Consider the following 216,905-nt stretch of genomic DNA (forward strand, 5'->3'; position numbering starts at 1 on the left):
GTTCTGTCGCCCAGGCTGGAGTGCAGTGGCGCAATCTCAGCTCACTGCAAGCTCCACCTCCTGGGTTCACGCCGTTCTCCTGCCTCAGCCTCCTGAGTAGCTGGGACTACAGGCGCCCGCCACCACGGCCGGCTAATTTTTTTTTGTATTTTTAGTAGAGGCGGGATTTCACCGTGTTAGCAAGGATGGTCTCGATCTCCTGACCTCGGCCTCCCAAAGAGCTGGGATTACAGGCTTGAGCCACCGCACCCGGTCCCTGTCTCTGTTTTTAAAAGTAAGATTTAAGTAAAAAAAGTGGGAGTGTGTGTGTGTGTGTGTGTGTAACAGGTCTCGCTTGGTCGCCCAGACTGGAGTGCAGTGACGCGATCTCGGGTCACTGCAGCCTCGGCCTCCTGAGCTCAAGTGATCCTAAATTTGGGACATTAATGCCTGCTGCAGAACATGTCGCCGAGGAATAAAGGAAGGTGCCCTGCATAACAGTACACATAGTAAGGACTCCGCAGTCGCTAGTTCCCCACGAGACCACGCGAAAGCAGGCGCGAAATAAACAATGGACTGGTAAATCCGGGAGGGACCTGAAGGCGACAGGGCATCCGGTGGGTGGGGCCGCGCGCGTCCTCGGCAGCGACCCTGAAATGCGCACGCGCAGACCACGGCCAGGCCTGCGCGTGCGCAGAAGGCCTGGCGGGCGCGCGGCACGACCTACGAAGTCGCTGAGGAGCAGGCGAGCCAGTCCGTAGAGCTGACTTCGTTCGAGGTTGGCGCCCGCCCTTTTCAGAGAGCACTTATTAGTGGGTATGCTGGCCGGGGCCACTTTTCTGAGGCCGAAGGACTCCTAGTCAGTGTGTGAAATACAGCCTGGCCGAGCCTGGAGCCGCCTGGGGCTGAGGTAACGGCACACGACAGCCCGGGGCCCTCGGGAAGTTGCCTTTGCGTTTCTGTGAGGGAAGTTTCCGGGCCGGGCCCCACCCTCTGCCGCCAAAGTGCAGTCCCCCCTGCCCCCTGAGGTCCCATTCTCAGCGCCAGGCTCCCGGGACACCCAGCAAGCTCGCCCAGGGTGCAGGCCGTGCCACTGCAGGGCTCCCACGGGGAGGCCGCGGGACTGGCGCGGGTTGCAGGCCGGGAGAGTGCGAGGGAGACCGGGGGGTTCCAGGCCCCTGCCCCTTCCCTCGGGCGAGTGACGGGCACAGAGTCCGGGATCCCTGTCATCCGCAGACTCCAGAGACTGCCCTTTCCCCACTCCACACCCAGCGCCACTTCCTCCTCCTCCTCCCCCCAACTCCCTCCCAACTCCTCCTCCTTCTTCCTCCTTCTTTCTTCTTTCCCCTTTCCCCACTCCACACCCAGCTCCTCTCCGTCCTCCTCCTTCTCCTCCTCCCCCCAACTCCCTCCCGCTTTCTTCTTCTCCTCCTTCTCCTTCTCCTCCTTCTCCTTCTCCTCCTCCTCCTCCTTCTTTCTTTCTTCTTCTTTCTTCTTTTTCTTCTTCTTCCTCCTCCTCCTTCTTCTTCCTTCCTCCTCCTCCTCCTTCTTCTTCCTTCTTCCTTCTTTTTTCTTTCCCCTTTCCCCACTCCACACCCAGCGCCACTCCCTCCTCCTCCTCCTCCTCCTCCCCCCAACTCCCTCCCAACTCCTCCTCCTCCTCCTTCTTCTTCCTTCTTCCTCCTTCTTTCTTCTTTTCTCTTTCCCCACTCCACACCCAGCGCCTCTCCCTCCTCCTCCTCCTTCTCCTCCTCCCCCCAACTCCCTCCCTCCTTCTCCTTCTTCTCTTCCTCCTCCTCCTCCTCCTCCTTCTTTCTTTCTTCTTTTCTTTCTTCTTTCTCTCTTTCTTCTATTTCTTCTTCCTTCTTCCTCCTCTTCCTTCTTCCTTCCTCCTCCTCCTCCTTCTTCTTCTTCCTTCTTCCTTCTTCTTCTTCTTCCTCCTTCTTTTTTATTTTTTTTTGAGACGGAGTCTCACTCTGTCGCCCAGGCTAGAGTTCAGTGGCATGATCTTGACTCACTGTAACCTCCGCCTCCCGGGTTCAAGTGATTCTCCTGCCTCAGCCTCCTGAGTAGCTGGGATTACAGGCATGCCTGGCTAATTTTTGTATTTTTGGTAGAGACGGAGTTTCACCGTGTTGGCCAGGCTGGTCTTGAACTCCTGACCTCAAGTGATCCACCCGCCTCTGCCTCCCAAAGTGCTGGGATTACAGGCGCCCACCACCACACCCAGCTAATTTTTGTGTTTTTAATAGAGACGGTTTCACCATGTTGGCCAGGCTGGTCTCGAACTTGTGACCTTGGTGATCCACCCACCTCGGCCTCCCAAGTGTTGGGATTACGGGCATAAGCCACTGTGCCCGGCCACACCCCACCTTCTTACTACACACTTTCCCCAGGAATGAAAGTGCTCCTCTGATCTATACTCACCCTCCAACCCCAGCCTAGCAGTTGCCATGAAAACAAGATTTTTTCCATTGAAACATTGCCTGTCACATCATGTCTTAATTTGAATGAGTTTCTGGCTTTCAAATGCCTGATTGCACCTTGCAAGTAAATATGAGTCACGGCACTGAGATCTTTGTGCTGCTCCCCAGAGCCTTGATTGAAACTTGGCATCTGGGCAAGTGGACAGAAAGATTCTAGCAGGTATACTTTGCTGAACATCCTTTTCTTTTTCTTTCTTTTCTTTTCTTCTTTCTTTTTTTAAGATAGAGTTGGCCAGAAATGGTGGCTCATGCCTGCAGTCCCAACACTTTGGGAGGCCAAGGCGGGTGGATCATGAGGGCAGGAGATTGAGACTATCCTGGCCAACATGGTGAAACCTCATCTCTACTAAAAATACAAAGATTAGCCGGGTATGGTGGTGGGCCCCTATAGTCCCAGCTACTCGGTAGGCTAAGGCAGGAGAATTGCTTGAACTGGGAGATGGAGGTTGCAGTGAGCCAAGATTGCACCATTGCACTCCAGCCTGGGCAACAGAGTGAGACTCCCATCTCAAAACAAAAAAAGAAAGTAAAAAAGACGGAGTCTTGCTCTTGTCGCCCAGGCTGGAGTGCAATGGCAAGATTTGGGTTCACTGCATCCTCTGCCTCCTGGGTTCAAGCGATTCTCCTGCCTCATCCTCCCAAGTAGCTGGGATTACAGGCGTCTGCCACCACACCTGGCTAATTTTTGTATTCTTAGTAGAGAGGGAGTTTCATCATGTTGGCCAAGCTGGTCTCAAACTCCTGACCTCAGGTGATCCACCCACTTTGGCCTCCCAAGTGCTGGGATTACAGGTGAGAGTCACTGCGCCCAGCCCATCCTTTCCTTTTTTGAACTCTAGTTCCTTCATGTGTGCATCTGCAGGTAGGAAGCCAGTTTCCAGCAGTCTATGTAGAATCTCTCTTTGGCTATCTCATTGGCATCTCAAACTTGAGCATGTCCAGATACAGATTCAACCTCTTGCCCTCAAAAATTTATTTTATAAGGCTTCTGTTTTCAGAAATGGTGCTTTTACCTCTTCAGTTAGTTGCTCAAGCAACCAGGAGTCATTGCTCTCTCTCCCCTTATAAAGTTACCAAGTCATTACTGAGGCAGGAGAATTGCTCAAACCCGGGAGGCGGAGGTTGCAGCCAAGATCGCACCACTACACTCCAGCCCGAGTAGCATCTTCCAAATCAGTCCACTTTTCCTCATCTTTACTTTTATCACTCTAGACCAGGCTACTATCAGCTTCTGCCTTGAGCTGTAGGAGGCTCCTAGCTGGTCTCCTTTCATCTGTTCTTGTTCCGGGTTGTTTCCCACATTGCAGCCAGGAGGGAAATTTTTTTTTTTTTTTTTTTTTTAAAGTCACAGCCATCTGGTCGTATCATTTTTTTATTATACCCTTCAGTGCCTTCTGATTGTTCTTACAATAGATTCCACAATCCGTAACCTGGCTTATAAGGAAGGCCCTCATCCCTTCTCTATAATTTCTCCCTAGATGATCTCATCATCTATTCCAGTAGTTTCACATACCATCTAAACACTGGTGACTCAAATGTATATTTCCGTCCTGATTTCTGTCCCTTACACATTAGGAGACTGCCTCCTCAGTATATCCACTTGGATGTCTCATAGGCCTCTTAGACTTAAAGCACAACTACTAATTTCCTCTGCTCCTTCCCACCCCAAATCTCTTTCCCTAGAATTATTCCCCATCTCAGTGGAATATGTACCGTTGTCTACCTAATTGCAAAGGCAAAAAACCTGAGAGCCATTCTTGATTCCCACATCTAGTCCATTAGTTAGTCTAAAATATATCTCACATCTAACTATTTACTAATTTCTAAAATCCCAAGTCCAAATCAGCAGCATCTTTCTCCTGGATGACTACAGAAGCTTCTTAACTGGTCTCCCTGCTTCTCATCCTGTCCCTTTACAGTTCATCTTCCTTTCAGTCACCAGATGTTTAGATATTTTGGACCAAGCCTGGTGGCTCATGCTTGTAATCCCAGCATTTAGGGAAGCTGAGGTGGGCAGATCACTTGAGCTCAGGAGTTTGAGACCAGCGTGGGCAACATAGTGAAACCCCATCTCTGCAAAAATTAGCTGGGTATGGTGGTGGGCACCTGCAGTTCCAGCTATTTGGGAGGCTGAGGTGGGAGGATTGCTTGAGCTTGGGTGGTTGAGGCTGCCCTGAGCTGTGATTGTGCCACTGTACTCCAGCCTGGGTGCCAGAGAGAAATCTCGTCTCTAAAATAAAATTAAAATAGATATTTAGATATTTATAAAGCATGTATCAAATCATTTATCTCCCCTTTATAAGATCCTTAACATAAAATCTGGACTTTTTGTGATGGCCTACAAGCTTTACATGATCTGGTCCCTGCCTAACACTCTGTCTTCATCTCCCTCCTCTCTCTCTTCATTTTCAATGTTCTAGCCACACTGACCTTTCTGTCCATTAAACTCATCACAGACATCTGCACTTGCTGGTTTTTCTGCTTGGAATGCTTTTCCCCATGATCATTGCTCCTTTCCATGAAGGCCTCTAGTCAGTTGTGATCTCTTCTGAAAGGCCATCATTGGCCATACTAGCTAAAGCAGCCTTCTAGTCATCCTAAATAAAACCAAGTATTATTTTCTTCATGCTACTTAGAGTACCTCAATTTATATTTATTTATCTATTTATATGTTGAATGTTGCTCTCCATACCTCCTGAAATGTAAGCCCTTAAAGACAAGGGATCATGTCTCTCTTGTTACTTACCGTATTAGTGTCCAGAACAGCGCCTGATGCACTGTAGGGTCTCAGATGTGTGCTGACGAACTCATATGTATAGTCTCACCTTGTAGCACTGTCTTTCTTGCCCACTGTGTTCGGGTTACTGTACTTCTCTCTTTTGAAAGTGCCATGCTTTTTCTCAACTGAGTACTCTTGTACCTGCTATTTCCTCTACCCACCCCTGACCCCCCATCCACTCTCCATTTGTGCCTCACTAGCTCATATTCTTCCTTTAGAACTTAGTCACTCACTTAGAGTAGGCTTCCCTAACATGTTACGGGGAAATCAGCACTTAGTTTCATTTTCTTTTTTCTTTTTCTTTTTTTGAGACAGAGTTTTGCTCTTGTTGCCCAGGCTGGGGTGCAATGGCATGATCTCAGCTCACTGCACCCTCTGCCTCCCGAGCTCAAGCGATTCTCCTGCCTCAGCCTCCGGAGTAGCTGGGATTACAGACACTACCACCACACCCAGTTAATTTTTGTATTCTAGTAGAGGTAGGCTTTCACCAGGTTGGCCAGGTTCATCTTGAACTCCTGACCTCAAGTGATCTACTCGACTCAGCCTCCCAAAGTGCTGAGACTACTACAGGTGTGAGCCACCATACCTGGCTTTTATTTTTATTTTTATTTTTTTTTAATAATAGAGACGAGGGCTCACTGTGTTGCCCAGGCTGGTCTCAAACTCCTGGGCTCAAGTAGTCCTCCTGCCTCAGCCTCTGAAAGGGGGATTACAGGCATGAGCCACCACACCTGGCCAAGCATATCTTTCTATAAACCAAGCAAGTACAATTCTTTTTTTTTTTTTTCCAAGACAGAGTCATTCTGTTGCTCATGCTGGAGTGCAGTGGTGTGATATCGGCTCACTACAAGCTCCATCTCCCAGGTTCAAGTGATTCTCCTGCCTCAGCCCCCTGAGTAGCTGGGATTACAGGCACCCGCCACCATGCCCAGCTAATTTTTATATTTTTAGTAGGAACTGGGTTTCACCATGTTGGTCAGGCTGGTCTCGAACTCCTGACCTCAAGTGTTCCGCCCACCTCAGCCTCCCAAAGTGCTGGGATTACAAGATGTGAGCCACAGCATGCCTGGTCACGAGTACAATTCTTATCTCCTCAGTATCTCACCAGAATTGGATTAAGGTTAGTAAAATTTGCCCTGTTTATATAAAAAGTCATTTTCTTTTTTCTTTTCTTTTTTTTTTTTTTTTGAGATGGAGTCTCACTCTGTGTCACCCAGGCTGGATTGCAGTGGCAGAATCTTAGCTCACTACAACCTCCGCCTCCTTGGTTCAAGCAATTCTCCTACCTCAGCCTCCCAAGTAGCTGGGACTACAGGCTCCCACCACAATGCCTGGCTAATTTTTGTATTTTTAGTAGAGACAGGGTTTCACCATGTTGGCCAGGCTGGTCTTGAACTCCTGATCTCAGGTAATCCTCCTGCCTTGGCCTCCCAAAGTGCTAAGATTACAGGGGTGAGCCACTGCGCCTGGCTGTATCAATTTTTAAAGTTGCTTTCTTTCTCTCCAGCTAAGAATATTCTCTCCACCATTTGCCCTCCTGAAACTACTGCTGCTGCTGCTTTTTTTTTTTTTTTTTTTGCTTTTTTCATTTTTAATCTTCTTCCTTACATGTACTGCTTCAGGGTAGCTCACCCAATGGTGTAACCAAAAAAATAAAATGTCCCTCATTGCCTGCAGTTGTACGTCCAGGTGCTTTTTGGATTCCTGGGGTTGGTAGGATTTTTAGAGTGCTGCAGTGAATTCAGCATGATGTGAATTCTAATGGACAGGTTGATCTTCATAGTAACAAGCCACAACTACTGGACAGGGTGGTGAGATAAGACACTATTGCATTTCCAGAATAAGGAGCACATCCTGGACCTATTGGCCAAAGGTAGTTTTTCATTAGCTTTTACTATGGTTAAGGTGAACGGGGAAGATGCATTTCTGTGCAAAGAGTAACTTAAGAGTAACTTAAACCGGGCGTGGTGGCTCATGCCTGCAATCCCAGCACTTTGGGAGGTCAAGGAGGGCGGATCAGGAAGTCCGGAGATCAAGACCATCCTGGCTAACACAGTGAAACCCTGTCTCTACTAAAAATACAAAGAAACAATTAGCCAGGCGTTGTGGTGGGCTCCTGCAGTCCCACCTACTTGGGAGGCTGAGGCAGCAGAATGGCGTGAACTCAGGAGGTGGAGCTTGCAGTGAGCCGAGATTGCGCCACTGCACTCCAGCCTGGGCAACAGAGGGAGACTCAGTCTCAAAAACAAAACAAAACAAAACAAAAAAGTAACTGAAGTGCAAAGAGTAGCAAAGAGAAACAAAGTTAAGAGGTTAATTTAGATTCCCTTCTAGTTGATTGAATTACCCACTGAGGCCTTTTGATTTCTCTTCAGAACAGCTTCCTAGTTCTCTGTTAGGTTTAGTTATTCCCCCTGCTCCCAAACAAAACGAAATTAAATCTGACACAGTTCTAAGAGCAAATCCATTCCTGTACAAATGGCATTTTAAAGGTTGCATCTTACCAGAAAGGGCAGGAAGAAACCTATGAGAAAACAGAATGATGTCAATAAACATGGAAGTATTCTGGGTAGTCTTATGTCATTAGTCTCTTCCTGTTCCATATTTTAACACTTACAAAAAAGACTTTAACACTTACAAAAAAGACAAAAAAGACTTTATCCAGTAACTTGTATACTAAGTACTAGAAAAAACTTAAGTACTAAGTACTAGAAAAAACAATTATACATGCATTATTTCACTAATCATCCTAATCACCTAATCACCATGCAAGGTGAGAAAACAGAATAGATAACAGAGCTTGATGACAAACAAATGTGGATGTAACCCTTTATGTCCAAAATTATAATTCTAAGAAACTTTAATAAAAAAGCTTACATTAGGCCAGGTGCAGTGGCTCACACCTGTAATGCCAGCACTTTGGGAGGCTGAAGTGGTTGGATCTCTTGAGCTCAGGAGTTCGAGACCAGCCTGGCAACAAAGCAAAACCCCATCTCTACAGAAAATAGAGATGCAATTTTCTACAGAAAATTGAGACGCCAAGGCATGAGAATTGCTTGAACCTCGGAGGCAGAGGTTACGGTGAGCTGACATACTGCAGCACTGCAGCACTGCAGCACTTCAGCACTTCAGCCTGGGTGACAGAGCGAGACTCTGTCTCAAAAAAAAAAAAAAAAAATTAAATTTTGCTTTGATGTCTTTGTATCCAGAATGAATTGCCTTTGTCACGTAGAGTGGTGAGCGTGACCAGGGTTACAGTTTGGTAAAATGACTGACTGACAGATATGTTGTAATGAAAAACGTGTGTATCAAAGAAGTCAACAATCTTGAGAGGCTAATCCTGGATTATGTGACTTTGTGAAATCATTTCCTTCTTTGGAGAAGTCACTTCCCTCATCCTCACCAAAATGGAAGGCATTTCCAGCTATAAGTGTTCATGAATCTCTAGTTGGACATACAGGCTGAATCTGTTTCAGCAAAGGTGGACAGACCTCTGAGACCAGCCAAGGACTTTTTTTTTTTTTTTTTTTTTTTTTGAGACGGAGTCTCACTCTGTCGCCCAGGCTGGAGTGCAGTGGTGCAATCTCGGCTCACTGCAAGCTCCGCCTCCTGGGTTCACGGCATTCTCCTGCCTCAGCCTCTCTAGTAGCTGGGACTACAGGTGCCCGCCACCACGCCTGGCTAATTTTTTGTATTTTTAGTAGAGACGGGGTTTCACCGTGTTAGCCAGGATAGTCTCAATCTCCTGACCTTGTGATCCACCCGCCTCGGCTTCCCAAAGTGCTGGGATTACAGGTGTGAGCCACTGTGCCTGGCCCAGCCAAGGACTTTTGAAAGTGGAAGGAGGCTGGGCGCAGTGGCTCACACTTGTAATCCCAGCACTTTGGAAGGATGAAGCAGGTAGATCAACTGAGGCCTGGAGTTCAAGACCAGCCTGGTCAAATCCTATCTCTACTAAAAAAAATACAAAACTTAGCCAGGTGTGGTGGCGCATGCCTGAAATCCCAGCTATGTGGGAGGCTGAGGCAGGAGAATCACTTGAACCTGAGAGGCAGAGGTTGCAGTGAGCTGAGATCATGCCACTGCACTCCAGCTTGGGCAATAGAGTGAGACTCTGTCTCAAAAAAAAAAAAAGTGGGCCGGGCGCGGTGGCTCAAGCCTGTAATCCCAGCACTTTGGGAGGCCGAGACCGGCGGATCACGAGGTCAGGAGATCGAGACCATCCTGGCTAACACGGTGAAACCCCGTCTCTACTAAAAAGTACAAAAAACTAGCCGGGCGAGGTGGCAGGCGCCTGTAGTCCCAGCTACTCGGGAGGCCGAGACAGGTGAATGGCGTGAACCCGGGAGGCGGAGCTTGCAGTGAGCTGAGATCCGGCCACTGCACTCCAGCCTGGGCAACAGAGCGAGACTCTGTCTCCAAAAAAAAAAAAAAAAAAAAAAGTGGAAGGAACAGCCTCATTTCTAAAACATGGGTGTTGGATTCATAGCATCAGTGAGATTTTCCTGTTATATTTTGTTACCCACACTCATTAACGGTCTTGAGATGGGGTCTTTCTCTGTTGCCCAGACTGGAATGCAGGGGCGCAATCTCAGCTCACCGCAGCCTCCACCTCCCCGGGTTCAAGCGATTCTCTTGCCTCAGTCTCCCGAGTAACTGGGATGACAGGCGCCCGCCACCATGCCCGGCTAATTTTTGTATTTTTAGTAGAGACGGGGTTTCACCATGTTGGCCAGCCTGGTCTGGAACTCCTGACCTCAGGTGATCTGCCCGCTGCGGCCTCCCAAAGTGCTGAGATTACAGGTGTGAATCACTGCTACCAGCCTAGTCAGTGTATTTTGAATAAATGCTATGGAAGCTCTTTTATTTCTCAACACTGTGAAAGACTTATCAACTGTCACCAGACATATTTAGTAGCGGAGTACTAAATCATCAGCTCCTTCTGCCTCAGTAGTCAATATTACTATCCTTATATAGCATTTGGCCCTGCCTCAGGTTCTATGCACTGACCCAGATGTTTATGTGAAGCAAATTACTAAAACCTTGAAAAATAATTTTCCTTCAAGCATTAGTCCCTATGTGTCATTTACATCTAATTCTTGGGTATTTTCAAGGAAAAGTTCTTGGTTGGAATTTGTCAGATTTTGCATTGAGATTAAAGCTAATCAGTTTTGCATGTATGTGCTCTCTGTCTGAAGAATTGATTTCCTGGAAAGTACTGCTCTCTTGAATTTACTTTTTTTTTTTTTTTTTTTTTTTTGAGATAGAGTCTCACTCTATCCCCCATGCTGGAGTGCAGTGGCACGATCTTGGCCCACTGCAACCTCCACAACCTGGGTTCAAGCGATTTTCATGCCTAGCCTCCCAAGTAGCTGGGATTACAGGTGTCCGCCACCACACTCGGCTAATTTTTATATTTTTAGTAGAGACGGGGTTTCGCCACATTGGCTGGACAGCTCTCAAACTCCTGACCTCAGGTGATCTGCCCACCTCAGCCTCCCAAAGTGCTGGGATTACAGGTGTGAGCCACCATGCCCGGCCTTGAATTTGCTTTTCTAGTGAAGCATTAGGGAGAAACTCTTCAAATCTATCATAATGGCTAACATTTATATAATACTCCGGAATTTACAAAGTAGCTACTTACAGCATTACCTCATTTAATCCCCACATTACAGGGGTCGTTGGAATCCCCATTTGTAGACATAGAAACTAGGAAATGAAGAAGTTAAGTGACTTGCTCAGGGACTAATGACTAATAGAGGCAGAAGCAGGACTCAAGCCTTAGTCCTCCAATTCCAAATCTTATGTCTTTTGCACTATCCCATACTGCCTGTAAGTTTTCTTCCTTTGTTTTAAAGCCATCATTTGTGGTCACCTAAAAATGTGAGGAGAGTCTGACCCTTCATATGCAAGATCTCATCAACTTAATAATAGTTACTGGGACATAGTATCACTATGGCCACAGTACTCAATGTTGGAAAATAACCCCATGAAGTATTTGAACCATTACTCCTATGTGGTTGTTTGGGATACACTGTCTAATCTTTATTTTCAAATGAGGTAATTAGTGTATGGTGTTTGTTTCTGAATCGGGCAGCCAGCAATTAACAGGAACAGGCCCTAGCTAGAAGAGGGCTGTTTTTTATTCTTTCAGACAGCCAGCTGTGGTACAGCACGTGAAATTTCCTCTTTGGACTGTCATTTCGAGCAAATGTCCTTTATTTCTTTTGCTCTGATGCCCCATCCCTCTGTTGGGGGTGGGGTGGGAGGCAAGTTATAGCATCCTAGTAGAATCCCCTGGCCAGATGGCAGTGGCTCATGCCTGTAATCCAGCACTTTGGCAGGCAGAGGCAGGAGGATCACTTGAGGCCAGGAATTCAAGACCAGCCTGGGCAACATAGTGAGACCCTGTCTCCAAAAATTTTAAAAATAAGCTGGGCATGGTGGTATGCATCTGTAGTCCTAGCTACTCAGGAGGCTGAGGTGGGAGGATCACTTGAGCCTAGGAGATTGACGCTACAGTGAACTATGAGTACACCACTGTACTCAAGCCTGGATGGCAGACCAAGACCCTGTCTCAAAAAAAAAAAAAAAAGAAAAGAAAAGAAAAAAAAAAGGTCCGGGCACAATGGCTCACACCTGTAATCCCAGCACTTTGGGAGGCCAAGGCGGGCAGATCACGAGGTCAGGAGATAGAGACCATCCTGGCTAACATGGTGAAACCCCGTCTCTGTTAAAAATACAAAAATTAGCCAGGCGTGGTGGCGGGCGCCTGTAGTCCCAGCTACTCTGGAGGCTGAGGCAGGAGAATGGCGTGAACCTGGGAGGTGGAGCTTGCAGAGATCGTGCTACTGCACTCCAGCCTGGGCGATGGAGCGAGACTCGTCTCAAAAAAAAAAAAAAAAAAAAAAAAAATCAGGCTCAGTGGCTCATGCCTATAATCCCAGCACTTTGAGAGGCTGAAGCAGGCGGATCACCTGAGGTCAGGAGTTTGAGACCAGCCTGGCCAACATGGTGAAGCCCCATCTGAGGCAGGAGGATCACTTGAACCTGGGAGACAGAGGTTGCAGTGAGCCGAGATCGTACCACTGCACTCCAGCCTGGGTGACAGAGTGAGACCCTGTCTCAAAAAAAATCAAAAACAAAAAGAGAATCCTCAGAAGAATTAAGAGTTAAATTTCTGTGGCAGTAATGTGAGTCTCACCAGGTGGGCTCACTGCCTACTGAGAAGAGTCATCTGGCACTAAAACATCAAAACTAGCCTGGGTTCCTGCCATGCCTTTGGCATGGGGCATCAATTTTTTTTCTCAGGATATGATCACTATTTCCCCTCTGGGGACTTTGCAGTTGGCACAACTATTTCTTTTCATTTTTGACTGCAATTCTAGTCTAAATAGTCTCATGGGCTCTGGCTCCAATCTCCTGTCATTCTAATCCCAAGCAGCCAAGATCAGACACTGGGGTATCTCTTTACTGGCAGCCCCAGACTTGAACTTCGGAAATTGTGGGAAATTCCATTCTTTGGGCACGTAGAACTTGTGACTCTACCATAGAAGAGTTTCTACCATAGAAGAGTTTTCCCTGCTGAGTAGAAATGGCATCAGAATAATATGGAGAAAAGCATAATGAAAATAGTCCTTTATGTGTATATGATATTTTACTACTTAAAAAGTGATTTTATGTTTATTATCTTGTTTTTTCCTCCTTATAACCCCAGGAAGCAGACTGGCAAAGTGGTTAAGAATATCAATTCTGGGCCAGGCGCGGTGGCTCAAGCCTGTAATCCCAGCACTTTGGGAGGCCGAGATGGGCGGATCACGAGGTCAGGAGATCGAGACCATCCTGGCTAACACGGTGAAACCCTGGCTCTACTAAAAAATACAAAAAACTAGCCAGGCGAGGTGGCGGGCACCGGTAGTCCCAGCTACTCAGGAGGCTGAGGCAGGAGAATGGGGTAAATCCGGGAGGCGGAGCTTGCAGTGAGCCAAGATCCGGTCACTGCACTCAAGCCTGGGCGACAGAGTGAGACTCCGTCTCAAAAAAAAAAAAAGAATATCAATTCTGGATCTGTATTGCCTTAGTTTAAATTCAAATTCCGGCCGGGCACGGTGGCTCACGCCTGTAATCCCAGCACTTTGGGAGGCCGAGGCGGGCGTTTCACGAGGTCAGGAGATCGAGACCATCCTGGCTAACACGGTGAAACCCCGTCTCTACTAAAAATACAAAAAATTAGCCGGTCGTGGTGGTGCACGCCTGTAGTCCCAGCTACTCGGGAGGCTGAGGCAGGAGAATGGCGTAAACCCGGGAGGCGGAGCTTGCAGTGAGCCGAGATCGCGCCACTGCACTCCAGGCTGGGCGACAAAGCGAGACTCCGTCTCAAAAAATAAATCAATAAATCAATAAATAAATTCAAATTCCAACATTCATATAGCTATGGGCAGTTTACTTCATCCCTCAGTGCCTCAATTTCCTCACCTATCAAATTTAGACTTATAGGCTTGTTGTGAGGATTGAGATTAAACTTAGAATAGGGCATGGCAAAAGTTGTTATTGAGAGTTGTTATTGTGTAACAAAGAAAACCAAGGCTTAGAGAAATTAGGGACATTGGAATGAGATTCAAACTCAAATTCTCCTTATTTTGGGCCTGTTCTGTTGACTCCATCTCAGCTGCCTCTGAAAGCAATACCATGTATATTTGTATACTTGTACTAATGAATATAACTAGTTTTGATCCTTAGGAACTCTGGATCTCCTCTAATTATTTATTTTTATTTTTCCCATCTCTTTCCTTTCCTTCACTTCCCACAGAGAGAATCTTAAGTGGACAGAGATTCTAGAACAGGAGAAATAAAACAATAAGTGCTAGGGGTATAGTAGGCACTCTTGGGACACAGGGAAGCCTCACAAGTAGGGGAGAGGAAGAGTAATTGATAGATCTAGAAAATAAGCTATTCCTTGGTGCCACTCAAAAACATTAGTGTACACCCTTATTTGCTACATTGGTTGTGGCAGGAAGTTGTAGTAATATCTTAATTTCATCTAAAATTGATAGCAAACATCCTCCTAATTGGCCTGTAATTGGTGTATCCTTTGGATTGTGTCATTATTTAACTTGAGCCCTCTGTGTATCCACTGAGATTCCAGTGAAAGTGGAGATGGGAGAGAAGAACAGATTCAAGAGATACTTGGGAGAAACATTTAATTCTAACAAAGACCCTGTGAGTCATCAGGGCAGATACTAGTATCATTAGTCTTCTTGAAGAGAAATGATTTACACAAGGCCATAAATGATCAAACTTGAATTCTGGGCTTTTAACTGCAAGCATAAAGATTATCCCAACACACTGTATTTTCCCCATGCAGGTAGGAGAATGCTCCAGGTGATGATCCTGGTTCATAGGCAATAGTGATGAGTGTTGGACGTTTTACTCATGAAGAGATGTTACAGATTGGGTGGGTTCCCTTTCCTGTAAATAAGGAATAATCATTAGCTTTTTAGTAATTCTCTAATATTTCTATTTTATTTAGGCTATCGTTTCGGAGCAATGAGTTTAAAACCCTTTACCTACCCATTTCCAGAGACGAGATTTCTTCATGCAGGACCCAATGTGTATAAATTCAAAATCAGATATGGGAACAGTATCAGGTAATTTCAAAGGTCGGAGGGTAGCCTATGTAAACACCAGTTAGTGCTCGTGCATTCCCACAGGTCTCCTTTTCTCTATCTTCATACGGTTCAGGAGACTAGGTCACCTCTTCTCTACCTTCACCCAGCTCAGGAGACTGGTAAAGTAGCATCTTGCAGGACTGTCTTTCCCAGTATATATATTATTCATATGAGTTTCTAAATTAGGGACAACCTTTTTTTTTTTTTTTTTTTTTTTTTTAAAGAGAAGCAGATCTCTATGTTGTCTAGGCTAGTCTCAAACCCCTGACCTCAAGCAATCCTCTCACCTCTGCCTCCCCAAGTGTTGGGATTATAGGTGTGAGCCACCACACCCAGCCTAGGACAACATATCTTTGAAGCAGTGTTTCTCAAAATTTTACATCTCAGGGCCGGGCATAGTGGCTCATGGCTATAATCCCAGCACTTTGGGAGGCTGAGGTGGATGTATCACTTGAGGTCAGGAGTTCAAGACCAGCCTGGCCAACATGGTGAAACACCGTCTCTACTAAAAATACAAAAATTAGCCAGGCATGGTGGTGGGAGGCTGAGGCAGGAGAATCGCTTGAACCTGGAAGACGGAGGTTGCAGTGAGCTGGGATTGTGCCACTCCACTCCAGCCTGGGCCACAGAGTGAGACTCTGTCTCAAAAAAAAATTTTTTTTTCCATCTCAGGACTCCCTTGCAATTTTTCTTTATTTGTTTTTTTTTTTTTTTTCCAAGACAGGGTTTCACATGTAGTCGTGTGATCACCGCAGCCTTGACCTGCTGGGCTTAAGGGTCAGCCTCCAGAGAAGCTAGGACTACAGGCATAGTGCCACCACATCAGGCTAATTTTAAAATACTTTTGGTAGAAATGAAGTCTCACTATGTTGCTCAGGCTGGTCTCAAACTCCTGGGCCCAAGGGATCCTCCCTCCTCAGCTTTCCAAAGTGTTGGGATTCCAGGCATGAGGCACCCACACCCAACCTGCACTCTTTAAAATTATTAAGGACCCCAAAGAGCTTTTGATTAATCTGTCAATATTTGTCATAAAAATTAAAGCAAAAATTTGGCCGGGCGCACTGGCTCAGGCCTGTAATCCCAGCACTTTAGGAGGCCGAGGCAGGTGAATCATGAGGTCAGGAGTTTGAGACCAGCCTGGCCAACATGGTGAAACCCTGTCTCTACTAAAAATACAAAAAATTAGCTGAGTGTAGTGGCAGGCGCCTATAATCCCAGCTAACCAGGAGGCTGAGGCAGGAAAATCGCTTGAACTTGGGAGATGGAGGTTGCAGTGAGCAGAGATGGGTGCACTGCACTCCAGCCCAAGCAACAGTGTGAAACCCTGTCTCAAAAAAAGAAAAAAAAAAAAAAAGCAAAAATTTAAAACAGTTTATTAATTTAAGAATAATATATGTAACAAATATGATATTATTAAAGTTATATTTAGTGAACCGGGCGGGCATGATGGGTCACGCCTGTAATATCAGCTACTCAGGAGGCTGAGGCACGAGAATCACTTGAAGCCGGGAGTTGGAGGTTGCAGTGAGCCGAGATCACGCCACTGCACTCCAGACTGCCCGACAGAGTTAACCTCCATCTCAAAAATAAATAAGTAAAATAAAATTATATTTTAAAATTGCGAAGATTGGCATTATTTATATTCCTGGGATTTACCCCAGGGGTACCAGGGTGGTTTCAGCATGTAAAAAACAATCAGGCTGGGAGCAGTAGCTCACACCTGTAATCCCAGCACTTTGGCAGGCCGAGGTGAATAGATGACTTGAGGTTAGGAGTTCAAGACCAGCCTGGCCAACATGGCAAAACCCCATCTATACTAAAATTACAAAAAAGTAGCTGGGTGTGGTGGCATGCACCTGTAGTCCCAGCTATTCAGGAGGCTGAGGCAGGAGAATCGCTTGAACCCGGGAGGCAGAGGTTGCAGTCAGCCGAGATCTTGCCACTGTACTGAATTTGATCAAACCCAGCACCTCACCCTTTCATGATAAAAACACTCAATTTAAAAACACACACACACACACACACATAGCTGGGTGCAGTGGCTCACACCTGTAATACCAGCACTTTGGGAGGCCAAATCAGACAGATCACCTGAAGTCAGGAGTTCAAGAGCAGCCTGGTCAGCATGGTAAAACCCTGTCTCTACTAAAAATACAAAAATTAGCTGAGCATAGTGGTGCACACCTGTAGTCCCAGCTACTCGGGAGGCTGACAGGAGAATCAGTTCAACCCGGGAGGCAGAGGCTGTAGTGAGCAGATCACACCACTGCACTCAAGCCTGTGCAACAGAGTGAGACTCTGTCTCAAAACAAAGCAAAACTATAAACTAGAAATAGAAGGGAACTTTTGGGTAGGTGCAGTGTCTCACTCTTGTAATCCCAGTACTTTGGGAGGCTCAAATGGGAGGATCGCTTCAGCATAGGAGTTTGAGATCATCCTAGGCAACAAAGTGAGACCCCATCGCTACAAAAAATAAAAGAAATTAGCTGGACATGGTGGTTTGCACCTGTGATCCCAGCTGCTTGGAAGGCTAAGGCAGGAGGATCCATTGGCCCAGGGAGTTGAGGCTGCAGTTAGCCATGACTGCGCCACTACCCCAGGCCTGACCTGGGATGATTTGTAACATGATGTTTCATTGGTGGTTTGGAACATTTTGGTTCACTGAATTATGCACATCCTCCAAATATTGATATATTTCATTATACAGTATCAAAAAATATTTGTTAGTATCACTATGATCTTAAACGTGTTGACGTATTTGGAAACTGTCAAACTCAAAATGGTGGACGGAAACTTTCCAAAATTTAAATTTTCACTTGAAAGCCCAAAATTTATTGTTGACAGCAAGTATTGTCAGTTCTTTTCCTTGAGTTGACATGCCTATTTTATTCATTTTTAAGAAAGTGTCTGTCAAACTTCCAAGTATGAATAACAACCATAGTTTGTCTGTTAGCTGATCATTCAAGTAAAATATTCCATGAAGAAAAGCAGACAGTTCAGTTTGCAGCTTAAACAGTCACACATGTAAGTTTCCCTAAAATAACCATCATATTTTGGTATGCAGCAGAAGCGCTTTATGCATACTTCGTGTTTTATCACATAACATTTAAAAAGATATGTAGTTAAAGATTGAGATTTTATAAAATGGTTGCTTTTTTTTTTCCTGCTTCCTCAAGGATATTCAGTGAAACTGGATTTTTTTTTTTTTTCCTGTGCAGCAGTAAAGATTACTTTGACTGATAGTATAGCCTAGTGCAACTGGCTAGATTTGTGCTAAGGCACTGGCAATTTTGCCCACCATTGCTTTTGCAATCATGGTTACAAATATTAACACAGTGAGAAAGGCAAATAACACCTTAGTATTATTATGAAAATAGTTTTACCCTTGAAGACCCATTGAAAGGGTCTTCAAGACCCTTAAGGGTCCCCAAAGCACACTTAAAGTACAAGTGCTCTAACAAATGATTAACTTTCACAGTGGGAATTTCAGGTCTTGGCAGGTCGAGAAATCATTCTGAACCAATGTTCAGACCGCACCACCTAGGTGATCACTTCTTCCCCATGAGCACTGGATCAGCACACACAGTTTGACTTATGCTTCTTTAGCACAGTGGAAGTGTCATTTTTGCCCTAGTAATGTCTAGTCTCTCCAGAGCTTTCCTTCATGTCTTACTTGTCTCTTGTCTGTTTACCTTCTAGAGGAGAAGAGATAGAAAATAAGGAAGTCATCATCCAGGAGCTGGAGGTAGGGAAAGAAGCATACGACTTCTGGAAAAGTTACTCTTTAAGCTAAGGATGCATCCACATTCAGGTTTTAATTATTTCGTACAAACTGAGTCACAACTTCCACTTGATAACTTGGCTTCTTCCTGCTACATCTCCTTTGCAAAGGAACTTTACTGTTTTTCCAGGGAAATTTAAAGCCTGTATTCTTTCTCAGTTTTCCTAGTTGAAGTGTCAGCACCTTTGAGGCTGAGAGCTTTTTGTTTTCACCAGAGTTTCCAGCCTTGGGCAGCTCTCTTTTGTGGCAGCTGGCATAGAGAAAGATTCCGGAGGACTGCCTCCTTCCAGGGCTCTGGGAAACCCACCATCCGAACCACTGCCTGGTACTTGACGTTCAGGAAACTCGACTGTAAATACACAGACAAGGCTGCTGTGTATTCATTTTAATTGGAAACATTTGCAATTGCCTTATTCCGACTTCATTTTCATTCCTTTCTACCCAGTTCCTCTAGCTTTAGGTTTTTCTACAGAAAGAAGAATGAGCAGGTGGTCAGCTTTATAAATTGGTGAAAGCAATGGACAAGGAGTTAGAGTTCTCGGATTTGGCCCTGGATTCCAGTTCTGGCATAGCCACCAATTAGCTATGTGACTGTTGGCAAATCATATATCAACTTGGATCTTAATTGCCTCATTTGGAAAATGAGAGGTTTAAACTAGCTTTTCCTCTTCTGACTTCACAATTCAGTGATTTGTGACTATTGTGATTTCTTAAGACATATGCCTCCACATTTCAAAGCAATTAAATACACTTAAACACAAAACTCTGTGAAACCAAAACTGAGTCATACCCTTAAGAAGGCACCTCTTTGGCTAAGTGTTAAAAGATACATTAGGATCTTGCAGGACCCTCAAGGACATCATTATGAATGAGTTATTTTAACATAGGACCAAGAAAATGTTCTACCTGGTTTTTGTTTTTGTTTGAAATGGAGTTTTGCTCTGTCACCAGGCTGGAGTGCAGTGGCGCGATTTCAGCTCACTGCAACCTCCACCTCCCGGGTTCCAGTGATTCTCCTGCCTCAGCCTCCCAAGTAGCTGGGACTACCAGCATGCACCACCACGCCCAGCTAATTTTTGTATTTTTAGTAGAGACGGGGTTTCACCATGTTGGCCAGGATGGTCTTGATCTCTTGACCTCATGATCCACCCACCTCAGTCTCCCAAAGTGTTGGGATTACAGGTGTGAGCCACTGTGCCCGGCTGTTCTACCTATTTTAATTATGGGCAGAGTAGGCTTTATTTCACTTTGTTTCAGTTAACCTGAGCAGTGAAAAGCTCATGGAAGCATAACAGAGAGGAGGGAATACAGACTTTAGAGCCAATCAAACCTGGATTTGAAGTGTCCATACTAGAATAGTGTCTAGCTTCTAATTATAATAGCTAATATTTATTGAGTAATTACTATGGGAAGTGTTCTGCCATTCATAATTTGACTTTGGGCAAATTACCTACCCTCTCTGAGTCTGTTTCCTTACCTGTCAAATGGGGTTAATAAAGAAGGCCTGTTTCAAGACTGAGGATTAGAAATAGATGTCTGCAATGCCTGCCACACAGTAGCTCAATAATTAGTAGCTTGAGAGCATTTACATTCACCATATGTCATATTTCCAAGATGCATTTGATATGCATATGCGTCTTTCTCTTATGCTCACTAGTTTGGGGTCAGATGTTATCATTCTGTTTTCGTCATTTAGAAAACACTTACTGAAGCCGGGCACTGTGGCTCACACCTTTAATCCCAGCACTTTGGGAGGCGAAGGCAGGTGGATCACCTGGAGTCCGGAGTTTAAGACCAGCCTGACCAACATGGCAAAACCCCATCTCTACTAAAAATATAAAAATTAGCTGGGTGTGGTGGCACATATCTGTAGTCCAAGCTACTCAGGAGACTGAGGCAGGAGAATTGCTTGAACCTGGGAGGCGGAGGTTGCAGTGAGCCAAGATCGCACCACTGCACTCCAGCCTGGACAACAGAGTGAGACTCCATCTCAAAAAAACCCTGGAAAACATTTACTGAGAAGCAGGATAGCCTATGGGTTAAGACTAGGAGCTCTGGAACCCTACTACCTTGGTTCAGATCTTGGCCCCGCTATTTCTAGTTATGTAATCTAGACTACATTTTTTCACTTCTCTTTGTCTGTTTCCTCGTCTATAAAATGGGAATAACAGAATTGCCTATCTCACAGGGGTTTTGTAAGAGTTAAATTAATTAATATGTATAAAAACACGGCCGGGCTTGGTGGCTCACGCCTGTCATCCCAGCGCTTTAGGAGGCCAAGGCAGGAGGATCACCTGAGGTTAGGAGTTTGTGACCAGCCTGGCCAACATAGTGAAACCCCATCTATACCAAAAATATAAAAGTTAGTCAGGTGTGGTGGCAGGTACCTGTAATCCCAGCTACTTGGGAGGCTGAGGCAGGAGAATCGCTTGAACCCGGAAGGCAGAGGTTGCAGTGAGCGGAGATCATGCCATTGCACTCCATACTCCAGTCTGGGCAGAAGAACAAAACTTCATCTCAAAAACAAACAAAAGGCTGGGCGTGGTCGCTCATGCCTGTAATCCTAGCACTTTGGGAGGCCAAAGTCGGCGGATTGCCTGAGCTCAGGTGTTTGACGCCAGCCTGGGCAACATGGCGAAACCCCATTTCTACTAAAAATACAAAAAAATAGCTGGGCGTGGTGGTGCGTGCCTATAATCCTAGCTACTTGGGAGGCTGAGGCACGAGCACTGCTTGAACTCAGGAGGTAGAGGTTGCAGTGAGCCAAGATTGTGCCACCGCACTCCAGCCTGGGTGACATAATGAGATTCTGTCTCAAAAAAACCAGAAAACAGAAACACTTCCCATAGTAATTACTCAATAAATATTAGCCAGTATAATTATAAGCTAGACACTGTGCTACTATGGAGAATACAAAGATAAACAAGACACAATTTCTTTTTTTTTTTTTTTTTTTGAGACAAGGTTTCACTCTGTTGCTAGTCTAGAGTGCCGTGATGCAATCATAGTTCACTGCAGCCTCGATCTCCCAGGTTCAGGTGATCCTCCCACCTCAGCCTCCCGAGTAGCTACAACTACTGGCGTGTGCCACCACACCCAACTCATTTTTGTATTTTTGGAGAGATGGAGTTTTGCCATGTTGCCTAGGCCAGTCTCGAACTCCTGGGCTCAAGCAATCCACCTGCCTTGGCCTCCCAGAGTGCTGGGATGACAGGCATGAGCCACTGTGCTGGCCACAGTTTCTATCTTCTTTGAACCCAAACATGAGAACACTGAAGCTTAGGGTGAAATGACAAGCCTGGGACTGAAATTGAGACTTTTTCCCCATAGAAATTTAGTAGTCTTTATGATGCCAAATTAATTAGTGTAGACTAATAAGCATTAGCTTAATTAGGGACTAATCGATTAAAATTTAAAGTGAGTGGAAAAAAAAGTTTGACTTAAACAAAAGCAAAATACTATATATCAGTAAATGCCAGTGTTGTTCATTCATTCAATGTACATTTAGTGAAGACTTGTTATGCGTTATTCACGATGGTAGACACCATAGAAGGGATACTAAGATAAATCAGGTGTATATTCTACTTCAAGTAGATCTCCCAGTAAGGAATATAAAACATTTGTATGTGGAATGTAGTAAAGACTCCAGGCTAACTACTGTTCAGTTTGATACTAACAGTTAATTACAACTTGGTAAATCAGGGAAAGCTTTCTGGGGGAGATGACTTTTGAACTATGCCTTAAAGGATAGTTGAATTTGGACAAGTGCTGATGGGTGGAAAGGGCATTTCAGGAAGAGAAATTCCCTTTCTATGCAAAAGTATAGAAACGGAGAAGTAGGATGGGTGCAGTGGCTCACGCCTGTAATCCCACCACTTTGGGAGACCAAGGAGGGCAGAGCATAGTGAGCTATGATTGCGTCACTACACTCTAGCCTAGGCGACAGAGTGAAACCTTGTCTCTAAAAAAAAAAAAAAGCCGGGCACGGTGGCTCAAGCCTGTAATCCCAGCACTTTGGGAGGCCGAGACGGGCGGATCACGAGGTCAGGAGATCGAGACCAGCCTGGCTAACACGGTGAAACCCCGTCTCTACCAAAAAAATACAAAAAACTAGCCGGGCGAGGTGGCGGGCACCTGTAGTCCCAGCTACTCGGGAGGCTGAGGCAGGAGAATGGCGTAGACCCGGGAGGCGGAGCTTGCAGTGAGCTGAGATCCGGCCACTGCACTCCAGCCTGGGCGACGGAGCGAGACTCCATCTCAAAAAAAAAAAAAAAAAAAAGAAAGAAAGAAAGAAAGAAACTCCTGAGCCCAGGAGTTCAAGACTATCCTGGGCAACATGGTGAAACCACATCTCTATAAAAAATAAAGAAATTAGACGGGTGTGGTGGTGCACGCCTTTAGTCCCAGCTACTGGGGAGGTTGAGGTGAGAGGATCACTTGAGCCCAGGAGGCAGAGATTGCAGTGAGCAGAGATCATGCAACTGCACTTCAGCCTGGGCCACAAAGCAAGGCTCTCTCAAAAAAAAAAAAAGAAAAAGAAAAAGAAATGGAGAGGCCGGGCGCGGTGGCTCAAGCCTGTAATCCCAGCACTTTGGGAGGCCAAGACGGGCGGATCATGAGGTCAGGAGATCAAGACCATCCTGGCTAACACGGTGAAACCCCGTCTCTACTAAAAAATACAAAAAAAATAGCCGGGCGAAGTGGCGGGCGCCTGTAGTCCCAGCTACACGGGAGGCTGAGGCAGGAGAATGGCGTGAACCCGGGAGGCGGAGCTTGCAGTGAGCCGAGATCCGGCCACTGCACTCCCGCCCGGGCGACAGAGCAAGACTCCATCTCAAAAAAAAAAAAAAAAAAAAGAAATGGAGAATCAGAACACATGTTAAAGGAACAGCAAATGGTTCAGTTTTGATAGTATATAGGGTATGTGATTAGCAGTGACAAATATAAACAAAGATTGGCTGAGACTCAACAATGTTAAAGTCATTTCAAATGTGTTTTTCAGGATTCTATCCGCGTGGTCTTGGGAAACTTGGACAATCTTCAGCCCTTTGCTACAGAACACTTCATTGTATTTCCCTGTATCCTTTTTTTTTTTTTGAGATGGAGTCTTGCTCTGTTGCCCAGGCTGGAGTGCAATGGTGTGATCTTGGCACACTGCAACCTCAGCCTCCCAGGTTCAAGCGATTCTCCTGCCTCAGCCTCTCCAGTAGCTGGGATTACAGGTACGTGCCATCACGCCTGGCTAATTATGGTATTTTTAGTAGAGGCAGTGTTTCATCATGTTGGCCAGACTGGTCTTGAACTCCTGACCTCAGGTGATCCGCCCGCCTCCGCCTCCCAAAGTGCTGGGATTACAGCTGTGAGCCACTGCGCCCAGCCTATCCTTTCTTTTCTGGCTGGAAATGAGCTACGGCCCACATTTTAGACTCAAATGAAAGTAGCAAAACCATAGGCAGTTTGGAGGGTAGGTCAGGGGAAGGAGAGAGAGTTTCTCCCTAAAATAGTACTTAGGAATCCATACTGGCATCTTTCCTTACTCCTTAGCACTATTTTCCAGATAAAAGCAAATGGGAGAGAGTTTCCCACCTGAAATTCAAACATGGGGAAATTATCTTGATCCCCTACCCATTTGTTTTTACTCTATACGTGGAGATGAAATGGTTCCATGAAAACCTGTCACCTGGTAAGTGGAATGATGTGAATGTGAATGGCAGAGAAGAAAATGGTTTAGCAGTGCCAGCTGGATATGGTGAAATGCGCTACCAGATTGGGCTCCAGCCTTACAGTACACAGGTCAGGATCATGTGCTCCAGGCCAGATTGACTAGTTCAAATACTGGTGGCCCTGCCACTTAACAGCTGTGTGAAGTTAGATAAATTAATTTCTCTGTGCCTCCCTTGTGAAATTGTGAAGTATAATATTACTACCTATATCATTGAGTTGTTAAAAGGATTAAATAAATAATAGTAGATGAAAAGTACAAAGCCTGACTTAATCACTGAATGAAAGATAAGTATTATATAAACCCTTCCATTAGAGTAAATTCCATGATTTTCACTTTAGAGCTGTCTTAAAGGTATCTCTCAATTTTATTTTTATTTAGACAGAGTCTCACTCTGTTACCTAGGCTGGAGTATAGTGGTGTGATCGTAGTTCACCGTAACCTCTAACTCCTGGGCTCAAGTGTTCCTCCTCCCTCAGCTTCCCAAGTAGCTAGGACTGTGGGTGTGTACGACCATCTCCGGCTAATTTTTTTTTTTTTTAGTAGAGACAGGGTTTCACTATATTGCACCATCAGGTCTCAAACTCCTGGGCTCAAGCAATCCTCCCACCTCGGCCTCCCAAAACACTGGAATTACAGGCATGAACCACTGTGCCTGGCCCAAATTTTTATTCTCTGAAGGCCATGGGTATTTTTGCTGATTGAGGGACAAGTAAACACCTACCCTTTTGATTTGAAAAGGGGTGCAGGCTGGGCACAGTGGCTCATGCCTGTAATCCCAGTACTTTGGGAGGCCAAGGCAGGAGGATCACTTGAGGCCAGGAATTCAAGACCAGCCTGACCAACATGGTGAAACCCCATCTCTGCTAGAAATAAAAAAGTTAGCCAGGCATGGTGGTGCGTGCCTGTAATCCCAGCTATTCAGGAAGCTGAAGCAAAAAAGAAAAAGCTGTCTCAAAAAAGAAAAAAGAAAAGAAAAGGGGTGCAAAGGACTTGCCTCAAAATATCTCCCCTTTTCATTTGTCACAGGTAGCTGAAGTTCTACTTTTTTCTTTTGTAGTAAGAATCGTCCCCTCCCTTTTCAAACCCCTTCTAGCTTATAGATTATATTCATTCTGAAACAAGGGAGGAAGAGAGTTTGAAGACACTATTTTTAGGGAAAATGGTACCAGGTAGAAGGGAGAAGGGCACATGAGGAGTCTTTGTCTAGGGTCAGTTCCAAGAAATAAATAGTAGCCAGAAATCCAGGTAAAACAGCATCATGGTTAGGCCTGGTGGCTCACTTTGGGAGGCCAAGGCAGGTGGATCACCTGAGGTCAGGAGTTTGAGACCAGCCTGGCCAACGTGGTGAAACCCTCCTCTCTACTAAAAATGCAAAAATTAGCCAGGTGTGGTGGCACATGCCTGTAGTCCCAGCTACTTGGGAGGCTGACAGAGAAGAATCGCTTGAACTCAAGAGGCGGAGGTTGCAGTGAGCCAAGATCACACCACTGCACTCCAGTCTGGGCAACTTAATCTCTAAAAAAAAAAAAAAGTATTATTTTATTATGACACTCAAATTTCCTATTGTAGGGAAACCAGTAAGTGACAGTCCTCTTGGGTTGGTAAGTTTGCCTTTTCTGTACAAAATGAAAATTGCCTTTATCACCTTCTTTTGTCCAAAAAGTCCTGCTCTTGCCTCTTCTTCTTACTTTGCCCCTCGGTTGCTGCCCAGATCCAATCAGAATTGTAAACATAAGACAGTATTTTCCCCCTTGGCTAGATTTCTGAGACCACGTCTCTAACAGAATGTCTATTCTTACTTGCAAAGCTGGTGTTAAAAGTTGCCTTTGGCAGTTAAAGGATGGGGAGTTTTCTTCACTGTGCCTTCATGAACTGTGAGCAACTCTGGAAAGGAGGAGTCACAGGCATCTGCTTCCTCTCTGAAGGTCCCAGCTGAGAAGAAAGCAGTAGGAGCTGTGATGAGGAAACGAAAACACATGGACGAGCCCAGCTCCCCCAGCAGGCCAGGGCTGGACAGGTCAGTGGTGTGGGGAGAGAGTCTCGCTCCTTCATCCTAATTAGGCTTTGCCAGCTATTACCATTGGTTGATCCTGTCCTTGGGCGAGTCACTTTCTTTTTCAGGACTTCATCAGTATCTGCCTATTCCAGTGGGTGGACTAAGGAAAGGGAGCAAGTTAATATTTACAATATAATTTGAACATAGTCCCTTTTTCAGCAAAGTACGATTTTTCTTCTCAAGATGAAGGCTGAGAAGAAATACAGCCCGATCTAAACAATTGAATTCAGCACATTCAATAATACTTACTATGGTAGTATCACCAGAAGGCAAAAGACTTATGAAGTCTCAAAATATTATACAAAAACATAGGGAAACTCTTGAAATAATAAGAACAAATAAAATATAATTCTATTTTACCCAGTGAGCAGTTAGCTTTTGGAACCTTAAGAGGCAGTCCAGACTAAAATGTAAATGTTTGCAAGAGGGTATATATCAATCATTGGGTGGGGTACTGTGATATTAGGGGGAATGTTGAGCCATCCCTAACATATTGTTACTGTGGAGGCTACTTATGTTCTTCTTTCAGTTCTCTATCAGCTACAAAATGAGTCAGTAAGACAATTCAGTCGTTCTTATTAGCACCCTAGAAAGCTAATAAGAATGCTGCTGGAATAATCCAAGGTGTGGTTTGTTTCGTAGCCCAAGATGCTTCCACCCTAGGCCCACAGAGAACAGCTACCCTTTTCCTGGGACACTGTGGATCCCTAGACATATAGGAGAAGTCAGGGAGACTAGGAAGCTGACCCCATGCTCTCCAGATGCACATGTAGATGAAGAGATAGGGAGCTCCTTTTCAAGCCAGGTGGAGTGTGAGGATACTTGGAGGTATGAAGCTTTGTTGTGTTCCATTCGACTGAATTTTCCATGTAAGTGAGGTCTCAGATCTTCCCTTTCTCTAGGTTTTGATGCACAATCAAGTATTTCAAAATCCGATACCTGCTGTCAGTCACATTTTCACTTTCTCAAACCCCAGATCCCTAAGTGTCTCAAACTGGGATTCTGCTGTGAAGTAAAGCAGCACCCAAAGAAAATTTGGCCACCCAATTTATTCTGCCGGCCAGGAGTGGTATAAAAATAGCCAACCTGCTGAAATATTCATTTGGGCCACATTTGCTTGAATGTAGTGATATTGCCTCTGCCAGTAACATTCCCTGCATATTTTCCCCCCACCTCAGGGCCAAGATAGGGACTTCCAGCCAAGGCTCCAGCAAAAAGAAGCCCCCTATGGAAACCAGGAGAGTAAGTACTGAAATGGAGGCTTAGAGGCTGTCAGCTATTCCTGTTCTGTTACAAGTCGGGATTCTGGTTACCAGCACATCTTGGTTTTTCGTGCAGATTGAATTGACTGAACTCATTCTTGGGTTTCACCATCTGCAGAATAACATTCAACTATTATGCCCTTGCCACAGCACATCCCAAAGTGGCTGCATAATACACGCATCGATTAATCTTTTTGTTAAAAAGTCCTCTCTTTGCCTGGTACGGTGGCTCATGCCTGTAATCCCAGCACTTTGGGAGGCTAAGGCGGGCGAATCACCTGAAGTCAGGAGTTTGAGACCAGGCTGGCCAACCTGGTGAGACCCAGTCTCTATTAAAAATACAAAATATTAGCCAAGTGTGGTGGTGAACGCCTGTAATCCCAGCTACTTGGGAGGCTGAGGCAGGAGAATCACTTGAACCCAGGAGGCGGAGGTTGCAGTGAGCCAAGGTCGTGCCACTTCACTCCAGCCTGGGCAACAGAGTGAGACTCCATCTCAAAAAAAAAAAAAAAAAAAAAAAAGGCCAGGCACGGTGGCTGATGCCTGTAATCCTAGCACTTTGGGAGGCCGAGGCCAGTGGATCACGAGGTCAGGAGATCGAGACCATCCTGGCTAACATGGTGAAACCCTGTCTCTACTAAAAAAAAATACAGAACATTAGCCAGGCGTGGTGGCAGGTGCCTGTAGTCCCAGTTGCCGGGGAGGCTGAGGCAGGAGAATGGCGTGAACCCGGGAGGCAGAGCTGGCAGTGAGCCGAGATTGCACCACTGCACTGTAGCCTGGGTGACAGAGAGAGACTTTGTCTCATAAAAAAAAAAAAAAAAAAAATCCTCTCTTTTCAGCTTAAAAAGCTACTTGTACTCTGCAGTTGAAATAAGAAAATATGTCTATATAGGATTGAGGTGGAATCCAGTATAGAATTTTCCCTTTAGGAAACTTTTCGCCTTCATCTACACTGGGGTCTGAGTCTAGGAACATCTAGTTTTAACAAATGAGCTAGGCATGTATCAGCACTGATAACTGGTAAGAGAAAACTTCTAGAGCAGTGAAGGGTTGGCCCCTGATGGAATTAGATTTCATTTATGGGGTATGTTTCCCATTTAGATATTCATATATCTGGTACCCCTCCTCCATTTTAGGACTTCTTTTCTATATATTCTCTAAAATAGTGACCTTTTTCTTTTCCTCCCCTCTTTAAATAGCTGTTAGCTGGTATCCATGCCTTAAAGATCCTTCCTTTTTTTCTCTATGTCTCCAAAGTTGCTCTGACCCTAAGTAACCAAACACAAACAACTCACTTTCTTCACCTTCCCAGGACCCATAACATGAGCAGTTATCGAGTAAACATTTACATATGCATTCATTCAACAAATTTTTTTTTTTCTTTTTTGAGACAGGGTCACACTCTGTTGCCCAGGCTGGAGTGCAGTGGTGCAATCTCGGCTCACTGCAACCTCTACCTCCCAGGCTCAAGCGATCCTCTCATTTCAGCCTCTGGAGTAGCTAGGACTACTGGCATGTGTCACCACACCTGACTAATTTTTGTATTTTTTGTAGAGATGGAGTTTTGCCATGTTGCCCAGGATGCATTCAACAAATTTTCTTTGAGTGTCTACTATGTGCCAAGTACCAGGGATACACCAGCAGTGTACAGCTAGGTAGACAATTACTGATAGATGTGCCATGTGCAGGTGTAGAAGGAAGCACAGGATACAAAGGGAGCATAAAGTGGCCAGGAGGGAAGGATTCCCAGAGTAGCTTGAAGTCCAGTGCTGAGAAATGTTACTGGAAAAGTCAGAATGGACTGGATCATGAAAAGCCTTGAGACTACCTTCAAGATCACAGGACTTCTCTAAAACATTTTTAAGTAGAAAAATTAAGTTATTTTCATTTCTAAGGGATTGTTCTGTCTCCTACTCACAAGGCATTGTGTTGGGTGCTGGGGCATACACAAACATATGTAAACCCTGATTTCTTTTTTCTAGGAGCTTGTAATTTAGTTGGGGAAGGAGTGTATCTTTGGGGATTTATACCTCTGCCTCTGTGTGCGAGGGCAGAGTCCAGGGCCCCAGTTGTGCTGTGGCCAGCTGGCCCACTGAGTGATTTTGGGCAGATGGTCAACCCCTTCTATGCCTCCCATCCTTTAGGATGGTAAGAAAAAGAAATGAGAAAGTACATGAGGAGTACTTGAAGCTCTGGAGAACAAAAACACTTTATACAACCAAGATAATTACTATTAAAGGAACATTTTCCTCGCTCTCTAACTTCGTATCTTCCTATTCTTAGTTTGACACATCATCTCCCTCAAGAACAGTACCCACAGCTTCTTACTCAACATAATTACCTTTTCAACCTGATTCTGGATTTAGAAAAAACTCTAGTAAAAGGAACATGTTTATTGATTTTGACTCAAGGCCCATCATGGACCCTGTTCCCAGGAAGATGATTTCTCCTAAATTAAAGTGATCACAGTGACTCTCAGTATAAGTCACTTGAGCTGGAAAAATTGAATTTGCTCCTATGGTCCATTGCTTAATATGTTCTGCCCCCTTTGCAGGGAGTTATGGTGTAGAATCACAGTCACTGTGCATGTGCGTGTCTGAACACATTGGGAGCCTGTGTGGGGAAAGCTTAGAAGAATACAACACGTACCTCTGTTTCATAAGAAGTGTTTAGGGAGAATGGGAAGGAAGAGCAGAACCCCCTTGCCTTTGTTACTTCAGGTCCCAGATCTAGAGATCCAGACTTTGGAAGGATGAAAAAATGGGAGGGAGCAGATGAATGACCCAGAAATGAAACAGACTAACTGCACGTCGCATTTTGTTGTTGTTGTTGTTTTCCTATATCTGCTTGAACTGCACTTCTAAACAGATCTGGCCCTGAACATGCAGAGGACAGTCTTGCATCAGGTTTTCAGAGTATTATGTTCTGATGGAGGTCCCAGATGATACCTTCAGTCTGAATTCCAGCTATAATGTTTTTCCTCCCTTATGACTTTTTCTTGAGAAGACATCTCTCAAGATTTTGGGAGATCACAAAAAGGCTACACTGTCTTATGAGGGGACTCTTCCCTGGTTCAGAGGTAGGCTGTACCTCTGTCCCAGGGCCTTTGCCCTCTTGTTCCTCCTACCACCCTTAATAGATGCTTTCATTAGGGCTACTGTATGCAGCAGGATTAAAGCCCCAAACCATAGTTTCATTAAATTTGTAAGAATCATTCCCCTCAAGCCAGAAACCAGAGCTTGGCCCTCTAAATTCCATCTCCACCGTCTATAGAAAAGGTAAGAATGGTCTCCTTCCTCCCCAGAGTTCCCTGTCGCTTTTATAGGAATATGACTTAGGTAGCTGCCCATGTGGTCTGGGATTTGAGCGGTTTGTGAAGAGGCTCAGTTCAGAGATAGCTGCCATTCTAACCCGAAGTTTCTTCTTAGGATGGGGGCTAGTCCTAGCTTTTCTAGAGACTTGCCATGCCTCTGCCTCCCAGAACCTACCTTTATAGTCTGCAGCCCCTTGCTCTAGAACTCTTAGCCATGGGAGCTAAGCTATGAGAACGCAAAGGCTTAAGAACGATACAATGGGCTTTGGGGGCTTGGGGGAAAGAGTGGAAAGGGGGTGAGGGATAAAAGACTATACGTTGGGTATAGTGTACACTACTTGGGTGATGGGTGCACCAAAATCTCAGAAATCATCACTAAAAAAAACTATTCATGTAACCAGACACCACCTGCTCCCCAAAAACCTATTGAAATAAAAAATAAATTTTAAAAAATGGGAAAAAAATTCACAGAACTGCACACCCAAAAGAAAGAAAAAAAGAACTCTTCACCAGCAAAACAGCTTGAGGAGCTCCATCATTGCTGGGTAAAGCCCCTAGGTTCAGACTGGATGAAGAGAGTAGTAGCCAGTGGCAGAGATTCCCAAAGAAAATATAATAACCATATTTCTGATTATCAGGGTATTTACTGGAAAATGTTGTGGGCCTGGAATCAGGTTGTAAAATGTCCTCTTCAGAGTACAAAGAAATTTATATAAAGGAACAGCACATGGAGAAATAATAAGATTGTATTATATTATGCTAGCTGCTAATGCCACAGTCATGTTTCTACCATGCCTGGCTCTAGCCATGCTGATCCTATTTATTCTTTAATGGCACTGTGCCCTCATACATCATGTCCCTGTCTGGAATGCCCTGCTGTGACTGACCATCCCCTCACCCCCGTTATGACAACATCCCACTCATCCATCCATCCATCCGTGAAGGCTCCATTCAAATATCACTTCCCCTGTGAAGCCTTCCTTGACTAACGTCACCTGCTCCATTAATGTCCTTTCAGCAACCACAGCACTCTATACGGATTCGTTGGTCTTATCACACTCTTTTTTTTTTTTTTCCCGAGACAGAGTCTTGCTTTGTCTCCCAGGCTGGAGTGCAATGGCGTGACCTTGGCTCACTCTGCCTCCTGGGTTCAAGTGATTCTCCTGCCTCAGCCTCCTGAGTAGCTGAGATTAAAGGTGCCCACCACCACGCCTGGCTGATTTTTTCTATTTTTAGTAGAGACAGGGTTTCACCATGTTGGCCAGGCTGGTCTCGAACTGCTGACCTCGGATGATCCATCCGTCTCGGCCTCCCAAATTGCTGCGATTACACAGGTATGAGTCACCATGCCCGGCCATCATACTGTCTTGACTTAGTTTATGTCCATTTGCTCCATAGAGTATACATTTCTCCAAGGTAAATTTGAGGTCCTCCTGATTTCTGAAACCTCATGTTACTGAGTAGGCACTCAGTAACTTGGGATGATAAGTTAAACCCACCTTGATTTATTCTTGGCTCTTAAATCTTACGGTTTTAGAGGGACAATAGTTAGGATGTTGAAATGAAAAAAGGAAAGTCCTGGCCGGGCGCGGTGGCTCACGCCTATAATTCCAGCACTTTGGGAGGCTGAGGTGGGCAAATCATGAGGTCAGGAGATCAAGACCATCCTGGCTAACATGGTGAAACCACGTCTCTACTAAAAATACAAAAAATTAGCCGGGCGTGGTGGCGGGCGCCTGTAGTCCCAGCTACTAGGGAGGCTGAGGCAGGAGAATGGCGTGAACCCAGGAGGCAGAGCTTGCAGTGAGCCGAGATGGCGCCACTGCACTGCAGCCTGGCAACAGAGCAAGATTCAGTCTCAAAAAGAAAAAGAAAAGGCCGGGCGCGGTGGCTCAAGCCTGTAATCCCAGCACTTTGGGAGGCCGAGACGGGCGGATCACGAGGTCAGGAGATCGAGACCATCCTGGCTAACACGGTGAAACCCCGTCTCTACTAAAAAATACAAAAAACTAGCTGGGCGAGGTGGCGGGCGCCTGTAGTCCCAGCTACTCGGGAGGCTGAGGCAGGAGAATGGCGTAAATCCGGGAGGCGGAGCTTGCAGTGAGCTGAGATCCGGCCACTGCACTCCAGCCTGGGCCACAGAGCAAGACTCCGCCTCAAAAAAAAAAGAAAAAGAAAAAGAAAAAAGGACAGTCCTATGGAAAGAAATGGAAAGAAATACAGAACCTATCTAGGCAGTCAGAAGCCAGGCCCTAGTGCTAATGTGAAATCAGTTCACCAGCAAATAGCATTCAGATTGCCATGCAGTGTAGGAGTAAAGTTTAAGACTTTTCTTGGTGTTCTTTTAAACAGAACAGGGAAAGAAAAACCCAACAAGGATTGCAGGAGACTCTGGCCTCTGATATCACTGGTGTCCAGAAACAAGGTAGGTCCTGGGAAATTTCCATTTATTCTGCTTTAATAATCACCCTTTCCCTTGTAGTTCTCTGATACATAGAGCAGCACAGAGCTGAGTCTGGGTGCCCTCAGTGGGTAATGTGCCTTGCTCCCGTGGAGGTGCTTGTTAACCAAACTCTGGTCTGGGGGCCTGTCCTAGAGTAATAGAAGCCCCCCAGCTCCCAGAAATAGTGAAGGGAGGCAGTGCATGCCCTTCCTCTGCTTCTGATAGTGAAGTTATGCTCTGACCATTTCAAAACATTTCCAAGTGAGGTGATAAACTTTATAGAAATGTTGAGAGGGATGTGTTTCCCTTTTCTGTACTGTTGGAGAATGATCTCTTCCCTTTGGGGCATTAGAGTTAATATTGGAGTTGCAAATGGATGCTTTGCAAGGGCTGGGAATGCATGTCAAGCTATTGCCCTCCCTACTTGCTGATCTTTTACCCAGCATGAGGATTCAATGTGGACTGCAGTTATCACAGAAACAGGGATGTAGGCAAGTGAGTCCTTCAACAACTTGTCATTTTATGTGAAGACATAGCAGCTGAGTGCATGGCTGGAACTTGAGCTGTGTAAATATCCCAGGAGCTTGACTGAAAATACTCTGAGGTCAGAATAGCATCTTACTGAGCTGAGATGAAATTGGGAAGGTCAGAACAAACAATTCACCTGGCTTTAAGGAACTCTTGGTGTGAGACTGCCTCTGGCTCATACTCGGTGTTTTGCCTTCTACTCACATGAAAACGGCCCATGGACAAACATCTTGCTCCTGCCTGATTGTTTTCCTTACAGATTCTGAGTGGGGGCACAGCCTGCCAGGGCCAGTTGTCCTACCCCTGCAGCACAACTCACCTCCACCTAAGGAGCGAGCAGCCAGCGGCTTCGTTGGGTTTCTAAGGTAAGACAGCTTCTATCTGGCCATGAGACTCGAGATCCAGCTCAGAGCAGCTCATTGAGTCTTTCAGGGAAAATAGAATAGAAAAGAAAGCAGATTACTCACAGAGGCTTCTCACTTATGTCTAAGATAGACAATGGAAATGAGATTGAGAACAAAAGCCCTAATTGTGCATTTAATAAAGACTGTGTTTTACTTATTTTTACACAACCCACCTCCACCCTGATGTGTCCAGGATAAAGCCAAGCTCCATAAACAGTAACTTGGGCCACGCGTGGTGGCTCATGCCTATAATCCCAGTACCTTGGGAGGCCAAGGTGGGCGGATCACTTGAGGTCGGGAGTTCAAGACCAGCCTGGCCAACATGGTGAAACCCCGTTTCTACTAAAAATACAAAATTAGGCAGGCATGGTGGCACGTGCCTGTAATCCCAGCTACTTGGGAGGGAGGCTGAGGCAGGAGAATTGCTTGAACCTGAGAGGTAGACGTTGCAGTGAGCCGAGATTAAAAAAAATAAAATAAGATAAAATTAGCCGGGTGAGATGGCACGTTCCTATAATCCCAGCTACTAGGGGGTGCTGAGGCAGGAGAGTTGCTTTAACCCGGGAGGTGGAGCTTGCAGTGAGCCGAGATCGTGCCACTGCACTCCAGCCTGGGTGACAGAGCGAGACTCCGTCTCAAAATAAACAAACAAAAACACTAATTTGAACAAAGTCTATTCTTAGTTTACTTGAGCCATTCAGATGATTTGGTTACAAAATATTTCCATTCTCCCCTCTGAATCTAGGTTGTGTTTGCAGAGGACAGTTAGCAAATGTCTCTCTCTCTCTCTCTGCCATCCCATTGCAATTCTTTTGTTTTATTCCCCCTCCTGAGTATAATCTAATTTGGGTACCTTTTCAAATGCTATTCCAGTCTTGAATTTCCATTCAATGGTTCCCCAGAGCAAAAATGCCCTAGCTAGTGAAGCACTAATGGGAAATGGGGAGAAGGGAAGGAGACCACATAGAGCCTCAGCCTACTCTGTTCTCATTCTTGCAGCTCTCTCTTCCCGTTTCGATATTTCTTCAGGAAGAGCAGCCACTCTTGAGCCTTCCAAATGCAGCGCTGGAAAGAGGATCATCTCTTGCAGTGACTCCTCCCGAATCATTCTTCCTCCAACTCTTTCCTTTTCTTATGACACTTCAGTCATGGAGAATGAGGTCCCCATGCTGAGTCCTCTGTGGTTTTATCCTGTCCTTTGCCCCTTTATATATATTTTTTTCCGATTTAAAACATTAAGAATGGAACTTTCTAAAATGTTCATGTCTGGAGGGCCCGTTTAGGCCTTTTGTCTTCAGCACTTAGGATCCTAATGATAATAAATTATTTATGAAGAGTTATTGATTGAATTTAGTGGAATAGAGTAAGAGAGAACAAATTCTTCCCTCAAGATAGAGAGAAAATGCATGAAACTTCCCTAGGTCTACCTGGTTACTGTTCACAGGATCACTTTGGATAGGTGACTCTGTGCCAGAGGTTAGGGAATGGGGTCTTTCAAGACTCACTGTCCTGAGCCCTGCTCACCCAAGAGACCTCTTCCCCAGTTCCAGTTTGGCCCCAAACGGTAGCCTCTCCATAGACAAAATGTTTCCCACCTCTCTATCCCTCTGTTTGACAGTAATGCAGATTCGTTTATCAGATTAACTGGAAGTCAATCCAGGTTGGCACCCCTGGAGAAAGCCTGGGCACCTGAGCTGCCTTCTACTGAAGGACTGATCTGTAACAGACACTTTAGCCTTGTGTGGCCGTGGAGAACCAAAATGATCTATGGAAATGTATGGAAACTCATTTTAGCTCACAACAAAGGAGTCACTTTTTACTTGTTAGAGATGTCCAATATTAGAATGGGCTACCTCATAAGGTAATGAGCCTTGTCACCCAAATGCTTTATACAGAAGTCATCATCTGTCACATGCCAGAGGGTGCCCCTCATGAGTGGGAGAGTAGGGGCTGAACTGCTGAGTTCCCGCTGCATCCTGTTGCTATGCTGCCTGCATCCTTGGCGGGGAGAAGAGAAGAGATGGACTGCTGCAGAGGACCTGGCAATCGAGGACCCAGGACTTGAGGGGATGGGGGCTGATGGGGAAACCGTAGGGTGTGGGAATTTAAGGATTAGTGACATTAGTAACATCAATTCCTCTCAAATTGTGTTTACAGCCTTTACTGGACTGTCCCAAGCATGGCCTGCTTTACAAAGCTGCTAAGAAGCACAGCTGAGTGCCCACCCTGACTCTGACTAGCTTACAGTGAAGCTTTGGGAAGTTGTTTTCCGCTGAGCTCTTATTTTCTCATCCAGAAAATGAGGGGGTAGGATTTGGTGAGTTATAAAGTGCCTTCTAGCTCTGGCAGTCTGTGACTGGCCCTGCTCTTTCTGAGCAGGTCAGTGAGGCAATGACCCCGAAGTGGGCTGCCCAGAATCACCACAGGCTTCCTTTGGCTCCCCACCCTGCCCCAACCCCTCTGGCCACTGCTGCCTAGGGGTCTTTCTCCAACTTGCCATATTCTTGCTCAAATGTAGTTTAGCACCATGGATGGACAGCAGATTTGAATTTGAAATCAGCCCTGACATTACCCAGCTGGGTGACTTTTAGTAACTTTCCTTCCTTGAGCCTTAGTTGCCTCATCTATAAAACCAGAGCTGGACAAATCGATCAGCTTTGCTGGGGTTGATGACTTGAGGCCCTTTCAGGAGTCAGGTCCCTGTTATTCCAGGGCTAGGGAAGCACTCCAGCTCAGAATGTCACTCTGTAGCACAGGATGAGAATCACCCACTGACACCGTGGCCATGCAGCTCTGAAACAGACGGCAGCCCAACCCCTGGCCCTGCCACCAAGCACATCTCAGGAGACCTCCACTGGTATAATTTCCCTTGGCCCTAAGAATCTCCTTCCCCAGTCCCTTTCCTCTGCGTTAGAAAAAGGCAAGCAGGGCTGAGTTTAGTGGTTTTAAAATTAGGGGTGTGGCCAGGCACAGTGTTTCATGCCTGTAATTCCAGCCCTTTGGGAGGCCTAGGCAGGCGCATCACTTGAGCTTAGCAGTTCAAGACCACCGTGGGCAACATGGTAAAATCCCATCTCTACAAAAAAATACAAAAGTTAGCTGGTCCTAGTGGTGCACTTGTGGTCTCAGCTACTCCGAAGGCTAAGGGGGAGGATGGCTTGAGCCTGGGAGGCTGGGAGGTGGAGGTTGCAGTGAGCCGAGATAACACCACCACACTCCAGCCTGGGTGACAGAGCCAGACCCTCTCAAAATAATAGTAATAAATAATAATAAAGTTAGGAGTGATCAGGCCCTGAACAGGGAAGTGTTCTGTCCAAGGTCACAGAGCAAAGAGAACCCAGGTGCCCACAACTCAGCCAAGAGTCTTGACCCCTCTGTCGTCAACTGCACACACGCTGCACATTCTACCAGCTCCTAGGCTTCTCTCCACATCTGACTTCTCCAGGCCTGGACTGTGGGTAGCTTTTTGGACGGAAAGAAGCAGAAAGCAGCAGGAGCTGCTCTCCGAGGACCACACCTCAAAGAGCAAGATCCCCAGGTGGGATCGCTCTGAGGCTTCAGGCAGGGGAGGCTGGCTTGAAAGCCGATCTCCAAGAGGGCGTGGCTCCAAAATGCTGGCAAATAAAGCCTGGAGAGCCAGCAACAGTCTGGAGACCAGCAGGAGGGACAGGAAAACTGCAAGCCGCTCTGTTCCTGGGCCTAGGAAGTGGTGAGCTCGCTGAGGCAGGAGGCGCTCTGGGGAGGGTCTGGGAATGTGGACAAGGGCCCTGCAGGCCAAGATGGGGCAGGTGGAGGGAGGAAGATGTTTGCGCTCCAGTTGGCGAAGGAAATTCCAGGGAAGGGAGAATCACTGCACAGAGGGCTGACACACAGGTCCTTTCCAGAGACAGCTGCTCACACTCACACCCATACACACACACAGAAAGGCAGATACAGGGAAAAGGCAGCACCACTCAGGCACACCACCTATCAGACCAGCCAGCCCTGGCTCACTCACCTGGAATGCAGTATTTAAAGAACTCACCATCCCACCTGCACACCCACATAGAGACATCTCCCCACTGTGTTTCAGATGCTCATGGCGTCCCCTCAAACCCTGGTTCTCTGTCTGCTGGTCCTGGCAGTCACTGAAGCCTGCGGCCAGGAGGCAGTCATCCCAGGCTGCCACTTGCACCGTGAGTACCTCTGGCAGCAGACAGCTAGGAGGAGTGGAGGTTCTGGGTGGGAGCAAAGAGCTGATAGAGTGGACAGTGGGGCAAGCAGCACCCTAGAGGGCCCCACACCGAGGCACAGGCAACAGGAGCTGGGGCGAGGCAAACCTTGGCAGAGGCACCGTCTACTGCTTGCCTGTCTCCCTCTAGCCTTCAATGTGACAGTGCGAAGTGACCGCCAAGGCACCTGCCAGGGCTCCCACATGGCACAGGCCTGTGTGGGTCACTGTGAGTCCAGCGCCTTCCCTTCTCGGTACTCTGTGCTGGTGGCCAGTGGCTACCGACACAACATCACCTCCGTCTCTCAGTGCTGCACCATCAGTGGCCTGAAGAAGGTGAGGAGGGCCCGAGCCCGATCGATGGACGTTGGGGTTGGGGGAAGACTCGGGAGATGGAGATATAAGACAGCCCTGAGAAAGGGGACTGCAGCACGGACTCCCCTCTCCTGCAGGTCAGAGTACAGCTGCAGTGTGTGGGGAGCCGGAGGGAGGAGCTCGAGATCTTCACTGCCCGGGCCTGCCAGTGTGACATGTGTCGCCTCTCTCGCTACTAGCCCATCCTCTCCCCTCCTTCCTCCCCTGGGTCACAGGACTTGACATTCTGGTGGGGGAAACCTGTGTTCGAGCTTCAAAAACTGGAAGGCGCTCCAACCCTGCTGGTTACTTGCTATGGAATTTTTTTAAATAAGGGAGGGTTGTTCCAGCTTTGACCCTTTGTAAGATTTCGTGACTGTCACCTGAGAAGAGGGGAGTTTCTGCTTTCTTCCCTGCCTTTGCCTGGCCCTTCTAAACCAATCTTTATCATTTTACTTCCCTCTTTGCCCTTACCCCTAAATAAAGCAAGCAATTCTTGAGTTTCTCTCTTTATTAAGTCTACCCACAGCCAGGGAAAGAGGGGTAGACCATGATTACTGTGACCCCCCCCTTACCCCAGGACACTGTGAATCTCTTCTTGCCTGTGCCCTCACCCTCCCCCTGCCCAATAAATAAAAAGGGGACAAGGAAGTACACAGCAAGGGAGGGGAGGAGTGTGCACCCAGGACAGTGTCTGTGTAGAGGGTGAGCTGGGCGAGAATAAATAAGACCATGGACCCCATGGTGGGGATGAGGAAGGACCTCACGCTGGCCGAGGCAGGGGCAGGCGAGGCGCTGAGTGCCCTTGCCCAAGGCCAGGAGCAGAGGGTGGGAGCCCGCCTGCAGCCCGGAGCCCAGCTTTGCGGGGCGGGGGAAGATCCCTGATGGCAGCTTCCTGGTCAAGCTTGCCCTTGTCAAGTCCTGCCGCGAGGGGCTGAGCATTCTGTTGCCAAGACCACCATTGCCTCTCCTCGTCTCCCCCCAGTGAAAGCTGGGCTGGGCAGGGAGTCCTCAGAAGCCACTCTGGCAAGGCCAGGGGTAGGTGTGTTTCTCTCTGGGCCCCTGGACAGGAGAAGGGATAGAGGGACTGACAGCTCTGGGTTTAGCTTGTCCCCTTCTGAGGTGCTGTCTAGCTCTGACCCCCACTGGTGGCCACCTGGGGTGTAAGCCGCTGGAGAGGGGCCTCCTTGGCCCCCTGGGTCCCCTGTAGCCGGCGTAGCCGCAGCTCCTCCAGACCTTGCCATAACTCCTGACGCTCCTGGGCCTTCTGCTGCTCCCTGGGGAGAGACAGTGAGGCAGCTCCCTTTCCTGGGGCCCCCCACAGTCCAGACTCCCTCACTACCACCCCAGCGGCAAAGGGAAGGCATGGAACCATTTTTGTTCTGTGACTCCATAAAAACCCTCTGCTGAGGGAAGAGAGCAGAAGAGAGACAGATCCCAGCCTGCAGTCACGGAGAAGACGATGAGTGGGGCTCTGAGTGGTTCTGGCTTCTGTAGGAAGCTACAGGGATTCAGAACAAGTCCGAGCTACTCGAAGAATGACGGGAGGACACAGGGGCAGACAGGCATAGGATGGCAGGAGCACGCAGAGTCTTGCACGTCTGATCAGATAGGGTTCGGGGTGGTCCTCAGGTTCCCTCCAGTCATGGGGGTCTGATTCCTCCCTGCTCTTCTCCCTTCCCCCACGCCCAGCCCCCAACACTCACTGCTGCTTTTCCAGCTTGTAGGAGGCCGTGAGCTCATCAAACAGCTTCCCATTCATCTCCATGAAGGTCTTGAGCACATTGTAGATCAGCGATACGATGGTTCTTGGCAGGGTCAAGGAGGGACGAGGAGATGAAACAGCTTTGGTTTGCCCACCTCTCCCTTTCCCTGCCCTTCACATGCAGCATTCCACCCTGAACACAAGCACTGCCCACTTCCCTGTCCTTTTCACCACCCCTGGGCCATCTTTCGACGCTTTCTCTGATACTCTCCAGCTAGGAGTAACCCTGGGGTCTGGACTGGCTGGCCCTGGTCCCAGTTTCTGTGAGTTAGGTCACGGCCTGGCACTCACTGGTTCCAGTGCTCCTTGGACACTTGGTAGAGGGTCCCAAACACAGCAGGCAGCACAGTGTGGCAGTTGTCCTCAATGAGGCTTAGGATATACTCATTGTTCCAGAAATACAGAGCCCGCTCTGCAACCTGGGGCAGACAAGATGGCAGAGTGAGTGACTGGCAGTGGCTTCTCTCTGTGTGCAAGGTCTGGTGTCCATCACTACCTCAATGCCCAGGCCCCCTGACCTTCACACACCCCACCTTCAAGGCTCATCTGAGCCCTGGAGGAAGCAACAGTGTTGAAGGGAAAAGAGCATTAGATATGGAATCCAATGCTGCGGGGGAATCCTAACCACTACAGACTCTACTACGCCACGTGACCTTGGGAGACGCATTTAACCTCCCAGCCTCAGTTTTCTCATCTGTAAAATGGGCTAATAATACCTATGTCCACAGGATGTTATAAGAATCCAATGAGATACTAGACTTTTAGGTGTTTAATGAACCGAAGGGCCAGAATCACTGTGAGGAAGACTTGACTTCCACTGGGTTATGACCCATAAGAACGAGAGGAAGTCTGCACGTGCCTGCAGCAGAACATGAGTTAGAGTTAGCTGGGATGACATGGGGAAGCCTGGCTGCATCCCAAAGCGAGTCTAATGAAATCTAAGGCCACTAGCAAAAGGGGAAAAGTGATAACAGTCCTCCATCCCATTCTGGAGCACACTTCAGTTTACCAAACATGTTTACACTCACAATCTCTTCCATCCTCATCCCCACCCTGTGAAGAGGTTGTTGGCCCATTTTACAGCTGCAGAAGCTTAATCAGAATCAGAGTGGCGCAGTGATTTGCTCAAGGCCCCTCAGCCAGTGGAAGGCAGGTCGGAGGCTTCACCCTAGGTCTCCTGACCCTAAGTCCGGCATCTCCCCATTACCAGACCCGGGATTGGAGGAGAAACTGAGGGCAAAGGGAGCTGTATTAGGTCAGCTACCCAACCTTTCCAGGCCAGCCCTGCTCCCGTCCCCGCCTGTCCTGCCTCATACCTGGAAATGGGGGCTGGAAACACAGCGAGCCACCTGCTTAAAAAGGGGCTCCTGGATCTTCACAAACTGGGAGGGCTCGATGACATCAAGAATCTCTTCCATCTCCCCCAGAAACATCACCTGGGTGGGGTGGGGAGGGGAGTAGGGACAGAGGGGCAGCAGCTCACATCTCCCCCTACACATACACACACCTGACTGCCTTCTAGAGGCCGAGCCCTCCCAGCCTCCCTCTGGTGGCATCAAAGCCCTTCTTCATACCTCCTTCTGGGTGCAGGTTTTTGGCCAGTATTTGAGCAGCCCCCGGATCACCTGTGGGAGGTAAGACAGAGAGGAGTCACGCCTGCGGAGACGAGAGGCTGCCTTAGCCCCCAGAGGTACTCACGTGCTCCGTCAGAGTGGCATCCTTCTCCAGGAACTGCACCACACAGTATGCCAGCTGCAAGGGGGCAGAGGTGGAGAGAAGGAAGATGGGTCAGGAAGGCATCAGGTGCCAAGACTTGCTGCCCAGGACAGAATGCCAGACACTGCTCCCCCACGGCCTGTTACTTTCTTATTCACCAAGCATTTATCACCTGTCTAGGATGTACCAGGCATCACACTCAGTGTGCTGGGAATACAACTATGATCTCACGGGGAGGGGGGACAGTCAACAAACTCATCTTTATAAATTTTGCAAAAGGTTCCATAATATGGCTAGTGTGGTGGCTCACGCCTGTAGCCCAAGCACTTTGGGAGGCTGAGGCGGCAGAATCACTTGAGCCCAGGAGTTTGAGACCAGCCTAGGTAACATAGCAAGACACTGTCTCTACAAAAAAAATTTTTTTTTAATTAGCCAGGCATGTGGCATACATCTGTGGTCCCAGCTACTCGGGAGGCTGAGGAGGGAGGACTGCTTGAGCCCAGGAGGTAGAGGCTTCAGTGAGCCATGTTCGTACCAATCCTCTCCAGCCTAGGCAACAGAGTAGGGTTTTGTCTCAAAAAAACAATTTGTGTATCAAAATCTCCCATAATAGATTTGTGTATCCAAATCTTTGGGAATATAGAGGGAGGAGAATTTCATTCTGCCAAGGGAGGATAGAGAAGAAAAGCCTGGCCTCACAGAGCTGATATCTGAGGTTAGCCTTAAAGCGCCAGTGGGAATTCTCTAAGGTAGATGGAACAGAATTATAAAAACAAAAATGGTGAGATAGGATCCCTGGAGGATCTGACCTCCAGGACCCACTGGCAACCCTGACTGTCTGGAGCCCCTGCTGCAGCGGGGCCAGGCCTGGGCCTTACCTGGGCGTGAAAGACAGACAGCGACTTGACAGAGTGCAGGGGGATCAGGACGCGAACTAGGAACTGCTTGTGCTCCGTCTTCAGGGGCAGCGCAAAGCCATTGATGATGCTGAGGAGGAGGCAGAAGAGAGGAAGAGGGCTCGGGTGACCTGGCCCCAGTCCCTCCTTCCAGAATCCGGAGCTCCAATTGAGGCCCAGGGAGAATCACCTTCCTAGGATCTCCAGCAGCTCAGCCACACCATTGAAGTGCTCGAACTCATAGATGAACCTGCAAGAGAAGAACGCAGGCGGGCTCAAAGCAAGCAGGGTAGGCCCAGTGCCCCCTTAGGCATCCTGCCTGCCCACCCTCACCCGCACAGCATGCTCATCCAACTCCCCCCAACCCAGAGGCCATGCTCCCTTCCCAACATCCCAAACCAGGCCCCATTGAGATCCCCGCCCCCCACACTGAAATGCCCTTCTCAGCCCAGCCACCTCTGCCACTGAGTCCCAAGCTCTTGCCAGTCAACCAAGAGAATGACAAACACTTGGCACATCTACTCTGTGCCACATAAGTCTCCAAATTATCCAGGGAGATGGGGGTTATGAAATCCATCACACGGATGAAGAAACCAAGACTCGGCGGTTAAATGAAACAACCCTCAGGGAATCTAATGGACTTCAAGGTACCGGAGGACAGGGATCATGGCTCACCCATTTTGTAGCTAAAAACAGTAACAACTAATGTTTCAGAGTCCCAGCCTCAGTCCAGTAGCTATGCTGAGTGCTTTGGAGGCAAGGCCCCATGTCATCTTGATGATGGTCCCTGAGTTAGTACAAGCAGCACCCCCATTTTTATCTTATCTTTGAGATGGAATCTCGCTCTGTCGCCCAGGTAGGAGTGCAGTGGCGCAATCTTGCCTTACTGCAACCTCCACCTCCCAGGCTCAAGTGATTCTCCTGCTTCAGCCTCCCGAGTAGCTAGTATTACAGGTGTTTACCACCACACTCAGCTAATTTTCGTATTTTTAGTAGAGACGGGGTTTCACCACAGTGGCCAGGCTGGTCTTGAACTCCTGATCTCAAGTGATCTGCCCACCTCTGACTCCCAAAGTGCTGAGATTACAGGCATGAGCCACTGCACCTTGCCAGCATTCCCATTTTAAAGACGAGCAAACTAGGAGAGAGCTTAAGTAATTTGCCCAAGTTCACCCAAATGTTGGAACCAAACTCAAATGTAGGCCATATTGCTTCAGAGCCATGGTCTCAACTATAAGGCCATGTGAGCCTTGATGCCCAGTGTGTGCTGGTGCTCAGTGCACGTTTGCAGAAAGAACCTCTCTCTGGGTCCTTATAGCCTGGCATGATAAGGGTCAAAAGATTTAGCTCCTAGGCCCCTGGACTGACCCAGTCCCTGCAAACCATTTCATCTCTCTTGGCTTCTACTTTCTCATCTGTAAAATGGAAATAAATACCTATTCTCTGCCGGCTTCACAGACTTTGTATAATCAGTATGTATTACGTTACTGAGAAACGGCTTGGAAAACAGAAGTTCCACAAGGGCCCCTGCAGCCCAGGAGCCTTTGCTTTTTGCTGTAGCAGTCTTCTTTTTTTCTTTTCTTTTCTTTTCTTTTTTTTTTTTTTTCCGAGACGCAGTCAGCCTCTGTCGCCCAGGCTGGAGTGCAGTGGCATGATCTCGGCTCACTGCAAACTCCACCTCCTGGGTTCAAGTAATTCTTGTCTCAGCCTCCTGAGTAGCTGGGATTACAGGTGCCTACCACCATGCCCGGCTAATGTTTGTATTTTTATTAGAGACAGGGTTTCACCATGTTGGCCAGGTTGGTCTCAAACTCCTCACCTTAGGTGATCCACCCACCTCGGCCTCCCAAAGCACTGGCATTACAGGCATGAGCCACCACACATGGCCTTTGCCTCAGTCTTCTAACAGCCCTCTTGCCCTCTCCAGGTCTCTGCTGGGCAGGCAGCAGCCACTCACCGGAGGAAGATGTGGTTGCACTGTTTGCGGATGTAGGCCCGGAGACCCAGGAACTTGCCGTAGACCCGGTGCAGAATGGTCTTGAGGTACTCACGCTCCCGGGGGTCCTCACTATCAAATAGCTCCAGGAGCTGTAGGAACCAGAGTCAGGGTCAGGGTCAGGGGAAAGGTCCACCCCAGGTTGCTTCCATCCTATCCCTGGCCCCTCAGAGAGCCTGCCCCTGCCTTGTGGTACCACCCAGCCTGGGCTCCCCACTTCACCATCAGGACAAACTTTTGATCCACATATCTCTTGGCCACGGAGGGCTGGAAGTCTGGGCTCTCCAAGAAACGCAGGAAAAACTCATATACCAGCTGGGGGAGGGGGACAGACAAAAAGGTGAGTTCAGTAACAGCCTCACCCACTCATTCCACCCTATGGCCCTCATCCAACTGTCTAGGGGTTAAAGAGGCCCTTTCCCCATGCCTTGGATCTCTTCCGAAACTTGGATCTCTGTCTTCCCCAACCCTTCAGACCTGCAGGTGTGGCCACGAAGGCTCAAGGTTGGGCTCATCCTCTTCAGGGTCAAATTCAGGGTTCTCACTGGGTGGCAGAGTCCGGAAGATATTCACTGAGATCTGAGTGGCAGAGGTGGGGTTCATTAAGGAAAAGCCCTTGAAGCCAGAAGCCAGGGAGTCCCTCATTCAAAATTCTTTCTTTCTTTCTTTCTTTCTTTTTCTTTCCCAAGACAGGGTCTCGCTCTGTTGCCCAAGCTGGAGCACAGTGGTGCAATCTCGACTCACTGCAACCTCAACCTCCCAGGCTCAAGCCATCCTCCCACCTCAGCCCTCTGAGTAGCTGGACTACAGTAGCACACCACCATGCTCCGCAAATTTTTAAATGTTTGTAGTGATGTAGTCTCACTGTCAGGCTGGCCTCGAACCCCTTGCCTCAAGTGATCCTCTCGCCTCAGCCCAAAGTGCTGGGATTACAGATGTGAGCTGCTGCTCCTGGCCCTCATTCAAAGTTCTAACAGGTTGATTTCAGCACCTGCCCCAGCAAGCAGTTCATTCCTTGGGCAATCATCACCTGAACGCCTAGTTCGTGCAAGACCTGGGCCAGGGGCTGGGAACCCAAGGGTGAGTGGGACACATCCCTGCCTTCTAGGCAGGTACAATCCAGTGGGGAGAACAAGGTTGGAAGCTGTGAGGTCTACGGGCAGGAAAAGAGAATTTCCAGCTTGGGCATTGAGAGCAGCTTCTCGGCAGAGGCAGCACCTGAGCCAGGCCACGGATGGTAAGGGGTGTGGGGTAGAGCACTCCAGGCCTCAGACAAGTATAAGCAAAGGTGTGAAGGTGGGGCAGGCCCAGAGGCATTCAATGGGTGTCGGGCAGCAGCGGGTCACGGGGAAGGAGGACGTGGACTAAGGCCAAGCCGACGAGTGCAGGGTTATTCTCCACGCAGGGGTCCTGTGGACAGGTCACGGGGCTCACGCACCCTCTTGGCCGACCCTCGGAGCCTGGGTGGCAGGTGCTTACCATGCGGATGATGTCTGGGTAGACGGGCTCGATGAGGACACCCCGGGTACTCCCCACACACTCCACCAGCTCGTTGAGGGCCGCCCGCTTCACCTCCTTCCCCTTGAGGTCAGCCACACAGTCCAAGAAGTCAAACATCACCCCACACTGGGCCAGCTTCCGGCTCAGCAGCTCATGCAGCTCAGAAGCTGGCACATCTGGGGAGGGAGGGCATCCTGAGCCTGAACCCCAGCTCCCCCCGCTGCCCCAGCTCTGGGTGGGACAGACCCTCCTAATCTCCAGGGCAGTCTCTGCTGCCCCCAGCCCCCATGCTCTTGTGCCATCTCCTGCTCCTTGCAGACAACTACTGTCCCTTCCTCCATTCCTGGGGGTTGAGGGTTGCTTTTCTTCCTCCTAATCCAGGCTCAGAAAGTACGGTGGCCCGATTTTTAAAACGAGATCACAAATCCTGGATGCAGAGGCTTTCCACAGGTGCCCCAAACAGCTGCTGCCTCCCTCTCAGCTGGCACCCTGTTCTAAGGGCCAGAAATGGGGAGGGGTTCAGGGCCAAGGATCTCTATGGTGTCCTCAGGCTTGGCCAGTCTGGCCCCTACGGCCCAGGGCTGGGGAAGGGAGCTACCTGGTGATCCCAGGGAACCCTGCCAAGAGCCTGCTCCAGGGATCCGGCAGCTGGCTGGGCTGATAGTGGCCCCTGGAACCCAGGCTATGGGCCCCACCCTTGGCCCTGGTCTGCCCCTAGGGTGGCGCCACCTTCGGATGTCCCACCTCCAAGGATGACAGGCCAGTCAGGCCATGCGTCAGCAGAGAGGGCTGGAGGGCTGGGGTCAGTTCTGATGGCGTAGAACCTAGCCTGGAGGGGTATCCAAACTCCCTCTCTTGGTAGTTGCCCGCTGCCTCCCACCCCACCCCACGGCCCTGCTGGTCCCCTCGGGGGCTCGATTCCCCTGGTGGCCAGCAGCCAGCTCACCTTTGAGCAGGGGCAGTGGCGTGAGCTCCTGCTGGTTGCTCTGATAGCGGAACTGAGAGGAGCTGTGGGAGCGCCGGGGCCGGGCTCTGCGGAGGGAACGGCGGGAGAAGCCGTCCACCTTGTCGGGTGGGGGCACAGGCGACAGCCCGGGGGAGGATGGGCTGGTGGGGGTGCTTGCAGGGGGCAGCTTCGTCTCCATGGCAGTCAGGCGGCAGGTCAAGCTTTCAGAGCCCCGGGGGTTCTTTCTGGGCCTGGGAGGTGCTGGGTGAGACTGGACAGACTAACTTGGTCCCATCCTGTCCGGTCGTGGGGGGGGGGGGCACAACCACAGTCCTGGGCCCCCCCCCAGGGCCTCCGGCAACTGCCCAGTCCTGGGGGGCAGGCAGGGTAGAAAGGAGGATGGCTCAGGCCTCAGATCCTTCCTAGGGGTCCTGAAGAGTCCAGTTAGGGTTCCCGCCCTGGCTCTTTTGAAAACGAAGTCAGGCAGAAAGGTCAGCAAGAAAGAGACAGAGAAAGCCCGTCAGTTCCTCAGGAGAGCCGGCAGGCTGTGTGGAGCGCCAGGTCTTTTCCCTCCTATCCTTGCCCAGACCCTAATAGGGGTGCAGCCCCCTCCCATCCTGGACATGTTTCTCCCTTCTCTCAGACAGAAAGGCTCCAAAACAACCCCTCCCAGAATAGGGCCTATCCCCCAAGCCAGCCCCGACTCAGAATGGAGCCCCGATCGTCATCCCTGCCCCTTTCAGAATGGAACGCATCGCTGCTCCACTAACCTCGGCCTCTTGGGACAACCCCAAGACTGGAGGTGCTGTCCCGATGCCACCCCGCTCCTAGAACCCGGCACCCTCCCCCACCTCAGCTTCTCCTTCCTGGCCCCCCAAACCTCATGGGGTGGGGGACACTCACTTCTCGGAAACCCAGACTTCGGTCGCCAACCCGCAGGGGCTGCCCGTGGGGAGGGCGACAGCCGTTCAAGGCCCCTTCGTAGCGGTTCCGCTCGGGGCGCTGGGGTTGGGCGGCGGCGCTCCTGGGTTCTCTCCCGGGCTCCGGGGGGGCTGGAGCATGCCCCCAACTCAGCCCCGGGCCGGGACCGGGCGCTCGGCGGGCTCTGCACCGGCCTTCGCAGCGCGCGGATCTCCGCTGAAGTCCTGGGACTCCGACCCAGCGCGGTGCAGCGCAGCGGGAGCCCCGGCTCGGCTCCGTGCGCACCGGCACCCGCCGCCCAGCTGCTCAGGATGACATCAAGTCACCTCCCCCCGCCCGGCCCGCACCTCCCCGCGGGCTGAAAGTGGGGGCTGCGTCAGGAAGGCCCGGGGCCGCTGGGAGATGTAGTCCCCGTGCCGTTTAAAGTGAGCTGCCAGACCAAAGGGGACACCCTTGAGGGCAGACTCTGGGGTGAAGGCCGAAGCTTTTGAAGCCAGAGAGCAGAGTGGGATGGGCTCTAGCTGGGGGCGGGAAGCGTGGATTCTGGAAGGGAGGCAGAATAGCGAAAGAGGACGGCTTAGGAGTTTGCACCAGAAAAGTGGGGTGATGCCAGGACACTGACAGGAAGGAGTCACAGCCAGCTATGCCAGGCCCACAGATTTGGCCTGGGCCTTCTATTCCCTAGGCCATCCCCGTAGGAACCTCACCCTCACCCCAGAACCAAGAGACACTTCAGAAACCCCTTGGAAACCAGCACTGGACTAGTTAAAAGTCTGCGATGAGTCAGTGCTTGCTGGGAGGGGTGTGGTGCACTCAAGGCTGCTGGGAAATGCAGTCCATCCTCAGGCCTGCAGTCCCCCTCCCGTCCCTTGCTGTCTATAGTGACATCATGGTCTCCGGTTTAAAGGGCCAGTCCTGGAGTGGCAAAGCCCGAGAGGAGGTTTTCTCCTGGAGCTGCCACCTCATCCCAGGCAGCCTGGCCTTCCCAGATGGACCTTTCAGCCCCGCTGGGCCCTAAGGTGTGCTGGGTGGGACAGTGTCTCTTGCTCAAAATCCCACTGCTGGCGTGCAAGGCAGGAGTTCGGCATGCTGACCAAAAGTTCCTAGCCTGCAGTCCTGGGCCCCAACGCTCTTTATAGCCCTGAACTCCATCCCACTACACTGCTGTGAAATCTCCACCCTGAAATGTTGCCTGGATAAGCAGCTGGTCCACGGTGAGCAGCAGGAAAGGGTGATGAGACCAGATAATGAGGTCCGGGAAGGGGCTAGGGGCCTTTTCAGAGTCTGTCCCATCCTGCTTTGGGTCTTGGTGACCACTCAGTGCTCCAGTGGAACCGCCCAGCCATCCTCCCGGAATGGCTTGCAGAGGAAGCCTGGGTGTGCAAGAGGTGCCCATCTACCAAAGCAACAGAAGACAGAGGCCTGCACTGAGGGCCGCAGTTCACCAGGCTGGGGTCCAGGACTCCAGCACTGGAGACCCAGCAAGTGCTCTGCTTGCTCAGGAACCTCCGGCAGGCCTTGCCCATCCGGCCCTTGGTGTCCCTGTCTGTCCAGTGGGAATCCATGATCTCCCTCCTTGCCCACCTCCCAGGCTCTTCTGCATCCCTGAACAAGCTGAGGGAGGGCAGGCCCACAGAGCCTCTGCAGCCAGGCAAGGACCCTGAGGCCAAGAGAGGAGAAGCGCCTTGCCCAGAGTCACACAGCGTGTCATCAAAAGTTGGGGCCAGAGGGCAGGCCTCCACCTCCCAGATGGCTACAGCCCACCTCCACAAGCCCCCTGGGTACCAGTGCGCTGGTCTCAAGGCTAGACTGACCACACAGGACTGGTGTTTTATATAAAGGAAGTGCTAAAGCCAGGTGTGATAGCTCACACTTGTAATCTCGATACTTTGGGAGGCTGAGGTGGGAAGATCACATGAGCCCAGGAGTTAGAGGCTGCAGTAAGCCATGATTGTGCTGTCGCACTCCAGCCTGGGTGACAGAGACTGTGTCTCAAAAATAAAACAAAAAACAAAAGTGCTCCATTTGAGAACTGGGGCACTGAAGAGTAGAGGAGAGGCATAAGACTTTTGGAAGAAAAAGAAAACTTTTTTTTTTTTGAGATGGAGTCTCGCTCTGTCGCCCGGGCTGGAGTGCAGTGGCACGATCTCCGCTCACTGCAAGCTCCGCCTCCCAGGTTCACACACCATTCTCCTGCCTCAGCCTCCCGAATAGCTGGAACTTCAGGTAACTGCCACCAAGTCCAGCTAATTTTGTTGTGTTTTTAGTCGAGATGGGGTTTCACGGTGTTAGCCAGGATGGTCTCGATCTCCTGACCTCGTGATCCGCCCGCCTCGGCCTCCCAAAGTGCTGGGATTACAGGCGTGAGCCACCGTGCCTGGTTGAAAAAAAAGACTTCTGAAGTGGTGGCATTTGAACTGGGTCTTGAAATAGGCACAGTGTCACTTGGGGGTATGCAAGGTTGAATATTCTTTTTTTTGTTTTTGAGAGTCTCACTCTGTCACCCAGGCTTGAGTGCAGTGGCACCATCTCGGCTCACTGCTGCAACCTCTGCCTCCCGGGCCCAAGCAGTCCTCCTGCCTCAGCCTCCCAAGTAGCTGGAAACACAGACATGCGCCATCATGCTGGGCTAATTTTTGTCTTTTTGGTAGAGACAGGGTTTTGCCATGTTGCCCAGGCTGGTCTCAAACTCCTGAGCTCAAGTGATCCATTTGCCTCAGCCTCCTAAATGCTGGGATTACAGGTGTGAGCCACTGCACCTGGCTTTTTTTTTTTTTTTTTTTTCTTTTTTTTTTGGAGTGGCGTGATCCTGGCTTGCTGCAACCTCTGCCTCCCGGATTCAAGCAATCCTCCCACCTCAGCCTCAGTCCCGAGTAACTGGGACCACAGGTGCATACTACCACTCCTGGCTAATTTTTTGTATTTTTTGTAGAGATAGGGTTTTGTCATGTTGCCCAGACTGGTCTCTAACTCCTGGGCTCAAGTGATCCTCCCACTTTGGCCTCCCAAAGTGCTGGGACTACAAAAGTGAGCCACCATGTGTGGCTTTTACCACAATTTAAACGAAATGCATTACATTGTGTTATATGCAACAACAGATATATGTTCAAAACAAAAAAAAACAGTCACCCATTTTAGTTGTATAATGTATAGATGAAGTTCCATGTATTTATAGATGAAGTTTGTTTTTTGAGGTGTGTCCAGATCCCCCTGTTCTCCTGGCTGCCCCTGAGCTACCTAAAGGAGCTTCTCTGGCCTGGACACCCAGTTCCCTGCCATCTGCCTGGGATCTCCTTCCTCCACTCCACCCAGCCTTGAGGGATGGCTGCTCTTCCTCCATAAAAGCCCTTCCCTCTGATAAAACCCAAGCTCTCCACCCAGGACAGAGTCAAAAGCCACAGTCCCCAGGCCACCTCCATGATCCCTTTCTCACCGAGAGGGTGGACCATCCATGGGGGAAGGGAGAGACTCCTTCAGGGCCCCTGAGGCCTAAAGCACAACAGTTTACCTGATGAGTTTTCACCTAATCTAAGGTAGGAAGGATGCCCCTGGGAGCTCACCCCTGGGCAAAGCCTGGCCCTCCCCGTTTTCTCTCTATGGGGAGGAATCCTGGCCCCAAACTTCCCCAGACCTCTTGAGTTGACTGGAATCCAGTTGTCCAGTAGAAGTCCCTAAATGCAGTGGCCAGGGCCAGTGTATTTGTTAGAACTGCTGGACCTAGGCCAGGTGCAGGGGCTCAGGCCTGTAATCCCAGCACCTTGGGAGGCAGAGGCAGGCAGACTGCTTGAGACCAAGAGTTCAAGACCAGCCTGGGCCACATGGTGAAACTCCATCTCTACAAAAAAATAGAAAAATTAGCTGGGCATGGTGGCATGAGCCTATAGTCCCAGCTACTTGGGGAGGCTGAGGTGGGAGGATTGCTTGAGCCTGGGAGGCAGAGGTTGCAGTGAACTGTGATCATGCCCCTGCACTCTAGCCTGAGCAAGAGTGAGGTACTGTCTCAAAAAAAAAAAAAAAAAAAAATTACATATAGAACTGCTGGACCTAAGGCTGGGCGTGGTGGCTCACACCTGTAATCCTAGCACTTTGGGAGGAGTAGGCGGGCAGATCACGAGGTCAAAAGTTCGAGACCAACCTAGCCAACATGGTGAAACCCCGTCTCTACTAAAAATACAAAAATTAGCCAGGCGTGGTGGTGCGCACCTGTAATTCCAGCTACTCAGGAAGCTGCGGCAGGAGAATCACTTGAACCCAGAAGGTGGAAGTTGCAGTGAGCTGAGATCACACTATTGCACTCCAGGCTGGGAGACAGAGCAAGACTCTGTCTCAAAAAAAACCAAAAAACAAAAAACTGCTGGACCTAAAGTGGGGCTTGGGACTTCGCTGCAGAATGCCCCATGAGGTTCCCAACACCACCTTTCCTCCCAAGAGAAGATCGTCCCCTTTACTGTGCCAGGATTTTTTGATTACTCCTTTAGCTCCTCCTCTGAGGCTAGGTTGGGGAATGACTGTCTCTGGAGTTGGTTTTCTACGGAGCTTGTCTGGGGAAGTATCTTTGCGTCCTCTCAGTCCTGTCTGATCTTCTGCTGCGGCACACTCACGGCACTGGGAATTGGAGGTCAGGAATGGTCCTGCAGGCACCAACTCCTAAGAGATGGATGTGCCCACCAGTTAAGTTACAAGAGACAGATGTGAGGCAGATGTGTTTGCTCTCCTCCCTCACTGGAGGACAGCAAACTCCCAGAGTGGCTCCAGGGGCCTAGAAAGGACAACTTTTCTTGGACCAAGAGAATATCCACTTCTATCCCCACCGCCTTTGGAAGGGAGAAGTGGTGTTTTTTCTTTTTTCTTTCCTTTTTTTGTTTTTGAGATGGAGTCTTGCTCTGTCACCCAGGCTGGAGTGCAGTGGTGCAATCTTGGCTCACAGCAACCTCTGCCTCCTGGGATCAAGTGACTCTGGCCACCTCAGCCTTCCAAAAATGCTGGGATTACACGAGTAAGCCACCGTTCCCAGCCTCTTTTTTCTTTTTATGATTTCTGAATCTTAATGCTTTTTCATTCATTCGCTCCATAGCACTTAGACACGTAGCCTTGGTCTCCTCTCCCTTAAGAATGGGGATATTAATAGAACCTCCCTCACGAGCATATGGTGAACAGCAGAGCCGAGGAGATTGTGCACGTAAAGTAACAAGCCCAGGGCCTAGGACAGCACACAGGCTTCATTCATGGTGGCAATTATATTTACTATTAATTTTTCTTTTTAGACAAGATCTCCGTCTGTCACCCAGGCCGGAGTGCCATGGTGCATTCATGACTTCACTGCAATTTCAAACTCCTGGGCTCAAATGACCACATGTACGCACCACCACGCCTGGCTAATCTTTTGAAACTTTTTTTTTTTTGTAGACACAGGGATTCAGCTATGTTGCTCAGGCTGGTCTCAAACTCCTGGGCTCAAGCAATCCTGCCTCAGCCTCCCAAAGTGCTGGGATTACAGGAGTGAGCAACCCAACCCGGTCTATTATTATTAATGCAATAATCAGTTGGTGAGCACAGTACTGCCCCCGGCCTGCCATGGAAGAAGGCAGAGCTCTCGATTCCTTCCACAAGCACTTTCTGCTTTTTTTGAGACGGAGAGTGCAATGGCACAAACTCTCGGCTCACTGCAAGCTCCACCTCCCAGGTTTACACCATTCTCCTGCCTCAGCCTCCCCGGTAACTGGGACTACAGGCGCCCGCCATCACGCTCGGCTAATTTTTTTTTGTATTTTGTAGTAGACACGGGGTTTCACCGTGTTAGCCAGGATGGTCTCGATCTCCTGACCTCGTGATCCGCCCGCCTTAGCTTCCCAAAGTGCTGGGATTACAGGCGTGAGCCACTGCGCCCGGCCCATAAGCACTTTCTGAATTGCTGTCCTATCAGCCTGCCTCCCTGAATGGAGCCTGTTCCTTCCTGGTAATGAACTGTCTCCACCTACTAACTCAAGCCCAGTTACAGAGGATAAAACTGAGGGTCACAAGAGGAGAAGAAACTACCCATGGGTGGGACTGGAATACAGGTCCCTGCCCCGTGGGCCAGGGTGGTTGCCCTTGCTTCAGGCTGGGTTTTGGCGTTAGAATTTAAGAGTCCAGCTCCCAAGTAAGATTAAAATGGAAACACAGGTTAGGCGGGGTAGCTCACACCCGTAATCCCAGCTACTCAGGAATCCTTTGAACCCAGGAGGCGGAAGGTTGCGTGAGCTGAGACTGTACCGCTGCACTCCAGGCTGGGCAACAGAGCAAGACTCCGTCTCAAAATAAATACATAAATAAATAAAAATAAAATAGAAACATAGGCTGGGCGCGGTGGCTCATGCCTGTAATCCCAACACTTTGGGAGGCCAAGGCGGGCTGATCACCTAAGGTCAGGAGTTCGAGACCAGCCTGATCAACATGGTAATTAGCCGGGTGTGGTGGCTCACACCTGTAATCCCAGCTACTCCGGGAGGCCGAGGCAGGAGAATAATTTGAACCCAGGAGGCAGAGGTTGCAGTGAGCCAAGATTGTGCCACTGAACTCCAGCCTGGGTGACAGAGCAAGACTCCGTCTCAAAAGAAAAGAAAAGAAACATAATTATCTATGGCTGTTCCTGAAGTTGCCCATGATGTAAGAGGTTTTGTGTGGCCGCCCACTACAGAGCAATGGTTGGCAAACTTTTTCTGTGAAGGGCCAGAAAACAAATATTTTAGGCTTTGCAGGCCTCTGTCTCAAGTACTGAATTCTGCTCTTGTAGCAAGAAAGCAGCCCTGGACAGAACTTAAGCAAATGAGCATGGCTGTGTGACATCAAAACATTATTTATAAACACTGGAATGTGAATTCCATATGATTTTCATATGCCATGAAATGTTCATTCTTCTTTTGATTTTTTCCCTAACCTTTTAAAAAACATAAAAACCATACTTAGCTCACAAGCTGTACAAAAACAATGCCCCCCTGCTTAAAGGAGGCAGAATCCATTCTTTGATTTTAGGACTAGAGATATGAAAAGCTATTATTATTCCAGAGAGGTGCCTAAGGCCTGATTCACGGCAGAGAGAAGGGAGGGTCAGTTAATTTCCCGCTGAGCATTCCGGGATGAGGAGGGAAAAAAAGACCTTCCTTGGTGATGGACTCAGAACCTGTATTTTTGTTTGTTTTTGAGGCAGGGTCTCTCTTGTGTCTAAATCTCTTTTCTTACCTGTAAAGCGGTGGCAATAATCCCTACCTTGAACGATTGTTAAGAGGGCTCAATGAGATAAAGGGTGGTAAAGGATTTTGCAAAATGCAAATGTTTACCCACTTAATTGTTTCCACAGATGCGCGCTTAAGATCGCGCACTGAGTTTATGCCTCTGGGGAAGGCTTCTGCGAAGTTTGATGGGACACTGTACCTTTAAATCCTCCCCAACCACTTAAAGTGGTTGGACGAATCAGCACATGCGCATTCCTTTGCGGGGCCGGCACCTGGAGCAACAGCCTTCCCAGAGCCTGTAGAAGGAAGGTTAAAGGTCCGCCCACACAGTATTTTACGCAAGCGTAAATCATGATTGAGGGCACTATATCATGCAGAGAGCCCAGTCCCTTTTTCGCGCCCGAAGGCTCCGCCCCGCGCAGCCAATCAGTAGGCCTCACCCTTTGCAATAGCCAATGACAGTGAGCGTAGGGGCGTGGCTGGGCGTCCGGGGGCGCGGCCTGGCGCCTAGAGAAGCGGCGGGGCGAGCCGGGGGCTCTAGTGAACAGCAGAGCCGGACGGGGATCGCCGGCGGGCGGCAAGCGGAGGCGGCCCGGCCCCGGCGGTCTCCGAGATGTCACGATGGCTGTGGCCATGGTCAAACTGTGTGAAAGAGCGGGTCTGCCGCTACTTGCTGCACCACTACTTAGGTCACTTCTTCCAAGAGCACCTCAGCCTGGACCAGCTCAGCCTCGATCTGTACAAGGGCAGCGTTGCCCTGCGAGACATCCACCTGGAAATCTGGGTGAGAAGCCAGGCCCGAGGCCAGGAAGGTGCGGAGGGCGGGAGCGCAGCGACCTGAGGCTCCCTGCGGAAAGATTGGGCCGGGGGGATCAGGCACCGGGCGTAGAGAGGCCAGGGGAATCTTGCCCTCTCCAGGCGTCAGAGGCACCCCGGCTGGCTGCTTCAGTTCCTTACCAGAGCCAGAAACTGAGTGGGAAGGGGTTTCCATCTCCACAGGAGGAGAAACTGAGGCTGGAGAGGGCGAGATCACCTGTCTGGAGAATGCAAGACAAACTCGTCGAGTTTGGGGGCTGAGTTAAGGAGGGTGGCCGAGGAGGGGCTGGGGAGGTGGCATAGGAACCGAGCTGGGCCAGGGCAGTGACAGACTTGGGCCTGTGCAGCTGGTCGGGGAAGCTGGTAGGGGTCCGGAGCCCTGGCGAGGACACCTGTGGATCATGTGCCCTGACCTCTTGACCCCACGGTCCTGGGCCCGTAGGTGGGATCAACAAACCACTGGATGTGTATGTCAACAATCGCGTCAGCACCAGTGTTGATCAACACCTCGTGTGCCTGGGTCGCTGCCTACTTCCTGTTTTTGGGAGAGTGGGATGGGCTAAGTGGGTGTCTAGGGAGGGACTGGATGGCCCCCACCCACATCTCCCACCCACCCACCGGGGTCAGTGTCCCTGCCTCGAGGGGGGCCCTCGAGGAAAGGTCGGGAGATCTGGCTTCAAGCCTGGAGGAGGCCAAGGGAGATGCCAGGGAGGCCAAGAGGTGTGAGGTCTGGGTCAGAGACTTGAGGCTGGGAATGGTGAGGAGCCCTGACTCACAGCTCAGCTGACCTGGGGAGCTTTGAAGGAGCCACAAATTCGAGGCGCATCCTGGTCAATCCACCAGGTCCAGAGCAGCAGGGGTGGGCATGGAGGCAGGGACTTCTCAGTTTTGTGGCTGGACTCAGGGGTCTGCTAATCTGGATGGAAGAGCTAGGCTTTAGGGGTAGGCCAGGCCCTGGTGAGCAAATGTGGGGTAGGATAAGCCTCGGCCCTGAACTGGGGGCACCTCCCAGTGGCCTGCTGTCTGTGAATTATGGTGTAGGAAGCCCTCTCTGACCTGTAACCTTAGCCTCTAAGGCTAGCCTGAAAGACGGCCCAGACTTCTAGGCTGCCCCTTTTTTATTTTATTTTTATAGAGACAGGATTTCGCTATGTTGCCCAGGCTAGTCTTGAACTCCTGAAGCGATCCTCCCACCTCAGCCTCCCAAAGTGCTGAGATTACAGTCGTGAACCACCATACCCAGCCCTGGGCTTCCCCTTTTTACTTTCAGCTCTAGAAAACGCCGCTACTCGTGTTCCCTGCCCTCTTGCTGGGGGTCGAATTGGCTTCTCTAGGGCCCTGGTGGAATGCAGGTGCTTTCTTGATAACCAGCCTCTCCTCCCAGCTCAGCCTGCAGACCCCACCTGGAAGGCCCCCAAAGAAGCTGAGTGCCTAGGACCTCTGAAGTGGCCTGAAGAGAGAGAGGCCCGGATCCCAGTCTCAGTCCCTGTTGTATACTGGGTGACTAGATTAGTCCTGTCTCTAGGCCTCAGTTTCCCGAGCTGTGGGTCTCTGGGTGAGGAATTTGGACTCCATCTGCTCTGCCATGTGCTTTTTTATTCTTGGATCCAACCAGTTTACTGAGGCCCTTTCTGGGTGGCACCTGGGGTCACGGGGGAAGCAGGTGGGGTACAGCCTTCAAGGAGCTTCCAGGTTGGCAGGGGTACAACTCCAGCATGGACATTTTAGCCAGGGGCTCAGCCTTGTGCCTCACAGAGAGGTACAGCTACACTAGGTGTTTGGGGTTGAGGGGGGTCCCATCTGGCATCAGGTCAAACCCTCTCTCCTGGACACTGTCCCTTTGAAAACTCTCCTCACCCAGGGTGAACATGGGTTTTCCAGACTCTGCCAGACATGTACCCATGTTGTCCTGTGCCTGCAACACACCACCTTCTACCAGCGCCTACCCCCCTCCCTTTATTCTTCAGTTTGCCCCTCCTCTGACAGACCAGGCTGGGTTAGGCGTCTTCCCCATGGCCCCCTCACCAACCCCCAGCACCTGCTCACCTCTCAGTTTCATCCTAGTTGCTCTGAGTCCCTGGCTGGAGCCTAGCTTGGCTGGGGAATGAAGACATTTTATTTACCCATCTAGTCTCAATGTCAGCATGTAGAAAGTACTCAGCAAATATTATCTTGAATTAAGTGGTGAGGGAAACATTTGCTCTGGCTTGAAGGATTAGGCATCTTTGGGTGATAGGGTAGGGGGGCTGGCCTGTAGCAGGGGACAGCATGAGCAAAGGTAGGACCTTGTAGATAACACGTGGAGGGACGGGGCAAGCCAAGGGTGCTCTCCAAGGCACTGTGGCCAGGTAAGCCTGTGCCAGCCTGTGGGATTTGGGGTTTCCCTGAGCTGGTTTTGTCCCTTGCTTGCTCCCAGTCTGTGAACGAGGTGCTGGAGTCGATGGAGTCACCGCTGGAGCTGGTGGAAGGCTTCGTGGGCTCCATCGAGGTGGCCGTGCCCTGGGCTGCTCTGCTCACCGACCACTGCACAGTGCGCGTGTCCGGCCTCCAGCTCACCTTGCAGCCCCGCCGGGGTCCAGGTGAGGGCAGGGCAGGCTGGGGGCAGGCAAGTGGGGAGGGCCAGGGTGTCCAGGACCTGACTGAGCCAGCCTGCCTTGAGACCCTGTTTCTCCCTACAGTGCCAGGGGCTGCCGACTCACAGAGCTGGGCCTCATGCATGACCACAAGCCTGCAGCTGGCCCAGGAGTGTCTGCGGGACGGGCTACCAGAGCCCTCTGAGCCACCACAGCCCCTGGAGGGGCTGGAGATGTTTGCCCAGACCATTGAGACTGGTGAGCAGGCCCCTCCTGGCCGCCCTGTCCCCTGCCCCTCCATGGCACACAGGACAAGGGCTCCAGACATCGGCATGGCCACCTGGTGCCCAGATGGGAAATTTTGCCTCCCTTTTGCTGCTCCACTTGACCTGAGACCCCTCCCCGACTCCTCAGTGCTTCGGAGGATCAAAGTGACCTTCCTGGACACTGTCGTGAGGGTGGAGCACTCTCCGGGTGATGGGGAACGTGGTGTGGCCGTGGAGGTCCGTGTGCAGAGGTAAGGGCAGGGTGATCTGGGGTGGACTGGTGTGAAGACGGGGAGTGGGAGCTGCTGAATGGTCCCCACCCACAGCCTAGGTTCCTGGGAAGAGGCAGGGTAGGTCTGGGTGGGCCGCGGTGGTGGTAGGGCTGGGGAGGCGGACTGTATCGTGAGCCCGGACTGGTGTCCAGAGGCTGGGTGATACAGGCCCAGAGTGGCCGAGGCCCCAAGAACCAAGTTAGATGCTGAGGGTCTGAGGAGTAAGGGCTGGCCTGAGCCTCTGAGCTGGACATGGCGGTTCAGGGTGGCCTGGGTAAGATGGGGCAGTTCTGCAGGCCAGGCTCCCTGACCCCGTGCCCCTAGAACAGAGCACTGTGTGGAGAGAGGGGCTCCAGGCCTGGGATGGCCAGGGCACGGGCTGACCCTACACTCTCCAGACTGGAATACTGTGACGAGGCAGTGCGGGACCCGAGCCAGGCGCCGCCGGTGGACGTGCATCAGCCGCCTGCCTTCCTGCACAAGGTGCTGCAGCTGGCAGGGGTCCGCCTGTACTACGAGGAGCTCCCCGCACAGGTGAGTGGGCTCTGATTCCCACAGCCCCTGTCTCCTATCCCTTGAGCTCTCTGACCCCCCTCCCATCCTTCCTGACCGTCCATCTCTGACCCCATTTTCTCAACCTTCCCCTCTTGTATCCTCCCACCTCCCAGGAAGAGCCTGCAGAGCCCCTCTTGCAGATTGGCAGCTGCTCAGGGTACATGGAGCTGATGGTGAAGTTGAAGCAAAATGAGGCCTTCCCTGGCCCCAAGGTGGGTCCCCAGGCTCCTGGGGAGGAGGGTGAGTACCCCATCTCAAGACTCCTCCTCCTCAGCAAGGCTGATTATCCGCAGACCAGAGTGGGGATGTCAAGTGGGGGATTTACTTCCTTCTTGGCAGCTAAAGAAACTGAGACTGTAGGCCAGGCACAGGGTTCACGCCTGTAATCCCAGCGCTTTGGAAGGCCGAGGTGGGTGGATCATCTGAGGTCAGGAGTTCGAGACCAGCCTGGCCAACACAGTGAAACCCCGTCTCTACAAAAAATACAAAATTAGCCAGGCATGGTGGCGCATGCCTGTAATCCCAGCTACTCGGAAGGCTGAGACAGGCGAATTGCTTGAACCCAGGAGGCAGAGGTTGCAGTGAGCCAAGATTGTGCCATTGCACTACAGCCTGGGCAACAAGAGCGAAACTCCATCTCATAAAAAAAAAAAAAAAAAGAAAAAAGAAACTGAGGCAGAGAGGTCAAGCTGTGGCCCGGTTCGTACAGCTAGCTGGTAACAGAGTTGAGTTTGGCAGCCAGCATCCTGCTTTCCCAGGGCAAGGGCAGGCGGGTGGTAGCTCTTAGAGGAGCTGGGTGGTGGGCCTAGGCTCCATGGCTGCCCCCTTGGCCCCCAGTTGGAGGTAGCAGGACAGCTGGGCTCCCTGCACCTGCTTCTGACCCCGAGGCAACTCCAGCACCTTCAGGAACTGCTCAGCGCTGTGAGCCTTACAGGTGAGGCCTCTGGGTGGCATGGGGCTGGGGTGGCTGGGAGGGCCAGCCAGCCCAGACTGAAGTCTCCTCCCCTGCAGACCACGAGGGCCTGGCTGACAAGCTGAACAAGAGCCGCCCGCTAGGTGCCGAAGACCTGTGGCTGATTGAGCAGGACCTGAACCAGCAGCTGCAGGCCGGGGTGGTGGCTGAGCCCCTCAGCCCAGACCCCCTTACCAACCCCCTTCTCAACCTGGATAGCACTGGTGGGTGTGGAGTCGGACATGGTTGGAGGGACAGCTAGTGTGGGTGCAGGAGCCTAGGGGCTGGGGCCGGCTGTCCCTGACACTCCTCACTTCACCCACAGACCTCTTCTTCTCCATGGCTGGCCTCACAAGCAGTGCGGCCTCAGCCCTCTCTGAGCTGTCCCTCTCTGATGTAGACCTGGCCTCCTCTGTGCACAGTGACATGGCCTCCCGCCGGCTCTCTGCCCAGGCCCACCCAGCTGGTGAGTTGGAGCACTCTGGAGGTACTCCAGGAACAGGAAGGACTGGAAGAGGCCTTAGTGCTGTGGGATGTCAGGAAACCCCCAGCGATGCCTGGATATCTACCATCTGTGACTTGGTTCCCTGGGGACCAAACGAGGTAGTAGCTGGTGATATAGTGGACAGAGCCCACGTTTTTCAGTCATTGATCTTAGTCAAGCACTTAAACTCTCTGAGACTCAGCTTCCTCTTCCATAGGAGGAGAATGGTGAGATGGGCCTTTGCCAGGCTGTATATTTGGGTTCAGGTTTATTGAGAGCTTATTGTGGGTGGGTGCTAGGCTGGGTGCTTCATCACATCCTATCCTTCCAGCACCCTGTGGAGGGTTCAGTTGAGCCTGGGCAGAGGGCCTGGCCTACTGGAGGCACTGGTGTCACCCCTGCGTGACCAAGCCTTCTGCCAGAGCCACATGGTGTGGCAGACTTGGCCTCCCAACCCCCAGCAGCCATTGCTCCACCTGGGGTACCCAGAATCTCTTGGGAGCCCCTGGTGAAACCTCTGTCCTCTCAGGCAAGATGGCCCCCAATGCCCTCCTGGACACCATGCGCCCTGACTCGCTGCTGAAGATGACCTTGGGGGGTGTGACCCTGACCTTGCTTCAGACGTCTGCCCCATCTTCCGGACCACCTGACCTTGCCACGCACTTTTTCACCGAGTTTGATGCCACCAAGGATGGGCCCTTCGGTTCCCGAGACTTCCACCACCTTCGACCACGCTTCCAGAGGGCCTGTCCCTGTAGCCATGTTCGGTATAAGCCCGAGGCCAGGGCCTGAGGAGAGACCATCGGAGTTCCCTAAGTGCACCTTCTGATGCCTGTCCTCTTTCCCGCAGGCTAACGGGCACAGCCGTGCAGCTGTCCTGGGAGCTGCGGACAGGCAGTCGGGGTCGGCGGACAACCAGCATGGAAATGCGCTTTGGGCAGCTTGAGGTGCTGGAGTGTCTGTGGCCCAGGGGCACCTCCGAGCCTGAGTACACGGAGGTGAGGGCAGAGGCAGAATGTGTGCGAGGCGGGGTCTGGAGGTTTGCGTGGCTGTGGGGCCAGGCCTGACCCTGTGTGCCTCCTGGGTCCCACCCCAGATCCTGACCTTTCCTGGTACCCTGGGCTCCCAGGCCTCAGCTCGGCCCTGCGCCCATCTGCGCCACACACAGACCCTGCGCCGTGTGCCGAAGGTAACCCACCCGCTCCAGGTCACCAGGCTGTCGACTGCTCCCCATGGCGTGTTGACCCCACCCTGGCCTCTGCCATGGCCTCCTCTGCTGCCCAGCCCTGTCTGTTTTCCCCTGTGCTCCACACCTCACCATGCCAGGGCCCTCAAATACCTGCCTGGCCCTTCCCATGCCAGTCTCTTAGCCTGGTCATGCCCTTGCCCTGTCTCAACATGGCAACCCCTGCTGGGCCTCTGTGGCTAAGAAAGGCGCATCTCGGGCGGCTTTTATAAATAAACAAGCACATTGTGTGCACTGGGTGAAGGTGGGGCAGGCGGCCTCCTCGGTGCCCTCCTGGCCCCTGCTCCAGCTCTTCTCCCACTACCAGCGAGGGCCTTCCTGTCCCACACGCTGAGTGCCACTCAGCCCTCCCTAACCTGAACTCCCTCACCCTCAGAGCCGACCCCGGCGCTCAGTTGCCTGCCATTGCCACTCAGAACTGGCCCTGGACCTGGCCAACTTCCAGGCAGACGTGGAACTGGGGGCCCTGGACCGGCTGGCTGCCCTACTGCGCCTGGCCACCGTAACTGCCGAGCCTCCAACTGGCCTGCTGGTGAGAGGCCCCGCCAGGGCCAGGCCGGGGTTGGGTGCAGGGCCTGGGTTCTTCGGCTCTTGGTCACAGTGGGAGGGGCTCTGACGGCAGCTCTGACCCGGAATCCTCCTGCAGACAGAGCCCCTGCCGGCAATGGAGGAGCAGACAGTATTTCTGCTCTCCGCACCCCGGGCTACACTGCGACTGCGCTTCCCCATTGCTGACCTGCGGCCTGAGCGGGACCCCTGGGCGGGCCAGTCTGTGCGGGCTGAGCAACTTCGGCTGGAGCTGAGTGAGCCCCAGTTCCGGTCAGAGCTTAGCAGTGGGCCTGGCCCCCCAGTCCCCACCCGCCTGGAACTTACCTGCTCCGACCTACATGGTAAGAGCTCCCTGAGTGACAGAACCTGGAGCGAGAGGCCTGGCTTCTAGGAGACGTGGGCTTGGGGCTATGGAAGGGGCCCAGTCACAACCCGAGCAGCCCCTAGCTGAGGCCTTTACCAGCTCTTGGGGTCCCAGCCCTGCCGGTCCCTGGCCTACTTGCCAACAGGTAGGGTGGACCCTTTGTCTCTGGCTTTCTCTGCCCACCACAGTGTGTGTGGAGTCAGGGGCACAGCTCTGAGCCGACCTGGGCATTGGGGAAGAAATAGGAAAAGTCAGCAGTGATGACAGCCCTCCCACTTCCCCGTCCCCCTTTAGGTATCTATGAAGATGGAGAGAAGCCACCTGTCCCCTGCCTGCGTGTCTCCAAAGCCCTAGACCCCAAGAGCACTGGGCGCAAGTACTTCCTGCCCCAGTAAGTAGGGGCTCTGGACGGGGCCCAGGAGAGGAGGGTTCTACTGCTGGGGGTGGCAGGGGGCCAGTTTGGAACTGGGTGCTGGGGACCCTGCAGGCCAGTGACAGGCCTGTGCCCCGGCAGGGTAGTGGTGACTGTGAACCCCGAGTCCAGCAGCGCACAGTGGGAGGTGGCCCCGGAGAAGGGACAGGAGCTGGAGCTGTCAGCGGAGAGTCCATGTGAGCTGCGGGAACCTGAGCCCTCACCCTTCTCCTCTAAGAGGACCATGTATGAGACAGAGGAGGTAAGGCTTGGCCCTACCTCTTTCCAGGACCCCCTCCTGCCCACCGCCCGGGTTCCTGCCACAGGAGCCACCTGTGTGGCTGCGGGCCAGGGCAGCATGACCCCATGGGGTGGGCATGAACTGACCCGAAACCAGTGAGGATTTCGGCTCTTCCATTCTTTCCAGCCAATCAGAGTCTTTCTGAAAGGGCACTGGTGAGGGTAGGCCACAGGGAGCATGGGTCCTCCATTGGAAAGATCAGGTCCCACCCCACCTGAACGGTCGATCAGCACTGTCCACTTGGAGAGGCAGTTAAGGGCCAGGCTCTGCCACTTGGTGGCTGTGTCACCTTGGGGAGTTACCTGACCTTGAAGAGTTACGTATAGATGAGTTTCCTCCCCTGGAAAATGGGCACCATGACCTGTCTCTCTTTTTTTTCTTTTTCTTTTTTTTTTTTGAGATAGAATTTCGCTTTGTTGCCCAGGCTGGAGTGCAGTGGCATTATCTCAGCTCACTGCAACGTCCGCATCCCAGGCTCAAGCAATTCTCCTGCCTCAGCCTCCTGAGTAGCTGGGATTACAGGCACCCGCCACCACACCTGGCTAATTTTTATATTTTTAGTAGAGACGGGGTTTCACCATGTTGGCCAGGCTGACCTCGAACTCCTGACCTCAAATGATCACCCGCCTCAGCCTCCCAAAGTGCTGGAATTACAGGCGTGAGCCACTGCGCCCGGCCTAATTTTGTATTTTTAGTAGAGATAGGGTTTCACCATGTTGGCCAGGCTGGTCTCGAACTCCTGACCTCAAGTGCTCTTCCCACCTAGCCCTCCCAAAGTGCTAGGATTATAGGCGTGAGCCACTGCGCCCAGCCTAACCGTGACCTGTGTCATAGGCTTGCTGTGGGGATTAAAGGAGTTAACATACCTGAAACCCTTAGAACAGCACAGGTGTGCCATCAGCACTGTATCCCTATGGCTATCGTGCATCCCCAGCAGAGAAGGGCTCCTATGAATGAATGAATGATGAACAATAGGAGGGCAGGACTGAGACCAGAGACAGGCCCCAGCCAGCATCTCTAAGATGGCCCTCCTGCTCTTTCCCCCTCACCCTGTCCAGATGGTGATCCCTGGAGACCCTGAGGAGATGAGGGCGTTCCAGAGCCGGACCCTGGCACTGTCTCGCTGCAGCCTGGAAGTGATCCTGCCCAGTGTCCACATCTTTCTGCCCAGCAAGGAGGTCTACGAGAGCATCTACAACAGGTGGAGACGCAGGGCCAGCGGGGCGGGACGGGACACGGGTGGGCCTGGCCTCCCTTACCTGCCGTCCACCCATCCATGTCAGGATCAACAACGACCTGCTCATGTGGGAGCCCGCAGACCTGCTTCCCACCTCCGAGCCCGCCGCCCAGCCCTCTGGCCTCCCCGGCCCCTCAGGCTTCTGGCATGACAGCTTTAAGATGTGCAAGTCAGCCTTCAAGTTGGGTATGAGAGGTGCTTGTGCTGGGCTAGAGGGAGGACCCCCAGGTCTGGGACGGGCCAGGCTAGCCCTCCCCGGTCTCCTTCCCAGCCAACTGCTTTGATCTCACCCCAGACTCGGACTCGGATGATGAGGATGCCCAATTCTTCTCAGTGGGGGCATCAGGTGGCCCACAGCCCCCTGCCCCTGAGGCCCCAAGTCTTCACTTGCAGAGCACCTTCTCTACACTGGTGACAGTGCTGAAGGGGCGGATCACAGCCCTCTGTGAGACCAAGGTGAGTGCAACCCCGGGCAGGTGGGTCCCAAACCTCAGAGCTCCTGTTGGTGGCAGAGCAAGACCAGCACGAGCAGCTCCAGGTCACGAATGTGGAGAGCAGGAGGCCTAAGTGGGCAGTGCCAGCCCACCCATGCCAGCCTGCCCATCCTATCACAGCCCATCAGCTCCTTCTGACCCCCTGCTGTATGTAAAGCACCATGCTAGGAGTCGGGATGGGCATGGCGCACCCACCATTCCCACTCCAAGGAGGCAGAGTGGGCAGACCCGGCAGAGATTATTTTCTCCTGGCAGAAGAGGCAAGTGCCATCCAGGGCCTCCAGCAGCGTCCATGGTGGAAACTGGAGCTGACCCCCTTAGGCCAGGGCTCCAGGAGCCAGCAACCCCCGGAGGGTTTGAGGGATGCTGAGTGCACCGGGGGAAGCCACGCTGTGTGCTCCTTCTGCAGGATGAGGGTGGCAAGCGGCTGGAGGCTGTGCACGGGGAGCTGGTGCTGGACATGGAGCATGGCACCCTCTTCAGCGTCTCCCAGTACTGTGGCCAGCCAGGACTCGGCTACTTCTGCCTGGAAGCTGAAAAGGCAACGCTCTACCACCGAGGTGTGAGGCCTGGGGCGGGTCACCGCTGGGGACCAGGCTTGGCGGTGGGGCAGGTCACCGCTGGGGGCCAGGGTTGGCATTGGAGGGCTTTCAGGATGGAGGTGGGCCCTGGGTGGAGTGGGTAGCCAGTCGGCTTGTCAGGGGGCTCATGAGACCCTTCCCCAGCGGCCGTGGATGACTACCCGCTGCCCAGTCACCTGGACCTGCCCAGTTTCGCTCCCCCAGCTCAGCTGGCCCCGACCATCTACCCATCGGAGGAAGGGGTGACTGAGCGGGGAGCCTCGGGCCGCAAGGGCCAGGGCCGGGGCCCCCACATGTTGTCCACTGCTGTGCGCATCCACCTGGACCCCCACAAGAATGTGAAGGTACGGGCTTGCCTGCCAGCCACCCCTCCTGCTAGCCTGGGCTGCAGCCCCGGTGCGTGGTGGGACCCCGGTGCGTGGTGGGACCCCGGCGCGTGGTGGGGCCCCAGTGCGCGGTGGGGCTGGCCTCCGCACTGCCCTGACTGCACCTCCACCCTCAGGAGTTCCTGGTGACACTGCGGTTGCACAAAGCCACGCTGCGCCACTACATGGCCCTGCCAGAGCAGAGCTGGCATTCCCAGGTGAGCATGGGTAGCCTGGGAAGTCACATGGCCCAGTGACTCTGGACTTCTGTTTTGGGCAAGCAGGTCTCTAGGTGGGAGGAACATGGACTGGGCCACAGCTGACCTTGGCCGGAGCAAGGGGTGTGGGAGACAGTGGGCAGAAAGTGAGGTACCAGGCAGGGGCCAGGACAGGGAGGGGTTAGAGGAGGGAAGAGGCCACCTGATCCTCACCGCCTCCTCCTGCCCTGGCCTCTGAAGCTGTTGGAGTTCCTAGACGTGCTGGATGACCCTGTGCTGGGCTACCTGCCCCCGACGGTCATCACCATCCTGCACACACACCTGTTCTCCTGCGCCGTGGACTATAGGTACTGGGCTGGGAGGGCCCGGGGCTGGGGACGGGGATGGACTCTCAGGTAAAAGGAGCCATTCCCAGCCCGAGTATCACCCCCAGGCCACTCTACCTCCCTGTGCGTGTCCTCATCACCGCGGAGACCTTCACTCTGTCCAGCAACATCATCGTGGACACCTCCACCTTCCTGCTCAGGTATGCAGGCCGCCCACACCGGGCCTCCCCACCCTCGCCAGGCCGAAGCTGGCTCCCAGCTGTGTGTCCTCTGACACTCTCGGTTTTAATATGCACTCGGGTGATGATCCCGTTCTCAGGAATGTGGATTGTTTCCGCCTTCCTGGAGGGCAGTTGGACCCTCCTGATCAGAGCTTATAAGCATTTGTGCTCTCTGACCTGGTAATCTCACGCCTAGGGGCTGTCCTGGGATATGAGAATAAGAGAGGTGGAATTTAATGCTTATGTAGTATAAGTTAAAACAGTCAGAACGTATCAGTTTTAGATACGTTTAGATACACAACCCGAGCAAATAAGCATGGCCCACCTAGTAGGTGGAAAACCATGCAAGGATTAAGGTGAAGCTGAAGAATCACTTGAAAATATAACAAGATGGAGGGTGCGGTGGCTCACGCCTGTAATCCCAGCACTTTGGGAGGCCGAGGCGGGCGGATCACAAGGTCAGGAGTCTGAGACCAGCCTGGCCAATATGGTGAAACCTCGTCTCTACTAAAAATACAAAAATGAGCCGGGGGTGGTGGCAGGCACCTGTAGTCCCAGCTACTTGGGAGGCTGAGGCAGGAGAATCACTTGAACTCGGGAGGCGGAGGTTACAGTGAGCCAAGATTGCGCCACTGCACTCCAGCCTGGGTGACAGAGCGAGACTCCGTCTCTAAATAAATAAATAAATAAAATATAAGAAGATGCCACAGTACAGTGTTTACTCAAATAAAATGGGATACAGGACTACGTACGTTTTAAAATCAGCTCATGAAGGCGTGTTTATATGTGTCTCTGTGTGCAGCTGTAGAGAAAGTTTGGAAGGTGATGTGTGTGGTGTTTTTCTCAGAATTAGGGATTAGGAATGATGAATGATTTTTTTTATTTTCTTTATTCTAAAATATCTTAAAGGAGTTTTTATTATGTTACCCTTAAAATAAGGACTTTTTTTTTTTTTTTTTTTTGAGACGTCGTCTCGCTCTGTCAGCAAGCTGGAGTGCAGTGGCATGATCTCGGCTCACTGCAACCTCTGCCTCCTGGGTTCAAGCAATTCTCCTGCCTTAGCCTCCCGAGTAGCTAGGACTACAGGCACCCACCACCACACCCAGCTAATTTTTGTATTTTTAGTAGAGACAGGGTTTCACCTTGTTGATCTGGCTGGTCTCGAACTCCTGACCTCGTGATCCGCCTGCCTTGGCCTCCAAAGGTACTGGGATTATAGGCTTGAGCCACCATGCCCGGCCCTTGTTATTATTATTTCTTTTTGAGATGGAGTCTCACTTTGTCACCCAGACTGGAGAGCAGTAGTGTGATCTAGGCTCACTGCAACCTCTGCCTCCCTAGTTCAAGCGATTCTCCTGCATCAGCCTCCAAAGTAGCTGGGATTATAGGCACCCGCCACCATGCCCGGCTAATTTTTGTATTTTTAGTAGATACAGGGTTTCACCATGTTGGCCAGGCTGGTCTCGAACTCCTGACATCAGGTGATCCGCCTGCCTCGGCCTCTCCAAGTGCTAGGATTACAGGTGTGAGCCACTGCGCCCAGCCAAAAATGAGAACTTATTTTAGAAGAACCACAAATGCAGTAGGGGGAAAAATGGACACCCTTTCCAGGACTGTCATGAGGCCCCATGGAGGTGTCGGAACTGCAGGCACTTTGAGAGCTGCAAGTGCCGCCTGCCTCCCACTGCCTGCTGTCTGGGCCTTCTGCCCATTGTGCAGGCAGGAACACTGAGGCTGGAGGGGCCTGTCCATACCACTTCCTGTGGGTTTGGGACCCCTCTGCTCGGCTCCCGTGGAGCTGCCACCTGCAGTGGTGCCCGGGCCCTTCTCAGCCCTGTTCCCCCCCAGGTTCATCCTCGATGACTCCGCCTTGTACCTGTCCGACAAGTGTGAGGTGGAGACCCTGGACCTGCGGCGAGGTGGGCAGGACCGGGACTGGGCTCCCTCCCCTCTGAGGGACCACCACCCCGGCCACACCCAGAGCAGCCAGGTGTCTCCCCGCAGCTGCTGGCTGGGTCCTTAGCTCCCACGCATAGCCCGCACAGCAGGGGCTACACCCGGATCAGCCGGATCCTTCCCCCAGGTGCTGGGGCCGGGGCCGGGTGGAAGGGGGCCACAGGACCTTTCTCTCGCCTCTGCTGCAGATTATGTCTGTGTCTTGGATGTTGACCTCTTGGAACTTGTGATTAAAACCTGGAAAGGGAGCACCGAGGGCAAACTGGTAAGTGAGGCTGTCACTCTGGCTCCTGGAGCCAGAGCAGGTGCAGGGGCCAAGGGATTCTTTAGGGGCCACTGCTCCCTCATGTGCCCGGGCTCCGGACACAGTTCACACCTGCCCTTCCTGGGCTGCAGTTAGCACCCCTCCTGCAAAGGGCCACAGTACAGCCCTGGGGGGGTCCCTTGATGCTGGCTGAATGAATGAATGGGTTTCAGTCCTGCCACCAGAGGACGCTGCAGCCAGGGCATCAGCAAGGCCTTGGGAGTCAGCCGCCTTCGTAGGTCCCCGGGTTCATCTCCTGTGAGATGGAGATAACTGGCCCTGCCTTGCTGGGCATGCAGAGCCCTTCACGGGGAGTGGGGTAGGGTGGGTGGGCACCCTCCTGCTTCCTTGGATGGCCCTGGGCCAAGCGCCTTTCACCCTCTGGGCTCAGTTTGCTCACCTCTTCATTGGAGTTACTGGGCAGGACATCCACTCCAGGAGAGACCATCCTTGTTCTGCCTGTGGCGGGGGTCAGAACTGCGGTGCCCTCCCAGCGAGCAGGTGGGGCCAGCAGGCAGCGGCCCCTGTGCTCACATAGCTGCTTGCCCCGCCCCGCCCACAGAGCCAACCGCTATTCGAGCTGCGCTGCTCCAACAACGTGGTACACGTGCACAGCTGCGCCGACTCCTGTGCCCTGCTGGTCAACCTGCTCCAGTACGTAATGAGCACGGGTGACCTGCATCCCCCACCCCGGCCCCCCAGCCCCACGGAGATCGCCGGCCAGAAGATACAGGTGAGGCCTGGCCACACAGGCTACCAGAGTCTCGGGCCTGGGGTTGGGGGAGCCCTGGGGGCCGCTCTCGTCCTGTCTCACTCATTGCTCCTCCCCTGCCTGGCCCAGCTCTCGGAGAGTCCTGCCTCTCTGCCCTCGTGCCCGCCAGTGGAGATGGCCCTCATCAACCAGCGCGACCTGACTGACGCCCTCCTGGACACCGAGCGCAGCCTGCGGGAGCTGGCCCAGCCTTCAGGTGGAGTAGGGGTGCTGTGGGGACAGCAGACACAGGCACCCACTGTGGGCGCCTCTCCAAACTGGCCTCTCTCCTATAGGTGGCCACCTCCCTCAGGCGTCGCCCATCTCGGTCTACCTATTCCCAGGTGAACGGAGTGGGGCCCCGCCCCCTTCACCACCTGTCAGGGGCCCTGCTGGCAGCTTAGGGTCGTGCTCGGAGGAGAAGGAAGATGAAAGGGAAGAGGAGGGCGATGGAGACACCCTGGATAGTGATGAGTTCTGCATCCTTGACGCTCCTGGCCTGGGCATCCCGGTGCGTGGTGGGATGGGTGGACTGGTTTGCTGTCCAGGCAGGTGTGCTTGGGGTGGGGACGGGACACTCAGGGGTGGTTGCCTGGCCATCTGGAGCTCCTGTGGTGAGAGAAGCAGGCAGGAGGTGGTCACCGTCACCTGGGGACACGGTGCTAGGTCTGTGCTGCCCTAGGGAGGCAGCCCTGATGCTGGGCTTTGATGGAGTGGGTAGATTTCCAGAGGAAGAGGAAGCCTGGTGTTCTGGGCAGAGGGACTGGGACATTGAAGGAATGGAGGAAGAGGAGAGGGGAGTTAGCGAGAGGGGTGGAGAACCATGTGGCTGCAAGGGCCGGCGGGAGTATCTGAACTCACTGAGGTCTTAGGAGGCAGGGCTGGCAGGCGCCCGGGACTCTCAGGCTCTTCGTGAACAGACCACTCAGGCATAGGCTTGGGGATAGCAACCCAGGAGTGTCATCTTTCATCAAAAACAGGGAGGAGGCCAGGCATGGTGGGTCACGCCTGTAATCCCAGCAGTTTGGGAGGTCAAGGTGGGAAAATTGCTTGAGTCCAGGAATGAGAGATTAGCCTGGGCAACATAGTGAGACCCCCTCTCTACAAAACAAAATTAGCCAGATGTGGTGGCACATGTCTGCAGTCCCAGCTACTCAGGAGGCTGAGATGGGAGGATCGCTTGAGCCTGGGAGGCAGAGGTTGCAGTGAACCGTGATTGTGCCACTGCACTCCAGCCCAGGTGACCAAGCATTACCCGACCCTGTCTTTTTAAAAAAAAGAAAAAGAAAAAAGAAGTGAGACCAGGGGAGAAGCAGGAGCTGGAGCTGGGGTAGCTGGGCTGGATCGAACATCTGTGTCACACGTCTCCACCTGGCCTCCCTGCAGCCACGAGACGGGGAGCCTGTGGTGACACAGCTGCATCCCGGCCCCATCATTGTGCGGGACGGTTACTTCTCACGGCCGATCGGCAGCTCGGACTTGCTGCGGGCACCTGCCCATTTCCCAGTGCCCAGCACTCGGGTGGTGCTACGTGAGGTCTCCCTCGTCTGGCACCTATATGGGGGCCGAGACTTTGGCCCCCACCCCGGCCACAGGTGAGGAGGAGCGGGTGCAGGTGGCAGCTAGTGAAGGTTGGGGCTCAGGCTGGTCAGCTCTGACTTTCAGCAGCTGGAGACCTTGAGCCCCATCCACCCCAGGTGGGCCTCAGTTTCCTCGTCCTTCCTTATCCCACCTGCCTGCCAGGACTGGGGCTAGTGGGGGTCTCTTGTCCCAGGCTAAAAGGCCTGCTGAGGACAGGGAGGGAATCGGGTTCCTCTGAGTCAGCTTGGCCCCTGTCCCTCTTCCCAGGGCAAGAGCTGGCCTCTCGGGCCCCAGGGGCTCCCCTTCCCGCTGCTCTGGCCCCAACCGGCCCCAGAACTCATGGCGCACGCAGGGGGGCAGCGGGCGGCAGCACCATGTCCTCATGGAGATCCAGCTCAGCAAGGTGAGTGGGGTGGCGAGTGCCCACTGCACATGTGTGTCATGGAACCACGGGCCTTGTTCTCGATGTCACGTGTAGCAATGACTAACGCAGAGGAAAACCCCTGCCTTTGTAGTGGAGGACGCCAGGCAGGGACCAAGCTGTGTCGAGTGTGTCCGATGGTGAAGAGCGCTCAGGGGAGTCTGCAGGGGTGGAGGAGACAGGTGTGCTGGGGAGGGTCTGGAAAGTCCTCTTCCAGAGGCACCATTTGAACAAAGACCTGAACAAGTGGGGATGTGAGCCAGGAAGAGTCTTCAGGCAGAGAGGACAGCGTGAAAGCCGCAAATTGGGGCCAGGCATGGTGGCTTATGCCTGTAATCCCAGCACTTTGGAAGGCTGAAGTGGGCAGATCACCTGAGCTCAGGAGTTTGAGACCAGCCTGTCCAGGCAGGTGTGTTTGGGGTGGGGACGGGACACTCAGGGGTGGTTGCCTGGCCATCTGGAGCTCCTGTGGTGAGAGAAGCAGGCAGGAGGTGGTCGCCCGGCAACATGGCAAAACCCCATTTCTAAAAAAAAAAATTAACCAGTTGCAGTAGTGTGCACCTATAGTCCCAGCTATTCGGGAGGCTGAGGCAGGAGAGTGGTTTGAGCCCAAGAGGCAGAGATTGCAGTGAGCTGAGATCGCCCTACTGCATTCCAGCCTGGGCAACAGAGTAAGACTGTTCTAAAAAAAAAAAAGGGCCGGGCGCGGTGGCTCAAGCCTGTAATCCCAGCACTTTGGGAGGCCGAGATGGGCGGATCACGAGGTCAGGAGATCGAGACCATCCTGGCTAACACGGTGAAACCCCGTCTCTACTAAAAACACACAAAAAAAACTAGCCGGGCGAAGTGGCGGGCGCCTGTAGTCCCAGCTACTCGGGAGGCTGAGGCAGGAGAATGGCGTGAACCCGGGAGGCGGAGCTTGCAGTGAGCTGAGATCCGGCCACTGCACTCCAGCCCGGGCGACAGAGCAAGACTCCGTCTCAAAAAAAAAAAAAAAAAAAAAAAAAAAGCTGCAAGCTGGAAGCATCCTGGCCTTTCCAGGAGCAGCAGAGCCTGTGCATAACCAGTGACCCAGAATATTTCTTTTGGGTCTTACAAGAGACGAGGGTCTCTTGTCTCAGGGCTTTTGAGGAGAGGCCTCTGTGGGACGTGGCTCTGCAGCACTCAGGGAGGGCTGTTGAGCGTGGGCAGGTTCAGGAGAGCCTAGATGGGGGCTGGCCACAGGTTTGGCTGCAGATCGGGTGTGGGAGATGAGTGTCAGAGCAGGGGACCAGGGGCCTCTGAGACCTGATGGCGAGCCGGCAGGTGTGGAGGAAGAGGGGGAAGGAAGGCTCTCCACGGAGAGGGGCCACGAGAACAAAGTCCTGAAGGCAAAACAGGCCTGGACTCCTTGAGTGGCAGAGACCAGTGCAGCTGGCATGGGAAGCAAGGGCAGGGGCAGGTCTGGAGGGAGAGGCAGGTCTCTGCTGGGCATAGAATAGAGAAGGGGTTGGGGCTGGGCGTGGTGGCTCATGCCTATAGTCCCAGCACTTTGGGAGGACGAGGCAGACAGATCACCTCAGGTCAGGAGTTCGAGACCAACCTGGCCAACATTATGAAACTCTGTCTCTACTAAAAATACAAAAATTAGCTGGGTGTGGTGGCACAGCTACTGGGGAAGCTGAGGCAGGAGAATCGCTTGAACCCGGGAGGCAGAGGTTACAATGAGCCGAAATTGTGCCACTGCACTCCAACCTGGGTGACAGACTGTCTCAAAAAAAAAAAAAGAAAAAAGAATAGAGAAGGGGTCTGGACCAGCCCTTCCCTCCCTCTTGGGGCCCTGTTCACCTGGCCAGGCCTCTGTCCACCCCACAGGTAAGCTTCCAGCACGAGGTGTACCCAGCGGAGCCAGTCACAGGCCCTGCAGCCCCTGGCCAGGAGCTGGAGGAGCGGCCGCTGTCCCGTCAGGTGTTCATCGTGCAGGAGCTGGAGGTCCGAGACCGGCTTGCCTCCTCCCAGATCAACAAGTTCCTGTACCTACACACGAGTGAGCGGATGCCACGACGCGCCCACTCTAACATGGTACGAGCGGCCTGCACCGTCCACCCTGGGGCAGGGCATGGGACCGTCAGGGACACATCTTCACACGTGCACGGATTCACACACATACACGTATTCCCACACGAACACCCAGGTTGTCTGTAAGAGCTAGGGCCTGTGTTAGCGAAGGGAACAGCGTGTTCAGAGGCCGGGTGACTGGGTGAGCTGCAGCCCCAGAGGCCCAGCAGGCATCCAGAACTCACCCTCTGCTCCCAGCTCACCATCAAAGCGCTGCATGTGGCCCCCACCACCAGCCTGGGTGGGCCTGAGTGCTGTCTCCGCGTCTCGCTGATGCCCCTGCGGCTCAATGTGGACCAGGTGAGTGGTCCGAGTGAGGGCAGAGTCCAGGGTGACCCCACTGTCTCCAGGCCTCTGAGTCTGATCCGCGCCCGGACCTTTCCCCTGCAGGATGCCCTCTTCTTCCTCAAGGACTTCTTCACTAGCCTGGTGGCCGGCGTCAACCCTGTGGTCCCAGGGGAGTCCTCCGCTGAGGGTGAGAGGCTGGGCCGGGGAGGGGAGCATCTGGGCCTTCTGCCTTCCAGGACAGCCCAGGTTTCCAGTCTGTGACCTCCCTTCCCCTAGCTCGCCCCGAGACTCGAGCCCAGTCCAGCAGTCCCCTGGAAGGGCAGGCCGAGGGCGTAGAGACAACTGGCTCACAGGAAGCCCCAGGCGGTAGACACAGCCCCTCCCCTGCTGACCAGCAGCCCATCTACTTCAGGTAGGCTGCTGGACTGTGGGTGGGGGCTCCTGGGCTAGATTGCTGGGGACCAGGCCAGTGAGCAAAGAACCCCCTCTTCCTGCTCCCCTACCCAGAGAGTTCCGCTTCACGTCTGAGGTCCCCATCTGGCTGGATTACCATGGCAAGCACGTCACGATGGACCAGGTGGTAAGTGGGGCGGTCAGATGGGGTGGCCATGTGGGGTCAGCTGTGGCTGAGTCCCTCTGGGGGCCAGGTCTTGCATCCAGACACCGTCAGGGCCAGGGTGCTCTCCAGTGGCTCCCATGGGCTGTCTGGCTCCCTGAGTCCCTTCAGGTAAACCTGGATCCCCTCCCTCTCCCAGGGCACTTTCGCTGGCCTCCTCATTGGCCTGGCCCAACTCAACTGCTCCGAGCTGAAGCTAAAGCGGCTCTGTTGCAGGCACGGGTGAGTCCCCAGCACCCTAGCCTCTCTCCAGGGTCCCTGATCTTTCCTCTGTTCTGGTCCTGAATGGTTGTGTGGCCTTGACCAAGTCATAACCCTTCTCAGGGCCTCAGTTTCTCCTCTGTAAAAAGGATGCAGTTGGCTGGGTATGGTGGCTCATGCATTCAGGCATTTGAGACCAGCCTGACCAACATGGTGAAACCCCGTCTCTACTAAAAATATAAAAAGTAGCCAGGCGTGGTGGCGGGCACTTGTAATCCCAGCTACTCAGGAGGCTGAGGCAGGAGAATTGCTTGAACCCAGGAGGCAGAGCTTGCAGTGAGCCAAGATCGCACCACTGCACTCCAGCCTGGGCAACATCCCTCTGCACATGACTGGGTGGGACCACAGGGAGGGTAGGAGTGCCCACAGGACTTGCCACAGGGGTACTGAGTCCTCCTGGCCCCACAATCCCTCCATGTGTGGCTCTGCCTCACCTTCTGCCTCCTCACCTCCCTGCCCTGCCAGGCTCCTGGGTGTGGACAAGGTGCTGGGCTATGCCCTCAACGAGTGGCTGCAGGACATCCGCAAGAACCAGCTGCCTGGCCTGCTGGGAGGCGTGGGCCCCATGCACTCGGTTGTCCAGCTCTGTGAGTGCCTGGGTTTGGAAGCCCTTGGAACTGCTTTTACCCTTGGGCAACCTAGAATCTGCCACTGGGAATAAGAGGAGGTGGTGGGGGCAGGGCAGCCTTGGGTGCCTCTGAGCGCTCCTTCCCCCTAGTCCAAGGGTTCCGGGACCTGCTGTGGCTGCCCATTGAGCAGTACAGGAAGGATGGCCGCCTCATGCGGGGGCTACAGCGAGGGGCTGCCTCCTTCGGCTCATCCACGGCCTCTGCCGCCCTGGAACTCAGCAACCGGTTGGTACAGGCTATCCAGGTGAGTGGGTGCCCTGCATCTGGGCTGTGCAGGACAGAGCAGCTGGAGCCCTCTGCACCACAGCTCCAGGTTCTGTCCTCAAAGGTCTTCTGAGAGTGGGCAGTCTGGGTATGACAGCCCTACTTTATAGAGAAACAACTATGGAGATGCTAAGTGACTTGCCTGGGGCCTCCAAGGCAGGTCTCCCGAGGCCCACAGGGGTTCCTGTGCAAGAGTGGGAGTGCCCCCCAGGCCTTCAGAGCCCACCGTGTCTCCTGCTCATGGCATGTCTTGTAAAGGGGGGTGGAGGACGGCTATGTTTGCAGACTAAGAATCTGAGGCCCAGGGGCTGCCCTGGTTCCTTCAGGCCATGCACTTTGTTAGGCCAGAGGGACCCCAGGGAAGCCCGGGAGCCAGTCTCATGGGCAGTTGTCAGATGAATTCTGTAGGGGACTGATGGTCCTAGTAGGCTAAGGGGTGAGTGCAGGTGCATGGTACGTTCAAGCTCAGACCCCAGCAGGACAGACGGCAGGGCTCCAGGGGAGGCGGGAGGTATGCATGGTCACCAGGGAGCCCCCAGGAGTGTTCAGTCAGGTGGGAAAGAGTGATGCCAGGTGAGGTGCTGGGCAGAGGATCTGGCGGACAGAAGGAAGGATGGGCTCCCTGACCATCTTGCAGGGGCATCTGGGGGGCGAGACAAGGAGCAGTCAGTCTTAGGTGTGCAGCTGTGGCAGCCGTGCGGAACCTACTGAATGTGGCAGTCAGCAGGAAGAGAGGTTTGGGTTAAGAAGATTTTAGGAAGTGCCCGGAGGAGTCCTATGTTCCTAGATTCCCTGAGCGGAGTGGCGGATGCCTAGGAAGGTGGGGAGGAGTGGGAGGAAGTGGGAAGTAAGGCTGAGCAGGACTCCCTGGGCCAGCACAGTGACAGGCGGGGAGGCTGAGGGCTGGCGGGGTCTCAGACTGTCCTGGGGGCCTGGGGCCGACATGTGTGCCCCAGCCAGCTGTCCTCATCCAGTGCTCCCATGTCCCCCAGGCCACAGCCGAGACCGTGTATGACATCCTGTCCCCGGCAGCCCCTGTCTCCCGCTCCCTGCAGGACAAGCGCTCTGCGCGGAGGCTGCGCAGGGGCCAGCAGCCTGCCGACCTGAGGGAGGGTGTGGCCAAGGCCTACGACACAGTGCGAGAGGTGACCAGGCCCCCACCCTGCCCCAGTCCCCCATGCCCATCTCCTCATGCAGACCCCACCCTGACCTCTGTCCTCCACAGGGCATCTTGGACACAGCTCAGACCATCTGTGACGTGGCATCGCGGGGCCATGAGCAAAAGGGACTGACGGGCGCCGTGGGCGGCGTGATCCGCCAGCTGCCCCCGACCGTGGTGAAGCCGCTCATCCTGGCCACAGAGGCCACGTCCAGCCTGCTTGGGGGCATGCGTAACCAGATCGTCCCCGACGCCCACAAGGACCACGCCCTCAAGTGGCGCTCGGACAGTGCCCAAGACTGAGCTTGGGGCGCCCGGCACCCAGAAGGTGCTGCCCACCGTGCTCCTGAGCCTCCCAAGAGCTGCAGCACATGGGTCCGGCCCGGCCCGGCCCCTCAGGGGATGGCCACTGTGAAGGATGCCTTCCCGGCCTGCCCGTTGCCAATCTGCTGTGAGACAGGGGCCTCCCTGCCTTGGGGCCTTAGCCCTGGCTCTGCACTTTTCCTCCGGGGAGAAAGGACACTGCCCCTCCCACCACCTGGGCCCACACCGCTGCCTTCTCCCAGGACGGAGGCTTTTGTACCCTCGGACCCCATCCCACTCAGCCAAGTGTCTTTCTGTGTCTGGGGGGAGGAGGGGATGACATCCGTGTGGTTCGATGTATCATTTTTAAGCTCCGTGAGCGCGTGGGTCAGTGTCTGCATGAAGTGGAATAAACTGCCCACCGCCAGCCCCCCTCTTAGATCCTCTGTCCCTGCGAACCCTGGCCTCAGCCTTGACCTTAGCTCCGCCCCAGATCCCACCTCTGCACCCAGCACCTCCCATGTCACCACCAGGGGTCGCCACGCCTCCCGGCCTTGCCCAGCAGGTCAGGGCACAGGGGGGACCCAGAGGCACCCAGCCCTGCACTCCTTCCGCTGGCTCTGAGCTCTGCCTTGCCCTTCCCAGGGGGCTGCCACCCCAGCCCCACTCCTGATACGATAGGAGCTATGTGGGGCTGCCAGGGAGGGAGGGATGGTCTTTGGAGCCTGCCTGCCCAGACCACATTGGTTGTGTCCCTGCAAGACCCCAGGGTCCAGCCTGACCCCAGGGCCCCTGGCTGTGGGGACGCCAGGCAGGTGCAAGCCCTGACTATGGGACCTGAGGCAACACCCTGGGTCCCTGAGCCTCAGTCCTTCCTGGTGTTCCCTGCCCAGCTGACCCTGCCTGCTTGTCACTTGAGGCCACTCAGGGAAGGCTGAGCCTGAGGTGTTCTAGAGGTTGCTCTCACCATCCCTAGTGGGGGCTTTAGGGGCGGCTCAGGCCTCTAGACCCTTGGCTTCTGCTCCGCTCTGGGGTCGGAGCTCCAGCACTTGGAGCGGGGAGGGGTTCTGGAGCAGCACTGCAGTCAGAATCCCAGCCCTCACTGCACAAAGCTTTACATGGGACTAGGGAGCACCCGTTGCCCCCCAACACATCTTGTTTCTTGTGAGCACAATGGGAGCACCGTGCTCCTCCCTGCCCTGCTTCCCAGTGGCACTGCACAAAGGCGGGCGGGTCCATGGGGAAACTGAGGCTCAGGCTGGGAATCAGGGGGCCCTCACTTTGCCAGGTTCTGCAGGCCTCTGGGGTTAGCGAAGTTCCCCCAGCCCCACTCTGTGGCCCCTCCTGAGTGGGGGAGATCTGGGCACTGGGAACAGAGCAGAAGCTTTATCCCAAGGGACCCTCGGGTCCTGGCTGCCCACGGACACCTGGGGCTGGTAAGAGATCAGGAGGGCGAGGCCCTGGAGGAGACAGGGCTGTGGATGACTGTGTGCTGATGCCACCCGGAGAGGCAGATGGGGCCCAGCCTGATGCTTCCTGGACCCGCCCCACCCTGCCCGGGCACAGTCCAGGGCTTCCTGCCCTTCGAACCGCACTTGTGATCAGTATTGACGGTGGTGGGATAATCATTAACCACCACCAGGGGCTGGGTCAACGGCTCAAAAGGCCCTAGGCCCAGGGCGTCCCCACTTCCTCCTTGTGCCCCGAGGGCCAGCCCAGCACCCAGGTAAGAGGCTTCCTGAGTGGTAGGACCCCTGCCACACTCCCTGTCCTAGGAGGCTCCTGAGCCCAGGCACCTCTCTGAAGGGTGGCCAATCCTGAGGAAGAAAGGGACCTGGACAGCCATGGGGTGGCCGGCACAACTCCTTCCTCTCTGTGCCTTGGTTTCCACTGTGGGATGAGGGGGCCTTAGCATCAGCGCTCAGAGCTGTGGAGCCAGGCTTCCTGATCGGGCGCTGCCACTGCCAGGCCAGGGCACTAGGACACCACACCGCAGGAGGCTGGTCTCGCCCAGGCCTCTGTGGGAAGGGCCGCCAGGCTGAGTGGAGGGCCAGCCACCAACTACAGTGTCTTCCTTCGCAGGCCTGTCCCCCCAGGCAGCAGGATTCCAGCCCAGGGATCCCCCATCCCACCCTGACTGCATCCCGAGAGGGAGGACGCCACTTCGGGAAGGCTGTTGGGGCAGCACAGGCCCTGGGGCCCTGCTCTGTGACCTTCGGTGGCCCCCTCTGTCTCTAGGCCTGTATCCACCACTGGCAAAGGGGGCAGGGCCCAAGTCTACTCTAAAAGCTCCCCTTTCTCTCCAGAAGCTTTGGAGTCTCCCAAAATGCCTGCTGGGTCCCTGCAGGACTGGCACCTGTCACCGGAGCCTGTCTGGGAGGGATGAGAACACGCTTTGCAAGAGGAAGCTCTGCCTCCCAGAGCCCCGGGCTCACTCAGGGACCCCGGCCAGCAGCTGCTTCCTCTCCCCACAGCGGAGAGAGACCCAAGGGTCCCAGGGCGGATGCTTCCCACCAGTCCAGGCCAGCGTGCAGGGTGGCCTCATAAGTCCTGATTGACATATGGACAATGGTTCAGAGAGGTTATGCTACTTGCTCAAGGTCACCCAGCTCCCAGGTCCCTGCTGTCTTCCAGGCCACTGAGGTCCTAAGCGTCCCTCCAGGCAGGCCACTGCTCAAGCCTGTTCCTCACGTTCTGTGGCAGGTTTGTGTATCTAAATCTTTTCCAGTTCCCTGTCATCCCCCTTCCTTCACCTCATCATCCACTGTCCCTGTTTGTTTTCTCTGTTCCTTTCCAGTTCTCTACCTGCTCCTCTTATTTTTATTTGAGACAGGGTCTTTCTTTGTCACTGAGGTTGGAGTGCAGTGGCACAATCACAGCTCACTGGAGCCTCGACCTCCTAGGCTCAAGTGATCCCCCGACCTCGGCCCCTTGAGTAGTTGGGACCACAGGCATGCATCACCACACTGGGCTAATTTTTTATTTTTTGTAGAGATGGGGTCTCACTGTGTTGCCCAGGCTGGTCTTGCACTCCTGGGCTCAAGAGATCCTCCCACCTTGGTCTCCCAAAGTGCTGGGATTCCAGGTGTGCACCGCCATCTGCGGCCTTACTCTTCTCTTCCTCTCTCAGCCCCTCTGCCTCACTATCCCTCTTTCTGTGTCCCCCACTACAGCCCCCCACACTTCTTCTCAGTCTCATCTTCAGCTTCCCATACGGGGCCATCCTCATGAAATCGGGCACTGGGAGGTCCCTGGGGATTGACAAGCGCCAGCTGTCCCTTGCGGTCCCTCTGCCCCATGGCTGCAGCAGGGAGGGTGGGCAAAGGGCAGAGGCGACAGTGGCCAGACCTGAAACTGAGACCCAGCTCTGGTTGGGAAAGAAACAAGGAAACAAAATAACTTGGGGACAGAGGGCGTGGGGTCATCAGAGCGGGCAAAGGCTGCCCAGGAGTTGTAAATCAGAGCCACTCCCGACTTTATGAGGCCGATTTGGGGTTGAGCCTGGACTTCGCCCAGGAAGGAGTGCTGGCAGCACACGGGGTGCCAGGTGTGGGCCCCAGATGATAAGAAGCCTCGGTGAAAAGACCATGGACCTGGGGCCACGAAGACTGGGGCGCCCAGGTGAGCGGGCGTGGGACACTCTCCAGAGCCCTGCCCAAGGCAGATGCCAGGCAGGGCCCCGGCCCCCAATTGGCTCCCGCCCCCTGTAACAGCAACTCCATGTGGAAGTGTCCACTGATTCCAGTGGGGCTGCTGTTATCTGGGGCGAGGGCCGGTACCCACGAAGAAGGAGAGGCAGGTGCTGCCCAGCAGACCAGCCAGGACTACCGTGGCGACGCTCCCAGGCCAGATGGTGGCAGGTGGTGGGGGGCTGTCGGTGGGCTGCTGAGACCGAGTGCACAGGGCTCTGACCTATGAATTGACAGCCAGTGCTCTCGTCTCCCCTCTGGCTGCCAATTCCATAGGTCACAGGTATGTTCGCCTCAATGCCAGCCACCAGGACCTGCAGGGGTAGGGGCGGGCCAGGGGTGTCCAGCAGTCAGCGGAGACCCTGCGACCCCAGTGCAGCACTCAGTCCCACCTCCCTCTGTCTCATTCCCCGAGATGAGCCTGAACAGCTTCAGTCCCACCCCTGCCCTGCCTGCCCTGCGGCACCTCTATGCTTTGCCCATGCGATTCCCTTGGGCTGCAACACTCTTCCTAGGTTATTTGCCAGGCTCACTAACCCTTTCAAGCTCCATCCAAGCATTTGCTGCCTCCAGAAGGCCTTCTTGAGGCTTCTAAGTCCCCACCTGGGCACCCCACGTGGTGCTGCCCCAGAGCACTGCCGTCTCGGAGCCCTGGCGCTGGTTTCTGTTTGTGTCTCGCTCCTCTCCCCATCTGTGAGCTCAGTTCCCAGCCCAGGTGCGTGCTCAGTGTTTGCTGAACCGATCCTGAGCCTTTGACTTGCACCCTGAGGAAGCACCCACCGACACGCAATGTGGCCAAGGGGGGCTGAGTGCTCTGGGCCCAGTGTTTGTGCTGGAGCCCCCCACCCAGGACAGGGGCCCTGAGTCAGCCTCCCCATCTGCTTCCTGCTCTCCCCTCCTTTGCCAGTCTCATCTCCCTGGAGCACAGCCCTGTGGTTGGTGGAGCAGCTTCTCCAGTCCCTGGGATTTCTAAGAGGGCCCAGGACCCCAGCTGCTGGTAGAGGAAGAGCAGCCAACCCAGGACAAGACAGCTGACCGCACCCCTGTCCCGCCTCCCACAGAAGCCTCATTTCCACCTATTTCTTTGTAGTTTTTGTTTGTTCGTTTGTTTTGAAATAGAGTCTTGCTCTGTTGCCCAGACTGGAATGCAATGACACGATCTCGGCTCACGATCTTTGCCTCCCGGGTTCAAGTGATTCTCCTGCCTCAGCCTCCCAAATAGCTGGGATTACAGGCATGCACCACTACGCTCAGCTAATTTTTGTATTTTTAGTAGAGACTGGCTTTCACCATGTTGGCCTGCCTGGTCTCGAACTCCTGACCTCAGATGATCTGCCCACCTCGGCCTCCCAGAGTGCTGGGATTACAGGCATGAGCCACCGTGCCCAGTCCCACCTGTTTCTTATACAACGGGGTTCTGAGGAAATTTTCCTTTTTTTTTTTTTTTTCTGAGACAGGGTCTTGCTTGCTCTGTCACCCAGGCTGGAGTGCAGTGGTACAACCACAGCTCACTGCAGCCTCCACCTCCCAGGGCTCACACAATCCTCCCAACTCAGCCTCCCAAATAGCTGAGACTACAGGCATGTGCCACCATGCCTGGTAAATTTTTGTATTTTTCATAGAGATTTACCATGTTACCCAGGCTAGTCTCAAATTCCTGGTGTCAAGCAGTCCTCCTGCCTCAGCCCCCGAAACTGCTGGGATTACAGGCATGAGCCACTGTGCCCTGTAGGAATTTTTCATTTGAATAAAAAGGTTTCTGGTACTAAAACGTAAAATTTGTAAGATGGGAAATAGAGACCTAGGAATAAATGTCAAATTGCTTAATAATAGGCGTTGGCTATTGAGCCCTTTCTTTCTGCTGGGCACGCACATCCAGGACCTGGTCCTCCTGGCATCCATCATGAACCTGTTTGGGAGGGGAGGACACAGGCTCAGAGAGGGTGCACATTTGCTGAAGTCACAGAGCAAGTTGGACCTTCTCCTTCTGGGGACTGTAGGCAGCTGGCAAACATCTGGCCCCTAAGACAGTGTCTGTCTCCCCTTCCCACAGGCAGCACTGCTCACACTGTCCTGGCTGCTCTGAATCCCTGGGCCCCGATCGGCCCCTGCCATGGCCCAGCTCAGCAACCCCTCCCTGCAGACCATCCCATGACTGTGCAGGCCCTGCTCCCCTGTCTGCCCACACCCGACTTTGTGGGCCTCTCCCGCCACCCTTATCTCATTCCCTGCAGAGTTAAGGAGCCCTGTGTGCTTATCGAATCCTGTGCTGGTCTCAGACTCCTTGAGGGCAAGGTCCACGACTTACTCATCCTCCCTGGCTGCTTCCCCCACCCGCCAGCATAGTAGGTGTTCAGGATACATGGGCTGGATGGTGGGGCCCTGGACTCTAACCCCCTTGGGGCTGTCAGGCCTCAGACCCCGAGCACTGGCTTAGGGTGAAAGGGGTGCAGACAGCAGCCACCCTGCCCTGGGGATCCTCCTGCATCGGCCTCTGCAGAGCACTGTGATCCCACAAAGGCCTGCGAGGGCTATTGGAGACCTGTTCCAACATTAGCAAGGCAGATCCAGCACCCTCCCCCTGGCTCCTTGACCCCACGGACCTGTGTCCTTCACCCAGCAGGCCCTGGGCCCATGCACATTTCCCTGGCATGGGCCTCACCTCCAACCCCTCTCAGAACTCCTCAAGACCTGCCCAAGGGTCACTCCCTCCCGGACGTCCCCCTGCCTGGCCACCCCGTCCCACCCCCCATTATCCCACTCACTGGTTCCTTGGATGCTCTGTGGCTGTGATGTTAGCGCCCCCATCACACCCCATCACCCACACCGGCCTATTTCCCCCACCAGCCTGAGAACCCCCAGGAGTGGCGGCCACTGACTTTTTTCCTATAGCCTCAGAGACTCAAAGGAGGCACTTAATAAATGCACAGGGAAGGACTGGCCTTGTGCATGAGCAAACTTGCTTAGGGAGGGAGCCTAGACACAGTGGGGCGGTTAGCACAGAGCTGGCGGTGGGAGGCCTCAGTAGTACTGTCTTTGTCCCATCGTCCACACCACACGTGTATGAACCGCGACGCTGACAGAGGCCCTGAGAGGTTGTGCAGATTGACTGTACACCAACTTCAGAGAGAGAGGGCCCAGGCGGGGAGGAGGAAAGCCTCCCTGGGAGAGGTGGGTGTGAGGTCGGCGTTTGCTGAGGTGAACCCCAGAAACAGGTCGTGAGCACTGGAGGAGGAAGATGCCAGGGGCAAAGATGCAGGAAGGGGACCGAGGCGCGGGGCAGGCGGGAACAGCTTCCTCTTCTGCAAGACTTACTCCCGGTGGCTACCACCAGGGGGCGCCCCGGGCACCCCCTCCCAAGCGGGGCAGGGCCAACCCTCCCCATCGCGCTGCTCCTAAGGCCTGGGGGAGCGCCCCGGGCACCCCCTCCCAAGCGGGGCGGGGCCAACCCTCCCCATCGCGCTGCTCCTAAGGCCTGGGGGAGCAGCCCCTGGGTCCGCCTTCCCCGGGCCGTCTAGAACTGCGTCTGGCCTGGCCGGGACACTGTCCTGGGCCGAGGGCACAGCCTGGGTGCCAGCGTTCTACACACAGTTGCAGATCCCAGGCGCGCACTGCCTTCTCCAAGGTGGCCCTGGTGGGACTCTTCCCGCTGTGGTGTGTATAAAACATCACAGTATAATGTATATTCACAGAATTTTTTTTTTTTTTTTTTTTGAAACGGAGTCTCGCTCTGTCACCCAGGCTGGAGTGCAGTGGCCGGATCTCGGCTCATTGCAAGCTCCGCCTCCCGGGTTCACGCCATTCTCCTGTCTCAGCCTCCGGAGTAGCTGAGACTACAGGCGCCACCACCTCGCCCGGCTAGTTTTTTGTATTTTTTAGTGGAGACGGGGTTTCACCATGTTAGCCAGGATGGTCTTGATCTCCTGACCTCGTGATCCGCCTGTCTCGGCCTCCCAAAGTGCTGGGATTACAGGCTTGAGCCACCGCGCCCGGCCTATTCATAGAATTTACAATGAGTCCTCATGTAACCTTGCAGAGCCCCCAAATGTGCCCTTCCAGGTCCCCCTGCACATGGTCAGCACAGTTCTGAGTGTTATGGTAATCACTTCCTCTCCTTTCCCTGGGATTTACTACCCTGTACACTGCCCCAAACTGTCTGGGAGCATTTTGTCTGGATTTGTTATTAATGTAAATGGAATCACGGTGCCGTATCTGAGTCTCATGCAGTTGCTGGTGCCGAAGTTTCTTCACTCTTGTTCACTGCTGTATAGTGAAGAGAACACTTGGGGTTATTATGAGCGCTGTTATTATGAGCACTGCTGGGGTTATAATGAGTATTGCAACGCACAGATTAAACTGCAGAGTGCTTCTCCAGTAGGGACTGCCAGGCCATGGAGTGGCAGACCTAACACTAGACCAGGGCACATGGTGCCTAATAAAGGATAGCTGGGTACAGGCCTTTCTTTATTTTGTTTTTCCTCTTTTTTTTTTTTTTTTTTTGAGATGGAGTCTCACTGTGTTGCCCAGGCTGGAGTGCAGTGGCTCGATCTTGGCTCACTGCAAGCTCCGCCTCCCGGGTTCAAACGATTCTCCTGCCTCAGCCTCCCAAGTAGCTGGGATTACAGGCACCCACCACCATGCTCAGCTAATTTTTGTATTAGTAGAGACGGGGTTTCACCATGTTGGCCAGGCTGGTCTTGAGCTCCTGATCCTAGGGGATCTGCCCGCCTCAGCCTCCCAAAGTGCTGAGATTACAGGTGTGAGCCACCACGCCCGGCCGCCTTTCTGTTTTTCTTTTTGACAATGATGACAGCTTCAGAAAAGTTGCAAGAAAAGTACAAACAACATCCATATACCATTTATTTTGATTCATTGACAGTTAACACTTTGCAATTGTGTGTGTATATATATGTATATATGTGTGTGTGTATATATATATATATACACACACACACACACGTGTATATATATATATTTTTTTTGAGACTGAATTTCGCTTTTATTGTCCAGGCTAGAGTGCAATAGCACGTTCTTGGCTCACTGCAACCTCTGCCTCCCAGGTTCAAGTGATTCTTCTGCCTCAGCCTCCCGAGTAGCTGGGATTACAGACATGCGCCACCACGCCTGGCTAATTTTTGTATTTTTAGTAGAGATGGGGTTTCTCCATGTTTCTCGAACTCCTGACCTCAGGTGATCCACCCGCCTCGACCCCCAAAGTGCTGTGATTACAGGCATGAGCCACCGTGCCCGGCCTGCAATAATATTTGCTCCCTTTTCTCTCTCTCTCTTGCACCCACATATACACATACACACACAAACATATTTTCTGAACCATTGGAGAGTAAGTTACATAAGTCCTAGCCCTTTACCCTTAAATATTTCAACATGTATCTCCTAAGAAAAATGACATTTCTTACGCAACCACAATACAGTTACCAAATTCAGGCCTGGTGACAGTGATGCAATGCTATTATTTAACATACAGTCCACTTTCAAATGTCCCTGATTGTCCCAATCTGCCGGGACCACACTTCACATCTGGTGTCAGCTCTCCTCAGTCTTCTTTAATCCAGAACCATCCTCAGCCTTTCTTTGTTTTTCAAGACCTTGATATTTTTGAAGAGTCTAGATCAGTTGTTTTGTAAAATGTTCCTCATCTTTTTCTCCCCGTTTCCTCCCAATTAAACAAGTCAAGTACATCCATTATATATATTTGGACAACACAGAAAAGTAAATAAAAATTGCCCCAGTTCGTACAATGCAGGAATAGCTCCGTAGATACTTCCTGTAATCATGGAGTAAGCTGACTCGCTTGCTCTGTTCACTCTGTGCACACGAACTCATGTCATCCTAGGAGGCAGGTGCTTTTGTTATCTCTTGAGTGCCTTGCGAAAGATCATACAGCCCATAGGATTTGATCCTGAAGAGTCTACTCCAAAACCCATGCACTTGGCCTTTATGCTACATACACTACTTCTCAATAATGGCCAGCCACGTGCCTGAGTGTGTGTGTGTGTATGTGTGCACGCGCGTGTGTGAGTGTGTGTGTACGCGCGTGTGTGTGTGCGTGCGCGCATGAGTGCGCATCAGGATGCTTCAGCTTCTGTCTCTCTGAGTTTCGCTCTTATTGCCCAGGCTGGAGTGCAATAGTGCGATCTCGGCTCACTGCAACCTTCGCCTCCCAGGTTCAAGCGATTCTCCTGCCTCGGCCTCCCAAGTAGCATTTCAGGCAGGGTAATTCTCTGCTGTGGGAGCGCCCTGTGTGTGGTAGGATGGTCAGCAGCAGCCTTGTCCTCTGCCTAGTGCACGCCAGCAACAATCCCCAAAATAATGATGCCAAGAATGTCCCCTGGGGAGCAAAATCACACCAGTTGAGAACCACCGTGTGTGTGTGTGTGCGCGCGCATGTGTGTGTGTAGCCACGTGATGCTGTATTCCCTTCTGAAATCTTTCCCAGTGATTGATACTCCATGGTCACTTTCGGGTCCTTCCATTTTCTTCTCTGTCCCCTTGTCTAGTGGCTGCCAGGTGTTCCCTGTGAAGGGATTCGTGGATCGACAAAAATAGAAATCTATTGTGGTAGCTACCTTCTATTGCTATACAAGAAAGTGCCACAAATTTCGTGGTTTAGAACCACCCCCATTTATGAGCTCCTGGTTCTGCAGGTCAGAAGTCAGGGCCCAGCGTGACTGAGTTCTGTGCTCAGAGTGTCGGACACTGAAGGAAGGTGGCAGCCAGGCTGCACTCTCACCTGGAGGCAGGGGAAGGAATCTGTCCCCAAGCTCATTCTTGTTGGCAGAATCCGGTTCCTTGCATCTGTAGGACTGAGGTCCCCATTTCCTTGCTGGTGGTCTTCTGGGGCCCCTCAGCTCCTAGAGGTCACCCACATTCCTTTTTACATGGTGTCCCCTAGGCTGGAGTGCAGTAGCACAATCACGGCTCACGTCAGCCTCAGGCTCCCTGGCTCAGGTGATCCTCCCACTTCAGCCTCCTGAGTAGCCGGGACTACAGGTGCATGCCACCACACTCAGCTAATATTTTGTATTTTTGGTAGAGATGGGATTTTGCCATGTTGCCCAGGCTAGTCTTGAACTCCTAGGCTCAAGTGACTCACCCCCTCAGTCTCCTAAAGTGCTGGGATCACAGGCGTAAACCACTGCCCAGCCAGGTCTGCTTTCAGAGGGCTCACATGAGCAGGGAGGCCCACTGGGATTATCTCCCTTTGTACAGTGGACTGCACCATCTAACACGGTGTGTCATGGAGTAAGTCATGAGATCCGCAATCCCAGCATTACACTGGGTACATACGCCAGGGGTGGGGGATCTTGAAGACATCGTGAAATTCTGCTTAATGATGACCAAAGGGCAAGAGAGGTGTTTCTGGGACAGGACATAGAGCCAAGGGGTAGCAGATCAGGTTGGGTGAGCAGGAGATGGAGGCCTGACCTCACCTCTGAGAGGGTCCCACTATATTCCTGCCCTCAGGGACACCCCAACACCTACTTTTAGGAGCAAGAATGGTGCCTGGGCAGACTCATGGGGGTTCTGGCCTCCAGTCTCCCTACAGATGGAGCGTCACCATGTTCTGTACTTAAGGGCAGAGTGAAGAAGCTGTAGGTCAGAGGAATGTGGCGGATGGGCCACAGGGCGGGGAGGGAGACTGAGTGTCGGCAGACAGGTGGGCTGGGGGACCACCATGTACCACCCCAAGCGACCTACAAAGAGACTCTAATTTGCGGGGATGGAGGAAGGAGGTGTTAGCCCAGCAGAGGGGACAGGAGGGTGGCCTTGGGCACGATGTCTGACTCCTCCTGAGGTGTAGGAGTGAGACGCTAGGCCAGAGGCCAGAGGAGCTGGGCTTGTTGAAGATGGGCTGGGCTCTGTGCCCTGGTGGCTGAGGGTGACACACAGTTGGAGACAGAATTACCCTCCAGCCCCCAGCCTGTGAGCCCATGGTGAGGTTCAGGGCCGCAAGGGTCCTGCAGGGCGAGGCCAAGGCAAGAGAGAGGCAGCTGGAGCAGAACTTGGGCAAGCTCGTTCTTGCACACACAAGACACACTCCAGAGCCCCCTGGAAATGCAGAGGGGCCATGTGCACGGCAGCAGCCTGCACTCACACAAGGGAGGCTAAGACCATGCACCTCACTTGTACTCTCAGGCTGCTGAGGGTAGGGGACAATGAGGTTACACTCGCCATTTCATTAGTGTAGGGCAAGGGGGACCCCTGCACCCTACAACGGACCCCTAATGTTGTCATCACAGAAGGCGATTGCTCATGTGACAAATACCAACCATTTCCTGTGGAGTCAGGCAAAGGCCTGGGCCCTCCAACAAGTTTAGGGTAAACCCTGCACCCTGCACTCAGTGGCAGCCCCAACCTCAGCAGCCCTGGCAAGGCAGGGCCAGAGCTGCAGGGACTGAGACATACACACAGAAGACTGGCAGGTGAACTAGAGCTTTTACTGAAAGTGCTTAGAGACCTGTAAGTCTCAGCTCTGCAAAGCACCGTGCGGTTATATGTGTACATCACCCTGATAAATGTGTAAGCCTGTCCCCTAGACTGCAGAGCAGCAAAGGGGCTAGGAAGGGCTGGTAAGCTTCAGGGCAGAGATTAACTTCAGCCTGCAACTGGGGAAGAGGCTCTTGAAACCCTCTTTCTCCACTTTTCCACCCGCTCGTCCTTGCAACTTCAAGTGGCTAGAGTGTAGAAAGGGCACAGTGTTCAGATTCAGAAGGCCCTGGCCAGGCACGGTGGCTCACACCTGTAATCCCATCACTATGGGAGGCTGAGGCGGGCAGATCATGAGGTCAGGTGATCAAGACCATCCTGGCTAACACAATGAAACCCCGTTCTACTAAAAATAGAAAAAATTAGCCGGCGAGCATAGTGGTATGCGCCTCAGTCCCAGCTATTTGGGAGGCTGAGGCAGGAGAATCGCTTGAACCCAGGAGGTGGAGGTTGCAGTGAGCCAAGATCACGCCACTGCACTCCCACCTGGGCAACAGAGGGAGACTTTGTCTCAAGAAAAGAAAAAAGATTCTGAAGGCCCAGATTCTCATTCAGTCTGGGCTACTTCAAGCAGTCACTGGACATTCTGGGCCTCAGGCTATTTCTCACTGGAATTTGAAAGTAGCTAAGATTCTGACACAGTCGCCTCCAAGTTGGGCCATGTTCCGACTGCCAGATGCCCTCAGAGCCGTCTAGGGCCCAGCAATCTCCTCAGAGCCATCACCCAAGGGTCACAGATGCTGCAAGAGAGAGGCCTCGTGGTGTGGAGAGGACACTCTTCTTGCCAGTGTGGGAGACCCAGCATTCAAAAGAACCGTCCTCCTCAGTTCCTAACCTTGTGTTGGCAAAACTGATTTGTTGCCCAAATCTCATGACTGCGAGAACAAAAATCTGTGCTGATATGCAAACTCTCTCAGTGGAAAGAATGAACCACTCCTCATCCCACAGAGAAACCTATGTGTTTTGGTTTTTCCCAGCCCGATTTTTCTGCCATATTTGGAGAAAAATTCCTTAAAAAAATATATATTGGCCGGGTGCAGTGGCTCATACCTGTAATCTCAGCATTTTTGGGAGGCTGAGGTGGGTGTATCACTTGAGGTCAGGAGTTCGAGACCAGCCTGACCAACATGGTGAAACCCCCTCTCTACCAAAAATACAAAAAATTAGCCAGGCATGGTGGCGGGCGCCTGTAATCCCAGCTACTCAGGAGGCTGAAACAGGAGAATTGCTTAAACCCAGGAGGTGGAGGTTGCAGTGAGCTGAGATCATGCCATTGCACTCCAGCTTGGGTGACACAGAATTAGACTGTCTCAAAAAAACAAAACAAAACAAAAAAACCTCTCAAACATAGTTTATTATATAGGTGAATCCTGGTCCCTGTGATGGGCTTATTGGTAGGATTTCTGGTAACAAGCATAGGTACCAGGGCCTCCAACGTTTTTGGATTTGCACCAACAGGGGTCAGTTACCGACAGGGTCCAGTCATGCTGGATGAGGATGCCTCTGGTCCTTTTGGAAGCTTCATCCATTTATTTCCGGTAATAGGCCACTAAGGCTTTGGAGATGGACTGACGGATAGCATAAATCTGGGTCACATGACCACCACCCTTCACACAAACATGGGTGTACACGTTAGCAAATTGCTCCTTGCTGAGAGGCAGAACTAGTTCCAGCAGCTTAAATTGCAGTGCTCGGCTCCATCATCTCCCGGGGCCACCCATTCACCTCGATGAGGCCACTGCCATGTTTGCAGTGGACTGAATGGACTGCAGCTGGCCCTTGGATGGCATGGCCAAGAGCACAGATAAGAGCGCCTCACTGCAAGGCACCGCAAGTGGAAAAGGCACCTCTTTTTTTTTTTTTTGAGATGGAGTCTCCTTCTGTTGTCCAGGCTAGAGTGCAGTGGTGCAATCTTGGCTCAGTGTAACCTCCACCTCCCGGGTTCAAGCTATTCTCCTGCCTCAGCCTCCTGAGTAGCTGGGATTACAGGCGCCCGCCACCATACTTGGCTAATTTTTGTATTTTTAGTAGAGACAGGGTTTTGCAACATTGGCCAGGGTTGTCTTGATCTCAGGTGATCTGCCTGCATCAGCCTCCCGAAGTGCTGGGATTACAGGCATGAGCTACTGCGCCCGTCCTTTTTTTTTTTTTTTAAGTTGTCTCTAGGGACCTCGTAGATATTTTCCTAGACCAGGCCATGACAGGACCAAGCAGACCACTTAGAAGGGAGGTAAGGCCCCTTTCTGCTGGATGAGGGCAGCTTCTAAGGAGAGCTAGGGGGTACCTCAAGGTCCTGAGTTTGCAGGGAATTGATTTATGAACTGAAGAATAAAACACTGGGAGTCGGGGATGGCACGGTTTCTGAGATAAAAAGAAAATACTTGAACCCTTCACCAATCTGCCCTGGGCTCAGGTAGACAGGCAGAAAGTGAAACAGCAGAGAAACCAAAAGTGAAATGGTTCATTCACATTTTATAAAACTTTCCCACCAAACTGCCCTACTCAGAAAACACAAAAGAAAAAAAAATTAGGACATTTTCAGTCTGGGGCATGACAAGATAAAGAAGCTGCCTGGAAGCTGGGTGCCAACTCCATGAATTTGGGGGAACTAATTCCTGGCCACTTGGGCCTCACCAGGGTGACAAAGATCCCTTCTTTCAGTCCTTCAAGCTCTTTGGAGAAAGTCAAGTGGCCATACATAACGACAGGGTCTGGGTTTCATTTATAAATAACCCAGGAACATTTTGTTGTTTTCAGTTTTCTAGGGCTGGGTTTTCCCAGCACACAGGGCTCTGGGGAGATGTGAAAACCATGGCACGTCAATGAGAATGCTGCCAGGGCGCCAGTTTGGAGCAGCCTCATTCAGACAACTGAACAACTACTTCATTCAGGATCCTCAGCCGTGGGCCCTTCCCTAGATTAGCCCAGAAGCTGCATCTCCGGGGTGGATCCCTAACAGTGCTGAGTAGGAGGCAAACCCTTTGGCTTCTAAGGCTGACCCAGGAAGTCTGGACTGGGCCTGCCGGAGGCTCCTTGTCACCAATTGACACACAGCCTCTGGTGACAGTTCTGCCTAGGAGCCTCAGTATCTTTTTTTGAGAATAACACACACACACCCCCACATCCACACACACCCACAAAGGTGTCAGTAGCTTGTGCGCTTTACTATGATGAAAAGAATGCTACTGAAATCTCAAATCAAATAAAAACACTACGTCAGGGGCGTAAGATTGCAGGCAGGGCTGGAATTACTTATCTGCTCTCCAATGGTTGGAGAGCAAGAGGGGAGGGCAAAGGAACTATCTATTCCCTCCGAAGGGATCTTACAAGCAGTGGGCTAACAAACCTCTCATCATGTCCTCTCTAGATTCCAGTGTCCTCTCTAGATTCCACCTGACTCAGCTCCCCTGAGATATCCCCCTTTCTCAGATTTGAGTTCCTGCCTCTTCCTCTTAGTCTACCAGCCCGAGTTATTCCCTGACATAGGCCCCTAGCCCTCCAGGCTTCCATATCTCCCAGAATCGAGAAAGTTAAGAAAGTTGGACCCAAGGCTTTCAAAGTCGCAGGTTCAATTCAGAACTCTTTGAGAGCCCCCAGGGTCCTGCTCCCACAGGTTGGTGTCTTGATACTGGTTACATAACAATCAGTCCCCGAAGTTCTGACATCACCCACTGAAAATTCTCATCAGCCTGGACAGCCAAAGGGGTCTGTGTGTGGCCGGGGAGGATGGCGGGGGAGTGAGCCCCATGGAACAGCCTGGAACCGGTAAGGGGAGGTAGGCATAGGTCCCAGTAAAAGATGGTAAATGATGGTGACCCCGAGAGGAAAGAGGAAGTATTTGGGTTTTTTAATTTCTCCCTAAGTTCCCACAAGATTTCATTGTTGCACCCACACTTCCCCACTTCCCCGCATAGGGAATTTTCAATTTCACTTCCCAAAACGCAAGTGACCAGAGGGCCTCAACTTCCTCATATCCTCCTGCCCTGCCCCAGCTGTAACCTCTGTGGGGAAGCCTTCTCTTCTCCCGCGCGCGTCCAGTGTCACCCATGTCCTCCCCCGCTTGCGTCCCTCTCCCACTCCCACCCCTTCGGCCTGCGGGGAGGTCAGGCCTCTCGCTGCCCGTCAGTTTGCCCGTGTGCCCGCTTCTCCTTGCCCATTTTTATTTCCCCAGTCACTGCCCCGCCCCGGATTCTTTACTCCCTCAGCTTGCTCTGCTACCACTTTCCTGCCTCTCCCTCTCCCAAAGCAGATAAAAAATGAGGGGACAAAGACAGTGTGTGTCTGGGAAGCTGGGCAGAGAGGAGTAGGTGCCGCGGCCCGGGGGTACTCCGATGATTCCGGGGATTCTGAGCCAGCGGGAGGACGGCACGTGGGGAACGGCGGGCGCGGCGCGTAGTCAGGGAACCAAGGCACTGGGCACTGGGTGTCTCGTGGAGCCATCCCGCGGGGGTGTGGCGGGTCCACGGTGCCGGAAGGCGCGCAGGCCCACGGACCGTCACCGCCTGACGCCTGCTCCGCGCCTTCCTAACCGCAGCACTTTCGCGAGCCTCTCCACGAGGGGCGGGGCGAAACAGGTACGGTTGCCACGGCACCCGGACCACAGCCTCGCGAGATTTGGAATCAGCCAATGGAAGGTGGGGGAGGGGAAGACGTGGCACAAGTCTAAGGGGCGGGGCCGGGAGGGGCTCCTCCCTACCTCTCCCAACTGCGCCCTGCCCCCGCCGCGGCGGCGCGAGCCGCCCCTCAGGGACTGACCCTATAAAGGCCGCTCCGCGAGGAGCGCGCTCCATTCGGCAGAGGGCGCTTCGGCTGGCTGGGCTGTGCGCCTGCGCAGTGTGGGTCGCTTGTAGTCCCCTGCCCTGGCCGGCCGCGCCTCGGCTCCGCGCCCTCGCCCCACTCTCAGCCGCCGCTCTGCCCCGCAGCAGCCAGCCCCGTGTCCGGCAGTATGTTCAGCTGGGTCAGCAAGGATGCCCGCCGCAAGAAGGAGCCGGAGCTCTTCCAGACGGTGGCTGAGGGGCTGCGGCAGCTGTACGCGCAGAAACTGCTGCCCCTGGAGGAGCACTACCGCTTCCACGAGTTCCACTCGCCCGCGCTGGAGGACGCTGACTTCGACAACAAGCCCATGGTGCTCCTCGTGGGGCAGTACAGCACCGGCAAGACCACCTTCATCCGGCACCTGATCGAGCAGGACTTCCCGGGGATGCGCATCGGGCCCGAGCCCACCACCGACTCCTTCATCGCGGTCATGCACGGCCCCACTGAGGGCGTGGTGCCGGGCAACGCGCTCGTGGTGGACCCGCGGCGCCCCTTCCGCAAGCTCAACGCCTTCGGCAACGCTTTCCTCAACAGGTACCCACCCATCACTCCAGGGGGCGGGGGGCGCGGCCGGGGCACACACCGCTCTGGGAGCCTGACCCTCCCGTGGCTGTCGCCCCGCCGTCCTTTGTCTCCGAGGCCCCAGTGAGACCCTCAGTGATCACTCCCTGGTCCAAGGGCCTTGCCGCTTCCCAGAGAAAACCCGCGGGGGGTCTAAGAGTGGGCGTTGCCGGCTCCCCCAGCTTCTGTTGTCTCCAGAATCTTCCAGGTTAACCACCGAGCCCTCCTGCAGATGCCAGCCCCACTCCCCTCAGAACCAGGGCCGCGGTGGGAAGCTGAGCCATTCCTGGGCTCCTTTTCTTGGTCTCCACCTCCTTCCCGCAGACTGGATGCACCTAATTCATGGAAATCAACCCTTCCTTCCCTGTCTCCTTAAGTGTCAATAGCAAAACACAATGAAACTTTTAGTCATTCCCTTTTCTGGTGCGGGGTGGGTCTGCTCTGCCTCCCCTGGGAGGGTGGTTTTGTGTAGGAGGGAGGAGGAGGATCTACTGTGGCTTGCTGACTTTGGGGCAGCCCCTTGGAGGCAGGGGACAGTTGAGGTTTGAACACTTCTCCCAAAGGCAGCTCTCAAGAGGTCAGTGCTGCCTTGAGGGATTTCAGGAAGCAGGATGAGGTGGTGGCAGTGGGAGCCCTGCAATGAGATTCTGGCCCTAAGCCCTTCTGTGCACAGAGAGACAGAATCTGAGGTTCCTGCACCCGCTTGGACCTCACTTTCCCAGTGAAGTGGCCTCTGTACACGAGGAGGGTGATCTCCAGGACTCTGCCTCTCTCAGTGCTGTGAGTGAAACACAGTGCCCCCGCCCCTCCAGGAGTGCAATGGCCAGGCTCACTTTTCTCCAGAGAAACTTGAGACATCCCGGTCCCAACCCCCAGGCATACCAAAGTACTTCATACCAAAGGACTACCTACCAAAGTACTTCACAGACCCTGCCCTCCCTGCCACCCCACATTCACGGACTCCACATGCCTTTAAATTCTGCACCAGGGAAGAGCCTCTGAAGGAATCTTTGAATCCTGCCTTCCAGGTCGCCACCCTGCGTGGTCACATTCCTTTCCAGATGCCATCTAGCCGTGCAGGGCAGCTTGCCCTAGGCCAAGCCGGTGGCCAGACCTACTCCATGCACAGAGCTGACCTTCAGCAGGGTCTGTTGCCACTTCCAGTCATTTCAGACCGCCCTCCTGTTTTGTGGACGTTGATGTTTGTCTATCAAGGTCAGGTTGAGTGCAGCCCTTTGGGCTAGGGGCCCTGAAGAGGCGGGGTCCTCTTGCTCTGACCTTACCTTGTTTCAAGATTTGTGCTTTGCGCACTGGTAGAGAAGTAATTAGCTGAAACCATTAGTTGGTGGGAGACATTCGACCCTGTGAAAAGTTTGGCGGCTGTGCCAGGAAGTCCAAGTGTTAGGTCTCTGCTTCCATGCAAAACTTTGGGAAACTGTGGGAAGGGTCACTGCCCCCACTGCCTCTGCTATCCTGAGCTCTTCACTTTCCTTGTGAGGGCACACCTTTTTTGAAAGGAGAAACATGGCACAGTACCAGTTTTCTGAATTTGGAAGCCTAGAGTTTCAGAGCTGGAAGGATCTGAGACATCGTCTCCGCAGCTCCCACCTCACTGGTTCAGGAAACCGAGGCTCAGAGGGTCCAGCTGATTTGAGGAAGTCACCCCTTAGGTCAGCCAGCACTGACTGCCTGGTTTTTGCGCAGCCAGTTACTGCCTTCTGCTGCTTCTACCTGAAAAAGGGAATTCAGGATTGCTTTGTCCAAGACTGGTGCTTTGATGACTTTGGTGCCACAGGATCTCAGAGGTGGTACACGTTTATTTCCTTCTTGCTGCCAGCTCATCTCCAGAGGATCCCTGATCACTGATGGCCTTGCTGAAAGGGCCCTGTCAGCCCACGCTGAGGCCCCGAGCTGTGTCAGGATGTGTAGTGTGGGGAGTGTGCCCGGCGAGGAGGGTGCAACAAAGGGGGCTTTTCTCTGGCTGATACAGCCTCTCCCGGCTGAGTCTTAAAGAGACTCATTGAGTCGTGAACTTGACTTTCCGACCTTTTTCCCATATGTGGCTGCTCTAAGAGTAAAATAACCTGGAGCAGACCAAGGCAAGGTGCAGTCAGGGTGTCCTAAGAGTGTCTTGCGAAAACTCATTGCATAACTGGGACTGCCACCTGTGCGTCCTTGGTGAAATGGAATCAGAGGCATCTTTGCTGCTTGCTGCCTTTCTTGTTTTCTGCCATATACCCTGGGCTCTGCAGAGCAGCTGGTTTCTGGGTCCTGTAGATATTAACTTGCTTTCTGGGCTCATTTATGAGGCATTTTTACGTATGTGACTTGGCTTCCCATCCTTTTATTCTTAATCATCTCTCCAGCGCCTCCTGTCCCCAGCAGGAAGGCCAGGCCTGACCTGCATGCATTGCTGCTGACACTGGGAGAGTGAGGCCCACGTTTTGCTCGCCCTGTGGGTACAGCTGGTCTTGCTCCACTGCTTTACAGAGCACCCCTTGCCCTGGCCAGCTGCCCTCTGCCTGCGGGCCCCTGGTCGCTGGGGGATGGGGCCAAAGGGAGAAGCTGATCGGCTGGGAGTCCTCCCCTCTGTTGGAAAGGCAGCTTCAAGTCTGTGTCCTACAGATAATAGGTCAGTCTTTTCTTAGCTCTCACTACCTTTTTCAGAGAAGTTTTTTGTTTGTTTGTTTGTTGAGACAGAGTGTCGCTCTGTTGTCCAGGCTGGAGTGCAGTGGCACACAGTCTCGGCTCACTGCAACCTCCACCTCCTGGGTTCAAGCAATTCTCCTGCCTCAGCATCCTGAGTAGCTGGGATTACAGGCGTGTGCCACTATGCCCAGCTAATTGTTTTATTTTGGGTAGAGATGGGGTTTCACCATGTTGGTCGGGCTGGTCTTGAACTCCTGACCTCAAGTGATCCGCCCAGCTTGGCCTCCCAATGTACTAGGATTATAGGTGTGAGCCACCATGCCCGGCCTTTCAGAGAAGTTTTTAAAGGAGCTTTTTCTGTGTCCAGTGAAGGATCCCTGCTCTCAACTGGGACTGCGCTTGCCTTTCTGGGCTGTTATAAGCTTAGTGTGAAACTCAGATGTGTGTAGCTAAGCCCTGGGCCACAAGTCGCCAGCCTCTCCATGGCCTTGTTCTTCCTGAGCCTGCTCTGACTTTCAGAGAATAGGGTGTCTGTGCTTCTCCGTCCCACCGTCTACCAGCCTGTGTGGTCCCCAGCTTTTGCCGGCCGTCCGTTTCAATTCCCTCACCCGAGCGGCTGGTTGAAAGGGCAGAGCTGGCCGTAGCAGTAGTAGGAAGAGGCCAGCTCTCTTCGATGTGGAAATTTAGCCAAGTGGTGGAAAGATGGGATTTCAAGGTCCCGGTGTGACCTTCTGTCTCCCCTCTGAATTGAATGGTGACCTAGGCTTGCACAGTTTTCACTAGCAAGTCAGCAGCTTGAAAGTTGATCTCTCAAACTCTAGGGGAAAAGTAAATGTGAGGAAGTGCCGATGTGGGTCCGTTTGAGCCTGCTGGTTGCATTCCGGGTTGAGAAAGTCTGTACAATTTGCCGGCCACCCCGGGAAACTAAGACAATAGAAAACCACCTGTCAGTTCCCCGCTTCAGGAGAGGAAGCCACAGATGGAGCGAAGGAGGACAGAGAGCCCTTTGTTGTGTCCGGAGCAGCAATGACTGTGTCTTGATGCCTCTCTTCTGGCTCTTGCTCTCGTGTAGGTTCATGTGTGCCCAGCTGCCCAACCCTGTCCTGGACAGCATCAGCATCATCGACACGCCCGGAATCCTGTCTGGAGAGAAGCAGCGGATCAGCAGAGGTAAACAGCTCTGACTGCAGCTCGGCTGCTGGCTTTGTCACAGATCCTTCTCTCTAAGATCTGCAACCCGTTCAGATGCTGCATTTGAGATTTCTCCATTTTTTTTTTTTTTTTCTGAGACGGAGTCTCGCTCTGTCACCCAGGCTGGAGTGCAGTGGCGCAATCTCGGCTCTCTACAACCTCCGCCTCCCAGGTTCAAGCCATTCTCCTGCCTCAGCCTCTCGAGTAGCTGGGACTACAGGTGCCTGCCACCACGCCTGGCTAATTTTTGTATTTTTAGTAGAGACGGGGTTTCACCATATTGGCCAGGCTGGTCTCAAACTCCTGACCTCGTGATCTGCCCACCTTGGCCTCCCAAAGTGCTGGGATTACAGGTGTGAGCCACCGCACCTGGCTGCCCTCAAGATTTCTTCCAGTCTCAGGCTTTCTAAAAAAAAATGTGGCCAGGTGTGGTGGCTCATGCCTGTAATTCCAGCACTTTGGGAGGCCGAGGCGGGCAGATCATGAGGTCAGGAGCTTGAGACCATCCTAGCTAACATGGTGAAGCCCCATCTCTACTAAAAAAATAGAAAAAATTAGCGGGGTGTGGTGGCGGGCGCCTGTAGTCCCAGCTACTCAGGAGTCTGAGGCAGGAGAATGGTGTGAACCTGGGAGGCGGAGCTTGCAGTGAGTCGAGATTGTGCGACTGCACTCCAGCCTGGGTGACAGAGCGAGACTCCATCTCAAAAAAAAAAAAAAACAAAAAAACAAAAAAACATGTGTCCGAGTAAGAACCCGTTTTACATCAGCCTCCCATCTCCACAGTGCTCTGTGCACTGAGAGGGCGGGAGCTGCTTTCTTCCTTGGTTCCCTGGGCCCAGGCGATGGGAGCAACCACAGTGAGACTGCAGCCAATCTTGTGTGACTGTCATGCTTTTGAACCCCTGGGGCATGCTGGAAACAACAGGATCAGAATGGGCCTTGGGCCATGCTGTGAGGGTGCAGGAAGCATTGCTGACTGTGAACAAGCCCCTGGTCCCTAGAGCTTATTATCCTTAGTCTGTGTTTAAAAACCTTTGCCCCCCACAAAGCCGTATACGTTCCTCACGAGTCCAGCAGGACTGAGAGAGAGCCAAACAAAAGGAGAAGCTGGTAGAAATTCATGGAACAGTTAGGGGCTGGTGGAAGTTTGCTTATATTTGTTTAGAGGTTGATAGCAGCCTCCCTGGCTGAGGCCTTCATGCTGTGCAGTAGTGCGCCATGCCCATTCCAATTGTGTAAACTCCTGCCTAGATTCTACCAAGCTCTTTTGAAGATCTGTTTCAGGATGAGCCTGAACTGGGTCCTCCCATCTGTCACTGCCTCTTTTTCGCAGAAGGGTGGGGCACTTTGGGGCCTGATGCTTTCTGGGAGGAGCTTGAGGGTAGGCTGGTACCTGGCAGGTGGAGTGGAGTCTACAGCTCCAAATGTGAAAATGAAATAAGATCAAACTCAAAGAGGGGTTGAGGACAAGGGAGCAAGTTTGTTGATGATTAACTTGCAGATCTTTCCCGTGTCCCTTACCCTCTGGACTGGCCTGTGGTGCGTGAGCCTTGCAGTCAAAGCCGGCAGCTAGGATTTGGGGTGCACGTATCTCTCTGCTGGGGCTCTGAGGGCATGGGGACTCTGTTCTTGGAGCTGAGAAACCTTGCTTCTCTTTCCTTCCAGCCTTGCGGGCCTTGCCCGTGTGGGACTGCATTAGAGCGTACTGAAATCATTGCCCCTCATCTGGTTTCAGAGCTGCCAGTTAAGCTGTTAGATTCTCCCACCCCTGGTGATAGTGACGCTCCTAGGAGTTCAAGGGAGTAGATTTGGAGACCCTTTCTAAAAGAAAAAAAATAAGGCGAGGGCTAGTATTTTTATTTCTTACTGCTATTATTGTTCCAACCTAGTTTTAGTAAATACCTGATAAGCAAAAACCCTGTCGTTTGCCAAAGCAAGGTCAGAAAATCTGAATAAGTTACTTTTTTGTTTTGTTTTGTTTTTGAGACAGAGTCTCACTGTGTCGCCCAGACTGGAATGCAATTGTGCGATCTCAGTTCACTGCAACCTCCTACTCCCTGGTTCAAGCGATCCTCCTGCCTTAGCCTCCCAAGTAGCTGGGATTACAGGTGTGCACCACACATGCCCGGCTAATTTTTATATTTTTAGTAGAGATGGGATTTCACCATGCTGGGCTGGCTGGTCTTGAACTCCTGACCTCAGGTGATCCGCCTGCTTCAGCCTCTCAAAGCATCATCACAGCCTTGAACTCTTGGGCTCAAGCAATCCTTCTACCTTAGTCTCCTGAGTAAGCGGGCCATCGTGCTCGGCTGGGGTTGTATGTCTTGTGTTGTTTGCCTTGACCCTTGCCCTCTGAGACACTCCCTCCCCACCTCTTACTCCCTCTGCTTCCTTTTCCTGGTAGGAAAGAGGCAGGCAGAGGTGTCTACACTGGCTGTCTCTGGGACAAGCACCAAAGTGTATGCTCCATATCAGTGGATCTGCAGACACAACATGGCATTTTGATTGGGAGCAAGGGATGGACGTAGGCGTTGCCTTGTGGTCCCCGCCTTGGAGTTGGTTGTGCAGATGACAGGTTGGAGGAGCAAGCCAGCAGGACATAAGGCTGCTGTCAGTGTGCTGACCTGTTCTGCCTGTGTGGCCTCCCTGTCCCCTCCAGGCGCAAAGTGTGGCCCCTCTGCATCCCTGAGAGGCCAGGCTCCCCTATATCCACAGAAGGTCATCTCTAGCCATCATGGGTAGGAAGGAGCTGGTGGCTGAAAGAGAAGTACATCACTCTAATTGGAGGAGGGGTTTCCTGCTGTGAAGTAGCAGAAGATCAAACCGATTTTACTAGACCATTTCTTTTCCTCCATAGCCCTAGCGGCCTGGGTTTAGAAGTGTCTTACTGAAAGTTACCTGGTTAGGGTTTGAATGATGTTGGTGTTGTACTGTCAGGAGAAAGCATCGCTCAGTACCTCTTGGAGGTGCTAGGTGTAAACTCTAGGATGAGCCCCACTAGGTGGACACAGGAGGAGTGGATTTCTGTTTCCTGGAGGCCACGCCCATCAGTCATGGAAAGGCCCGTGTGGCCTGTCCAGCAGAGGAAGTCGGAGCCGAGCAGTGCGTTCCCGGCAGGGCTGGCTGCCTACTATTGCCTTTGCTGGTGGCGTGGAAAGCAGGTGTTTCCCTTTCAGAAAGATAGGGCCGGCAGAGCACGCACACGGGCCCCAGCGTGACACGCCTCCCCTGTCCTGCCAGCCGTTCCCTGGAAACGTCCTTGTGGAGGCCGTGGATGGACATTGGGGTTGCTGATGTCATTTACTTCCATTCCCACCCCGTCTGGCCCCTCCTGGCCTCTCCTGACTCTTTTTCCCCTTTCCCCATGGTCCTAATGTGTGCAGGAAACACGGTCTGGAAAGATAAGGTGGGCTGGTGCAGGCCCAAAGCGGTCAGGATGCAGCCGGGCTCTGAGAGGCAGGGATCCCTGAGGACTGCCTCAGGGACGAGAAGGGGGCCGGGTTGGGGTCTCTCGGGCTGCCTTTGCCTGTGTGCTAATCTGAGTGACTTTAAAGATACTATTCTCCTGTGTCAGCAGAGAAAGGTGGCCTCTGGGGGCTGCGTTCATTCTTGAGTGCTGCCTGTGTGACTGATAAGGGCACAAAGGGCAGCTGGGCCTGGCAGGGGTGGTGCCCTTGGCTCCAGGGGCTGCCGACCAATTGCGTGGTCCCGGCAGTGCCTGGATGCCGAGTCATCCCCTGGCGGGGCCTCTGTGGGCAGCCCGGCCAATTCGTTCCCCATCGTGGTCACTAGGCAACTGTGAACAAAGCGGGAGTTTTTGTGCCTCAATCTCCCCATGAAAGCTGTATCAGCAGGGTAGTGTTGCTTCAACTTGCAGTAGCAGATCGGAGACCTGGCCAGCTTTGTGTCTGACTTTCTGCTGGCCACCGCCACGTCAGTGAGTTCCACTGAGTTATCACAGCTGCTGCATCTAGGAGGAAGCTCCTGCCTTTCAGAGGAGGAAGCAGAGGCTTAGGAAAGTTAAGTAATTGGCCTAAGATGACAGCCAGGCCAGCAAGTGTTGGCGCTAGGATTTGGACCCAGGCAGGGGCTGTGCTCCTGCTGCGGCAGAGCTGAGAAGGGCACCTTGGCATGAAAGCTGTGGGTCCAGGAGTGCCGAGAGCTTGGGTCAGACAGATCTTTGCCCTGGTTGGGTCATTACTGTGGAGGTCTTCTCAGCCTTCCTGAGACACACAGAGGCCACCCTCTGTTTCTCTCCCGCCCAAGGTTAGACTCCAGTCCTGAAATGGACCCGAGGTCTGGGGCTTTGAACAGCAGTGCTGGTATTGCCTTCCCTGTTCCCTGTCTCCAGCCATAAATGACCCCTTGGGCTATCCAGGGAGCCTGGTGGCCTGGGCTCTCGTTTGCCCTCTGGTGGTCTGCAGGCTCCCTCTAAGCCTGGGAGCTGTCCTGATCCTTAGTCGTTGGATGGGGCCTCCCTGCCCACACTCCTACCTGTATGTCCTGAGCCCTCTGGCACCGAGGCAGGCCTGCGCCGTGGGCCGCCCCCACTTGCTGCCGACACCTCCTGAGATGGAGGTGTCCCCAGGCCGGGGTTTCACCAGGGTGCTCCGAAGACATCAAATGCTCCCAGGGGCAGCCCAAAGGCCGTGAGCCAGGCCAGGTGCTGTGTCCCTCTTGGATTCAGCATCCACGGCACAGGTAGATCAGAAGTTCAAGTCCCACATCAGTACTTGGGGAGCTGGGTGGCTATAGGGAGTTGCCATAGTCCCTGAGAACTGCATCAGTCCATCAGGAAACAGCACAGCTGCTCTGGTTATTGTAGATTACTGGAATTTACATGTTAAGCTCTTGCCTTAGTGCCTGGTATACAATTAAGTGTTCAAGTGTCAGCTGGTTCATAGTCAAGAGATTGAAAAGCCCAGGGCTTTCCAGACTATGATCTGAGTAACATCCTGGGGAGTATCAGGGCAGCGCTGACTCAGCTGGGATTTCCCACTGGGTTCCAGGCCCTCCTTTGCTCCCAGCTCCAGGCCTCCCGAAACCCCCTGCTCGTCCCACCTGACTGTGGCCTCCCTCTGTGGCCCAGCAGGCCAGGATGCCAAGACAGCTTTTGGCCTCAGCCTCTGCTGGGGGCGTGCACGCTCTGCCACAGAGGAGGCGTACCAGGCGCTGCCTGCGCTCGGCACCTGTTCCCCAGGCTGCGCACTGGCGGTGGACTGGGGAGCAGCTGGCCAAGCGCCTGCAAACATTCCGTTTATATTTGGGGGATGAGGCATTCTTCATGCGTTTGAAGTCCTTGCCTACACACCCATCAGAATCTGAGCTTCTTAAGCCCAAAATACAAATCCTGCGAGTAAATAAGAGCAAACATTTACTCCTGCTCGCAGTGTGCCAGGCTCACTCCATCCTCCCGCGGCCCTCCGAGCTGGAAACCTACTGCCTTCATGTTACAGATTGAGAAGCTGGGAACTGAGGTTCTGAGAGCAGAGGCCTGCTGGGTCATACAGCTGGTTGTTGAGTAAAAGGTTCAGGATGGAAATGTGGGCCTGATTCCAGAGCTCCTCTGCCCCCTCCTGCCCCTCTTTTCTGCTTCTGTCTGATTTGCTGGGGTCTACGTTGTGTGTAGTGAAGTCCACCCTCCTCAGGTGCCTGGCTGTACAAAGCATTCCTGGACGGCCACCACCATGACACAGAGCATTCCCACTGTCCGAAAGTTCCCGTGCCCCTTATACTCACTCCTGGTCCCAGGCAGCCCATTGACCTTTGCCTTTTCCGGCATGTACCTAAATGGAATCATACAGGATGAAGCCATTTGCTTCCACCTTCACTTAGCAGGATGCTTCTTAGCTGCATCCGTGTGTTTGAGAGCACCTGTGGCCCGCTCCTCTTTGTTGGGGGTCCTTGTCCCATCATAGGGATGCACCATCAGTTGTCATCCGTTCACCTGTCAGGGGCACCTGGGTTGTTCCACCTGGGGCAGTTTTGAGTCAAGTTCATGCTTTGTGTGGATGTGTGTTGCTGTTGCTCTCAGGTAAAGCTGAGGAATGGAGGCGCCTCTGTGCTCCCCTGGAAAACCCTTCCCAAGGAGCGTCAGCCTGAGCAAGCCCAGGAACGAGGCCTCGGGTACGGATTCCTCTTAGTTCCTGGATCTCTGTTTTGTTTTTCTGGGCCCAGCGCGCATTGGAAACCTGTGTGATGGAGAGCTAGGGCGAGAAATACTGAAGCCCACGCAGCTTGAATGACAGGAAACAAAAGTTGATTGAAGACAAACCCTCTATTGTTTCATGTTCTAGAAATCTTTGGAATGTATAAAGCAGCTTTTCCCCCTGCGGCTGGAACTACCTGTGTTTTGGAGGCTGCTGGGGTAGGGCAGGGAGGCCTGAGAACCTCCCTTTTCCCCTTCTGCACTGGCGGGAAACATGGTCCGGCTGTTGTCAGAAAGGCAGATCCTCTGAGGCCAGCGCCTGGAGAGAGGACCCCAGAGCCACAGTGGCCTGGAGGAGGCTGGGCGGGATGTGGGTCACCATGAGAGGCACCTGCGTGCGTGCTACCCTGAGGTGCCACGCCTGGCTCAGCCTGGTTGCCTGGAGCCGCTCTGTTCTTGCGTCCCACACCCCCAGGACTTCTCGTTTTCACTTTTTAAAAATTGTGATAAAGTACACCTAACATATAATATTTACCATTTTAATCTTTTTTTTTCGGGGGGAGATGGAGTTTCACTCTTGTTGCCCAGGCTGGAGTGCAATGGCGTGATCTTGGCTCACTGCAACCTCCGCCTGCCAGGTTCAAGTGATTCTCCTGCCTCAGCTTCCCAGGTAGCTGGGATTACAGGTGTGCGCCACCATGCCCGGCTAATTTTTGTATTTTTAGTAGAGACGGGGTTTCACCATGTTGACCAGGCTGGTCTCGAACTCCTGACTTCAGGTAATTCGCCCACCTTGGCCTCCCAAAGTGCTGGGATTGCTGGCATGAGCCACCGTGCCCAGCATTTTTTTTTTTTTTTCCCGAGACAAAGTCTTGCTCTGTTGCCAGGGCCGGAGTGTAGAGGTGCAATCTCGGCTCACTGCAGCCTCTGCCTCCTGAGTTCCAGCGGTTCTCCTGCCTCGGCCTCTTGGGTAGCTGGGATTACAGGCACATAGCACCACACCTGCCTAATTTTTGTATTTTTAGTAGAGACGAGGTTTCACCATGTTGGTCAGGCTGGTCTTGAACTCCTGACCTCAGGTGATCAGCCCGCCTTGGCCTCCCAAAGCACTGGGATTACAGGTGTGACCCACTACACCCGGCCTCATTTTAACCACATTTTTTGGTCATGCACCCCAGAAAAGTAGATTTTAACTATTTGTAGGTGTGCATTTCACTGGCATTTAGCACTTTCTTCATTGTTCAGCTGTCACCACCATCCAGCTCCAGAGTTCTTCAGTTCCCAAAGGGAAACTTCCTGCTCCACACCAGCTCCCCTCCCTGCTCCCCGCAGCCCCTGCACTCCCCATTCTATATTCCTTTTCTGTGCACTTGATTTCTCCTGGTATCTCCTGTAAGTGGAATCCTACAGTGCCGTATCCTTTTGTGACGGGATGTTTTTAAAAAACTTTCATTTTAGGTTCAGGGGTACATGTACAGATTTGTTATACAGTTAAATGGAGTGTGGTAGGGTTTGGTGTACAGATTATTTCATCACCCAGGTAATAAGCATAGTATCTGATAGGCAGTTTTCTTTTCTTTTTTTTTGGAGACAGAGTCTCGCTCTGTCACCCAGGCTTGGAGTGCAGTGGCATAATCACAGCTCACTATAGCCTCAATCTCCCAGGCCCAAACAATCCTCTTACATCAGCGTCCCGAGTAGCTGGGAATACAGATGCATGCCACCACACCCAAATTTTTTTAAATTTTTGTAGAGAGGGGGTCTCGCTATGTTGCCCAGGCTGGGCTGAAGCAGTCCTCCTGCCTCAGCCTCCCAAAGTGCTGTAATTACAAGCGTGCGCCGCCATGCCCAGCCTGCTAGGCAGTTTTTCTGTCCTCACCCATTCCAACCTCAAGTAGGCCTTGGTGTCTATTGTTCTCTTGTTTGTTGCAATGTGTACTTGATGTTTCGCACCCACGGGTAAGTGAGAACATGCGGTATTTGGTTTTCTGTTCCAGTGTTAGTTTGCTGAGGATAATGGTCTCCAGCTCCATCAGTGTTGCTGCAAAGGTCATGATCTTGTTCCTTTTTATGGCTGCATAGTATTCTATGTGGTATATGTACCATATTTTCTTTATCCAGTCTACTGTTGATGAGTATTTTGGTGGATTCCATCTTTGCTATCATGAATAGTGCTACAATGGACATGTGTGCATGTGTCCTTATGGCAGAATGATTTCTGTTCTTTAGGGTTTATGCCTAGTAATGCGATTGCTGAGTCGAACGGTAGTTCTGTTTTAAGTTCTTTCAGAAATTGCCAAGCTGCTTTCCACAGTGGTGGAACTGGTTTACATTCCTACCAGCAGCGTATAAATGTTCCCTTCTCTCTACAACCTCATCAGCATGTTACTTTTAGACGTTTTAATAATAGCCATTCTGACTGTTATGAGATGGTGTCTCATTGTGGTTTGATTTGCATTTCTCTAATGATTAGTGATGAGTATTTTTTCATATGCTTGTTGGCTACGTGTGTCATCTTTGGAAAAGGTGACAGGCTTATTTCATCACTTAGCATCCTGTCTTCCAGGTCCCAGGATTTTCTGAGCCAGAGCTTCCTGGTGGCTCATGATCCCTTATCAGAGGGGGCTCTGGCTTTTACTCACTAAAACCACTCCCTCTGCAGGCGGGCCTTTCTCTCCAGCCCACCAGCTTGGGCCATGTTTTCTGTGTCCTTTTGCTAGGTGTCAGTTCTGTCACTCCCGCCGGGGCCTGAGCTAGTCAAGCTAACAGCAAGGCCCCTCCCTTGGTGGGTTCCAAAGCCTGAAGGCTTGTTGCCTTGGGCAGTGCCAGGGGTGCTGGCAAGCCCTGTTCTGTACTTGTCACCAGCCGTCCAGCTCTGATCCAGAGAGTGGCTTGGTGCTCCCGCTGTGCGGAGTAGCCTTTGGCACCTCTTGAAAGACTGAGTGAGGTGCTTTGAGGGCAGTGAGGGCCTGGTGGGCTAAGGAGCACTGGAGGGCCTGGTGGGGCTTGCAGTTACCTGGTCACATGCCTGCGTGGCACAGGCCCGAGTGCTGTGGCCCTTTTTGTCACCTGTGGGTGTGGCTGGCCGGTCACTGTGTTTCCCTCACAGCAAAAGCACATTTTCTGTAATAAACAGGAAATGTTATTCACCTGCAAAAAAATGGACTTACCTCTGTTGAGTCCAACTTGAGATGATGGCCAGTAACTGGGTTGCAGGGCAGGTGGGGCCGGGCTCCTTGACCTGGGGCAGGGAGTTTTGGAGTGCTCACTCTTCCTTCTCCTCTTTTTTCTCTCTTTCCCCAGGGTCCCCCAGCCATCCAGGGGAGGCGGGAGTGGGGCCTTGCTGGGTGGAGTTTCGGAGGGTGACCTCAGCTCCCCAGGCGCCGTCCTGACTCCCAGGCCAAAGCTAACATGGGCTGAGCACAGCCCATCAGGGCGCCCTTATTCCCAAGAACTCAATTTTGGCAGCACAGCCTCCCCAGCTGTGTGAATTCTAGTTTCAGCTTGTGGCGGGCTAAAGACAAATGATTTGTCGAGGGGAGAAGTTGGGCCCCCTTTTTGCTGAGCGAGGAGCCTCAGTCCTTGAGTCATCGCCTTTTCAGTACTGACCTGCGTTCCCAGAGCTGGCCATAAAAGGCTGTGGGCTGCGGGCCCCCGGCAGGCCCTGCAGGCTCAGCTAGTGTGGCCTGGTGGCTCCAGGGGCAGAGGCGGCCTCTCCCTGCCCCTGCTTCCCTCATGTTGCCCTTGGCCTCTCTTTCTGGTTTTCTGCTGAGACGTCACCCTTTGGGCATCCCCTCCTGTGGAGCTCGGAGCCAGCTGCAGGGAGTCCGGGTGCCCGGGGCCTCGTACTTTGGAAGCAGGAGCCTGTGGTGGCATGAGGTGCCCTGGTGCGATGCCCTTCCACACCTTCTGGGCACAGGGAACCTGGCAGTTCTGCTGTCTCCAACCATCCGCCTAAGCCTCTGGAAGGCTGATCGGGCCTCCCTGCCCAGGCTGGAGGCCAGGACCCCGGCTTCCCTGCACTCCTACCCTGTCGAGACGCTTGGCCCTCAGGGCTGCTTCTGGTCCGAGAGCCCTATTTCCTGTTGGGCTGGGGCAGGGAATGGTCGCACATCACCTGTGGAGAGGCTGCCGAGGCTGTGTGGCTGAAGCTGTGGATTTGGGATTTTCCTTACGTTTTGGTGACTTTGCTCAAGGATGAAAGTCCTTGACCGATGATGGGTCCCAGGCCGCTGTCCCCTTGTTCCCACAGAGCCCTGGCTTCCCCGGCCCCGGCCTGCGGAGAAGGCTGTCCCTGCCGAGTCCTGGGCTGGAGGCCCAGTGCTCCCACACGCCCTCCTCCCTGCAGCGCCGGCCGAGGAATTGGTATTTAAATTTCACAGATGGACAAAGTAACTGAGAAGTTTAAGAAAAGAACTTCAGGTCACAGAGTCAGTGGCAGGGGGCGGGAGTGAAGTGCAGAGCCATCTTAGTGGCCTGAGTTCCTTCTGGGAGCACCAGGTGTGGGGAGGGGCTCCGCGCCCCTGTGGCTTTGGGCTCACAGATGGCGCCAAGCACGCTTGGGCCTGGGGCCGGGGCGGGCGGCGGGAGTGTTTATCCCATGAACGAGCTTGGCTCTGCACACCCGGTGGTGCCGTTTATCTTGGCGTGCTTGTGCATGGAGGCAGCCTCTCGGGAGCCTGGGCTGTGGACCTGCTTTCGCCCTGGAGGGCTTTGCAGGGTGGGAGCAGCGGATGCCACCAAGGGGGAGCCCGTGCGGTGGTGGAGTCAGCAGCAGCTCCTGCTGGGGTACGGCAGGGCTGCCTTCCCATCGCGGTGGGCGACCCTGTCCAGCTGCTGCTTTTCCCTTGGAGCTCCCACCTCGCTGCTGTTTTTCTATCCCGCTCAGTCTAGAGAGCGCCCGTGTCCATCCCCAGCTTGGCAAGAGGGTGGTGAGTGTTTTTCACGGGGATGCCAGGAGTGGGCAGTGGGGTGAGGACGGGTTTGGGTCCAAGCTGGGCGACTGTCAGACTGTTGTGTGCAGGAGTGGCTTCTCCCACTTATTTCCAGAGCCTGACTGCTCTCTGGGAAGTACTTCGTGCTTCTGAAGAGGGCCGGCCTACATTTGGGTGGCCTGGGACCTGTGGGCAGACTGAGCCAGGGACGTGGAGGCTCGCCCAGAATCAGGCAGAGAGGATGTGGCCCCTCGGGGCTGGGGCCCAAGCTCCCCAAGGACTCCAGGCCTTTGTTTCCACATGGCCCGCCTGTCACTCCTTACTCTTCCTAGACCGGGAGGGACAGAAGTTTTACTCTAGGGGCGGAGGAAGAGGTGAGGATTTGTTTTGTTTTGTTTTGTTTTTGAGACAGGGTGTCACCCAGGCTGGAATGTAGTGGCATGATCACAGCTCACTGCAGCCTCAACCTCCTGGGCTCAGGTTATCCTCCTGTCTTCGCCTCCCAAGTAGCTGGGACTACAGGCCGGTACCACCTTTGTAGAGTCGGGATTTTGCTGTGTTGCCCGGGCTAAAGTGGAAATATTTTGAAGAGGCCTAGTTGTCATGTAGGATTTAAATTAAACTGCTGTTACAGAGACCCAAAAATCATTGGCTTAAGTCAGATAGCTGATAGTTTATGTGAAAAACAACAGTCCAAGGCCATTCTGAACATGCAGCTTTCATCTCTGAACCCAAGGTGCTTCCTCCAGCTCCTCCCATCACATCAGCGTCCCAGTCCTCAGGAGGGAGAAAACAACAAAGGGCTCATGCTCCTTTCCTTGTTCATTTCTGCTGAAGGAAGCTGGGAAATGCAGTCTCAAGCTGGGAGGCCATGAATCCAGCTGAAACTAGATAGTTATTTCTAGTTCCTTCCTTTAGGAGGAATTTCAGTTAGCAGTCTCTGCCACAGGCGACAGAGTTTGCTTTAATTGGCGGGCCTTAATTGGGCCATAATGGGTTGGTGGGAAGCAATATAGAATAGAGTTTAGAATCCAGGCACGGTGGCTCAGGCCTGTCATCCCAACACTTTGGGAGGCCAAGTCAGGAGGATCTCTTAGAGCCCAGGAGTTCAGCATAGACATAGTGCTGAACATATCTACAAAAATAAAAATTTAAAAATTAGCCAGACATGGTGGCACATGCCTGTAGTCCCAGCTACTCAGGAGTCTAAGGTGAGGGTTTGGCTTGAGCCTAGGAGTTCAAGGTTCAGTGAGCCAAGATTGTGCCACTGCACTCCAGCCTGGGTGATAGAGCAAGACCCTGTCTCTAAAAAAAAGAATATAATTTTTTTAAAAAAAGAATATAGAGCCTAAAGCTGGAGTCTATCCAGTTCAACCACTTTGTTTTGGAGAAGTATTTAAGACCTAGGAAGGGGAAGTGGTTTGTAGCACTTCCTGGGCTTCTTGTAGAGCAGAGGTCAGCAAACTTTTTCTGTAAGGGTCGGATAGTTAATACTTCCAGCTTTGCAGACCTTTCACAGCTTTGCAGTTTCTTTTTTTTTTTTTTTTTTTTTTTTTTGAGATGGAGTCTGGCTCTGTCGCCCAGGCTGGAGTGCAGTGGCTGGATCTCAGCTCACTGCAAGCTCCGCCTCCCGGGTTTACGCCATTCTCCTGCCTCAGCCTCCCAAGTAGCTGGGACTACAGGCGCCCGCCACCTCGCCCGGCTAGTTTTTTTGTATTTTTTAGTAGAGACGGGGTTTCACCGTGTTCGCCAGGACGGTCTCGATCTCCTGACCTCGTGATCCGCCCGTCTCGGCCTCCCAAAGTGCTGGGATTACAGGCTTGAGCCACCGCGCCCGGCCAGCTTTGCAGTTTCTATCACGACGACTGAACTCTGCTGTGTTAGACAAAAGAAGCCATGGATAATACAAATGAGCATGGCTGTGTTTCAATAAAACTCTATTTATACAAACAGGTGGTGGGCCAGGTTTGATTCCTGAGCTGTAGTTTGCCAACCCTTGTTGCAGAAAATAAGTGAGATTCCTGCAAAATGGGGAGCCTGGCACATCAGCACTGAACAAGGAGCAGCTGCAGTTACTGTTGCAGGCACCTCTTGTCACTGCCTTCCCAGGGCACACAGCTGGCAGGTGGCAACACTGGAGTCTATGTTCTACCATCTATGCTGTGCTGAGCACAGTGCTGGGTCTCCTCACTCTCGCCCTCGTCGGACCCACCTTAGAGTTTGCACTATGGGACAGCTTTTGCATTAGCACCTGTTTATGCCAAGTGCTACATGGGTTGGGAGTGTTATGGTGGGGGCAGGAATAGGGGAGATAATCCTGCCCTCAGGGTGCTGTACTGTCTAGATGAGCACCTTCTAGGAATTTTTTTTTTTTTTTTGAGACAGAGTCTCGCTCTGTCACACAGGCTGGAGTGCAGTGGTGTGATCTCGGCTCACTGCAACCTCTGCCTCCCAGGTTCAAGCAATTCTCCTGCCTCAGCCTCCTGAGTAGCTAGGACTACAGGCATGCGCCACCACGCCCAGCTATTTTTTTTTTTTTTTTTGGAGATGGAGTCTTGCACTGTCGCCCAGGCTGGAGTGCAGTGGCGTGATCTCAGCTCACTGCAGCCTCTGCCGCCCAGGTTCAAGCAATTCTCCCGCCTCAGCCTCTCGAGGAACTGGGATTACAGGTGCCTACCACCACGCCAGGCTAATTTTTATATTTTTAGTAGAGATGGGATTTCACTATGTTGGCCAGGCTGGTCTTGAACTCCTGACCTTGTGATCCACCCACCTTAGCTTCCAAAGTGTTGGGATTACAAGTGTGAGCCACTGTGCCTGGCCTTTTCTTTTTTCTTTTCTTTTCTTTTTTTTTTTTTGTGTGTGTGACAGTCTCTCTTTTCTTGCCCAGGCTGGAGTGCAGTGGCATGGTCTTGGCTCACTGCACTCCTGGGTTCAAGCAATTCTCCTCTCTCAGCCTCCCAAGTAGCTGGGATTACAGGTGCCCACCACCACGCCTGGCTAATTTTTGTATTATTAGTAGAGATGGGGCTTCACCATGTTGGTCAGGCTGGTCTCGAACTCCTGGCCTCAGGTGATCTACCCACCTCAGCCTCCCAAAATGCTGGGATTACAGGCTTGAGCCACTGTGCCTGGCCCCTTCTAGGACTTTTATTTTATTTTATTTAGAGACAGAGTCTTGCTCTGTTGCACAGGCTGGAGTGCAGTGGTGCGATCTCAGCTCACCACAACCTCCTCCTCCTGGGTTCAAGTGATTCTCCTGCCTCAGCCTCCCAAGTAGGCTAGGACTACAGGCTCGCACCACCAGGCATGGCTAATTTATGTATTTTTAGTGGAGACAGGGTTTCACTATGTTGGCCAGGCTGGTCTCAAACTCATGACCTTGTGATCCTCCCACCTTGGCCTCCCAAAGTGTTGGGATTACAGGCGTGAGCCACTGCGCCCGGCCTGTAGGAATTTTAAAAACTATCTCTGGCTGAGAAATACCAGGCCAGGTTGGAGATGAGAGCCATCAGAGCAGCAGGTCCCTTGGCACCCCTGAGCTCTCCCTTCTCTTCCCCGCAGGCTATGACTTTGCAGCCGTCCTGGAGTGGTTCGCCGAGCGTGTGGACCGCATCATCCTGCTCTTCGACGCCCACAAGCTGGACATCTCCGATGAGTTCTCAGAAGTGATCAAGGCCCTGAAGAACCATGAGGACAAGATCCGCGTGGTGCTAAACAAGGCAGACCAGATCGAGACGCAGCAGCTGATGCGGGTGTACGGGGCCCTCATGTGGTCCCTGGGCAAGATCATCAACACCCCCGAGGTGGTCAGGGTCTACATCGGCTCTTTCTGGTCCCACCCGCTCCTCATCCCCGACAACCGCAAGCTCTTTGAGGCTGAGGAGCAGGACCTCTTCAAAGACATCCAGTCTCTGCCCCGAAACGCTGCCCTCAGGAAGCTCAATGACCTGATCAAGCGGGCACGGCTGGCCAAGGTAGACCCCAGGGTGAGGGGAGCAGCCTATTGTCAGGCAGGGCCGTGGGGCTCTGAGATAGGCACTCAGGGCCCCGGGATTGCCCGAGACCCATCCCAGCTCACTGCACAGGCGGACCTGCGCTGCGCTGTTTCCGTCTGCAGAAACCAGTCTTTGGTCAGCACCCGCATGCAGCCTGCTCTTAACTAAGACTCTCCACCCGGCCTCCCTCTAAACCTGTTTCGTGTGTGGTTTATACCCCATCTACTTTCAAGAAGGCTTTGACTATGCTTACAACACAGAAACAGCACACAGGAAGTTACCGCGGAAGCAAAGGAGGCAGCCTCAGAAATGGGGTGTTGGGGGATAGAGCTCTGAGGCTTGTTGGCTTCCCTCTAGGGTTTTTTGTTTTTGTTTTTGAGGCGGAGTCTGGCTCTGTTGCCCAGGCTGGAGTGCAGTGGCATGATCTCAGCTCATAGCAACCTGCACCTCCCAGGTTCGAATGATTCTCCTACCTCAGCCTCCCGAGTAGCTGGGATCACAGGCACACAACACTATGCCCAGCTAATTTTTGTATTTTTAGTAGAGGCAGGGTTTCACCATGTTGGCCAGGCTGGTCTCAAACTCCTGACCTCAGGTGATCAGCCCACCTCAGCCTCCCACGGGATTACCCCTCTGGGGTTTACTGAGCCTGAAGTGCACTCAGCACAGTGCTGGACGCCAGGGACATGGCGGGGAGTGACACACAGCCCATCCACTCCTCAGCCTTCATGGGGAAAGCAGAGCACACAAAAACTAAACATCAGTTATTCGTGTTGTCTTGGAGTGAGCACAGGCTGCTGCGGGAGCTGGTGCTAGGGGCTGTCCCAGTGGAGTAGAAGGGCTGGGGGAGGCCTGGCAGGAGCTGAAGCTTAAGCTGCGATAGGAAGCAGCTCGTGAGGAGATGAGGTGCCAGCCTACAGACTGGGGAGCACTGGGCACGGAAGCCAAGGTCACGCTGAGGCGGTGTCAGTCCAGCAGACCTCGCAGACCATCCTTACGTCTCCTGGCAGCCCAGGCCCGGTGGCACCTATCAGCAGCCTCTGAATGGCCGAAGGGTTCGGAATCTCAGTGGCTGACCAAGTACTTGAGTGAGAGCCAGCGTGGCTGGGTCCAGGAAACAAAGGTTAATGCCACCGACGGGCCCTTCCAACACAGAATGACAAACACATGCCCTTAGGGTGTCTGACTTTGGATAACACCCTATTGTGAGCCAGCCTAGACGAGTCACCAAGAGTGACAGTCCCGGCTGTGGTTGGGGTTGGCCCCGTGGACAGGAGTGTTTGACACAGATTGTCTGAACAGCTGAAAAGTGACCAAGCCCACACTTGTATCTTAGCAGGGCACCTAGCTATTCTTTCAGGCTCTTAGTACAGGGTTCGGCTGTTTAAGAAACAGGCTCCAGCCAGGCATGGTGGCTCATACCTGTAATCCCAGCACTTTGGGAGGCCAAGGTGGGTGGGTGGATGACCTGAGGTCAGGAGTTCGAGACCAGCCTGGCCAACATGGTGAAACCCCATCTGTACTAAAAAAATACAAAAATTAGCTAGGCGTGGTGGCGCATGCCTGTAATCCCAGCTACTTGGGAGGCTGAGACAGGAGAATCACTTGAACCCAGGAGGCAGAGGTTGCAGTGAGCCGAGATAGTGCCACTGCCCTCCAGCCTGGGTGGCAGAGCAAGACTGTCTCAAAAAAAAAAAAAAAAAAAAAAAGGCTCCGGCCAGGCATGGTGGCTCACACATGTAATCCCAGCACTTTGGGAGGCCAAAGCAGGAGGATCCCTTAAGGCCAGGAGTTAGAGACCAGCCTGAACAATCTAGTGAGACCCTGTCTCTATTTAATTTAAAAATTTAAAAAGAAAAAAAAAAAGGCCCTTGCTGTAGCTCCCATCTCTAGGCCAGGCCAGAGCGTGGCTGGGGAACTGTCCTGCCTGCCGAGCCAGGCCCTTTGGTGATACGTCCCCAGTTCTTCAGTAAGACAGCACAGAGAGCAGGGTGCTTGCCCCCACCTCGTGGCATGCAGGGGGTACCAGGTCAGACATTGTGTGGGCATTAAGGCTTCAATGGCAGCTGTGCCTGTGACCAGGGTCACAGTCCCCCGATCTCCAGAGTATAGCTGAGGACTGAGGATGGGCACTTCCTGGGGAGCCCATGCTCCTGCCTGCTCAGAGGCACAGAGACTCTGCAGGCGTTGAGCACAGGGGCCCTCGTACCCACTCTCTCTCGAGGCCAGACAGTCAGAGCACATGTGGGTGCTACCTGGCCTATCATCCTTTGCCACCACTGTCTTCCCCTTGTGTCCCAAGTACCCTGGGCCCCACCTCACCTGCAGATGAGGAATTCTCATTCTGGCCTGAACCTCCGTGAGCTGTGTGCACGGGCATGGGTCAGACGCCTGCTCTGGAGGACACAGGGCTGCGTGGTTTTCTTCTTTTTAATTTAATTTAATTTAATTTAATTTTTTTTTTTTTTTTGAGGCGGAGTTTCGCTCTGTCGCCCAGGTTGGAGTGCAGTGGCCGGATCTCAGCTCACTGCAAGCTCCGCCTCCCGGGTTCACGCCATTCTCCTGCCTCAGCCTCCCGAGTAGCTGGGACTACAGGCGCCCGCCACCTCGCCCGGCTAGATTTTTGTATTTTTTAGTAGAGACGGGGTTTCACCGGGTTAGCCAGGATGGTCTCGATCTCCTGACCTCGTGATCCGCCCGTCTCGGCCTCCCAAAGTGCTGGGATTACAGGCTTGAGCCACCGCGCCCGGCCTTTCTTTTTAATTTTATGATGTTATTTTTTGATTTTTTGGAGACAGAGTCTCACTCTGTCGCCCAGGCTGGAGTGCAGTGGCACGATCTCAGCTCACTGCAACCTCCACTTCCCAGGCTTAAGCCATTCTCCTGCCTCAGCCTCCCGAGTAGCTGGGATTACAGGCACCCACCACCACGCCCGGCTAATTTTTATATTTTAGTAGAGATGGGGTTTCACCATGTTGGTCAGGCTGGTCTCAAACTCCTGACTTTAGGTGATCCGCCTGCCTTGGCCTCCCAAAGTGCTGGGATTACAGGCATGAGCCACCGTGCCCGGCTGGCTGGATGTTTTTCTAGAGATCTCCCTTCTGGAGCCTCCCTGTGAGTGGAGTCAGCTTTGAGAGAGGAACCCATGCAAAAACCCAGGTGAGTGACCCCAGCCTCAAAGGACAAAGGACGTCCTGAGCTGATGGGTGTGGGTGTGGCCCTGACTGAGGCCCTCTCCTTGCAAGGCAGAGAGAGCTCCCCTGCTCAGCCACCTTTGAGGACAGACAGGACAAGGGGCGGGCATGAGCCCCTGCCTGTTTTTCTGTGAGACCGTGTGTGACCACCAGGCCCTAGGCACACTGAGTCACCGCGCCTGGAAAACTCTGTGGCTTCCAGTGTTGCCTCACACCTGCCACTTCCTTTTCCTGGAGTGAATGGTGCTTTCTGTGGTGACTCCCACCGGCCTGGGATCTGCCTGCCACAGTGTCCCTGGGAGACCCTAGATCTAGACCCACATGGCACGGGGCTGTCTCCCTCAGGCAGTTTTCAACCAGGCCCCCGCCCAGGGCAGACAGGCTTAGGCTGAGTGGGGTGGTGGATGGGCTGGAGCCGGGGAGAAGGGCAGCGAGGCTGGCTGGCCACAGCCCTCCGTGGCTGGACACAACTTGGCAAGAGGCCGAGGGATCTGAGGGCTGGGCTGCTCTCGAGGGGTGCCAGGTTCCCAGCTTGCTGCGGGGAAATGAAGGGGGTACCGCCCTGAACTGGCACGTCTAAGCAAGATATTGACGCTTGGATAAAGCTGGCAGCTGCCAGGAGAAGCCTTTGTGGGATGTTTTGAATCCTTCGTCATCTGAGCTGTGATGATGGAGTGGAGTGTGGCGCGGGCCCATTGGAGTTCTGTGGGCTCTGTCGGCACTCGGCAGGAATTTGGACATGCAGGTTGGTGGGCCCTGCAGGAAGCCTGCTCCCAGCTCGGGGGAAGGGGGCTTGCAGAGAAACAGAAAGAACATGGGCTGTGAGGCCCCTTCAGCAGCCCTGGGTTCCAATCCCAGCTCCTCCACATGGAAGCCAAGTGCCCCAGGCAGCGTTTCCCAGCCTTACTTAGGGCCAGGGTTGGGGGAATCCCACCCCGCAGGGCTGCGGTGAGGGTTGAATGGAGGGTATGTGATGTGCCCAGCGGTGCACAACAAATGGCCTCCTTTGGGTTGACAGACTTGGTTTTACTGTTCCTGGATCATCACAATGATCCATGCAAGGCCAGGGCTGTTGTCTTCTGTTTCAAGTGCGTTTTCCTGTCCTGTCCTCTGCCCCGCGGCAGTGAACAGCTGTGGCTCTTGCCAGATTGTGTCTGCTCCTAGGCCTGTGGGAGCCAGCGGTGGCAGCGGCCTTAAGCTTGACCCATCCCTCCCGCTTCCCTGTTCCTGAGCAAGCACCTTGGAGTATCCTTGGAGTGTCCTTGGAGGCTCTGCTCTCGGGGACAGCCTGGACCAAGACAGCGCCTGATGGCCACCCCCTGTCCTCACAGGTTCACGCCTACATCATCAGCTCCCTCAAGAAGGAGATGCCCAATGTCTTTGGTAAAGAGAGCAAAAAGAAAGAGCTGGTGAACAACCTGGGAGAGATCTACCAGAAGATTGAGCGCGAGCACCAGATCTCCCCTGGGGACTTCCCGAGCCTTCGCAAGATGCAGGTATGGCTGTCCCGAGGCCCCATGCAGGCTGGTGGCCATCAGGGCAGGAGGAAGGCCGAGGGCACTGGATTTGGAGGGAATCCCATCTCCATGGGGAAGGGCCTCCCTGAACGGAAGCAGCTGGGTTAATCACCAGCACCCCACCCAACTCAGAGTTGACCCAGGTGGTGACACTGCAGAGGGGAATGTGGTGACTCACCCTGCATGGTAGGGGGAGGGCAGGGCCGTGCCAGCCGCTCTGGTGCCCTGTCCATTAATCCTTTGCTGCCGCCCTGCAAGGAAAGAGCTGGAGTTGCCTCCTGTGTACAGGTTAGAGAGCCAAGAGCCAGAGGGGTTTGCCGAGTCGCCCCTGCTAGTCGGGGGGAGCAGCACTTTCTGCTTGTGAAGCCCTCACTGGAACAACCTGGCCTGGAGTCTGGGAAGGGGCCACGCTTCCCAGCCCTTGTCTTTCCTCCCCTGCCCACAGGAACTCCTGCAGACCCAGGACTTCAGCAAGTTCCAGGCCCTGAAGCCCAAGCTGCTGGACACGGTGGACGACATGCTGGCCAACGACATCGCGCGGCTGATGGTGATGGTGCGGCAGGAGGAGTCCCTGATGCCTTCTCAGGTGGTCAAGGGCGGCGCCTTTGACGGCACCATGAATGGGCCGTTTGGGCACGGCTACGGCGAGGGAGCCGGCGAGGGTATCGATGACGTGGAGTGGGTGGTGGGCAAGGACAAGCCCACCTACGATGAGATCTTCTACACGCTGTCCCCCGTCAACGGCAAGATCACGGGCGCCAACGCCAAGAAGGAGATGGTGAAGTCCAAGCTCCCCAACACCGTGCTAGGGAAGATCTGGAAGCTGGCCGACGTGGACAAGGACGGGCTGCTGGACGACGAGGAGTTCGCGCTGGCCAACCACCTCATCAAGGTCAAGCTGGAGGGCCACGAGCTGCCCGCTGACCTGCCCCCACACCTGGTGCCGCCCTCCAAGCGCAGGCATGAGTGATGGCACCCGGCCCCGCACCTGCCATCTGCATGCCCGGCTGGGAGGCAGAGACGGGGGGAGGGGAAGGCTCACCATTTCTCAAGGTCCATAAAGACTGAGCGGATGTTTCCTCGCCTCTCGAAAAGGAAAACCACCATCTTTATTTTAAGGCTGTTCCTGGGCCTGGCGGGGGAGGCAGGGGTGAGATGATGGAATTTTGTGCACAAGAACTATGGATATTTTAATATATAACGTTAGAGGCAGCGTTCTTTGTCGCCGCCTCCTGTGTGACAGCCACATGTGCACAGCCTCTGCCCCCCACCGGCCTTTGCTCTGCTCTGGCTGCAGCTGGACAGTGCAGTGACTGTGACCGCAGGGGAGCCAGGTCGCCCTTTTGGCAGCTGCTAGGCTGGGACTGCACGGACAGGAACACCGGGCACCCTCCGTTTGCTTCTGAGCTGAGGTTGCTTCACGGGGCCGTGGCTTCCTTCCTCACCTGGCTCTGCCTCCCCTGTGCTCTCAGGCGAAGTGGGTTCTTGTGCCTTCCCCTCCCTGGCCCAGGCTCCCCGTGCGCGGGCCCTGCCCTTTCCTCCCACACCCCACCGGCTCCGATGCGCCACCCCGCTCAGCAGTCACAGAAGCAGGGCCCAGCAGCCTTTTTCAGGGGTCCAGGGAGTAGGAGAACCATCTTCCAGAAAAATACATAAGCTAGTTTCTGTTCTGTAAAGTGACATCTTTCATACTTGACCAAATTTCCCAGTAACTTCCCAACCACTGTTCAAAAACTGTGATTTTTGTCTCCCCTTCCCACCCTCCAGCCAAGGGCAGTCCTGCCCAGGGGGCATTAGATGTGGGTACCCGGGGAGCACCCCCTTCCTGGACCCTAGCATTGCGTTTCCTGGCTGAGGAAGGGTGGTCATCCCAGCTCCTGCCCCACCCTGTCACTTAACTGGAGCTTTGGGAAGTGCCCTCCACAGTGGGAGGTGGGTGGTGGGTGAGGGCTGGCGGGGCCTCATGACAGCTTGGTGCTGGTAAGAGGAAGCCCATGGTTCTGGCCAGGCTTTTGTGTCCAGACAGTGGGGACCAGGGGAAAACCCAGTCCCTTCTGTAATCCCCCTTTATTTCCTACCTTCCTTCCTCCTCTGTTTAGCAAAGGAGGGCAGCTGACTTGGATGTCCTTAGAACGCCCCTGGCCCCAGGCTGAGCAATAAGAAACCAGAGCCTTGGCCACCTCCCCTTCTTCTGCCTGGGGCCATTGAGCCCAGCCTCCAGGGCCCGGGTGCATTCGCAGGCCAGCGGCCACTGTCCAGACTGTGATGGCACTGAGGCAGGTAGAGCACCGGGTGCCACACAGCTGGGCTTCCCACCAGGCTCTCCCGCGGGGGTCTCAGGGAGCTTCCCCCCAGCGCTGCTTGGAGTCTGCAGGAACTGTCCTTGTTCTCCCTAGCCCATCACTCCATGCAGTATTAGGTGAGGATGGATGGGCGCTGTCCTCGCCAGGAAGTCACTGTTGAAGTTGCAGTGGCTTGTTCATACCTGTGGGAAGAAAAGTGAAGACTTTCCCCTTGCATTAAAAAGTCTGAACTGTGCCGAAGCTTTGGGTGCTTCCTTGTCTTTTCCAGGGGCAGCAGTCCTGGGTCGTCCTCCCCTGGTGTCTGCGGGGGCGATGCCAGCAAGGACAGAGTGGCAAGGCCGCCGGGGCAAGGTGACCAACCCTGCCCAGTCCTGCTCTGCTGGGCAGTAGCTGCCCCCTGCTACCAAGAGGGCCAGGCCTGCGGGGAAAACAGTTTCCAGGCGATGATGCCCCCTTCTCTGTGTGAGGTGGGAGCTGAGCAGGACTTCACTTGGGGTGAGAGGGGGAAAGCAGTTGGGAGAATGTTGATAACTGAGGCCTAGGCTGGCACCCCTCAGCCACAGACGGATGAGTGGGCACCTGCAGGGCCCTCGGCACTGGGTGGCATCAAGTAAACAAGGGCTTCTGGGCTCTGGAGCCAGCCTGGCTCCTTGCTAGCCCCAAGGGCGGTTTAAATACAGGGAAGCTGGGCCTCTGAAGACAAAGCAGATAGCCCGTGACAAACATGCAACTAAGGGTGGGGCCAGTCAGGCCCAGGTGATGTCACAGATGGGGGACTGTTTATACCAGCAGAGGGAAGGGTGACCCATTAGTGACCCTTCATAAAAGGGTGCAGACTTGAGGTGCCATGGGTGCAGGCTGCCCCAGCCCCTCTGGCAGAGGAAGGCAGGACAGAAACAGGCCTGAGGGTCTCAGGGACCCAGGTGCGTGCTCTGCGCCTAGCCGGTGTGGTGGCATCTGGTCCTATGACCAGTACTTGAAGTGCCAGTGGATGCTTCAATTGCTGCAGGGCTGACCAGCCCTCCCTGCGCCACTCAGCTGCCACCTGTGGGCATTCACCCTGTGCCAGATGGAGCTGCACCCTCACAATCTGAGGAAGTTCACGTTCCCCCATTTCACAGAGGGAGAGTCCGAGACTGAGGACCGCCGAAATAACAAAAGTGGTAGAAGTGGATTCAAACCAGGCCATCCAACTCCAGCGTGCTTTCCATCCGGTTACTAATCCAAAGCACACACTAAAAGGAAAAAATGGTAGATCCCCCCAATCCCATCCTTAGACTGCAGCTGTACTCAGGGCTGAGAGACCCACATTAAAGGTTAAGAGCTGTCACTCCAGCCTGGGGTCCTGAAAGCTTGGGGCAGGGGTCACCCAAGAGAGGTGGAGCACATTAGAGAAGGCACAGAACGTAGCAGTGCCCCTGCGTGGCACAGGGAGGGCCAGAAGGGAAGTGCTGCCTGGCCGCCCGCTCTCCTTCCCTGAGCACTCCACCTGCAGGACTCTGTGGGGTGACAGAGGGGCTGTGAACCCCCTGGGGCTGCCCCAGGAAGTGCCTGCTGATCTGAGGCTTGAAAGAGGGGCCGAGGGCAGGTGTCTGCCACAGAGTTCATAGCCCTGGTTTCGGTTCTATAGGTTGGGGGTCATCTTTGGGCTGTGATGGGGGTTCAGGGAGGGCCAGAGGATGTGGTCAGAGATGTGGCCGCCCACCTGGAGGGCTAGCCCCCGCTCTTGCCTCCTCCCCAACTCCCTAGCTGGCCAGGACCCTGGGGGAGAAGCCCCCTCTTCGGAGGTTGGCCTGGAGCAAAGGAGGGGCATTGCCACCCAGCTCCCAGAGCCCCTAGACTGAGGCCTTCGGGGCAATCTGTCCTGGGTCCCACCCATGCAGCACCTCACTGCCCAGGACCCAAGAGGCAAAGGGCCCGCCCACTGCCTCTGGCCATGCACAGCTGTTTTCTATGTTGCAGTTCCTTGTACAATCTCATTCAAAACAAACATTTCTGGCTGGATTTGGCTCACACCTGTAATCCCAGCACTTTGGGAGATCAAGGTTGGGGATGGGGTGGGGTTGTGTGAGGCCGGGAGTTCAAGACCAGCCTGGGCAACATAGTAAGACCCCCCCATCTCCACCAAAACAAAAATTAGCTGAGAGTGGTGATGGGTGCCTGTAGGTAGTCACAGCTACTAGAGAGGCTGAGGTGGAAGGATCACTTGAGCCTGGGAGTTTGAGGCTGCAGTGAGCGATGATGGCACCACTGTACTCCAGCCTGGGCAACACAGTGAGACACTGTCTCTATTTAAGAAATTTTTTTAAAATAAACATTTCTTCTCCTTAGAAAACAAGCTAACTGCAAATCCAATCAGTGCCCTGTTCTTATCTCAAATGAGTGTTCTAGAAGAATAGCCTAGTAAAAAATAATGGCCGCCCAGGGTGGCTCACATCTGTAATCCCAGCACTTCGAGAGGCCGAGGAGAGTGGATCACTTAAGGTCAGGAGTTCGAGACCAGCCTGGCCAATATGGTGAAACGCTGTCTCTACTGAAGATACAAAAATTAGCCAGACGTGGTGGCTCTTGCCTATAATCCCAGCTACTTGGAAGGCCAAGGCACAAGAATCGCTTGAACCCAGGAGGCAGAGGTTGCAGTGAGCCAACATCACACCACTGCACTGCGGCCTGGGCGACAGAGCAAGACTCCGTCTCAAAAATAAATAAATAAAATAAAATAAATCAAATGGGCTAATCATAGGACTTGCCCGGCCATGGACAGCAAGGTGATGACAGTTGGGAGGTGAGGACACCCGGCCACCACTCTTGTTCCTGTATTCCAGCGTAGCAGGTCTGGCAGCACGTGGAGGGCAGCCTTGGGGAGACCGCCCTGAGTTCAAATCCGAGCTCTGCCACTCTAGCAAGCCCTCTTCCCCCACTAAGGCTGTTTTCTCAAGCCCTAATTCAGGAACAGACATGGCCCACAGAGGCAGAGCCCGAGGACACCCACCTTGAGTGGCCTTTGCCAAGCACCCCAGGGAGGTTAGTTGGGTGGGGTGCAGGGAGTAGGGCACCTCACCCAACACCCAGAACAAAACAGGCGGGACCTACCCTTCCCTGAAGCAGCCTGCAGACTCAGCGGCGCCTGTAGGCCAGAGAGGTGGTGGCCAAGGGGGCTGGGGCCTGGCTTCCTGTGCACCCAGAGGGACTGATAATTGTAAAACCACATGGGGCTGCAGCCGCTGCAGAGCGTGGGAGCCCCTATGGCTTTTGGAGCAGTGCAGGGAAGGTTTTTGGAAGAAAAACCAGGATGATGAAACCACCATATGTCCACCCATTTGGAGCTTTGGACTTTTCACAGGACACGCCCCTGGTGCCGGGCAGATGGGGTGGGGAGGGGGGTGCCAGGACTAGCTGGGGTACTGGGGGGTCCGCACCCCCAGCATCTGCATCAGCTCCTCCCCAAAGCCATCCCAACAGATGCACCTTCAAATAAGAGCCGGGCATCTGAGGCTCAAGGGCGGGCTTAGGGAGCTCCCCAGCTCCAATCATATTGCCGCCCGCGCTCCTCCCTCAGAGAAAGGTTGGGACGGCCATTGGTGGCCATACTGGGAAGCTCATTTGTCCCTCACACCAGAACAAGTGCAGTTCTCCATTATACACAAAAAGACAGCATCCAGAAAGGGAGAAAGAGATTTACCCAAGACCCCACGCCTGGTCAGCAGCGGGCAGGGCTGCATGACCCAAGACCAGCCTCTCATGTCCTGACCTAGGTAGGAGTGGGCCACCATGCCACGTGCACATTTCCGGAGTGGTTAGCAGCAGGGAACGGCCGCCATTCCTGCCAGCCCTGAAGAACCATCTGGTGGGAGCTGCTTCCCGAGGCCAGGGTTGGAGACTCTCATCCTAGACCTCCCCTTGGAGGCTGATTCTCAGGACCTCGAGGAAGGGGACTCCCCAACCCTGGGCTCAGCGGCCCTTCAATGTGGCCAGGATGCCGCAGACCCCGGCAACCTGCCTTGTGTCTGCGCTCCCAGCCTCAGAGGGCTATTCCCTGGGGGGCAGACATGGGGTTCCCTGCCACTTCCTCGTGCTGGGTTCTCAGGGCCTCTCCCTGCCCCCACACACCTGCCCTCTGCAGGGCGGGTCTGAACTTAAGGAAGGAGCCCAAGGCTGGCACCACTTCCCTCCCCAGCTTCCATGCATTAGTCTGTAAAGGAGGGTAATAACTCTCTCCTAGCGTGGCCCTTGTGAAGATAATAGATCTAAAGTCACTTCGAGATACCAAGAGGCCCCATACACTTGCAAGCTGTTAGGAGCGTAACTGCTCCCCGCAGAGCTGGGTGAGAGAGCTAGTGACGTCCCTCAGTACCAAAGGGGCCTGCAGGATGCGGGAGAGGCTGCAGGGGGTAGCTGGGCCCTCCTGCACCTGGGGAGTAGTTGACCGTGGAGGAGGCATTTGAATGAAGGTATCCTGGGGAGAAGGAAAGAGAGTGGCCTGACTGCCCGGACAGGGTGCAACTGAGGCTCTCAGGAGGTCTCCTCCTGTCAAGATTCACCCATCCCTGGCCGGGGGCGGTGGCTCACACCTGTAATCCCAGAACTTTGGGAGGCTGAGGCAGGCGGATCATGAGGTCAGGAGATCGAGACCACCCTGGCCAACATGGTGAAACCCCGTCTCTACTAAAAATACACACACACACACAAATTAGCCAGGCGTGGTGGCGCACACCTGTAGTCCCAGCTACTCAGGAGGCTGAGGCAAGAGAATGGTGTGAACCCAGGAGGCGGAGCTTGCAGTGAGCCGAGATTGTGCCACTGCACTCCAGCCTGGGCGACAGAGTGAGACTCCGTCTCAAAAAAAAAAAAAAGAAAGAAAAAAAGACTCACCCATGCCCAGAGCACCCTGTAAACTGGGCCTTGGGCTGTGCCGTGCTCAGGGCTCTGTGGGAAGCAGGTCAAGGCTGCTGTGGCCCTAGTGGTCTGGCCCCACAGGATCAGAAAATAGATCTGCTGGCTGGGCGCGGTGGCTCAAGCCTGTAATCCCAGCTCTTTGGGAGGCCGAGACGGGTGGATCACGAGGTCAGAAGATCGAGACCATCCTGGCTAACATGGTGAAACCCCGTCTCTACTAAAAAAATACAAAAAACTAGCGGGGCGAAGTGGCGGGCGCCTGTAGTCCCAGCTACTCAGGAGGCTGAGGCAGGAGAATGGCGTGAACCCGGGAGGCGGAGCTTGCAGTGAGCTGAGATCCGGCCACTGTGCTCCAGCCTGGGCGATAGAGCGAGACTCCGTCTCAAAAAAAAAAAAAAAAAAAAAAAAAGAAAATAGATCTGCTGAGACAACATGGTGCCATGCCCCGGAGCTGCTTCGGGCTGTCAGGCATGGAGGCCTGGCTGCTTGCTGAGGCTGGAATAAGCTCAAAAAGAGACTGAGTCTTTACAGACTTCCTTCCACTGGAGCTGCAAAGGAATGAGCAGGGGGCCCAACCCTCCCCCTTTATTTTTATTTATTTATTTATTTTGGAGACATGGTTTCACTCTGTCACCTAGGCAGGAGTAACCTCCGCCTCCCAGGTTCAAGTGATTCTCCTTTCTCAGTCTCCCAAATAACTGGGACTTCAGATGTGTGTCACCATTCCAGGCTAAGTTTTGTATTTTTAGTAGAGACAGGGTTTTACCATGTTGACCAGGCTGGTCTTGAATTCCTGAGCTCAAGTGATCCGCCCACCTTGGCCTCCAGAGTAGCTGGAACTACAGGCTTGAACCACCACATTCAGCTAATTTTTAAGTTTATTTGTAGAGATGAGGTCTCACCATGTTGCCCAGGCTGATCTTGAACTCCTGGGCTCAAGTGATCCTCCCACCTCGGCCTCCCAAAGTGCTAGGATTACAGGTATGAGCCACCACACCCGGGCCCAACTCCCTTTTAAAGACAAGGAAATTGAGGCTTGCAAGACAGATGTGACAAAAACTAATAAAGGACCAGAAAGAATCACGTGTGAGAGGCGAGAAGTGCCGAATGCCTGTCCCAGCCCTGCCCTGTGCAGCCCTGTGCAGCCCTGGCCTCAGCCCTGGAACTCAGTGTCCACTCAGTTATACTGTATGGGGATGGACAGATGGCTGGGAATGGACCTTTCTGAGAACTTACCAGAGAGGTTAAGGGACTTGCCTGAGGTCACACAGAGAGTGAGACAGGGCCCAGAGGCCTCACCAGGGGTGTCCACGAGGGGTAGCGGAGGAGAGGCCCATCTTCCCACTCAGGAGCCCTTGCCTATCTCTGGTTCCCTAATGCTGTCTGGGGTGCCTGTCCCTCCTCTGGTCTCTGGCGCCCCCGTGTGGCCTCAGTGAGCAGGCCCCTTCCCACCTCCTGTGGGCTCCACCCCTGCCCCAACTCCTTAAGGAGGGCCCAGAATCCCTCAGGTGGGAGGGATCTGAACTCCTGCCCCCTCTCCCTTCCAGGAGACCAGAGACAATGAAGGGGATCCCCAGAGTTTGGTTTGAATCCTGTCTCCCTATGCCAGCCTGGCTGATTTAGGCAACACACCCAGACTCTGTTTCTCCAAACATTTCTCAGCCCATGGGCCCTGCATAGCTACAGGGCGGGCTTCTGGGGAGATCACATGGGAGGCAGGGCGAGTCTGAGACCAGCTTTGGGCAACATAGAGACCCTAGCTCTAAAAAAAATTAAAAATTAAGCAGGCATGGTGGTGCAGGCCTGCAGTCCCAGCCACTTGGGGAGGCTGAGGTGGGAGGATCACTTGAGCCCAGTATGTTGAGGCTGCAGTGAGCTGAGACTGCATCACTGCACTCCAGCCTGGGTGACAGAGCAAGACCCTGTCTCAAAAGAAGGCTAGGCGTAGTGGCTCATGCCTGTAATCCCAGCACTTTGGGAGGCCAAAGTGGGTGGATCCCCTGAGGTCAGACCAGTTTGGCCAACATGGCAACATAGTGCAACCCTGTCTCTTTAAAATAAATAAATAAATAATCACATGAGAGACCCTTTGTGGGGAAAAACACCCTGTTTGCTACAAACATTCATGGAACACCTCCTCCCTCAACCTGATCCTGCCCCCATCTCAGCGAGGTCTCAGTAGAAGAGGAGAGGCAAACCCCTAAACAGGTCTTTTAATGAAATAACACGTTAGTAAGTGACTCGAGCCTGTAATCCCAGCGCTTTGGGAGGCTGAGGCAGGCGGATCACTTGAGTCCAGGAATTCAAGACCAGCCTGGTCAACATGGTAAAACTCCATCTCTACTAAAAATACAAAAATTAGCTGGGTGTGGTGGCACATGCCTGTATTCCCAGCTATTTGGGAGGCTGAGGCAGGAGACTTGCTTGAACCTGGGAGGCGGATGTTGCAGTGAGCTGAGATCATGCCACTGCACTCTGGTCTGGGTGACAGAGTGAGACTCCGTCTCAAAAAAGAAAACATTAGCCTGGCCTGGTGGTGTAAGCCTATAGTCTCAGCTACTCGGATGCTGAGGTGGGAGGATCACTTGAACCCACCAGGTTGAAGCTGTGGTGAGCCGTGATTGCACCACTGCACTCCAGCCTAGGGGACAGAGTGAGACCCCGTTTCAAAAAAGAGAAAGAAAGAAAGTGTTGTCTAGGCGGGCATAGTTGCCCATGTCGGTAATCCCAGAACTCTGGGAGGCCAAGATGGGAGGATTGCTTGAGCTCAGGAGTTCGAGACCAGCCTGGTCAACATATCAAGAACCCGTGTCTCCAAAAAGTAAAATAAAAAATTAGCTGGGTGTGGTGGCATATGCCTGTAATCCCAGTTACTCAGAAGGCTGAGGCAGGAGCCTAAGAGGTCAAGGCTGCAATGAGTTATGATTGCACCACTGCACTCCAGCCTGGTGACAGAGAGACACTGTCTCAAAAAAAAAAAAAAAAAAACAGTGTTGTCTGAAGCCACTGATATGTCCTACCCTTTGAGCTCTCCTCATGGCGACTGGTCCATCCCAGCTGGAGACAGCTGGACAGAAATCAGAAATACCACTGGACAGAGCCAGCCCCTCCCCTCCCCAACTTCCTCCAGCCCATCTCAGACCTCTCCTTGCCCTTCACGTTCCACGTCGGACCTCAGGCCCTGCTCCAACTGAAGCTTAAAACGCTTGTGGTATTGGTACCAGCCCAGCTCCACCTCCACCCCAGGGTTTAACTTGGGAGCCACCTTGTCCTCAGTCCCTCAATTCCCCTTCCTCCTTCCCAAGCCTCAGTATGTCCATCTGCCAAATGGGCGTGACCATCCCTACCCCACCTTCCTGTCTCCCACGTCAATTCTAATGATACAATCAAAGTAAGACTCAGAAACATTTTTTTTGGGGGGGGGGTGTGCGATGGGTGCCAAGCGCGGGCAAACCCTGGAGAGAGCGAACTACAATTCCCATCCGGCTCCGGGGCCGCGGGCGTCCCTAGCCCCTCTCCCTCAGCCAAGGGAAAGGCGGCTGCGGCCCAGGGGGCGAGAGAAGTTGCAGCGCTCCGCGCCTCGTGGGTTAGGGCCCAGCGAGGGCCCAGGTAGGGCTGGGTTTGGGGCCGCGCGGGTACCTGGGAGGGCTTTCCGACTCCGCGGAACCCCAACCGCGCCCCTCGCAGAAGTCAGTTGCTCTCCGCGGCCCGCCCCCGCACTTCCTGGCCCGGAGTTGGGCCAGCCCCCGCGCGCCTCCGCCCCTACCTTCACCTCCAGCCGCGGCTCCCATTGGCCGGCGCGCACCTGCCCGTCCGTCTGGGGGCGGGGCGCGGCGCCCAGGTGAGGGCGCGCTGGCGGCGGCGGAGGAAGGTGACAGCGGGGAGGGCGGGAGAGTCGGGGGAAGGACGCGCGGACAGAGCCTCTGACGGTTGGCGGACGGACGGCCCGACGGGTGGGCATGCGGGCGGCCCGACTCTAGCGGAGGAGCGAGGCTCCGGCCGCAGCCATGGAGGCGCGGCTGGGCGCGCTGGAGCGGCTGGCGCGGGGCGAGGCCGGCGGCGGCCCGGGGCTCGACGGCCTTCTAGATCTGCTGCTGGCGCTGCACCACGAGCTCAGCAGCGGCCCCCTACGGCGGGAGCGCAGCGTGGCGCAGTTCCTGAGCTGGGGTGAGTGGCGGGGCGGCACGGAGCGGGGGCGGGCCTAGGGATATCGCGCCGAGACCCCCGCGCCCGCAGACTCTCCCGCAGGGATCCGCACCCCCACGGGCTTCCCTCGCAGACTCCCTGCAGTGGCCCTGACGCGTACCACCGGACCCCAGCGGCCCGCACACTCGCCTGCACACCTCACCCTCTCTCCAGTTGTCACACACGCTCCTTCCCTCTCACAGACCCCGACACATGCACGCACACACGAACTTGTTCCCAGGTGTTGACCGCAGGCGCATGTACCCAGTACACCGCCTAGAGTCCCATACAGAATTCCTTGCTCACAGGCCACACCTGACGCAGGACACACACAGACCCTCATGCATGTCACCCACTGACACACTGGCTGTCTGTTTCTCATTCCTCTCGGATGCATTGAGACACACAGCTCACGGAGAGACCCAGAGAGCGCTGCAGACCACCCCGACCACACTGGCACTGCAGAACACACAGATCTGTAGGTATCGCACACTTGCAGACCTTCCCCCCAACCAACACACACACCCCTAGTTCCCTGCATACAAGACCACTGCAGAGTGGACTCAGGCTGCTGGCCAAGCTCCCTGGGGGCTGTGGCCCCAGGGCCGGGGAGGGGGGCCTGGCTGGAGATGGGTCTGTACCTTTCCTGGTACACTCATCTGAGTCATTGGGAGTGGCTGGCCCGGGGTGACCCTGAACCCACTGTGGGCACTGGCGCCAGCTGGAGGGTTCCCTGGTCACACCCTGCCGGGCCATGGGGAAAAGGCATGGGGCCTGGCCAGGGCGGGGTGAGGCAGGTGTTTGCCCAGTGGGCAACTAGCGTTCCTGGCGCTCCTGAGCTCTGGGCAGGCACAAGGCCTGGGGAAAAGGGGATGCTGCCACCCAGATGTGCCAAGGAGTTGTCCGCTAGCCCCAACCCTTCCATCCAGAGCAAGGCAGTCAGAAGGCCCCTGCCTCTGTGCCTGTCTCCCTGGGATGCCTTCATGCTATGCGTGTCTGCCTGTGTTGTTGTCACCCCCCCATGACACCCACACACGTGTGTGTTTGCACACACATGTGTGCTCCTCCCTGACTGCCTCCAGCACCTCTGCCTGGGACCCCGGCATGGGGGCGGTCTGTTGACAATCTCCCGAGGTAACTCAGAGGGCCGTGACTCATTCCTCTCCTGCTTGTCTCTACTTGTCCCTGCTCCTGCCCGGAGCCCCCTTGCCCTGTGGGAGGCCAGAGGATTAGGCAGCCTGTCCAGGGGCCTGGATCCTCCTGCCTGTGGGCCTGGGCTTTAGCGCTTGTCTGGCGGGTGGGTCCCTATGGTGCTGGCTTCAACTCCCACAGGGAGGCCCGGGGCTGCTCCTCCCCAGCTCCACACACAGACCTGGGAAAGAGACAATGCATTTCTGTAATGAGGTTTCCACCCCGCCCCCGCTGCGGGCTTCTGCCTGATAAACCTGTGGAGCAGCTCTCTGTCCCACCCACAGACCCGCCCAGCTGGCAGGGAGTTTACCTCCTGGCAGGGGGAAACTGAGGCAGGGCGCCAGACCACAGCTGCCCCCCATCCTGACTGATCACTCCTGCCTCCCTAAGACCCAATTCCTTCCCAAAACCTGTGGCTCATCCAGGTCTGGAAAGGGTCTGGGAGTGGCTGGAGTTGCCCCTCCTGGAGGTATCTGGGATGTGAGGAAAGAGGACGTTCTTGACCAGACAAAAGCCTCGTCCAGACAGGGGGGCAGGACTCGGAGTGAGAGCCAATCAGGCCTGGAGGCATCCTGAGCACTCACGCCTTCAGGGGCTAGTGCTGGCACCAGGGAAAGGCATCTTGGTCCTGTTTGTGAATCTCGTGGGCACCTTGGCAGACTGGCATCCATGCCTCCAGACTGAGGGGCCCCACGTGGGAAGCAAACAGCCTGTCCTCCCTGCCCTGGGGACTGCAGGCCTCACCCCCAGCCAGGTACCTCTGTGCCTACAGGGTCCCCAGACCCAGGCCCACAGCCTCTGAATGGGAGAGAAGCCTCTCTCGGGATGAGGAATGTCACCCGTCCAGTTTCCCAAGACAGGCCCTGGCCTGAATCTGTGAGGGGGCCAAGAACTGCGAGCTGGGGGTAGGAATGGTGTCCCCGTGGTCCCCAGGGTGACCTGGCTAAGCAGAGTCAGACCGCAGACTGGACAGGACTACAAGTCCCATCAGCCCCTGGGATGGAGGCTGCCTAGAGTCTGGGGCCAGGGGTCCAGGGAGGTCCAGGAACCATGCAGTCAGCTGATCCTGGCCTCTGACCTTCTGCACTTCCTGATCGTGGCCGAAGGAGCACCAGCTCCTGCCAACCTCTTGGCCTGAGGCTGTCCCTGGGGAGGTCATCCCTGCCTGGGCTCACAGGTGTGGCAGCTCCTGGCTTGCCCAAGGCGAGATGGGGAATGGAGCCCTCCCTGCATGCACTCTGAGTGCCGCCCTGTGTCCCCTCAGCCAGCCCCTTCATATCAAAGGTGAAAGAACTGCGTCTGCAGAGAGATGACTTTGAGATCTTGAAGGTGATCGGCCGAGGAGCCTTTGGGGAGGTGAGCAAAGGGCCCGGGGTAGGTGGGGAGGAGGTGTTCACACCGGGCTGGGCTCACCCCGGTCCTGCCTGTGGCCTTAGGTTGCCGTGGTGAGGCAGAGGGACACTGGGCAGATTTTTGCCATGAAAATGCTGCACAAGTGGGAGATGCTGAAGAGGGCTGAGGTCAGTGTGGAGTCTGGGGGGCCCTTGGGCACCCTACAAATGGGTATGGGGGAGGCGTATGCTGCCAGGGCCTGTGGGGCATGGCGGGGGGGTGGGCAAGGCTGCAGACCGGGCAAAGGGTGCTACCCTCAGCAGCCACTGATTTGTTACCTTTCTCACAATAAATTCTTTATTTAATTTTTTAATTTTTTTTTTTTTTTCTTGAGACGGAGTCTCGCTATGTCCACTAGGCTGGAGTGCAGTGGCTCACTGCAACCTTAGCCTCCCAGTTAAAGGAATTCTCCTGCCTCAGCCTCCCGAGTAGCTGGGACTACAGGCACCTGCCACCACACCCGGCTAATTTTTGTGTTTTTAGTAGAGATGAGGTTTTGCTATGTTGGACAGGCTGGTCTCGAACTGCTGACCTCAGGTGATCCGTCTGCCTCGGCCTTCCAAAGTGCTGGGATTACAGGCGTGAACCACCATGCCCAGCCTACAATAAACTCTTTTTTTTAAGACGGAGTCTCACTCTGTCACCCAGGCTGGAATGCAGTGGTATGATCTCGGCTCACTGCAACCTCCACCTCCTGGGTTCAAGGGATTCTCATGCCTCAGCCTCCCAAGTAGCAGGGATTACAGGCATGTGCCACGACGCCCAGCTAAGTTTTTTGTATTTTTAGTAGAGATGGTGTTTCACCATGTTGGCCAGGCTGGTCTCCAACTCTTGATCTCAAGTGATCTGCCTGCCTTGACCTCCCAAAGTGCTGGGATTACAGGCCTAATAAACCCTTTTGAAAGCAACCAGAGTCATTCCCATTTTCCATATGGTCATGCTGAGGCCCAGAGCCATAGAGCGTGGGCTTGGGCTCAGTCGCAGCCAGACAGGGGACAGTAGAGCTATGACCTCCATCCAAGCTCCCAGACTCACAGAGTCTTTCTCCATCCCCTGAGCTGGGAAGGGGGGCATCTTGGGTTCTGATCCCACCCCACCCCTTACTTCCCCAAACCTGCTGCAGACAGCATGTTTCCGGGAGGAGCGGGATGTGCTCGTGAAAGGGGACAGCCGTTGGGTGACCACTCTGCACTATGCCTTCCAAGACGAGGAGTACCTGGTGAGGATACTTGGCGGGGCTAGAGGGGAGCATCCTAGGGACACAGGAGAGGGCCCTTGGGGCCAGGGGCACTGGGCCCAAAGACCCCTCTTGGGACCAAGAGACTCCCACTTCCCACCATCTCCTGGGCTTGCTGCCTCCTGCCTGAGCCCTGGCTGGGAACTGGCCAGCCCAGAGCTGCTGGGAGATGCAGCCCTGCCTTCCCAGAGCCCTGTGGGACAGCAGTGAAGTGGCCGGGTGCGCCTTTCCCCCAGGTTTGTTTCTTGTCCCCCACCTCCAGTACCTTGTGATGGACTACTATGCCGGTGGGGACCTCCTGACGCTGCTGAGCCGCTTTGAGGACCGTCTCCCGCCTGAGCTGGCCCAGTTCTACCTGGCTGAGATGGTGCTGGCCATCCACTCACTGCACCAGCTGGGTTATATCCACAGGTGGGGCCCCAACCGCCCTGCCCTGCCCAACCCCTGCCAGCTGTGCTGGGGAGAGCTGATGTTGGCTGAGCACTCACCACATGCCAGGTGCTTTGCTGGGTGCCTCATCCGTGTGCTTCCTTGGAATCAGAGCCCTCTGTGGCAGGGGCTGCTACTGTCCCTGGCCTACAGTTGAGGGGGTCAGAGCTTAGCACAGGGAAACACCTGTCTCAAGGTGACTCGGCTCGAGGGTGGCCAGGCTGTGGTGTGCACTGGGGAAGTCTGACTCCTGCATCCCCCACAGCACGCTCTGCCACCTCCAAGGGTTGTCCCCACACATCCTTTCTACAATCTAGCTGTCTTCCTCCTCCTGGCCTGTGGGATCATCTACACACACACACATTGCTCATCACATGAGCACCTACACACAGGAATGTATGTGAGCTGGTGCTGGCACACACTGTGCATGTGCACCTGGGCATGTACCTAAATGGCCACTTACACACAGGTCAAGCCCTTCACTCTCCCTGCCTGCCATCCCCCAGGGACGTCAAGCCAGACAATGTCCTGCTGGATGTGAACGGGCACATTCGCCTGGCTGACTTCGGCTCCTGCCTGCGTCTCAACACCAATGGCATGGTAAGGACCCTGCTCCGAAGTGGGAGCAGGGGATACCAGGCAGGCCAAGCTCTCAGGAAAATGGGAGGCCCCAGGCCTAGTGCAGAGGCATCAGGCTCCCCAGGGAAGGTGGGTGAGGCCCAGGCCCCAGGTGGGCAGCAGTTCAGCCTGGCGGAGTAGGGGTGACAGGGCCATCGCGAGGGGCTAGCAGCCTCAGCCCCCCAGCCAAGCCCGAAGCCATCCTCATGGCTTCACCACCACCACCACCCACAGGTGGATTCATCAGTGGCAGTAGGGACGCCGGACTATATCTCCCCTGAGATCCTGCAGGCCATGGAGGAGGGCAAGGGCCACTATGGCCCACAGTGTGACTGGTGGTCGCTTGGAGTCTGCGCCTATGAACTGCTCTTTGGGGAGACGCCCTTCTATGCTGAGTCCTTGGTGGAAACCTACGGCAAGATCATGAACCACGAGGTCTGGATACCAGGCTCTGGGCTTCCAGAGGGGGCAGTGGGACCCCCGAGTCTGTGTGGTTGGAAATATCTGCAGGGGAGGCTGAGTTCCTGGACACTTGACCCAGCCTGCCCCCTCCCCTGACCCACAGGACCACCTGCAGTTCCCCCCGGACATGCCTGACGTGCCAGCCAGCGCCCAAGACCTGATCCGCCAGTTGCTGTGTCGCCAGGAAGAGCGGCTGGGCCGTGGTGGGCTGGACGACTTCCGGAACCATCCTTTCTTTGAAGGCGTGGACTGGGAGCGGCTGGCGAGCAGCATAGCCCCCTATATTCCTGAGCTGCGGGGGCCCATGGACACCTCCAACTTCGACGTGGATGACGACACCCTCAACCATCCAGTGAGTGGCAAAGGCTACTGCAGGAGGGGAGCTGCCCTACCCTCTTGTTGGCTGGGGGAACCTTCCCTCTGAAGTCCCCTGGGGTGGGCTGGGGATGAGGCTTTCAGACACCAGGGCTTATGATTTATGGACTCCCAGACTGACCCATTCCAGCCGCCGTCCCCTGGCCCAGCCTTTTCCAGCCAAACTGGGGTGGGGCAGCATCTCCCACAGGATCCCCATGCTCGCCTGCACTGAGGTGGGCTGTGTCAAGGCAAGGCCGTCTGACCACAGGCATCATCCTATTAACTAGAATCCATATAAGGAAGAAAACTCCCAGCAGCTCCTAGGAGACTTATGGGAGCTGGGAGTCTGTTTGGGTTGGGCCGTGTTACCCCACCGAGTTCCCACCTGAGCAGGAAGAGGTTGCACCTGGTCCCGGGGGCTCCTGGGGCCTCGGGCCTCGGCCTGTGGACTCTGACTCTCCTTCCCTCTCCCTCTGCAGGGGACCCTGCCACCGCCCTCCCACGGGGCCTTCTCCGGCCACCACTTGCCATTTGTGGGCTTCACCTACACCTCGGGCAGGTGAGGCTAGTCCTCACACACCTGGTGGGAGGCTCAGGGTTGCCTGACCTAGCACACTGGGCATGTAGCCCACTGGGGTCCTGGGAAGGAGGGCAGAAGGGCTCCCCAGTGCCTGCACATGGCAGGTGCTCTAGCCCTCATCCTTGGGGTCCTGGTGAAGCCACATGCAGGTCCCGCGGGGCCCTGTGACCGCACATGGCTCTTATGGTGCCTTCCACGAAGGGCGAGGGTGCGCTGCACCTGGAGCCAGAGGTGTAGGGTTCAAAGGCTGCTACTGGTCCTGGGCCTCATTTGTGGCTCTGTAAAATGGGTGGGATGGACCAGGCACGGTGGCTCATGGCTGTAATCCCAGCACTTTGGGAGGCCGAGGCAGGTGGATCACCTGAGGTCAGGAGTTTGAGACCAGACTGGCCAATGTAGTGAAACCCCGTCTCTACTAAAAATACAAAAATTAGCTGGGTGTGGTGGCAGGCACCTGTAATCCTAGTTACTTGGGAGGCTGAAGCAGGGACAATCATTTGAACCCGGGAGGCGGAGGTTGCAGTGAGCTGAGATCGCGCCATTGCACTCCAGCCTGGGTGACAGAGCGACGCTGTCTCCAAAAAAAAAAAAAAAGGGTGGGATGATCTCCACCTACGCCCATTCGAGGGGCTGGCCTGAGACCACAGTGAGGTCTTGGTGCAGTGTGCTCTGAGGTGGAAGGAAATGGGTCCGACCCCCACTCCTTGGGGCCAGCCGGGCCACCATCACCACATCCTGTCCTCAACAGCCCTTGGGAGAGGCCTCGTCACCACCATCTTCCCCTGGGGAAACTGAGGCTAAAATACATTGGGTTCCAAGTGACACAGCTTGTAAGGGCCAGGACGAGGGCTTAAACCTGGGCCTGGGGACTGGGAGCCTGTGCCCTGAAGCCGCTGCCCTGGGCTGCCACCCGTGGAACCAGCCTGAGGTCTCCCAAGGGCAGGGTCTGTTCTGGCTGTTTCACAATGAATGAGTGATTCGATCCAGGAGGATGAAGGAGACTCTGTCGGGTGAGGTTTCTACCAACACGCGTGGCCCCTGTCCCCCCACAGTCACAGTCCTGAGAGCAGCTCTGAGGCCTGGGCTGCCCTGGAGCGGAAGCTCCGGTGTCTGGAGCAGGAGAAGGTGGAGCTGAGCAGGAAGCACCAAGGTACAGGGAGCGGCTGGGCCGGGCCTGGGTGTGCTGGCCCTAGGGGCTGCTGCTGCGAGAGTGGACTCACCTGTGGGTACCACGTCCCCTCCAGAGGCCCTGCATGCCCCCACTGACCATCGGGAGCTGGAGCAGCTACGGAAGGAAGTGCAGACTCTACAGGAGAGGCTGTCAGGTATCCCCTCCACCCACCCCCACCGGGGCTGAGTCCCACCTGGGCTCAGGTCCTGCCCCTGCCCTGGACACGTTGTATGATCTTGGGGGAGCATTTTGCGCCCTCTGAGCCTGTGTATGGAAAACAAGCCAAGGAGACTTGCTCCCGGGGTGAGAGGCTGGGGCCGTCAGCACTTGAGGTCTCAGTGACTCTTCCCGGCAGAGCTGCTGAGGGACAAAGCCTCCTTGTCCCAGCTGGATGGGCCCACACCTGGTAGCCCAGGTCAGGACAGTGACCTGCGGCAGGAGCTTGACCGGCTTCACCAGGTGAGGGTTGGGTGAGGTGGGTGAGTGGCCCTGGGCTCCGTGGATGGTTCATGCCTGACTTTGGGCCTTATCCTTCCCCGCTCCCCCGCCCCCCGTCTCCTCAGGAGCTGGCCGAGGGTCGGGCAGGGCTGCAGGCTCAGGAGCAGGAGCTCTGCAAGGCCCAGGGGCAGCAGGACGAGCTGCTTCAGAGGCTGCAGGAGGCCCAGGAGAGAGAGGTGGCCACAGCTATCCAGACCCAGGCCCTGAGCTCCCAGCTGGAGGAAGCCCGGGCTGCCCAGAGGGAGGTGGGTGACCAGGGTGGGAAGGGACAGCGTCCGGGCCCTGCCCCCAGTGTAGCTGGAGGGAGCATGGGGAGCTTGGTGGGAGATGCTGCCCCCTAGTTGTAGCTGGCAGAGGCTGGGCCCAGGGGACAGTGGCTAGGACGGGGCAATCTGGGAGTCCATGCCTCCTCACATCCACTGTGGCTGGCAGAGTTGGGAGTTCGTGGCAAGGTGGGCAGAGGGGCTGCCAAGGGCAGAGTTGGCACTGGCCTGCCTCTGCACCCCTCACAGCTGGAGGCCCAGGTGTCCTCCCTGAGCCGGCAGGTGATGCAGCTGCAGGGACAGTGGGAGCAACGCCTTGAGGAGTCTTCCCAGGCCAAGGTAGTCAAGTCCTCCCCCCTTGGCAAGAGGTGCTTCCCCACCAGCCTGACCCCACTCAGAGCCTCAGGGCCAGGCCTGTGTCCCGGGCGGGTGGGCCATGGCATCTTGGGTCTCTGCCCTGACCCCCTCCGTGTCCCCAAGACCATCCACACAGCCTCTGAGACCAACGGGATGGGACCCCCCGAGGGTGGGCCTCAGGAGGCCCAACTGAGGAAGGAGGTGGCCGCCCTGCGAGAGCAGCTGGAGCAGGCCCACAGCCACAGGTGAGCCAGGCAGCTGGTGGCAGGGAGGGGCTGGACCCGGCCTGGGCGGGGAGTCATGGCCTTGGCCTTCTCCCCAGGCCGAGTGGTAAGGAGGAGGCTCTGTGCCAGCTGCAGGAGGAAAACCGCAGGCTGAGCCGGGAGCAGGAGCGGGTGAGCAGGGGGACGGACAGAGGGCACAACAGATGGACAAGGCAATGGGGAGCCAGTGGGCGGGTGGGCAAGCTGTAGCCAGTGAGCAGGGTGGACATGGATGGGGCTTGGGGTGCTGCGGTACCTATAGGGAAACAGCAGTCCCAGGACTGCTGGGGCCTGGGGCTAACCTTTCCTCTGGCCGGCCCCAGCTGGAAGCAGAGCTGGCCCAGGAGCAGGAGAGCAAGCAGCGGCTGGAGGGTGAGCGACAGGAGACGGAGAGCAACTGGGAGGCCCAGCTCGCCGACATCCTCAGCTGGTGGGTGCCGGGGGTGGGTCGGGGTGGGGAACGCAGGCGAGACTGAGGGCCCAGCCCATGACCCTGAGCCTCTTCCCAATCAGGGTGAATGATGAGAAGGTCTCAAGAGGCTACCTGCAGGCTCTGGCCACCAAGATGGCAGAGGAGCTGGAGTCGTTGAGGAATGTGGGGACCCAGACGCTCCCTGCCCGGCCACTGGTGAGCCCCAGAGATGCCCTTGGGGGCTGGCTTGGGCAAGTCACTGACCTTCCGTGAGCCTCAGGATCCCTGCTACTGAGGGTCACTACTGGAGGTGGGGACACTGATCTCACGAGAAATAGCGGCTTCCCTGAGCTCACAGTGGGTCAGTGGCTGAGCTGGAGCTTTGAGCCTGGCCGGGTGGCATGGGTAGCAGGATGCTCTAGTAGGAGGGGGTCCCTGAGGCAGCCAGGCCTAGAAGCCATCTTATACGGGTGCTCCATGGCCACCAGGACCACCAGTGGAAGGCGCGGCGACTGCAGAAAATGGAGGCCTCAGCTAGGCTGGAGCTGCAGTCAGCGCTGGAGGCTGAGATCCGTGCCAAGCAGGGCCTGCAGGAGCGCCTGACGCAGGTGCAGGAGGCCCAGCTGCAGGCTGAGCGGTGAGGCTAGGGGCAGGCGCTGGGGGCCAGGGCCCGCACAGAGGCTGGTGGTGAGCCCTTGCTGTTCTCCCCAGCCGTCTGCAGGAGGCCGAGAAGCAGAGCCAGGCCCTGCAGCAGGAGCTCGCCATGCTGCGGGAGGAGCTGCGGGCCCGAGGGCCAGGGGGTGAGTGGCTGCCAACTGCTTGCCCTGGAGCCAGGCTCCCCCATGGCCTCCCGCTTGCCAAGGGGTCTCCACGATGGCCTGGCAGGGTGATGGAGACAGGAGTCTGTTCCTGGACTCTGCCACTGACTCCATCATCTGTGACCAGCACTTCCTGAGTGCCTGCTCTGCCCAGCCCTGCCCCACGCCTGTGGTCATTTCCCATTTTACTGAGGTGGGAACTGAGGCCCCTCCTGGCCCCTAGTTCCTCAGGCCAGGGACCCCAGGCCAGTGACCTACCCTCTCTTTTCAGACACCAAGCCCTCAAACTCCTTGATTCCCTTCCTGTCCTTCCGGAGCTCAGAGGTAAGGACCAGGCTGAGGGGCTTGTTGGGGAGGAGTCCTGGGAGAGGCACAGGGACCTTGACTTTGCTCCTCTCTCTCCCATCCCCAGAAGGATTCTGCCAAGGACCCTGGCATCTCAGGAGAGGCCACAAGGCATGGAGGGGAGCCAGAGCTGAGGCCAGAGGGCCGACGCAGCTTGCGCATGGGGGTGAGGACAGGCGGGTCCATAGTAGGGGGGCTGGGCCCCGCCCCTGCCCATCTCACTTGCTCCCCCGCCCTCCTGCAGGCTGTGTTCCCCAGAGTGCCCACTGCCAACACAGCCTCTACAGAAGTTCTTCCTGCTAAGGTCAGTGCCCAGAGGGAAGCAGGGTGGGGGCACCAAGCAGTTCTGCTAGGCTGAATGGACCCTGAGGGGACACTCCATGTGCATTGTAGCCAGCAGGCACAATTGGGGTGGAGGTGGTAGCAATGAGCTTGCCTGCTGCCATAGATTGGCTGGGACTCGGAGGTCAGGCTGCGAGGCTCAGCCCTTTGTCTCGCCTGACCCCTCAGGGATGGGGCATGGGGTCTTGGAAGGCCTTGGGTAATGGCTGTCCCTCTCCCCAGCCTGGCTCACACACGCTGCGCCCCCGGAGCTTCCCATCCCCGACCAAGTGTCTCCGCTGTACCTCGCTGATGCTGGGCCTGGGCCGCCAGGGCCTGGGTTGTGATGGTGAGAGTCCCCACCCCACCGCACACCCACCCACTATGCTCCAGCCACGGTCCCAGGTGTGTGGCCCTGGCACACCCAGGCTGTTTCTCCCATCCCAGGGTCACTGGCACCTGCTGGTCAAATTTCCTACTGCTTGGCTCTGTTCCTTTTCTCACTTGATGAGGAATTGGGGACAGTTCAGGTGCCACTGTGGCTTCAGGGAAGCTGGCTCTGGACATGCCCCAGTCCTGGTTTGGGGCTGTCCCCTCCCAGCCTCACCTCATCCACCTTCTCCACTTTCCCCACAGCCTGCGGCTACTTTTGTCACACAACCTGTGCCCCACAGGCCCCACCCTGCCCCGTGCCCCCTGACCTCCTCCGCACAGCCCTGGGAGTACACCCCGAAACGGGCACAGGCACTGCCTATGAGGGCTTCCTGTCGGTGAGTGGGGGCCGAGGGAGGGGAAGACGGGCATGGGGGGCTGAGGGCCCCTGCAGCCCTCCTGTGCTTGCCTTTCCGCCAGGTGCCACGGCCCTCAGGCGTCCGGCGGGGCTGGCAGCGGGTGTTTGCTGCCCTGAGTGACTCACGCCTGCTGTTGTTTGACGCCCCTGACCCGAGGCTCAGCCCGCCCAGCGGGGCCCTCCTGCAGGTCCTGGATCTGAGGTGGGTGCTGGGCAGTGGCATGGGGTAAGGGACTAGTGGTGAGGGGGGCAGTCAGGAACAGGGAGACCTCTGACCTGTTCTGTGAACCTCCCAGGGACCCCCAGTTCTCGGCTACTCCCGTTCTGGCCTCTGATGTCATCCATGCCCAATCCAGGGACTTGCCACGCATCTTTAGGGTGAGTGCCTGGGATGAGATGGAGCAGCTGCCATCCACCTTCCCATGCTGTTCCGACTCTGGCCACTGTCCGCCCACTCCATACTGCCCTCTTGGGCCAGCCCACAACCACAACATGCTTTCCACGCGAGCACCTGGCCGGGTCTTACCTCATTTCGGATCCACTGTGGCTTCCCATCGTCTGCGGGGTGCTCGTGACCTAGCCCGTGAGGCCCCAAGGATCTAGCCCTGCAGGCCTCCCCAGCCCTCTCCCTGGCACTGCTCTCTGCTCTGGCCACACCTTGCTCTCTCCAGTTCTGAGGGTGCCCCGTGCCTGTGTGCACCACATTCTCGGTCCTTCACGTGTGTCTTTGCACAGAATTGCCGGCCCTGCACTGGCGCCCAGCTCCTAAACTTGACTACTCCTGGTTAGTTACTCGTCCCTCAGGCTCCAGCAGAAATGTGTGGTCCCCTGGGAAGTCATCCTTCACCTCCTGGCCCGAGTTTGGGGCCCTCTGTGTTCCCACTAGGCCTGTCCTTGCCCCATTATGGTGCTGGCCGCAGGGCTCTGGAGTTGTCTGTATGCCTGTCCGGCCTACTCCCTGCTGCTGACAGTGCACGCTAGGCACCTGGGGCACAGCAGCTGCTGGAGGCAGGAAGGGAGGGAGGACAGATGGCTCTGGCCCACAGCCCTTCAGCTTGGGTCCTTGCCCACAGGTGACGACCTCCCAGCTGGCAGTGCCGCCCACCACGTGCACTGTGCTGCTGCTGGCGGAGAGCGAGGGGGAGCGGGAGCGCTGGCTGCAGGTGCTGGGTGAGCTGCAGCGGCTGCTGCTGGACGCACGACCAAGACCCCGGCCCGTGTACACACTGAAGGAGGCCTACGACAATGGGCTGCCGCTGCTGCCCCACACGCTCTGTGCTGCCATCCTCGGTGAGCTGGTGGAGGGGACTGGAGGGAGCAGTCCAGGCCTGCAGGAGTGCTGGTGTCTAAGAACAGTCCCAAGGGCCACCGCCACTGCCCATTTCCTGCAGCCACGAGACACAGACTGCCTTGCACTACATATGTGCTCCAGCCTCCTGTGTGCATGGCTGGGCCCCCAGGTAGGGGGCCTGGCTTATCCCCACTCCATTTCGCTGTGCCTCAGTTTCTGCTTTTTCCAAAGGAATCTCAAGCGAGTGGAAGGAACAAAAACTTTTTTTCTTTTTTTTTTTTGAGACAGTCTCGCTCTGTTGCCCAGGCTGGAGTGCAGCAGTACAATCTCAGCTCACTGCAACCTCTGCCTCCTGGATTCAAGCGATTCTCCTGTCTCAGCCTCCAGAGTAGCTGGGATTACAGGCATGTGCCACCTTGCCTGGCTACTTTTTGTATTTTTAGTAGAGACGGGGTTTCACAATGTTGGCCAGGCTGGTCTCGAACTCCTGACCTCAGGTGATCCACCTGCCTTGGCCTCCCAAGGTGTTGGGATTACAGGCATGGGCCACCATGCCCAGTTGGAACAAAGGCTTTAGAAAGAGAGAAATGAGGGTTCAGTCCTGGCTGTCTCACTACAAGCTAGGGGACTGGGGGACTGCTGTAGAACACCCAGAGCCTCATAACATCTCCTGGGTGGAGCTGCCGAGAGCTTCACTTGTGCTCAGCCTTGAACCTGGGGCTCAGCAGGGCTCTTCTGCAACTGAGGCTGGGAAAAAGGCATGAAACAGAGCTCCTCGGCGTCCCCCAGCAGCCGAGGCCCTGAGCCAGCACCTGTTCTCAGGGCGGGAGCCACAGGAGAGGTTGTGTGGGTCCCTGGAGCAGTCAGGAACCAGAGGGGACGGGATTTTTTGAGCAAGGGGCTCTGCTGAATCCTCCCTGCTTCCTCGCTTCCTCAGAGCCACTCTGAGAAAGTACCATCGTTGTCCCCCGTTTACATAAGGGGAAACTAAGGCTCTGAGAGATGACCTGACTTACCTGAAATCCCACAGCTCAAGGTGATGGGCCTCACCCCAACCCCTCTGAAAGAGCCTGTCCAGACTGGGAGAGAAGGGCCAGTGAGGCAGGGACAGCGGGATTATCGCCACCCCCCATTTCCTCAAGAGAAACAGGCACAGCAAGGCAGGTGGACTGCACAATCTCGGTGTCATTGAGTGGGCTTCTGACCTCTGACCCTCTCCCTCCCTCTACCAGACCAGGATCGACTTGCGCTTGGCACCGAGGAGGGGCTCTTTGTCATCCATCTGCACAGCAACGGTACCCATCAAGGCTGGGCTAGGGTGGGCGTGGGCAGGGGCAGCCCCAGCAGGCCGAGGAGGATGGGGACGGGTCACTCTTCAACCACCTGCCAGTGACCCTCTCCCCTCGCCAACCCTGCAGACATCTTCCAGGTGGGGGAGTGCCGGCGCGTGCAGCAGCTGGCCTTGAGCCCCAGCGCAGGCCTGCTGGTTGTGCTGTGTGGCCGCGGCCCCAGTGTGCGTCTCTTTGCCCTGGCGGAACTGGAGAACATAGAGGTAGCAGGTGCCAAGATCCCCGAGTCTCGAGGCTGCCAGGCACTGGCAGCTGGAAGCATCCTGCAGGCCCGCACCCCAGTGCTCTGTGTAGCCGTCAAGCGCCAGGTGCTCTGCTATCAGCTGGGCCCAGGCCCTGGGCCCTGGCAGCGCCGTATCCGTGAGCTGCAGGCACCCGCCACAGTGCAGAGCCTGGAGCTGCTGGGCGACCGGCTATGTGTGGGCGCGGCCGGTGGCTTTGCGCTCTACCCGCTGCTCAACGAGGCTGCGCCATTGGCGTTGGGGGCCGGTTTGGTGCCTGAGGAGCTGCCACCATCCCGCGGGGGCCTGGGTGAGGCACTGGGTGCCGTGGAGCTTAGTCTCAGCGAGTTCCTGCTACTCTTCACCACTGCTGGCATCTACGTGGATGGCGCAGGCCGCAAGTCTCGTGGCCACGAGCTGTTGTGGCCAGCAGCGCCCATGGGCTGGGGTAAGGCACCTTCAGTGTGTGGGTGAAGACAAGGTCCCGCCTCAACTCATGAGCCTGGCGTTGGAGGCCTTTGGTGCCAGTTTGCATCCTCCAGCCCAACAACACCCTGTCCTGGCCTCTGTGGCTTGCAGGGGGACCTTCCTTTTCCATGCTGAGCTCATGCTCCTCTCCTGCCTGGGCCGCTCTCCTTTCGTTTGTATACAGCAAACTTTTTTTTTTTTTCTTTTGAGACAGGGTCTCCCTCTGTCACCAGGCTGGAGTACAGTGGCACAATCTCGACTCACTGCCACCTCCGTCTCCTAGGGTCAAGTGATCCTCCCACCTCACCCTCCTGAGTAACTGGGGGCACAGGTGCGTGCCACGACGTCTGGCTAATTTTTGTTTTGCTTGAGACAGTGGAGTCTTACTCTGTCACCATGCTGGAGTGCAGTGGTGTAATCTTGGCTCACTGCAGTCTCTACCTCCCAGGTTCAGGCAATTCTCCTGCCTCAGCCTCCCTGGTAGCTGGGACTACAGGCACACGCCACCACACCCAGCTAATTTTTGTATTTTTAGTGGAGACAGGGTTTCACCATGTTGGCCAGGCTGGTCTCGAACTCCTGACCTCGTGATCCGCCTGCCTTGGCCTCCCAAAGTGCTGGGATTACAGGCGTGAGCCACTGCGCCCGGCCTAATTTTTGTATTTTTTGGTAGAGGCGGGGTTTCGCCATATTGCCCAGGCTGGGAGTCTCAAACTCCTGGACTCAAGCAATCCTCCCACCCGGCCTACCAAAGTGCTGGGATTACAGGTGTGAGCCACCAACCCTGGCCTGTACCTGGCAAACTCTTAACTAGGTCCAGCCCCAGTGTCAGCTCAGGACCTGGAGCTGGTAGGCGCTCCAAAGATGGCCGCTGCGATTGCTGTGGTCACCATTGCCTTCATGCTCCCTGCCCTGCCTCCCCATCATTGGTCCTTTCCTTCTCTTTGCCCCACTACCTCTCCATCCAGACCTGTGTCGTGGCTCTCGTCACCTCCACTTCATGACTGGCTTGGTGCACTGGGGTCCCACAGAATGGGCCGGGTCTGGTTTCCTCATCCACATCAAGCACCCAGCCCAGGCTGGCACACTCCAGGGGCGACGGGTTTGGAGGAATGGGTGGAATAGTGAGTGAATGAATGAATGAGGCGGTGGGGCAGTCTGGTGCATGCACAAGTAACTAGCATGATGGGTAAGGGCTGGAAGAGAGGGGCAGAGTGTCCTTGGTGAGCAATGGCTGTCTGGGGTGGGGCCTGCGGGTTGGGTGCTGCATACCACCCAAGCTGCCCAGGGCCAAATCGCAGCTCTCAGGACCAGCTGGGTGACCTGACCTTGACCATCACATGGCTCCAGGGGTTCCATTCCCTCCTCTGGAAATTAGGGGTTATAACAATAGTACCTGTTCAGAGTTGTTAGAAAATGAAGGGAGGAAAAGCATGTCGTGTTTGGAACTGAGCCAGGCATGTGGTGAGTGGTCCAGGGTTATCTCTGATTTGATGTGGAGGCTGGGCGGGGCGACAGGGAGTCTTCAGAGGAAGGACCTTAGCATGGGGTGTGGTAGTTACTGTGCTGCCGCGGGGGACAAGGTGTTCCCTGTGAAACAGAGGGGGAAACAGCTCAGAGGTGCATGGCGTGCCCGCAGGGTACGCGGCCCCCTACCTGACAGTGTTCAGCGAGAACTCCATCGATGTGTTTGACGTGAGGAGGGCAGAATGGGTGCAGACCGTGCCGCTCAAGAAGGTGAGGGTCCGCCAGAGCCCTGGGGCAGCACCAGGGGTGGGGGCGTGGCCTGACCTCTGTGCCTGCTGCCTCAGGTGCGGCCCCTCAATCCAGAGGGCTCCCTGTTCCTCTACGGCACCGAGAAGGTCCGCCTGACCTACCTCAGGAACCAGCTGGCAGGTGAGGGAGTTCGCGTGTACGGGTGTGTGCGTTCACCAGTGCGCACGTGTGGCTGTGTGGCCGTGAACGCCAGCTGACTGGGCCCCAGGAACGTGTGAGCACAGCCCAGCTCTCCGCTTCTCCCACAGAGAAGGACGAGTTCGACATCCCGGACCTCACCGACAACAGCCGGCGCCAGCTGTTCCGCACCAAGAGCAAGCGCCGCTTCTTTTTCCGCGTGTCGGAGGAGCAGCAGAAGCAGCAGCGCAGGTGCGCGAGCACGACGCGGGGGTTGAGGCTGGGCGGGGCGAAGGGAGGGTGGAGCTTCGCCACCAACTCCCTACGCGTTCTCCTCCCGCAGGGAGATGCTGAAGGACCCCTTTGTGCGCTCCAAGCTCATCTCACCGCCTACCAACTTCAACCACTTGGTACACGTGGGCCCTGCCAACGGGCAGCCCGGCGCCAGGGACACGTCCCGGGTTAGTCCTCTGGAGCCAATCACAAGCTACTCTGGTGAGGCTGAGCCAATCACCGGCCTCTGGTGAGCTCTAGCCAATCACAGGCCTCTGTAATTACCTGGGCCCCTGAGGCCTGGGACTTACCCTTCTGCTACCTGGGACTTAAGTACATCCAGGCTGGGGGCCCAGTGGCGTTCATTTGTCCTGGTCTGTTGTGCCTTGGGCCTCTTGGCCTCCGTGTGCCTCCTGGTCCCAGCCCCTCCGCACTGTCAACCAACAGGCTCTGGAAGAGAAGGGCCGAGTTTCTCGCGGCTCCTGCGGCCCACAGCGGCCCCACAGCTTCTCCGAGGCGTTGCGGCGCCCAGCCTCCATGGGCAGCGAAGGCCTCAGTGGAGACGCAGACCCCAGTAAGGACAGCCCCTCAGCCTCCAGTGTGCTACCCCCCACCCCAAGTTTATACCCCCTTTGGATCCCTCAAATCTGATCTTGGTATTTTTGTCTCCTCATCTGCTGCTGGAGCAGTGAAGAGGAAACCTTGGACATCCCTGTCCAGCGAGTCTGTGTCCTGCCCCCAGGGATCGCTGAGCCCTGCAACCTCCCTAATGCAGGTGAGCGGGTCTGGGAGGCTTGTCCGTGCCCTATTCAAACGTCAGGCATTTCTCTTTTGTGCTAGGCCTTGCTCAGGGACCTAGGCTAGGGAACAAGCTGAGCCCATCCCTGTCCTCGATTTTCTTACCTGTCTCACCCCACCAGTGGGCACCAGCAGGATCCTGGAGGCAGGCCAGCTTAGGTGGGAATCTTGGCTTTGACTGTTCCAGCTGTGTGGCTCTGGGCAAAGTGCCCAACCTCCCTAATCTTGTCTCACCTGTAAAATGATGTGGTTCCTGGGAGGCCTGGATGAGCTGATAATACCTGCAAAGGGCTCAGCATAGCACCTGGCATGGGGAAGGTGCCACAGAAGGGGAACTCTTGGGATTCTTTTTTTTTTTTTCAGACGGAGTCTCACTCTTTCACCCAGGCTGGAGTGCAGTGGCACAGTCTTGGTCACTGCAACCCCCACCTCCCAGGTTCGAGCGATTCTCCTACCTCAGCCTCCCAAGTAGCTGGTATTACAGGCATGCATCACCATGTCCAGCTAATTCTTGTATTTTAAGTGGAGATGGAGTTTCACCATGTTGGCCAGGCTGGTCTCGGACTCCTGACCTCAAGTGATCCACCTGCCTTGGCCTCCCAAAGTGTTGGGATTACTGGCATGAGCCACCGCACCCGGCCACTCTTAGGATTCTTAACAGAGGCCCAGTCCACAGCAGGGAGTTGAGGGAGATCAGAGGAGGGAGCAATCCATTCTGAATGAGGACAGGGGTAAACCTAGGAGAAGCTGGGGAGGTTCCCGTTCCCCCTGCAGCCACACATCCAGCATACACATTTACCCACTGTCTCCAGCACACACATGCACCCACTCCTGTCACACCAGGCCGCTCGGAGCCCTGGGGCTCGCCATGCTCTCGCCCCTGCAGTCCCCTCTGTTTTGAATGTCTTGTCCCTATCTTCACCTTCACCAACACCAGACTGCCCTCCAGGTGACCCACCAGTACCATCTTCAAAGGAGCCTTCCTGGCCGCTTGGTCAGGTAGTCATTGCCTCCCTGGGGCTGGTGCCACCTTTGCCACCCCGCTCCCTCTACACCATCCTTGCAGCTCCTGCTGTGCCATGGGTTTCTTCTGGTGCCTGTTCTCCTCCCTTGACTGTGGGCTCCTTGGTGGTGGGGGTCAGGCTTCATTCTTCTGCCCAGAGTGAAGCATGTGTATCGACTAAAGGAAGAATGGAGTGAATGAACATTCACTGGGCACGATGGCTCACCCCTGTAATCGCAACACTTTGGGAGGCCAAGGCGGGCGGATCACTTGAGGTCAAGAGTTCGAGACCAGCATGGCCAATGTGGTGAAACCGTGTCTCTACTAAAAATACAGAAATTAGCTGGGCCTGGTGGCGCATGCCTGTAATCCCAGCTACTTGGGGGACCAAGGCAGGAGAATTGCTTGAACCTGGGAGGCGGAGGTTGCAGTGAGCCGAGATCATGCCACTGCACTCCAGCCCGGGTGACAGAGCGAGACTCCGTCTCAAACAAAAAACAAACAAAAGAAAAATTAGCCAGGCATGGTGGTGCATGCCTGTCATCCCAGCTACTTGGGAGGCAGAGGCAGGAGAATCACTTGAACGTGGGAGGGAGAGGTTGCAGTGAGCCAAGATCATGCCACTACTGCACTCCAGCCTAGGCAACAGAGCACAACTCTGTCTCAGAAAAAAAAAAAAAAAAAAGGACTTTGAATCCATTCAAGGTTAAGTAGGAGTTCTCCAGGTTCTTCCAGTGACCCTTTTACCACCTCCACTCCCCACCTCACATCTGGTTTCCTCCAGGGGCCCTGATACAGTGGGTAATGATACTAAGGGGGACTCCAGGAGCCACTGGCCCTGTGAGGAAAGAGTCCTCCCTGAGCCTACCCCCCGACTTCCTTTTCTTTCTCCTGCAGGTCTCAGAACGGCCCCGAAGCCTCCCCCTAGCCCCTGAATTGGAGAGCTCTCCTTGATGCCCTCTGTTAGGGCCCACCCCAATCCCAGGGCAGAAAGACATGAGGGAGCGAAGAACTTGAGGAATGCCATACTCCGGCTGGTCCGGGACATGGAAATTCGGACTCAGGGAGGGCCCGGGCTGGGCAATGACTGGAAGGCTTGCCTGGTTTCCCAGGACTTGGGGGTCCTGACTCCCAGTCCTGATTCCCTGCCTTACCTCTCTGTTCCCAGGCCCAGCCTTTCTAAGCCGTTGGGAATAGAATGGCTCCTTTTGTCCTGGTGTCCAGGGGTGATTGTGCCAAAGCTCTTGTGTCCAGTGCCAAGCCCCCAGAGGCTTGTAAGAGTTGGGATGAGGGATGGAGAGGGACTGGGTCTCTGGGAACAGGTTGGGGGTCTTATCTGTGGACTGTCTGACTCCCAGCTGAGGCCAAGATGCGGCATGTCCCGGTCTCTGCTCAGCATCTGGGTGAGAAAAACAGACTGTGATCCAGAGGAAGGGAAGATAGAGAAGGAGAGAAAGGATGTAGGCAAAGGAGGTGAGAGACAGGATAGGAGGAAGGAAGTGGAGGAGGAGGTGATAGGAATTGGAAGGAGGTAGAAGCCGTGTAGAGGAAGAGGGGAGAGGGACGGAGGAGAAGCGATGAGGAGGAAGACAAAAAGAGGTGGAAGAGAGAGGGAGTCTGGAGAACAAAGGGTCCTTTCTCTGGGGAGGGGTGCGGTGGGCGGGGCTGACGCTGTCAGCCAATCCTCCCATCGGGGAAGAGAATCCTGGACAGGGACGGGATGGGGAGGGTATTTATAAGGGCTTTTTGGTGGAGATGGGTACCCAGTGGGGGCCACTGGAGGGTCTCCCGGCACACTCTGGCCCTTCCCAGAAATGGGGGCCCTTTTTCTCGAAGCTTCAACCAGTTGTGTATTAGGGGAACCTAGGGGGCATTTTACTATTGATCACAGTCATCATATTGTTATTATATTACTATTTTTATTAAACCTCCCCCGACTGAAGTGTGGGGGGCAAAATAAGTATTTATCTCCTCAAATGCCACATTCCCAGGAGGGACAGACCCTGATGCTCTGTGAGGCAGCAAGAAACCAATAAAGACAGCTTTGTAAGCTGCTGGCCGCCTTGCCTGGATCTGTCATCTTGGGGTTCAGAAGGTGGGGGGTTAGGAATGGAGAGAACAGTGAAGGCGTCACAGACAGTTACAGACCAGATTGTCTTCCCTGCATTTTCACAAATCAGGTGACATTCAAATGGGGTAGATGAAGCGACTTTACTAACGAAGGGACAGTTTACAGAAGCATGCACAGTGCTAAGGGAATACACCAATGAATGGCAGTGCCCCAGGACCTGGACAGCAGAGAGGAGCTGTTAGGAACCCCAGACCACCCAGGCAGGAAGAGGCAGTGGCGCTACTCGACAGGAGCTCTGGCTTTTGGTAGAACTTGACCATGGCTGAGCTGAAAGGCAGCCTAGGAAATAAATTCCTCCACCTCACTCCCTCCCATCTCCTGCCTCCCTTTGTCCAAATTCAATCAGCAGCCAGAGACCCCAAGAATTTAGTGAACTGGCTGGGCGCGGTGGCTCACGCCTGTAATCCCAGCACTTTGGGAGGCTGAGACAGGCAGATCACAAGGTCAGGAGATGGAGACCATCCTGGCTAACACGGTGAAACCCTGTCTCTACTAAAAAATACAAAAAACTAGCCGGGCGAGGTGGCGGGCGCCTATAGTCCCAGCTACTTGGGAGGCTGAGGCAGGAGAATGGCGTGAACCCGGGAGGCAGAGCTTGCAGTGAGCTGAGATCTGGCCACTGCACTCCAGCCTGGGCGACAGAGCAAGACTCCGTCTCAAAAAAAAAAAAAAAAAAAAAAAAAAAAATCCTGGCTCGGTGGCTTACGCCTGTAATCCCAGCACTTTTGGGAGGCCTAGGCAGGCGGATCACCTGAGGTCAGGAGTTTGAGACTAGCCTGGCCAACATGGTGAAACCCCATCTCTACTAAAAATACAAAAATTAGCCGGGCATCATGGTGGGCACCTGTAATCCCAGCTACTTGGAAGGCTGAGGCAGGAGAATCACTTGAACCTGGGAGGCGGAGGTTGCAGTGAGCCAAGATCGCGCCATTGCACTCCAGCCTGGGCAACAAGAGTGAAACTCCATCTCAAAAAAAAAAAAGAGAACTCAGTAACTGTAGGTTGTAGTGGCCAGTCTTGGCACAGAGCAGGGTGGAGAAGAGGGAAGTGGATCTGAAGGGCACACCATGGGTATCCAGTGCCCTGCTGCCCACCCAGGTGAGGCTGATGAAAAGGGAGCAGGGGAAGGTCTGAGAGGGGTTTCACTTATTCTTAGCTGGGGGGTCAAACACTTAGCAGGACCCAGGCCTCAAGGCTGGGCTGAATGGGGACGGAGAGGAAGGAGTGTGCCCTAGAGTCAGGGCAGGCCTGGGGCAGCTGCTGGCTATGCTCTGAGGCATATGGCAGGCCCTAAAGCTAGGGGAAAGTACTGAAAAGAGTCTGGGGGCCACTACGTGGTTGGGAATGGGGATTGGAGGGTGTCTGAAATTTTAGGGCCTGGTTAGGGGCCCAGGCATGAGAGTCAGGCAGCCTGGATTCTAGTCTAGTTATGCAGCCACGGGCAAGTTACCTGGCCTCAGTTTCCACATCTGTAAATGGGAATCGTGAAACTTATCCCAGCGCCGGCACAGTGGCTCATACCTGTAGTCCCAGCACTTTGGGAGGCCGAGGTGGGCGGATGAGTTCAAGACTAGCCTGACCAACGTGGTGAAACCCCGTCTCTACTAAAAATACAAAAATTAGTCAGGTGTGGCGGCATGCACCTGTAATCCCAGCTACTCAGGAAGCTGAGGCAGGAGAATGGCTTAAACCCAGGAGGCAGAGGTTGCGGTGAGCTGAGAGCACGCGACTGCACTCCGGCCTGGGTGACAGAGCAAGACCTTGTCTCAAAATAAAATAAAACTTATCACAGGCTGGGTGAGGTGGCTCACACCTATAATCTTAGCACTTTGGGAGGCTGAGGTGGGAAGATCTCTTGAGGCCAGGAGTTAGAAGCTGCAGTGAGCTATGTTTGCACCACTGCACTCCAGCCTGGGCAACAGAGAAAGACCCTGCAAAAAAAAAAAAAAAAGAAAAGAAAACTATCTCATGGGAGGTTCTGGTGAGACTGGTGAGATCGTGCTGGAAAATGCCTTCGGCCCACTCAGGAAATATTTCTTCGGCCTACTGAGGTGCAGAGACTCAAAGAGAGAGTCCTGTGCAGAGATACTCAGGCCTATGGCAAGCTGAGACCTGGAGCCGTCCCTCACTGAACTGGAGAAATGGCTGCTTCCCAGCGCCCAGCAATAATTCAGCCAAAAGACTTTCAGATTTACAAATTTTTACACTTGTAAAAAATTAATTTTCTCCCAATATTTTATGTTAACAAATTTCAAACCTGCAGCAAGATGGAAAGAATATGAACTCTGGCCAAGCACTGTGGCTCACGCCTGTAATCCCAGCACTTTGGGAGGCTGAGGCAGGCAGATCACCTGAGGTTGGGAGTTCAACATTGGCCTGGCCAACATTGTGAAACCTCGTCTTTGCTAAAAATACAAAAATTAGCTGAGCATGGTGGTGCGCACCTGTAATCCCAGCTACTCAGGAAGCTGAGGCAGGATAATCACTTGAACCAGAGAGGTGGAGCTTGCAGTGAGCTGAGATTGTGCCACTGCACTCCAGCCTGGGTGACAGAGTGATACTCCGTCTCAAAAAATAAAAAAAGTCTGGGCGTGGTGGCTCATGTCTATAATCCTAGCACTTTGGGAGGCCGAAATGGGTGGATCACCTGAGGTCAGGAGTTCAAAACTAGCCTGGCCAGCATGGTGAAATCCTGTCTCTACTAAAAATACAAAAAAAAATAAAAATAAAAATAAAAATTAGCTAGGCATGGTGGTGGGTGCCTGTAGTCCCAGCTACTTGGGAGGCTGAGACGGGGGAATCACTTGAACCTGGGAGGCAGAGGTTTCAGTGAGCTGAGATCTCACTACTGCACTCCAGCCTGGGCAACAGAGTGAGACTCCATCTTTAAAAAAAAAAGAACTCCATATACTCTTCCCGTAGATCCACCAATAAACATTTTGCTGCTTCTACTTTCTATCTGTGTAGCATATATTTTGTTAAACCATTGAAAGTAAGTTGCAGACATCTTGAACTTCACATCTAAATATTTCAGCAATTATGTCTTAAGAATAAGAAGCCAGGCCTGGTACAATCACTCACACCTGTAATCCCAACATTTTGAGAGGCTGAGGTGGGAGGATTGCTTGAGCCCAGAGTTCAAGACCAGCCTAGGCAATATAGCGAGACCCTGTCTCTACAAAAAATAAAAAATTGGCCACAACAATTATGTTGTTTAAGTCACCTACTTTGTGGTACAGTTGTGTCAAAAATGTTATTTGGCAGCCGGGCGTGGTGGCTCAAGTCTGTAATCCCAGCACTTTGGGAGGCCGAGGCGGGCAGATCATGAGGTAGGAGATCGAGACCATCCTGGCTAACACGGTGAAACCCCGTCTCTACTAAAAAACATACAAAAAACTAGCCGGGTGAGGTGGCGGGCGCCTGTAGTCCCAGCTACTCAGGAGGCTGAGGCAGGAGAATGGCGTAAACCCGGGAGGCGGAGCTTGTAGTGAGCTGGGACCCGGCCACTGCACTCCAGCCTGGGCGAGAGAGCGAGACTCCGTCTCAAAAAAAAAAAAAAAAAATGTTATTTGGGAGGCCGAGGTGGGAGGATCGCTTAAGGCCAGGAATTTGAGACCAGCCTCCACAACATGGCACAACCCTGTTGCCTAACATGGCCCTGTCACCCAGGCTGGAGTGCAGTGGCACAATCATAGTTCACTGTAGTCTTGAATTACTGGGCTCAAGTGATCCTCCTGCCTCAGCCTCTCAACTAACTGGGATTACAGGCCCATGCCTGGCAAAGTTTTTTTTTGTTTTTTTTTTTTGTTTTTTTTTTTGTAGAGACAGGGTCTTATTATGTTGCCCAGGTTGGTCTTGAACTCCTGACCTCAAGTGACTCTCCAGCTTCGGCCTCCCAAAAGTCCCGAGACTACAGGGGTGGCCCACCGCATCTGAACTAGATTAAACTTTTTATTTGTTTATTTTTCCATTGCCCCCTAGATTAAACTTTTTAAGTCAAGAATATTATCTAGCTCGGTGCGGTAGCTCACATCTGTAATCCCAGCACTTTGGGAGGCTGAGGCGGGCAGATCATGAGGTCAGGAGATTGAGACCATCCTGGCCAACATGGTGAAACCCAATCTCTACTAAAAATACAAAAATTAGCTGGGCATGGTGGTGCATGCCTGTAGTCCCACCTACTCCAGAGGCTGAGGCAGGAGAATGGCTTGAACCCGGGAGGTGGAACTTGCAGTGAGCCGAGATCATGCCATTTCACTCCAGCCTGGGCAACGGAGTGAGACTCCATCTCAAAAAAAGAAAAAAAAAAACCCAAAAAGCAGAATATACCTAGCTGGTGTTATTTTAAATTAATTTTAATTACAACAATACACAACATTTTTTGGAAAAGAAATTAGGGGCTGAATTCCCCTTTGACTCCCTCCCCTCAGCCCATGAGATTACTTTCTGTTAGTTTGTTCCACGCACACACGTATTGGCGATGTCCAGAGGGACCGCCCTCCCAGGGCCTCCTTGTCTTTAGCAGCGGAAATCCCGTTGGAGCTTCAGACCCTTCCACCCCTGTCCTCACACTCACAGCTGGGCCCCCCAACCCCCAGCCAACCTTGAAACCCTCAGAAGTGGTCCTGCCTTTTATTGCTGTGTCAGATTTGCCACAGGAGGCTCAGATGTTCCAGGTTCTGCACAACCCTGGCCATCCCCTTTTCTGACCCCATCTCCATCCCTCCCCAGCTCCTGGCAGATGTCCTCTGTCCCCTCTGGAGGTGATGGTCCATCGTTAGCAAAATCTCCTTGTCTTCACCGCCTTCTCCAAACAGTTCCTATCCCTCCTGCTCTAGCAGAAACCTTGGACTCCTGAGGTCACCGTCCCTACCGTCTCCCCAGCAGCCCCCGGCAGGCTTTCCTACACCCCTCCTGCGATGGGCCTGGAAGAGTTGGGGTAGGCATCCTCCATAATCCTCATCACTTATAGACATTCTGCTCCCTCCTCTTTTGCTTTCTTTTTATTTTTTTTTTCTGCCCAAGATAGTACTTCACCTCCTCCTTTCAGACACTCAGATTTGAACTCCAATTATCATCTGACGCCACCTACTTGGTTTCTGACATCTCCCAACCAATGATGGCCCAGTTCTAGATAATTTGTTCCTGGTTTGCCATTCCTCCAACCTACTTCTGTCTTAATTCTTAGACATGTTGATATCTATGCTGGGCCTCCCAGTTCCTTGAAGCCCTCTTCCCACCGGATCTTGTCATCTATCCTACCTCAGCCACTCACTAGCCACACTGTCTTATACAGGAGCCACCAGCCACATATGGCCACAGAGCACTGCATCTCTCCCCAATTGAGATATGCTGTGAGTACAAAACACATACCAGATTTCAAAGAGTCCGTGTGAAAGAATTGTAAATTATCATTCATAATTTTTATTATTTGTTTATTTATTTATTTATTTACTTCTTTTGGGATGGAGTCTCGCTCTGTCACCTGGGCTGGAGTGCAGTGGTGTGATCTCGGCTGACTGCAACCTCCGCCTCCTGGGTTCAAGCAATTCTCATACCTCAGGCTCCTAAGCAGCTGGGATTACAGGTGCCCACCACCACACCTGGCTAATTCTTTTGTATTTTTAGTAGAGACGTGGTTTTGCCATGTTGGCCAGGCTAGTCTCAAACTCCTGACCTCAGGTGATCCACCTGCCTTGGCCTCCCAAAGTGCTGGGATTACAGGTGTGAGCCACTGCGCCCGGCCAAGCATCCTACTCTCTAACCAACATGCCTCTCTTTCCAGCCCATTCTAGCACCCCAACTCCAATTGACTGTTGACCCCACAGAAACCTACAACCCACTGATATTACTACACATTTGCTGTCCTTCACTCTTCCCTTGTCCTTACATGCCTCCTCACCCAGCCTACATTCCAGGTCAATCATTAATAATGACTGCTTTGGCTGGGTGCAGTGGCTCACGCCTGTAATCCCCAGCACTTTGGGAGGCCCAGGCAGATTAATCACCTGAAGTCAGGAGTTTGAAACCAGGCTCGCCAACATGGCAAAGCCCTGTCTCTACTAAAAATACAAAAATTAGCTGGGCATGGTGGCAGGTGCCTGTAATCCCAGATACTCGGGAGGCTGAGGCAGGAGAATCGCATGAATCCGGTAGATGGAGACTGCAGTGAGCCGAGATTGCACCACTGCACTGCAACCTGGGAGACAGAGGGAGACTCCATCTTAAAAAATAAAATAGGCCAGGCGTGGTGGCTCATGCCTGTAATTCCAGCACTTTGGGAGGCCGAGACGGGAGGATCTCGAGGTCAGGAGATCAAGACCATCCTGCCTAACACGGTGAAACCCCGTCTGTACTAAAAATAGCCGGGCGTGGTGGTGGGCGCCCATAGTCTCAGCTACACAGGAGGCTGAGGCAGGAGAATGGCGTGAACCCGGGAGACGGAGCTTGCAGTAAGTGGAGATCGCACCACTGCACTCCAGCCTGGGCGACAGAGCGAGACTCCGTCTCAAAAATAAAAATAAATAAATACATAAATAAATAAATAAATAAAATAAAATAAAATAAAATAAACCCTACTGCTTTGCATGCATGTATTTCTTTAGCAAATATTTGTTGAACACCTATTATGTGCCAGACACTATTCTAGGCCCAGGGTACACATCAGTGAACACGACAGACACATTTCCTGTCCTGTAGAGCTTATCTTCTGGTGGTAGGGGACAAACAATAAGTAAATCAGGCTGGGCATGGTGACTCGTGCCTGTAATCCCAGCACTTGGGAGGCTGAAGTGGGAGGACTGCCTTGAGCCCAGGAGGTCAAAGCTGCAGTGAACCATGATTGCACTGCTGCACATCAGCCTGGGCAACAGAGTCTCAAAACAGAGAAACAAAGTGGTCATATCGTACGTTAGAATAGTGGTTCTCAACCTGGGGTTACTTTGGCATCCCAGGGGACATTTGGCAACGTCTGGAGACATTTTTAGTTGTCCCCACTGTGGGAGCTGAACTGGTGGCATCCAGTGGGCAGAAACCACAGATGCTGCTCATCATCCTACAATGCACAGGACAGCTGCAGTCACAGAGAATGACCCGGCCTCAAGCGTCAACAGTGCCTCCTTCGAGAGCCTCTGTCTAGGTGTTAATGCTAACAAAACAAACAAACAAACAAAAAAGGGGGCTGGCTGTGGTGGCTCATGCCTGTAAGCCCAGCACTTTGGGAGGCTGAAGTGGGCAGATCACCTGAGGTCAGGAGTTCGAGACCAGCCTGGCCAACATGACAAAACCCCGTCTCTCCTAAAAACACAAAAATTAGCCAGGTGTGGTGGCGTGCACCTGAAGTGCACCTGAAGAGGCTGAGGCAGGAGCATCCCTTGAACCTGGGAGGCAGAGGTTGCAGTGAGCCAAGGTCCAGTCACTGCACTCCAGCCTGGGTGACAGGGTGAGACTCCGTTTCAGAAAAACAAAACAAAAACAAAAAAGAAACGCAGAGCAGGGTTGAGGGATGGATACAGGAATTTCGAGTGGAAGGTGTGATTTGAAGTAGAATGGTCAGGTCTGTGTCAGCCTTTTTGAGGTGACGTTTGAGCAATATTGTGAAGGTGGGGAACCCAGTAGACATCTGGAAAGGAGATGGTAACCCACTGGGCTTCCCATTTCGCTGAGAAAATCGAATTGCCCACCACATATGCCCAGGTAGTAGAGGCCTTCTTTCCAGTCCTCGTGGATAAACTGCCTGTGCTCCTAGCCAAGGCTCCTGCCAGTCGGGAACGCATTCCCACTCTCTGTCCAAGGCCATCACTCCCACAATTCTCTTATTAACCAGCAGTAATCTTTTTCACCCCCCTTTTCTCCAACTGTTTAATGCCCTCTCATTTTCCTCCTTCCCTTTGCTGCAAAGAGCCCAAAAGACTTCTGTATTATCACTGTCTCCAACTTCTTTCCTCCCATTGGTCCTGAGCCCAAGCCCACAAGACTTTTGCTCCCAAAGTGCTCTTTTTCATTTTTCATTTTTTTTTTTTTAATTTGAGACAGAGTCTCGCTCTGTCATCCAGCCTGGAGTGCAGTGGTGTGATCTCGGCTCACTCCAACCTCCAACTCCCAGGTTCAAGCGATTCTCCTGCCTCAGCCTCCTGAGTAGCTGGAATTACAGGCATGTGCCACCACGCCTGGCTAATTTTTGTATTTTTAGTAGAGACGGGGTTTTGCCATGTTGGTCAGTCTGGTCCCAAACTCCTGACCTAGTGATCTGCCTGCCTCAGCCTCCCAAAGTGCTGGGATTACAGGTGTGAGCCACCGCGCCTGGCCACTTCCTCGGCACTCCTATCCCTTTTCTTTGTTTTATCTTTTTTTCCCTTATCAATGATTATTTTCACACTGGGTATGGTGGCGCATGCCTATAATCCCAACACTTTGGGAGGCTGGGGCAGGAGGAACACTTGAGGCCAGGAGCTCCAGACTAGTCTGGGCAATATAGCAAGATCTCCCTCTCTACAAAAATTTAAAAAATAAAACAATAAAACAATGACTATTTCCTAATACATTACACATTACATTTATTTCTTGTACATCTTGTCTGTCTACTCCATTAAATGTAACTTTGCTCTCATTCAGGCAGTGACCTTTTTCAAAAAACCTTAAAAATATTTATTTATTTTGAGACAGGGTCTTGCTTTGTCACCTAGCCTGGTGTGCAGTGGCACGATGTTGGCCCACTATAAACCTCCCAGGCTCAATCGATCCTCTCACCTCAGCCTCCTGAGGAGCTGGGACTACAGGCATATGCTAATATGCCCAGATACTTTTTAAAATTTTTTTTGTGGAAACGAGGTCTCACTATGTTACCCAGTCTGGTCTCAAACTCCTGAGCTGAAGAGATCCTTCCACTTCCACCTCCGGAGTAGCTAGGACCACAGGCACACACCACCACACCCAACTAAAATATGTTTTTTTTCTTTTTCTTGCTCTGTCGCCTAGGCTGAAGTGCAGTGGCATACTCTCAGTTCACTGCAACCGCCACCTCCTGGGTTCAAGCAATTCTCCTGCCTCAGCCTCCCGAATAGCTGGGATTACAGGCACCTGCCACCACACCCAGCTAATTTTTGTAATTTTTAGTAGACATGGGGTTTCACCGTGTCAAGGCTTTCACCATGTTGGCCAGGCTGGTCTCGAACTCCTGACCTCAAGTGATCCACCCGCCTCAGCCTCTCAAAGGGCTGGGATTACAGGCGTGAGCCACCACGCCTGGTCTGGTTTTTGTTTTTGTTGTTGTTTTTAGGAACAGGATTTCACTGTGTTAGGCTGGAATGTAATGGTGTGATCACAGCTCACTGCAGCCTCAAACTCCTGCCTGAGCTTCCTGAGTAGCTGGGACTACCTGGTGCACACCACTGTGTTTGGCTAATTTAAAATAATTTTTTTTTTTTGTAGAGACAGGGTCTTGCTTTGTTGCTCAGGTTGGTCTGGAACTTTTGACCTCAAGCAGTCTTTCTGCCTTGGCATGTCAAAGCCCTGGGATTACAGGTGTGAGCCACTGCACTCAGCCTTGACTGTTTTTAAAACACAAAGTGGCTAAGGCCTGTAATGCCAGCACTTCTGGAAGGCCGAGGCAGGTGGATCACCTAAGACCAGGTGTTCAAGACCAGTCTGGTCAACATGGTGAAACCCCATCTCTACTAAAAATACAAAAACTAGCCGGGTGTGGTGGCGGGTGCCTGTAATCCCAGCTACTCAGGAGGCTGAGACAAGAGAGTCACTTAAACCTGGGAGGCAGAGGTTGCGGTGAGCCAAGATCATGCCATTGTACTCCAGCCTGGGCGACACAGCAATGCTGTCAAATAAATAAATACATAAATAAATAAACAAATAAATAAATAAAATAAAACACAAAGTCCTATCCTATACTCCCGAGTCGCCTCATTTCTGGGCTGGGCCAATTGGGAAGGTTGGTTACCCTGTTTACTAGTTTTTCTACTGATGTCCTTTTTCTGTTCCAGGATTTGATCCAGAACACCACATTGCATTTAGTTGTTCTGTCTCCTTAGTTTCTCATCTGCAATGATTTGTGGGTCCTTCCTTATTTTTCATGACCTTGGCTCTTTTGATTTGTTTTGTTTTTTGTTTTTGAGGCAGGGTCTCACTGTGTTGCCCAGGCTGGAGTGCACTGCCATGACCACGGCTCACTGCAGTCTTGACCTCCTGGGCTCAGATGATCCTCCTGCCTCAGCCTTCTGAGTAGCTGGGACTACAGGTGAGCACCACCACACCCGGTCAATGTTTTGTTTTTGTAGAGTCGGGGTCTCCCTATGTTGCCCGGGCTGGTCTTGAACTCCTGGCCCCAAGCAATCCTCCTGCTTCAGCTTCCCAAAGTGTTGTAATTACAGGTATGAGCCTGGCATGAACTTGACACTATTGAGATATACTGGTCAGGTATTTTGTAGACTGTCCCTCAACTCTGTTTTGCCAGATGTTTTCTCATGATTAGAGAAGGGTTATAAATTTTGAGGAAAATCCAGAGAGGTGAAGAGGTGAAATAGGGCAGGAATTTGATCTGTTTTATTTACTGCTCTATACCCAGTGTCTGGAACTTGGCCCATGGTAAGTACCAAAAATCTGTTTTTTTGAATGAATAAGTGAATACATTTGTGGCTGTGGAAATTTAATATTGTTTCAAAGTTTTAAAATGTTGTTGATATAGGCTGGGCACAGTGGCTTATACTTGTAATCCTAGCAGTTTGGGAGGCCGAGGTGGGAGGATCACTTAAGGTCAGGAGTTTGAGACCAGCCTGATCAACATGGTGAAACTTCTGTCTCTACTAAAAATACAAAAATTAGCCAAGTGTGGTGGCAGGCGCCTGTAATCCCGGCTACTTGGGAGGCTGAGGCAGAAGAATCACTTGAACCTGGGAGGCAGAGGTTGCAATGAGCCGAGATCGCACCACCGCACTCCAGCCTGGGCAACAGAGTAAGACTCCGTCTCAAAACAAATAAACAAACAAATAACTACTCTTTGGCTGGATACGGTGGTTCATGCTTGTAATCTTAGCACTTAGGGAGGCCGAGGCGGGCAGATCACTTGAAGTTAGGGGTTCGAGACCAGCCTGGCCAACATGGTGAAACCCCATCTCTACTTAAAATACAAAAAATGATCTGGGTGTGGTGGCGGACACCTGTAATCCCAGCTACTGGGGCCTTTTTTTTTTTTTTTTTTTTTTTTTTTGAGGCAGAGTCTTCACTCTGTCCCCCAGGCTGGAGTACAGTGGCGCATCTCCGCTCACTGCAAGCTCCGCCTCCCGGGTTCGCGCCATTCTCCTGCCTCAGCCTCCCGAGTAGCTGGGACTACAGGCGCCCGCCACCATGCCCGGCTAATTTTTTGTATTTTAGTAGAGACGAGGTTTCACCGTGTTAGCCAGGATGGTCTCGATCTCCTGACCTCGTGATCCGCCCGCCTCGGCCTCTCAAAGTGCTGGGATTATAGGCGTGAGCCACCGCGCCCGGCCCATATTTATTTGTTAACAGACGCTGATACCCAGCTAAAGCGGTTGAACACATTTACTCTCTGGAAGTGTTTAAAAGTATCTGATTTCCTCACATCGTTTTATTTAAAATTGTTCTGGATCAAGCAACTTGATCTTTTTCCTCATAACTTGCCGACTGACCCGTGACAGCAAAACCGGCAGAAGCTCGGTGACCTGCCACCCTGAGTCTGCAGGTAGCGCCCCTGGACTACATTTCCCAGAAGGCACTGCGGACTCGCTTCCTGCCTGGTCGGCTTGAAGGGAAGGACCAATCCCTGAGTGTCTCGGGAAGGAGGCATCCGGAGCCGCGGACCTAGAGATCCCAGAAGCCACCGCGCGGCGGCCTGGCCCGCAACTATTTCCAGATTCGGCGGGGGCAGGGGTGGGCCCAGACTCCACTTCCCGGCGGGTAGTGCGACCCTAGGGGCGGGACTTCATGTCCCAGCAGGCTCCGGGCGGCGTGGGCCGCGGTGCCTTGTGTGGGATGTAAGCGCGGAGGTGGGCGAGGGGTACCGAGGCGAGGACTCTCCTTGGGGTTTGGGGGCTTGGCCTGGGTGCGCTTTCTGGGCGGACTCTAGGGCCCCGGGGGCACAGTCGTAGAGGGGGCGGGGCGGCCATTGGGGCTCCTCATTGGGGTCCTTGAGGCGCACCCCATCGGGTACCGGGCGTCCCGGAATTGTGGGGGACAAAAAGGCTCTGCAGTCTCGGCTGAGGGGTCTCACCGACAAAAGAGGGGAAGCCGGTGAGCAGAGGCTGAGGAGGGTGGGGAAGCAGGGGAGCTGTGCGTGTGTCGGAGGGTGGAAACTTAGCGGACCCTGGGAGGGGGCTCCCCGGCCGAACCTGCCCGACCCTCCCTCCCGCGGCTTGCCTGCAGGCCGCCGCCCGCCGCCCGCCGCCATGGGGCTGAAGGCCGCCCAGAAGACGCTGTTCCCGCTGCGCTCCATCGACGACGTGGTGCGCCTGTTTGCTGCCGAGCTGGGCCGAGAGGAGCCGGACCTGGTGCTCCTTTCCTTGGTGCTGGGCTTCGTGGAGCATTTTCTGGCTGTCAACCGCGTCATCCCCACCAACGTTCCCGAGCTCACCTTCCAGCCCAGCCCCGCCCCCGACCCGCCTGGCGGCCTCACCTACTTTCCCGTGGCCGACCTGTCTATCATCGCCGCCCTCTATGCCCGCTTCACGGCCCAGATCCGAGGCGCCGTCGACCTGTCCCTCTATCCTCGAGAAGGGGGTGTCTCCAGCCGTGAGCTGGTGAAGAAAGTCTCCGATGTCATATGGAACAGCCTCAGCCGCTCCTACTTCAAGGATCGAGCCCACATCCAGTCCCTCTTCAGCTTCATCACAGGTTGGAGCCCAGTAGGTGGGAATCTTATCCATGACCCACTTCTTCAAAACCCTCCGTGGTTTACAGAACCCTTTTGAGAACTGTAAGCCTTGTGAGGTTGGGCAGGTGTTATTTTCCTCTTTGCAGTTGGGAAACTGAAGCCCAGAGAGGGGAAATGATGTGCCAAAGTCACACACGGCATGGCAGGGCTGGAAGTGAAGCCTGATCACTTGGCTCCAAACCATCAATCTCACCTCTGCCCCCTCAGCACCTCCACCCCTGCCACTGAACAGTTACAGCAGTTCTAAGCATGAGATACAGAGGGCGGCAGCAGATTTAGGGGGCAAGAAGATGAAATTGGGTTGCATTTAAGGCAGTTAAACCAAATAATAGTTATGAAGATGTTTTTGTTTTTGTTTTTGTGTTTTTTTTTTTTTTTTTTTTGAGACAGGGCCTCACTCTGTCCCCCAGGCTGGAGTGCAGTGGTGTGATCATGGCTCACTGCAGCCTCAACCTCCCTGGGCTCAGAGATCCTCCTACCTCAGCCTCCTGAGTAGCTGAGAGTACAGGCATTCACCACCATGCCTGGCTAATTTTTTGTATTTTTTGTAGAGATGGCGTCTCACTATGTGGCCCAGACTGGTCTTGAACTCTTGGGCTCAAGCGATCTGCCCGCCTCAGCCTCCCAGTTGCTGGGATTACAGGTGTGAGCCACCGCAACTGGTGACCTATGAAAATTTTTTTTTTTTTTTTTTTTTTTTTTAAGACAGAGTCTCACTCTGTCGTCCAGGCTGGAGTGCAGTGGCGTAATCTCGGCTCACTGCAAGCTCTGCCTCCTGGGTTCATGCCATTCTCCTGCCTCCTGCCTCAGCCTCCTGCATAGCTGGGACTACAGGCGCCTGCCACCACACCTGGCTAATTTTTTTTTTTTTTTGTATTTTTAGTAGAGATGGGGTTTCACTGTGTTAGGATTGTCTGGATCTCCTGACCTCGTGATCCACCCGCCTTGGCCCCCCAAAGTGCTGGGATTACAGGCGTGAGCCACCGCGCCCGGCCAAAAATGTTTTGAGACAGACCGAGGGCTTGACCTCAAAAGGCTTAAGACTTTTCAGCAAGCCTGGTTGACTGGCAATCCCATCCTGGTGTGCCATATTGAGAAGGATTCAGAGGCTGCTTCTCAGATTAGCAGGAAAAGAGTGCAGAGATAAATGAGGATTATCTGTTGGTGGGTGTATAACAGGAGAGTGTTGGCCAGTGTCCTGTATTTGCCATTCCTGTTTTAACCTAGTAAGTGCAGTAAAATAGAATCCTTAAATCCATAGAATATATAATAGAGTTGCAGAGAAAGACGAGATAGGGCCAAAGGCTGGGTCAGCTACAGGAGATCCAGAAAGGTCTCTTGTTGGACATAGAGGGTGTAAACAGGGAGAGAGAGGCTTTGAACACATGGGAGGGAAGGGATGGAGGGATGGTGGGCAGGATAATCTGAATTTGGGGCACAGGCTTGGAAGGGGAGTGGGAGGGAGTGTGGCCCACTGGCTCCCTTCCCCCACATCAAAACACAGAGGACCCTCTTTCATTACCTGCCCCTTCCACAGGCACCAAATTGGACAGCTCCGGTGTGGCCTTTGCTGTGGTTGGGGCCTGCCAGGCCCTGGGTCTCCGGGATGTCCACCTCGCCCTGTCTGAGGATCATGCCTGGGTAGTGTTTGGGCCCAATGGGGAGCAGACAGCTGAGGTCACCTGGCATGGCAAGGGCAACGAGGACCGCAGGGGCCAGACGGTCAACGCTGGTGTGGCTGAGCGGGTATTGTTCCCTCCCTGCAACCTTGTCCCCTTCATACTCTGGTAGCCCAAACCAACCAAAGGACTCCACTTTCTTGGGCCACACCCCTTTCTTCCCATTACCACCCACATACATCAGGAAGGGAAGACAGAAGAGCCCCTTTTCCCGGCTGTCATTCCCTGAAGAAGGCACAGGGTGGGCCATCATGAGACATAACGATCTTGTCCCCTCTCAAGAGCTGGCTGTACCTGAAAGGATCATACATGCGCTGTGACCGCAAGATGGAGGTGGCATTCATGGTGTGTGCCATCAACCCTTCCATTGACCTGCACACCGACTCGCTGGAGCTGCTGCAGCTGCAGCAGGTGAGGGCTGAGCCAATGGAGCAGTACTGGGCTAGGCCAGACTTGACTTGCTGTGGGATCCTGGGTAGGGGCACTTTCCCTTCCTGAGCTTCAGTTTCCCCCGCTGGAATATGGGTTAGTAATTCCTGGCCTGGCCTTTCCCAGGGCTCTTGGGAGAGTGGAATTGAGATGTGAAATTGCTTTAACTCCATTAAAGAATGGCCCAGAATTTTGGCCCTTCTACCTGGTGGGTGGTCCCTGTTTGTTCTGACCCCCACCTCTGCCCGATAGGCTAAAGACCCATTCTCCTCCCTGTTCTGTAGCTCATAACTCTCTCCTTCGGCTCCTAGAAGCTGCTCTGGCTGCTCTATGACCTGGGACATCTGGAAAGGTCAGTAGAGGGAAGTGGCCAGGCTGGGTGGGCCTTGTGAGGCCAGGGGGCTGGGTGGCAGCCTGAATTATGATCCTCTCCTAGGTACCCCATGGCCTTAGGGAACCTGGCAGATCTGGAGGAGCTGGAGCCCACCCCTGGCCGGCCAGATCCACTCACCCTCTACCACAAGGTGGGGGCATCTGAGGAGGATGCAGAAGGGAGACCCCAACAGTGGCTGAGGCAGGGGCCCTCATCTGGGTGGATGAGAAGAGAACTTTGTGTGTTAGGGGGTATCACCCATCCAGTGTCACTTTATGTCAACTGTGTGCAGAATCAGTTCAGTCAGGGCTGTCTGAGGAGTGTCCAGGGTTCACCAGCCTGGGAGTGGCAGGGTCTGCATTTGTCCCCTCAGTCCTGCCTTTTTTACCACTCCTTATTGTCCTTTCTGGAGTATAACAGAGGTCAAATGTGGTAGGAGCACTGAAGAGGGAGGGGTGTTTACTTGGTGGGTGTAGGTGGGGAGTAGGGCCATTGGGCTGGGCTTGGAAGTCTTTGGTGTGTATGTAGAAGAGTGTCTGGGAAAGAGGAGGACCCTGAGCTTGGAGGGCAGTCCCCATCCCTGCAGTCTGCCCCAGGCCTCAGCCAGCAGTCCTGTAGACCCAGGGAGGAGACCAGGTAGAAGGGCTGGCAGCAAGTGGAGGTCAGAGTGGAGATGGAGAGGACTCCCTGGGATCTTCCTGTGACCCCTTCTGGGTGTGCCCTGGTGGGGCATTTGTGCCAGCAGGGCAGCTGGGGCTGCCTCCCTGAGGATCCTCTGCCTCACCCCCAGGGCATTGCCTCAGCCAAGACCTACTATCGGGATGAACACATCTACCCCTACATGTACCTGGCTGGCTACCACTGTCGCAACCGCAACGTGCGCGAAGCCCTGCAGGCCTGGGCAGACACGGCCACTGTCATCCAGGAGTGAGGATCCCCCTATTAGGGCCTGCAGCCTGTCCTTTCTTCCCGTCCATCAGTTTCCAACCACCCTCATCCAGGACTGAGGCCTGGCTCCCACGCCCCATCCCCTTTCTATCCAGTCCCTAGGCAGCAAGGCCACCATCACCCAGGAGGTAGGGACCCTGATTAAGGTGTCACATCTTTCCCCCCCTCCCTTCTCCTAATTTTTTTTTCTCAGAACAGCCTCAAATCTCCTCCCAATGTTTAACCACCATCATCCAGCAGTGGGACCTCCACCCTCAGCCCCGTGCCCCTCCTCATTCTTGCTTTCTTGCTGTGGCTAACCCAGACAGCATCATTTTGCAGTGAGGACCCCACCTACTCCCCCAGCCCCTGGGGTGACCCAGGAAAAGAAACCTGGGCTCCATCCCCCACCAGGTCCCTGGGGCTACCCCCCATGGCGAGACCCCTTCAGACCCTACAGAGACCCCACTGCTCTCACAGCTACAACTACTGCCGGGAAGACGAGGAGATCTACAAGGAGTTCTTCGAAGTAGCCAATGATGTCATCCCCAACCTGCTGAAGGAGGCAGCCAGCTTGCTGGAGGCGGGCGAGGAGCGGCCTGGGGAGCAGAGCCAGGTGAAAGGCTGGAGCTCCAGCCTGTGTCCAGCCTGCAACCTGGGCAGGGCTCCCTGCCATAGGCCACGGGGAGCGCATGTATGGGACTAGGGATGGCATGAGGAAGGTGGCCCTGAGCAGAGAGCTATGTTCCTTTTTGCTATAACTGAGGTCCTGGGCCCAGGTTGGACAGGGCTGAAGGTATTTTAGAGGTTTCTACCCTGTGCCTTCAGTTTCATGGCCAGACTCCCTCCCTCAGCTGAGGGATGGAGATAAGGGATGGTACCTCCTGGCTACGGATTGGTTTTATAAAAGGAAAGAGGTTCTAAGAATGTTCTCAACCTATGCTTACCTTTTCTGGAGCCAGGGGTCTTTGCCTAGGTGGGGGGCCTGGCCTGTGCCCTCTGCTAAGGGGTAAGAGACTGACCTGTGCCCTCCCTTCCCCCTTGTCAAGGGCACCCAGAGCCAAGGTTCTGCCCTCCAAGACCCTGAGTGCTTCGCCCACCTGCTGCGATTCTACGACGGCATCTGCAAATGGGAGGAGGGCAGTCCCACGCCTGTGCTGCATGTGGGCTGGGCCACCTTTCTTGTGCAGTCCCTAGGCCGTTTCGAGGGACAGGTGAGGGACAGCTGCACAGAGGTCTGGGCACTACAGGTGGTGACAGCAGCTATGGCTTGTCAGACTTTTCTGGCCCAGGGGCAGTATCTGCTCATCCCCTTGGGTGCCGGTGAGACTGAGACCCCTGGGTGGCATGGGATGGCCAGAGCAGGGTCCTGGAGTTCCAGCCACTGGCCAGCAACCTTGCTCTCACCTTGTTCTCCCCACTGGCCCAGGTGCGGCAGAAGGTGCGCATAGTGAGCCGAGAGGCCGAGGCAGCCGAGGCCGAGGAGCCATGGGGCGAGGAAGCCCGGGAAGGCCGGCGGCGGGGCCCACGGCGGGAGTCCAAGCCAGAGGAGCCCCCGCCACCCAAGAAGCCAGCACTGGACAAGGGCCTGGGTGCCAGCCAGGGTGCAGTGTCAGGACCTCCCCGGAAGCCCCCTGGGACGGTCCCTGGCACAGCCCGAGGCCCTGAAGGTGGCAGCACGGCTCAGGTGCCAGCGCCTGCAGCGTCACCACCGCCAGAGGGTCCAGTGCTCACTTTCCAGAGTGAGAAGATGAAGGGCATGAAGGAACTGCTGGTGGCCACCAAGATCAACTCGAGCGCCATCAAGCTGCAACTCACGGCACAGTCGCAAGTGCAGATGAAGAAGCAGAAAGTGTCCACCCCTAGTGACTACACTCTGTCTTTCCTCAAGCGGCAGCGCAAAGGCCTCTAAACTACTGGGGACTTTGGACCGCTTGTGGGGACCCAGGCCCCGCCTTTAGTCCCCCAACTCTGAGCCCATGCTCTGCCCCCAGCCCAAACCCAAGGTTCCAGGTCCCGAGCAGAGTCTATATCAAACCCACGATTTTCTCCAGCTCAGAACCCACGGCTCTGCCCTAGTCGTTAGAATATAGGTCTCTTCTCCCAGAATTCCAGGGTGCCAATGGAAACCTCACCCTGGGTCCTAATTAACAATCTTTAAAGGCCCAGCCCCTAGAAACCTAGGCTCCTCCTCGGAACCGCTCACCTAGAGCCAGACCAACGTTACTCAGGGCTGCTCCCAGCTTGTAGGAGCTGAGGTTTCACCCTTAACCCAAGGAGCACAGGTCCCACCTCCGGCCTTGGAGCCTAGACCACTCCGCCCCTAGGAGTATATTTCCACACTTCAGAATTCCATATCTTGCGAATCCAAGCCTTCTGCCCCAAAAAACTTAAGTTCTGCTCCAGAATTTGGAAATCCTAGCTTCCTCTCCTATCCCGAGTCTGGGACACAAAACTCCTCCCCCAGCCTATGAGCATCCTGAGCCCCGCCCTCTTCCTGACGAAACTGGCCCCGGATCAGAGCAGGACCTCCCTTCCGACCCTCTGGGAACCTCCCAGAGGTCCAGCCCATTTCGGAGCATCCCGGAGGAAATCTGCAGAGGGTTGAGAGTGGGTGACAGGAGCCTGATCTTTTCCTGTTTTGTACATAGATTTATTTTTCAGTTCCAAGAAAGATGAATACATTTTGTTAAAAAAAAAATACAAAGCGCAAGTCCATGTTTCATCTGGGAAACTGGGGATGGGGCGGGTAGTGGAGCGCCCCCTCTTCCCTCTGCCTTCTGGCTTCCAAGACTTTGCGCTCCCTACCTGTGGAGCGCGAGCAACGAGCAACGGTGGTGGCGGAAGGACTTAGGCTCCACCCCGACCTCGGGGCTTCCCCGCGCCGCCGAGGGCCAGTCCCGCGGGCGCCTCCTCCCGGCCGGGCGGTGGGGCATCCCCGGCACGGCCCCGCCCCCGGGCCCCAGCCCCGCCCCCGCGGCCTCAGAACCACTGGCGCCCGCCCCGCCCCGCCCCGCGCTGCCCAGCGCCGGCTCCGCAGCTCGCGCCCGCCCGCCCGCCCGCCGGCCCGCCCGGCGCCGGGCCATGGCGCTGCTGCGGGATGTGTCGCTGCAGGACCCGCGGGACCGCTTCGAGCTGCTGCAGCGCGTGGGGGCCGGGACCTATGGCGACGTCTACAAGGTGCGCCGGGCGACGGGACGGGCGGGAGAGTCGGGAGGAGGGTGCCAGCCCCGCACCCCGCGGCGGGATCCAGCCCCCGGCCCCGCCCCCCATCCCGCTTCACCCTCCGCCCCTGCAGGCCCGCGACACGGTCACGTCCGAACTGGCCGCCGTGAAGATAGTCAAGCTAGACCCAGGTGAGGGCCCGGGTCGGGCCTCTGCGCCAGAGGGAGGGCAGATTGCCTGCGGGCGCGGGGTGCGGGCGGAGGGTTGACGTTTCCGAGACCCCTGAGAGGCGTACCCCAGGAGGTGCTGTCACCTGGCACCTGCCTGGTCCGGAGGGAGGCACTCTGTGCCCATTTTGCAGATGGGGGCACTGAGTCAGGGCAACCCCAGCGCGCCCCCCCATGATGCTTTGTGCTTCCCAGGGGACGACATCAGCTCCCTCCAGCAGGAAATCACCATCCTGCGTGAGTGCCGTCACCCCAATGTGGTGGCCTACATTGGCAGCTACCTCAGGTGAGGCTGCCTTATCCTCCTGGCCCCAGGCAGCCCCCATGCGACCTACTGTGTGCCCACTCCAGCTCTTTGTCCCCTAGGAATGACCGCTTGTGGATCTGCATGGAGTTCTGCGGAGGGGGCTCCCTGCAGGAGATTTACCATGGTGAGGCCACAGCTCCAGGCCCCAGCAGGCCCCAGCCTTCCCCCACCCCCACCCCCACCCCATTGGGGTACCGGAGGGGAACTCTGGGCCCTGGACTTGGGCTCCTCTCCACTCCTGCCTGGCTGTGTGACCTTGAGAGAAATGCTGTCCATCTCTGGCTTTAGTATCCTACACTAAGTTGGGAGGGGACGTGGCCAACACGGCTTTCACTTAACAGTGCCTGCTGCTTTTCCCATACAGGGTAGCCTGGGAGGGTGGGCATGACCCCGGGCCCCCAGGCCAGCCTCTCCCTTTTCCTTTCAGCCACTGGGCCCCTGGAGGAGCGGCAGATTGCCTACGTCTGCCGAGAGGCTCTGAAGGTAGCTGGGCCTGTGAGGTGCCCACACCTCTGGTCTCCAGAAGCTGTGGGCTGGGAGCCCAGATGACCAGCAGGGAGGCGGGTGGAGTGCCTCGGGTGGGGCTGGCCCGAGGGGCCAGGTCCTGGGGAAGAGGGGCCCCAGCCCTGTTGCCGGAAGCAGCCCATTTCCCTCTTGGCTCAGTCACTTCCTGTTTGGGGAGAGGGGAGGAAGAAGCAGCCTGGGTGGGGGGCCCCAGTCCTGAGAGGGGGTTCGGGGGAGGTGGGACAGTGCTGGGTGGCTGCTCTCAGGGACTCCTTTTTGTCCCCAGGGGCTCCACCACCTGCATTCTCAGGGGAAGATCCACAGAGACATCAAGGTAGGCGCCAGGCCGAAGGCATTCCTGGGAGGGAGGAGGAGGCCCTCGGGGGCACCAGACGGGATTCTCTCTCCTCCATTCCCACAGGGAGCCAACCTTCTCCTCACTCTCCAGGGAGATGTCAAGCTGGGTCAGTACCCTGGGGACACGATCAGGGTGAGGGTTCTGTGGACCCTCCCTGGCTACCCTGGACTCAAGGGTTGGGTGTCACTGGGCGAGTCACTTTGCCACTTGAGTCTCAGTTTCCCTGCTTAGAAGATGGAACGGTACTCTCTCCCTGCTGGAAAATGGAGGAGGTTGGGTCCGCACGGAGTTGACATGGGACCAGGCACTCCGTCAGGGATAGAGGGTGGTTGATGCCTCTCAGGAGAGGGACCTGGCCTTGCCTAGGGCCTGCGGCAGCTGTGACCAAGCAGGGCCACCTGCCCATTTGAGCCCTGCCAGGTGCAACCGGAGCCAGAGCCCTGGGCGTGGGAGGGTGAGTGGCAGCCAGAGGGCTGGTGAGAGTGGCTGTTTCTCCCACAGCTGACTTTGGGGTGTCAGGCGAGCTGACAGCGTCTGTGGCCAAGAGGAGGTCTTTCATTGGGACTCCCTACTGGTGAGGCTGCGCCTAGGGCAGAGGGGCAGGGGCCACAGAGGGGGGCACCCGGCCATCCCACCTGTGACCCCACCTCTAGGATGGCTCCGGAGGTGGCTGCCGTGGAGCGCAAAGGTGGCTACAACGAGCTATGTGACGTCTGGGCCCTGGGCATCACCGCCATTGAGCTGGGCGAGCTGCAGCCCCCTCTGTTTCACCTGCACCCCATGAGGTCAGCCCAACACTTGCCCCTCACCTGACCCTTGACCTGCTGCCCGTGGCCCCTGACCTCGCGCCCTCCACAGGGCCCTGATGCTCATGTCGAAGAGCAGCTTCCAGCCGCCTAAACTGAGAGATAAGACTCGCTGGTAAGGGCCGCACCTTGCTGCCGGGACCCCCTTTTCTGTCAGCCCCGTAGTGGACAAGGAGCCTCTGCCAGCTCCCGGGGGGCAACCCCAAGAGCCCTGTCCTCTCTGAGCCACTACAGACCATCTGAGTGAGGGGCCTGGTCCTTCTGTGGGCTGAAGACCCAGCGTGGTCATGAAAGAAGGGCAGACGGTTGGTGGAGGAGCCGCTGTGTCTCAAGGCAGCGTTGCTCGGCCAGTGGCCCTCGGCCTCAGCTGGCTCCTTCCTGGGCGGGCCCAGCGGATACCTCTGGAGGGGTGATGGGGCGGCTGGCAGGACACCCTGCACGAGGGCTAACGTGGATCTGGGGGGCTCTTGTGCCCACTAGGACCCAGAATTTCCACCACTTCCTCAAATTGGCCCTGACCAAGAATCCCAAGAAGAGGCCGACAGCAGAGAAGCTCCTGCAGGTGGGAGGCAGGGGGCTGGGAGAGGGGCCTAGTGCTCAAAAGCAGGGCCCTGGATCGGGGGCCAACCTGATCACCTCCCTCTCCGACTTTCCAGCACCCGTTCACAACCCAGCAGCTCCCTCGGGCCCTCCTCACACAGCTGCTGGACAAAGCCAGTGACCCTCATCTAGGGACCCCCTCCCCTGAGGACTGTGAGCTGGAGGTAGGTGAGGGGGCTGGAAAGTGAGTCTCGGGCAGGTCCGCTTAGGAGGAGCCCAAGGGCGGTGTTGGTGGAGGTTCCTTTCATTGGCACCATTCCAGCTTGGGGAGTCTCTGCCATGCTGAGTTTTACACCCCCCCTTGATAGATCCCTGCCCTTGAGCCCAAGCTGACCATGACCATGACTGTGCCATTTTCTTGCTTTCTGTATGATTTTTGGCACTTCTCTGTGTGGGGTCTCTTATCTGTGAAGTGGGGATCCATTTTATTTCATGATAGTCCCAGAGGACTGTCATGAAAGCAAAATGCACTGGTGCATGGGAAGCTCCTAGAGCAGCCCTGGCATGAGGCGCGTGCCAGGTGTGTCCACACTATTTCTGTTTTTCCTTAGACCTATGACATGTTTCCAGACACCATTCACTCCCGGGGGCAGCACGGCCCAGCCGAGAGGACCCCTTCGGAGATCCAGTGTGAGTCTGCAGCAGGGGCTGTGAGTGTGCAGATTTTGGGGGGCCTGTGTGCGCACGGATTTGGTGTGAGTGTAGGGGGTCCATCCTGAGACTCCAGCTCCTTAACCCCTGTACTCTGGGCCCCCCAGTTCACCAGGTGAAATTTGGCGCCCCACGCAGGAAGGAAACTGACCCACTGAATGAGCCGGTGAGCAGGCAGGCCTTGAGGGGAAGGTGGTGCCCAGAGCTGGGGCAGGGAGGTCGGATGGAGGCCGAGCAGCTCAAATCAAGGGAGATTTGAAGCTGGGTGACCTCAGGCCTTGGACCTTGGGCTGTCCAAGCAAGCCTGTTCTACCCAGGGACCTGGAGGGCTAGGGGCTCCTTCCTGGCTCAAGTTCTTTTAGGTGGGTGGCTGGAAAGTAGCACAGAGACCCTGCCTTTCCCAAAAGGAGGCCGTCATGTGCCCGAGCCCCCACCCTACCCTGCTCAGCCTCGTTTTCCCACCTGTGTGTCCCCGGTGATCTGACTCCCTGTCTCTGCTCTCACCGGTTCTGTCACTGTCTCTCCTCACCCCCCAGCCTGTCTCTTCCTCCTTCGCTGTCTGTTGCCCTCTCTTTCACAGTCTTCAGCTCTGCCTTCCATTGTCTGTGTCTCTCATCTCCTGTGTGTTTCCATCTCACCTTCCCTGTCTGTCTTTCCTCTCCTGAATCTCTTGACCGCCCTCTCACATCGTGTCTATCTCTGCTTTTTCCGTGGTCTCTACCTCGGTTTCCCCCAGTGGGAGGAAGAGTGGACACTACTGGGAAAGGAAGAGCTCAGTGGGTAAGTGAGGGATGGGGAAGCTGCAGGGGGCGGCAGGGGCGGCAGGGGCGGCAGAAAGACTGACCTCTGACCCGGCACGGTGGCTCACGCCTAGAATCCCAGCACTTTAGGAGGCTGAGGTGGGTGGATTGCCTGAGGTCAGGAGTTTGAGACCAGCTTTGCCAACATGGTGAAACCCCATTTCTACTTAAAATACAAAAATTAGGCTGGGCACGGTGGCTCACACCTGTAATCCCAGCACTTTGGGAAGCTGAGGTGGGTGGATCACCTGAGGTCAGGCGTTTGAGACCAGTTTTGCCAACATGGTGAAACCCCATCTCTACTTAAAACACAAAAATTAGGCTGGCTGCGGTGGCTTACGCCTGTAATCCCAGCACTTTGGTAGGCCAAAGTGGGCGGATCACAAGGTCAGGAGTTTGAGACCAGCCTGGCCAACATGTGAAAGCCCATCTCTAGTAAAAATACAAAAAATTAGCTGGTGTGGTGGCACATGTCTGTAATCCCAGCTACTTAGGAAGCTAAGGCGGGAGAATCGCTTGAACCCAGGAAGTGGAGGTTGCAGTGAGTTGAGATTGCGCCACTGCACTCCAGCCTGGGCAACAGAGCAAGACTCCATCTCAAATAAATAAACAAACAAAAGTTAGCTGGGCATGGTGGCCCATGCCTGTAATCCCAGTTACTCGGGAGGCTGAGGCAGGAGAATTTGGGAGGTAGAGGTTGCAGTGAACTGAGATCTTGCCATTGCACTCCAGCCTGGGTGATAAGAGCGAAACTCTGTCTCAAAAAAAAAAAAAAAAAAGGCTGACCTCTGACCCCTCTGCCCCACTGCCCAGGAGCCTGCTGCAGTCGGTCCAGGAGGCCCTGGAGGAAAGGTGAGGGGCATGGACCTGGGGGAGGGGTAAGGGGTGGACGGCCTCGGTGCCAGTCACACCATGCCTCACGCCTCATCTCCCTCCCACAGGAGCCTGACCATTCGGTCAGCCTCAGAATTCCAGGTGCCACATGGAGGGAGGCTGGAGCTAGGATCCAGGCCACTGCAGAGGGTACGATTGGGAGTGGGACATGGTTACAGGGCAACTTGGTAATGGCCGGGCTGGGCCCTGCCCCTCCTACCAGGAGCTGGACTCCCCAGAAGATGCCATGGGAACCATCAAGCGGGCCCCGTTCCTAGGGCCACTCCCCACTGAGCCTCCAGCAGAGGAGCCTCTGTCCAGTCCCCCAGGTGAGTCCCAGGCTTGGGAGACCAGGAGGCAGCCCCAGGGTGGGGGCTGCAGCAGGAAATTGCAGCGTGCCTGTGCCTGCAGGAACCCTGCCCCCACCTCCTTCAGGCCCCAACAGCGCCCCACTGCTGCCCACGGCCTGGGCCACCATGAAGCAGCGGGAGGATCCTGAGGTGAGTGGGTGCTACGGGGGTGGGGAGACGGGTGGCTACAGCTGTCACATCAGCCCTGACTCCTTCCCTCCCTCCCAGAGGTCGTCCTGCCACGGGCTCCCCCCAACCCCCAAGGTGCACGTAAGTGTTTGCCCCAAGCCCTGCAGTCCCACAGCCCCGCCACCCACCACCCCTGCCCTCCCTCACCAGCCTCTTGCCTCCTTCGCAGATGGGCGCCTGCTTCTCCAAGGTCTTCAACGGCTGCCCCCTGCGGATCCACGCTGCTGTCACCTGGATTCACCCTGTTACTCGGGGTAGGCAGGGGCAGGGAGGAAGTGGGAGCCCAAGGAATCTCTCAGCTTGGGCCAGGGGCGTGTCTGACCTCTGACCCCATGCCTAAACTGGCAGACCAGTTCCTGATGGTGGGGGCCGAGGAAGGCATCTACACACTCAACCTGCATGAACTGCATGAGGATACGCTGGAGAAGGTGAGACCTGGCTGACTGGGGGGGGCAGAGGCCTTGGGGGGCCTGGGGTGTTGACCGCCTGTCCCTCTGTCGCCTCCAGCTGATTTCACATCGCTGCTCCTGGCTCTACTGCGTGAACAACGTGCTGCTGTCACTCTCAGGTACAAGGTGGGACAGGCAGGGAGGCAGGGCCCGCAGGGGCTCCAGCGCCTCAGCATCCTGCCCACCAACACCCCAGGCCCAGCCTCTCCTCCTTTCTGCAGGGAAATCCACGCACATCTGGGCCCATGACCTCCCAGGCCTGTTTGAGCAGCGGAGGCTACAGCAACAGGTTCCCCTCTCCATCCCCACCAACCGCCTCACCCAGCGCATCATCCCCAGGTCAGGGATCTTGGGCTTGCAGGGAGCGGGAGGCAGAGGGGCAGCGAGGGGCTGGAACATGGCCTTGCCAGTTCCTGGGATTGCAGCAATCTTAGACATGTTACTCTGCCTCTCTGAGCGCCGTTTCCTCCTCTGTCAATACAATTGATGGCCTTCCCACCCCTCCCCACCGCTGGTTGGGAGGCAAGAAGGAGATAGTGGATGTGAAAGTGCTTTCCAAGTTGTGGGAGCTGTGGTTGTTCGGATGTGAGGCTTGACAGTTAAGCAAACGTTTACTGAGCACTTATGCTATGTTGGCCCCTGTGCTGGGCTTTGGGACATGGATAATGCCATGAGTCCTTGCTTTCAAGAAACGGGGGAGATGGGTGAGTCCTTGCTTTCAAGAAACAGCGGGGCTGGGTGTGGTGGCTTACGCCTGTAATCCCAATCCTGCAATCTGAGGCAGGATTGTTTGAGGCCACGTGTTTGAGATCAGCCTGAAAACAGGGAGACCTTGTCTCTACAAAAAATCAAAAAAGGCCAAGCTGGGTGGCTCATGCCTGTAATCCCAGCACTTTGGGAGGCTGAGGCGGGTGGATCACGAGGTCAGGAGATTGAGGCCATCCTGGCTAATATGGTGAAACCCTGTCTCTAGTAAAAATACAAAAAAAATTAGCTGGACGTGGTGGCACATGCCTGTAGTCCCAGCTACTCTGGAGGCTGAGGCAGGAGAATCGCTTGAACCCGAGAGGCAGAGGTTGCAGTGAGCCGAGATCACGCCACTGCACTCCAGCCTGGCCGACAGCGAGACTTTGTCTTTTTTTTTTTTTTTTTTTTTTTTTGAGACGGAGTCTCGCTCTGTGGCCGAGGCTGGAGTGCAGTGGCCGGATCTCGGCTCACTGCAAGCTCCGCCTCCCGGGTTTACGCCATTCTCCTGCCTCAGCCTCCCGAGTAGCTGGGACTACAGGCGCCTGCCACCTCGCCTGGCTAGTTTTTTATATTTTTTAGTAGAGACGGGGTTTCACGGTGTTCGCCAGGATGGTCTCGATTTCCTGACCTCGTGATCCGCCCGTCTCGGCCTCCCAAAGTGCTGGGATTACAGGCTTGAGCCACCGCGCCCGGCCCAAGACTTTGTCTTACAAAAGAAAAAAAAAATCAAAAAATGGGGCTGGGTGCAGTGGTTCACGCCTATAATCCTGGCACTTTGGGAGGCCAAGGTGGGCGAATCATGAGGTCAGGAGTTTGAGCTACCTCCAGCTACTCGGGAGGCTGAGGCAGAAGAATTGCTTGAACCCTAGAGGCAGAGGTTGCAGTGAGTGGAGATGGCGCCACTGCACTCCAGCTAGGGTGACAGAGTGAGACTCCGTCTCAAAAAAAAAAAAAAAAAAAAAAAAGAAAAGGAAAAAATTAGCTGAGCATGGTGGCCTGGGCATGGCGTTGTGTGCTGGTGGTCCCAGCCATTCAGGAGGCTGAGGCGGGAGGATTGCTTGAGCCCAGGAGGTTGAGGTTGAAGTTGATGTGAACTGTGATGGCGATCGTACCACTGCACTGAAGCCTGGGCAACAGAGCAAGACCTTGTCTCAAAAAGAAAAAGAGAAATGTGGACGGTTAGCACCGGGTACTGAGGTCCAGTTAGAGGGAGAGCTGGGAGGGTGGAGAGGCTTCAGAGACCGGGCAAGCTTGGGAGGTTTGAAAGTGTGTCAGGGTTTCTAGGCAGATGAGGTAGAGAATGGCATTCCAGGCAGGGGGAAGAGCAAGTATGTGTTAGTATGTGTTGGGGTGGAGCAGCCTGGTGAGCTGGGGAGGTGTAAAGGTTTGCCTGGGGGCCAGGCACAGTGGCTCACGCCTGTAATTCCAGCACTTTGAGAGGCCAGGGTGGGTGGATCAACTGAGTCAGGAGTTCAAGACCAGCCTGGTCAACATGGTGAAACCCCATCCCTACTAAAAATACCATAATTAGCCGGGCATGGTGGCAGGCGTCTGTAATCCCAGCTACTTGGAAGGCTGAGGCAGGAGAATCACTTGAACCTGGGAGGCAGAGGTTGCAGTGAGCCGAGATCGCACCATTGCACTCCAACCTGGGCGACAGAGCAAGACTCTGTTCTCAAAAAAAAAAAAGTCCACCTGAGGGAGGAGGCAAAGCAGCCCAGGAGGAAGCTGCACTACGCTGGTGGCAGAGCCCTGCCTTTCTGCCTTAGATGCTGGCCTAGGATTTTAAAGGGATCCCTCTGTATGCTGATCAGGATTCTCTCTTTTTTTTTTTTTTTGAGACAGAGTCGCACTCTGTCACCCAAACTGGAGTGCGGTGGCGCGTTCTCGGCTCACTGCAACCTCCGCCTACCAGGTTCAAGCGATTCTCCTGCTTCAGCCCCATGAAGTGCTGGGAGTATAGGCGCCCGCCACCACACTCAACTAATTTCTGTATTTTTAGTAGAGACGGGGTTTCACCATGTTGGCCAGGCTGGTCTCAAACTCCTGACCTCAAGTGATCTGCCTGCCTCGGCCTCCCAAAGTGCTGGGATTACAGGGTTGAGCCACCGCGCCCGGCTGGGATTCTTTCTCTTGTCGGTGATGCAAGTCACTAGCTTAAGCACAAAAGAGAATTTAACAACTCATGGAACTGAAAATCCAGGATCAGGATTTGCTTCAGGCTCAGCCGTATCCAGGCTTCGGTGGCACCACAGGCTCCCATCTGCGTTTCCTGGCTCTGTTTTTCTCTTGTCTTCATTTTCACTGCAGACTATGGTCTTCAACAGGGGCATCAGGAAAGGCCTTGCTGAAAAAGTGTTGGTTGAGCAAAGACTTAGAGGAGGTGATGGCACAAGCTCTGTGGATACCTGCGGAAGGGTATCCTCGGCCGAGGGGATGGCCAGGGCAAAGGTCTGGTGGCAGGAGTGGGCCTGGCCTGTTTGAGGAACAACAAGGAAGTCATTGTGGCCAGAATGAGGGAGAGGGAGATGATCAGGGAGGGCCCCATGGCCACAGTGCAGCCTTTGGCTTGACTCAGAGCAGCCCGGGGGCCACTATGGAGGAGTGACATGGGTTGAGATCATCTTCAGGAGCTCACTCAAACTGCTGTGTTGAGAACAGAGCGAAGGGGGCGAGGGTGGAAGCTGGAGTCCCGTCAGGAGGCTGCAGGAGGTGGTGGTAGCTTGTGCCGGGGTAGCAGTGATGGGGGTGAAAAATTGATCAGAGGCCAGGCATGGTGGTTCACACCTGTAATCTCAGCACTTTGGGAGGCCAAAGCAAGCAGATCACTTGAGCCCAGGAGTTTGAGACCAGCCTGGCAACATAGGGACCCCCCGGTCTTTACAAAAAATACAAAAATTAGTCGGGTGTGGTGGCATGCCTATGGTCCCAGCTACTTGGAAGGCTGAGATGGGAGGATCCCTTGAGCCTGGGAGGCAGAGGTTGCAGTGAGCCAAGATTGCACCATTGCCCTCCAGCCTGGGTGATGGAGCTAGATCCTATCACAGGAAAAAAAAAAAAAAGAGAGTCCGGGCATGGTGGCTCACGCCTGTAATCCCAGCACTTTGGGAGACTGAGGTGGGTGGATCATCTGAGGTCAGGAGTTCAAGACCAGCCTGACCAACATAGTGAAACCCCATCTTTACTAAAAATACAAAAATTAGCCAGGCGTGGTGGCGGGTGCCTGTAATCCCAGCTACTCAGGAGGCTGAGACAGGAGAACTGCTTGAACCCAGGAGATGGAGGTTGCAGTGAGCCAAGATCGTGTCACTGCACTCCAGCTTGGGCAACAGAGCAAGACTCCATCTCAAAAAAAGAAAAACAGAAGAGAAAAACAGTCAGATTCTGATTCTCTTTTGAAAGTTGAGCCAGTAGGATTTCCTGATGAAAGAGAAAGAGGAGTCAAGGGTGGTTCCAAGGTTTTTGGCCTGGGTATCAGGAAGGATAGAGCTGTCATCAGTTGAAGGTGGGGCAGTTTCAAGGGGAGCTGAATTCAATTTTGTTGCATGAAGATGCCTATTAGATGTGCAAGTGGGACCTGTGTAAGTCCATGGCGGGGTGGGGCTGGGCTCTGAAGGGAGGGGCCCTGGGCTATGGGCCCCGACATTGTCATGACCAGGTGGGTGGTGTGGGAAGCAGTGGACCAGGTACAGAGGGTAGGAGAGGCCAGGCCAGTGGCTGCAACAGCTGGGGAGCTCGGGAGGGCCCTTCCTGCAACGTGCTCACTCCAGGACCACATCTGGAGCCCTGTGGCCTTGGGGCTTCCTGAGCTCAGTCCCCAAGTGAGCCTCTGCTTTGGCCCAGGACCTACAGGATACAGGCCCATCAGAGCCCCAACAGGTCACAGGCAGCTTTGAGCCTGTGTTCAGGAAATGGCAGAGGCGCAGTGAGCATTTTGAATGCAAAGAACAGAGAACTGGAGTTGTTTGGAGAAAAAACAAATACAAAATATATGCCTTTGTCCCATCCAAAGACCAGATGGGAAGGAGAGTGGGAGGAATGTGGGGCGAGGGAGGGATGAGGACCAGGGACAGGGAGAGACAGATATTAGTTTCCTCCATGTCCTGGCAGAGGGTACAAACAGGACCCAGGCCGCTGGGTGGAGGTGGCAGGGCTGGTGACAGGAAGCCCCATTCCCCAGAGGAAGAAACAGGCTCAGAGGGTCCCCTGCAGGGATAGGGGACACCCAGTGGCCAAGGCAAGGGCCCCTCTGATGACTGTCCCTCACTGCTTCTCCCCTGATAGCAAGGCGAGCCACCCCCTGGCCCCACAGGGCTGTTGCCTCAGTTGGAGAAGCAGAGGGCAGGCCATTTGCCTTTTGAAGTTTATTCACTGCCCCGGGCCTGTTTTCCCATCTGTGAAATGGGCCGTGGGCGCTCTGTGTAACCTGGTGGGGCTGGAGCCTGCATGCTCCCCGGCCCCTCCACGCTCTCATTTCTTCATTCATTTCTTTTCTTTTTTTTTTTTTTTTGAGACAGAGTTTCGCTCTTGTTGCCTGGGCTGGAGTCCAATGGCACGATCTCGGCTCACTGCAACTTCCGCCTCCTAGGTTCAAGTGATTCTCCTACTTAGGCTCCCAAGTAGCTGGGATTACAGGCATGCGCCACCACGCCTGGCTAATTTTGTATTTTTAGTAGAGATGGGGTTTCTCCATGTTGGTCAGGCTGGTCTCAAACTCCCCACCTCAGGTGATCTGCCCACCTCGCCCTCCTGAAGTGCTGGGATTACAGGCGTGAGCCACTGCGCCCAGCATTTCTTTATTTATACCTTGCCTTTACCTGACAAGGATTTTCAGTGACTCAAAATAGGTGGAAAGTCCTAATATGTGATGACAGGAGCTGGCCCTCTGTGAGCACATATGATTCCCAGCACTGCCGAGAGCACCTCCCCTGTATTAACTCATGAAACCTTCACTGTGACCCTCCAGGGTGGGCCCCACCATTATCTCCAATCTACAGATGATGAAACAGGCATGGAGAGGTTAAGTGGCTTGCCCGAAGTCACACGGAGCTAGAAGCAATTCTGAGACCCAAAACCCTGGCCTGGATGGAGACACTCCATCCTGGCTGCAGGCCCGGAAGACTGGCTTCAGGTCTTCCGCCCTTCCCAGCTGTTCTTGGGACAGGTTACTTTGTGTCTCTAAGTCTCAGTCTTACTTGTAAAGAGGGAAGATGATAGTGCCTGCCTCAGAGTGCTCTGCAGGGGCCTTGCCCATGGATGGCATCCCGGACACAGGCCCTGGTTGTCACCCCTACAGGCGCTTTGCTCTGTCCACCAAGATTCCTGACACCAAAGGCTGCTTGCAGTGTCGTGTGGGTAAGAAGTGGGCTGGGTGGGGTGGGGTGGGGCCTGGTGGGGGGCAGTGCAGGCCTAGCCCGGTGCCCACTGCCTGCTCCCCTGCCAGTGCGGAACCCCTACACGGGTGCCACCTTCCTGCTGGCCGCCCTGCCCACCAGTCTGCTCCTGCTGCAGTGGTACGAGCCGCTGCAGAAGTTCCTGCTGCTGAAGGTGAGGGGCGGTGGGGGGAGGCCCAGGGTACCCTCAGAGCTCTGGGGGGAGAAATGGAGACCTGAGCATCCCTGCTGCCCCCTAGAACTTCTCCAGCCCCCTGCCCAGCCCAGCTGGGATGCTGGAGCCGCTGGTGCTGGATGGGAAGGAGTTGCCGCAGGTGTGTGTGGGGGCCGAGGGGCCTGAGGGGCCTGGCTGCCGCGTCCTGTTCCATGTCCTGCCCCTGGAGGCTGGCCTGACGCCTGACATCCTCATCCCACCTGGTGAGCAGAAGGGCCAGGCTGCTGGGGGTAGGTGTGTGTGCATGAGAGACCGAGGGAGGCAGGCAGGGAGGGAGGGCTGAGGCTCCCAAACTAGGCTCCCCACAGCCAGTGGCTCCACAGAGACCTTGAGGGCTGCCATATGGGGTCTGGGGCCCACAGCCTCCCTTCAGCGAGCCTCACCTGGGCTTCCATAAAAGGGTTCATTAAACCAAAGGGCTTGGCAGCTAAGAAAATCCTGGCCAGGCCAGGCATGGTGGCTCACGCCTGTAATCCCAGCGTTTTGGGAGGCCAAGGAGCGGGGCGGGGCTTGAGCTCATGAGTTTGAGACCAGCCTGGACAAGGCTGAGACCCTGACTCTACAAAAAAAACTAGCTTTGGCATGTTGGTGCACGCCTGTGGCCCCAGCTACTTGGGCTGAGGTGGAAGGATCACTTGAGCCTGGGAGGCAGAGGTGGCTGTGAGTCATGTTCGCGCCACTGCACTCCAGCCTGGGTGACAGAGTGAGACCCTGTCTCAAAAAAACAAAAACAAAAACAAAAAACAGTCAACATTGCTCCGGGCTGCAGGGAAGGGGCAGATCTGGCAAGGCAGGGCCTAGAGGCCCCATTCTGAGCCAGGAAGCAGGATTCCAGGTGTTGTGGTAGCTCGGGGTGATAGTGAGCAATGATGGGTAAGGGAGAAGGGAGGGCGCACGTGGTTAAGGCACCTGGTGCCAGGCCCTGAGCCAGGGGTCTCACACACAGGATTTTATTCTTTATTCATTCTATTTATTTATTTTTTATTTATTTTTTTGAGACGGAGTCTCGCTCTGTCACCCAGGCTGGAGTGCAGTGGCCAGATCTCAGCTCACTGCAACCTCCACCTCCCGGGTTTACGCCATTCTCCTGCCTCAGCCTCCCGAGTAGCTGGGACTACGGGCGCCCGCCACCTTGCCTGGCTAGTTTTTTGTATTTTTAGTAGAGACGGGGTTTCACTGTGTTAGCCAGGATGCTCTTGATCTCCTGACCTCATGATCCACCCGCCTCGGCCTCCCAAAGTGCTGGGATTACAGGTTTGAGCCACCGTGCCTGGCCTTTTTTTTAATTTTTGAGACAGAGTCTTGCTCTGTCACCCAGGCTAGAGTGCAGTGGCACGATCTTGGCTCACGGCAACCTCTGCCTCCTGGGTTCAAGCGATCGTCTTGCCTCAGCCTCCTGAGGAGCTGGGATTACAAGCATGTGCCACCACGCCCAGCTACTTTTTGTATTATTAGAAATGGGGTTTCGCCATGTTGGCCAGGCTAGTCTTGAACGCCTGATCTCAGGTGATCTATGGCTTTGGCCTCCCACAGTGCTGGGATTACAGGTGTGAGCCACAGTCCCCAGCCCAGGATTTTATTTTTTTATTTTTTATTTTTTTTTGTTGTTGAGACAGAGTCTCACTTTGTCACCCAGGCTGGAGTGCAGTGGCCGGATCTCAGCTCACTGCAAGCTCCGCCTCCCAGGTTCACGCCATTCTCCTGCCTCAGCCTCCCGAGTAGCTGGGACTACAGACGCCCGCCACCTCGCCCGGCTAGGTTTTTGTATTTTTTTTTTTTTTTTTTTTTTTTTTTTTGAGACGGAGTCTGGCTCTGTCGCCCAGGCTGGAGTGCAGTGGCCGGATCTCAGCTCACTGCAAGCTCCGCCTCCCGGGTTTACGCCATTCTCCTGCCTCAGCCTCCCGAGTAGCTGGGACTACAGGCGCCGCCACCTCGCCCAGCTAGTTTTTTGTATTTTTTAGTAGAAACGGGGTTTCACCGTGTTAGCCAGGATGGTATTGATCTCCTGACCTCGTGATCCGCCCGTCTCGGCCTCCCAAAGTGCTGGGATTACAGGCTTGAGCCACCGCACCCGGCCGGTTTTTGTATTTTTTAGTAGAGACGGGGTTTCACTGTGTTAGCCAGGATGGTCTCGATCTCCTGACCTTGTGATCCGCCCGTCTCAGCCTCCCAAAGTGCTGGGATTACAGGCTTGAGCCACCGCGCCCGGCCCAGGATTTTATTCTTGATCCTCATGATAGCCTCTCAAGGCAGTGCCATCTTGCCTGTGTTATGAGTAAACGGAGGCTCCGAGAGGTAAAGTGACTGGTACCAGGTCACAGTGATTGGGTCACGAGGCCTGGTCCCCCTAAATCTGGAGCCCTCCCGTGGCTCCCCGTGACTCCTACCCCACTCCCCATGAGCCCCAGGATGGGTCACTCATCCTCTCAGAGCCTCGGTTCCCAGCCCTGGAGGAAGATGAGGTTTCCCAGCCGCACAGGGCTGTCGTGAGGCTGACGTGCCCTCATGGCTAAGGGCTCTCTGTAGCCTGGCTCCTGTGTCCACTTGGGGTTGGGGGGACTGGTGGCTCAGCCAGGTGGTTTCTCTTCTCTACCTGCAGAGGGAATCCCAGGCTCAGCTCAGCAGGTGATCCAGGTGGACAGGGACACAGTCCTAGTCAGCTTTGAACGTGAGTGCCCTGGGGGGCAGGGCTTAGGGCAGGGGAGTATGGGGGTGAGGGGACCACATGGGTCTGCCCTCCCAGAAGGGAGCCTCCCTGTCCCCACCCACCAGCCCCCTCCCTGTGCAGGCTGCGTGAGGATTGTCAACATGCAGGGCGAGCCCACGGCCACACTGGCGCCTGAGCTGACCTTTGACTTCCCCATCGAGACTGTGGGTGAGTGAGCCAGAGGTGGGGTGCAGGCTTTTCCCTGGCCTGGAGCACATTGTGGCTTAGGGACTTGGGGCTGGCGGTAGGACGAGGAGGCAGATTCCCCAGCCCCTCTCCTGAGCCATGCTGGTCACCTGAGGTCAGTGAGGACCCCTGTGGCCCAGACCCAGGCTCAGGCGTGGCTGAGGGGGCTCCAGGCCGGGTGCAGGGCTGATGGCCCGGCCCCCGTAGTGTGCCTGCAGGACAGCGTGCTGGCCTTCTGGAGCCATGGGATGCAAGGCCGCAGCCTGGATACCAACGAGGTGAGTGGGGCCCAGGGACCTGGCTATCCCCTGCCTTGTGGTCCCTACCTCTTTGCAGAGGACCTACTGGAGTGGCCTCAGTGCTTCCCACCCATCTTCCCAGGTGACCCAGGAGATCACAGATGAAACAAGGATCTTCCGAGTGCTTGGGGCCCACAGGTAGGCAGTGGCACCCCAGCCTCCCCTTCAGATGCCCCTGAGGCCAGAGAAGGGGCTGATGTGCCAAGTGTCTCCCGCCCTGCCCCCTACTCCTCTCTCCTCCAGAGACATCATCCTGGAGAGCATCCCCACTGACAACCCACAGGCGCACAGCAACCTCTACATCCTCACGGGCCACCAGAGCACCTACTGAGAGCGGCGGGCCTGGCCAGGGGCTCCCCACCCCACCCCACGCCTTAGCTGCAGGCCCTTTTGGGCAAAGGGGCCCATCCCAGACCAGAGGAGCCCAGGCCTTGGCCCTGCTGGGGCTGAAGGGCAGAAGTAATCCTGAGAAATGTTTCAGGCCTGGGGAGGGAGGGGAGCCTTCCACGCCTCTGCAATAACTGGACTGGGGGAGCTGCTGTCACTCCCCCTTCCCCGAGGCAGCCGAGTCCCTAGTGCCCAAGGCAGGCGCCCTGGGCCTGGGCCATTCATTCCATTTTGTTCCACATTTCCTTTCTACTCTTTCTGCCAAGAGCCTGCCCCTGCATTTGTCCTGGGAAACACAGTATTTAAGAGAGAACTATATTGGTATTAAAGCTTGTTTGTTTTACTCCTCTGGTCCCTCTGGGTCGGGGGAGTGAAACCACTTCATCTTCTGCCTCCTTCCCTCCAACACACCTTTCTGTGGGCACCACAGAAGGGCAGGGCCTTGGAGAAGCCAGGTAGAGGTGACAGGAGGCCATGGCCCCCAGCAGCCTTCCCAGGGGCACTGTGCCTTCCCCTGTGCCCTTGCTCAGAACTGACCCTCAGCTTTGCAGTTTGAGGGCTGTGTTGTAGTTTGGCACCCCAAGGATTCATGCAGATGGGGTGCCTCAACAAAGGCACTCTCATCCAGGGCACCCTTGCCCCACCTAGGATCTCACTGGGTGGCCCCTGGTAGGGCCCAGGAGGAGCCCCCCAGAGGGCTGTTCCTTCCAGTCCCAGGGAGGCTGCTGCCTGCGGAGGTAGCCTGTGTGACCTGTATCCCTGCCTCCACCTACTGCTTAGGTGTTAGGCCAGGAACATCAGATGACAGCACGATCATCAGATTGGACGGGAAGGCTAGCCTATGTCCATCTACCAGACTCCCGAGGGCTGCCTCAGTGCCAGGCCCTGGGGTCACTACCAGGAATGGACCAGCCCCCAGGGAGGGAGCCTGCATCTTGAGTTCATGGCCATCCTCCTGTAGCTTGTGCTTACGCTGTCATTCTCCCAGGGGCTGTCTGCTCAGCTCTGAACACCAGGGTCCCCAGGGCCGGGCATCCCCTCTTGCCCCAGGCACTGATAAGCCGCTCTTGACCAGAGCCTTTGGGCAGCTGCAGCCCAGGAGGCAGGATGGGAGTGGCCTTGAGGGCGCACAGTTGGGGGGATGGGAAGGTGGGGGCAGGATGGGGGGAACAGCTGGAGCAAAGGCCCCATCGTCACCCCTGACATTCAAGGCAGGTGTTGGAGTAAGAGCTTTGCACCTGGTGGGCGACAATAAAGACTTGCGGAGTGACATGGTAGGTGGATGGCAGCCATGGGAGTAGGCTCAGTGGCTCCCAGGGTGTCACACTGTCCCCTCAGCCACCCTCCAGCAGAGTTTCAACTATTCTGACTCCGTCCAGTGACTGGAGGGTTTCTTGGCTGGAATGGGGAGCCAGCCCAGGGGAGGGAACACATCTCTTCACACCAGACATTCACACCCATGTTCCCGGGAGCCCCAAGGAGGGTGAGGAGCATCTTCCAAATTGGGGTCGGTGGTAACAGGGATACAAAGTGAATTCCTAACTTCCAATTTTCCAGATTTCTTGGAGGAATGTTGGGACCAGGGTGGGGTAAGTGGGGACAGGGAGGTGAGCTCCTGCTCAGCGAAGACCCTGACCAAAGGCGCCCTGGGGAGGGCTGGCTTTCCACCCACCAAGTGGCCAGCAGCAGACAGTGCCTCCTTGTGGCGGATCTTCCCAGCCCTCAGATTCAGTCTGGAAAGGGGGTTTGGACTGCAGAGTGTAAACTGCCAAAGTGGGGGCCTCCCATAAAACGCTTGCTGCTAGCAAAGGCAGGCCAAGAGCAAAGAAAGGCCGAGAAGCCGGGTAATATGCACTGAGAGACTAACACTTTAAATTTTATTTATGTATTTTTAAATGGGTAGCCTTTGCCCATGGTACGTATTTTTTAAAATACAGCAGAGATGTCATGAAGAGTCTCCCTCTTACCCCTGTCCCCAGCCACCCTGGTCCCAGTTACTTATGAACCCTTCTAGAAGTATTTTGCATATTTAAGCAATTTGGTATATTTTATTCTTTGCAATTTTTTATATACGTATTACCATATTCCACATATTGTATTGACCTTGCCCTTTAAAAATATATCCTGGGGGGCCGGGTGTGGTGGCTCACACCTGTGATCCCAGCACTTTGTGAGGCCGAGGTGGGCAAATCACGAGGTCAGGAGTTCGAGACCAGCCTGGCCAACATGGTGAAACCCTGTCTCTACTAAAAACACAAAAAACTAGCTGGGCATGGTGGCGGGCGCCTGTAATCCCAGCTACTTGGGAGGCTGAGGCAGGAGAATCACTTGAACCTGGGAGGCGGAGGTTGCAGTGAGCCTAGAACGTGCCACTGCACTCTGGCCGGGCGACAGTGCGAGACTCTGTCTCAAAAAAAAAAAGGAAAAAAAAAAAATATATCCTGGAGAATATGAATGTATTAAATTATCACGTGCACCCCGAAAAAATATGTATATATCCTGGAGAGTTTTGCGTTATCAAAGATCTCACTTTTTTAAAAAAAATTTTTTTCTTTTTTGAGTCGGAGTCTCACTCTGTCACCCAGGTTGGAGCACAGTGGCTGGATCTCAGCTCACTTCAAGCTCCGCCTCCCAGGTTCACGCCATTCTCCTGCCTCAGCCTCCGGAGTAGCTGGGACTACAGGCACCCGCCACCTCGCCCGGCTAGTTTTTTGTATTTTTTAGTAGAGACGGGGTTTCACCGTGTTAGCCAGGATGGTCTCGATCTCTTGACCTCGTGATCCGCCCGTCTCGGCCTCCCAAAGTGCTGGGATTACAGGCTTGAGCCACCGCGCCCAGCCAAAAAAAATTTTTTTTTTACAGCTAGTGGTATTCCATTGTGTATGTTTCCCATAACAAATGTTAATGACCTGCAGTGAGATCCCTATTGGTGGAAACTTGAGTTGTTTTTACTATTTTTATATTACAAACAATGCTGTAATATTCTTAGGCCGGTGCCCCTCTGTACATATTCAAGCATTTCTAGAGGATAAGTTCCTGGAAGTAGTATTAATGAGTCAGGGGTGGCTGCATTTGTTGTGGTGATAGCCGCTGTCCAGTTGCCCTCCATGGGCAGAAACCTGTGGGAGGGCCAGACCAGACTCTTTAAGTCATTCTTGAGGACAAGTAGAAGGGACATGGACCCCCCCAGGATGTTCAGATAACTGGCCTGTACCCAGAGTCGTCCTGGTGAAAGTCAAGGGGAGCGCCATGATGTGTGCTTTGGGACGGTGGAGGATCTGCCGTGTTCCCTGTGGCATGTCGAGCACCTGCTCACTGCCAGTGCACAGGAGACTCTTGCAAGTGAGGGAATGGACAAGATGTGGTGAAGAGGAGTCCCTGCAATCTGCCGTTGGACTGGGTGAGCCACCCCACCTCACTGAGCTTTACTTTCCTTAGGTTTACCATATCCAAAGCCAACTGCAGGGCTGTCGGGAGCAGCAGAAATACTGTAACAGACATAATGCAATAACATAGATGAATCTTAGAGGTAAATTAAAACAGCACTTTATGCACAGTATGATAGCATTTTATAAAGCTCAAAAACAAAATGAAACCATCTATTGTTTAGCAATACACGCCCAACATAAAACCCTATTAAAAAATCAAGGGAAGGAAAAGCACAAAATCTGAGATGGTGGTCCCTGAGAGGAGTGTGGGATGGGATAAGGAAGGAGCCCAGGAATTTGTAAAGGTATTGGTAATATCACAACTCTCAGGTTTGGTGGTAAGTTCATGGATATTTAAGTTATAACTCAGTTCCTAACTCACATAAGGTGCCACACATCCTTTTGTATGTATCAAATATTATGTCATAAAATTTTAGTTTGGGCATGGTGGTTCATGTCTGTAATCCCAGCATTTTGTGAAGCTGAGGTAGGCAGATCACTTGAGCCCAGGAGTTCTAGACCAGCCTGGGCAACATGATGAAACCTTGTCTCTACAAAAAATGCAAAAATTAGCTGGGCATGGTGGCACTCGCCTGCAGTCGCAGCTACTCTGGAGGCAAAGGTAGGAGGATTGCTTGAGCCTAGGAGTTCAAGGCTGCAGTGAGCTATGAACTTGCCACTGCACTCCAGCCTGGGTGACAGAGTGAGACCCTGTCTCGAAAAAAAACAAAACAAACAAACAAAAAAAACGAAAAAAAATTTTAAAAAAATATTTAAAAGTAAACACTGAAAAAATAGAGCTCGCTTGAAAGACAAAACCAAAAATGTGTAATCCCAGCACTTTGGGAGGCCGAGACGGGCGGATCACGAGGTCAGGAGATCGAGACCATCCTGGCGAACATGGTGAAACCCCGTCTCTACTAAAAAATACAAAAAATTAGCCGGGCGAGGTGGCGGGCGCCTGTAGTCCCAGCTACTCGGGAGGCTGAGGCAGGAGAATGGCGTAAACCCGGGAGGCGGAGCTTGCAGTGAGCTGAGATCCGGCCACTGCACTCCAGCCTGGGAGACAGAGCGAGACTCCGTCTCAAAAAAAAAAAAAAAAAAAAAAAATGAAGAGCATGCTTCCCTAGATGATGAAAATAAATGGAGAGGAATCACTGCAGTGTCCTGCACAGAACTCTGGAGTTGCTGTCTTGCAGTTTCTGCCTTCTAGTGTGTATTGTTGAAAGACAGTTTTATTGAGGCATAACTGGCATTATACAATAAGCTGCATATAAAAATGTGTACGTGATGACTTTTGACATATGTGTACACCCGTGAAACCATTTCCACAATCAAGATAACCACCATCCCCTTCACTCGGGAACGTTTCCCATGCCCTTGGTAAGCCCACCCTCCTGCTTCTTGCCTCCCATCCCCAAGTAACAACTGTGCTGCTTTCTGTCACTACAGGTTAATCTGCACTTTCTAGAATGTATGTAAATAGAATCACACAGTATGTATTTGTGTTTTGTCTGGCTTCTTGCTTAGCTGAGCATAAGGATTTGCGAGTCATCCCTGTTGAATGTATTAATAGTTTATTCCTTTTTATTGCCAAGTAGTATTCCATTGTTTGGATGCACCAGTTTGCTTAGCTATTCATCTGTTGATGGACATTTGGACCATGTCCAGTTTTGAACTATTACAAATAAAGCTGCTATGAACATTCATGTACCTGTCTTTGTTGGATATATTCTATCATTTCTTGTGGGTAAATACTTTGGAGTGGAAGGACATACTCCAAATGGAAGTGGGGAAGTCATATGGAAGTCATAGGTAAGTGTTCAATTTTTTTTTTTTTTTTTTTTTTTTTGAGACGGAGTCTCACTCTGTCACCTAGGCTGGAGTGCAGTGGCCTGATCTTGGCTCACTGAAACCTCCGCCTCCTGGGTTCAAGTGATTCTCCTGCCTCAGCCGCCCGAGTAACTGGGATTACAGGCATGCCCGGCTAATTTTTGTATTTTGAGTAGAGATGGGGTTTCACCACATTGGGCAGGCTGGTCTTGAACTCCTGACCTCAGGTGATCTGCCTGCCTTGGCCTCCCAAAGTGCTGGGATTACAGGTGTAATCCACCGCGTCCGGCTGCATCTTTTTCTTTTTTTCTTTTATTTTGAGATGGGAGTCTTGCTCTGTCGCCCTGACTGTAGTGGTACGATCTCGGCTCACTGCAGCCTCTGCCTCCCAGGTTCAAGTGATTCTCCTGCCTCAGCCTCCTGAGTAGCTAGGACTACAGGTGTGCACCAGCACAACCAGCTAATTTTTGTCTTTTTAGTAGAGATGGGGTTTCACCATGTTGGTCAGGCTGGTTTTGAACTCGTGGTCTCAAGTGATTTGCCTGCCTTGGCCTCCAAAAGTGTTGCGATTACAGGTGTGAGCTACCGTACCCAGCCATTTTTTTTTTTTTTTTTTTTTTTTTTGAGATGGGGTCTCATTCTGTCACCCAGGTTGGAGTGCAGTGGTGCCATCTCCACTCACTGCCATCTCTGCCTCGGAGGCTCAAGCCATCCTCCCACCTCAGTCCTCATGAGTAGCTGAGACTACCACACCCGACTAATTTTTTCTGAGATGGAGTCTCGCTCTGTCGCCCAGGCTGGAGTGCAGTGGCGTGATCTTGGCTCGCTGCAAGCTCTGTCTCCCGGGTTCATGCCATTCTCCTGCTTCAGCCTCCTGAGTAGCTGGGGCTACAGGCGCCTGCCACCAGGCCTGGCTAATTTTTTTTGTACTTTTAGTAGAGATAGGGTTTCACCGTGTTAGCCAGGACAATCTCGATCTCCTGACCTCATGATCCACCTGCCTTGGCCTCCCAAAGTGCTGGAATTACAGGTGTGAGCCACTGCGCCGAGTTTTTTTTTTTTTTTTTTTGGAAACAGGGTCTCCCTCTGTCACTTAGGCTTCAGTGCAGTGGTGTGATCACAGCTTATTGCAGCCTCAAACTGTTTGGGGTCAAACAATCCTCCTGCCTCAGCCTCCCAAGTAGCTGGAACTACAGGCGCACATCATGCTCAGCTGATTATTATTTTTGTTTCTGTAGAGACGAAGTCTCCTTATGTTGCCAAGGCTGGTCTCGAACTCCTGGCCTCAAGCGATCCTCCTGCCTTGCCTTCCCAAAGTGCTGAGATTACAAGTGTGAGCCACTGCACCCAGCCCTTGGTGCATTTCTCAATGCCTATAGTTATATAATGTTGCATAAATGGGATCATGTAATACATTTTTTAAACATATGAAGCATTTTTTTTTTTTTCAATGTTGGATTTTTAGGCGGGGTGTGGTGGCTCACACCTGTAATCCCAGCACTTTAGGAGGCTGAGGTGGGCGAATCACTTGAGATCAGGAGTTCGAGACCAGGGTCAACATGGTGAAACCCCGTCTTTACTAAAAATACAAAAATTAGCCAGGCATGGTGGCATGTGCCTGTAATCCCAGCTACTCTGGTGGCTGAGTCATGAGAATCGCTTGAACCCAGGAGGAGGAGGTTGCAGTGAGCCAAGATCATGCCACTGCACTCTGGTCTGGGTGACAGAGCGAGACTCCATCTCATTAAAAAAAAAAAAAAAAAAAAGGTTGGATGTTTAAGATGTATTGGGTAACTTCCCATTTCACTCTGCAATAGGAGGGCATGTGCTACGTATCCTTCTGTAGCCTTTGTTACGCTCAATCATACGCAAACATACACACATCTGTATGGGGTTTGTGTTACAAAAACAAGGCCATGTCATATATATTCCTTTGTTCACTTAACACAGAAGTTACTTTAGGTCGGTTGGTATGAATTAACAGCTTTTCAAAGCTGCCTAATATTCCAGGTTATGGGTTTTCAAATTCAGTCGTTCATATATTGATAGAAATTCACTTTGTTTGCCCATTTTTACCACTACAAACAATGCTGCAGTAAATGCAGAAGACTTTGCAAACATTATGTAATCACATGGCTTGTTTTGGGGGCAGATTCCCAGGAGTGGGATATTGGATTGAAAAGGTTTATGTTTTCTTTCCTTTGAGACAGAGTCTTACTCTGTTGCCCAATCACAGCTCACTTCTGCCTCTACTTCCTGGGCTCAGGGGATCCTCCCAACTCAGCTTCTCAAGTAGCTGTGAGTATAGGTGCATATTTTTTATTTTTTGAAAGGGGGAACAATTTTAATAGACAGCACAATGCTTTCTAAAAGATTAACGATAGTAGGTGTTAACACGTTTATGTTCTGCTATTTTCATTTATTTTGAGATTCCTCATTATCACCTTTATTTGTATTTCCGTTATAGGCAGTATCTAAATACTGGTAAATAAATTAGCAAGTCTCAGGGATTCTGTAACAGTCGCACAAACTCAGCACAGTCTAAGGTGGTATTACTATAACAGAATCCCTGAGACTGGGTAATTTATTTATTTATTTGAGACAGGGTCTTGGTCTGTTGCCAAGGCTGGATTACAGTGGCGTGATCATAGGTCACTGCAGCCTCGATCTCCTGGGCTCAAGCAGTCCTCCTGCTTCAGTCTCTCGTGTAGCTGGGACTACAGTCATGGATCACCATGACTAGCATTTTTTTTTTTTTTAGTAGAGGTGAGGTCTTGATCTGTTGCCCAGGCTGGTCACAAACTCCTGAGCTCAAGAGATGCCCCCACCTCAGACTCAAAGTGCTGGGATTACAGGCATTAGTCACCACACCCAGTCTGGGTAATTAAGAATAGAGATTTAGGCCGGGCGCGGTGGCTCAAGCCTGTAATCCCAGCACTTTGGGAGGCCGAGACGGGCGGATCACGAGGTCAGGAGATCGAGACCATCCTGGCTAACACGGTGAAACCCCGTCTCTACTAAAAATACAAAAAACTAGCCGGGCGAGGTGGCGGGCGCCTGTAGTCCCAGCTACTCCGGAGGCTGAGGCAGGAGAATGGCGTAAACCCGGGAGGCGGAGCTTGCAGTGAGCCGAGATCTGGTCACTGTACTCCAGTCCGGGCTACAGAGCAAGACTCCGTCTCAAAAAAAAAAAAAAAAAAAAAAAAAAAAGAATAGAGATTTCTGGCCAGGTGTTGTGGCCCATGCCTGTAATCCCAGCAGTTTGGGAGGCTGAGATGGGTGGACCACCTGAGGTCAGGAGTTCGAGACCAGCCTGGCCAACATGGCGAGACCCCGTCTCTATTAAAAATACAAAAAATTAGCCAGGCATGGTGGCGGTGGCTGTAATCCCAGCTACTTGGGAGGCTGAGGCAGGAGAACCATGTTGGCCAGGCTGGTCTCGAACTCCTGACCTCAGGTGATCCACCCACCTCTGCCTCCCAAAGTGATGGAGACACCACGCCTGGCCGGAGATTAAGTTTCTAACACATGAGTTTTGGGGGACATATTCAAACCTGTCCACCTAAAGTAATCAAAAGGGTCAGAATCTAATTCTAATAGTTTATTCAAGCACAAAACATGAGGGTGGACCACCTGGAAACACCGACTCCAAATGAATGGAGTCAGTGTTTTGAAGTAGAGAAGTTAAGGTTTCATTCACACAGGCAGAGGCAGAGGAGTTTTAGGATTACATTTTTCATATATGGTCGGTGCATAGTTATAGTAATTTGGTTGTAGGCCGAGTGCAGTGGCCCATGCCTGTAATCTCAGCACTTTGGGACGCTGAGGTGGGCACCTGAGGTCAGGAGTTCAAGACCAGCCTGGCCAACATGGTGAAATCCCAACTCTACAAAAATACAAAACTTAGCTGGGCATGATGGCAGGTGGCTATAATCCCAGCTACTTGGGAAACTGACGGGGGAGAATTGCTTGAACCCCGGAGGCAGAGGTTGCAGTGAGCCGAGATTGTGCCATTGCACTCCAGTCTGGGCAACAGCAAGACTGTCTCAAATAAAAAAAAAAAAAAAAATAATAATAATAATTTGGTTGTAAGTAGTGTTTCTTTTTGGGAGGCATACATTTAACATTTTTTACAGAGAGTGTAATAGTCATGGGTTTGCTGTCATCTGGTCTAAGTAAAGCAGGACAACAAAAGGGAAGTTAATCTATAAGAAGGGTCATTAAGAAGGCAGCAGGTTTTTGTCCCGGTGTTTCATTCTCTCCAGTAATTTTACAGAACAGAAAAAATAAGCAGGTCTAATTTATTATCTGAGAAAAAAGTATAACCCTATGTGGCTGAGATCACAGCCACCTCTCTCTCCAGGTTTGAAGCGTTGTGGGGGTTCCAACATCTTTTATATTTATTTTAAAAAACCACAGCAGAGGGGTTGTACACCCTTTCATGTTTCTTGGCTATTTGGATTTATTCTTCTGAGACATGTCCATTCCTATTTTTTGTTCCTTTTCTATTGTTTCTGCCTTTTTTCTAATTAGTTTTTAAGATTTCTTTGTATATTATAGATACTGGCTCTTTATCATGTATGGCAAATATTTTTTCCTCATCTATCATTGTCTGTTGACTTTTATCACAGTGTTAAGTTTTGGGGTAATCAAGTATATCTTTTCATAGTTTGAGGTTCCTGTCTTTGCAGTCCCTCAATCCCTAGATTACCCTAGATTACCCTTATAGTCTCCTAAATTATATTCTAAATGTCTTGTTGTTTAAATTTAAGATTCTACACCATTTATCAACTAAATCATCTTTTCCTAATTGAAATAAAATACCACCTTTGTGGTATTTCCGAATTCTGTTGCACTAATGTGTCTTTCCTACCAACAATATCATATTGTTTTATTATTGTGGTTTTTTTGTTTTTGAGACGGAGTCTCATTCCGTTGCCCAGGCTGGAGAACAGTGGAGCGATCTCAGCTCACTGCACCTCCGCCTCCCGGGTTCAAGCAATTCTCCTGCCTCAGCCTCCTGAGAACCTGGGATTACAGGCGCCTGCCACCATGCTGGGCTAATTTTTGTACTTTTAGTAGAGACAGGGTTTTCACTGTGTTGGTCAGGTTGGTCTCGAACTCCTGACCTCAGGTGATCCACCCACCTTGGCCTCCCAAAGTGCTGGGATTACAGGTGTCAGCCACCGCACTGGCCTATTTTGTTTTATATACTATGTTTGTCATCTGGAAAGGCAAGCTCCTGCTCCATCTTGTAAAGTTTTCCCACTACTGTAGTATTTTTTTTTTTGAGACAGTCTTGCTCTGTCACCCAGGCTGAAGTACAGTGGCCGAATCTAGGAACACTGCAACCTCCGCCTCTCAGCTTCAAGTGATTCTCTTGCCTCAGCCTCCCGAGTAGCTGGGATTGCAGGCGTGCACCACCACGCCCAGCTAATTTTTGTATTTTTTAGTAGAGACAGGGTTTCACCATATTGGTCAGGCTGGTCTCGAACTCCTGACCTTGTGATCCGCCCGCCTTGGCCTGTCAAAGTGCTGGGATTACGCGTGAGCCACCGCCGCCCGGCCGTAGTTATTGTTTTATATGATTTTAAGATCATTTAATTAAATCCTCTGAACTCCGTTAAGATTCCGATAGAAGTGTGTATTTGTAACTTTTGAATTGACAACCTTATGTTATCTTTCATCTAATTTGTTGTTGCATCACTTCAAATACTGTTTTTAATCCTTCAATAAGTCTTCTCTATTCATAGCTTTTTGGGTCATTTTTTTATTTAAAAAAAACAGGAAGTCTCTTTACCTGCGGCGTAACGGAGCCGGTTTTCCGGCGCGCATCAGCCCCTCCCGTGCTCCCGCCCCAAGGTTCCGCGTTACCATGGGAATAAAGGTTGACGTCACTTAGGGCTTCCATGCTGGACCCGAGGGTCGATGGTGAAGGGGGACTAGCGCAGAGGGCGGTGTTGCTCTATCTACGCATGCGCACTTCCTCCTCCAGGATTCCCCCGCCATAAATCTCGTTCCGGCTGGGCCTTTTCCGCCGCGACTTCTCGCTTAATCCCGGAGAAACTGCCCCCTGAGGGAGGAGAGTAGAAAAAAGCTGGAACCAGCGACAGCCAATCCCGCGACACTACGACGCACGCGAAATTGATTGACTCCACCACCGCAGCCAATGAGAGAGCTCGTGGACGCTCCGTCACAGAGTTCGCCCCACCCCATCCCCTCCTTTCTGGACTCCGAGCTCAGTTCACGCAGTAACAAATGAAGTGCGCGCTGCGACACCTCCCAGCCCACCGGACTCCGCCGCCATTTCCTCGCCTGGCCTAACGGTTCGGCCAATCCCAGCGCTCATCAAGAAGGACTGAGGCTCCGCCAATCGGAGGCCCCCGATTTCGACCCTTCGCCTCGGCCTGGCCCAATCCAGTCCCCGGTCCCGCCGCCCCCGGCCCGCCCCCGCGGCGGCCTTTCTCCTCCCTCTTTGTGCGTCTCGCGCCGCCGCCGCCCGCCGCGTGAGAGGACGGGCTCCGCGCGCTCCGGCAGCGCGGTCGGGTCCCCTCCCCCCGGGAGGCTTGCGAAGGAGAAGCCGCCGCCGAGGAACAGCAGCTGCCGGTGCCTGTCCCCGGGGGCGCCATGGCGACCGGAGCGAACGCCACGCCGTTGGGTAAGCTGGGCCCCCCCGGGCTCCCCCCGCTTCCCGGACCCAAAGGGGGCTTCGAGCCGGGCCCTCCGCCTGCACCCGGGCCTGGGGCGGGGCTGCTGGCTCCCGGGCCGCCGCCGCCCCCGCCCGTGAGCTCGATGGGGGCCCTGACCGCGGCCTTCCCCTTCGCGGCGCTGCCTCCGCCGCCTCCGCCGCCGCCCCCTCCGCCTCCCCAGCAGCCGCCGCCGCCTCCACCTCCACCGTCCCCTGGCGCCTCGTACCCGCCGCCGCAGCCGCCCCCTCCGCCGCCGCTCTACCAGCGCGTCTCGCCGCCGCAGCCGCCGCCACCCCAGCCGCCGCGTAAGGACCAGCAGCCGGGCCCGGCCGGCGGCGGAGGAGGTGAGTCGGGCCGAAAGAGCGCGAGAGGCGTCGCGCGGACGGGCCCGGCCGCCTGAGGGGCGCGCGGCGGCGGCGACGGCGGCTGCACGCGGCAGGGGCGCGCGCGCGCGCGCGCACGGGGAGGCCCGGGCGGAGGCGCCCCAGGGCGCGCGCGGCCTGGTTCTAGGGCCTCGAGTGCGCACGCGCGCTGTTGGGGAGGGCCGGGCGGGCGGGAGGCGCTCTGTGCGCAGACGCAGTGAGGTGGCCGGGCTGTGCGGCTCAGTTTTATAGACTCGGGGACCCCTATTGCCCTTCAGTCCGCTGGTGTGGGGAAGAGGGGTGGCGGATGTTCAGCACTGGACGGGGTGCTGGTTGTGAATGTCAGCAGGGCGTGAAAGCCTCACCTGATGACGTGCGGCGGCTCCTTTCTGGTCTTGAGCCAGAATGGGAACCATACCAAGGATAGCTGCTCTGCTTGTATAGCAAGGCAGGGTTTTCATCCGGGAGAGGTTGGCATGCTTCAGATGATGGTTGGGTCTGATCTTTTTTGGTCTCTTTTGGGGAGAGAACTCTAGTTTTTTTTTTTAAATCTTCGTTCGGTATCCTTAGATCTCAGTCTGACCGGCTCCCCTGTCACTTTGTTTTAAAAAGTTTTTCCTTCTGATCGTGTATCCCCTGGGAAATAGAAGGACTCTTGTGCTAAATGTAGGGAGTTTCTGCCTGTGTATGGGGGAAGGAGAACTTGGCTGCTATTGTATAGGTTGTTGTTTGTTGAATTTTTGATAGATTCTTTTAAAAGTTCAGACCCTGAGTGTCCAACTGGCCAGGAAAATGAATGCTGATCTTGGCCAAACTTACGAAGACAAAAGTGGTCTTGTTGAAGAATTGGGCTTTTCCCACTCGGTAGGGTATAACTAGGTTTAGCTCTTGTCCTGCCTCTCATAGAAAAGTGACTGGTGAGGGGAGTGGAGGTGGGCAAAGCCCCCAGTCCCATCAGGGCTGCTTTACAAACCTATGATTCTTCAGTGTATTTGTGTCTCCCCTGGGGCTTTCGGAGCACTCACGGTTGATGTAGTGTATATTTAACACTCTCTGCAGTCATATACATTAAGATTACCGTGTTTATATATTTCACAGTTTCTCTAGACAAAAGAAGGTGAAATGTTAACTTGCCTGACCCAGGACCACATACCCTTGTAGTGGCCATAAGCTTTAAATCTCTGATCTCTGAGGTTTGTTTTCTGGTTTTTTGCTGTTTAAGTTTTAGGTTAAGCTCTCAGTTTCACAATCTGCTGAGTTTCTGTGTAGTACCTTAAATACCCTTAACTGTCTGTTGGTAACTATTTATATTTACATCTGATGGACTTTGTTTCTGCCTTTAGACTTCCCAAGTAAGAAGCGGAAGAGGAGCCGCTGGAACCAAGACACAATGGAACAGAAGACAGTGATTCCGGGAATGCCTACAGTTATTCCCCCTGGACTTACTCGAGAACAAGAGCGAGCTTATATAGGTAAATATACGTTCTGCATCCAAATGCACTTTGAGATTGTTACGATTTATTCTGAGCAAGATCTGCATTTCTTGAAAGTTTAAGATTGTAGTTATCTTTTTTGAGATGAGATATGTTCATGACTTTGGTATCATCTGTCAAGTTTTTGCCCAGTGAGTTCTGCATTTGCAGCTCCTTGTTTTGGTCTGTTCATAATTGCAGTGTTCTCCATGAGTGTCAGGAAGGTAGGGTCTCACTTAGGGGTAAGAACAGTCCCCAGACCAGCAGCCCACCCTTTTCAGCTGCTGTTGTTCATTGCCAGTTGATGAGGTGAGTGTCATCTGCCTCTCTGGACAGGCCCCAGTGGAGAACACCGCAGGTACTGTAAACCAAGTACTTTTCACAGCATGGCCTTTCACCATAATTTCATTTCTCCCCCTAAAATGTGGTCTTTTACTTTTTATAGGTACTTTCTGAAAGAAAAAAAAAACTGACAAAAAGTGGTTCTGAAAGTGTGTTTACAATTTATCCCTTTTTATTTTCTTGAATTTAAGAATTTAACCTTCCCTTCAACATCTTTTCTGGTTTGGTTTATGGAGAGCTGTCTTAAAATGAAGGCTCTTGTATTTACTCTTAACTCTGCTGGGAAAGGGATATTGTGTGGATATGGAATGAAGTGCTAGGATAAAAAGGTTTTATCTGCTGGGAGGTTTTGAGAATTAAGAATGACTGTCCACAGTGGAATTGAAATTAACTTCAAAATTGCTTTTTTGAAAAAAAGTTTTTAATGAAAGTTTTACCTTTTAAAGCTGTCTCAAAAAAGTTCACTTGATAAACATTTTCTACTAACCAAATAAACATCCCCTTTGGAGGAAATTCGGGCAAAGACCTCCTAAGCCTATGAGGCTGTGGCCTTCACAACCAAAACGCTTCAAGGCCAGCATGTTACTACTCTTGAGGGTCTTAATTTCCTGTTTTTTAGACTGCTGAGAATTTTGAGGCGTTGGAATTGTCTGTCTCCTTTCACAGTACTACTAATACTTACTCTTTCCCCTACTGTTCCTGTCTACTCCCACCCATTCCCTTGTGTCTCATATTAGACCATTCTGGGTCTTTACAACCTTGTGAAATGCCCCTAGTGTAGTGATATCCCAAGAACACAAGCATACTTAGAAAATGGGAAGAGCACAAATTCCTTACATCTCTCCATTTCTCTTTCTGTGGAGGGCTGGTTAGTTCACTGGGCCCTAAGGGCTATTTATAGCTATAATCAAAATAGTTAGAATCAAAGGAGAGGTGTAGTTCTTCATAGAAGAAAATGACCCTTTTTTTTTAGATCAGGCCACACATCTCCATAGTCAGTTAGGAAGACTCACCTTCCCCTCTCAGTGAAAGTGACTTTCACCTGGAGTTGTTGAGCTTAATACTCAACTGCAAAGTCAGAACTTTTTAGCATAAAGGAGCTTGGGGAGCCATGTGTCTCACTAATTTTCTGTCTTCCGCAGTATATACTGCTTTATCCAGGATGCCCTCAGTGCCTTTTTTTTTTTTTTTTTTTAATGGAGAGACGCAGTCTTACTCTGTCGCCAGGCTGGAGTGTAGTGGTGCGATCTCAGCTCACTGCAGCCTGCTCCTCTCAGCTTTAAGCGAGTCTCCTGCCTCAGCCTCCCAAGTAGCTGGGACTACAGGCACACGCCACCATGCCCAGCTAATTTTTTTTGTATTTTTAGTAGAGACAGGGTTTCACCATGTTGGCCAGGATGGTCTTGATCTCTTGTCCTCATGATCTGCCCACCTCGGCCTCCCAAAGTATTGGGATTACAGGCGTGAGCCACTGCGTCTGGCTGGTATTTTTCGATAATAATGGGTTTTCATTTCTTCAGGGTTTCAGTGTGTGGGTGTGGTATAGCCCTGTGGATGTATTTAAAGTTAGAAGCAATCTTTGGTTAGACGCATTAATCCTATCTTGGAACCAGCTCAATTTTAACCCAACCTAGTAACACTTGCCCTTATTGGAGATGCCTGCTCAAAATTCTCAGATGCTACGAAGGTAAGGAACAGGTGGTTATTCCGCACATTGAAGAAAGCTGCTCTGGCTCTGCAGTTCCCATTATCTTGGAAAATCAGCCGTGTAACATTTCCCTGGAGTCACTGGCAACTTTTGTGAAACCCTCATCTCTCTTTTTCATGCACAGCCTCATTGGTCAAGGCCCGAGAGCCACGTACATTGTCCTTGATCACCCATTCCATTCTTCTACACGCCTGCTCCCTATATGAATAGCGAGCCTGAAAAGAAATTCTTAGCACTTTATGGTTACTGGTTTATTAAGATATGTGGTTTGTCATTTAATGTTTGAATAAATATTTCATATAATTGAATAAAAGCTGCAGGTATTGGGAGACCCTTACTAGTACAGGTCTGGTTGTACAGAAAGAGTATGTACAAATTTCTGTAAGGTGTTGAATTTTGTTGTTAAATGTCTTATTTAAGGAATTCTAAATGCGGTATTAATGAAAATGGTCTTTGCTCAAATGGTATTTTTCCTTGTCCCATGTTAATTGGGTCTCATTTTGGGCTATGTTTAATATTTAATGAAGAAAAACTCAATTCTTGCCCTCAAGTAATTTGATGAGAATCTGGTATTGGTGACATAACATGGTTTTTGGTTCTGGGTACCAATTGTAAGCAAGCCTTGGTGGGGAGGAAGAGGTGAAACACCTCGTAATTGCTTGGATGTTAGCCTTAGTGAACAGTCTTTATTGCTAACCCCTCTTCCAACAAACTGTTTGCTTCCTTAAGTGATAACCATTTTGAAGTGAAAAAAACCTATAGATGTAAAAGGACTCCTGCCGATAGGTGGTTGGGGGTTTTTGCTTCAATGTGTTCACTGATCAGTCGTCCCTTTCAAAGTCTCCGAGTTCTTCATGCTTGTTGTTGAGATTTGAGATGTTTATTGGTAACATTGTCTTTTTTCCATCCTTTTTTTTCTTTCCTAACCTGGTTTCTTCCAGTGCAACTGCAGATAGAAGACCTGACTCGTAAACTGCGCACAGGAGACCTGGGCATCCCCCCTAACCCTGAGGACAGGTTGGGAAACAGTTTTAACCAGCTGACAGTAACGCTTTTACCTTTTTCTCAATACGTTTTACTGGTGGCAACATATTGTGTCAGTTCAATAAAATCCTAGTATGACGACTGTACCCTGACCACTGTGGGGATTAAGGTTTAATTAGAAATAATGTATGGTCAGTCAACAGTTAGAAAATTGGAATAAAACTTAAATGTTGGGAGAATAAAAAGTTACAGGAAAATGGACAACTGGTTTCCAATTGGTAAGCATGTAGATCTTAACCTGATTTACCCACCCTTAGGGACAGTGAGGTGACCTGTTAACCTGCCTTTTCAGTACCTGCTTTGGCCGAAAGCCCAGGGCATAGAGTTTTTCTCACAGGTACACGGTGCAGGGACTAAAAATATTTTTGAGCATCACTGAACTTGAGCAAGCCAGGAGCTCTGGTCCGCTCATTGCTGCAGTCTTCCTGCTCATGGTTTTGAGATGGTTTCAAAATCAGATGAGATTTCTAACCAACTTCCTTCACTGCCAGTTAACTTTCAGCCTTGGCCATTGCCTTGGGGGTGTTGGGAGGGGCCAGAATATTCTCACCTATTTTGGGAAGGCATGCAACCAACCCTAAATTACTTTTTTTTTTTTCCTTAAAGGGAGCGTGGGCCTCAAACAGCTGTGGTCATGTCATTTCAATTTGCAGTTTCTCACCTCAGAAAAATAATTTGTGTGGGGGAGATGAACTTTTTTAAACTGGAATTTTATTAGCTGATTGAACAGCTAAAATTGGTCATTTAATTTGAAGGGCAGTAAGTCTCTCCCTCTCACTGAATTTTCTCTTAGTACATACAGCATAGTTGAAAAGACTTCGCTTTAAAAAGTAGTGTTTTTGGCTTTTGTTACCTAGTTAATAGCTTTTTAAATCAGGAAGATGATGTAATGGCTTTAGAAGTCACTCACTCATGCATCTTTCTTCCGCCCTTTGCCAGGAAACATTAACTTCCTTGTTTCTCCATATCGACTCTTTAATTTTACTTACTACGTTTGCTATATTTTACCTATAGATAGATTTTGGTTGTAGGGTTGTGTTGTGTTTCATTTCTTTTTGAAGTTTTTTTTAAAAAATTTACATTGTAGGTCATAGACCACAACTGTTTAGTGCCTTTTTGGCCTTTTTCCCTTTAATAATATGTCTACAGGTCACCAGTCAATTCCTCCAAAGGTTGAATTTTTAACAAACCTTCTTTGCTTCCTGGATAACTGGGATTAGAATTTAGTTGATCTAGCCGATGCCTATTGGAGGTGAAGAAGTCGGGCCAGTCTAACCTCTAGAATACTAGTTTTTGCCTTTCACTTCTGCAATTTGGGAAGAGGTTAAACTGTTGTGAGGCCTTCACATGGCCAATTGGGTAATTGGGTGCTGGTAAGACTTGTTTTTGTAACTAGCCAAGAGTGCTTAATTCTAGACAGCTATGGGGTGGGAATTAGAAATGTCAAGCATGTTAGAAATAAAACCAGAGCAGGGTTTTTCCTCCCTTGTATTCAGTTTTGAAAGAGGCCCTAATGCCTGATTGGTTTTGCTTTTGAGCCCAGGTTGGAGGGAAATGCATGGGTTTTCTTAATTAAGATAATTTATTAAAAAGGTGTTATATCAATTAAGCCACTTTATTGTTATTTTGATGCTGCTTAACTTGCACAGTAAAACATGTTTAAAACTTTTCTTGTAGACTTAAATGTATAAGATGGTAGTCTAATGAGCTGGGGTATGTTTGCTTTTGTTCACTTTTACTGGATTGTGCTAACAGTTTATACAAATGCTAGAAACGGAGGTGTCATTTAGCCGTCATTAGCCATGAACAAACCTGACCTTTTATTCCATCGTGTGTGTAACGTGGTGTGACATGGTTCCCTTTAGGCTGAAGACAGTGGGAGCAGCCGAGTTCAGTCCTTGCTCTCCAACTAGGCAAGGTTCTCTCAACTAAACCAAGGGTATAGGAGTCTTGACTACTTTCAGGATGTTTTTTTAATAACCTGATCCACATGGTCTCTTCCCTTCTTGCAGCTGCTACTAAATTTTCATTCAGAATATCAAGCTATGGTCCTTTTTGTAATCTTAACTCAAAATTCTAGGAGTGTAACCTCTCTTTTTTATTACCGCAAAATCCAGCTGTGGTAAACTGACCATTTTATCATTATATTTTTTTACTTGTAGCAACAGCATTTTACTCCTTAAAAAAATGAGAGAGAGAAAATCTGCTTTCTGGACTTGTAAACTCTGGTGGAGAATCATAGGTTTTCCCCTTGCTGTTTGCAGGTTCAGACCCTAGACAAGTATTTGACCAAATCTGCATTTGCAGCCTCTCACAGAAGCTGCTTTAGCACTTTAACGTTTTTCTCTACTCAGACTCCCCAACCTCGAACAGCCAGAAAACAGGTTGTCTCCTGGGCCTTGGACACAGCCAGCCAGGCCATTGAAGGAAAAGCAAAGACGAAGCCTTGAACCATCTCTCTCCATTGTGGGGGCCAGTAGCTGCAGTAGCCTTCAGTCCCAGTTGCATTGGGTTAAGGAGCTCATGCGCATTATGTGTTAGGGGTACAGAAGCTTTTCCTCGTAGGGCATTAGCTCTCCAAGAGTGAACATTTTGCCTAAACTTGGGGTTTCTGTGGTTCATAAAGTTGGAATATTGTAATTTTTTTTCAAATGGAAGAAAATCCATATTTGGCAAGAAGACTCCAGGGGATGATACTGTCCTTGCCACTTATAGTCCAGAGATTTTCCCCAAAGGATAGACATTTTTTCTCTCATCACTTCTAGATGCAAAACCTTTTATTTTTTTCCTTTCTCACACACACCCCAGACCCTTAATGTTCAGCCAGCTTCCATCTCCCCATTCCACACGATCTTGAGTAGCACACGTTATGGTCGGTTCCTCCGGAGTGTTGTATTAGGGTCTGAGAGGCAGAGGGGCTGGGAAAGACTTGTTATAGTCCGTATGGGAATGAGAGAAGTCGGGGCAGAATAGTAAACGGGAGTCTGTTTCCCACAGGTCCCCTTCCCCTGAGCCCATCTACAATAGCGAGGGGAAGCGGCTTAACACCCGAGAGTTCCGCACCCGCAAAAAGCTGGAAGAGGAGCGGCACAACCTCATCACAGAGATGGTTGCACTCAATCCAGATTTCAAGCCACCTGCAGATTACAAGTAAGCAGAGGGGCTAGGTCATCTGGGATGAGGACACATGCAGATCATGGGTGACCTGCTGGGATGGGACCATATTGGCACTACTCACCTCTTACCCCAAATCACCCATAATTAGCACTTGGTGTACCAGTAGTTAGTTTTAGAAAAGCTACTGACTGTGTCATTCTCCAGAAATGTGTGCAGTGACAGGCTTTTCTTTCTTAGACCTCCAGCAACACGTGTGAGTGATAAAGTCATGATTCCACAAGATGAGTACCCAGAAATCAACTTTGTGGGGCTGCTCATCGGGCCCAGGTGAGTAACTGCTAGTCTGTAGGATATAGAATTCCTTTAGAGCCTCTGAGATGTGTCCGTTTTGTGCCTAATTGGGTACCGTTGGCTTGCTTTTCCCCTTTTTGGTAGGACATTCATTTTGACTGAATTAATGCCTTTCTGTGAGAAGGTGTTTTAACTTCCGTGCTAGTGCGGAGAAGTCAAATCCTCAGGTTTACTGTGGCTGACTGTAATGTAGAGTTCATGGAGCTTTTGGTGGGAAAATCCAGTTCTCTGTGCTTGTGGTTTCCCACCAGTGTCAAATTGGTCCAGCCTCTGTTCCCTCTTGAGTGTGAACTTGTCAGGTATAAACTCAGTCATTTCTGCCTCTCTATAGAGGGAACACCCTGAAGAACATAGAGAAGGAGTGCAATGCCAAGATTATGATCCGGGGGAAAGGGTCTGTGAAAGAAGGGAAGGTTGGGCGCAAAGATGGCCAGATGTTGCCGGGAGAAGATGAACCACTTCATGCCCTGGTCACCGCCAACACAATGGAGAACGTCAAAAAGGCAGTGGAACAGGTGAGTGGTGAGCCCAGAAAGGAAGCCTCTTGGCAGAAACCTACGTGGAAGCCCTAAGCACTTAACTGTTCATTGCATATTCACTAGATAAGAAACATCCTGAAGCAGGGTATTGAGACCCCAGAGGACCAGAATGATCTACGGAAAATGCAGCTTCGGGAGTTGGCGCGCTTGAATGGGACCCTTCGGGAAGACGACAACAGGTATGTGATCAGTTTAAAGGAGAGTGTGTGGAGACCTGAAGAACCTGTGGAAGTACAGATTGTCCCCTTGCATTGACCTCTTTTTCCCTTAATAGGATCTTAAGACCCTGGCAGAGCTCAGAGACCCGCAGCATTACCAACACCACAGTGTGTACCAAGTGTGGAGGGGCTGGCCACATTGCTTCAGATTGCAAATTCCAAAGGTGAGGGGCTGGCTCTTGTGGTTTCTTGGTAGCCTGCAATGTGCAGGACAACTCTTTTGTCACGTTAATTGGTTGCTGTTAATCTTACCAAGAGAAACATCCTTTCTGTTAGTGTGGTCTGTAATGGTGTGATTTAAAGCCCAGGATGATTAGAAATAGGCTGTACAGATACCCCTGTTTGTCTTAGCCCCAAGAAAACTGGAAGCTTCCGTTTTTGGTATAAATGTTTTCACTGGGGCTCAATAGGAAATTCATTGCTTTTGCTGTTCAGAATTGGTTCAAGAAGACTAAGCAATCTCTACAGATTTCTGACCAGTTGCAAGTCAGCACTGGATATCAACACTTTTTGACTGACTGGCAATTATGTAAAGTTTTGTTCAGGAAGTTCGTTCTGGCAGTTGTGCCAGTCTTGCATAGATTTTCCTTTCCTCAAACTGGGAATAAATTTTGATGAAATTGACTTGAGAGAACCTGTGCTTCATCGATGGTCAGGGTCTCCTGTGCTCTTCACCCAGGGCTCCTCTGCTCTGGTGATCCCAGATGCAGAACTGGGCACGAAACTGAAGATCTAATGAGACTGTTGTGAGCCATGCCTAGTAAGGGGTTAGAAAGATGTGTGATGATCTGGTGATTGAATTCTTCAAAAGTTTATGTTGGCTCCTCAGGGTAAAAGCTGCTTTCTTAACAAATTTTTCCCCTTTCTCTGTTTGTGTCCCTCACCCCACTACAGGCCTGGTGATCCCCAGTCAGCTCAGGATAAAGCACGAATGGATAAAGAATATTTGTCCCTCATGGCTGAACTGGGTGAAGCACCTGTCCCAGCATCTGTGGGCTCTACCTCTGGGCCTGCCACCACACCCTTGGCCAGTGCACCTCGTCCTGCTGCTCCCGCCAACAACCCACCTCCACCGGTGAGCCTGGGGGCTGGTTCTCTTGGTCTGGCTTCTCCATTCTCTACTGCAGAGACTGGGAGCTATGGCCATGTGGTTTGGTTAGAGCCGATAGATGGATGTGAATGGCAACATTGTTCTTCTGGGATCTCAGGCCAGTTTGGGGACTTCTCACTTTGGGAAGACCTTGTTACTGTGTTCTGGTCCTGTGGCATTACCAGAAGAACAATGTTGCCACTAGGGGGCACAGGCAGGGACGTTGGCGGGAAATGCTCTCACGTAGTCTCTCATGTCTACCACCCAGAGCCGCCCACCCTGGATGAATTCTGGCCCTTCAGAGAGTCGGCCCTACCATGGCATGCATGGAGGTGGTCCTGGTGGGCCCGGAGGTGGCCCCCACAGCTTCCCACACCCATTACCCAGCCTGACAGGTGGGCATGGTGGACATCCCATGCAGCACAACCCCAATGGACCCCCACCCCCTTGGATGCAGCCACCACCACCACCGATGAACCAGGGCCCCCACCCTCCTGGGCACCATGGCCCTCCTCCAATGGGTAAGTAAGTGTCAGACCAGAAACCTTGGGGCTTTGGGATAAGAAGGGGTTATGTAGGTCACTGTTTGCTAGAAGCAACTCTCAAGTAGCTGGGCAATGTGTCAGATCTGCCTGACTTGCCTAGGTTATGGCTCTGGAAGGAGCAAGACTCCATTCTGGTTCAGGGAGTGATGCTGTGTTGGGTAGGCACAGACCTGCCTTTTACAGGCATGGTTTTCAGAACTCGCGTAAGGATAGCAACTCAGGTTATCACAGGGGTGGCTTCCCTGGCCAGTTCCAATGTCCTGCTAAGTCCCTGCTCTTTCCTTCCATCAAGATCAGTACCTGGGAAGTACGCCTGTGGGCTCTGGGGTCTATCGCCTGCATCAAGGAAAAGGTAATGGCTGTCTGCTGACTGTGGGTCTTCACCTAGGCTTGGGTGAGTGGGGGCTCTGGCCCAAATTCCCCCCTTTCCCTGAGGCCTCATCTTTACCTCCACCTACCCGCAGGTATGATGCCGCCGCCACCTATGGGCATGATGCCGCCACCGCCGCCGCCTCCCAGTGGGCAGCCCCCACCCCCTCCCTCTGGTCCTCTTCCCCCATGGCAACAACAGCAGCAGCAGCCTCCGCCACCCCCTCCGCCCAGCAGCAGTATGGCTTCCAGTACCCCCTTGCCATGGCAGCAAAGTGAGTAGAATATTTTGGGCTTGTGGGGGTGGGTGGGATGGGGGTGGGGCTGACAGGAACCATAGAGCCTCACACAAGCAGGCAGGTGCCTTGGGATGATCCCCTGGGCTCTGCTGGGGTTGTGAACAGAAAGGGCCTCCTGGTCCAGGGGGTAGAGGGGCATCTTGAAGAGGAGAGCTGATGTTTGGTGTGGTTGTGTCTGGGGGAGAGGTTCGTGGGGGCCTGAAGGGGAGCCTGCTATTGTAGGTAGGGGGCCAGAAGTCCAGAGCCTCGCAGGCTGAGTGAGCGGCTGGCTGGACTGAGCCTGGTGCATATGGGTCGTGTGGGATGGTGCATGCTTGCTCTGGCGAGGGCTGTGATTGGGGTGAGAGACTGCAGAAGTGGGACCGGGCAGTGGGGAGAGAGCAGCTGTGGCCTTGAGGTTGAATGTGCCGTTCGGTGGTGGCGGCGGCTGGGCGGAGGGACATCAGAGCTGTTCTTGTGTCTGGTACCTTCCCCTCAGCCCTTCCAGGGGCATTGGTGACAAAGGGCTTACTCTGTTAAGCCCAGAGACCTCGAGGCTGACCCCAGGGTAGTCGTGCCCACCCCTCCACTCCCCATCACCAGCCCCGCCCGCCCGCCCCCCACCACCGTACCGCATGCCAAGCAAGGAGCAGGCGCCCCTCGCCCCCATCCCAAGGCAGCAGCCGCAGACAGCCGCGGTGTGCCCCCGCGCGTGTGACCTTGGGCTTCTTTACCACCCCAGATACGACGACTACCACCACGAGCGCTGGCACAGGGTCCATCCCGCCATGGCAACAGCAGCAGGCGGCTGCCGCAGCTTCTCCAGGAGCCCCTCAGATGCAAGGCAACCCCACTATGGTGCCCCTGCCCCCCGGGGTCCAGCCGCCTCTGCCGCCTGGGGCCCCTCCCCCTCCGCCGCCTCCACCGCCTGGTTCCGCCGGCATGATGTATGCCCCGCCCCCTCCTCCTCCGCCTCCCATGGACCCTTCTAACTTTGTCACCATGATGGGCATGGGGGTGGCGGGCATGCCGCCCTTCGGGATGCCTCCAGCTCCCCCACCGCCTCCACCACAGAACTAGACTTGTTTTTTAAGAAAATATATATTATATATAGAGAGAATTGGTCTCGTTTAAACACGCCGAACCTCACCATATGGAGCCAGACATTGGGACGCACGCATGTGATTGTGTGTGCACGCATGTGTGTGTGTGCACGCACTGGGCTGGGCCAAGCGACTGAGGATTCGCTTGGGAACGGGCAGGTGGTAGTAGGGGCGCCAGCTTGAGCTCTCCTGGCGCCCCGTAGCATCGAGTGTCTTCTTTGTCTTCTTTCTCTCCTCACCCAACTCCCTTTGCCTCTCCCCAAACCGGGCCGCCAGGATCCCTCCCCGCGGCGGCGATGGCCCGAGCCATGAGAGTGAGGACTTTCCGCGCCCATTGGTGACCCTTCCAGGCAGACAGCCTCAGCAACGCCCCTGGTGGACAGGATGGTTCGGCAAAGCAGCCTGAGTTATTTTTGTGGACGGAATCGGAACACGCTGGCTCCATATCGTGAAATTTTTATTAATTTTTTTCTTTTTCCTTTGTTATTTCCTTATCTCTTCCTTTCTTCAGACTCCGTCCAAGGAGATGCTCTCCCCGGTCTTCTGCTGCAATTAGATTCCTTTCCATTCTCCAGTTCTCCTTCCCTTACCAAGGAGAGGGGAGCAAATGGTTTTGGGCATGGGCTTCGGCCATTCATGTCAAGCTGGTTGTGGGGTTCTTTGGTTCTAAGTTTTTCAAGGCGCCATAGCCACCCCGGAAGATGTTTAAAGTGTGAGGTTTTTTAGTCTCTGCCACCCTTGTCAAGGGAGTCTTGTACAGTTGCCAAGGGTAGGTTCATTTCCAGGTTCCGGGATTCCCATCCGCCCTGGCGCTCCTGCCAGCAGTGGGTGGGCAGCCTGAGCTCCCTTGGGCTCGCCTGCCAGCCTGGAGTTCTTCCTGTGCTCCTTGACCACCTGAGCTGCCTCAGATTCCATTTGGTCCTCTCCTTCCTGGAAGGCTTTCTTTTGTGTTTTATTTTAATCCCAAATGTCTGAATGTTTTGCAGTGTCTAGGGGTTTGAAGCCCCTCATTCATTCTCCTTCCTTTTTCCTCCCGCTTCCCTTTCCATGGAGTGATTATGTTGATAATAATGTATACTGCGCGTTCTCTTCACTGGTTTATCTGCAGAAATTTCTCTGGGCTTTTTTTGGTGTTAGATTCAACACTGCGTTAAAGCGGGGATGTTCCATTGAATAAAAGAGCAGTGTGGTTTTCTGGGTCTGCTTCTTTATTTTTAATGCCCCCCCCCCTCCACCCCCTGCTTTTTCTTTTCACATAAACTTCCTCTACCAGCAGCAGCAGCACCAAAGTTGCCTTAACTTTTGTTCAGCACCTGGTCCGGGGGTGAGACTGTGGGTGGTTAATTAGGGAAGCCCACCACCTGCCTCCTGTGTGTGGCTTTGGTGGTGGGAGCTGAGTGTGTGGGTGGCTCCACAGTCTCCCCTTTGGTGACTAGTTAACATCGCTGAGAACCAATTTTGCCCCTCCTTGGTCATCGCTCATCTTTCTAGCCTCTGTCCTTTGAAGGCCTTTTCCTGGGGCTCAGACTTCCACGTTTGATGAGCTCCAGTGGTGATTTGTGCCTGGAAGCTGCCACCTGACTAAGGCCCTGGGCCTAGGGAGGCATCAACACTAAAGGTCAAGCCAACTAATCCTGCCTGTCAGGCACAGAGCAGCTAAAATTAAAACCGCCAAGTGGCTTTTTTCCTTCTCTGCTGGTGACTTGCAGCCTGCCAGCACTGTAGGCTTGGGGTGGGGGGTGGGGGGGCAGGGACAGGATAAAGTGCTCCACCTTGTGCTTTGCCAGCACTTTTCGAAGGGTCTTCTGCTTTTTTTTTTATGTCTTGGACTGTGAGTGGGTAGCTCCTGTTATGGTTCCAGAGAAATCCATGTGTAGTGTCCACCAGGTAGTGAGGTCCTCTCCTGGGGAGAGGTGCCTTAGAGCTGCCCTGATTCCACCTGCCTCTCCTTCCTTCAGGACGCCTGAGGGACAGTAGGCTCCCCCCAGCGCCTGGCTGCTGGGACCAGCAACCATGGCCTGGGCTGCTTTCCAGCTGTGAGCTGGGGCTGGCTACTGCTGTTTACTGGGGTGTCTGGTCCCCGTCCAGGAGGCCTGTGCTTTGCTATGGGTCTGCCGGGCTTGAGGGAGCCCTCAGAAGCAAGGCAGGCACAGTGTGTTTCCCCAGCCAAGCCCTAAACTTCGGCTCACCAAAAGGAGGACATCTTTTTTGCCTTTGTCCTTAACTGACGGAATGGGGGCAGGGCCTGGGGCCTGGCTACCCTGTTTGACCTTGGTTTCACCTCATTGCTTCTCCCACAAGCTTGGTTTCCCTGGTGGGCTCATTGGGCGGTTAATTAGCTCTTTGAAGCTTTGGAAGTGGCAAAGTGGCGCTGTGTGGGTTTTAGAAATAAAATCAATAAATGACTTAACCACAGCCCAGCTATCTCCTCCGCTTCTCTCCCCCGAGGCCAGCTCCATTCCTGTGCTCCCTCCCTCTCTGCTCCCTGCTGTCAGCTTTTGTTAAGGTTTTGGAGAGGAAGTGGCTGACTAAGGCATCAGTCTCCAAGGTGCTGGAGGCCCTGAAATGGAAGAGACAGCAGGAAGGCTTGGCCCTCTGAACCATGGCAAGCATTTGCCTCTGTGGCAGAATCGGAGAGACAGAAAGGCCTGCCCACCTGTCTGAAGACACCTGGGGTGGGAAAGCAGGCCCTTTACTCCATCATGCTGTGACAGGGCAGTGCTTGCCCCGCCCCCCCACCCCCCACCCCCCTCCCCGTTCATTTCTGCTGCTGTTGCAGCACTGTCCCTGTCCCTCAAGGCCTGGCAAGAGGAATGCCAGTGGGGAAAGGTCAGCCTCAGGGCTGTGTTACTGAAGTTAAGGGCTCTGGAGAAACCCATGATTGGTCCAAGGAAGGAGGCCGGGTTTCTAGTTAGAAACTTAGACATAAACAACCTTGAGTGAGTTCAGGTTGTAAAAGTGCTTCAGGGCTCATTAAACCTGCACACACAACACTAAGGAGGGGTGGAGGAAGCAGGGAAACAGATGAGATCGTGCTGCCCAGGTTTGATCATGTGGGGCTGGGGCATGCAGTGTCACCCCTGGACAAAGCCTGGAAACAGTGGGGAGCGATGGCATGACAAAGACTGAAAGAAGTCACAGAAAAGGTAGTTGGAGAAAGTTAAAAATTTCCCAGTAAAAATGTTCATGAGACAGCAAGCGCCCTAGGTGCAAGAGGGGAGGGTAGCTGGGAAAGGATGGAATGAACTTGGCCTGCCTTGCCTGCAAGATGTGATGGCCTGTGGAGATCGGGTCCTCAGTGGCAGGAACAGAAAGTCTTGCAGAAAATAGGGGTCAATGCAAAGAAGGTGTGTGTGGCCAAAGCAGGCTGCCACGATTGGGCTGTGAGGTGACAGCATGGTTAACTACTGCCTGCCTGGCAGTGGACTGCCAAGAAGTCAGCTCTACTCACAGCAACCCTCCAAGGGACAAGTACGGGCTGTAAAGAACCTTGGATGCCAGGCCAAGCTGGAGTCCAAGCTGTGCTTAGTGGAGGATGGGGATGAGGCCTAGGAGCTGAGGCTGGGGTGCAAGCTGTGAAAGGGGAAGAGACCAGACAGCTGCCAGCATTGCGTTTTTGTTTGTTTTTGAGACAGAGTCTCGCTGTGTTGTCCAGGCTGGTGTGTAGTGGCGCGCTCAGCTCGCTGCAACCTCTGCCTCCCGGGCTCAAGTGATTCTCCTGCCTCAGCTTCCCGAGTAGCTGGGATTATAGGCATGTGCCACCATTGCCTGGCTAATTTTTGTATTTTAGTAGAGACAGGGTTTCGCCACGTTGGTCAGGCTGGTCTCAAACTCCTAACCTCAGAAGATCCACCTGCCTCGGCCTCCCAAAGTGCTAGGATTATAGGCGTGAGCCACCGCACCCGGCCAGCATTGTTTTTTAATGGTTTATGGAACACTTCTTAAATTAAAGAAATTGGAAATTAGAGAAAAATGTAAGAAAAAGTTGTTTGCGTTCCCGTGTCTGTGGAGGTGCATTTTGGTGTTTTTTTCTGATCTTTTTTCCCTACTTGGAAATGTGGCAGCCACCACAGAAGACAGTGTGCCGTGCCTTTTGGGGGCAGGGGTAGAGCAGGGCTTGGGAGTCTGGAGACCTCTGTAGGACTTGCAGTTTGGCCCACATACTAAGCCAGTGATTCCAGGGCTGCGTCTGCCGTGGCTCAGAAGGTGATCGGAGGCTGGGCGCTGGGGCTCATGCCTATAATCCCAGCACTTTGGGAGGCCAAGGTGGGCGGATCACCTGAGGTCAGGAGTTCCAGACCAGCCTGGTCCAACATGGTGAAACTCCATCTCTACTAAAAATACAAAAATTAGCTGGGCATGGTGGCGGGTGCTTGTAATCCCAGCTACTTGGGAGGCTGAGGCAGAATTGCTTGAACCCAGGAGGCGGAGGTTGCAGTGAGCTGAGATCATGCCATTGCACTCTAGCCTGGGCAACAAGAATGAAACTCCATCTCAAAAAAAAAAAAAGTTCTCAGAAACAGCTTGGCCTTCCCTGAACCAGGCTCTCAATAGTATCCTGCAGCTGTCCAGGCTT

At 53.6% G+C, this 216,905-nt stretch overlaps 9 protein-coding genes and 2 long non-coding RNA genes across 45 annotated transcripts; 9 read left to right on the forward strand and 2 right to left on the reverse strand.

Moving 5' to 3' along the window:
* Positions 1-661: 661 nt before the first annotated feature.
* MAJIN (membrane anchored junction protein) lies at positions 662-35,767 on the forward strand. 10 transcript variants are annotated; one of them, XM_007991982.3, is made up of 11 exons: positions 662-889; positions 14,774-14,891; positions 18,612-18,657; positions 23,696-23,771; positions 24,251-24,376; positions 25,988-26,019; positions 26,344-26,435; positions 27,653-27,716; positions 33,405-33,477; positions 34,283-34,388; positions 35,427-35,767. In XM_007991982.3, exons 2-11 carry the CDS (start codon positions 14,791-14,793, stop codon positions 35,473-35,475), a joined length of 765 nt encoding a protein of 254 aa, XP_007990173.1. In that variant the 5' UTR covers positions 662-889; positions 14,774-14,790; the 3' UTR covers positions 35,476-35,767. The 10 variants fall into 10 exon arrangements, with proteins under 10 accessions (XP_007990173.1, XP_072870998.1, XP_037855024.1 ...); XM_073014897.1 differs by having other exon boundaries at positions 662-795; XM_037999096.2 differs by lacking the exon at positions 24,251-24,376 and having other exon boundaries at positions 23,696-23,915.
* Positions 35,768-35,883: 116 nt separating this feature from the next.
* On the forward strand, positions 35,884-39,491 carry GPHA2 (glycoprotein hormone subunit alpha 2). 4 transcript variants are annotated; one of them, XM_037999098.2, is made up of 4 exons: positions 35,884-36,744; positions 38,500-38,602; positions 38,789-38,973; positions 39,090-39,491. In XM_037999098.2, exons 2-4 carry the CDS (start codon positions 38,500-38,502, stop codon positions 39,189-39,191), a joined length of 390 nt encoding a protein of 129 aa, XP_037855026.1. In that variant the 5' UTR covers positions 35,884-36,744; the 3' UTR covers positions 39,192-39,491. The 4 variants fall into 4 exon arrangements, with proteins under 4 accessions (XP_037855026.1, XP_007991135.3, XP_007991289.1 ...); XM_007993098.3 differs by lacking the exon at positions 35,884-36,744 and adding an exon at positions 36,751-38,136; XM_007992944.3 differs by having other exon boundaries at positions 38,500-38,973.
* PPP2R5B (protein phosphatase 2 regulatory subunit B'beta) lies at positions 39,488-49,213 on the reverse strand. Its single transcript, XM_007992576.3, has 14 exons — positions 48,714-49,213; positions 47,811-48,274; positions 46,844-47,040; positions 45,842-45,943; positions 45,587-45,679; positions 45,326-45,456; positions 43,559-43,618; positions 43,351-43,459; positions 42,455-42,508; positions 42,331-42,381; positions 42,073-42,192; positions 41,048-41,175; positions 40,698-40,799; positions 39,488-40,268 (listed from the first exon to the last, which is right to left on the reverse strand). Exons 2-14 carry the CDS (start codon positions 48,007-48,009, stop codon positions 40,121-40,123), a joined length of 1,494 nt encoding a protein of 497 aa, XP_007990767.1. The 5' UTR covers positions 48,010-48,274; positions 48,714-49,213; the 3' UTR covers positions 39,488-40,120.
* Positions 49,214-56,446: 7,233 nt separating this feature from the next.
* On the forward strand, positions 56,447-79,231 carry ATG2A (autophagy related 2A). Of its 3 annotated transcripts, none has more exons than XM_007993221.3 (41): positions 56,447-56,726; positions 59,175-59,337; positions 59,437-59,589; positions 59,746-59,848; positions 60,268-60,403; positions 60,538-60,636; positions 61,262-61,358; positions 61,436-61,600; positions 61,702-61,842; positions 62,390-62,627; positions 62,711-62,858; positions 62,957-63,049; positions 63,483-63,638; positions 63,753-63,996; positions 64,314-64,410; positions 64,534-64,693; positions 65,791-65,933; positions 66,016-66,155; positions 66,241-66,425; positions 66,873-67,023; positions 67,189-67,388; positions 67,547-67,627; positions 67,868-67,974; positions 68,061-68,153; positions 70,023-70,093; positions 70,319-70,395; positions 70,997-71,167; positions 71,276-71,402; positions 71,482-71,696; positions 72,572-72,780; positions 73,034-73,169; positions 75,042-75,248; positions 75,483-75,584; positions 75,675-75,759; positions 75,849-75,984; positions 76,080-76,152; positions 76,328-76,410; positions 76,915-77,036; positions 77,168-77,322; positions 78,335-78,487; positions 78,568-79,231. In XM_007993221.3, exons 1-41 carry the CDS (start codon positions 56,556-56,558, stop codon positions 78,802-78,804), a joined length of 5,823 nt encoding a protein of 1,940 aa, XP_007991412.3. In that variant the 5' UTR covers positions 56,447-56,555; the 3' UTR covers positions 78,805-79,231. The 3 variants fall into 3 exon arrangements, with proteins under 3 accessions (XP_007991412.3, XP_007991494.3, XP_007991512.3); XM_007993303.3 differs by having other exon boundaries at positions 56,448-56,726; positions 66,265-66,425; XM_007993321.3 differs by lacking the exons at positions 56,447-56,726; positions 59,175-59,337; positions 59,437-59,589 and having other exon boundaries at positions 60,194-60,403.
* Positions 79,232-79,427: 196 nt separating this feature from the next.
* Positions 79,428-85,433, forward strand: LOC140711578 (uncharacterized). The gene is made up of 3 exons (XR_012092852.1): positions 79,428-80,530; positions 81,111-81,507; positions 84,547-85,433. It is a non-coding gene; the product is annotated as an uncharacterized lncRNA (long non-coding RNA).
* Positions 85,434-95,781: 10,348 nt separating this feature from the next.
* On the forward strand, positions 95,782-122,546 carry EHD1 (EH domain containing 1). Its single transcript, XM_007993327.3, has 5 exons — positions 95,782-96,350; positions 100,099-100,196; positions 114,864-115,276; positions 119,823-119,987; positions 120,454-122,546. The coding sequence occupies exons 1-5, from the start codon at positions 95,947-95,949 to the stop codon at positions 120,976-120,978; spliced, it is 1,605 nt and encodes a 534-aa protein (XP_007991518.1). The 5' UTR covers positions 95,782-95,946; the 3' UTR covers positions 120,979-122,546.
* An 8,156-nt stretch (positions 122,547-130,702) lies between these two features.
* On the forward strand, positions 130,703-152,246 carry CDC42BPG (CDC42 binding protein kinase gamma). 2 transcript variants are annotated; one of them, XM_007993336.3, is made up of 37 exons: positions 130,703-131,374; positions 133,848-133,939; positions 134,020-134,103; positions 135,099-135,194; positions 135,475-135,623; positions 136,148-136,241; positions 136,494-136,694; positions 136,825-137,073; positions 137,558-137,637; positions 138,711-138,808; positions 138,903-138,983; positions 139,185-139,288; positions 139,393-139,572; positions 139,840-139,929; positions 140,071-140,192; positions 140,270-140,342; positions 140,534-140,640; positions 140,724-140,838; positions 141,111-141,259; positions 141,334-141,422; positions 141,712-141,764; positions 141,853-141,951; positions 142,030-142,089; positions 142,350-142,455; positions 142,743-142,876; positions 142,959-143,098; positions 143,193-143,274; positions 143,970-144,186; positions 145,420-145,482; positions 145,606-146,205; positions 147,865-147,962; positions 148,037-148,121; positions 148,250-148,370; positions 148,462-148,579; positions 148,839-148,965; positions 149,081-149,166; positions 151,090-152,246. In XM_007993336.3, exons 1-37 carry the CDS (start codon positions 131,215-131,217, stop codon positions 151,144-151,146), a joined length of 4,659 nt encoding a protein of 1,552 aa, XP_007991527.3. In that variant the 5' UTR covers positions 130,703-131,214; the 3' UTR covers positions 151,147-152,246. The 2 variants fall into 2 exon arrangements, with proteins under 2 accessions (XP_007991527.3, XP_037855030.2); XM_037999102.2 differs by having other exon boundaries at positions 131,312-131,374; positions 133,868-133,939.
* An 11,976-nt stretch (positions 152,247-164,222) lies between these two features.
* Positions 164,223-171,336, forward strand: MEN1 (menin 1). Of its 3 annotated transcripts, none has more exons than XM_073014910.1 (10): positions 164,223-164,325; positions 164,714-165,181; positions 166,759-166,967; positions 167,183-167,311; positions 167,641-167,681; positions 167,766-167,853; positions 168,493-168,629; positions 169,110-169,245; positions 169,679-169,843; positions 170,059-171,336. In XM_073014910.1, the coding sequence occupies exons 2-10, from the start codon at positions 164,737-164,739 to the stop codon at positions 170,539-170,541; spliced, it is 1,833 nt and encodes a 610-aa protein (XP_072871011.1). In that variant the 5' UTR covers positions 164,223-164,325; positions 164,714-164,736; the 3' UTR covers positions 170,542-171,336. The 3 variants fall into 3 exon arrangements, with proteins under 3 accessions (XP_072871011.1, XP_007991608.1, XP_037855039.1); XM_007993417.3 differs by having other exon boundaries at positions 164,236-164,337; XM_037999111.2 differs by having other exon boundaries at positions 164,268-164,581.
* A 347-nt stretch (positions 171,337-171,683) lies between these two features.
* On the forward strand, positions 171,684-188,225 carry MAP4K2 (mitogen-activated protein kinase kinase kinase kinase 2). Of its 7 annotated transcripts, none has more exons than XM_073014911.1 (32): positions 171,684-171,809; positions 171,928-171,985; positions 172,217-172,307; positions 172,388-172,452; positions 172,756-172,811; positions 173,119-173,166; positions 173,254-173,296; positions 173,692-173,764; positions 173,844-173,975; positions 174,049-174,111; positions 174,477-174,558; positions 174,653-174,760; positions 175,148-175,226; positions 175,355-175,413; positions 175,984-176,027; positions 176,861-176,899; positions 176,989-177,022; positions 177,144-177,249; positions 177,332-177,420; positions 177,499-177,540; positions 177,629-177,713; positions 177,808-177,887; positions 177,967-178,027; positions 178,130-178,247; positions 183,952-184,010; positions 184,099-184,202; positions 184,288-184,492; positions 186,862-186,930; positions 187,051-187,137; positions 187,363-187,433; positions 187,537-187,592; positions 187,698-188,225. In XM_073014911.1, the coding sequence occupies exons 1-32, from the start codon at positions 171,714-171,716 to the stop codon at positions 187,783-187,785; spliced, it is 2,490 nt and encodes an 829-aa protein (XP_072871012.1). In that variant the 5' UTR covers positions 171,684-171,713; the 3' UTR covers positions 187,786-188,225. The 7 variants fall into 7 exon arrangements, with proteins under 7 accessions (XP_072871012.1, XP_037855031.1, XP_072871014.1 ...); XM_037999103.2 differs by having other exon boundaries at positions 184,288-184,465; XM_073014913.1 differs by having other exon boundaries at positions 177,356-177,420.
* A 1,472-nt stretch (positions 188,226-189,697) lies between these two features.
* LOC119624444 (uncharacterized) lies at positions 189,698-200,124 on the reverse strand. Its single transcript, XR_005240577.2, has 3 exons — positions 200,018-200,124; positions 198,903-199,175; positions 189,698-191,329 (listed from the first exon to the last, which is right to left on the reverse strand). It is a non-coding gene; the product is annotated as an uncharacterized lncRNA (long non-coding RNA).
* On the forward strand, positions 199,358-213,524 carry SF1 (splicing factor 1). 12 transcript variants are annotated; one of them, XM_007993447.3, is made up of 14 exons: positions 199,358-199,760; positions 201,497-201,625; positions 204,617-204,692; positions 207,717-207,869; positions 208,074-208,163; positions 208,519-208,702; positions 208,790-208,905; positions 209,001-209,108; positions 209,839-210,019; positions 210,282-210,555; positions 210,872-210,931; positions 211,044-211,223; positions 211,969-212,173; positions 212,606-213,524. In XM_007993447.3, exons 1-14 carry the CDS (start codon positions 199,730-199,732, stop codon positions 212,733-212,735), a joined length of 1,917 nt encoding a protein of 638 aa, XP_007991638.3. In that variant the 5' UTR covers positions 199,358-199,729; the 3' UTR covers positions 212,736-213,524. The 12 variants fall into 12 exon arrangements, with proteins under 12 accessions (XP_007991638.3, XP_007991630.3, XP_072871030.1 ...); XM_037999113.2 differs by having other exon boundaries at positions 199,391-200,135; XM_007993439.3 differs by having other exon boundaries at positions 211,969-213,524.
* Positions 213,525-216,905: the final 3,381 nt, after the last annotated feature.

The sequence above is a fragment of the Chlorocebus sabaeus genome, chromosome 1, assembly GCF_047675955.1.
Source record: "Chlorocebus sabaeus isolate Y175 chromosome 1, mChlSab1.0.hap1, whole genome shotgun sequence".
In the NCBI taxonomy this organism is placed as follows: Eukaryota; Metazoa; Chordata; class Mammalia; order Primates; family Cercopithecidae; genus Chlorocebus; species Chlorocebus sabaeus.

Bases quoted from the DNA above. Each gene is read 5' to 3' on its own strand.
- MAJIN (XM_037999096.2), top strand. From the start codon at position 14,791: ATGAGTTTAAAACCCTTTACCTACCCATTTCCAGAGACGAGATTTCTT. The intron at 26,436-27,652 runs GTCAGTGGTGTG...CCCCCACCTCAG, and splicing joins AGCAGGCCAGGGCTGGACAG to GGCCAAGATAGGGACTTCCA. The intron at 34,389-35,426 runs GTAAGACAGCTT...TCATTCTTGCAG, and splicing joins GGCTTCGTTGGGTTTCTAAG to CTCTCTCTTCCCGTTTCGAT.
- GPHA2 (XM_007992944.3), top strand. From the start codon at position 38,500: ATGCTCATGGCGTCCCCTCAAACCCTGGTTCTCTGTCTGCTGGTCCTG. The intron at 38,974-39,089 runs GTGAGGAGGGCC...CCTCTCCTGCAG, and splicing joins CCATCAGTGGCCTGAAGAAG to GTCAGAGTACAGCTGCAGTG.
- PPP2R5B (XM_007992576.3), bottom strand. From the start codon at position 48,009: ATGGAGACGAAGCTGCCCCCTGCAAGCACCCCCACCAGCCCATCCTCC. The intron at 42,193-42,330 runs GTATGAAGAAGG...CACCCCACCCAG, and splicing joins AAACCTGCACCCAGAAGGAG to GTGATGTTTCTGGGGGAGAT. The intron at 41,176-42,072 runs GTATGAGGCAGG...TGTCTGCCCCAG, and splicing joins TTTCCAGCCCCCATTTCCAG to GTTGCAGAGCGGGCTCTGTA.
- ATG2A (XM_007993221.3), top strand. From the start codon at position 56,556: ATGTCACGATGGCTGTGGCCATGGTCAAACTGTGTGAAAGAGCGGGTC. The intron at 60,404-60,537 runs GTGAGTGGGCTC...CCCACCTCCCAG, and splicing joins ACGAGGAGCTCCCCGCACAG to GAAGAGCCTGCAGAGCCCCT. The intron at 62,628-62,710 runs GTATAAGCCCGA...TCTTTCCCGCAG, and splicing joins TGTCCCTGTAGCCATGTTCG to GCTAACGGGCACAGCCGTGC.
- EHD1 (XM_007993327.3), top strand. From the start codon at position 95,947: ATGTTCAGCTGGGTCAGCAAGGATGCCCGCCGCAAGAAGGAGCCGGAG. The intron at 115,277-119,822 runs GTAGACCCCAGG...CTGTCCTCACAG, and splicing joins AGCGGGCACGGCTGGCCAAG to GTTCACGCCTACATCATCAG. The intron at 119,988-120,453 runs GTATGGCTGTCC...CCCTGCCCACAG, and splicing joins CGAGCCTTCGCAAGATGCAG to GAACTCCTGCAGACCCAGGA.
- CDC42BPG (XM_007993336.3), top strand. From the start codon at position 131,215: ATGGAGGCGCGGCTGGGCGCGCTGGAGCGGCTGGCGCGGGGCGAGGCC. The intron at 143,099-143,192 runs GTGGGTGCTGGG...TGAACCTCCCAG, and splicing joins CTGCAGGTCCTGGATCTGAG to GGACCCCCAGTTCTCGGCTA. The intron at 145,483-145,605 runs GTACCCATCAAG...CCAACCCTGCAG, and splicing joins CATCCATCTGCACAGCAACG to ACATCTTCCAGGTGGGGGAG.
- MEN1 (XM_073014910.1), top strand. From the start codon at position 164,737: ATGGGGCTGAAGGCCGCCCAGAAGACGCTGTTCCCGCTGCGCTCCATC. The intron at 166,968-167,182 runs GTATTGTTCCCT...TCCCCTCTCAAG, and splicing joins ACGCTGGTGTGGCTGAGCGG to AGCTGGCTGTACCTGAAAGG. The intron at 168,630-169,109 runs GTGAGGATCCCC...CTGCTCTCACAG, and splicing joins ACGGCCACTGTCATCCAGGA to CTACAACTACTGCCGGGAAG.
- MAP4K2 (XM_073014911.1), top strand. From the start codon at position 171,714: ATGGCGCTGCTGCGGGATGTGTCGCTGCAGGACCCGCGGGACCGCTTC. The intron at 173,297-173,691 runs GTCAGTACCCTG...TTTCTCCCACAG, and splicing joins CCAGGGAGATGTCAAGCTGG to CTGACTTTGGGGTGTCAGGC. The intron at 174,112-174,476 runs GTAAGGGCCGCA...TGTGCCCACTAG, and splicing joins CTGAGAGATAAGACTCGCTG to GACCCAGAATTTCCACCACT.
- SF1 (XM_037999112.2), top strand. From the start codon at position 199,730: ATGGCGACCGGAGCGAACGCCACGCCGTTGGGTAAGCTGGGCCCCCCC. The intron at 208,164-208,518 runs GTGAGTAACTGC...GCCTCTCTATAG, and splicing joins GGGCTGCTCATCGGGCCCAG to AGGGAACACCCTGAAGAACA. The intron at 208,906-209,000 runs GTATGTGATCAG...TTCCCTTAATAG, and splicing joins CTTCGGGAAGACGACAACAG to GATCTTAAGACCCTGGCAGA.